Here is a 288,358-nt window from a genome sequence, read left to right as displayed (position 1 = left end):
TTCTGATGGCCTTGAAATTCCTCGCTGCCCCAAACCTTCATTCTCCCGCCTCAGTTTGCCCTGAAAAGTCATTTTCTTTATATTTCTAACACCCCCTTGTGTCTTATCTGTCCCTCAAAATGCCTAGATGAAGAAGAAGATGTGTTTTCCCTGGCTTTTTTTCTTTGCATTTAAAATATTTTATTAGGTTTAATTTGCCTAGAAATGTATACCTAGCTATATACTCTTTTCTTCTTTTTTCTTTTTCTTTCTTTCTTTCTGTCTTTCTTTCTTTTTTTTTTTTTTTTTTTTTTTTTTTTTTTTTTTTTGGTTTTTCGAGACAGGGTTTCTCTGTGTAGCTTTGAGCCTTTCCTGGAACTCACTTTGTAGACCAGGCTGGCCTTGAACTCATAGAGATCCGCCTGTGTCTGCCTCCCCAGTGCTGAAATTAAAGGCGTGTGCCACCACCATCCACCCGGCCTATATACTCATTTAATGATGAACTAGATCAGCATTTCTTAACCTGTGGATCGTGACCCCATTGGGGTCACTTAAGACCATCGGAAACATAGATATTTACACTATGATTTGTAACAGTAGCAAAATTACAGTTATGGAGTAGCAATGAAAATAATTTTATGGTTGGGGTCAGCACAACACATGGAACTGTATTAAAGGGCCACAGCATTAGGAAGGTTGAGAACCACTTCTCTAGATCAAGATAGAGAGCATTTCTTTGCCCTGAACATATTCCTTCTGGTTCTTCCCTGTGTTACCATTATTTTATCCTTATCACTAGAAAGTAGTTTTTCTACTTTTTGTATTTTATATGAATGAAAAAAAATTGTTTTATACCTGGATCACTCACTCAGTATGATTCATTTAGCTTGCACTGATACAGCAGTTTATTCTTTCATGTTGTGGAGTAGTATTTCATTACATGGATACAGTGCAGGCTATTGATTGTTATTATTAATTCTTACTTGATGGATGAATGAAGAAAAGAAGTGAAAAGGAGGACATGACTGCTCCTAAGTATGGGGGAGGAGGTTTATTGTAGACGAGAGGGAGAAAACGGCCAGAGGCGGAGACGGAGACATCTAGGAGAGTCCAGAGGGAACATGCCCAAACTGAGCTGGACTGTGTGAGAAAAGAGGTGGAGACGGAGACATCTAGGAGAGTCCAGAGTGAGCATGCCCAAACTGAGCCGGACTATGTGAGAAAAGAGGTGGAGGGAGCTGGGAGAGCCAGGAGACCAAGAAGCCAGGAGGGAGACCAAAAGGGGCCAAAAAGAACCAAGAGGGTAAATAGGACCACACAGCCAAAATGCTGGATTATATAGGGAAGAGCCTCTGGGGGAAGGGCAGCCTGGCTGGAGAGTTCCGTGTGGGAAGTGGGATATGCCAGCCAGAAGGACCCTGTAATGGGTAGGGACTGAGGGATGCTGGGAGAACCTCGTGGCCAGAGTCCCCTTAGGTATGTTAATAGGCACCTGAGCTGCTTGTCCTGGGTTTGAGACCTAACAGTGGATACTTCAGCCAAGTCCAGTTTCTGACTAAAACTGCTCTGAACTGTCTTTTACAAGCTTTTGGGGGAATGCTTTTCATTCATGTGAAGTGAGACTTTCTTTCCTATGGAATACAGGTATATTTAGATATTTTAGAAAATGACAAGTTTGTGTTCTAGAAATTTTAATCATTTTCCATACCCACTAGTGATAAAAGAGGGCTGAGAGTACCCACACACACACTGGCTGTGTCAAGAGGGCTGAGAGTGTACACACACACACACTCACACACACACACACACATACATACACACACATACACACACACTCACACACACATACATACACACTCACACACACACACATACATACATACACACACACTCACACACACTCACACACACATACATACACACACACTCACACACATACACACACACATACACACACACATACATACACACACATACACACACACACTCACACACACATACAACACACAACAACACACACACACACACACACACACACACTGGCTTTGTCAAAAAGGCTGAGAGTGCCCTCCCCCCACACACTACTGGCTGTGTCAAGAGGGCTGAGAGTGTCCCTGCCTACACACACACACACACACACACACACACACACACACACACTGGCTGTGTCAAGACTGAGAGTGTCACACACACACACACACACACACACACACACACACACACTGGCTGTGTCCAGAGGCTGAGAGTGCCCTCCACCACACACACACACACACACACACTGGCTGTGTCTGTCTCTAATGCTTCTTGTGGTGATTCAAAAGGAATATATTCATTTCATGAATACAGAGACTGAAAAGTGCCCAAGTTTCAACAGAGGTAACCCCCAAAATGGGATAAAATATTTGAAAACCATGGATCTGATGAGAGATTAACATCTGGTAACATAGCTAGATAAGTCCTAAAACTCAACAATAGAACCCACCTGCCGTGTGGAAGGGATCTCTCCATGTGAAGCGGTAGCTCCATCTTTGGCCCCATTCACAGTAGATAAGACTCGGAGTCAAGCCAAGAGCCCATCTGTGAATGAAAAGATAAAGGAAATGTGGTATTTAATGAATGAACTACAGTGTCCCTCGGGACCCACAGGGATTTCATTCCAGGGCTCCACCCCAAATCTTGTGCACCATTGATGGGACTGCAAAATGGCAGAGTCACTATGTAAAACAATATCATGGCTCCTCAGAGTTAAAAATAGAACTGCGGTATGTGTTGGTCAACTCTGAAACAATGTGACAAAATACTTGAGATAAAGAACTTAAAAAAAAAAAAAAGACATTTAGTTAGGCTCCTGTGAACAGGACTTTCAGCCGATGGTTACTTTGCCCGGACTCTTAGGTCTGTGGCAGCACAGCACAGCATGATGATGGGAACACATGTTAGAGAAGGTCTGTTCACCTCGTAAGAGGAAACACAGTCTCAGGATCCCCTCAAGGCCACACTCCCAACAACTTAACATCCTTCTAGTAACTGCTCCTCACGAAGGAGTCTACCTCCTACTCACGTAACAGGCAGGTGAACATGTCTGTAGATAGGGGTCTTTGGGGGAAATTAGTATCCAAACCATAACACCATATAATCTAGCAGTTTACTTCTGGGTAGATACACAAATGAGCGGAAGTCAAGCATGGTGGATCATGTCCATCATCCCAATACTTAGAAGGCTAAGCTGGAGGATTGATTGCCTTGGCGACATACTGAGTTCCAGCCAGAGTTAACTCGGAAGTAAGACCTCACAAATAAGCAAAATTAAAAGCAAGATATTCAAGAGATATTTGTTCATTCATAATAGCTGAAATTACCTAGCAACAGATTCAAGTATCTACCAACAGATGAATAGATAAACACAATACAGTGTATCCATACACTGAGATACTATTTGGTCTTCAAAAGGAAAAACCTTCTGCAATACACAGCGTGGATGAGTCGGGGGTTGGGGGGGATAAATGTAAATGAAATAAACGATTCACAGACACAACTGTGTGGTGTCACTTACTCAAGGCAATTTAGAAAATGAAGTTGATAGTTTGCAGTGGTGGACAGAGGGAGGAAAGGAATCCTAAGGGATCGTGTTTCTGTTTTACAGGATGAAGGATGTGTGGAGATAGATGGTTGCACGTTTTACATATGTTTAATACCACCAAACTGCACGCTTTAAACAATTAAAGATGGTTAATTTTGTGCTTATATCTATTTATTCAATTTGGGGGAAATTACCCAAATCAAAATTCCCAGGCCTTCTTAGGAAACTGATTCATGTGCAGAGAACCAGCATCCTTTTCTGGGCCTCAGTTTCCTCACCTTTAGAAGAATGGGGCAGGAGTGTGTGACTGCTGGGGTCATTTCTAACTCAGTGAACTTGGAGGGAAACAGTTCAGGAGATGGGTTCTTACCTATGCATCTGATGTGGGGGTCTCCAGTATTCACCTAATAAAAATCAACACCAATTGTGTAACCCTAGACAGTTTCACCTGTCCTTCCATATACACATGCATGACTCCACATATACACGCAACGACTTCATGTATCTATAGAAAAATCGAGGAGCCACACATGAGAGATGACATACGATATTTGTCTTTCTGAGACTGGCTCAAGTCACTTAATGTGATTGTCTTTGGTTGTATTCGGTGGCAATGTCCCCACCAGTCATGTATAAGGGCTCCTCTTGGTCCATACCCTTATCATCATTTGTTAATGCTTTCTTGATGACTGTCTAAATATTAGGTTTTTAAAAAAGCAGATGTTTTCGGAAGTATCAAGTTTCTTTCTGCACCCACACAAGCCGGGGACAGAGTGGAAAAGCTTCTGCTCCCTAGAGTCTAGTCAAAGCCCTGCTTGGGCGGAACAGGAAGACAATTTCGTGCAGAGGTTCTACGTGGAATAAGAGAAAGGCTTGGGTAAACTGTAAGCCTTCAGTGCCTCCACCTCCCTTTGATTTATGAGCAAGCCCTCCCCACAAAGTCCCCACCAAGCATACAGTTTGTTCTGCTTCCTAACTTCTTCAAGATGAACAATAAAGATAAGAAGGAGATTGTTATCATTTGCCTTCAAGTCTGGGGGATATTTATGTCCTTCGATGCTCCCAGACCTTTTAATTTTGAAGTTCAAAACATGTCTTATCTCTTGAATAAATAGTAAGATAAATTTTCTTTTAAAATGGGAAATGAACATTAGCCATTTATTTTGAGAGATTGATTTATAGGTTTTTTTCTTTGCTTTCATGTGTGTATAAATATTAAAAGGAAAGGTCAAGCCATGAGTAGACTTTTTTTGGTTTGTCTGAGACAGGGTCTCATGTATCCCAGGCTGGTTTGGAACTCATTATATAGTGAATGATGACCTTGGACTCCTGGTCTTCCCTCCTCATCCCCCCACCCCCCAGTGCTGGGCCTACAGGCTAGTATCATTCATTCACCTGCTTTATGTGGTGCTGAGGGTGGAACCTGCATAGGGAAGGAGAGGGCCAGGCTGGAAGGAGGAGTTCCCGGGACATGACTTCCCAGCAGCAACAGCTGTGGTCCTTCATCAGAGGCTTCAGAAGGGTGGTCTTTGTGAGGAGGGTCCTATGTATCTGTCAGCCATCATAGCTCTCTTAGACTTACGTTGTACTAGAAGGTGTGTGCTTATGCAGAGCTCGAAAGTCAAACCCAAGGAAAGTCCTACATGAAGACGTGGCAGGAAGGATTAATTATGGGGTGCAGAAATGCTGGCATTGTGAGCCCAGTGACAGGGAGGCTCTTTGCTCACTTTCAACACCTGCCATGTGGAAAAGGTTTGATCTATGTTTACTGAACACACCAGGGGCAGGTGATGAGGATCAGTGTGTTTACAAATTAGCTTCCCCAGAATCACTCGTGGCACTACACACACACAACCCCCCACACCCCAACACTCCAAGGCAGCATCTTGCTGGGTAGTCCTGAAGGCCTCAGACTTTCAATTCTCCTACATTAGTCTCCAAAGCACTAAGATTAAAGACATGGCACCACCATACCTAGTTCCAGAGATGCCCAGAAACACCCAGAACATGGGTTAGAGCAATTTTATGTAAAAATTGGCAACTGTGATTTGGGTAACACAATTGATGCTTTTGTCCTGCCCCACCCTGATGCCAAGAGAGATGGAGGCCAGAACTGGCTTTGGCAATTTATTTGCCAATGAATTACAAAGGATGGTTTTATCCTGTCTGAGTTGTTCCAGTGAAAAACCCTTGGTGTGGTTGATAGACGATGTAGATGGCAATGATGTAGGTTCTCCAGATGTTTGCAGGGTCTCATTGTTACCTGCCTTTTCCAACACAGAGCAGAACTGAAGACTTACAGCAGTGAGATGCTTTTACCTGCATCCCCAGACCCTGGATCTATTCTGAAGATTCCATCTCCTCGCTTATCAGAGTCTGAAGTGAGCCATCTGCCAATCCATCCAGGAATCCAATTCAGTTTCTTGATGTATTTCAAAAGTAAGTCACAGCCATACTAAGAACTAACGCAGTGTTCCTTCTAAATACTCCAGCATTCCCACTCTCTGCCAAGCCAGTATTTCTAGGCTTTTTGAGGTAAACTCCGCACACAATGAGATGCATAAATCATCCATATTCACAAGTTGATACCTGACAAATGCACAAATGCCTGTGGGCGTGTGTTATGAAGATACAGCACATCACTCTGAAAAGTGTCTCATCTCCGTCCTCTGGCGATCCCTACCCTATGTCCATAGCAACTGCCCTTCTGATTTTTCACTGTAATTTTTCTTCATTTAACCCAGGATTTCTGTCCATGTAAATAAAGAGTATGCTAAGGAGTAAGCACAGCTCATTTCACTTATGGAATCTTTCTGAGGGTCACCCAAAGCAAACAAAAATGGTTTGGGGTTTTTAAGAGCCGTGTGTAGCCGGGCGTTGGTGGCGCACGCCTTTAATCCCAGCACTCGGGAGGCAGAGCCAGGCGGATCTCTGTGAGTTCGAGGCCAGCTGGGTACAAGTGAGCTCCAGAAAGGCGCAAAGTACAAGAGAAACCTGTCTCGAAAAAAAAAAAAAAAAAAAAAAAAAAAGCGTGTGTGTGTGTGTGTGTGTGTGTGTGTGTGTGTGTGTGTGTGTGCAGGTGCCCTTAGACATGAGAAGAGGGCATTGGGTTCCACTGCAGCTTCCACTACAGGTGGTGGACTGCCCAACATGGTGGGAAATACACTTGAGTTCTTTGCAAGAGCAATAGGTGCTTTGAACTGCTGAGCCATCTGTTCACTCCACTTCCCACTGTGAACTGTGGACCAGGAGCTGCGCCATCTCCTTACCCCAGTGTTACCTTATGTACAGGTCTTGCTACTTTCTACCCCACTGAACAAGTATATCATGGATTAGTAGCTCATTCTCCCACTGAGAGATACTTGAAGGCTTTCAGATTTTGTTCTTATGGATAAAACATTCTTGTACAAGTTATTTTGTGGGCGTATGTTTTCATTTCTGTTGGAGTAATACTTTAAGGGGTCATACAAAGGATAGTAGTTTGTTTTATAAAAATCAGCCATGTATTTTTTCCAAATTATTCAAAGCATTGTATACTCACACCATTATTGTATGAAGGAAGAGGGTGTTTTTGCTGTTTCCACAGGGCCTCTCCGCATGTGTGCATTTTTTTTTTTTCTAACTGGAGATGTAGGTGAATTTAGAGGCATGGGCATGTGATACAGGGGACCCTCTACCCTCTACCACCACTGCCACAACCTAGAGATTCTGAAAGGCTCTTAACTGTGTAAGGAATGAGTGAGATGCTGTGAGACCACAGGGTACTCAAGGCATAGCAAACCTTAGTCATCACCCATAGGGACAAAGGGATGTGCTTTGTCGGGTGGGGACAAACAAATCCTTCTGCCTTTACCTTTGAAGCTATACATAGCCAAACCAATTGTCATCTCTGAAGTAACACAAGCCCTGGTCAGAGTTAATAGCTATAAATGGAGAGATAATGCTATAAAGAAGAAAGTTAGCATCAAATTTGGGGCCAAGGTGTAGAATCAAATATATTTTTTTAATGTCCACTTATCTCTTAGAATGATGTCTCTCATTCTCAGAAAGCAACCTTTTCCCCCTCTGAGTGTGTGTGTGTGTGTGTGTGTGTGTGTGTGTGTGTGTGTGAATGGATGCATGTATGTGAATCTCATACATGTAAATGTCAGACACCTTACAGAAGTCACTTTTCTCTTTCCACCACGTGGACTGTGGGGAATGAACTCAGGCCATCAAATTTGGCAGCAAGTGTCTTTACCTGAGAGGATCTCATCAACCTCACTATGTTGTTCAGGCTGGTCTCAAACTCCTGGGCTTAAGGGATTCTTCCGCTTTAGTCTTCTGACTAGCTAGAACTCCAGGCAAGTGCCACCACGCCAAGCTTTGAAGCAGCTTTAGATAAGGATTTATTGTCATCTTTTACTGGGTTAGGCTTAAAGCTAATCCATCTTATGGCGCTATTACAAAGTCTTGCGTCCTCTGTGTTCTCTTTATGACAATTTGGTTTATAAAACACACGCTTGTTGCCTGTGTCCTCCCTTTATGTACATACCACATGGGCAAACATTTGGCCAGGAAACAGATGGTCTTAGAATTGGTCCAGTGTTCATGCGTGTAGCAACCCAAGAGTCTCTTATCTGAAATAGCCCTAGGAATGCAGGAGATGGTAGGCAAAGGTCGGCCAGCCGGCTGCGTTAGGGTTTGTGCTTCCATAAGCACACTAGTTGAAAGGGAACCAGAGTTACAGGATGTCCAAGCCAGAGCATTTGGAGGTAACCCAGTACCTTCTCCCAGAGAGATGGCAGAGCTGGACCCAGGGCGGGTGTGACTATAGTATCCCCAGTTTCTGACCGGTTGTTGCAGTTAGAATTTTAGTTGTGAGGGAGAAATACACTTCGGCCAGCTCAAACTCAAGTGGCTTAAGAAGAGGAAGAGTTGCTTTCTGTTCCCACAGACTCAATCCCCCAGCCTCATCCCAAGCGCTGCAACAGAAAGCCAGCTGCAGCCACCCCCACACCCGGCTCTCCTGTGGATCCCACAGACCACCCCCTCCTAACCTCCCTCCTCCCGCTCATCACAGAATCCCAGCCTCCAAAACCAGCAGGGACTCCCTATGGACACACAAGCTGAGCAGGCCGGTAAAAAACAGGCAACACACAACCTTCACACACATGCTCTGAAAATCCAGAGAGGAAACAGAAACCAAGGAACAATACACCCATCCAACAAAGACAAACACAGAAATCAGTACCTAGACCTAGAATCACCCCAAACTCAGATGCCCAGGCACCAACTGACATTGGAGCCCCATTGCCAGGAACAACATCCACACAACTCATTGGACATGGAGAAGTCGAGCTAGTGCCTACACGGAGCCTTTACCCTTATGTTCCAATCTCTTTGGTTCGGGAAGGTATGCTGCACATTACCAAAATAGAAACATGAACATCAACCCAGCCATAAACCCTTTGACCTGCAATCTGTCCTGCCTGCAAAATATGCTAGGGCAATGGTGGCACAGAATGTGTGGGAGTGGCCAACCAATGTCTGCTTTGATTTAAGGCCCTCTCCACCAATAACCAGAGACTAGATATGCCAGAGACTGAAGGGGAAAAACTCTTAATGATATTCGGTTATACTCATAGATCAGTGCCTTACCCAGTCATCATCAGAGAGGCTTCCTCCCACAGCAGATGGGAACAGATGAAGAGACCCACAGCCAAACATTATGCAAAGAGAGAATCAAAATGGGAGGTCTCCATCAAATCCCACCCCTCAGAGCTCAGGGAATCCCATGGAAGAGGAGGAAGAAAGAGCCAGAGGGGATGGAGGACACCAGGTGAACAAGGCCCTCTGAATCAACTAAGCAAGGCACATAGAAGCTCACAGAGAGAGAAACAGCAAGTGCAGGGCCTGCATGGGTCTGCACCAGGTCCTGTATGTATAAATCATAGCTATTTGCTTAGCATTTTCATGGACTGTGAGAATGAGCGGGTCTCTGACTCCTGTGCCTGCTCTTGGGACTCTTTTCCTCCTGTTGGGCTGCTGTGTAAAACTTCAATACGATGGTTTTTGCTTCGTGTTATTTTATTTTGTCATATTTGGTTGTTACCTCTTGGAAGCCTGTTCTTTTCTAATGAGAGGCAGAAAGGGAATGGATCTGGACGGGAGGTGGGGAGGAACTGGGAGGAGTGGAGGGAGGGGACACTATACTCAGGATATATTGTATTCTCAAAGACTCTATTTTCAATTAAAAGAAAAGCTTCCTTTATATCAACTTACAATGTTTGTCTTACAAATAAATATTGTTTGGGAGTTAGTGAGAAACAAACAACAACCTACAAATACCAAACCCTCAAGAGTCCATATAATCTGAAGGAAAACCTACTATCAGACGATAATTCAAGAAAAAGTCACAGTTGCCAAGGCCTTGTGGCCATCCTAGAAAAACTAAATAAGGCCAGCGACGCCAGGATCACCATCCGCCAGAGTTTTGGTAGGCTTCCTTGTTCAGACATGCAGCTGACCCAGCTTCTCCCGTGGCTGAGAAAGACTGCCTCAGGGTTTCATGTTCAGACTCCCCTCTACCAAAACAGAGACTGAGTGTTTAGAATCTGTTTAAAAGAACTGCTCTGTACAGTTTCCATCAAAGGAGAATCGTTGTTGTCCAACCACAACAGATTATTTTTTACTGTGTTCAGTACAAGCTTCAGCGCTGTCTACTCAATACTTACATGCCAATCAAACCAGAAAATGTGAAAAGAAAAATCTCACAGAATATCAGAAGTCTGAAAAAGAACCGCCTCATCTATTAAAACAAGGTTTTATTTTATCTATGTAAAATAAAAATATGCTGTCTTAGCTTGTTCAGTGATTCTGTAACAAAATCATGAAATATGAGAGAGTAATAGAGATCGCCTTGCCTTACAACCTGTACAGACAACAAAAGTACTGATTTCTCTTGGCCCAATCCTTTTTTTCCTTTGCTTAACTTATTTTTTTAACTAATATATAAACTAATTTTTAAATGTACATACTAGTGGGGTATTTTATAATATAGTGGTTTGATATATTCGTGCATCATTAAGTGTCTGAGCCAATCAAGTTAAACATCTTTTTAAATAAAGATTTTATTCATTTTAAAAAGAAGAAGAAGAAGCATCACCCTGTGGAAAGACAGCATGGCTGGGACTCATGGGCTCTAGCTGGGGAAATGAGCAGCCATGTGTGGCTAATGCAGCCCGCCGTTCTGGGCTCATGCCTGTGCCTCCATTCAGACATTTCCTGTCTTGATTCTTCCCTTAGCTCAGCATTCTCCGGGCATTCAACACGCACTTGAGCCTGACTGCTCTGCTCTCAATGCTACTTGACATGTCTAATCCATGTAATCCCTTCTGCCCCAGGATCCATCTTGTGACCTCCCCCAGCAGCTGAAACTTTCCATCTCTTCAGCAGCCCCTCTCCCACAGTCCCGGTTCTCATCAAGTCTCCTTATCGCCATTTCTGATTTTGTTTCTTTGGATCCAACTTAGGAAGGTCCAGAGACATTCCCTTCCCTATAACACTAAGAAATACATAGCTTCTGAGTTGTGGAGCTCAGTCCCAGTAGATATATCCACAAAACATACCACACCTAAGGCTTAGGGAATTGCCCAAGAGGGCTGGGGGAACATCAGGAAGAGTGGTTAGAAAGACTAAGTGCTGGAAGATGTGCTACACAAGGTCATCTTCTGGACAGGACATGGCCATTGACATGCATGCAATGGCCTATCAATATTTCCTATCAATATTTCCTCACTGATGGAGGAGGAACTCTTGAGGTTCCACACTCCCTGGGGCACTACTGGCAATTAACAGTTGCTGGCAAAGAAGGTGTAATTTTCTTCAATCTGAGAACCACTGAAAAGTTGTTACTTATCCAGTAATTAAATCCCTACTCAGGCTTATGCTCAAAACCCCAACCAGACTCAGTGGGTCACAAACAAAAGTGACAGGGAAGGAGAGCCACTGCTTAGGAAGAAGGGTTTCCGTGGGAGTGGGTGCAGAGATGAGAGAGAGTAATGGGGTGAGAGCGCTAACATTTAGTATATGTATGTACAATTGTCAAATGATAAATAGAAGGAAGGAAGGGAAGAAGGAAGAAATGGAAGGAGGGAGACAGGAAGGGAGGAAAGAGAGAAGGAAGAAATGGAGGGGAGGAGGGAGAGAGCAAAGGAAGGAAGAAGGGATGAAGGGAAGGAAGAGAGGGGAAAGCATACTCCAAGGGAACATTAGGAAATGAAAGGTCTCTGCTGCTGGAGATGCTGTGAATGTGTTGCTCTGATTGATTGATAATTAAAATGCTGATTGGCCAGTTGCCAGGCAGGAAGTATAGTGTAGGTGGGATAAGGAGAGAGGAGAATGCTGGGAACAAGAAGGCTGAGTCAGGAGACACTGCCAGCTGCCACCATGAGGAGCAGGATGTAAAGTATTGGTAAGCCACCGCCACGTGGCAAGGTATAGGTTTATAGAAATGGGTTAATTTAAGACATAAGAACTAGATAGCAAGAAGCCTGAGCCACACAGCCATACAGTTTATAAATAATATAAGCATCTGTGTGTTTATTTGGGTCCGAGCAGCTGCGGGATTGGCGAGTGAGAGAGATTTGTCCTGACCGTGGGCCAGGCGGGGACAGGAGATCACCCCAGCAACACTCTGCTGCTCCTGCCTGGTGTGGCTGGAAGCAATGGAGGAGACTTGCATTCCCCATGGCAGTGAGAAAGAGGGGGTGCTGGAGGAGAGGGCAAACAATTACCCTTCAGAGTAGACAGAGGTGGGGTACTGACCTGAGAAGGGACCCTGATGGTGGGGATGAAATAGGAGAGAAGTGTAGTCATTACAAAGACCCTGGCTTTCTGACATTTCCTTCAGCTCTCTGAGCGGCTCTCTTAGTGGAGACTGGGTTTCTGAGGAAGATCGAGCCCTACAAAACTATCATGTGTGCACCATTAATTTTCTTCCAGGCCTTTCCCAGAGGGATTTGGAGCCATGTACTGGGTGACCAAATATTTAAGAAACCCTCAGCCAGCCCTTCTGGGACTTGTGAGATTCTGGCTCTGGGTAATGCTGACATACGGGTATCTGAGTAGCCATGGACACGCACCGCTGGCATCTCCCACCATAGGAAGTCAGACAAGCCAAAAACTGCTCTGCTCTGGGTCCAGTATTCCCTGATATTTCCTCTAAGGGGCTGGTGCTCAGCTGCACACTGTTTGCTTAGTCTATGCAGGGCCCTGAATTCCACCCCAGAACTGTTAGGAAAACAGAACAGAATCAAACAAAACCCGAAACTGCTCATCTGTCATTTTCCCAGGTTCTGTTCTGGCCCACGAGGAAAGCCTCATTAATTCCTCCCCACGGGACACCACACTGAGTATGTAGGGGCTGTTTTCCTGCCCTGGCTCTCTTTCTCCACAGTTTGTTTTCTTTTGGAATGCAAATATATTTATGCAAAAGAAGAGAATGAAGCCTCCTGGTTCCAGGCATCTGTCTTTCCCTGAACCCTGTGGCATGTGATACAGAGACCACAAATTCAGTGTAAATCACCTCATTTTTCTGTTGCTGCAGGCCAAAGCACCACACACTGCAGAGGTTTAAAGCAAAACCCATTCACCCTCCTACAATTCCCAGAGACCAGAATGTCAGGCATGAGTTAGCCTTCTGACCAAGGCATTACAAGCTGAATCAGGCATCAGCAAGCTGTGTTTCCTCCTGATGACTCTGGGAAAGAATTCACTCCCAGTCTGTTTAGGTGGTAGAGTGAATTCAGTCCTTTGTGATTGTGGGACTGAGATTGTTCTTGTCTGTCTGTCTTTCTGTCTCTCTACTGGAGGCTCTTCTCAGCTCTTCCTGGTCTCTGACTCTTTGCTACATGCATACCTCCTCCTCTATCCCACAAAGGTGAATCCTTCCAGCATGGAAATCCTCTGTCTCATGTCTTTCTTCAGGAAACACTCTGTCCCTCTTAAGAGGTACCTTTACCAGGTCCATTGACTTGGGATCCTAATCCCTCCATGAAATCTTAAGTTTTCTACAAAACTTAGAATAATCCCAGCATGAGATCTCATTACTGAGTTTGTCCCCACTAAAAAACATTATCATTATAAAAGGTTAAGGATCATTAGAGGTCATCTTAGGGTTCTATGTTCTATGTATCACAATGTCACGAAAACATATAGAGGCTGGAGAGATGTTTCTTTAGTTAGGAGTACTTGCTGTTCTTCTAGAGGACCAAGGTTCGAATCCCAGCACCCACATCTGGTGGCTCACAGCAGTCTATAACTCCAGTTCCAGAGGATCTGATTCGTCTATCCTACATGGGCACCTGCACTCACATGCAGATACACATATCTACATATAATTAAAACTAATAAAAATCAATCTTTTTGCCAAAATCCTACTTCAAGTTTTTTTTTAAAAAGGATGACAGACCTCTGCTCTTTTAGAATAAATAATATCAAATTAATCCTCCTTCCATAAGCAATTATATCATTATTTTCAGGCATTGGAGGAAAACTCTACAAGGCTTCAGTTTGCTACGGCATAGAAAGCTATGACCCCCAGCTGCCCCAGTTCTTCTTGGGGACAGTTTCTTGTCAACTTCACAACGACCTGTAGTTCAGGTTGAATATAACCGTTACATTTAACCAAGGAAGTAGGAATCTGTGCTCAAGATCACTGAAGCAATTGAATTATGCAGGGAAGATCTCCAGCACCAAAGAGCCAGCTCTGTAGATGGGTGGCTCCAGAAGTCCTTATAAGAGTCTTGTATACCTAATCAATGACTGGTCTGCACCTGCACAAGAAAAAGGCTAGCAAACTGAACAGAGAGTAGATACCAAAGGATTGAGTATGGGCAACAGATGCTTAAGATAGAGAAACATTGGAAAATAGATGATGGAGTTATCCAGGGTGGTAAACCTTGGAGATAATACATGAGCACCCACAGACCCAGCCAAGATACCAGAAGGCTGTCTTAGGGACCAGGGCCAGGTTTTATAAAAGAATGTCTCTAGACCAGCCCTGCTAAATTTTAAAAGCAACATTGGCAAATTCCACAGGGGAGCTGGATCGTGATTGAGTCCTAGCCAATCAGAGGGTCCTGAGAAATCCTGGGGACTTCTCCATTGATTGCCCTATTGAAGCATACATAACTCCAAAGTGATTGGAAAGTAATCCAGTTGTTCACTAGACCAAAATCCGTTTATAGCTTGATGACAATGAATTAACCTTGTAGTGGGTAGCCATTCCAGCTTTGACCTGGAAATTCCAACCCCCATTGAGGCTTCGGTAATGGTCACGCCTACAAGGCGGGCTGAGAGAGGATGCTGAAGACCCGAGTTCCAGATGCAGGGGCTCTCTTGGTTCCTGGACCCTGGACGCTGGAGGTAAACTGAACAGAGTTCTCCAGAAAACACCGCCGGACTGCGATACACCTTTCCCAGACCCTGCAACCTACCTATCCCTTCACTTGTAAGTTACGCCATTAATAAACCTCCCTTTTAACTATGTGGAGTGGCCTTAATAATTTCACCAATATACAATCTAACTACAAAAAAACTAAGATGTTTTACTAGGACCTGTACAGTCTTCAAATACATATAGAATATACATCAAGACAGACTACATTTGGTGACCATAAAATAAGTCCCAATAAAATGTTTAATTACTAATTATGTTTGTTGACCATAAACCTGTATTAGAATTGATAATGGTAAGACATCTATGAAAACCAAATATTTGAAATTTAAATAATATCCTGTTAAATAACATGAGTCAAAATAGAAAAGATAAAAGCAAACCAACAAAAAACCTGGAAAGTGTTTGAAACATCAGGACAATCACAATACTGCACAGTGAATTTGGCAGGCTGTACAGCTGAGCAGGCAATCGGAGGGGAAAACACAAGTTCATGACTGGACTAGAGTAGGGAATCTTAAAAATAACCATCTTGATTTCTTTTTTTAATATTTTAACATAATTTTTTATTGATTCTTTGGGACCATCACATCATGCACCCCAATTCTGATCACCGCTCAGTACCCCCACATCTGCTCCTCATCCTTGCAATGTCCCCCCAAAAGAAAAATTTTTAGAAGCTAAAAACGAAACAAACAAACAAACAAAAAATCCTCACTCCTCTGTCTTTCCTGCCTCTCCGCCCCTCTCGGATATACTGTGACTACCCTGAGTCATGGAGATCCTGCTGGTGTCATTCCACAGGACCAGTCCCTTTACAGACTCTAGCAGGTCATAGATGGGGTAGATGTTAGAGTGAGCCAACCCAAGGCCCTGGATGTGGGCCTGGGTGGCAGCTGAGCTGATCCGGGCCACTGGGGCCACCTGCTCAGGCCAGGGGTAGGGCCAGCTCACCTACACTCATGCCATCAAGGCCAGCTCTCCCACACCTGTGGTGAGGGGTGGGGCCGTCTCTCCCAAGTGTGTGTGGGCAGAGGACTGTAGCACGAATCTTAACAGGTCTTATTAATAAAAACAAACCTGAGCCAGGTATTGGGGTGAACACTGAATGATCAGAGAAACAGAACAAGCCACAGCCACTTCATCTTGCCAGTTCCTCAGCTGATCCTGTTTCCTCAGACTGGAAGCCTCTGAGTCCTCATCCAAATGGATCTCAGCTGAACTGCTGCTCAAAACCTAAAAGCTTAACTAGGCTCTAGTTCCTGATTTTCACACCTTATATACCTTTCTGCTTCCTGCCATCACTTTCTGGGATTAAAGATGTATGTTACCACACCTGGCTGTTTCCAGTGTGGCTTTGAACCCCAGAGATCCAGATGGATCTCTGCCTCCAGAATGCTAGTATTAAAGGTGTGTGTGCCACCATTTTCTGACCTCGATGTCTACCTAGTGGCTGTTCTGTTCTCTAACCCCAGATAAGTTTATTAAGGTGAACAATATATTGGAGGACACAGTATCACCACAGAGGACCTTCTTCATGAGGGTCTAGGGCCAGTGAAGGTCAGGGCTGGCTCATCATGGCCCTCTGATTTCATCACGAATGGTTCCTATGGCCCCCTGTGGTAACAGGGCAACAGGCATCAACACAGACCTCAAATGCAGCAGGACCATGGACCCAGACATGGCCGCTGGCAGCAGCTCTGGCCTAGATGACACCATGGCACCAGGTAGCAGTTCAGGCCACTCAGATCCGTATGGCCCCAGCTGCAGCACGGCCCTTGGATACCATCATGGTCTCAGATGGTTGACCAGACCCCAGGCATCTACATGGGCCTCAGTGGCAAGAGGAGCCATGGACATCAACTCAGACCCTGGCTGCTGTAGGGCTGTGGACCCAGACATGGCCCTCAGCTGCAGCTCTGGTCTGGTCATCACTATGGCACCGGGGAGCAGCACAGGTCACTCAGATTGGTATGGGTCCTGCAGCGGCAGAGCCCTCGGACACCTACATGGCCACAGGCGGCAGACCAGACACTGGGCATCCTTGTGGCCTTTGGTGTCATGGGTCATGGTTGTCAATACAGACCCTGGCTGTGATAGGACCATGGATCCAGACATGGCCCTTGGCAGCAGCCCAGGGCTCAATGTTACCGTGACCCCGGGTGGTAAGCAGGCTGCCAACATCAGCCTACTCCCTGCCACATTCACTTCTTCCCTTCCGCCTCTTTCCACAGCGTGTGAGCCACTCTGCTTCTCTTTCTTTCCCATGATTCCACCACATACTTGTCCATCATCATGGCACCCAAGGCACTGGGTAGGCCTGTGAGTATCTTCTTGCCAGTCCGGGGCCTTAAGGACCCAGGCTGGCCTATGAGTGGCTAGCACCCATGCAAGCTGAGTGGCATCAGGTGGGTTGTGGTTCCCATCTTAATTTCTAACCTAGACGAGCAGCTTGAATCCAAAGGAACTAGAACAAAAGGAATCCCGAGGAGCAGAAGTCAATACAATAATGGAAAATCCAAGCAAAAATCTGTTTTTAAAAAATTAATAACATTGATAGATATATAGAAAGGCTAATAGAGAAGCGATAGAAAATATAAACATTCTAATTATGATTCGTTATATTGATTGAGACAGGGGTGTGAGTGTGGGGGCACAAATGCCCTCATGCACACGTGGTGGTCAGAGGACCCCTTCACAGAGTTGGTTCTCCCCTTTTACTCTTATGTGGGTACCTGTAGCCGGAGTTTTCTTGGTCTCATCCGACACACACAGCCGCTTGGTTCCAAATAAACACACAGAGGCTTATTTTATTTTCAGCTATATGGCCTAATGGCTCAGGCTTCTTGCTAGCCAGCTCTTACATCTTAAATTAACCCATTTCTATAAATCTATGTTTTGCCGCCTATTCCGTGGCTTTGCCAGTCTGTGGGCATCTTGCTTCCCCTTTGACATCTGCTGGCGTCTGTTCCGCTTCTGCCTTTCCTCTTCCTGTCTATCTGCTTGGATTTCCTGCCTGCCTCTAAGCTGCCATGCCATAGGCCAATACAGCTTTATTTATTAACCAACCAGAGCAACACATGTTCACAGCGCACAGAAAGACATCCCACAGCACTTACTTACTGAGCTATCTTCTTAATCAACATTAAAAATAACATCTGCAGATACTGAAGACATTGAAAACAATACAGTGAAAGTCTAACCAAAGACTTCACACCCATAAATGGGATGTTAGGTGAGATGACCAAATCTCTTGGTGAGCTGGGCCCCAGCAGCCCAGTTTCTAAAGCTGGTCACGGTGGAGCATGTCTGTAACTCTAGCACTGTGCAGGGGATGGCAGAGGAATCCTCGCAGCTCTCTGAACAGCTAGTCTTGCTGAATCCGTGAGCTCCAGGTTAGTGACTCAAAAAACCAAGATGGCAAAAGACAGAGGAAGACATGAAAATTTGCAATGCACACTTGTGCACACACACACATATACCACATGTGTGAACACACACACATGCACCTATGGCTAAGCTCATGATTAGTAATGAAACACAAAACATTCATACACATAAAACATTAATTTTTTTTAAAAATGCGTGCATTAGAAAATCTCAAGGAATACTTTTAATATGTAATTTTGAGAGAGTCACAGTATTCAAAGTCAATGAACAAACCCAAAGTCTCAACACAGAAAGCCATGACATGCAGAAAAAATCACAGTTCTAATGCCATCAAATGCCAATTTTTTCTTAAATCTCTGCTGTAAGAAAACGTCCTCTTAACTACAGACCCATCTCTCCAGCCCTGCAATTATATTTTTATAAAACAAACTAGTAAACAAACATCTCTTTAGAGACTAGGGAGGCGGCTCAGTGGGTAAAGCACCTGCTGTGCAAATGTGAGGACCAGTGTTCGGACCCCTGGCACCCAGCTAAGACCAGACACACTAATCCATGTCTGTAATTCCAGAGCTCCTATGGAGAGATGGGTGACTGAGACAAGAGAATCCTTGGAAGCTCACAGGCTAGCTAGCCTTATGGATGCAGCAGCAAAACAACAAAAATCCATCTCAAACAGGGTAAGGAGAGGACTGATACATGTGTCATGGCACTTGGGTGAATGCACATGCACTCGTGTGCATGAATGTGCATGCACGCACACACACACACACACACACACACACTTGCACATTCTATCTGTTCATGCATTATCTCTATTCTACCAATACCATAAAATTGTTCCTAATCAGTCTCGCATGACGCACCTTCCAAGTACATCATTTGATGCTCTTTGACAAACGCCTACACTAACATAATTATTACTTGGTCAAGAGCCAGACATTTACAACATCCAGAAATTTCCCTCAGTCTTGGCAGGCGCTTCTTCACCTCACTTAGCTGGCTTCTGTAATTGTAGATTAACTTAACTTGTTCTAAATGTCACCTAAATTGGACCATTGGTCACACATTTTTGCTGTCTGGCTTCTTTTGAGCCACATGCATTAGAGTACTAGGAGATGCTGCTATATTATTAGTGATGCCAGATGTTTATTCTTCTTATTGCTGAGTGCTATGGACAGATCTACCCTGGGCATTGCAGCTCTGAGTTCTTGTGTGTGTTCCATTTGAGATCTGTTTTCCTGCCTCTTCAGTATCCCCAACGGGTCATACAACTTCGTATGCAACTTCCAGCCTGTTTTCTGAAGCAATTGCAGTACTTAGCCCTCTCCAACAACTGATGGAGATGTACCTGGTCTGAACTCTCTCAACACTTGGTGCTGTCAGCCATTTAAGTTTGGCCATTAATAGATGTGAACTGAGATTTCACTGTGCTGTTCACCTTCATCTTCCTGATAACTGATGATTTTGAGTATCTGTAATGCTGATACACCTTCTTTTGCATAGTATTGAAATATTTGCTGCATCTTGGAGTTACCATACCTATATAGTAACCTTCATGTTAAAAGATTCTGAATGGTCATAAGTCCTTTGTCATATATCTAGATTGTAAGTACTGTTGGTGGCTTCATTTTTGAGATAGAATATTGCAAACAGCGGAAACTGTTTATTCTGCTGCTGCTTAACTTGTCCTTTTTTAGTTTTCCCTTAATAGTTTGTTTTGTATGTGAAACATAGGAAATCACCACCCAACTTAGGGTCATAAAGATTTTCTTCATAGCTTCTTTTCTAGAATTTAGAGCTTAGCTTTTTATATGTGTTTGTGTGTGCACATGTGCATGTCAGAGTCAAGGTTGGGTGTCTTCCTCACTCGTACTCATCTTTTGTGACAGGGTCTGTCATAGAATCTGGACTGATTTGGCTGGCCAGCAAGCACCAGGGATCCATCTGTCCAAACCTCCACCAACCTCAGGTCCCCAAGGCAGACTGAACCATCTCCCCACCTGCAGTGTTTATATTTAATACAGAATAGAGTTGTAGCTGGAGAGTTTTCTCTCCAGGTCCCACCAAGCTCCAGCAGTCTGACAGCCCACAGCATCTTCACATGCTGCTTGTCATGGTGGTGGCTGGCAGTGACTCCCTCTGCCTTCCTGTTCTCTCAGCTCTCCTCTCTGTTAGTCCCACCTATACTTCCTGCCTGGCCACTGGCCAATCAGTGTTTTATTTATTGACCAATCAGAGCAACACATTTGACATACAGACCGTCCCACAGCATTTCCCCTTTTCTTTTTTTTTTAAAGGAAGGTTTTAACTTTTACACATCTCCAAAGCCAGTTTGGTATATTTGGGAATTTGGGCGTAGCTTCTCTTACTACTTCCTGCTGGAGGGGGAAGCTGTATCTTATGGGGATACAAAGAAAATTTTAGGATTATGGAGTAGTCCGTGAGGGTGTATCGTCTGAGACAGTTGCCTGGAAACGGCTCTGGATGTTGGATCATCTGGGCCTTGGAGTCATCAGAGACCTTTCAGGGGGTCTTGCTGGTCAAATCTGAAGTATATTAATCTGGAACAAATCCATAGCCTCTGGCTTTATGTGGAAACAAAAGCAGAGCCTCCTTTCTAAAGCAACATATCCTTATATCCAAATTTTGAAGTCAAGGTACCTTTAAAATATACATTTTGGCATAACTCAACAGCTTTTGCAATCAAATGTTTTTCTTCAGTTATGAATATCAAAGAGAACATACTCCAGATTCTCTGTGTGGTAGCCATCTTTATGTGGCTTATTTTTTATATTACCTTGAGCCTATTGCTTTAAACTGCAGCATTCTAAGCCTGAAACAGCACTGTGGCTGCTGGCTCCACCCACTTCAGCTTCCCAACATGGCAGTGGTACATTTTCTGCCAGCTCTGGGAGCCATCAACTCTCACAAATGGTGGGTCTATGCTTCTATCAAAGCAGCATGTAGCCCAGAAACCTCTTTTTTTGTTTTGTTTTGTTTTGTGCTAGCAAAGGCTAAATCCACGACGCAGCTCAATGTGCCACTTGCAGAGGCCCCATTCCCACCACACTGCAGGTTGAGCATGCACACCAGGAACCCACCATAGTAGCTCAAACACACAGGCTGCCACTAACTTGAGAGAAACAACTAGGAACTGTTTTTAGCTCCGTTTTAGAATCTTTTTTCTCAGGTTTCAGGTGGAAACTCTTGCTAACATGTTGGGCACCATAGAGTGGGCCATTTAAAAGTTAGCTTAACTGTAGACAAAAGGTTTCTCTGGTCCCACCAGGCCCCTGCAGTCCCGTGGCCCACTTTTAAAATAATCACTCAGAAGCTTATATTAATTATAACTGCTTGGCCATTAGCTCAGGCTTATTACTGACTAGCTCTTACACTTGAATTAACCCATAATTCTTATTTATGTTTAATCACGTGTCTTGGTACCTTTTCTCAGTTCTGCCTTGTCATCTTGCTTCCTCTATGTCTGGTTGGTGACTCCTGAATCTGCCCTTCCTCTTCCCAGAATTCTCCTCATCTGCTTTCCCCACCTATACTTCCTGCCTGGCTACTGGCTAATCAGTGTCTTATTTGTCAACCAATCAGACAAACACATATTCACAGCATACAGAATGACATCCCACAGCACTCAACTACTCTGTCCTTCTGGAGACTTAAGAAGTAATGCCATCGATCCAACAAAAGGCTGCTGTGAAAAGAAACAATCAAGGGCAAGACGTGGTCATTAAAATAAAGTTCAGAGATGTCTGTAAAGTTCAGTTCTTGAGCGCATCAGTAACATGCACAAGACCGTGGGTTTAGTCCTCAGCACTGTAAAAGTAATAAGGGAGAGTTAAATAAGAGCAACCAGTCAGCTATATGGAACGGTCAAGCACTAACAGAACATTGGCCGAATACCTACTACGTTCTGTTCCCAATGCTTGACAGCTGTTGGCTCGTTTTCATTTCACAATCATCTTTGAAAAATGTATTGCTATCACCTGCGTTTGCAGATGACAAAACTGAGTCATGGAAATGCTGAAGAACTTCCCTAGGTCCCCAGATCGCCAGCCACGGTGAGACCTGGCTGGCAGAACAGGCCTGTCTGAACCACAGCCTGGGAGAGCAAGTGGACCTTTGTCTAAGCACAGTGGAAAAGACAACAGCTTCCACTCTGAGAAGATTAAGATGAAAGGGAAAGCTAGCAGAATGTGGTTCCTGCTGGGAGTTCTAGAAGAAAAGACAATGGAAGAACAGAAAATTTAAAAATTAACATAAACATTAGAAAGATGTTCTGGTTTGTCTACAGATATAAAGAATTTATCAAAAACTTCACACACACACACACACACTTGTTGTGGAATATTAGTTAAAGATATGTTACATTCTTTTATGGTGCATTTGTTTAACTCTGTGAAGTTGTGTTTCTTTGTCTGTCTAAAACACCTCATTGGTCTAATAAAGAGATGAACAGCCAATAGTGAGGCAGGAGAAAGAATGGGCAGGGTTGGTATGCAGAGAGAATAAAGAGGAGGAGAGAAGAAGAGGGAGGAGGAGAGGAGGACACCAGGGGCCAGCCACCCAGCTACACAGCATGCCACAGAGTAGTGGGGAATATTATTTAAAGGTGTGTTACTTTTGTTTATGTTGCATTTGTTTAACTCTGTGAAACTGTGTTACTGTGCCTGTCTAAAACACCTGATGGTCTAATAAAGAACTGAATGGCCAATAGCAAGGCAGGAGAGAGAGAGAGAGGCAGGGCCTGTGGTCAGAAAGAAGATATAGAAGGAGAAATCTGGAAGGAGGGAGAAGAAAAGAGATAGAGGAGTGGAAGGAAGTAGTAGCCAGAGAAGGAGGAGGATTCCAGGGGCCAGCCACCCGGCCACCCAGCCACCCAGCTACCCAGCTACACAGCAAGCCACGGAGTTAGAGTAAGATTTACAGAAGAGAACAAGAAAAGCCCAGAGGTAAAAGGTAGATGAGATCATTTAAGTTAAGAAAAGCTGGCTAGAAACTAAGCCAAGCTAAGGCTGGGCACTCATAATTAAGAATAAGCCTCCTTGGGGCTGGAGAGAAGGCTCAGAGATTAAGAGCACTGACTGTTCTTCCAGAGGTCCTGAGTTCAATTCCCAGCACCCACATGGTGGCTCACAACCACCTGTAATGAGAACTGGTGCTCTCTTCTGGCCTGCAGGGATGCATGCAGGCAGAACACTGGGTATATAATAAGTAAATAAATCTTAAAAAAAAAAAAAAGAAAGAAAGAATAAGCCTCTATGTATGATTTATTTGGGACCTGGGTGGCAGGACTCCCGAAGATTGAAAAACAAACAACAATGGAGTGAGAAGTAAAGAAAGGTAAAAGCTCAGAGGCAAAAGATAGACAGGATAATTTAAGAAAAGCTGGCTAGAAATAAGCCAAGGCTGGGCATTCATAAATAAGAATAAGCCTTTGTGAATTTATTTGGGAGCTGGGTGGTAGGCTCCCTAAAGAGAAAAGAGTAAAAAAAAAAAAAAAAAAAAAAATAGCCAGCTACACACCCCTAGGCATATCTTGACAAAAATGTATAATTTTATACTATGGGGAGGGAGGGGAAGAGGACAGGAGGAAGAGGGGGATTCTACCAGTGTAAATTGAAACAGGAATGAACAAGGGAAGCGAGATGAGGGCTGAGACGCAGAGAGCAGGCGCCTGCTTCTCCGAAGAGCTAACTGTGGCTCATCGCAGATTGACCGCGGTGGTGGTTCAGAGTCGGGAAGTAAAAGAAGCACAGGGGCAGAGTGTGTGGTTGGTCGTCACTTACAAAAGTCGCATGCAATGCCAAAAAAAAGTTGGACGACATTGGGGGAAATGTAAACAAAGAACAGACTGTGAAAGAGAGCTGCTCTGTCCCCAGGCAATTTCCGCAGCCCCCAGAGCATTCCAGAATCATGTCGGAGGGGAGGCGGAGAGAGCCAAACTGAAGATCTTCGCTTTAGCTAGTTCCAATAGCTGAGAAATTATCCACTGAATTGTCACCATTTATTAATGTCACCGTCTTTAAGATCTGAGATGACATACGTAGACCACACACATACCTCAGGAATATATGGGGGAACCCAGGGCTTTTCCTCTTCTCTCATAGGCAACACAGAATACTTTACCTTCAGTTTCTGAAATCGAATATGGGGCTTTGCCCCACATTAGCCCATCGGTTCTCCAGGGGACCCAGTTGCCGCCCTCTATTTTGACTCAGTTCTGACACTACCTGGAGACAGCATCGAGCTCAGAATTTGAAAACTTGGTGGGTGAAGCCACCCCCACTTCATACACCGAGGCAAACGCAGGCTGTGAGCTCAGCTTCTGGCCTATGGTCCCCCCCCACCCCCACCCGGGAGTCCCACTGCCCTCTCCTCCACTTTGATTAAGTTGCTGGAGCAGAACTCAGGAGAACACTCTATCTTTATTAGTTTATTGGCCTATTAATTAATAAAGGATATGACAAAGGAACCAGATACAGAGCCAGATGAAAGTCAGCAGAGGAAAAGGCATTGGGGAGGGCTGTGGGCTATGAATTCTACACCTTCTTCTCTAGGTACACCACCCTCCAGATGCTCCATGTGTTCAACTACCCAAAAGTTCACACAAGCTCTGCCCTTTGGGTTTTTTTTTTTTTTTTTTTTTTATGGTAGCTTCACTATGTAGTCATGACTGATTAAATAACTGACTATTAGTGATCAACTAACCCTTACATCACAATCATGTCTTTTATCAGGTATCTGTGTTGTAGGTGGGGCATAAGTCTTCTACTCATGCTTTGCTCTCTTTGGAGAACAGATCCTACTCTGAGGTTATTTTTTAGGACCTGGTTACCAATCACCTTAGCGCACACAAAAGATCCCCATCATTATAGAGATTTGAAGGATTTTAGAGCTGTTTTCTAAGAAAAAGAGCTGGGGCTAGAGAGATGGCTCAGAGGTTAAGAGCACTGGCTGTTCTTCCTGAGGACCAGGGTTCCAGCACCCACACAGCAGCTCACAATGATCTCTAACTCCAGTCCCAGGGGTTCTGATGCTCACTTATGGCCTCCAGACATGCACTACCCATGATAAACAGACACACATGCAGGCAAAACACTCATGCATGTAATCGAAAACAAAAAAACAAAAAGGAGTGTGTTGTCTGCAGAGGACCTGAGTTCAATTCCAAGCACCCACACCAAGTGTCTCCCAACCACTGGAACTTCAGATTTGATGTCTCTAGATCTCAGAGACACCGACACTCACATGAACTTATCTATGCGGAAACATACACACACACACAAAATTAAAAATAATAAAATGAATCTTTAAAACAAGAGAAGGGGATAAAGACCAAACTAACATCAGCCTAGCCTAACACTGCCTGGCACTGTCTGAGAGCACAGATATACTGACTGCAACACATACACACACACACACACACACACACACACACACACATACACACACACGGGGGGGGGGGGGAGAACACACATGAGGACCTTGAGGACCTGTGTTGGAACAATCTTATACTCAGCATCCCACTTTTTCTCATCACAGATTCAGACCTCCCTCGGGAACAGAAGAGGCAGAGGAAGGCAGTACAGTTGGTGGCAGTGCTCCCAGGAAAACACCGGCAAAGAAGGGCCACTGTGCTTGCTCAGAGTGATGTGGTTTGAACTAAGGCCCATATGTCGAAGGTTTGGTTCCCAGCTTGTGGTACTAGCTGTTAGGGAGTTGGGACACTTATAAGGGGTGGAGTCTAGCAGATGCTTTTCTGGCCCCTAGAGGGGTTACGGGGGCCTGTGTCTCCCAGGTTCTGGCCATGAGTAGACTATTTCCATCATGTGCTCTCGCCATAATGTTCTGCCTCACCACAAGCCCAGAGCAGTGTGACCAGTGGATCCTGAGCTGAGACCTCTGAGCTCATGAGCCAAAATAGAACCTTCCCCTTTAAAGTTGATTTTCTCTGTTTGGGGTCTTCGTTTTTTATTTGCTTTTGTTTTTTTTTTTTTTTTTTTGTTTTTTTTAGAGCAACGGGAAGCTGACAGACAGGCAGAAATGCCCCAACTGAACTACAGTGGATGTTTCTTTTTAAAAGAGCGATATAACTTGAGGGTCAGCTGCAAAAGATGATTATACACTCTGCAGGCCACTGAGTAGTTTATTCAAACAGAGAGCTTCTGGGAAAGGAGTGATAAATACAGCATTTACAGGACCTTTAGAAGGTAATGCATCTGGGACCCCAAATTCTAGATAAAAACCTTAATCCTGGTTTTCAAAGAAGCACTACCAAAGTAGAACCTGACAGCACAGAGGGCAGACACCTCAGTGTGTTCCTCCACGCTTTCTGCTCCAAGCTCCTGGCCCTCTTGCTTCTCTCAATGATATACTGCAACCTGGAAGCACAAGGCAAATACGCCCTTTCCTCCCCTGGTTACTTTTGGTCAGAGTGTTGTATCATAGCAACAGAAAGTAGGTATAGCCATCTGATTCTAATAGAATTTAGCCATGGATTCATCCGGTCTTGGGAGTACAGAGGACCAGAGACCTTGGTTGCTGTCTTAATCAGGGTTAGTCTTGCCATAATGAAACACCATGAACAAAGCAAGTTGGGGAAGAAAGAGCTTGTTTGACTTACTCTTCCACATCACTATTCATCCTTGAAGGGAGTCAGGGCAGGAACTCAAACAGGGCAGGAATCTGGAGGCAGAAGCTGATGCAGAGGCCATGGAGTAAGTACTCCTTACTGGCCTGCTACTCATGCCTTGCTCATCCTGTTTTCTTATAGAACCCAGGACCACCAGCCCAGGGATGGCCCCACCCACAATGGGCTGGGCTCTCCCCCATCAATCACTAATTAAGAAAATGCCCTACAGGCTTGCCTACAGCCCAGTCTTCTGGAGGCATTTTCTCACTTGAGGATCCCTCCTCTCTGATGACCCTAGCTTGTATCAAGTTGACATAAAACTAACCAGGACAGGTGTAAAACTCTATTATAGCTTTACTCTCACATTGTAAATATGCTTAATCTGTTCACATTTTCTTGATTTATCTTTTGTAGGTTATATGTATCTAAGAATCTATCCATTTCTTCTCACGCTGACCCTTAACTCTTTGCAGATCCATGCCCATCTTCCTACCCCTCCCAGTTCTGTGTCTTCTTTAAAAATTTTTAAGATTTATTTTTTAAAAATTATAGGGGCCTGGAGAGATGGCTCAGCTGTTAAGAGGACTGGCTGCTCTTCAAGAGGACCTGGGTTCAATTCCCAGCACCCACATGGCAGCTTACAACTGTCTGTAACTCCAGTTCCAAAGGATTAGACACCTTCACACCAATGCACATAAAGTTAAATAAATTATTTAAAAGTGTGTGTGTGTGTGTGTGTGTGTGTGTGTGTGTGTGTGTGTGTGTACATATGTGTGCGGGTACCTGAGGAGACTAAAGAAGGCATCAGGTCCCCCAGAGCTGGAGTTATAGCCAGTTCCAAGCTGCACAAAATGGTGCTGGAAACAAAACTCTGGTCCTCTGCAAAAGCAGAACATGCTCTTGACAACAGAATCATCTCTCCAGCCCCGCTGAGTCCAATTTGTGCAGATCATATATTCCTGGAGATGCGGCCATCCACTAGAGTGTAGTTGATGTACCAGGGGCCACAGCCTCAAAGAAACCTGGCTCTCCTTCCTCCGGAAGTCATCAACTCTCAGTTACTCATCAGAGGTGGGAGCCCATGAGTCCCTTCATCCTCCATGCCAGGGTGGTGACTGGCTTGATCTTGTGTAAGTCTTGCACAGATAACCACGGCTGCTGCAGCATGACCGTGAGTGCAGCTGTCCTGCCCCGTTTAGAAGACACTGCTTCACTCTGGTTCCCCCTGACTTCTGGCTCTTATCTCTCTGTCCCTTCTTCTGGGATGGTCCCTGAGCTTTGGGGAAGGTGGTGATGCAGACGTCCCATTTGTAGCTGAGCACTGACACTCTCTGTGTACTTTGATCAATTGAGAGTTCCTGCGTCAGTCACCATCCACTGCACAATGAAACTTCTCTGATGAGGTCTGAGAGCTGCGCTAATCTAGAGGTAGAGGGATCTGAATTTAGAGAGCAGTTTGATACTGTATCAGTTTAGCAGAGTAACAGTAGCAATTTCACCCCTGTGGCCCGTGAGCTCCACAGCCATGGATTCTTGGCCATATTTACCGTATCAGACATGAATTTCCTCCCCTGGAGTGAGCCTCAAATCCGACAAGGAAGTGGTGGGCTACACCTACAACATTCATGGCACTATTGCACCCATGGGTGTATCTTGCCTTGCCAGTCATTATGGTAATTCACAGAGGTAATGGCTGAGTGAGACTGTTGATTACATTTTTTTTCTCCCAGCAGCCACCAAAGTGCCTTCCAGTGCCATGAAAGCTAAACTCGTAGGGAGGAATCTCCCCAGTCAATAACAACTTGATTTCTCCATGTCCTGTGAAAAGGAAATGGGGACTAACAGGGATGAAGGTTTTTAAGTGTGGAGAGAGATGAGGGTAGGGCAAAAGAGAGCTGGAGGAATACCAATACCAAGAAAAATCCATATAAAAACCTATTATAATATACATGTATGTATAAGTACACACACACATATATAATTAGTGATTTGAATGAGCATGTCCCCCATAGGCCCATATGTTTAAATGCTTACTTCCCAGTTGGCGGAACTTTGGTAAGGATTAAGAGGTGTGGCTTAATTGGAGGAAGTGTATCACTGGGAGCAGGCTTTGAGGTTTCAACAGACCATGTCATTCCTAGTTCTCTCTCTCTCTCTCTCTCTCTCTCTCTCTCTCTCTCTCTCTCTCTCTCTCTCTCCTTTTCTCTCTCTCTCTCCCTCCCTCCCCCCTCCCTCCGTCCCTCCCTCCCACCTGTGGATCAGATATAAGCTCTTAGCTACTGCTCCAGTGCCATGCCTGTGTGCTGTCCTGCTTCCTGCCATGATGGTCATGAACTCTAACACCCTGCAACCATAAGTCTCAAATTAAGTGTTTCCTTTCATAAGTTACCTTGGTCATGGGTCTCTTCACAGCAATATAAAAGTAACACACACACACACACACACACACACACACACACCTATTCTAAGATTATATATATATGAGTTGAATTGGTGTTACCCTACACAGGGGATAATATTTTTCCCAGAATCTTTAAATTGCTGAAATAAAAGCCCAGTGCCAGGTATGGAACACTGCTACCTTGAGTAATTGGTCAGAGGTATTTGGAGACTCCTAAAATAGTGCAAACCATTTGTACTGCCTTTGTATGACCCCAGAATTTGATAAGACTATTGCTGAGAACACCACACATTTTGGTCATAGGATTTGAATCTCCTTTTTTTCTTTTTCCCTAAGCTTTAAAAATTTGTATTTATTTAAAGTTATGTATGTATATTTTCCCTGCATGTATGTATGGGCACCATGTGTGTCCCTGGTGCCTGCAGGAGTCAGAAGAGGGCATTGGTTCCCCTGGGACTGGAGTTACAGATGGTTGGGAGCTGCCATATGAGTGCTGGGAACCAAACCCAGGTTCTCTGCAAGAGCAGCAAACACACTTAACTGCTGAGCCGTCTCTCTAGCTCCAGATCTCATTGGTTTTGTTTTGTTTTTGTTTTGAATCTAAGCAGCTATACTGCATCTTTTTGTTGTTTATTTTTCAAGACATTGTTTCTTGGCTGTCCTGGAACTAGCTCTGTAGCCCAGGCTGGCCTCGAACTCCCAGAGATCCACCTGCCTCTGCCTCCCGAGTGCTGGGATCAAAGATGAGCGCTATGCCTTTTAACTGAAGAGTTAAGGGCATTTCTATCCAGGATTGTTGCTGAGATGCATTACTTTTTCTCACTGGTTTGAGTATTGTTTGCCCTTTGCCTTATTCATTGCGCTAAACTGGGTGTGTTTGCTTCTTTCTTAAATCTCATTCCCTCATCTCGTTCTTTCGTGAGGTTTATTCTTTCCTGAGTTTTCATTTTTGTGACCTTCTACATCGCCAGTGTATAGGATGCCTTTGACTGTTTCACACAGTGCAGGCTGGGTAGCCATTCATTGCTCTCCTCCTTCCTACCTCAGAAGCATTTGATTCCCCCATTCATGTTCAAAGATAACCTTGCCATGCAGAATCATCTTAGTCACCAGACACGGACTCTCAGAACTTCCGATCTACCAGTCTAGTCTTTGTCAGCTTTAAGTGTCTCTGCTGAGAGAGCGGATGTTATCCTGATGGGTTTGCCTTTGTGAGCTGGGTGATTTCAGTGCTGTTTCTTTTCTTTGCGATGTTAACTTCTTAACTATAATGTGACATGGCAGGCCTTATTTCTGGACATGTTTCTTTAAAGGTTCTAAATGACTTTCATTCTTGGACATCATGCTTCTCCCCTAGATTTGGGGAAATTTCGCCTATAATTTCATGAAACCTTTAGTTTGTAGTCAGCTCCTTCCACCCCATGCATTCTTAGGATTTTGTCTCGGTCCTGTTTCAGAGACATTAAAGGTTGTGATCCTGTTGGTTTACTTTCCTTTACTAACGTACGGCGTTTCCGCAGCATCCTTTTCAATCTCTGATAGTCTTTCTGCACCTTGTCTGTTCTTCTAGTGAGGATTCCCACTGTGCTTTTTATCTATTGAGCTTTTCATTTCCAGCATTTCTGGGTTGTGTTTGTTTATTGTTTCAGAAGCTCAGCTTCCCTGCTGTATTTCCCATCTCTGCTGCCAAGTTTCTTGTCCAGGTCCTGAACGGACTTCTTCACTTCATCCATCTGCTTGTTTGGATTCTCTTTGAAGTCAACACTCATTTTTAAAGCAAGATTTTTAAATTCTTGGTCTGGAATTTCAGTATTTTTGGACCTGCTTGCTAATGAGTTGTGATCTTCTGTAGGACCCACTCGGCCTTGTTTTTCATGTTTCTTGCGTTTCTCAGTTGCAATTTGGGCATCTGTCGGGATATCTTATTAATGAGTAGATTTCTTTTAAGGGTTCAATCTAGTACCACTCAGAGAGGAGAAAATAAATGGATGAAATGGTAATAGCACCAAACCAAGCTAAAATAGAAGTACATTTAAAACCAATACAAGCACCAAGGCCAAGTACCACACAACCAATGACCACAGAAAGGAAAATGGTGTACCATAAGATAGACAGTTAAAACTAACTTTAGTGAAGCATAATAAATGGATGAAATCAAGGAAAGGGTCCTGAAGGGGGAGAAGGAAAGAAGAACCAAGGATAAAGTAGAGGAAGGAAAGAGAAGGAAGGCAAAAGATGTGAGGAGAAAAGAGAGAAAAGAGCAAAAGATTTAAAAAAAAAAACAAATCACAAAGAGAAAAATATACAAACAAAAGCTAGAAGAGAAATAAAAAAATAAGGAGCTTTAAAAATGAATAAAGCAAGCCAGTGGTAGTAGCGCACGTGCCTTTAATCCCAACACTCAAGAGGCAGAGGCAGGCGGATCTCTGAGTTTAAGGCCAGCCTGGTCTACAGAATGAGTTCCAGGACAGCCAGGGATACCCAGTGAAGCCCTGTTTCGAAAAACAAACAAACAAATAAAATTAAAAATAAAATGAAGCAAAACCAATATGAAAATACAGTTCAAGAAGGGGAAGAAGGGTTTAAAGGATGGTAAAGCTTTGGAGCGGCAGTTTTCTGGGTCCCTAACGCTGGAATCTGTGGCCGGTCATCAGTCAAAGCTGGTCTCCCTGCCTCTCTAAACATTCAGGCTGGTGCCGGCCCCAGGCCAGCCGAGCAGCAGCTGTCCATCAGGGCTGGCTGGGCTCAGTGAAAAGCTCCCTTCTTTGCATGCCAGGAGCCACTGCTGGCTGTTTTCAGCCCTGTAAGCTAACCAGGTTCTAGGTCCCTCCAGACACAGCCCAAGTGTGCGGTCCACTGGGCCTGAGCTCCGAGCTCTCAGCTCCCCTGGCAGCAAACCACACATGTCAGGGAGGTAGCTGCAGAGGTGAACCGTCCGGGGCCTATCCTGTTCTGCCATTATCCTTAGGAGATGGAGTTTGTCCTTCACAACCCGAGCCTCCTGCTAACTACACTCTGCATGTCCATGTCCATGCCTCCCCACCATGGCTGCCTGACACCTCCCACACTAATAACTGTGGCAGGATGTCCCCGGGCTCCCTGACGTGTGGCTGTTTCTTGTTGTCAGATCCCCAGAGAAACCCAACCTCAGGCAATAGACCCCACCTCAAGGTGCCCGGCAATAGCACTGTGCCAGGTGTGGGGTGTGCCCGCAGCGCAGGAAGAGTGACTCTCACCCTGAGTCCCCGCACTTGATTTAAGGCCTGTCGGAACTGTGAGCTTGTCCTGACTGTGAGCTTGTCCTTTGTGGTTAGGCCTGTTTTAACCAAGGCCATCTGGTTTAGCACGTGGCCACGGCTTCTCTCCCTGCACTGCAAGCCATGTTTCCCACTTCTCCCGGCCCAGCCTCTCTGCTCGGCTCCTCCGCTCCCTGTCAACTGCTGTGTGACTCCTGCTATTCCTACCGATTTTCTCTTGGAAACAGAACCATAGAATCGTAAAGACCCCCTCCCCCCTCGTGTGTGTGTGTGTGTGTGTGTGTGTGTGTGTGTCTGTCTGTCTGTCTGTCTGTGTCTGTGTGTCCATGTGTGCATGCATGCACGTGTTGTACTGGGGATCAAACCCATGACCTCACCCATGCTAAGCCAACATTCTTCCGCTGAACTACGCCCCACTCCCTTAGAAATACACTGTGGCCTTTGTTGTCCTCTTTCAGTCACACAGAGGCAACGTCTAATCTCAGAAGCCCCGCTTATCTGATGTTTGTACTGTTATCCTCTTCTTCCTTCGATTGTTATTAGAGAATATAGGGGCTTTTTATGCTTCCCTTATGGCCTGTATTTTTCTTTTAGTATATTTTTGGAAAATAACTTTTTGGCCAGCAGATAAATAAAATATGGCTTTCTTTGTTCTTTCCGTCTCCCTCCCCTTCTTGCTCACCCCCATCCCCCCTTCTTTCATGACATCTAGATTCTGTTACCTTCTCTTACTCCCCACCCCCCTCCCTTTAGACCTCATTCTCCCCCTCCATAGTTGCCTTTCTAGTTTTGCTATTTTTCATGTCCTTTGTACATGTGTGTACATGTGTGTACCTCCAGAGACACCTTAGTTATGCACCAGAGTGTGACTAATATTCAAGCCGAAGGGTGTCTAGATTCTGCACATAAGGGCAAACAGGCAATACACACTGCCTGTGACCATGGCAGGGGAGCCGCGGGCGACACTTGAGCTTCGGGAGTTTGGCTCACCAGCATGCAAGGCACCGATGGGTGAATCTCCGGTAGGCAAGGCCCCAAGGGCTTCGGCTCCAGAATGTCTCTTGCTACTGCTGTGCCTTTACATTGTTTGCCGTTGCCATTTTTCTCTGGCGTGGTGTGAACGGGGGGTGAGGGTGGGGATCCTCACTGCCTTTAATGCAGTGTGATTATCTCATGGAAATATCCCATTCTACTGGACATTTTTACCTTGGATTATTTTGAAGACGATTTCCTCTCAAGCTGTACAGGCAATGATTTTATACAACAGTGTTAGTTTAAATAGAATTTTGATGATGAAGGGTTTTTAACAAATATAGTAAGGGATTATGACAGAGGTTAGTTTTGTGGGAAAACTAACAGAGGTGAAGGTAGGATATAGTGTTGCCCCCTTCCCTGATAGAGCAGAGGTTGCAGGGGGTAGAAAATAGGAACAAGGAAGCGTCAGGCAGCTAGGACTTACGAGCTTCTCTTGAGGAGGATAGACTATGGCTTGGGTTAATGATCAGGAAAACAATCAAGTCCCAGGTGTTAGGCTAGCTCAAGTTCTTCTTGGTATTGGGAAATGTATTCACAGGTTTTAGTGTGTCTCGTAGTTAAAGTTTTAAATAATGACTTCATGTACATGCAGCTAAAAAAAAAAAGAATTGGACAGTTAAGATAATTAGACAGGGCTCGAAAATATCAAAAGTGAAACTAGGAACCTGTTTTTCTGGCAATTATAAAAACTACTGTCTATGTAAATAGTTATGGCGAAAGGCTCCTGATCTATGAGAAGTCTAAAAGATAAATGTTTAACTGTGTGTGGGTTCTTGGGGATCATTTGTTTTTCACGTGTAATACGTAAAATGTTTAACCATGTAAAGGAAATGAGAAACATGTTTTTTACTTGTATGCATTGTAATCATTCACTTAAAAATACAGTGTAACCACACTGTGATTTTTATATTGCTTGAAAGATTTTGCAGGGGTATATAAGCTGTGAGGGGGAAGGAAAGACATATTAAAAAGGGGGAAACATTGGGGTAGAAGAAAAAGAACAGAATAAAACAAGCAACAGAAAGAATAATAAAAGAAGAAGTAAGCTTTGGCCCTCGAGAAAGTCCATGTGTCTGTCTGTCTGTCTGTCTGTCTGGTAGTTGGCCTGCTCTGCATCTCCTGTGCAGTTTCTCTGACCTGCTGAAGGTTTGCCATTCATCAGCACCCTCGGGGAGATCTGGACATGTTGGAGATTGTGTGTGTGTGTGTGTGTGTGTGTGTGTGTGTGTGTGTGTGTGTGTGTGTTTCCCTTTTTGGCAGGCCCTAGAGAATTAAGTTTCATTCCCTCAGATAGAAAAGTCAATTGAGTGATTAGTCTGCCGACTCCGAGGCCCCCCTTCAATTCCTGAGCTGCCGAGGGCTGGTCCTTCCAGCAGCAATATATATTTTTAAGTCTGGCTTATCTTTATTTTTCCAATCCTACCCTTTTTACTGTGAATGTTGTTTTTTCATTTTTCTTTGCAGGTGAATACAGTTTCACGGTGTGTCTGTCACCCTTCCTTTATTCAGTCTTTGCTTGATGATCCCCTAGGCTGGTTCCATATCTTGGCTACGGTGACCCATGCAGCAATAAGCGCAATGTGTAGGTATCTCTGCAGAACACTGGCTTAGGGTCCTTCGGGAGTATTCTCAGGAGTATATAGTGGGGTTCACATGGTGGTTAGCTCTTCAGGTTTTTAAGAACCTCCACATGGACATGCATGGTGGCTGCAACAGCTTAAATTTCTGGCAGTGAGTAAGGCTCTTTCCCCTCATAATTAGACAGGGCTCTAAAATATCAAAAGTGAAACTAGGAACCTGTTTTTCTGCATTATACTTGTGGCCTTTGTTGACACCGAGGGTCTGGATGACAGTCATTCTGACCAGGATGAGATGGAATATTGAAGCAGTTTTAGTGTGGTATTTCCTGGAAGCTAACAACACTGACCACTTTTTTTTTTTTTTTTGAAATAATTGTTGGCTGTTTGTATTTTTTCCCATGGAAGGAGTCTTTTCAATTCATTAGTCCACTTCCTAACTGGATGATCTGGGTTTGGGAATTTAATTGGAGGGGGGTTAGATGTTAATTTCCTGTCAAGACAGATCTGCCTCAGGCTGCAGACACTACCCACTCAACATGGCTGCAAACCAAGCACAAGCCGGTACAGCACAGAGCAGAAACGTTAAATCATAAAAACGCAATTTTTTGAGGATATTTATTTCTTCATCAGACAAGATGCTTCATCAATAAGATTATTAGTGGATCAATTGATTAGTGGATACATTTGATCTTATCACTAAAACAAAAAAAATGTACTGTTCCATCTGTCATTTCCCTGTCAGAATTCAATGGGCAGGGGACTGCCATAGTTCTAAGTCAACCTGGATTGTATAGCAATTACCAGGTCAGCCAGGACGACATAAAACAACGTATTAATGAACTCTAATGACCTGTGCGTGTACGTACTTAAATCAGGTATGTTTTCTGGGCTCTGCCTCACTTCCCACAGCCTCAGGCGAGGCTCTCACACAGCTGTTGTCTTCTGGTCGCCACTTTCTCCCATTCGTGTTGGTGGTTCAGAAATGTTCAGACTAACTGCCAGCTGCCTCCCCAAGTTTCTTGTTCCGATTCTGTTGAAGCGGTGGTAAGATCTCTGGGTCCAGGGCTAATGTTAAGGCCAAAGGGCTTTTCAGGGCCTGGAAGAAGGTGATTAGAAGCCTGATTCAGGAATCTGCTCTCGGTGCCCAACACTTAATCATTCCGGAAGTGCCTCCTTCTCCTTGATAATGGGAGCAGCAGAGTCGAAGCTCTGAGGAAAATGAAGATACTTCAAATGCTCTTTTCACAAAGACTGCTTACTCCCAGAAAGGTGTTGAGAGGACCATGAGATTTTACACAGGGCTAATTAGTCAAGTTCCCAAAGACAGCACAGGCAGACGTTTATTCTAGTGTTCAATTTTCAGTAGAAAGACCATGAGGCATGCGAAGAAACAGGAAGAAATGCCCATTCGAAGGACCCAAATCAAGCTGCAAAAAAAATCAACCCTAAAGAAACACAGATTTCCCGTTTACTTGCAAATGTAAGCTAAAAGACCGCGCAAAAAAAAATTAAATGCAATTAGAAAAACGGCATGCTAACAAAATGAGAACACGAATTCTTTGGTTTAAATACAGTGGCCCCCAAAGTCTGTGTGTTGAAAGCTTGATCCCTAGGTTGGCGCTACAGTGAGGGGTGGAACCTCTGAGAGCGGGACCTGGTGCAAGGTGCTTAGTCCTTGGGAAGCTGTGCCCTTGAAGGGACATGCTGCTGAGCTTGCAGGCTCATGAGGTGAGTGGTTTGCTCCTGAGTCCCTTTTCTGACGAGGCATAAAGGCGTCTTCTCGGAACAGCACGGACGCCTAAAAAAAGGACTGCGGGAAGGAGTTTATTGGGAGTTACTCAGAAAGCAGTGAGCCACAGCGGGGTCTGGGAGGGCTGCTGCATTCACCCAGTCACCACCAACCCGGCCTACCTACCAAAAGCCTATTTGGTAAGGCTAGCTGCGGCAGAATTAATGAGAACTTGGGCTTACAGCGCCACCTATTGGTAACACGCCAGCAGCGACTAGGCTCGCCAAACTGGGTAAGTTGGTTCAGGCGCCCACCCATCCTTGCTCTTAACTGTGGTCAGCTGGTCTTGTCAAACACTGTCAGGACGCGGAGAACGGCATGAACTGGAAGATCTTTGCCAGATGGATTATTCTGCTAGGATTCGGAGGCGAGGGGGTCTCTCTCGCTACCTTTGCTCTGAGACCAGACCCTAATGGTGCTGTTATGAAGCCTCATTAGGAGATCCAAAGGGGCGTTGCTTCTTCATCCCGGACTGGAACGTACAGAAACATCAAAGCTGTCCATTTCTCTAAGTTGTGTCAGGCATTTCATTGTAAGAAAAAGCTGACTAACATACAAACACAGGCAAAGATTATGAATAAAGGAATGAGATGTAATTACTGAGCTGAAAATGTTTCCATTACCAGCACAAAAACTAACTAGATGGTTGTATTGATTTAGTTTACGTTACTATAGCAAATACTTACACTTTTAGAGGCTGAAAGTCTAAACAGTGTGAGGAAGCCCCTGACTGCACCACATTACAGCAGATGGCATCACCAAGGATGTACAGAGAAAAAGAAAGCATCAGACCCCGAAACAGGAAGCCATCGTACAAAGGAGACCCTGACATGACCTCCCCTAAGCTCCATCTCTTTAAAGGTCTCCGTGCCTCTTCCACACCACACTGCAGAATCCCAGCACATTTGCCCTTCAAAGGACAAACCATGCCATAGTACTCGTCCTCTGACCCCTCAGGTCCATCTCTCAACGCAAATGCATTTGTTTCATCCTCTTGAGCCCAAAGTTTTGCAGAACCGCTCAAAGGTCTCCACCCAAAGTTTCATCTGAGACATGATGCAAACTCAGCTGTAAAATAAAGACCAGAACACCTGCCTCCACGATGGAGGAATGGGACAGAGAGAGGGTGGATACTCATGTTTCAAAGGGGAGAAATAGGAAGGGAGAGGGGGTGGGGGGGGATGACCAAGAGCAAGATGGAAACCCAACAGGAAGGAACTGAAAATCAAAGCTGGAAGGCCCATGTTCTGTGTACATGGGATGGAGGGAACCCTACGTCTTAGGTGACGCCACCTTGAGGCCTCAATGGTCACACTGTTGCTCTTTTCGGCTGCATTCTAACATCGGTGGCTTTCCCAAGTACATGCTGCTGGCCATTCTCCCTTTCTAGGCCATCCAGTGAAGGTCCATTCTTTTTTTTTTTTTTTCCTTAAGATTTATTTATTTATTTATTATGTATACAGTGTCCTGTTTGCATGTTCGCTTGCAGGCCAGAAGAGGGCACCAGATCTCATTACAGATGGTTATGAGCCACCATATGGGTGCTGGGAATTGAACTCAGGACCTCTGGAAGAACAGCCAGTGTTCTTAACCTCTGAGCCATCTCTCCAGCCCGAAGGTCCATTCTTACAGCTTCCTTCAGCACTGAGAGATCTCTGCAGGGATTCTGACCCTGAAGCACACTTCTTTCTGTCTTGGGGTTGAAGCCCCAGTGGAAGCCACCATGAAGTCATAACTCGTGGATTCCGCATGCCTGCCTGGATTCCATCACTCTCTGCCCACATGTTAGCTGCCGGCATGAGCAGCCCTGCTTGAACAATGGTGAGAATGAGCACAGAGCCCTTTCCTGCTGAAGATGGAGAGATGAGTTCCAAGGCAGCTCAGAGTAGAGAGTTCTAGGGCCTTATTGAAACAATGCCAGCCTACCAGAACTCTGGACCTGTCATGGGAGTGGTAGCCTCAAAGATTCTAAGATACCCTCAGATTGCCGTCCTGCCGTCCTAGTACAAAGCAATGGGTTCCCTTTGTCCACGCCAATCTCCTCAGCAAGCAAGCACCCTGCTACCTTGCTTGGTTTTCTAGCACATGCTCTGTTTCTGTTTTCCTTGGCTAGGCTGAGATTTTTCCAAAGCTTTCCTCTGTGCTTCCCTTTGCTCTTAAACTCATGCTAAATTCAGCCAAAACCATCCACACAGCCCATTGCATAACGGTGTTTTGCAATTTCTGCCAGAAGAAACTTTAGTTAGTCCATCACTTTAGTTCAGCCTTCTAACTAAAGGAGGTACAAGGAGACACAGATTCTTTGCCATGGTATAACAAGGGAGCCATTTTTCTCCAGTAGAAACCAGTTTCTTATTCTTCGCAACTGAGTCCTCACTGGAACTACCTGCAGTGCTCTGTACTTGTGAGAGTATATGTCTTTGCTAGTTTGTTCCACTACAGTCCGCCAACATTTCCCAGTGACCAATTCCAAAACCAATCACAGAGGGAACCAGGGAACAGCTGGAACCAGAGAATACCGAGTACACAGGTCTCTGACTCCAAGAGCTGAGGCATTCCCAAGAAGAGTGAGGATGAGGGCCAATGGCTCCCATTCTCTCTTCTGCTACATCCCACCACATGGAGCCTGTTAGAGCCAAAGTCATCTGGGGAGAATGTCACCTCTCAGCTTAGCCCCCCTGTGCTACGATCCAGTCCATATGAAATCTTTTCATCTCTTATTTTCTACATTTTCCCTTCTACGCTTACATATGTGTCTCATGATGGTGCTATTTTTGTTTGTATACTGCCCAGTTGGGTTTTCTATTTCTCTCCCCAGTGCCCCATGAGGCATTCTTCACCCTTCTCTTAGCCACACCTCCCTCATCGATCCTCCCTCCCACGTCTTTCCCTCTTTCTCTTACCCTTATCCCCTCCTCCTGTTACTTCTTAATCACAACCTCCCATCACTTTGACACTCTCTAAGATCTGCAGACCCCAACAGTATCCCACCTTTCTGCCTATAGCCACCCTACCTGCCTTGATTTTTAAATGTTTTTTTTCTTTTCTTAAGACTTACCTAGTACTTAATCCTTATCCTTTACCCACTCAACTCCCCCACCCCATTGCTAATCTTACTAACTAAAATCCAAGTTTATTCCATACCATCCTTGGTTGTTTTTCACTCTCCTGCACACTCCTTAAAAACTATTAACCCTGCAGCAACGGCATCTAGCAATAGGGAATGGAATCCTAGCGAACTCAGTGGTAGTATGTTCAAAGACACAGACAGCTGAGTGAAGCAAGGAAGGCAATGGATGATACGAAAGTGGAATCCAACACAGAGAAATACTAGAGAAAAAACAATCTGCCAGCCCTGCCTACCCTTTCTCCTGCCTCACTATTGGCCATTCAGCTCTTTAGTAGACCATCAGGTGTTTTAAACAGGCACAGTAACACAGCTTCACAGAGTTCAACAAATGTAACATAAACAAAAGTAACATGCCTTAAAATAATATTCCCCAAAAGATATCTTATTGGCTGATTCAAATGTAGACACTTTAGAAAAAAATCTTTGAAGAAATGAAGTTTTGTCCTGCTGAAGATTATGAATTGCTCCTGAAAAAAATACAAAGAGGATATTCTATTAATTATTTAGAGTATAAAATAGGTCTACAAAGACATTCAACCCCAAAAAGTACAAATTAGGAAAGATCAATTGCAGACTCTTAATGACTTTCAAAGATTGCAGGAAGACATTATTCATCTATGGCACACTATTGAAGTAACAGCCCAAGAACTGAGTAATCTATATTTCAAATCTTAAAAGGTGACAAGGACTTAAATAGTCCCAGAGAATTATCAGCAGAAGCTGAGTGAGAATTGGCTTTGGTGGAAAAGAAATTACAGGATGCATATGTGGATCATTTAGCTCCAGAGCTTGCTTGCATTCTGGTTATATTACCCTCTATACATTCCCCTACAGGGATTTTAATGCAGAAGAAAGATATTATCATAGAATGGATATTTCTGCCACACAGTACAGTAAAAAAATTAAAGACATATGTGGAAAAGGTTTCTGAGTTGATTCTAAAAGGAAAATTAAGACTTTGTCAATTGACAGGGATGGACCCCAACCAAAATTGTAGTACCTTTTACTAATGCTGAAATTTCCTCTTTGTGGGCAGAAAATGAACATTGACAAAGATTTTGCAGTAATTTTTGGGGAGAAGTTAACAACAGGTATCCCCCAAACAAGAGACTTTTGTTTCCACAAGAGAAGAAAGGCTATGGATACCATCAAAATTAATAAAGATTCCATTCAAACAGGAGAGACCTCTTGATTAGGAGAAGTGATTGTTCATCAACTGATGTGGTGATTCATATTGAAAGGAAAAGCTTACCAATTAGGGTCATGGCAGGGTTCTGTTTTTGTCTTTACAGGAGAATAAAAATATCCATCTTAAGGATGACATGGACTTTTGGACAGACAGACATCTAAAGAGAGGAGAACTGTCCGGAAAAAGTTTACCAAGGAAAGAAAAAAAACTGGCTTGATGGTATAATTACTTCTACAGAGTAAAATCTCCTTACTTCTCAAAATATTTATTGTCTTGACTCAGTTAAAAACTAAAGCTGGCTCTGGAGTTGGAGTGTGGCTCTCTCCTCTAAACCCAATCATGTTGTTAAAAGAAAATCCAGAGTCTCTGTCTCATATCAGAAAAGCCACCTGGTATGGACAGAAGAAAACCAAAATCTAGGAACTATTGTCACAAATCTCTTTCCCCTCAAATTTAATTTGACTCTTTTTTTTTTTTTTTTTTTTGGTTTTTCGAGACAGGGTTTCTCTGCGTAGCTTTGCGCCTTTCCTGGAGCTCATTGGTAGCCAGCTGGCTCGAACTCACAGAGATCCGCCTGGCTCTGCTCCCGAGTGCTGGGATTAAAGGCGTGCGCCACCACCGCCCGGCTTAATTTGACTCTTTAAAGTTTTTCTTTAGGTATATTACTATCTTAAAAATTAAGCTTTCCATTTTGATATTAATGATGTTTAAGTTCCAGACAGTGAACAATAAATTTTCCTAACAGTGATCTCTGAAGTCTCCAAAAGGATGATGGGGCCCCACAACAATGATTCTTCGTGGATCACTATAATGCCATTAAGCTGACAAACGCCATCCAAAGATCAGTTGTGTACTACAGACTGCTCAAGACAATTCGAAGGTGGCTGACTGAGATGGTCCACCCTCTTGCACCACTCCAGCCAGAATTTCAGATAAGCTTTACCCATTACTCAGAGACTGGCTACCAATGTTGCAGCTAGTTCTACTAAGACTTAAGCATTGTTTCAGTCCTTACAGGGTCCCATAGAGACACCGTTTTCCCCCAAACAGCAGGAAGTAATTCTAAGAACATGATGCCCACTTTCCCTATAGATGGGGTGAGTAGTTTTTGGGTTTTCCTCAGGTTTATGGATAATTGTCATCTACAGGGGGTTGGTAATAAGTTATTATAGGGTTGGAGGCAGAACAATAGAGATTAAACTCAGTGATCTCATTGAAAAAAAGGGGGATAGGCATGATTAAAAGGTAGACTATAAGTTTTAAATAATTTACATTGGTATGATTCTTGTATATTGATAAAAGTTCAAAGTTATTTTTGTTACACTGTATATATGTTTCTAAGATACTTTTGTATACAGATATAATTCAAAATTATTTTTGTTATAGTGTACATATGTTCCTTCTTCTGTTCAAGATATTTTTGTATATTGAGAAAAATGTAAAATTAAGTTTGTCATACTGTATATATGTTTCTACTTCTGTTTAGGATATTTTTGTATATTGATGCAAATTAAGGTTATTTTGTCATATTGCATTATACATTTCTATCTCTGGTTAAGATATTTTTGTATATTGTCACAATTTCTAGGTTATTGTCCTTATACTGTACATCTGTTTCTATTTTTACATAAAGTATTACCTCTATAGCTTGTTTATTTTTATACTGTGAAGCTTTAGTTCTTAAGCTGCACAGGTTAATAAGAATTACACTCTAATAGTCACCCATGTTTGTCAAAATTATAGTCACATTAGTTAGGTTTTCAAGGTCATACAGAGATATATTTCAGATAGATAGGCTATCTTCAAACACTTCAAAGACCTACAAAATATGCCATTTAAAATGTTTTAATAACATAGAATCCTTTTGAAGTGAGATACATCTGCTCCTGGCAGCACTGATCTACTCCTGAGATGACGGGCATTGAAGAAACTCCTTATGGAGTTTGCTTTCAATGTGGCAAGGCTAGCCATTTGGGCAAGAAACTGCTCTTGCCTGGATTTCTTGACAGTATGTTGTATAACTGCACATGCAGAGCCCCATAGGAAAGTGACCGCTGACCTTTGCCAAAACAAGGAGGGATGGTCCTTCAGGTTCCTGCTTCACAGAAGAAACTGCCAGACATTCTGCAGGACATAGAGGAAGGCAAATGATAAACTTTGCCCATATAGGCAGGACAGTCCTCCAAATTGCTTGCTTCACTAAGAAGTCTGCCAGATATCCTAGGCCTATAGGCTGAAGACAGATGCCCAATGTTACAGAAGAACTTTGGGACTGTCCAGGCAACCAGATGTCTCTGTCATTTCTAGAGTTTTGGAAGTTGCTTTCAATGCACTTTCTGTTTACTCAGGTAATATTATTTTCTTTCTCACATCTTTGATGGGGTTTAAGATTAGGTAGTTATAATTATGGATTTCCTTAGTTATGGTAAAAGGTAAATTAGATCTGAAACCTTAGACTCACAAAGATAGGATAGATGATAGAGTAAGAGTATTTTCTTTAATTTTCCCAAATACAAACAGACTAGATATTGTAATTGATTCTTACTTGATAACTGTTTTTGTTATATATTATTTTACTATGTTAAAGTTAAAACCTTCCTTTTTGATTAGACAGAAAGGGAGAAATGCTATGGGATACTATATGCTGTGAATAGGTGTTGTTCTCATTGGTTGATAATAATGCTGTTTGGCCAATGGCAAGGCAGAAGGTTAGACAGTACAATCAAACCGAAGACAGAGATGAAGAAGGGCATAGTCAAGTAGACGCCAGCCAGCCACTGAGGAAGCAAAATGTGTAGAAAATGAGGTAAGAAACCACGAACCACGTGGAAAAGCACAGACAAGAAAGATGGGTTAATTTAGACATAAGCGCTTGCTAGGAACAAGCCTGAGCCATCAGCCATGCATTTATAATTAATATAAGCCGTTGAGTGATTATTTGGAAGTGGCTGCAGAATGGGGTGGGACAGAGAAAAAAGCCTTGGTTTACAGATGCCACAGACAAAACCAGAACAGTCGTAGTGGGTGACTTTAATACCACACTCTCACCAATTGACAGGTCATTCCCAATAAAAGTAATGTAGAAATAGCTGAATTAAGTAATATCACAGATTAAATGAACTTAACAGACATCTACAGAACATTCTGTATAAACACTATAAGAACATACATTCTTCTCAGCCCAAGGGACTTTCTCCAAAATAGACATTTAAAGCCACAAGGCCAGTTGGTAGATAAAGAAATTAATATTAGTGTAGGAATTGATGAGATAGAAATAAAAATTACAAATAATCAGTAAAACTAAGAGTTATTTTTTTATGAAAAGAAACCTTAATCGAACTACCTTGATCAACCCTTAATTGAACTACCTGAAAGGAAGAATAACAAGAAAAAAAAAAAAAAAAAAAAAAAAAAAAAAAAAAAAAAAAAAAAAAAAAAAAAAAAAAAAAAAAAAAAAAAAAAAAAAAAAAAAAAAAAAAAAAAAAAAAAACTAAAAGGAAGAATAACCAAGTTAATAAAATTGGAGATGAAAAGGACCTTACAACAGATAACAATGAAATCCAAGCTATCATCAGGTCTTGTTTTAAAAATATTCCACTAAATTGAAAAGTATAAGAGAAATGGATTAATCTCTAGGTGTATATGACCTACCAAAATAAGCCAAGAGGAGACAAATAGCTTAAACAGAGATAACAAGCAGTAAGATTAAAACAGTAATTTAAAAACCTCCTGTCTAAACATGTCCAGGCCTAGATGGAGTTAGCGTTGAATTTTTACCAGACCCTCAAAGAAGAACTTGCATCAATGCTTCTCAAACTGTTCCACAAGATAGGAAAGGAACACTGCCGTTCTCTTTCTATGAAACTGGTATCATCAGTATACAGCCACCTGGGGTTTGACAAAGATGACCAAAAGCTGCATGGAGAAAAGAAAACATCTTGAACAAATAGTACTGAGAAAACTGGAAGTCAACATGCAGAAAAACAAAAATAAATCCTTGTCTTTAGTTCTGTACAAAAATCAACTCCAAATGGGTCAAGGACCCCAACATAGACATGAGACTCTGAAGCATCTAGAGGGAAAAGTAAAGAGTACACTTTGGCATAGGTAAGGACTTTCTTTTTTCTTTTTTTTTCTTTTTTTTTTTTTTTGCAGGGTATGGGTTTCGAGACTGGGTTTCCCTGTGTAGCTTTGGAGCCTTTCCTGGATCTCACTCTGTAGACCAGGCTGGTCTCGAACTCACAAAGATCCACCTGCCTCTGCCTCCCAAGTGCTGGGATTAAAGGCATGCACCACCACCACCCAGCTAGGACTTTCTAAATAGGATTCTGATCACCAAGGAAATAAGGTCAATAATCAACAGATGGGATCTCATGAAACTTAAACATCAACAAGATAAAACATCTTATACAGCAAAAGAAAGTCAAATTAAGAAACACACCCGACAAAATGGGAGAAAATCTTTGCCAGCTATAAATCTGACAGAGGATTAGTATCTCAAATACACAAAGAATTCATGAAAAACATCACAAAAACAAACAACTCAGCTTTTAAAAATGGGCCATGGAACTGAGCACAGAGGTCTTAAAAGAATAAAAACAAATGACTAATAATCAGTTTTTAAAACTAAGGCTGGGTGTAGTGCTGTACACCTTTAATCCCAGGACATACATGGGAAAGAGAGGAAAGAGGATCTCTGTGAATGTGAGGCCAGCCTGAAAATAAAGAGTTCCAGGCCAGTCAGGACATAATTAAGATCCTGTCTCAAAAAAAAAAAAAAAGGGGCTGGAGAGATGACTTGCTGCTCTTCCAAAGGCCGGGTTCAATTCCCAGCCCAATATGATGGTTCACAACTCTCTGTAAGAACAGTTCCAGGAGATCTGACACCTTCACACAAATGTGTGTGTGTCTGTGTGTGTGTGTCTGTGTGTGTGTGTGTGCAGGCAAAACACCAATGAATATAAAATAAAAATAAATAATTTTTAGCTAGGCGATGGTGGTGCATGCCTTTAATCCTAGCATTCAGGAGGCAGAGGCTGGTGAGTTTGAGGCCAGCCTGGTCTACAGAGTGAGTTCCAAGACAGCCTCCAAAAGCTACACAGAGAAACCCTGTCTCAAAAAAACCAAAAAAAAAAAATGTTTTAAAGAAAGGGATATAAAGTTTGGAAGGATGTCTTAAGAAGATGGAAATTTGATGGAGGAAATGGCAGCTAGATATGACCATATTACATCGTATACGTGAATGAACTTACTTACCAAAGATATAAGTGTTCAACATAATCGACCATTAGGGAAACACAAATTAAAATGTGACATTCCATCTAACCTCAGTTATGGTTATTGTCAAGCAAACGAGACAACAGATTCTGGAAGGATGTGGGAAAAGAGGAACTTATCCATTGTTGGTGGTGAAGTAAATTGGTGCAAAAACTAAGGAAGTCAATGTGGAAGTTTTTCAAAGAACTAGAAAGAGAACTACTGTGTGACCCAGCTATACCACTGCTGGGCGTACATCCAAAGGACTCTGTTTCCTATGACAGGGCTATCTGATTACTCCTGTTCATTGCTGCTCTACTCACAATCTGTAGGAAATGGAATCAGCCTAGGTGCCCATCAGTTGTTGAATGAATATTAAAGAAATGGTATCTGTACACAGTGGAATTTTATTCAGCTCCAAAGAAAAATGAAATTTGCAAGAAAATGGATATAACTGCAAAATATTACACTAAGTAAAGTTACCCAGGCCCAGAAAGACAAATGCTTCATGTTCTTTCTCACTTGTGGATCCTAGTATCGAATATCTAGATTTAGAGTAGTGGTTCTCAATCTGTGGGTCACAATCCTTTGGGGGTCGCATATCAGATAGTCAGTATATCAGATATTTACATTAAAATTCATAATAGTAGCAAAATTACAGTTATGAAGTAGCAATGAAGTAATTGTGTGGTTGGGGTCAGCAAAGCATGAGGAACTGTATCAAAGGGTCTCAGCATTAGGGAGGCTGAGAACCATTGATTTAGAGTATCAGTAGCACCTATGAAGCTAGAAAGGGCCATGAGCGGGGGAAGAGAAGAAACCTTAAGGTGTGAAAGATTAGCAGTGTACATGATATAAAGGTATAGGGACAGGAATGTGCAATTAAACAGAATTGATTGGTACTGGGCCTGACCCGAGGTTACCTGTCCACACTCAGTCCAGTTTTTATATCCTGGAACAAAACTTAGTGTTGGTTTTTGAAGGAGCCCAGGGCCACACAGAAGCATTAGAGCATCTGTTCTCTCCTTACATGGCCCCAGGATTCAATCATCAGCTCACACCAGGTTAGGACATTAACTGACCCAGTGTTAGTTCCAAACATAAAGGTGTTCAGTCTGAGTCTTGACAGGATCCTCTGTTTTGAACATTTTAAACACTGTATTTGGGTAACTTCCAGTTGCCACCCCTTGTGATTTGTGACTTTTATAAGGGTATAGGAGGAAAAATATTACTTACTATATTGCCAAATGCTTTTAAAAAATATTGCACACTCTATAGGCAATAAGGTGGATTCAGGTTTAGAAAGTCATAATGCTGGTACCTTTTGCTGGTACATCATCCTGCGCCATAACTGCACATAGATCAAAAAAATACTGCACGGAATGCCTTGACACAATTAGAACTGTGCTCAGCACAGCCTAAGCACCATGGCCTTTGAAGACTTCATCGTCGTTTATCCATCTTCAACATTGTATTTTAAGTAACAGTAGTAAATGAGAAGAAAAACAAACAATTCATAAAGAAGATAAACAATTATAAGCACTTATGTACCAAACAGACAGAATGAGAAGGAGAATTAGATTAGCTTTACAGCAATAATGATAAGTTCCAATGCTGTGCTTTCAACAATGGACATAATACCCAGATAGGATATCAAAATATAACACAGGACTTCAGCATCACTACGGACTTATTGGCCTCAACAAACGCACACAATATCCCATTCAACAAGATTAGAAAACTAAGTGAAGATGAATATTATTTAGCACAAACCGTACATTCTGCCACAAAACAAGTCTTAACGGATTTTAAATGATTGAAATCACATGACATCTGTTTTAGGGATCTTAGCCCTTCTGACAGGTGTAAAATGAAATCTGAGTAGTTTTGATTTGCACTTCCATGGTGGCTAGGGATGTTGACCAATGTCCTCTTCTGGGTATCAAAGCATGTAGTATACATATATACATACCTTAAAGCAAGCACTCATATACATAAAATAAAATTTAAAAATCTAAAAACACCTAGAGCAGAATCATTTTAACAGTATATACAGCAACACACATGAAATTCTTTAGACCATGGCTTGGCACACAGTGAGCTCTCCGTAATGTTGTCCATCATTATCAGTACTCAGCTGTGACTCAGTGTCCTTATATTTCAGGACATTGCGTGGCCGGCAGGCTTAATAAATGTTTAGAATTATGATCATCACAAAACTAAAGTTGTTTACATTTTTTTCCTCTGAGTGAAAACAAACCCAAAGTAGTCTAGACAGGCCAGATGATGAGCTGTGTCTGCCCTGTTTTTGGCTTTGATTATAACTCCGTGACTAAGGCACAGCAAACTGGGATATGGTACAGAAGGCTGTCATGCTGTCTCAGTGGGAACATCAGGATGATCTGGTCTTGAACAGGATACAACAACTTGGGATGGCCCAAGTATGGAGAGGGACGAGCTTCTCCTTGGAGGCAGAAGTGGCAATGACGCCTTGTGGGAAATCCTTCAGCTTCCCTCCCCACACCATGCCAGTACTGTGCACAGGGAGAGATTTAGAGGCAGAGCATTGAAGGATGTTGGGAATAAAAGGCATTCTTCATGTTCTTCAGTTGTTCTTAGGGGTGCAATAAACCTGGAGCCACTCAAATAGACCTCCCAGTGAATGCAGACAGACACATCGCCCTGGTGTGCTTTCTACCGCTGTGATAAACACCATGACCAAAAGCAACTTGGGAAGAAAAGGGTTTATTTCGGCTTACACTTTACAGTCCATCATGAAGGAAAGTCAGGACAGGAACTCAAACAAGGCAGGAACCTGGAGGCAGGAGCTGAAACAGAGGCCGTGGAGCGTGCTGCTTACTGGCTTCCTCCTCATGACTTGCTCAGTCTGCTTTTTTATGCCACCCAGGACCACCTGCCCAGGGGTGGCACCACCCACGGTGGGCTGGGTCCTCCCACAACAACTATGAATCAAGAAAATGCTCCACAGACTTGCCTACAGGCCAATCTGATGGAGGCAGTTTCTCAATTGAGGCTCAAGTTAACCAACAAACAAAAAACTACCAAAAAAACAGAGCAAACATTAAATTTTGTTAATAGCCATGCTCCCAACACTGCTAAGGACTGTCATCTTCTATAGGCTGTACAGAAATGCAGGTGTCATGACAGTTCAGGATAGCGGTCCCACTGGAGATCACCTCAAACAGCAAGTCAGAAACCACACAGCAACAGACAGAGCTGTATCCACCAGAAGAAATATGACAGAAAGTCTCGCTGAAGGGATCAACCCTTGTAACACATGGGCTGTTTTTTTGTTTTGTTTTGTTTTGTTTTGTTTTTTTCATTTATAAAATGTGATATCACCAAGTATCCTGCAGCTGGTGCCCAGGTGCATGCAGCCCAGGTGCATGCAGCGGGTGCCCAGGTGCATGTGCACAGGTGTAGATGCTAGCCCTGAAGAAGCTGAAACACACAGGGGAGAAGTCAGCATACTTCACCAGGATGCTAAGACAGGACTGTACTCTGAACACGAGTCGTTCCCTGACTGCATTCAGATAGGCCATTAATAGTCTTTTCAGGTAATCCAACGCTTGATCCCAAACTGAATTGAAAATGAATGAATCCTAGGGGGAAAAAATGCACTGATTTGTTTCCAAACAAGAATATCATTTATTTTTGCTGATTTTAAAGGCATGGTAAATTTGTGTGAAATCATTCTAGTCATGTGAATAAATGATAAGCTTGTTAAGTAGCCAAATGTGTTAGGTGACAGGGCTGCCTGATTACATTTCTGACATGTCATCATCTGTTTCAGATTGAATCTGCTCTGGTTCTTTTTGCTGGTTGTTATGAAACAAATTTTTAATCAGCTGCTTAAAAACCACAAAGATCACTGAGATGACGAATAAAAAAACACGTATCAACATAATATACTTAACTCGAAATGATGGGAACATTTCCTCTGCCATGGGTCCAGGGGGTCCACTGTCAATACTCCCGCCAAATCCTACATCTTCACAGAACGGGGGTCCCCAGCCATACATGCAGTGGCAGTTCCTTCTGTTGTTGCAGACACCTCGGCTATTGCACTTGTTAGGAAAACAGTCAAACTTCAGGTTGACAACATCAACGCAAGTTCTGTTAATACACACCTGGTCATGACCACAGGAGGTGCCATCATTAACATCACCTACATCAGGTATCCCATGGGGTATCATGGCTCCATGATAGCCTGTGCCCCAGCATAGGAGATTATCTGTCTTCAGATAGGTGGATAGTATAGTATAGTGATCTGGCAAATTGGAGATGGCTTTAACATTCATACACTGTAGCCTGCCACAGATTGCGTTGTCCCTATTACACCTTTGATATCGAGTAGCATTTAAGATGCCACAGTTACCATACTGATCGCCTATCATATTAACTGCATCATAACATTGGTGAGGAGCCTCCTTGGCAGTGGTTCCAAAAATGCCCTGGCATTGCATGTACCTGGATCTGCATCCCTTATTGAAACAAAGTCCTTCGTGTCTGCAGGGAGTTCCATCCTGCTTGTAAACATCCTCTGGACAGACGGCCGAGAACCCGTCGCAGTACTCAGCAAGGTCACATTCGTTCTCTTCCCGCCTGCACACATGGCCTGCTGGAAGAAAGTCACACTTATGACAACAGAGCCCCGTGGAGCAGTTGACACCTTCTTTCCATTTACAGTCTGGCCTGCAGCACAGGTCTTCCTTGCAGTCTTCTGTGGAACCACAGTCACATTCCTCCTGGTCTTCAACAATTTTGTTTCCACATCTCTCAACCACATAGCCTCGTCCTGGGATGTCAGATAGACAATGCGACATTTTATAACCTACATGTTTAAAATACTGATGATAACTACAGTTACTAAACCCTGTACGTCCTGTACCCATGACGCAGCTCTGCCTACCTCTGCATTGACAGTACTCCTCGTCATGTCTCATTCCCACACAGTGGCCCACTTCATGAGCAGTCCACGTAGCAGGTCCTAGGATATTTACATCAAGTAAGCTGCTTGCTGATCCAGCATGGTACTCTTCACATGCTCTTCCCCAGGACCATGCAACAGCATCTGAATAACGTATTCCAAGATACAGATGTGCCCAGTCTGAGGGAAGCCGGAAATGCAGCGCCACTCTTTTGTACAGTACGAACTGACCTAACACTTCAGCCAAAGTGGGAAAGTGAGTAAAAATTTTGTCGTTATTCGACCAAACTTCAAGTGCTTTTAGCTGGATCTTCAACCCGACATCCTGAAAGTAGGTATCCGCAATTGCAGCTAGAAGAATAGCATCATCAACGACTCTAGAAAAATTCTTTTGTAAAAACACAAATCTCTCCCAATTAAAGACCATGACCAGTTCCAAGAACTTTTGGTGATGGTAGGATTGATGAAAGCTTTCTATTCTAGCCATTTCCTCTTGCGGGGCGGTTTCCTCCTTGGTTTCTTCATCAACCACACCACAGCTCTGATTGCTAAATTCTTCCTTATTTAGGAGATACACAACGTGTTCAAAACTGGAAGAGGCCCTGAGGGGCTCGATTTGGTAATAACTGGAGTCTATGTTCAAGATGCCTCGCAGACCCCCCATGCATGTATTCAGAGTAGCTCCCGATTCCTGAGAACCTTCCACGGAGCCCACATAATTGCATTCGTTTGGTACATGTGGGTAATCCTCTACCAAACTGCCCTCTTGAGTGAAGGAGAAAACAGGCAAATGTCTGGGCAACAGTAACTTCTTGGGCCACAGGTGAATGACATGCTTCTTGCCTTGTATCAGTAAGAGGTACGACAAAGAACTGTCCGCACCCTGCTCCCCTTTCCTAAACCTTAGCTCTTTGGGAACGGTGATTTCATACGAGTCAAACCCCCAGTTGGGGTCAAATAGTATGTCATAGCCCACAACCTCAAGAAAGAGCATCGCCAGAAGCAGCCAGCGGTGTTGGGGGAGGGAGGCCCACACTGACCTCATGATCTGTTCTGTTTCCCTGCTTGGTTTTCCTGGACTCTGGAGCTGGGGGAGTAACGCCAGCCCTGGCAAGCGCCTCAGACTTCCCTAAGACAGGCTCCACTAGAAGCGCAGAAGCGCCCAGCGCATAGCTCCCCTGGCAGGTCACCCATGGGAAGCCAGCCCTCTCAGGGCCTGGTTGGTCTGATTTCCCCAGGCGCACCCTCACCCAACGCTCCAGATCGGTTTCCAGTCCTCCCACCCCGCCCCCAGCGGTGAATTCAGCTCGAGCTTAAGAATGGAGGGGAAGGTGCGCGCGCGCGCTGCGCGCACTGTGGAGAAAAGAGTGTGTCCCAAGCCTGTCCTGGGCATGTGGGATGGAGAGGGGTGGGTGTAGAGTCAGAAATGGAGACTAGGGAAGTAAAAGCGGAAGACAACTTTCTATGTAGTCTGTCCACAGGAGATCAGAAGAAATCGATGTTTTATCGCGCACCGCTCGCCTCACTGGTGAGTGCTCCCCATTTTCTGCTGGGTCTCTCTGAGAAGCTGAAGGCGGCACACTGCAGTCCCAGAAGAGCAGCCCAGATTCGTTATCCCCCACCTTCTGCACCAGCTGCTGGCTTTTCAGAGAGGCTCTGCACCCAAACCAGAAAGTTTCTGAGCACATATCTCCTCTTTTCCTGAATGTCAAGAATTCATATGATGGTGTCACCCGTATACAATAAGCACTTGCTGGGATGGGGGGGGGGTGTTCAGGAATATTCTGAGAAAGGTAAATGGTGGGTAATGACTGTAGTATGAATCATAGGTGAGAGGTAATGGAAGGACAGTTTAGGGAAAAAAATGTCCCCAGCTCAGAGGACAGAGGGGCTTACCATCCACGGACACCGCCAGAGTCATGATGTGAGGACTGGAGACAAGCATTTTCAGTTTTAATCTTCATTCAGTCAGGCTGCTTCTGACAAGGGAAAAACTATGCCGATCCAGTGTGAAGTGGGGGAGCGCAGTTAGGAAGCTCTTGATAGTCCAGACATGTTGTCTGTGGGCAGCAGTCATGGCCCCGGGCTGAGCCAGCACTTACAAGGAGATGCCCGCACCGGGCACATCCCCTGACTAAAAGCAGTGAGAGTTGCAGAAGTGTGGAGGCTTGCCAGCCCCTCCTCCCTCCCTCCATGCTGGAATGCTAACCGGCTTGGTCTTGGCTGGGGCAACCACAGCAGCTGGGCGCTCTGAAGTCTGTGGCTGGGTCATGACTACAGAATGCTGGGTCACTTTGGGTCTCCTCCACCTCTGGTTCTTACAGTCCCCACCCTCTCTTCCTGGGATGGCCCTTGAGCCTTGTAGGGTGTAGGGGCATGACAGATGCCTCTCCGTGGCTGAGCACTCCACATACTCTTAGCCTCTGCACTTTGACCAGTAGTGAGGGCTTTTTTTTTTTTTTTTTTTTTTTTTTTTTTTGTGCTAGTCAGTGGAAGATGAGATTTCTAAATGTGGTCAAGTACATGGGCATCTTTGGGTAACATAACATGGGCATCTTTGGGTAACATAACCTGGGCATCTTTGGGTAACATAACCTGGGCATCTTTGGGTAACATAACCTGGGTCCGAGTCATCAACATAGCACTCCATAGAACTGTGTGGGAAAAGTAGACAGAGAGACCAACTCAGAGACCTCAGGAAACCTAGGATGTGTGGTCAGGCTAACAGAAGAGGTTTGTGGTGGTCGGAGGAGTGGGTTTGGGTATGAGGAAGGGCAAGCTAAGGGGAGCTGGGGAGAGCTTCAGGAATAATGAAATAAGCCCAAGGAAAGTCATGGTAACAGTGCACACTGGTTCAAGAAATGGCTCATGAGGTAAGTCAGATACCGGGATGTAGGTACACAAACTGGTGACTAGATGGGGGAGCTGGCAAAGCTGGCCCACATCAAGAAGCTGGACGCGGCAGAGGTGGGAAGGAAGCCAGTGGGGACCCCAGGACAGAAGGGGGCGTTGATAGAGGAGACGGTCCTGAGCGTTCTCATTTGCTGTTAGGAAGCCATGGAGAGGGCCAGCCAGCCTTCAAGGGTGGGGGTGCCCAGCAACTCCCCCTCAGGACCTCCCAACAGGAAGCTGGGGGCTGCTGAGGGAGGTCCAGGTGGCGCACATTTCTGTGAGGTGAGAAGACTGAGAGAGGCCCAGGCCAGGACTCTGTAAGCTCAGCCACTGAGATGGAGGAGTGAGGAGGTGGCGAAGAGAACCCAGGAAGAGGAAGGAACCTGTGTCTTCTCTATTTTGAAAGTCCTGCTGAACATTGTAAGGCATGTAAATAACCCCAACAGATACAGAGGCAGCTGACATAAGCCTACATTATCTCTCAACCACTGGTCTCCACACTCCCTCCCCACATGGGGCTGTTAGGTGTCAGCTGCCCTCTGTCTTGAAAAATAAAGAAAGTACACATTTTAAGACATGATGTCTCTCTTTCTCTTTCAGAGACAGGGTCTTGCTATTACCTATGCTCAAACTGTAGTGAGGCCTCGGATCTATGAGGCCCCTGGGGATTACGGACATGTTACCACAGCTGACAAGATATTGGAAGGCTTGAGAAATGGGGCCTAGTTGGAGGAAGTTGAACCACTCAGAGTGCGCCTGTCAAGGGGACACTGAGACCCTGGCTTCTTCCTCTTTTTGCTTCCTGGCCATGAGGTGACAGCTTCCCTGTGGCACACACTCCTTGCTCTGATGTCCTGTCTTAACACTGGCCTAAAAAATTCAGGCCAAGAGTTCAGAATCCAAAACTGCCAAAGCCAGAAGTCAAAATAAACACTATTCTTTATGAGTTGATTATCTCGGGCATTTCCCCCACAACAGTGACCATAAAGGGGACAGAAAGAACTCTGGGGAGGCAATGTTATCCATGCTCATGGTCTCAGTGGTGTGACGGCTTTACAGACACACATGTATCTCAAACAGCTGTCTATGTATGTATTATAGACATGGGTCCATATATATAGACATATATTAAGTAGATGCAGCAATTTATATGTGGATCATATCTCAATAAAGTGACTGCCATTGATTTTTAAATTTGTAATATCTACTATCATATAAACGGTCTATAAATACAGTATCGAGGAAATAATGACAAAAATGTACCAGTTCAGTTCAGATGCCCTCCCCAACCCCACCGCCCTGGGCCGGTTCTGCTCTGTAACACGCTTCAGCTCCGAGTAACTCTTCCTCCCCCTTCATCTCGAGTATGCCATTGCCCTTCACCCCCTCTGAAGCCCCTTTTATAAAGTGACTCAAATCTAGAAGACAGCGCATGTTGTTCATATTATTGCAACATCGGCTTTTCCCAATGAGTAACACACGTCACCAATAATTTCCTGGAGGGACCTTCGATGCCCGCAGCAGGTGTGGGGCATTTGACGGCACGCACTAGTCACTGGCTCGACCATTTCCCTCCTGTGCAGCACCACAGGCGTGCTCTTCCAAAACGTTACATTCATCTTCTTTTAAAGTCTCTCTGTGATATGCTAGCAAATGTGAACAAATGCGTAGGTCTTACAACAATTCGTATGTCTATGTTTATATATGAATACACACACATCTTCTTTCCTCTTGAAACCATTGTGTTAGATTGCTAGAACTTAAACTAGTGAAAATGAGTTAAAGAAAATGAAGGCGTTCCTATCGATTAATGTTATTGGCTCACCCTTAAACATCGCGTTCCTTTTGAACTAAGAGCTACACTGCGCAGTTGGACTTTACGTACTAAAATTAAGAACATCTAACCAGCAGCATGTGCCCGTGGTAGCTGTCATAGGAGAGAGCACAGGTACTTGAGACTCCACGTTGTATAATATGTAAGATTTTCACTAGCAAAAGAATGTAGCTCAGTATTTCATTTGCATTCTTAGACTGCCAGGGAGGCTGAGTATATTTAGTAACTGAAAGCAAATCTGCTTTGAATTGTCAAAAGCAGCAACCCTTCAGGGGGTTGGGAATCACTCAGTGGCTGAGCCTGCGAGGCTGCAAGGCCCTGAGTTTGAATCCCCAGTACCCATGTAGAAAGCCGGGCATAACTGTGTATTCCTGTAACCCCAAAATTGAGGGGTGGGGACAGGCAGGTTCCAAGAGTTTGCAGGCCAGCCAGCCTATCAGAAATGGTAAGTTTCCCCTTCAGTAAGAGACCCTGCCTCGAGGCAACAAGGTGGCAGAGCAAGAGAAAGACCCCTGCTGTCCTGCCCTACCTGTGTGTGTACTCACACACATAGACACAAACAACACATTTACACACAACACACACAAGAACACACAACACATTCACACACACACACACATAGACCACACACACAACACATTCACACACACACACATAGACCACACACACAACACATTTACACACTCACACACATAGACCACAAACACAACACATTTACACACTACACACACATAGACCACACACACACAACACATTTACACACACACACACCACACACACACAACACACACACACACACACACACACACACATTAAAAAAAAAGTAACACCGAGAACCCAGTCCTCAGGAATCCACTTGAAATACTGCAGGAAGTCTGCTTATAGAACTACCAGAACCAAAAAGGGAAATGCCTTACTCCTGAAATTCTCTTCAGATCAGTCTACTGATAAAGCTTAGTAGAGTGCCAGCAAAAAACACTAATAAATCTTTTAAAATATTTATTTTTATGTGTGTGTTTGTATATGTGTGTTTATAAATGTGCATGCATGTGAGCATGCCTGTGCACCTGTGCCTGTGTGTGCAAGGGCTAAAAGTTGGCATTGGGTATTCTCTCCCTCCCTCCCTCCTTCCCTCCCTCCCTCCCTCCCTCTCTCTTTACTTCTTTGAAGCAGGGTCTCTCCCTGACCCCAGGCTCGTGTTTTCTCTGGCAGACCTCAGTAAGGCTATGCAAGCCTGATGCTTCTGTCTCTATTCAGCCTGTGGCATCACTGTGCATGTGTGCTTGTGTGTCAAGGGCAGCAAGTCTGCATTGGTCATCTCTCCTCCCTCCCCTCATCTCTCTCTTACTCTGAAGCATTTGACAGGGTGCTCTGCAGACCAGGCTAGCAAGCCCTGAGCTCTGTCTCTACCCTTTCAGCCTGAAGTTACAGGCATCTATCTGCTGGCATGTAGGTGCTTCGATCCAGATCCGAGCCTCATGATTGGGCAGCAACTGCTCTTAACCATTGAGCCATCTCTCCAACCCCCCCCCCACACTTTTGAAACAGGGTCTTGCTACGACCCAGAGTAGTCTCAGACTCATGATTCCTGATCCTCAAAGTTCTCTATCAGATTTACAGACAGCTCAAAATTTTTGCTCCTCCACAAGCCAGTTTTTGTGCCCCACAGAGTCCTGCATCCCACAGCTATAATGTATCTTCACATTTGCTTGCAGTGGGGACAAGTTTCAATAGTTGGGTGGGGCTTGATGATGATCTCTTATGTATCTAATCCAACTGTCTCCAGGTAACATCTATTCTTTTTGTTTTATGGACACAGGTACCACTTCGAGAGCATGTTGAGTACAAGATACGAAGGAGAGCTGGTACCTGTGTATAACCTCACTTTCAGATTTACACTGTCATCACTGAGCATGGCATTTGTAGAGATGGTAGAGGATATCTTATTAATCTTGTGAAGTTCCCTGGTATACTGTTGTACCTTGTAATTTTTTTCATGAAGATAGAGTTTTATTAGCACATTCTTGATTTTACTGCAGAGATTGAGTGTTATGTGGTGGCATCTATTGATACACACTTAGAATATTTATTTTTATGTGTATGGGTGCTTTTGCCTACATGTATGTCTGTGCACAATGTGTGTGCAGTGTCCCCAGAGGCTGGAAGCAGGCAATGGATTTCCTGGAACTGAAGTTTCAGACAGTTGTGAGCCACCCACCATGTGGATGCTCGGATTTGAATCCACATCCTCTGGAAGAGCAATCTTAACCACTGAACCATCTCTTCAGCCCTATTGAGATACGTCTTAGCGGTTGTTCCCTTGGGGGAAAATTCCTGGTCATGATGGAATTCTAGAATGCCCATTTGTGCTGGTTGGTTTTTGTTCCCTGACACTAGCTACAGTCATCTGAGAAGAAACTTCCGATTGTCCTCTTGGCAAGTTTAGGGGTCATTTTCTTGGTTACTAATTGATGCAAGAGGACCCAGATCACTGTGGGTGGTGCCACCCTGGGCAGGTGGTCCTGGAATATTTAAGAAAGCAAACTGAGCAAGCCACCAAGATTAAGCCAGTTAGCAGCATTGGTCCATGTCCCCTGCCTCAGTTCCTGCTTCCAGGTGCCTGTCCTGACTGCCCTTCCCAAACTGAAGCAGAAATAAACCCTTTCCTCCAGTTGCTTTTGGTTGGTGTTTTACCACAGTGAAAGAAAGCAAAACAGAACACCACTGTACTTTCAGTTTGATAACAGCTGATTTAGATTTTTGTATCTATAAGACGAACCTCCAATTTTCTTCATGTTTTCCTCCATGGCACACAGGTGGAGGTCAGAGGACAACTTGTGGGAGTTGGTTCTCTTCCTCCACCATGTGGGTCCCTGACAACTCCAGTTATCAGTTGTGGTGGCAAGTGCTTTTACCCACTAAGTAAAGTGCCTTTACCCATAAGTAAAGTGCCTTTACCCACTAAGTAAAGTACCTTTACCCACTAAGTAAAGTACCTTTACCCACTAAGCCAACTCTTTTCTTTGTAGGATGTGAAGAATTACCATTACCCATCCTGCTACTGGACTGTCTCCATGCTGGAGACAATCAATCATTGACAAATCAATGCCAAGGCTATGGTAAGGAAACCCTTGACCCATTGGGGCTTCGGTTGGGCATTATTCAGTGCAGGGGAAGATGAATAGGACTCTCACTTACACAACTTCAGTAAAACATAGCTCTCTGAACAGATGAAGATAAGTTTCTTCTGTATCCCAGAATCTAGTCAATATTTATATGTATAATTCAGCTATCATTTGGCTTAAAAGGACTTATTGGGAAATGTTATCATTTTCACTATTTTCTACAGAGAAAAATATTTCCCAGTTTCAAATAACTCTGGACTTTGGAGTTATAACCTGTTTTTATGTTAAAATAAAAAAAGCATTTAAGTGGAAATTGCTGAAGAACCACTTAACTCAATGTAGTATTTACATATCTATATCTGTATAAAATAATGATTATTAATGTTTGTTTAAAAAGGTGAAGTGCAAATGTGAATTTAACAAGAAGTTGTAGATTTTCAACACTGTATACAAACTCCTTTGTTACAAAGAAATAGTTATGCTTCTGGGAAAAAAAAAAGGAAACCCAGTAGCAGGCCAGGTAAGGCAGTTTCGTCAGGATTATCAACATACAATTCCTTTTACTCTGTTTCCTGCGCGGACACACCAGTGACAGGCCAGTAGTGGAAGTCTATCAGAAATGTGATTGTTGGACAATGACCGAGGAAGGGCTCACACCTTCAGACCCACACTCTCCTCACCTCTCAGGCTTTGGCCAGACTCTGGGCTTGCACTTGGATCCATCTCTCAGGGTGGGGTGGGAAGCGGAGTGAGAACTGGACATTAATTCGTTGGTTTCCTCTGAGAGGTATGTAAGGCTCCTTGTGTGCCTGACAGGACATCTGTGCTACGCATCTTTCCTTCTAGGTTCCAGTAACTCCTCTTGGCTTACAGTCCTCTGCACTCAAGAGGGCTGGTAGACTGGCCAATGCTACCAGGGGTCTCTGGGCTCGACACTGTACTTCTAACACTCACGCGCACACACCTCCTCCCTTGTTGAGCCAGGGTCTTGTGTAAGCCTGGCTGGCCTTGGAACTGGCTATCCAGTCAAGGATGATCTTAAAACTTGGAATCCTCCTGCCTTCATTTCCCCAGTGCTGGTAACAGTCATCTGTCACTCTGCCTAGTTACCGCCTTCTTGTAAATAAACTTTAGATTACTCTAATTTGAATGTGCAGACACTTTAAAGTTGTTACCTATTCTATGCCAAAAGAAACATTGTATTCTGTTTCTCTCTATCCCTCCTCCTCTCCATGGCAGAGGCATGCGCTGGAGGCAGAAACCCGCTCACAGATCTCTGACATCCCACATCCTGGACAGCGTGCTGGTATCACAGAGGCTATTCTGGTTCATTCTTTGTTCTGATGTGAGCCAGGCCCCGGCTCTTGGGCTGCCTGACTGAGGGAGACAATTCCCCTTCCATGGTCATGGGCCAGTCAGTATCCAGTCTTAGCAAGAGCCCTGCACCACGAAGGGCAAGGCTGCAAGGTTTACAGGTGCAGGGGTGGGATGAGATCAGTGACCTCTGGCCCAGATCTGTAGAAGGAAGGGTCCTCCGAGCAAGACTCAGCAGCACCAAAGTCTGCAAGAGGCAACCCCAGCTGAGATAAACACCCTGGGGGAGTCACACTGAGGCGCTTGTTAATTGTCTCGGCACACCAGTACAAACCCCACAGGGAGGCCAATGTGTGTCACGTACAATTACAATGCTTGGGGAGTAACTGTGAAGACCGGACACCTACTCAACCTGAGCACCTCCCAAGATTGATAACCAAGTCATTTCAGAGAAAGAACTTATTATCATTTATAAATACGCACACATGATCTAGAAGTGTGTGTAAAACAATAGACTATGGAAATAAGCTAGAGGGTAGGGCTGCTAGGCTGACATCCCAACTACACCACCATGTACTCGTGTGCATACGCCTCACTGATTGCCTCTAAAAAAAAGTACTTGTTAACACACTTATGCTCAGACATTATGTGATAGTCCTATATATTATATCCTATGCAAGTCATACAAGCCATCAGTGTTTGGATAAATGTGTCAGTAGGTTTTTTTTTTCTATCCCAATTCCCAATTCTTGCTTCAGCAAACATTCTCCACTTCACCGGGAGACATTTGGTCCGGAGCAGCTGTCTGTCGGTCACTAGCTATGGTCAGGGTGCGGAGGAGTGACTCCCTATTATGATGTTTCTGAATGGATGGAAACTTTCCCCTCAGAAGCATTTATTTGTGATCAAACTAGATGAAAAAATAAAAGAACTCTAGTACCAGGCTTTTTGAGATTCGGGAAGGAGAAAATGAAGTTTTTCTCACTGACTGTGACATCACGAGGCGATCACTGTAGCACAAGGGGCACCAGAGTCAGAAAAGGGCGGAGTATGATTTCACTGAGCCTTGACAAGGAATCTTTTTTATTTTGTGATAAAAATGTTTTCATATAAATTTCATCTTAAGCTACTTTTAGAATGAAAAAATTTAAAGTAAAAACAGTGTGCACTTTCCTTCAGTTTAGTCAGGAACATGCAGTCATCTTCTGGTTACTGAGTTTCTCATACAAACAGATATAATGACACTTTTCAGGGAAATGTACACAAGCAAGTTGCCATAGTACCAAAACAGTTATGGGTGGGGGCCTCAGGACATAGACGCGTGTCCCTCCAAACAGTCCTCATACATTCAAGGCGCTGGTTACAGTCTAGGTTCTGAAACCACACGCTAACAGTCGTCACACCTTTGGTTCTTCTCTAGGCGAGGCTCACGAGCAACCATGGTCAACCAAGGGATGCCGGGCTTGTGCTGAAGCCGTTCGCTGCAATCTTTACTCAGTCTCTCTTTCCTTCAATCCCCCCACCACCACGTAAGTCAGAAAACGATGCTTAGAACAAAAGGAACATTAAAAAAAATCCTCAAAGGCATGTGGAGGTCAAAGAAAGGAAGAATTCATAGAAATAAAAATAAATCCAAAACAGGGATCTATGCATGGACTAAAGGATGTGTCCCCTAAGAACTGAGCCTCTGATTCAGATCCCATGAGAAAGGGATTACCTACCCCCTCCCTTTCCTACACACTACATAGGCCGAGAGTTCTAACACCTAAGGGATGGACCAGAGGCTTCACTGGCAGTGCGGGCCTCATCTCTGCAGCCTGTTGTCTGTAATGGCAGCTTTCACATCCCTCCTCCTAAACCCAAAGGATCCACTTGGAGAGATCCTTGGAGGAGAAATGGCAAGTTTGTTCTCCATTGTGTCTGGGGAAGGACCAGTGTATCACAGACCCAGTGGCTGGATTAGAGGCTGTGGCTGTTCCCAGGCAGTGGTACTAGAGCTGGGGGGGCAGAGAGGTCCACATACACAGGCTCTCCTGATTTGGGACTGACTGATGGGTCCACGGGAGACAGTCACCATTTAGGGCAATAAAATGTCTATACACCATGAAAAGGGCTGGTAGGATGATGTCACCACGTGAGAACAAAAACCAAATGACCAGACTTAATCTGCCATAGACCAGGACGGAGCAAATTGTTTCTGTTGACTAAATGAACTTGGGTGGGACTAAATAGTCCCCCTTGTTTATAGACCACCATGGTAACAGACACAGAGTTAATACAGGGGGTCACAAACTGACGAATAAGTGGGGGGACAATTATTTCAACTATCGCAGGAATAAAGACTATTATTATTATTATTATTAAAACAACAAAAAAATCCTAAAGCAAACAAACAACCCCCCCAGGTGATCCACCTACTAATATACACAAATGCTCCAGCAGAAGTCATCTTCCTTGTGTCACGGGCATCACGGCACCAGGAAGAAGTGACGGGGTGGCCACAGGGCCAATTCTGAACTGACTGAGGGGGAAGATGGAGAAAACGACCATCCTGCTTTGACAACTGACAAAAATCCTTCTGCTCTCGAGAGTCCGGGAAACCACTGGGGACCCCCCCCCCCAGGAAGCATGTTTGGATGAGGTACAATCTTAATATGAAGGACACAGGGACAATGCGGAGCGGGTCTCAGCTATCGTCAGCTGAAGGTGACTCTGGGGAAGGAAGAGAACGCAGCAAAGATGAGCAAAGGCCGCTCCGTCAGGTGTGCTCAGGAGACCGTCCGTTCTCCACTTCTGCAACAGGAACACAGATGCCACGTCTTTATTGAGGACCCGCTGTGTGCACCAGTCACTCAGCTCACGCGGTGTGGAGGGAATCCGGTACACCAGCCTCGGACCTGAAAGAAAGCTGGTCATAGGAAGACGATGGTCACTGGGTCCCCTGAGCCTCAGGCAAGTTCCGTCTCAATGGCAAGGCATCTGTGAGGAGCGAGGGCAGCAGCCAGGAGTACCTTCATCTGCTGGATCAACAAGTCCTAAGACCTGGGGGTAAATGTGCTTCACAGTGGCAGTCAACCGAGGGCCTGGAGGTGGGCAACTGCTTCTCGGGCGAGCTAGCTTATCTCTTGGTCATGCCAACCTTCTCCCACTTCCCCCGGTTTACAACAAGATGGGAATGTCATAGTACCTAGGCCTCCAGAGTACACTTTTATACTGACAGGCCAGCAGACGGAAGAACAACTTAGATCCTCCCCCCTGGTGAGTGTATATGGGCCCCACACCCACCCGCGGGGGAGAGAATTAAGGTGCAGGTTCAGAAGGGGGTCTCCTCTCTCCCCCGAGGATTTCGCTTTCTCCTTCCTTTCAGGAATGAAACATGAAGATTGCAGAGTGTGCGTCTCCCATAGAAGCATACTTCAAAGGCCAAGGCTGAGAACCATGACCAGAGTAAACCCTGTGAGGCTCCTCTGGGGTGCTGGGCACGTGGGAACAAGAGGCGGAAGTTGCTCTCCAGGGCAGGAATGATGAAAAGCACAGAAGTCTTGCCTATTACATGCTGATAGATCACCACGGACAGGTGCAGGGAGGAGAGCACCGGGTGAAGTCAAGGCCATTTCCGGGGTGGAAAAGATAAGACAGGCCAACCTGGGCAGAATCCCAGGCACAATTCCCAGTCTGTCTCTCGGGCAGAATCTTCTCCTGGATACAGAAGACCCCAGGGCTCAAAATGATGTTCAAGCTGCAAGAATGTCTGGGCTATAAAAGGCATCCATTGTATTCTCCAAAAAGAAGAGAGCGAGCCGCAAGGTCTGCATTCATCTTGCATCGCCATGAACTCGCCTGCTGGTCAAAGGTTAATAGGAGCTGAGTCCTCCCTCTAAAACTGCAGGTGTTCAGTGAAGATGAAAATAATGATTCTCTGGCTTGTCTGGGAAGTCGGGAGGGTCTTCTCTCCTGCCTCCAAAAGCTGTTACAGAGGTTTCTTCATTTCTCGCCGGATAACCTGCCTTTGTTCCTCAGCAGCATGTGTGATAGGCACGTCCATCTCTACGCCTGAGGCAGACCCTTCACGCATAAACCTGCATGTTGCTGTGTGGTGGCTCAGACATGTGTGTTCCCGGTCCCCGCTGGCCTCCTCCTCCACCTCCGGGTGTAGGGCTGGTGGTCACGTCTGACCAATCAGAAGCCGAGTGGGGTGAAGAACTCGACCACTGGTCAGGAGACTCTGGGGATGGTGTCAGGTAGGGATGCTCACCCTGGAGGTGACCTCCGTGACTGGGGGTTCGCTCAGCAGCATTTGAGGAGGCGTAGCTGTGCTGGGAAGGGGGTGTGGGGTACTTCCCCACAGAGGCTGGGAATGGATGATAGGTTGGGACAATGGTCTGAGCTACCTGGCCCTCCTGCTGGGGCATCATGGTAGGTGGGAAAGCCACACTGGGCAAGCGGGCCATCTCTGGGATCTGATACATGGCGGGCAAGGGGCCTGCGACAGCTGGCGGGCAGTTGGACTGCGTCTGGGGAGCTCCGGCTGCCTGGGCAATGCTACCTTTTGGGATGAGCTGGAAAGTCACAATGGGAGGCAAGGGCTCCCGCTGGGTGGGGATGTGCTTCCCCTCTGGCGGTCTGCTCTGGGGAGCTAGGCCAGGGTGGGCTCCCTCAGCCGGAGCCAGGACCATGCCAAACATTTCGTTGTACTGGGTCTCATTCACCTCCACGCGGTTCATCCAGTCTGCTGGGACAGTAACCGGATGTAACCTGCCCAAGCTCCCTGCACTGCCGCTGCTGCCCGGGGGGACGATGTGGTGGTGGGACAGCAGCTGGCTGACGGAGGGGAGCACCGTGCTGGCCCCAGGAGCCAAAGGCTGCATTTCATGAAGGTTGGAGAAGGACAGGGCATGCTGGGCATGCACGGGGGCGGCTGGGGCAGCAGCGGCCAGCAGAGGCGTGGGCGAGGCCTGTAAGATTCCAGGGGATGTAATCATGGGAGAGGATGTGGCGTCAGAAACATATGTGTGGGGAGACTCGAGAGAATCAACAGGGGATAAAGTCACCGAGCTCTCCGACAGCTGGACCTTCTCGCTCAGAGACTTCTTCCTCCTGTTCCCCTTGCCGTCCTTGGCCTCCTTGGCAAGGTTAGGCAGGCTTGTGGGCATGGCGCTCTTGGTGTTGGGCCGTCTAGCCTTCTTACCCATTGGGGTGTGCTTCAGACTGAGGAAAGACCTGTTGGGCCCGCAAAGGACAGGTGACAGAGCGGATGTCAGTACAGTCCCTGGAGGGCTTGGAGTCACGTTATACTCATCCAGGAGGCGGACAATGTCATGGTGCATGCGATCCCGAGCCACATCCCGGGGAAGGCGGTCCATGTGGTCTGTGATGTCCCGATTGGCAAAATGGTCTAACAGGATCTTGGCTGCTTCATAACTTCCCTCCCGGGCGGCAAGGAACAGTGGTGTCTCCTCCTGAAGAAACACCCAAGAACACATTTTAATATCCAGAGAACTTAAGAGTGTTTCTACCTTTATTCTTTATCTCTTTATATGTGTTTTCTAAGTGCTTCCCCTAGGAAATTTTAATGCTGTGGCCATCCAGTACATCTTCCTAGGTATTGATTGTATATTTGTGATTTCCACAGAGATCTCATTTCTCCCAAAGGACACTGCGCTCTCAGGAGCACCCTCTTCTTACACAGGAATCTGTGAAATAAAGCAGGCCTCCGAGCCAGAGATTCATTTAAGAGGGACAAGCTTATCGACATGAAGTGCTGAGAGGAAATCGGGTTACAGATAAGAAAGAGAGGAGGAGAAACCAAAGCATGCAAGGAATTCAGAACACGGCGGCGGTGGGGGATGGGAAAGAAAGAACTGGAAGAAAGGGAAAGAAGCAAATGAAAGAGGAATAAAGGAGGGATCCTGGCAGGCAGCTCACACAGGAGTGCGCCATGGCACCCAAGGACAGACAAACACAGACCTGCCCGCGGAGAAAGGGGAGAAAGCGAGACATGGTGGTGAGCGTGAGCAAGAGTGGCCCAGAGCAGACAGACAGACGGTGGAAGGAGAAAGGAAGGAGGGCCACACCAAGTTATTTTCAGGACAGCATGACGACTGAGCACTCAACAGGCAGGGGTTCCGTCCCAACAAGCCCCTTATTCTCCGTCAGGGTCTCTGGACCTGGCTACGCCAAAAAGCTTCCCCAAGTGGTCTCCTAAAGAGGACACTGCTAAGAGCATCGTCGGGCTCTGAGCTTACCTTATTGTCCTGCATGTCTCGGTTGGCCCCATTCTTCAACAGCAAAAGAGTCGCCTCCACATTATTGACAGCCGCTGCCCAGTGGAGGGCGGATTTTCCTGCAGGGGGAACAGTTTATAAGGACACAGAAGGGCAGAATGGCACCACGCAAAGCACTGTGGTTTTTGTTTTTGTTTTTGTTTTTTTTTTAAAGAAAAGCTTGAACTCCCTGGGGAGCAGCAGGAAGTCAGTGGCTGCGGGAGCTCACAGGACAGCACAGTTGTATTTTCCTTTCCTTGTGTTCTCAGAGTATTCCAGAACAGTCTGGGAGCCCCTAGACAAAAGGATCCCTGGTGTGTAAAATGCACGTCTTCCACATGCACAACCTTCACGTACTGAGGACAGCAAACATTTTATGTTACGCCAAGTGCATATTTAGCCTATCTCACCACCACCCCCCTAGTGAATCTACTCCCATATTAAAAGTGGTTATGGCAAGGAACCCATGCAGGTAAACTTTTCATGAACAATGAGGTTCAAAAACTCTCACACAAAACAAAACAACCCCAAACTTCTCCTCTCAATCTAGGGACTCCAACTGCCTCGGCTCTCTGAGCCCAACATACTGAGGAAAGATTCTATGAACGCTGGAGAAGAGAATGAGAGACTCTCCAATGGATTCAGATCTGAGGAAGTTCTCTCAGTGGCATGTGACAATTCTCTTGCTTAGGGACATGCTTTGCAGACAAGAAGCCAAAGCCCTGTTCCTACCATGATCGTCCACTGCATTCACATCTGCTTGGCAATTGATCAGTTCTGCGACCATTCCTTCCACAGCCAGGCGGGCGGCCAGGATCAGGGGCGTGGTCCCATCGTTCATGCGGGCATCTAGGTCAGTTACTCGGTTTCGGATCAGAATCTAGAAGAGAGGCAGAGACAAGGGTCCCTTAGATGAAGAAAAAGAACGAAACAAACACATTCCAATGGCAGCTACCCTGGGTGTCCCTAGAGGGCAGGAAAAATTGTACTATCTTCTTGTCCTAGGCACTATAATGGCTAATCACTACATGGTTGCTGAATAAATGGATGAACCACTGACAGATGATCAGGACATACTGGCCCATGAGGATGATATTCTGCTTTCTAAGGAAAGGGAAATGTGTGTGTTGTGGCGGAGAGGGGGGGGTATCACAACTTCAATCATGTGTACAGCCTGAGGTCATCTAGAACATCTCCAATTTTTCCGTCAGGTTAAAATAATGGAGTATCAAGGAATACACTGTCCGCTGACGTCAGTGATCAGCTGTACGCCCACAGACAGGCAGAGCCATGCAGAGAGTAAACACTAAAGGATCTGGACCAGTTGCTGCCCCTCATCTGACCTGTGCATCTGTGAGGCATCTTGGTACATCAAAATCTTGCTGAAGAAGATTCAGAACCCTGCTGCTGACTGAATCACTCTCTGGCTATTCAAAGTGGGTCAACTGGCTTTCCTCTCTCTTCTGTCAAGCAGAACTAATTCCTCAACGACTTCTGGGTGAATTCAGCGAGGCAGGGTTTTAGTAAAGCTGAAACTTTCCAGGCCCGTGAAAGTGATCTTACTTCGTGTGTGCGCAGGCATGTCTGTGCTATGGCACCCATGTGGAGGTCGGGGGACAACCTGCAGGAATCAGGGCGGTTCTCTTCTTTTACTCTGTGGACCCTGGGGACTAAACTCAGGCTTTCAGGGCTGGTGGCAAAAGCTTTGTGGCAGTGTGAATGAGATGTCCCCAGTAAGTCTTGGGGAGGGGGCATTTGATGATTTGGACCCCAGTTGGATTAGGAGGTGTAGCCTCGCTGGAGGAGGTATGTCATGGGGGCAGGCTCTGAAAAAGACTTATGCCATTCCCAATTGCTCTCCACCTCCTGTTTGCAGTTCAAGGTGTGAGCTCTCTGCTGTTCCCGGCACCATGGTGGACTCTAATCCTCTGGAAGCATAAGCCCCATTGAAGTCTTTCTATTATGAGTTGCCTTGGACATGGCGCTCTATCACAGCATAGGGAAGGAACCAGGACAGGCCTTTACCCCTGGGGCCGCCTCATCCTTCACATTCAAACCAACTCTTAAGCTCTTCACCTGGAAGACGCCTTGGGCATCTGCTGCAACTGCCGCGTGAAGGGGGCAGCGGCCCATGTTGTCCTGGGCGTTGGCATCTGCACCAGCATCCAGGAGTCGCTTGGCGGCATCGGCCCTCGAGTAACGGGCCGCAAGGTGCAGGGCCATCTCACCGGTCCGGTCTGTCTGTGCCTGCAGGCTGGCACCCTGGTAGACCAAGTCCGTGATGATGTTGGCAGAAGAATCCTCTGCGTCTTCATCCTCATCGCTCAGATCTGAGCTGCCTCCCCGGAGAGACGCCAGCATCAAAGGGGTACACCCATCTGCAGGAAGGGAAAGTTCCAAACATGTCCAGGGCAAAGGAAATGAACCCATGACCGGAATCGTTCTGCTGAACACCATCACGCTGTGGGACGTGAACTCCCTGTGCTTGCAGTAGCTATGGCGGGTTGTACATGGCAATGCCGGTCATGTGAAGAGGGTGGGAAGACAGCTGCCTTCAGATCGGGGGGGGGGGGGGGCTCTTCCTTACCCTCAACAAGCTTTTCTGCTCGAGTTCAAGTGGGATGACGATGTCTTAAACTAGACAACATTTTAAACAGATGGTATAAACCTCCATGGCTAAGACAGGAACTAAATTAGTTCTCCGCGCTCTACTGTGGGATACTGTGGTGGTTTGAATAGGAATGGCCCCATAGACTCATATGAATGCTTAGTTACTGGGGGTGGCACTATTTCAGAAGGACTAGGGGGCGTGCTCTTGTTGGAGGAGGTGTGTCTCTGATCTGTGTTTGTCTCTTGTCTCCCACCTTCCTGTCAGGATGTAGCTCTTTACTACTTCGCTTTGGTCACGGGGTCTCTTCACAGCAACAGACCAGTGACTAAGATGGATACTATTTTTCTATCCCCCTAAAATCTAACTCATTTAATTAGTCTGCTTGTTCTCAGTATGTTGTACATGAAGTATTGCAAAATCTTTCCCTTTCTTTGAAATCTACATTTTTAATTAAAAAAAAATTAAGCATCTATTTATTTAACATGTATAAGTATCTTGCCTACATGTATTTCTGCACCATGGTGTTGGATCCTCTGGAACTGGAGTTCCAGATGGTTGTGAACTGCCTTATGGGTGCTGAGAACTGAATCCAGGTCCTCTGTAAGGCAAACAGTACTCTAAACGACTGAGCCCGGGTTCCCAGCCCATAAATAAAAAATACTTAAATATTTATTTATCTTGTTGTATGTGTATGGTGTGCAACCATGTACATGTGCCATAGCACATAACTTACTGTGTGAGAATGGTGTGTGTGTGTGTGTGCGCGCGCACGCGCACCCGCCATAACATGCATGTGGAGGCCAGAGAACAACCCTGTCAGACTTCTACATGGATTCTGAGTCCCACGGATTCATCCTCCCCAGGTTCAGAATTTCTCCATGGCTGTATTTCTCTCACACACATTTCCTCAAGCTCATTTAGTGCGTGTGCAGTCAGCAGGAGCACCTGGCAGGTGGAGAAATGCTGAACAACCATGCAGAACTAAAGAGGGTAAGGCCCGGTCCTGACCTGGGCCTCGGACATTCACATCCAGCACAGCCACCTCCTGCTCGGCCTGAGGAGGAGTGAGTGCCAGTGATGGAGTCCGGCGGATGTCTGCGGCTTCCAGGTGCTGCTGTGTCCACGGGCGTCGATCAATGGGGTCATCTTCTGGGAGCAAAGCCTCATCTTCAGTCTGGATAAGGAAGATAGTTGTCCCTCATTAACCTGAGCCCCCAGAAGCTGCTGATGGGGGCTGAGGAGTGGCAGTCTCCCCCCATCTCTTTTAACCTTCACTCTGTTTCCCCTCTTCCTGTTCTAACTGTCCCTGTCACTAACCACCATGGCTTCCCACCACTCTCAGCTGTGGCCCAGTTACGTCTATGCATCTGGACAACTCTCCCCTGCTCCACCCCACCAGGGATGGCTCCAGGCTCTAGCCCTAACAAGCTGCTTTTAGATGCTCAAAGCATCATATTCTCATTTCAGGGTCTGTCTGCTGCTTCTCTCTGTCTACGATGGTCTCCTCCAACTTTCTGTCTGACCGACTTGTACTTGCTCTTCAAATGGAATTAGATCTTCATTCTTGTTGGCTCTAAAAAGCTGTTCCTCTTTACTTACTCAGCTGACCATGTGGCATGTGTTATATGGCACCGTAACATCAGCAGACTGTAAGTTATGTTGCTTTAAAACAATTTAAATTTGGCCGGGCGGTGGTGGCGCACGCCTTTAATCCCAGCACTCGGGAGGCAGAGGCAGGCAGATCTCTGTGAGTTCGAGGCCAGTCTGGGCTACCAAGTGAGTTCCAGGAAAGGTGCAAAGCTACACAGAGAAACCCTGTCTCGAAACCTGCCCCCCCCCCCAAGATTTAAATTTAGTGTGTAAAACAATGGGTTTTTACAAACGTACCTTTATAGCTTGCTGATACATTCACCCCACCCAACCTTTCACGCCTCCGAACAATCCCCCTTGTGTATATTTCCCGGCCTACCTATCTCTGTATTAGTTAAACATGGATTGCTCATGTGAGAGAAAGCATGCGATATTTTGCTTTTCTTTCAACTGGAAGGTTTTTGGGAGGGAGAATAAACCTTGCTCAAGGTTGCCTGCCTGCACTAACAGTACTCAACCAAGAGCAAGCACTGAGGGAGACCGAGGAGAAACAACCATGTGAGTGTAAAACATCTGTGCTTTCCTGAATTCTCTGTAATAGGAAATAGGCAAGAGGCATTCTAGCAGCTGCTGTATTGATTCCTCACAACAACTCAGAAAGGAAAGAGCTATTATTATTATTATTATTATTGCTATTTTATAAACAAGGAATATTAAATACAAAGAGGTTTTAAGTAACCACCATAAAGTAGCAGGCTTTTGGATCTGAATCCGGTTCTGACTGGCTAGGACAATGGTTTTTGTTGTTGTTACTTCTTTCATTGTTTTGAGATTATAATTTACATTATTAATAATTTACATAATTTACATTACATTACATTATTTCTCCCTTCTCCTTCCTCTCTCCATTCCTCCCATATACCCCTCCTCGCTGTCTTTCAAACCCAGGCCTCTTTTTCATTAACTCTTGTTGAATGCATATATATCCCTAATGTAACCTCCTCAGTTTGTATGTTACTTGTACATGTTTTCAGGGTGACTAGAGCATTGTTTTCATTTGTTTATTTTCTTTAGTTTTGGAGGAAGCTCAGGCTGGCCTCAAACTTGAGATTCTCCTGCCTCAGCCTCTAGAATGCTGGGACCACAACACTTGGTTTAAGGCAATGTTCTTAACCATCATGCTCAGTTACCTGCCCGGAAGTTAATGGCCTTGGCTTTCCTTACTGTATAATCCCTTATCGTCTTACAGAAGTGCCAGAGATGTACCCATAAAGGGAACCGTGGTACTCACATGCCAGTCCTGACTCAAAAAACGTGAGCATGACATCCAGGCCAGAAAGCAGGCTTGCTTTACTATTTTACAAGGTCTCCTTTTAGAATATACACGGGCAACCAACCCTGTCAATACTCCAAAGGTCCCTGCTGTTCCTGAGGGTCTAGGAAAGCCACTGTCTGGGAAGAAGATAAACTTGGAATGTGGTTCCATGATGGCTAGCAGGAGGGCTTTGCTAGGACAGCTTACCTTGGCTTTCTTTGGCTGGGGTCCTTCATCATCAACCCAGTGTTCACTTGTCCCAGAGCCAATCAGGTTAGCCTCTGACACTTGCACTGAGAGATTTCTGATGATTATTCAGAGGGAAAAAAAAAGAGTAGAAGTTACAGCTGAACAAATATAGTAGCTTTCAACGTTTTGCCAGCATACTCCCAGACTATCCCCTGACATGGCCCAACAGGATAGGATGCACAGTACTTTCTAAAAATCACATTACTATTTTTTTTAAAATTATGTGTGTGTGTATATATATACACACATATATACACATACATCTCTCTCTCTCTCTCTCTCTCTCTCTCTCTCTCTCTCTATATATATATATATATATATATATATATATATATATATAGATATCTGTGTGTGTATCTGAGCATGTGAGTTGGGTGTTTGCAGAAGCCAAAGGGGTCAGCTCCCCCTGAAGCTGGAGTTACAGGGGTTGCAAGCTACCCAACGTGGGTGCTGGGAACCGGACCCAGGTCAGTTCGTGTTCTTGACTCCTAAGGTATCTCTCCATCTCCTGCAGTCACATTACACACTCCGAGGACAACTTGAAGTCAGTTCTGTCCTCCCACCACGTGGGTAGTGGGGAACCCAACGCAGGCCATCAGGCTTGGCGCGGGGGGGGGGGGGGGGCGGCACTTCAGCCTACTGAGCCATCCTAGCAGCCATGATGAGCAAGTCAGTGTGACATTTCTGAGCATTCACCCTTTCTTGGCTCACCAACAACCAAAGTGTTCTCCAGCTCAGACTCTGAGCACCACGGGAACATGTATGCCCAGTAAAGATGCAGCTGTGCTAGAGACTTGGACAAGGCGTGAGGAGTCGTGGTCAGGGTGAGTAAAGGCAGAGTTGAGAGTTTGAAGTTGTGACTCGGTAAGATATGCCTATTTGCTCATCTGGGCTTATCCCTGTGAAGAGTGGCTTATTGGAAAACCCTCTTACTTCAGGCCCACAGCATCCTGCCCCACGGGTTCACGGCGCTTGTGATTGCTGGAGTCTCGGCGAAGGGTGAAACCCTCAGGCAGCCAGAGGAAGCCGTGTTTGCGCTTTCGTTTGGCCATGATCACCCCCAGCAGGATGATGAAGAGGATAATGACAACAGCAACCGCAAGGAGGTAGAGAAGCTGGGCGCCCCTCGGAGTCTCGAGCTCACCTGAAATTTCCGAGACAGGGACAGTGCTGTAGAGACGCCAACCTCTTAGTGTCAGCAAGGGTGAGCCCCAAGGAGGTCCTTTCCCAGTCTGTCCCCTTCAAAAGCAATGCTACTCACTGACGACAGACACCAGGGGGTAGGACAAGGCCCCCTGGATGGCATGGGAAGCCAGGAGAGCCGCCGCGGCGTCTGTGTTCTTGAAGCACTGGTCTGAGTCTTGGACGCACTGTCGGTTGTCAATTTCCAGAAACACCTTAGAGCTTTGGGGTGACAAGGAAGAGAGGGGGAGGGGAAGGACAGGAAGGAACGAAGGGTCAGGTCGGGCAGGCTCCGTTAGAAAGGCTCCTTGGCTCCCCCCCCACACACACACTTCCCTCCTTCCGCGTCCACCTTTCCACCCCTGGGAGAACTAACTCGGAAACGAGGACCCTTCAGATGCTGGACGTGGGTTCCCACCTAGGCGGGCTCACATCCCAGCCTGGCTGACAGAAGCCTGCTGACGGGGTGACACAGGACAAGCAGCTGGGGAACAGCTGGCCTGCAGAGCTCCCCTCTCATGGGTTCTGGTGATCTCACCCTCCCCCGGCCCCACCTGCGCAGTGGCACTTAGCCTTCACTAAAAACACGCCTCTGTATGTCTGGGCCCACACTCTCCTAAGAGTCTGCACTCATTGCAAGCAGAAGGGCTAAACATCACTGAATGTCACCAACAGTGGGACATGAACGGCAGAACAACTGAGGATCACCGCTCGTGTCGAGCACACAAACGGAGGGTCTTGAAGATGAGGCAATAATGAATTCGAATGGCGAACCATGAATAAAGGCCCTGAGCAACTCTAGAAAAAGATTTCGAATCCCAGCTCTTACGAAGTCCTTTCCAACACCTGCCTTCTGCTTGCTCTAGCTTATCCTTTAGAACCCCTCAGTCAAGGCAGATCTTTATCCCTCCACCTAAGTGGCTAGGGTGTTTGTCTTAAATGGAGGAGCATTCGATTTAGACCGTTTTGGTGGGCTGAGTATTTGTGCTATGAATCAAAGTGCTCAGCTGTATGAACCACTTGGAAAGAGCGCCATCCTTTGGGTATTTCAAAGTTCAGAAACTCAAACCTACCCTACCATCTCCTGCTCCTGCTCATCGGGAAGAGACCTGCGTGACATCCTCGGCTTCTTCAAGGCAGCTGGCTTGTCCCCATAGTAGGGGTACACCATGAGAGCACCCTGAGAGTCTCGTTTAATGCGTAAGTTGGTGTGGAGCAGGGTGCCCAGCGCCCTCAGGAAGCTGCGAGAATCCTGCAGCAGCTGTTCCGGGGGCAGCAGCACCACGATGACCAGGGTGCCCTCGGCCAGGTTCTCGGGCTGGTCCGCCGCGCAGTCCAGCCCGTCCCAGCCACACTCCTCCGTGTTGCATCCCTGGTCGCAGCGGTTGTCTTTGAAGTGGTCTGCGCAGTATTTGTCATACCTAGTCAGGGGAGAGAGACCAGGGCGAGGGGCTCAGAACACAGCAGGGTTTTCCACTGGGGCTGACTGCAGACGTCCCCACCCACCTTTCCCAGCTCCTTTTCAGGACCCCAATACCCAGAGAAACTTTCCATAAATCATATATCCCAACACCGTGGGCTACACAGCTGTATCGCTCATCCTCACCCTGTGCCTCCCGGATGAGGACTAATACTCCACTCATCCCGTGTGTGTTTAGTCGGTCCTACTCAGCCAATAATACCAGGAGCAGAATTTTCGCTGAGAATGGATATCTGAAGCCAAACTCAACTTGGCTCAGGCTTCCCTCTACTTCATGAACTCAGTAAGGCAGGGAAGGGTTCTAGAAGTTAAAGGTGTCCCAGCTTGCTCCAGACCCTGAACAATCTCAGGCTATACAGAGGAGTGTGTGCCAACACGGTCTGTTGGTTCTCATGCAGGAGTGAGAGAATTACAGACGGGAAGAGGCAGGGAGACGCTCATACAGGACATGAGATCTAGCTCATCTAGCCTCCTTCAGTTGTCAAGAGAAATCTGGGTGTGGTGGTGCAGGCTGTAATCTCAGCACCCGGAAGGCAGAACTAGGAGGATCAGGAGTTTAAGACTCAGAAATTTAAAGCCAGCCTGTGCTGCACGGGACCCTGCCTCAAGCACACACACATGCATGTGTGCGCACATACACACAACTGCCCCCGGAATATCAGGCAAAGGGACGAGAACTCCCAAGGTAAAAGAGGCATAACTGGTCCTCCACTCTCCTCTCTTCGCCCACCCTAGCCCCTTGCTGTTTGTACCACTTGGTAGAACGTGCCATCTGCTCAACAGAGTAGACGTCTCCAACAGCTATGTATGTTCTGACAAGTTCTCGAACCTTCCAGGGAAGATCTCTAACAATCCCTATGCCTCACAAAGCTGTGGGGGAATCACTTGGGGTTAAGTGCAATGATTAATAGACAGGTTACCACATAGACCGTATCAGCCACACCGACGAGCAGGAGACCTAAGAGGCCTTAGCTTATGTCCCCTAGTCAGATGGGGAAACTAGTCCTAAGGAGAGGAGTGAGCAAAGAAGGGAGCGTGGTACAGACCTGTCCATCCATCCTGCAGCAGGCTAGGCCGGAGGCTGCCTGAGAGGGTATTTCCCCCAGGAGGTCGCAAGAGCAGCAGGTGAGAAGGCAGAGAGAGGCAGAGAGAGGGGATGGTTAGGCAGTGAGCAGTCCCGGCCCTCTGTCAGCAAGGAGAAACAGGGCAGCGTGCGATGGGGCGGGGCTGGCACCCTCCGAAAAGCAGAGGTGGCGGCTGGGGGCCGCAGCCCGCGAGGACAGGAGACTGAGTGGGTTAGTGACAGCCCCCTCCGCGCATGCGTGCACGCGCGGAGGCCGAAGGCCCGGGGCTCTTACTTGCAGGTCTTGCTGGTCCTCTGGCACTCGAAGTTGTCGAAGAGGCACTCGGCGGTGTTGCACAGCTCGTCACACTGGTTGTTGATGTACTCCCAGCAGCGCAGCGAGGAGGTGCAGTTGGCCCAGGGGTCCTCCATGGTGAGGGAGCAGTCGCCCCCGTCCCACTGGCAGGCGTGGCTGTTGCAGGCCTCGTCACAGATGCCGTCCCGCGCCTTGTCGGCACAGTACTGACTCAGACAGGTGGCGGGCGGGGTGCTGGTGGGGACCGTGTAGAGCTCGCAGTGCCTGCCCCAGAACGGCGGGGGGCAGCGGCAAGCGTAGTAAGGAGGCTGGTGCTGAGGATGGCAGGAGCCCCCGTGCTGGCAGGGGTTACTGGCGCAACCCGGCTCACAGTCCTTGGGGTTGGGGCAGAAGCAGCGGGGTCCCGAGGCAGTGTGCACACAGCGCTCCCCTCTCCGACACTTCACCTGCCCACAGCTGCTCTGGCATCTTGCCCCGGAGAAGCCCTGGGAGAAGTGGTAAAGGAAGGGGGATGGCGGATGGGTTTAAGAGCTCACCCCACTCTCCCCTACACTCCTGGGGAGGTAAAGACTGGGCATGTGATTAAGATGTTCTAGAAACAGGGGGGTGGGGCGCCACTAATCAGCACTTGGGAGGAGAGGCAGGTGACCTCTGGGTCGAGGCGCCTGGACTACAAGTGATTCCAGGAAAAGCGCAAAGCTACACAGAGAAACCCTGTCTCGAAAAAAAAAAAAAAAAAAAAAAAAAAAGATGTTCTAGAAACAACCTCTTCAAATCAGCCAGCGGGTGAGGGCTGATAAGGTCGTTAGGAGACAGGTGTCGTCACACAACCCTCTCTGTGCAGGGCAGCTTCCAGCCTTTGGCAGCAGCAAAGGTGTCTGCCCAGAGGGAGGTTGACATTATGCTTCCTTCTGGTCTGAGAAGGCGCTTACTCTCCAGGGGTCGCTGCTGAAGAACAGGAGCAGCGCAGCGCTCTCCGCCAGCACGCCCAGGGCGGCTGCAGCAAGCACAAGGCTGGGCAGCCAGGGCACTGGCACTGGGCCCACTTCAAGGGGTCATCACACCATGGCGGTCTCCCCTCAACGCTCTGAAGGCCGACGGGCACGCCGGGAACAACTGAATACAGGGAAGACCCAGACCTGGCACTAACACCCTAGCACCTTCTGGAGGGCTCGGAAATGTGGGCTTCGCCCCAGCTCCAGAGAGCATATGGAAGAGGGGGCGACCCTTACATCAGCGGCAGGGCCACTTACTTGGGGGCAATGACAAATGAAGCCGTCGGGCATGTTGGCAGCCACCGCACAAGTCCCTCCATTCAGGCAAGGCTTCTGGGGACACACATCCAGGAAGGTTTCACAGTGACGGCCTTAGGACAGAAAACAAGCGGCAGTTTTAAAAGGTACGAATATTAGCTTGGGACACTAAAGGGATCCCTCCTGGGATGGGGAGCAGCCTCACACGCAGCAAAGAGGAGGGGCAGGCCAGTTCTAAGCCGATGGGACTTCGAGAGGACTCAGTGGACCTCATAGCAAAGGGCCCATCACTGCTCAGACCCGTCCCTTGACGGTCTTGCCAAGACAGTCAAGCACACAAGGACTATCCACCCCAGAGAGACCCCAAAGGGACAGACAGGAAAGTGACACAAATTCCAATAAAAACAAAAACTGAAACCCCCTCAGACGAAGGGCAGGTACACTTCAGCCTCAGCGCACACTCAACATTTAAGGTGAGGGGTGTTGCTAAGGGCGTTTCTGTCCACGCCCGCTTCGCAGAAGCAGCGACATCCAGCCAAGGCACACACCTAACAGGAAGGGTGGCTTACAGGGAAGTCTCTCTTCTTGGCTACTTTGCCTTTCTGTGGCCCGACTGAACTGCTTGAAAATACACCTGAATTTGCTGGGAGCTCATCCCCTCTAGACCCGGCTCTGAGCCCCAGGGCACCTGCGGGCTGCGAGCTCCCCGACAGACTGAACGGGGGTGGCTGGAATCGTGGAGGGGATGTGGGGTGCAGCTGGGGTCTCTTGGCAAACAGCAGGGAAAGAACCCCATCTGCTCTGTGGTCTTTTGGAAGTTAAAAAAAAAAAAAAAAAGCTTAAATAGTAGTACTTGTGTCTTTCTGAATGAGGAAACGGACACTAAGGGAGAATAGCCAGTGCATGGACAGAGATCAGGAGCTCCCTGCTGATCATTAGTGGGGACATCCCACACAGTGCAGCTCAATGTGTCATTTTCATCTATCCCCGTGACATGAGCACACAGATATGACTATGGGATACCCACTCAGGTGTCCCCACGCCCCCTCTCCCCCATCCCACTGCCTTTTTCTTCTTTTTGAAGTCCTGGTCAGTGTTTGAGATACCAGCATGCTCAGCGGCGATGAAGAAACAGGAGCCCACACTGCCCCAAGAGCAATGATAGCCAGAACGAGCAGTTTCGGGTTTGGTATTATTCTGTATCGCAGAATCCCTCCCACTCTTTGTAAAATTCCAAACTTTTTAAAAGGTAGCATATACTTCAGATTGAGAAGGCCAGAAGAGAGGAAGAAAAGATGAAGGGAAGGCCTGCAGGCTGGACACAGGCTGAGTTTGGAGCAGCAGCCACATTGCAAGTTATCAATTAGTTATTAGACTTCCAGCACGTGAAGACACGCCCAGCATAAGAAATCCAAGCAGGTTCCAGAAGGATAAGGCAGATTTCAAAGCTGATGACCCTGCCACACCTACACACTGGCAACTACTTTCACCTCCAAAAGTCACTACACTGCCCTTCTCCAGAAGTGACTAATGGCCTGAGAGAGTGAGCTCCTTTCTGGGGCAGCACTTGACCTTCATTATGCCTTCTATGAAGAACAGGCTAGGCTTGTAGCTAAGTCTTAGCTATGTAAGAGGACCTGACTACCGTGGCTTCCCACTGATTCTCATCAGTTGCCCTTTGAACCAGCTCCTCCGAGTGTCCTAACAGACCCCAAGCTCCTCTGGGTCCCAGAGTCAGGAAGACGACAGACATAAACACTGCAAAGTAACTCCTCCTCACGTGTGCAGGGTGGCACACCAGTGTCGGATGAAAGGCTCTAAAAACAAATGTGTCACACTTTCATGTATGAGTCTGAGCATATACAGTGATGTCTGTGGCACTGCAGTGTGAGTGTGCTCAATGCCACTGTAGTCACCGCAGTGTGAGTGTGCTCAATGCTACTGCAGTCACCACAGTGTGAGTGTGCTCAATGCTACTGCAGTGTGAGTGTGCTCAATGCTACCGCAGTGTGAGTGTGCTCAATGCTACTGCAGTCACCACAGTGAGTGTGCTCAATGCTACTGTCCGCAGTGTGAGTGTGCTGCACTGGCAGTGTGAGTGTGCTCAATGCTACCACAGTCACTGCAGTGTGAGTGTGCTCAATGCTACTGCAGTGTGAGTGTGCTCAATGCTACCACAGTCACTGAAGTGTGAGTGTGCTCAATGCTACCACAGTCACCACAGTGTGAGTGTGCTCAATGCTACTGCAGTGTGAGTGTGCTCAATGCTACTGCAGTCACCACAGTGAGTGTGTTCAATGCTCCTTCACAGTAGGCTTTATATGGTGAAGACGGCATATTTTGTCTTGTTAATTTTATCTCAATTAAAAATGTTAATTTACCCAACCAAGCCAACCCATTATTTTTCATATTCTTGCCATAGCATGATATAGTCCATGGACACCAAAGAGTCTCAGGAAAAGCAAAGGTAAAGATGAGCCCGGTCACAACGCCCATAGCGACAGACTTAATACAGACTGGGGTCTGGGGCCTTGACCTAAGTTGGTTTTGGCTTTCTGAAGGAGGCACCAGGGAATGGCCTGCTCACCCAAGCCTCCGAACATCAGACTTTGGGGGCTGAGAGGTTCTCACCAGTGAAGGCGCTTCGGCAGACACACAGGTAGTCGTTGGTGAGCTGAATGCAGTCCAGGCTGCCCTCCGAGCTGCAGGGATTGGACAGGCATTCGTTGATGTCCCCCTCACACCGCTCCCCAGCAAAGCCAGGCAAACAGCGACAAGTGTAGCCCCCGATCCGGTCCACACACTGGCCACCATTAAGGCAGTGGGGGCCTCCGGCGCAGTCATCAATGTTCTCTTCACAAAGCAGGCCTATGGGAGAGAAGAGGGACACAGAATTATGAAAACCTCTTGAACCCACCTTTAGCAGGGATAACTGCCCTTGTAGGGCTTTAAAAATTAACTAGATTATATTCCTCAATCCACAGTGGGACCTCCTAAGTTGGGCAAGGTAAAAAACACTCGTAGTCCGTGCCAGCTGCCCCTTCCTGTGAGCACCGTGAGACGTGCACACTGAGGCTCCACGAGTTCTCTCTCCACGTGACCCAGAGCAGGAGAATGACTGTCCCATCTCAAGGGCACGGCACTAAAGCTCAGGAGGCACCCTGTGAGGTTTTTTAATAATCATCAACTCCAATTAACACATGAGAACAGTTCAAAACAGAATGCCCCCTAGTTAACACATAGACGATATTGGAATTAGATTTTCGAGCAATAGTACTTGATGTTTTATAAACGTTGACTTTTTTTCTAAGTGCACTAGTGGTTTTATTAAAAAAGAATGGAAATACCTTGCTAAGAATGTGAAGATTACTTTAGCTAAACGTGTACTGAAGATATAAATAAGCCATCTAGTTAAGATATCTGTAAACATTTCTAGAAAGAACAAAATCAATGACTACTTCACAAAATAATTTGAAAAGGTTTAAAAAGGAAGTACTTCTATATCCTGGCCACTTACTTGCATTTTAGTATACTTTAAAGGAAGCAAGATACTCCTCACTGTCATAAACAATTTCAAAAGGCAAAATGGCCATGAGCCATCTTAACAAGATGTGCTTACACTGCAAGTTGTCTGAAGGACATACAGAGGGGACACAAATAAATGGAAAACATACATTATCTGATTATGTGACTCTTTATGATAGAGATGTATTTACTCTATTAATTTATAGATGTAATGTGACCTCAAAAAATATAAGCAATATTTTTAAATGACAAACTGATTCTTACAATTATGTGTGTGACAGACAGACAGACAGACAGACAGACACACACACACACACACACACACACACACACACACACACACAGCCAGGAAAGCATGAAGAAGATTCCTTCACAATTGAAACAAAGTTTCTCATGAATTGATGAATAGGACAACAACACCCAAATGCAAACAGGAACTTAGAATTTGATAAAAAGTTCCATCTCAGCCGGGAATTGATGGCATATGCCTTTAATCCCAACACTTCAGAGGCAGAGGCAGGTGGATCTCTGTGAGTTTGAGGCCAGCCTGGTTTCTAGAGCAAGTTCCAGGATAACCAGAGAGAGCTACAGAGAAATTTTGTCTTGAAAAACAAACAAACAAAGTCCTATCTCAAATCAATGTAGATAACATCCTATGGGAAAGGTACTTCAGTATTCTAGTACAGAATGAAAAGACAGCCAGGCAGTGGTGGCACATGCCTTTAATCCCAGTACTTGGGAGGTAGAGCCAGGAGCATCTCGGTGAGTTCGAGGCCAGCCTGGGCTACAGAGTGAGTTCCAGAAAAGATGCAAAGCTCCACAGAGAAACCCTGTCTTGGAAAAAAAAAAATGAAAAGACAGAAAAATGCCTTTATTAATCTTGGAGCCTCGAGGATAATACCAGCTACCACTCAAATGCAAGCAGCCATAAAAAAGATGGATAAATTCAATGTAATCAGAAATAATCTACACGAAAAAAAAAAAATCACCACAAAAACATCTGAAAGATTAAGACCTAAGTATATTGGGAAATATATATCTGTATCATATACCAAAGACAGACAATTTCTGCAAAATTTTAAAAAATATGTAATTCAACAGGGAAAGAGAGTAGGAGCCAATCCTAGAGAGAAACAACAACTTCTGAATAGGAGACACTGCTCCATTGCATGGAGAGGACGGTGGCATGCCGAGAGGCCGCAAGCAGCACTGCCACGTAAATGACAGCTCCGTAATGACCAGGGCAGCAACTCTACTCCTGACAATGTGTCCTGTAAAGTGCATTTACATGTATGCAAAACCCCAGCGTCTGTCACTAGAAGACCAGTTAAACACGATATGAAATGTCATAACTGGGAATTCTGATTCTGTGAAAAACTACTAAAGAAGCTCCCTATTTTGATATGAAAATATGCCAATGAAGGAAAGAGGTCAGGAGAAAAACAGTGTCTCTAATACATCTTCAGAGTTAAAAGTAGAGGAAATAAAAACTATCTTTGTATTTGGCTCCTATACACTTAAAGCAGTTTTGAAGGATAACCTTTTAGAGAAGGATAAACCTCTAGAGACACAAGAAACTAAAAGTGTGTGATTGCTTGTGTGTGGAAGAGGGAGAACAGAGTGTTGGGGGAGACGAATAGGGTGGGAGTGTGTCTTTTACTGCATGCTTTTCTGTGCATGTGTGGATGTATTTATCCATGCCCACGTGCCTACATTACCTTATCCATCACGGATTAAACTGGAAACCAGAAAGTGGAAGCAAACAAAGCCAGTATGTGTTCCTGGTCTCACTGGATATTTGATATTTGGTACCATGAGTGAAATAAGTATACAGCCCCCCTCCCACGTGGACAGAACTATCAATAATAAACAGATTCTCAAGTAAGAGTGACCTCATTCTTAGCCTGGTGCAAACAGTTAGGGATGACGTAAGTGTTCCAGTTAGCCCATGCAATGAGGAAATTGAGGTGTGCACAGGCCAACATCCGACCCTCCGAGTACAGCGCTAAGAAAAAGCACTGTGGTAACTGTCACTATGGTGTGATAGAACTCCAGGGTCTCCTGCAACACTCACAGATGGCCAGATAGGTAAAGTCAGAGCAAATATACACTGTTCCAGGTACCTACGCAAGTACACAAGGTATAGTCCAGCCAACAGTCAAGTAGGACACACTGAAAGAGACCCACACTCTTTAACAGACCATTAAAAGGCGATCTTGGAAACACTGCAAAGGGAAGGTATCTTGAGAGACCATCAATAAGATTAACAGTCAAGTTCTCAGTGAAGACCACAGCAGTAAAAATCAGTGAGATGACACATTGAGGAGCTGGGGTGGAAACAGTCACAATACACTAAATTATTATTCTAAGCTGCCATTGAGAGGCATTTGGGAGCTAGGTGTGGTGGCACACACTTTTAATCCCAACACTCAGGAGGCAGAGGCCAGTGGACCTTTGAGTTTGAGGCCAGCCTGATCTACAGAGTGAGTTCCAGGACAGCCAGGGCCACATAGAAAGACTGTCTCACAAAAAACTGAAGAAGAGGAAGAGGAGGAAGGAAGAAAGAGAGAGAGAGAGAGAGAGAGAGAGAGAGAGAGACAGAGAGACAGAGAGAGAGAGAGACACGAAAGAAAGGAAGAAAGGAAGAAGGAAAGAAAGAAAGAAAAAAAGAAAGGAAAGGAAGGAAGGAAAGAAAGAAAGAAAGAAGGAAGGAAAGAAAGAAAGAAAGAAAGAAAGAGAGAGAGAGAGAGAGAGAGAGAGAAAGAAAGAAAGAAAGAAAGAAAGAAAGAAAGAAAGAAAGAAAGAAAGAAAGAAAGAAAGAAAGAAAGAAAGAAAGAAAAAGAAGGGAGGAAGAAGGAAGGATTTTAAAAAGATAAAAATCTTGTTGTCTTAGGAAATGTTCTAGCCTGTGACTGGATGTGTCTAGCTCACAAAATCTGCGGTAGAGTACAGAACCCACATCCTTCCTAGGTTCCCAGCCTCCATGGACTATGGAAGAACACTAGTGAGTGGTGCTGACACACACACACACCTCTAAGGACAGCGATGTGTGTGTCACTTCCAGACTGCGGGAAAAACCTCCGCCCAGCCCTGTCCATCACTCCTACCTTTCCTGTGGCAGCCGTGGGGGCTACAGACCAAAAACACAGAGAAAAGGCGGCAACTCAACACCTACCAGAGTGTGAGTGCCAAACACCAAACAAAAAAATCCCCCAACAAAACCACCATTGTGTTATCCGAGATATGATATCTATAATTAGCTACCACCAGAATTGTAGCGTGTCTGAACCAATGCTATTATTTAAAGGCGTTAACTACCCAGGCATGGTAGTGCATGCCTGTAGTGAATGAGGCTGCGGCTACCTGGGATTCTGGGGACAGAAGGGGGGGGGGAGGAAGGGAGAGAGAAGAGGGAGGAGAGAGGAGAGTGAGAGGAACAAAAGCGGGGATGAAGGGAAAGGGGGAGGAGAGGGAGAGATGGGGAGGAGGAGAGGGGCTGGAGAGGGAGATTGGGGGGGAGGAAGAGGGACAGGACAGAGGGAGAGGGACTGGAGGGGAGAAGAGGAGATGGAAGTACAGAGGGAAAAGGAGAGAAGGGCGGGGGAAGAGTGGGAGAGAAAGAGACAGAGAGGAAGAGAAGGGGAAAATGGCCGAAGGAACATGGATGCGAACCCCCAAAGAAGACAGAATCAGTTTGGTTCATACCTTACACATCTAGCTTTACTACTATTGGATAACCAAAAATACGACAAAATGCCCTGTCTCATGGATGGATGGATGGATGGATGGATGGATGGATGGATGGATGGATGGATGGACGGGTGAGTGAGTGAATAGGAAGGGATGAACCAGTAGTGAACTGGAACCGACTCTAACTATTTCTAGACTAGGGAACAAGCCTCCTTTTCATGTAGCAAACTTGTACCAGCTACAGGCGGACTCCTGATTCCCTTCAGCCTCACTCTGCACTACCTACCCCTTAGGGGATATTCTGTGTTAACTTAGCCAAATTGGATCTCTAGGAAGAAAAGTTATCCGAATCCAACGACACACAAGTCTATGATAACACAGAGCCTCTCTGTGGAGGTCTGTTGTGTTTGAGGCTGCCTGAACTTCGGGCTGCTGTCGGGGGCCTTTCCCACTTTTTCACACGCCTCTTCAAACAAGCGATCCCCTTTCCAGGAGGAAGTGGCAGAACCCAGAGCAGATGGATGGGTCTAGCGTCCACGGTCTAGGGGTGCACATCAAGGCCTTACTACGAGTGTAGGAACACAGCCCTCTGCCATCTGCCTCCTCGGCACAGCAGCCAAACACTTTCATCTCATTGATTCCCTGGCCTTAGGAGACAAGACTTGGCTAGTTTAAAAAAACAAAACAAAAAGCAGGCCTATGTGGATTTGATTTTAAGAGGCTATGAGTTGTTTTCTCTTGAAGCACCAAGAAACCCTGTTAGCCAGGCTAATTTTGTTGCAATGTTATGTCGATTCTGCATTGTGTCTCCTGGAAGACGAGCTAAGCAACAACCACGCAGAACGGAAACACCAGAGCTGGCAGGAGTGGGAGCATGAGAGAGGAGGAGGAAGAGCTAAGTGGCTACCATGAGGCTGGTTTGCTGATGTTTCACTGTCTCCGTCTTTAAACTGCGTCAGTACTAAGACCAGGTTTAAAAGGCGGGAAGCGGCCTCAGTGGGAAGGGCAAGGCTGACGGCGTACCCCGAGTGCCTGGTGGGCACGAGCACTTGAAATGGTTCACCAGGTCGATGCAGGTGCCTCCGTTCTGGCACGGCTGGTTCTGGCACTCATCCACTTCATACTCGCAGTTGACACCCTGATATCCCGGAACACACTGCCAGGAGAAGAGGACATGAAGAAGGGGGTCAGTGCTGGAAACAGACCGCAGGACCAGCTGAGGGTCAGCGCTGCTAGGACTTAGCTCCCCACCCCAGAGCACTTGTGTAGCACTCTGCGATCAGCACACTCTCTGACACTTCCTTGCGCAGGGTCACAGTGACCGATCACTCTTCCAGCCAAGGCGGGGAAAAGCCATTTTAAAGGAAGGCAAGGGCTGTGTGTACTGAGGGTTATTTCCATGACACTCTCTGGAGCAAGCTTCTGTGTAAGGGTTTCCTCGTCCACACACCGTGCATCCCTCCACACGGGATGAGCAGCCGCAGACTCAGGCAGTATGTGTGGGGAAGGACACGGGACCCACTGCGTGTGTGTGTGTGTGTGTGTGTGTGTGTGTGTGTGTGTGTGTGTGTGTGTGTGTGTGTGTGATGGGGTAGCGGCGGGCCAGGAAAAGATGAGGCTGTGCATGATGGTGGGGATGGAAGAAACTCAGAACTGATGAGGAAAAAGACAACTATGGCAAGTTTCATTTAGGCATGCTATACCGACTCTGCATGCAGAGGAAGTCCCTCACAGCACAAGACTAGCCCAAGTCAGGGGAAAAGAAGCAGATTTTCAAAGTGGGGGGCACCACAGAGGGAGCATAAGACTCTAGGTGGTGACACTCAGTGGCCCAGCAACACCAGTCTTCGGGTGAGGGAGCTCCCCAGGGCAGGGCTGGCTCCTTGAATTCCGGGGTTGATCTTATCTATGATACACAGTGTGTTATTTTAAAGGCTAGGCCAAGCAGGCAGCATTAAATGGCTAGAATCCTGCTCGTGTGGCTTATGTTTAAAAAAACAAAACAAAACAGATGTGTCAAAGTTTGAGTTCAGCCCTGGCAGGCCTGCTGTGAGATACACGCTGAGGTAGCAGCAGACGGAACTTTGTGTTGTTGCTTGGTGTTCTAAGGGGTATCAGGTTCCCGTTCCGGTGTTTAACATCTGACTCTTATCAGCCCGGACACTGGAAAAAGACGCCTACTTAAACATCACACACGGTAACACTGAGCGTGGTTTGTGGCGCTTTGGCACCAGAGGCAAGGCCATGCCTTTTTGTTTCAGAGAATTACGAACTGGCCGATGAACTGTACTGCTCTTCAGGAAGTACCAGGGACAACTGTACTGGGCGAGCCGGCGGGATGCCAACCAACACAGAGGGCAGGCCTGTTAAGGAGGGATGATGATGGTTCCAGGCCTCCCTGAAAACATCTTACCAGAGCTACGTGAAAGCAAGGCTGGGAATAAAAGCAGCGGCTGGTGAACACTACAGTAACGACGGGTAAACGCGCATCATCTGTAGGACACGCACGGCTGAACTCAGCCGGGTTTTTACCGAGGGCCCGGTCTCCTGAGGGCCTCTCCCCTCGCCTCATCTTCTCACCTCACATCTGTATCCTCCTATGAAGTCACTGCAGGTGGCGCCGTGCTGGCAGGGGTTGGACGCACACTCGTCAAGCTGCTCCTCACAGTAGCTCCCGTGTAGCCCAGTGGGCACTGGCAGTGGTGGGTGTTGCCGGCATTGATGCAGACGCCCGCGTGCTGGCACAAGTGTTCAACGGGCACTCCTGGGTAGCGAAAGGGGCATCCGAGAGTGTGACACACACCAGGTTCGAACCCTCAAGCGGGTGAGCCCCAGCTAGTGACTACTAGCTTAGATTTTCTTCACTACTGACTAGTTCTTCCCAACCCTCAAGCAATTGATTTGAATAATAATAATAATAATAATAATAATAATATAATAATAATAACAACTCGTTCTCAAAGTGGAATCTGTCTTAATCTCATGTCAGTCACCCTTCTCTTTGGGATCGATCTCTAAACGTTCCTCCAGCCTTTCTCCAGAGCCCTGCCCTTTCAGTACTATCTGTCCTAAGATGCTTCTGGCCAGCATGGACGTCAGGATCTGAGGCTTAGGCGTAGAGCTCACCTTTCTGCAAGGCTGCCGCCTTACAGGACACGTTGAGCACATCACAGTATGCACCATCCCATCCAGGCGGACACAGGCAGCGGGGCCTTGCCTTTTCCTGAACACAAGTTCCCTTGTTTTTACATGGAGACCGGCTGCAGAGGTTCACCAGGGTCTAAAGCAGAGGCAACGGGGCACAGGCATCAAAACCCGGACACCGGAAGTGAAGTCCCTCAGTCTCAGTGTGTTGAGAGATGTCAAAGAAAAGGACTGGTCTTAGAGACAGAGGAAGCCCTCACCCAGGCCTTGAACCTGGCCCACTGTGCTGGATGCACCTTGCCGTTTCTACGGTCTCATTTGTCTGCAAAAGCCCTGTGCCCAGAAACCTGACCACTCTATAGGCTCGGGAGGCTGTCATCCTCAGAGCGTCCGACAGCATTATGTGAGCATATATGGCCACCCTGCGAGGCTGGGAAGAGCTCGAGCTGCTGTCTGGGCCCATGCTTCTTAGGTTAACCCTGCAGGAAATCCACATGCATCTTGACCAACCCTCCCTATGGGGAAGATGGGTAAAGGGATCTACCTCACAAGCCTAAACTGTCCAAAACCTTATTTTGAAAACCAGGTTTGTGAAAAAACATGAGGCGGAGATGGGGTTGCATTCCTGACACGGACTGCTGGCTGGAAGGGGTGGTCAGTGGAGGCTGGGGGGGGGGGGGGGGGGGGGACACGGGGCTAAGACCAGCTCTCGCCACCTGCATCTGCCAGAGATTGCTCTCTTGGGCACAGCACCAAGCTGCCTGATGTGGAGGTGGCTGCTTCCCTGTCCAATGTAACCAAACGCACGCTATGTATTTAGTCACGTGTTCCTGAGCTCTTTGAGTTCTGTTACTCTTAGTGTTGAAGAGGTAAAACTTCATAAATGCTGAAGAGATAACGCAGAATCAATTACCATTTGGTATGTGACCTGGGAAAGGTTATATACACTGTCCTTAGGGGGTCAGGGAGGGGGCTGTTTCTCCTCCATGAATTGAAAGTTAGTTTCCTGTGAGGACTCCTTCCATCCAAAGATTATATGAAAATTTACATTTATATATTTGAATTTTAAAGATTTATTAGTTTGGTTATGGCTATGTTATAACACTGCAAAGCATTACCCTGTTAGTTGTACCCGATATTTACTGGGTTTTTTGTTTTTGTTCTTGTTTTTTTTTTTTTTAATTCTTCCGTCCTGTAAGTATTTGAATGTGAACCGACCCTTGGAGGCACATGTATTGAGGGTGTGGTTCCCAATGGTGATAGTATTTCTGAACGATTCTGAAAACTAGAGGAAGTTCAATTCTGGAAAAGTGGGTCACAGGGTACATGTTGGGGGGGGGGACTACATCTTGTTCTTGGCTTCCCCTACCCCATCTGCCTCCCTCCTTCCCATCCTCCTCTCCTTGTCTCTCTCTGCTTCATGGCCACCATGAGGTGAAAAGAGTCCTACACCAGCAGCCAACATGGCCGGAAATCTCTAAACCACGAGCCCAAAGCAAGCTCCTTTAGAGTTGTTTTTCTCAGGAATCTGTAACAACGAGAAGCTACCACAGCGTTCTCCCTGTTCTTCTTCTGTAAAAGGTAGGTGGGTGCTCGCTGTCGGCCACATTTTTCTTTGGCTTTTGGTAAGCCTCTTCAAACAACCATAAGCTTGTTAACCCATATCATATTGCTGGTGTCACCAGTCTGGAATCGTCTAGCTATCAAGGTGGCCCAGGTTCATTTCAGGAACCACCTGAGATCCACAGTCCTCTCTTTTTGAATGGTTCTTCCTGCCTAGAGACTGGATAGAGTCCCCAGGCACTGTGGGACTGAGCCGGGCGAGCGGGAGGGAAGCTGCTTACCTGACAGTTTTTGCCCGTGTAGCCCAAGGGGCAGGTGCAGCGGTAGGTACCCAGGCCGTCAACACACGTTCCCTCATTCAGGCACGGGTTAGAGTTGCACTCGTTGATATCATGGAGGCAGAAGGGACCAGTGAAACCCACAGGGCACAAGCAAGAGAAGGAGTTGATGCCATCAACACACGTGCCCCCATTGAAACAGGAGCTGAGGAGCCAACGGGAGAGGACATTAGCCATGTCACCGGCAGCTCTGAGCTGCTCCTGGGAAGGATGGCTGCTGAAATCTGGAGTGTTGGGGGGCAGACACCTCCGAGACTCCGATACCTATGCCCTAACTAGACCAAGGGTCAGAGGTTACAGTGAGTACTAACTTCCTTTCCACCAGCCCTCTTAGGAGCATTGCAGTGACAAGCTGTCTAGAATCCTAAAGAGGGTGATGGTTTCCAGGTTCCACTCAGTTCTCCTGCAGTTTTCTACATAGCATATTTTATCATTACATCAATCGGTTTTACATGAAAACTGCTAAATAGCTCTTCACCTTAGACTTCTTTTTGAAAGAGAAGAAAAGCATTGCTAAAATAATAAATAAAATAAAATAAGATAAAAATCAAATAAACCTTCCCAAAACTACTTAAACAGTGGAAACGGATCTCCAAAGAAAGAGAACTCTTTAGGTCAACGGTCAACTGGAACAAAGAGACCATGGGAGAACAGAACAGAACTGATAGCTCTTCTGCTCCACGGCAAGAAATAAGTGATGGTCTATCCCACGCAGCTTTTCAACCTCTGACCTTTGACTTTCTGATCATATGTCTTTCAAAAACTGAGCAAGGAGAGAGGACTGTGGAGCGGGTGGGTCCTGGCCCTACAATCCTGGCATCGTGCCGTGAAGGTTCCTCCCCGTCCTCCCCTTCCCTGGAAACCGCTGGGGGCCCAGGTCCGTCCCGCTCACCTCTCAGTACACTCGTTGATGTTGTTTTCGCAGTGGACTCCATGGAATCCTGCAGGGCACTTGCACGTGTAACTGTTGACGTAGTCAGAGCAGGTGCCCCCATTCTTACAGGGTTCACTCAGACACTCGTTCATGTCCGTCTGGCACTTGTCCCCAATGAAGCCGGGAAGGCAGAGGCAGGAGAATGTGTTCACTCCGTCCAGACAGGAGCCTCCATTCTGGCAAGGGTCTGAGCCATGACAAAAGAGGAACTCAGAACAGCAGCATGGTTTCCCTGTAAACTTGTGAAGGCAAATGACCGGGCCACACCATACCCTTAAGGAGCACAATTTCAACTTTCATATTTGGCCTCTTTGCATTTATTTTGACATGACTCCCTACTTATGAAAAATGAATTCAGTTAACTCTTGCCTAAGATTTTAATCTATTCAATAATCAAGATCAATTTAATCTACATTAACACATTAATTTATAAAATTAATAGTCATAAAACTTGCACTGGTCCTCTACATATACGTAAATGAATTATGTGGCTTAACACATACATTATTGGGAATATTAACTAGTATTTTCAAACTGTGTTTATGGAGGCTGGGGGAGCAGAATTATGCATTCAGTCTGTTCTAAGAACACTGTATGAATCAATCACCTTCCTATGCCTGTCTCTCTTTCTTCTTTTTTCTTTTTAACTTTTAAGTAGCCCCAGGACACAGAGTCGTTCTTAAATTATTTTTAAAATCACATACTTAACCTTACAACGCTTCCATTCACAGTCAGGCCAATAGATTTTGAGTTATAATCATGCCGGGGCCCTGTGCTACCCAATGACACAGAGACTGGAGCAAGACAGCCACGCTACAGCTGCCAGCACACAGGGCATCAAGTCACAACTGCGGGAGCCGTCACGAGTGTGAAAGGAGAACTTAAGCAATGAACTGAAAGGCCAGGTTGGCCCCGCTTTACCGGAGGGACACTTAACACACCCCATCGTACGTTCGAGAAGAAAGGAAAGCATGAGGCTTGGTGGCTCCCTGTGTCCCAGCACTTGAAAGAGGTGAGGCAGGAAAACGGGTGAGGTCGAGGCCAGCATGGGCTGCACAGTGAGTTCCGGGTCAGCCTGAGCTACAAGTGAGACAAGAAGTTCGACCCAAACAGACATTCTTTCCCAAGGGAGAAGGAGTCAATGATCAGTCCCAGATAAAAGAAGCAAAGTTATCACACATCTGACAGCTATGAAGAGTAAAATAAGGCTTATTATGAATGGATCTCTGCCAGAAAACTTAAAAACAGGTAAGTCAGATGATGTGCTAGTCAGTTTTGTTTGTTGTTATTGGGGTTTTGCTTGTTTGGTTTGGCTTTGGTTTTGTCAACTCCACACAAACCAGAGTCATCTGTGAAGAAGGCACCTCAATTAAGAAAATGCCTCCATCAGATTGGCCTGTAGCAAATCTGTGGTTGTGTTTTCTTTATTAATGATTAATGTGGGAGGCCTCAGCCCACTGTGGTTCCTGAGTTCTACAAGAAAGCAGGCTGAGCAAGCCATGGGGAACAAGCCAGTAAGCGGTGTTCTTCCATGGCCTCTGCTTCCGCTCCTGTATCCAGGTTCCGGCCCTGACTTCCCTCAGTGACAGACTGACTGTAGGCGTAAGACGAAACAAACCCTTCCCTCCCCAAGGTGCTTTTGGTCATAGAGTTTTAGAGTGCTAGAAACCTAGGTAAGACAGATGGAATCTTTGAAAGACATTTTACCAAAGCTCAATCTAAACCAAACTAAAATAATTAAAAAGTTAAAAGTCTCAAAAAGACTTTTGAAAGGTTAAAAACTTGTCAAGAAAAAACAAAAAAGATTCCATGCCTCACTGTTTGGAAGAGGTACACACCAGACATTACATACAACACAATGTCTTCAGGAAAGAGCAGAAAGTATGTTACTCTGAAGACCAATGCTTGAAGAGGTACACACCAGTTAGTTACATACAACACAATATCTTCAGGAAAGAGCAGAAAGTATGTTACTCTGAAGACCCATGCCTCACTGTTTGGAAGAGGTACACACCAGTTATACACAACACAATGTCTTCAGGAAAGAGCAGGAAGTATGCTACTCTGAAGACCCATGCCTCACTGTTTGGAAGAGGTACACACCAGTTATACACAACACAATGTCTTCAGGAAAGAGCAGAAAGTATGTTACTCTGAAGACAGAGGAGGCAAACCTTAGGGGCTTTGGATATGTGAACCATAAACTACAAAAATGATCAAACACTGTGTCATCAATAGTAAAACCTTTCCCTTCAAAACAAAAAGAAAAACAATGTGTTCGAAGGAAATAGCTAGCTGCAAAGCAAAAGCCTGACAGTGAGTTAAACCTAGACTACAACGAACTAAGTAATAAAATAAGCAAGCCAACAAACCTGACCTTTCAGTTCATTTTCCCAATGGGTAAAAGACTTAAATGGAAATCCCTCCAAAGATTGTCTCAGACAAAGAACATGGGCAAAGGTGGTCAGCTCCATCACCAGGAGGGCCATGCCAATGAGATGCCCGTGCACACGGTGCCAAAGTGGCCAGCACCATCACCAGGAGGCCGTGCCAATGAGATGCCAGTGCACACACAGTGCCAAGGTGGTCAGCACCATCATTAGGAGGGCCGTGCCAATGAGATGCCGGTGCACACAGTGCCAAGGTGGTCAGCACCATCACCAGGAGGCTGTGCCAATGAGATGCCCGTGCACACATGGTGCAGGAGCTAAAGCAGAAACCACCGACTGCATCAAGTGTTCCCAGACATGGAGTCTAACCAGCACTTCCTACAGAATGAAAATGGGGCAAGTCCCTTGGAAAATACTGCTGTGATGTATCGCTAGGACATGCAGGTACCGCATGGCTCACTCTACGAATAGGGGTTTATTTCAGAGAATGAAACCACACATCTTCACTCCATCATAATACATTTATCTACAATACCTAAAAACTGAAAAAAATCAAACAAGTAAACAATAAAATAGCACAGATTAAAAATTACCCAAAAGTCTAAAACACAAAGTTCTCCAAAATCTGAAACCCTTTGAGGGTCAACCTCATGCCAAAAGTACACAGAAAATACAGGACAGTCAACCTGCAGGTGCACTGAAAGAATTCATATATAGCTTACATCAACACCTACAGGCTATGCATGTAAGATATATATGGAAACATGAATGAACTCCATGCGTCCACTGGGGTCACATGCCCAAGATGTGAACATTTCAGAACCAAAAAGGCCTGGGATCTGTGAACTTCTGACGCCCAGCACTGAAGGCTGACAGCAGCAGAGGAGACAATGCAGCAGAGGAAACCAGGGGTGAAAACGCGAACCGGCTGAAGTACATTCTGACGGACAAGAGCCTCGTCCCTCGCCTGCCTGACGAGAGCTGCATCTGTACAGAGGTTAACGGCACTCCGTTATCTGGAGAGACAGAAGCCGGTCTGTGGCTGACTGGGACCAGGAAGAGGAACGGAAGGTAAAGCAGCAGAGGGGCTTTCGTTGGAACAAATTATGTTCACCGTGGTTGATGGTTTGGGTTATCATTTTGCCCAAAGTGGATGAACTGTACAATTAAAATACTTGTAGGTTTTTTTCTTATGTTTACTGCCCTTCAAAAGTCTGTGTTCTCCCAAAGCCACACAGCGCTCTCCCTACTGTGTCAGGAATTAAAATGTAGAGAAATGCTTCCAACAGATTCTATGACTTTAATTCCTAAAGACAGTAGCTTCAAAATGAAGACTCTACTAATGTCTGGTACACTGACGTCAGTGTGAGGGGCACGGTCTACACTGCACGCCTCCCTCCCTCCCTCCCTCCCTCCGTGTTTTCTCTCCCTGGGGGCAGGGGTTGGGGGTGGGCGTACGGTGCTCAGGGACAGGTGTACTCACTGGCAAGGCAGTCATTGATGTCCTCCTCACAGTCCACACCACTGAAGCCTGGAGGGCACTCACACATGTAGCTGCCCTGAGTGTTATGGCAGAGGCCATGGTTCATACACGGCTTGGAGACACACTCGTCAATGTCAACTGTACATCGCTGACCTAGAAACATGGGACAATGAACAGCCACTCTTTGGAACATGATTCCCACAAGAGTCGAGGCAGGGGGTGAGCTTAGGCAGGAATGAGTTTCAGGGCAGCATGAGCTGAGGGTGGGCTGGATACAACTGTTCAACAGGCACCTGACTTACGCAGGGGGTCCCTGAAAGGCGTCTATGTCCCTGAGAAATTCCAGCCAGCTGCTGTTCCTAACTTCAAACTCTTGGGTTGGGGTGTCTCAGCTAGCGGAGGACTGTGAAGGTGAAAACTGGGAAGGTGTTGTGAGCTTTTCCAACTAGCAACTCCTGTGCAAAGATTACAGGCCTCACAAGCTTAGGGTCTCCCACGTCACCCCACATGTCATCCAAGGATAGGGTCGCCTTATTCAAATTCATTATTCAGAATGTAGTATTCGGCATCGTTACCTTGCCAGCCAGGCGCACACAAGCAGGTGAAGCTCTCGAAATTGGGTGCCGCTTTACAAACAGCACCATTCTCACAGGGGTTTGGAGAACAGGGAGCCAACACTGTCTGACAGTTCTTGCCTGGAAAGCAAATGACAGCCTGTGGTAAAGAGTCAACCAAGGAAAAGAGGGTGTCCTGAGACTGTAAACCCAGATGTGCTCAGGATCCCAGTCTACAGCAGAGAAGAACTGGTCCTTTCAATCTTGGCCCAATGCAGCTAACCTGGTGACCTCAGGCAGATCATTTTTCTCTCTCTGAATCTTCTTCATAAATAATAAGAAAATTAGGGCAGCATGACTCACAGGATTTCTGTGGATTAAGTGCAGTGAAATAAGAAATGCACTGTCTTCAATCCCTACTAGAACAGAGTGACCCCTCGGCCTTTGCTGGGCCACTACCTCTGCTCTTACCACTGGGGCTGGCTGTATAGATTTGGACCCCGGCACCAATCCAATAAGATTGGTTCTTCATCTCCCCAGAGGGCTCAGCTCAGGCTCAGAGGTGCTCTGACAGGAAGCAGCTGGTTGCCAGGCGACCTCTACTATCAGTGGGATGCTGACATCTGCCCACCAATGAATGCTTCCTGCCTTGGTGTACTGAGTGCAAACTTAGAGGGAAATTAAAAGAAATAAAAATGATTTCATTAAAAGGGGATCAAGCTATGTCTTTAAATCATATTAGTTTTTAGAAGATAGATTGTAGACCCGATCTCTCCACCCTCATGGCGGGTAGCGAGTGCCTTTACCCACCGAGGCATCTCGCAGGTCCACTCACTTGTTTCTGAAGTCGTTACCACAAAATCCACTTTAACAGCCATCCCAAAATGTTGTGTGCAGAAAGAAAGACGGATGACCAAGAATTTTCTCCACAGTATCACGTCAAATGTCAAAAAGATGGGCACCACTGAACCAACTAGGTGCCAGGCTCAAGACATATATAACTTAAAAGAACCAAACACTATAACGCTGAGGATGAAGTAGAGCCCTTGCCTAGCAGGCATAAGGCCCGGGGATCAATCCCCAAGCACTACCACCAAAAAAAAAAAAAAAAAAAAAAACCCACAAACACCAAAAAGCATAAATAAAACAAGCTGTTTCGCTGCCACCATGCTTCCGCAAAGCTCAAGATGTGGCCCGTGAGACCACAGGCCACCAGACACTGGGTCCTCAAAGCAGCATCTCTGACCTGAGTGACTGAGACTCAGGTGCTTGCGCTGCCTGGCACTGGGCCTGCATCCCCCTCTGGGCCTGCATCCCCCTCCAGCCCTGCTGGTCTGCAGCACCCCGCTGTGTGAGGCAATGCACAGCCCTGCTGGTCGGCACCACCCCCCTGTGTGAGGCAATGCACAGGCCTGCTGGTCTGCAGTACCCCGCTGTGTGAGGCAATGCACAGGCCTGCTGGTCTGCAGCACCCCCCTGTGTGAGGCGATGCACAGGCCTGCTGGTCGGCACCACCCCCTGTGTGAGGCGATGCACAGGCCTGCTGGTCGGCACCACCCCCCTGTGTGAGGCAGTGCACAGCCCTGCTGGTCTGCAGTACCCACCTGTGTAAGGCAATGCACAGTGGCAAGTGTAGCCACTGATGTCATCAAAGCAGGTTCCTTGGTTCAGACAGGGGTTTGAGGCACATTCATTAATATTCACCTGGCAGTTGTAGCCTGTAGGGGGAGAAGGGGGAAATGCGTACACCTTAAAACTGTCAGCCTCTTATTACCTCAAGTACCGACCAGTTCTCTTAGTGGTTGGTGGCAATCAGATGTTGCAGAAATGACAATGGTAAAAGAAAAGCCAGTCAGTGGAAGGTCAGAACTGTGGAGGGAAGGCCTGGAGGCCTAATGCCTCTCCAAACACAGTGAATTCTCCACAACGGACCAAGAACTCATTATGGCTGAAAAGCTTGCTGCTATGTCTACACATGGGCCCTTTCTGGTCAGACTATGGGAAAACTCATAAGGAAAGCCTCTGAAAGGTGTCCACTCTTCCACCTGTGTGCAGTCTCTACTATCAGAAAGCTATGGCTCGGAGCCTTAGAAAAAGTTTTCTCCTAATTCAAGGCAGAACATTTATTCCCACTAAAAGATAGGGAGAAGAAAACAGTGTAACAATAAGAGAGAATGAGGCAGCACCAGATATCACCCACCTTTGCACCTTCAGCATGGCCCACACAGACCCTTAACAATAGAAATGCCAGAGCACCATGAGAAACGGGGGGTGGGGGATGGGGGGCAGGGAGACAGAGGCCTGGGCGAAATGGTGTCTACAGCTCTCTGAACAGGTTTTGATTTTATATTCTCATTCCCCACTGGGTCACTGATAAGTAAGTTCCAATGAGATTTTTTTAAAAAATGAAAGTGCTTTTGAACCTACAAGTTTCTTGGCAAATGTGATACAATATACCAGAACATTAATGTCTAAAGTAGAAGCTCATAAATTTGTTTGGTACTGCCTGAGAATCCTTTTTCGGAAATTGTTGGTATTTGTGCTGGGTAGTTTTATGTCAGCCTGACCCAAGCTGAAGTCATCTGAGAGATAGGAACCTCGATTGAGAAATGCCTTCATAAGACTGGGTTGTAGGCAAGCATTTTCTTAATTAGTGATTGATGGGGCAGGGCCCGGCCCATGGTGGGTGGGGCCATCCCTGGGCTGCTGGTTCTGCATATTATAAGAAAGCAGGCTGAGCAAGCCAGGGGAAGCAAGCCAGTCAGCAGCACCCCTCCATGGCCTCTGAATTATCTCCTGCCTCCAGGTTCCAGCCCTGCTTGAGTTCCTGTCCTGACTTCCTTCAGTGATGAAGAGTGATGTGAAGTGTAAGCAAACAAACCCTTTCCTTCCCAGCTTGCTCTTTGGTCATGGTGTTTCATCACAGCCACAGAAACTCTGAGACAACATTGGAACGTTTGGGATTTTTCAGGTGTTGGATAGAGAGAAGATTCTTACAAATAGATGATGAGCTACTTAGGGGATGTGATTATATTTCCAATATACCTTTTACACACATTTAAAACAATGTGTTAGAGTAATATTGTACATGAAATAAAGTTTCCTGAACTTTTACTTCTTGTTGGTGTTCAAAAAGTTCCTGATTTTGAAACACTCCAATTCAGAGTTAGGGATAATCAGCCTGTAATCAAATCGAGTAGTTCTAAAACAGACTGAATGTCAAACAGCCCAACACAAAGACTAGCAGTAAAATAATTTTGAGATTATTTTTCTGCTATAATTCCTCTGCTCTGTATTTTTCCAGAAGACCACAGGATACTGGCTATCCAGAATAGCTCATGTGTAGGAATTTGCTGGGAAGGTCCTGAGCCCACCAGAGAACCCAGCGACAGTAAGTACCATGTTTTCACTCCACTTCCAAGAAGCTATCTGACTTATGACAGAATCAAGCCTTGGCCAAGGAGCTTCAATCGGACACTCCAACTTAGGCTGTCGGGCAGCATGTACCTTTCCCCACAGAGCCATCTTGCTGGCCCCTCAGTGGAGCCTTAACTGTTCATCTGAAGTATTATTGTCCCTCCGGTCTACCTCTCTGGTGGGCTGAAGGCAGAATGACATCTGTTCATGCTTTTACTCCCCGAGTATCTCAGGAATCCTAATTGCTCGGTGTGTTCACTGTATTCGTAAACAGGAGTAACAAGAAGAACCGGCCACAAAGACAGGAACGGAGCGGCGGGCAGCACAGTGAAGCCCGAAGCGGGTCTGGAGGGCCAAGCCTGGCTCACCTTTGAAGCCCTTCCGGCACGTGCACCTGTAGCCGTTCACCAGGTTGCTGCACGTTCCTCCGTTCTGGCAGGGGTTGGAAAGACACTCGTTTTTGTCCACTTCGCAGTTGATGCCGACCCAGCCTGCATCGCAGACACACTTGTAGCTGCAAGAGGACAAGCGTGCTTACTGTACGGGGACAGAGGTACAACTGAGTCACGAGAGACACATAAGAGATGGGTGAGACTAGGTAGTTCCGTCAATTCTCTTTGTTGTGTCTGATATTCTGGGCACAGGGTCTTACTCTGTTGCCCAGGCTGGTCTGGAACTCACTATGTAACCAAGGCTCGCCTCAAACTCATGGTAATCCCCCTGCTTCAGCCTCCCGACTGCAAAGATTACAGGAGTTACCTCATTTTCATTTTCCTATGGTCTGTACTCACATCACCGTTCATATGGAGAGAGTCATGAATCTATCTAGCGTGCTCAGTAGAGAGACCTACCTGGTGCTTCCCTGGCTCACTAGGACACTGGTGAATTGCAAATCTAAGCAATGGTTTGTCAAATATACCAGGCCAATCTGCAGCAAACACTAACACGAACGAAGCGCAGAATGTGCCATCTAGACATCGGAAAGAGGCCAGTAGCAGAGCCCACTCAGGCTTGCTGAGGGCTGACTGGAGTCTTACTGGCCAGTCAGGCTTCGTTCTGATCAAAAACCCTGCCTCGGAATGTACAGCATTGAGCAAGAAGAGGCAAAAAACTCAAGAGACCTAAAATACATACAATATCTGATTTGAACATCATTAGCACTTAAATGTGGTATCAGATCAGTTGGAGGAGGGGAAGGGGGGGTCTGCTGGGAAGAAGGGAGCTGGGGGGGGGGGAACCGGGGAAGGGTGTTTTGAAGGTTGTCATATTCTGGATCAGAAATCCGACTTAAGCCATTAAAAAAACAAGCTTATCTCTAAGACATTCTCCTTTCTTTTAGCCGTTGAAGGTTTGGGAAGTGGCAATACCCATGCTGTTTTATGACAAGCATGTCTTACGACAGAGTTTATGGCATCTCCTGACATCTAAGTCACTCCTGTCCTAAACCCATCAACAGGCCACACAGCTCCGACGGCAGGAAAGCTGCAAACACATTATGCCAACTATGTCTAAAGCCAGCTGAGCCACTTCTACCTCAGAGTGCACAGGTGCTACGGCAGAACGAGGAGAGGCTGTGCGGAGGTGTGTGTGTGTGTGGGGGGGGGGTGTCAATCTAGAACATTCCTCAAATCCCAATCCTGTAATCTAAAACACCATTGCCAGATTCATGAACCACCTGGACCTTCCTGTAGGGTCCTCATTGATTACCATGTAAAGGAGACAGTCCTCCTTATTTCCCAAGAAAGTTGTCAGTCTGAGAAGACAGGCCGGCTTCCGTGGGCAAAAGCAGTGATGTGGAAGACTTCAAAAGACCACCAGAACCTTCACCTAAGTATCAGGTCAAGTTCCCTGTGTTGCGCTAGCGTTTCCTTCAGCGGGGTTTAGAAGCCAACGGGCTCAACCACGGCACAGGAGCTACTCACCCACTGAGGCCTCCAGTGCAGTTTCCATGGATACAGGGACTGCTCAAGCACTCGTTCACCTGTAAATAGCAGCTGGGATGATGGGGTCCCTCGGGGCATATGCAGCGGAAACCATTCACGTCATTGATGCACGTTGCCCCCTTGCGACAGGGATTGGAGGCACACTCATCAATGTCAATGTTGCATCTCTGCCCTGTGGGGGAGGGGCGGCGTTACTCAAATTTAAACCCTCAAGGAACAGGGTTAGAATGAGGAGACACACAGGCGGACACTCTTCACCAAGGCAGGCTGGAAGTGCCATAGGGCACTAGCGTTAAAATTCAAGGAATAACACTGAAAAGCATTTCATGCCATGCAAGGAAGGCACGAGGAGCACTTGCAATTAATAAGGAGGCAAAGTTGTTAACACCACCAGAACCGCACTGCGACACCCTCAGGTAGACTGTTTCTACCTTGGGAACTCAGAACTTCACAAGCACTAAGGAGAACAAACGTCACCAAAGACCGCTAACCCTCCTGGCACTGCCGTGTGTGTATGCTGACTCGGCCTGACACGCATTCCGTCGTTTTTACTCAGTCAACTTCTTACATTTCTATCTACGGCAAATCACAATTAACTGGAATATGAACGGACTGCTCAGTTTAATGTTAAACTGATGAAAAAGAATAGCTATTTTGGTTTTATTCTTAAACTAAGGTTAACCCATTTTCTTCCTCTGTAAAGGAGTCCGTAAGCAAGCATTTACTACCCCCCGATGCTTGAGAAAACATGTCAGTGACTCCCAGTCTATACCAATGGTTTTCTGCAATGTACAAAAATCTCGTTAAAGCAGGATTTCTAAGGCTGGAGAAATGGCTCCGTGGTTAAGAATGCTTACTGCTTGTCCTGAGGACCAGAGTTCTAGCACCCATGCTAGAGGGCTCCCAAGTGCTTGTTACTCAGCTTTAGGGGATCCAATGTCCTCTTCTGGCTTCCATAAGAACCCACAAAAAAAAAACATAAAAAGAGGGAGGGATTTCTAGGCTCCACTGCCACAGACTGCGATGGCTTGGACCTAACAACCACATTTCCCATGGTTTGTGTGGTTCAAACCCTAGGGCCTCTAAAAACCCTGGTGCTGCGGTCCAGGAAACGCAAGCGGGCACACTGAACTTGGAGAACTACCTGCTAGAGCCTCCCCACCCCGGCTTTAGGCAGCACAAAACTGCGGACCAAGCACCCAGTGTCCTGTTACAGTCCCAACGGTTGAGGGTTAGCATTTCAAAATGTTAGGAAAGTAAACTGTCCCCTCTAATGCCATGAGTGAAATCTAGCAAGCCTTATGAAGGAATGAAGTATCAACTTCAAAGTACAGTGTTCGGAATCAGGTTGGAAAGGTTTTTTAAAATTAATTTTAAAAAAGAGTAACACGATATTTATTTAGTTCAGGAAGTTCCAAATGAAAGAGACACATTCTTTAAAGTAAGGCATTCGCAGGCTTCCGGCCTCCCATGCACTCTGAACCATTACTGGTGGTTCCTGTGGTAAAGCCCCACAGTCTGGGAGAGTCGCCATTTCCTCCACATGTCTTGCCTCAGTCTTCCAAGTGTTCAGATGAGCCACCTCACTTTTTAAATCTGTGTGTGTGTGTGTGTGTGTGTGTGTGTGTGTGTGTGTGTGTGTGTGTGTGTTGGGAATAAAACTTGGGATTTGCAAGCACTATACCACTAAGCTATATCCCTAGACCCTCATGTGCCTTTAAACAATTTCCAGAATAAAGCTTTAAGTCATCTTGATGTGAGTTAGCACAAGTACCTGCTTATGCATTCTATTACTGTACGTTTCTGTTTACACTAAGTGAACCAGTCTTTAGTGAATAACAGCATGCTGCATTACAGACTCCGGGGTCTAGGCTGGAGAGCAGGAGTGCTCTACTCACTGGCCAATGTGTACTGAGAATTTCTTCTGTCCTAATGACTGCTGAAGGATGAGAAGGAGGGTCCCTGCCTGCTGGGGGGCGGGTGCTTTCTCTGTAGCTCACTGGTTCACCAAACTGAGGGCGGAACAGCTCCTTTAATGGATGATTAGGAGAACTTAGGAAGACAGTAGATTGGGGGGGGGGGCGAGGTTGGAGCTTTGTGTTTGTTTTCTGGAGGATAGTTTTGGGGTTTGTTTTTCTTTTCTTTTTAAACTTGGAATTGAACCCCAAGCCTCACGCACACTAGGCAAGGACTCCACTCTGAACCCCGAGCCTCATGCACACTAGGCAAGGACTCCACCCTGAACTGTATCTTGAGCCCTGTTTTTTGTTTTGTTTTTGTTTGTCTGTTTCTTACTTTTCATTTTGAAACAAGGTCTTACTAAGTTGCCCAGCTGCCTTGAATTTAGTCTGTGGTCCAGGCAGGCATTGGACTTGTGACAACCAAAACAGCTGGGATTATGGGCATCTGCCGCCAGGCCTACAATCCAAACACCATGAGTGGCTTTGGAAAATGAAAAGGAGTTTATAGGATCACATGATGCCTGACCTTCTCCCAGCTAACCAGAGCATCAAGAGCTCCTGGGGGAACAAAGAAGAGGCGAGAATCAGTCCTGGATTCCTTAAAAAGAGAAGAGGCGAAGGCCTCCCTGGATCTTTTAAAGCTTGTATGAAAGCGGTAGGGGAAATTATTAAAATAAAATAGAAGGAAAAAACCCAAATAACCTCAGAGTTATTGCTCATGAATCTTGAACATTTCCAGCAGCAGATTTACAAAACAATCTCTTGGACCAGAAAAGAGTTCCCAAGAAGAGGGCACCACCCAGTAACCAAAACATTCCACCTCTTAGTTATGTAGTTTCATGCTACACCTTATGTTTATTTTAGAATATTTTTAGCCTATGTGCTCCCTCTTTGACCCTGTTGATTTGCTGAATGTTAAAAACAGAGAGAATATGATTCACTGACATTTAAAAAACTAAGTCCGGTGAGAAACCTTACATAAATCCCAAAGGAAACCACAATGAGAGCCTCCTTGGCCGTGCAGTGGGAATGAGCCTGGGCTCTGGGGTCAGATGCCTGGGGCAAAACCCTGGCTGCAGGGCACTGGGAACACCACTCCACCTCTCCACTCTGGCCTCTCAATACCAGACCAAGACAGTCAACTTGGTCCCTAGCTCAGAATAATTCGTTCATATAAACTGAGCCTTCTCTTCCTGCTACAATTTCAACCACACTGCATTCCAACTGGCCTGTGCATTTTACTCAGCTCCCACTGGATCTGGGAGAACAGCTTTCAGGATGCCCAGGCTCACCAGGCTACCTCAGTGGGTGGGAGGCATGGGACCTTCACCACTCTGGCTTCTCAAGTGACCAGGAAGAACTGAGGTCTGCTGGAGCCACAAAACGTTCCTCTCAAGTGTTGTGGTCATACCACTGGCATAGAGAAATTAGGTACCCAGCTAGTGAACGGCAGGCATTCTCTTTACCTGGCCCTGGATGTCCTTAGACTCTGCTAAAAGCTCTGAAGTGGGCTGCTCACCTGGGGAGCAGATGCCCCTATGGCAATAACTGAAGGATAATATCATATATGCCTCCTTGTGTGTGGTACTGTCCAGAAAGAGGAGAATACAGAGTGCATCCTCATGATGGGACTTTTACCATACTTAGGTGTCGGTGAGGGCCCAGGCTTCCTCTGGAGCCTCAACAGCAATTTTACCAGAAAAGTAAATGACAAGGTTAACAATAACAAGGAAAAAGAAGAGAGAAATGTGTGGACTGCATTTCACCAATGGGCACAAGGGCAAATTCTCTACAGGTTCACACTTAAGGAAGAGTTATAATGCAATATTAATTTACTTTCTTTTCATGGGCAAAAAGATCTTGCTTATTCTAGCCAAATTCGGGTGGTCTCCTCAAATTCTGCCCTCCCCAAACAGGCTCCCAGAAGAGGCAGGACCCCAGGGTAAGCAGTCAGTGTTCTCATGCACGTTTACCTCGGATGCAGCTTTACAGAAGCACTGGCCACTGCCTGGAGGGAGACAAAGGTGGCTTTGGAGGCATTAACTCAAGCACAGTGATGGAAAGTTACAGTCTGCTAGGAATTCTCAAGTAGCAAGAAACATGTGGCCTGAAAACGCTAAAGGAAATTCAGTGTTTGCATTTAGGAAAGGTCTGGAAACAGAAAACTGGTTCAGAAGTACAGAAGCAGATCACAAACTTTTCAGAGATGCTGAGAAACAGGAGACAGGTGGAAAGGTGATTTTTCACTTAGGGGCCCCTTTCCCAACCCGATGGGGCTAAAAGGGGCCCCCCTCCAAACGCAAGGAGTATTACCTGTGAATCCTGGGGAGCAGACACAAGTGTAACGATTGATCCCGTCTACACAGGCTCCGTGCATACAAGGGTTGCTGGCACAATCATCAAAATTAATTTCACAATTAAGACCTGTAAAAGAGCCCCAGAGAAATGATTCTGTATTACCACAGGAATGCCAGCACTTCCGTCCGTGGTGCTATGCGGTCAGAAGTCCGAAGGGGATCCAGACAGTCCTAACAGAACGAAGCAATGCTTTGCCAAGTACAGTCCACAGAATCCAGGACTGAGAAGCCAAGAGGTCTAGACTACTCATACTGAGCCATGATTTGTCCCTTCTAGTCTGTTGTCATGGTAACTGTACAAAGGCAACATAGGTAAAATTGAAAGCATCTTAGCCAGGATCCTCCGGGCAGCAGGGCCCAACTGTAGACTCCTATCTACACATCCACAGCCAAACAAACACGTGCCTGGTTCACCTAAGAACAGCTTCGGGGAAGAGGTGAAAATTTGTCACCTTATAACTTGTTAACTCTCAGCCCTCAGACTGAGAAAGCATCAGAGCCAGGAGGGGCAGCCACAGCTTCAACTGTGAGCTGAAACAGCAGCATTCTTCCCAGAATCCCATCTTCAATTAAACAAACAAACAAACAAACCCCAACACATAAATCAAGGCTAATTATTCTGGAATACTTAGCAAATATTAAGTGAAGGAAATAAACCCATCATATTTAGTAAAATAGCTGATAGTATTTTGCACCTAAAATAAAATTTGAGTTTTGAATTCAAATTTTAAACTTGTATCTATCACCTTAAGCTTGGTGTTTACTGTGGGTACTGAGACAAAACCCCAGATGTATCTTGTGATGCTTGGCTCCTGGTCTGCTCCGCAGATGAGTGACAGTTTGGCTACATTTACATGAGCTTGGTAGATATGAGTAACTAAACAGCAGGGATACATCGATCTTTATAGTTGCCATGGTTATGTAATGGTAAGATAAAGCAATACTCCTATTACATTAGTTAACATGCATCTGAGAAAGCTCTGTGGGTACCATAGACTACCTTGTGGTATAGAAAGTCTAAAAATAAAAACTCATAGTAAGAATATAGGCAGGTGAAACTTCTAGACCTGATGTCACCATGCTGACTCCCCCACAAACTGTATTATCTGTAGGTGGATCAAATATTTATCAATAATGACCACCTCTGTGCTAGTTCCAGAATGCCATACAGTCTTTCTGTGTTGATGAGGCTAACCTCACTAACCATGAATGAGACACTAGCTAGCGTCTATGCTCCTGTACACAGAGAGATCCTTCTAGCCTTTAGCCCTCAACCTATGAAGACAGTCCCACGAAGCCCCGGCATGCCAATGCAGCTCTAGCCCTGGGCTCATGGCTCACTTGAGCACGAGCATCCCCACTCACACACCTGCCCTTTGAGACCGCAGCTCTGCAGCTGCCCTGCTCGGGCGGCCCTCTCCCGAGGTCTGTGATTCTATCGTTTCTTGCAGCCTGTAAGAGGCTCCTATGCCGCTGCTGAACTGTCTGCTTGGCTGTTCTTCCCTAACGATTCTTTATGCTAGAACAAGCCATCTTGGGTCACTTGAAACCCAAAGGAACTCATCACTTCAGCGGTTTATCATAAAAGCACAGAGGAGAAAGGGCCCAATGGTGACTCTGAGCCTCTCTCCCTTGAAGCATCCAGACAGTGAAAACCACAGGGACGGATGCTGTGATGAGCCCTCCCAGACATCAAGCTACCAACAGTGACTGCCTGACACCTGGATCAGACATTTCTCCTCGACAAGTCTACCGACAGTGTCTCCTAAATGGACTCTGCAGCCAGGTCCCCGGCACATGCCAGCTCCTCTCCACTAACTACAGACCAGCAACTCTGTATGCTGCCTGCAGCTCTTTGCTCTGTTTCTGCAAATAGCTGCAGCATGGGATCTGGACTTCCTCTGCATGCTGCCTGCTGCAGACCGTGAATAGCAACTTCTAGCCTCTGGCCCCCAGAGGAAAGTCTACCTGATACACTCTGGCACAAGGGTAGAAGCCCAGAGGAAGAAGTCCTTGCCAACCCACCACTCGCCAGGTTTCCAGTGATGTCTGTCACAATGAGGAAGACGGCGGCCTAAAACAGCCCCTCCATTCTACGGGCATCCATTCAGCTGCTTGTAAATCTCTCACATTTCTTTCGTACTGCAGTTTCTCATGTCTGGGGACCAGCCCGGAAGCAAATTGCTTTTGGAAGGTTTCACAAAGCTCTATTCAGGCCTTTGAGGGAGTTATCTAAATGTGGGGAGGGGGCCCACATTCTCAGCTGTGAAGGCATGGGATGTTTTTCGTATGCTTGAGCAATTCAAAAAGGACTTTGTTTTCAAACTTGGCATGTGTGAGGCCCTGGATGTAGACCAGGTCCTTTGACAAGTTTGAAGAAATGGATTTGAAGGGACACAATAAAATCAGGGCAGTTACCCACTCCTCTACCCCTGCCCCCTCCATAGGGCAACTTCCTTAAGTCCAGGATGACTCCCCAACAAATCACCCTGTGTACTGGCAGGTTCCCTGCTCAAAAAGGCTCACACTGGTTAATCTTCCACTAATACATTTTCCTTTGATCTTGGACACAGTATTTCTCTGTCTACTAGCTACAGTTGTATTCATCATTCCTCTAAAAGGTAAAATGGAACCCAGGGAAACCTGCAAAATGCTGCTGCCTGACCAAATGACTCCAGAACTCCTGATTAAGAGAGAGCTGGCCCTCATCTAGCCAGCAGAACCCTTCCAGGTTCAGGTAGCCACCCAGGAGCCCTGGAAAAAGAGCTGGCACCTTGGCAACTACCAAGGTGTGAGGCAAAGTGTTCCCTTCCCTTAACTTGGCCTGAAATGCCCAAGGCCCCACCAGACACAGGGCTAGAAGAAAGCAGTCATATAAGACTGACGATGCCAGAGAAAAGACCCCAGAGTGCGGGAGGGAGGGAGGGAGAGAGGGAGAGAGGGACTGTCCTACCTGATGTACCCGGTTGGCAATTGCACTGGTAGCCATTCACCAGGTCGATGCAGCGTCCTTCATTCAAGCAAGGGCTGCTGTAACACTCATCAATTTGGTCACTGCAGATGGCCCCCATGTACCCAGGGTTGCAGATGCAGGTATAGGAATCAATCCCGTCCTGACACTGGCCGTGGTGGCAAGGATCTGGGTCACAGTTGTTGATGTTCTCACCACACAGCACACCAGTGAAACCTGCAGAAGGAAGTTTACTGAGGGGTCTTCAAAACCAGGAAACACGCTGTGTTGACCCCCAAAGGCAGTTGTGTCCATTTACCCTGTACATCTCACATCTAGAACGATTCCCACAGCTGGCCTTGGGCAGTGGGAACTGCCTGTTTGATTTAGAATTCAAGCTTGGGGACCCGCGCTCAAAGATTCTCGGGAGTTTGTAGAACTGAAATGCCCTGTGCCTGAGCCCGGGGTCCACAGCCGTCTTCCCAGCCTCACGGGCCCTGGGCTTTGGGGAAAGTGTTCCACACATCCTCCTCACATGTTTGTGTCTAAGCCTGAGCCCGGGGTCCACAGCCGTCTTCCCAGCCTCACGGGCCCTGGGCTTTGGGGAAAGTGCTCCACACACCCTCCTTGTATGTCTGTGTCTGAACATCGTTCCTCCCACACACAGGTGCTGACTATGGTTTCATGAATTCTATCTTCCAGTTCTGACTCTGGAGCACAGAGATGGAGTCTCCCAGCCCTCCTCCCAAGGGTACTATGCTACTAGTTTCTAAATAAATACTCGTTAAATAAAACGAATTACCCACTTCGTGACCATTTCAAAGACAATGAAATAGGTTCCCACAATTGAGCTATAAACAGATCCATGTCCTGCCTCTTCCTAAAAGGCTCAGGACATCTCACTTCCCTTTTATTTTTTAATTTATTATTTTTAATCGGGTGCTGTGGGTGTGTACACGCCACAACACTTACATGGAGGTAAGAAGACTTTTGGAGGTCAGTTTCCTCCGTGCTCCATGGGGTCTGGGAGTCAAGTTCAAGGCTTGTGGGGAAGTGTCTTCACCCACCCCGCCATCTCACCAGCCCTCCTGTCCCTTTCGAACATGAGGTCTGCAGCTTAACCTCACTTCCCTGAAGTCACACTCCACAGAAGCCGGCTGGTGGAGACAAAGCCTGGCAATGGTTTCTAAGAAGAAAACGCAGCTCAGCGGGGCGTCCTCACCCATGGCAGAAGCATCAGCGCTCTGGACACCTGGGGGCTAAGTCTGCTTTCCTGATAGGAGAGAATCCTGTGCACAAGGTTTCTACGCTAACCTGTTTTCTAACCTCTGTTGTGACTCTCTCTCCTCATGACTTTGTTTTTGTTTGAGTGTTTGCCTGCCTGCATGTATGTATGTATGCATGTGCACCATGTCTGTGTCTGATGCCCACAGAGGCCAGAAGAGGGCATCAGATTCCTTGCAACTGGAGTTACAGATGGTTGCGAGCCACTCTGTAAGTGCTACGAACCAGACCCAGGTTCTCTGCAGGAGCAAATGTTCTCAACCACTGAGCCATCTCTCCAGCCCCTAGTCAGGATTTCTGCCTCAAATAATCAAAAGAGTAAGAAGTTTGCTTTTCTAAAAATTTCTAGACCTTCTCTACATTGATGTACACTTTTGTACAGCAAGTGTGATGTGGCCATGTGGCTTAATGAAACCCACTCCCAAGTGAGAAATATGGCCCAAGCCCGGAAATGTACATCTACTTGACCAAATCTTCTTGGGATATAGAATCAAATCATGAGTCGGTTGTTGTCAGTCACAGCCTACTCTCAAGGAAACCTGCATCCTGGACGCAGAAAACCTCTGTACTGCATAAAGGCCTTGCTCAGGAGACAAGAGCCAGGCCCTGCAGAGAGCCTTGGTGAGGGGCAGCTTTCTTCTAGAATTCTCCTCTTCCTAGAGAGTCAGTGAAGATAGCTAGAAGCTTCGCTGCTGCCCAAATCCTCCCTCTAAACACACAGACACCAGCTGGACATGTGGGCAGAGCCACTGTGACGTCAAAAAGGAGGCAGGTGCTGCAGGGGGTACTGTAAGGGCAGCAGGAAGTCTGCAGCAAAAGCTCTCTCTAGCACGAGCTACCCTAACTGTTAGGGTGGAACTCCTTTATGCTCTAACAATGAGCAGCAAGTGGAAAGACAGTCACTCCCCTGGCAGAGGGAGCTCCCAGGAGACGGAGAGTGGGCTGATGCTTACCTGTGGCACACTGGCATTCATAGCCATTTGGATGGTCAATGCACTTGGCCCCATTCAGGCACGGAGTACTAGAGCAATCATCAATGTCAATCTGGCACACTGGTCCCGTGAAACCTTGAAGAGGCACAGAAGAGACACAAATCAAGGACTCACCCACCTTCCTTTAATGAAAGAGTGGGTTCAACCACTGGCAGAGCGTCTACCAATGTGTCACCAAGCAGACGGCTCTCCCTGGCAGGTGACTGAACACCTGGGCAAAGTTTGGAGGTCAGAGGCCCTGGGGTTTCCACAGTCGCTTCTACAGAGCACAGAGATCATCTCCAGAAGCAAGAGGAACTGAGACACTATGGAAAGATAGAGTCTCAAGCTAGTAACAATGTCCCCAGACTAAAAGGATCTTAGCTCTGAAGAGGAAGTGGAAAACGCCTGGCCACAGCAGTCAGCTGGCATGCCTTCAGCATCAGCATCAGCAGAGGACCTTGGAAAAAATCTGATGTATGTTGCCTGCCTAGACTTTAACAGGATAAAATGTCTTGGGACTTAGGAATATGACTCACAAGGAAAAAATAAAATCTTGGGCTTCTGTGAGGTGTGAGCGCTCTGAAAATATAGACACAGACAGGGAGGTCAGGGGCCATTCAAGAACAGACTTGGACTTCAGGCCACGAAAGACTTGGAAGATGTACTGGCTAAAACAGTTTCCCACCTCGGCACACACAGTCTCTCCCCAAGCACTCTCTTTAATGACTTCCTCATGCACAGCCCACACACATTCCCTCTCTCCCCTTCCTGTGGTCAGCTGGCTTGGTGCTCTGGAAGAACACAGGGGCAGGTGGCGGGCACTTACCAGGGGGACACAGACACTGGAAGCGATTGACTTTGTCCACACACTGCCCATTGTTTACACACGGGTTGCTCTGGCATTCATTCACCTCCAGTTCACAATGTACACCTTTGAAACCTGCACAAATGGACCACACATGTGGTTCAGACAGAAAGGAAGGGGCATTCCAGCCAAGAAAGCACAAATGTGCAGCGATGGCTACAACCCCCAGGAACACAAGCACTTCTTCAAAGACAAAGGGACTTTGCTATGATTTAAAAAAAAAAAAAAAAAAGTCCCTGCAGTCAGCAAAGTATCTTTGCCAACGTGAAGGAGCAAGGATATTTCCCTACAGATGTGAAATATCCTTCACAGGCTCATGTATTTGAACACCTGGTGGCCAGCTGCTGCTGTTTAAGGAGGCTATGAAAGCTTTGTGACATGAGGCCTAGCTGGTAGTCTAGCAAAGGGAATTGAAGACAACAGTTTAGCTTTGCTTCTGGTCCTCTTATCTATCTCTGCTTCCCAATCCACCAAAATGTGAGAAGGCCTCCCCACACGCCCTCCCCGCATCTTCTTCTTCCACGAAGGACTGACTTGCCTGTGAGCCGTTAATGGATTCTGTCAGGTACTTCGCCCCAGTGACAAGAAAAGTGACTGATGCACGGGTTACCCCCAGGACACCAGTGAGACAGCATGCAAACAAAGACTCCCTACGTTCTGTGACCGATTTCTAGTTCCTGGAAACTGCCCCCCACTCTCTTCCTAAAGACCAGCTGAACTGGTGCTCTTGGGCTCTTGCAGGTCAGGATTAGGAGGGCCTCCTTCCCAAGGCTAGAGTGCCGCCCGCCATCCCTTATTAGACAGGACAGCTCATCTCTGCTATCACTTCATCCTGTCTGCGTCCTCTAAGGAGTCAAGAATGCACCCTGCAGGAGAGCCCCAGGACCCAACTAAGCCAGGGTCCCCATTCCGGGCAACTGACAAGTGCCTGCACAAGTGTGGCTAAAGTCTAATTCTGTGAATGAAATGCAACGGTGCATGCAATTTATCAGAGGATCAGGAAACTTGCTGTTTAGAGGACTCCAGTGGGAAAGTGCTTCTGAGGTTTTCCAGTGGGTGACGCTGGAGTTGGACATGGTGGTCTGGCTTGAGTTGGTCTGCTCTGCTCTAACTACCCCAGTCGTTTCTTACTCTGCACTTAAAGAGCTTGCACGGCAGTCCTGACTCTGCTCAGTCAGCAAAGGGAATCACGAGCTGGCACAGGGCATGGAATCACCGAGTTCTCTGTCAGCACAGCTGCCCTATTTACCTGGCATGCACAGGCAGGTGAACCCTCCAATCTTATCCAGGCAGGTGGCATCATTCCGGCAGGGGTCTGAATGACACTCGTTGATGTCCATCTCACAGCGAGGCCCTGCGTAGCCTTTCAGACACTCGCAGTGGAAGGCGCCATCTGTATTCACACACTTCCCTGCATGCTCACAAGGATTACTGTTGGCTGTAATACGTAAGAACCAGTTACCAGGACGAAGCTCTTGCCAGAGTCTCCACAAATGTGAACGTTAGAGAACAGTTTGAAAGTTACAACACTTTAAACAAGATCATTCTATTTGCAGGTTTATTCATTAATTTATAAAAAAGAAATTACTAGAGTGATCTCTTATCTTGTGATGGTCTTTTTTTTTTTAACCTCTTACAAAGTAGGACTTTATGTTAATTTTATTTATATATTATTAGTTATGCACATGTATGTGTGTGTGAGGCCCGAAGATGAGGTCATATCCCCCAAAGCTAGAGTTGTAGGCAATTGTGAGCTGCCTGATGTGGGTGCTGGGAATTGAACTTGGATCCCCAGCAAGCACAGTACATGATTAACAGCAGAGCCATCACTCCAGCCCAGGAGCCTCTGCTAAGAATCAAGTCTAGATCTGCCCTATTATTTAATTCCCAGAAGGGAACTTATGGTCATTGCAGGAAAGGTTGGTTGTAAACTGTGTGTGTGGAACAGGAAAAAAAAAATCAAGGTTTAGGTGTGATACCTAAAGTACAATACACTCCCACTGAAACACTTGCTGAGCTGACACGACCTCCAAGCCCAGAAAAGATGGCAGGCACTCACCCATGGCACACTCCAAACCCAGAAAAGATGCCAGGCACTCACCCATGGCACACTCATCTACGTCCTCTGTGCAGTCGGCCCCCTTGTAGCCCTGTGGGCAGGTGCAAATGTACTGCCCATTCAGGGGGTTGGTATCGCACAGCGCCCCCTTGTGGCAAGGGTTGCTAATGCAGGCATCATCCAGATGACACAGGAGACCTGTCTCAGGACAGAGCATAGAGAAGACACACAAACACACACACAAATCTCTTTAGAGAAAAGCTTTTTTCTTCATCAAAAGCAGAACCAAATTTTTAACATCACAATCTGGAGGCAATGTCCCCTTCATTTGCTCCTACATTAGGGACATGTCATGGCCCTCAGCTGCTGCACACAACCTGGGCTCAGACTGGAGCTCTCTGCTAGAGTGCTCCTCCAAGGGCAGGGCATGGATAGGCCAAAGCACCAGAGGAGGAACACAGGAAGATGAAAATATCCTGTAGAGAGTACCAGAATTAGCAAGCAAAAATAGCAGATGTCCAGTTAAATTTGAACTTCTGATAAACATAAAAAGTGTTCTTGTAAGTATGTGTCACATTTGAATTTCTAATAAACATAAAAAAATGTTCATGTAAGCATGTGTCAAACATTCCATGCTTCCCGTGTTTTATCTGGCATCCTCCATCTCCAGTGTCACGTTACCTAATGAGCATGGGCTCACTGGCATCTTACTAGCCTCAGAACTGAACCTCATCTGTCTATTCTCTGGCACCCAGCCAATCACATCAGCATTCCTGGATCAGGTGCAGAGGGGGAGGGGCACGATCTGTCAAGAGCCCACACCTGTGGAAGTGGAGGAGGGAGGAGGCCATACTATTAGGCTTCCTGCTCTGCAAGGTTCTGGTGGGAACCGGATTTTCCAGTCTGCAATTGGCCAAGCCTTCTTCTACAGAGCTGGAGGTGTGGCTCTGGGAAAGGTCGGGCTGCAGGTTTTCTTGGCTGCTGGGTGATTTTCTTCTCCTGAGTCTGCCTCCACAGTGCTCTGCTACTCCTAAAACTGTCAGCTGTCTAGAAAACGAGGCAACTCTGCAGTCTGAAGAGTTTTTTCCTTAACAGACTCTTCAGACACACCGAGATGGAAATGAGCTCATCTCAGTAAATGGGTATTTCTTCTTAAAATGACTCTGAGCTTCCGCGGATTAGTCATCTAATCTGGATTTCTGAGGTGCTTTTCAGGCTACGGTCTTGAGGCATTCTGCTGGAGCCGACTGCCTCAGGAACACCACTAGCCTCTGACTAGCAGACTGCATTACAGAACAGCGCCCTTAGACGGCAACACACAGGACACGCAGGTGCCACATGGACGCCACGCTTCCTCCACCCACCCCTTCTCCAGCTCTGTCGTTCCGCTGGCCTTACCTGCCTTCCCCTCTGGACACAAGCAGGAAAAGGAGGCCACGCGGTCGATGCAGGTGGACCCCGGCGTGCAGGAGGCGAAGGCGCAATCGTCGATGTTCTCGCTGCAGTCGTCTCCACTCCAGCCGTTCACGCACACGCAGCCGTAGCCTCCGTTGCGGTTGGTGCAGGTGCCGCCGTTCTGGCAGGCGTTGGGTTGCAGCAGGCACTCGTCCACATCTTCCGTGCAGAACTGCCCTTTAGGGGGAGGACACTGGGTTAGGATCCTTGTGTCATAAATGACCCGTGCCATACCAGCCCCTGTGTGACCGGCCTGAAGCTGATGCATCCTCTCACAAATTTTAAAGTGACCTTGAGTTATCCAAATGACACTTCTTAGAAAAGAAATGTCTAGAAGCTCCGACAAAGTGAAAATTTGGCCAGCTGGCCAAATAAAGGACAAACTGTAGGTCTCTTGATTTAGCTAAATCCTTGGGCCAAGAAATAAAGACGCTGGGCTGGAGAGATGCTTAGCAATTAAGAGCGCTGGCTGTTCTTCCAGAGAACCAGGGTTTGATTCCCTGCACCCACAGAGAAACTTGACAACTGTTTTTAACCCCAGTTCCAGGGGATCTGATGCCTTCTTCTGGCCTCTGAGGGCTAGCATGTGGTACACAGACATGCATGCAAGCAAAAACACCTATACACATAAAAATAAACAGACAAACAAATACTTTAAGAAAGCAATTCAACAGTGAAAAAAGCAAGGAGCGTAAGAGTGTAAACGATGAAGAAGGGGCACGATGAGCACCTGAGAAGGAGTTCCCAAACCAAAGCATAAGGACTCTTGTTTCCTGCCAAGACGCTGTCCATGTCAACCCCCTGGCTGTGACACTGCGCAGCAATCTCACATGATGCTTCTACCATAAGACAGCTGGTCAAGGGTCCTGGCTGTCTCCCATTCATTCTCACAACCATGTGTGAAGCCACAGTTATCTCAAAGCAGAGACAAATATATCTCAGTATCATGATAAAACAAATATATCTCAATATCAAGATATCTCACAATGGTAATTTTTTAAAAGTTAGGATGAGCAAAGATTTAAAACAGACCGCCCCAGTGAAGCATAGATGTGAAAGGAAAAACCAAGAATAGCGAGAACGGAGCCAAGTGTCTCAGCCTGAGGGGAACAGTCCACCCAGGGCGAGAGGAGATGAACGAGGCCCACCATGCTCGGTCTGACAGCGTGCACTAAGGAAGGTGGTGGGCATGCGCTCTTACAGATGTGCTAGGAGCCCAGCTGCCTCGAGCATGGAATGCTGGGAGGGTTCCTGAGCACAGAAAAAGACAAGGTCTTATATTCCTTACAGCAAGGAGTTCATGATCCACCAAAGCAGTTTAGTGCCAGGCAACCTGGATTACAAAACAAATTAATAAATGGGTCTTATTGGAACTCTTTTAAAACCAGTTTTGCAGGCCGGGCGATGGTAGCACAGGCCTTTAATTTGAGAGGCAGAAACAGGTGGATCTCTGTGAGTTCGAGGCCAGCCTGGTCTACAGAGGGAGATCCAGGACAGTCAGGGCTACACAGGGAAACCTTGTTTTGGAAAACCAAAAAGAAGAAAGGAAGAGAAAAAGGGAAGGGGTAGAGGAAGGAGAGGGTGGAGGAGGGAGGAGACAAGCAGTAGAGATGGAAGGTGTGCAGAATGAAGGAGAAGGAGGAGGAGAGTGTAGAGGAGAGAATCAAAGAGGAACAGAACGAAGGAGGAAGAGAGAGAGATCAGTGTGGCGAACGTCCACCCCAGGACAGATGATATCATCCATTACAAAGCATTGGTTCCCTTATGCTGTGAGCAAAAACGCTACTTCAAAGAATGACAGCTGTGTTATTAGGATTCAGGCGGGGCCGAGAAATAAACACACGACCCAGAAGTAGGTAAAGAGTTGCTGTAAACTGGGTAATTGCTGAGTCTAGCCTCTTACACTTACACTAACTCAGACAGCTGCGCTGCCCCTGAACCACACTGACTTGTGGAATGCAAGCATGGTCCATGTCATCGTTCTTTAGTGAGGCCCTGAGATAAATCTGGGTGTGAGACACTGTATGTTTAAAAATATTTCACATATATTTCTTACGTACTGTTGTTGTAAGAGACTGGGTAAAAAAAAAAAAAAAAAAAAGACAAAAAGAAAAAGTAGGTAAAATAATATTTCCTTGGAAAAGAAACCTGACACTCCTGGGAAACTATACTAATAGCCAGTTTGTCTACAATGAAGCAGACAGTGTGAGCTGTCTGTCACAAGACCCATGTCGTTTCCAACGGAGCAACAGGCTCAGAGAGGTCGCTCTCGGCAGCGAGTCCAGGGGAGCTCAGGCTGCCATTGGTCCGCCATGCTCTAAACTCCACAGACCGATCTTAGGAATCACTTCTGCATGCTGCGTCTTCCCAAGTGCCCAGGCACGGGAGGTGGGAGAGAAGGATGAGGGGGAGGGTGGAGGAGGGGAAGATCAAGACTATGAGTCACTCTGCTGGATCAGGAGGAAACTTAGAGTTGCGAAGCGCTGCCTGAAATGGAAATGTGCTCGAGGGGTGGGCAGCTCCCTGCTTCTCCCAGGAGCCTCTATCTATTCCCCTGATACACTCATTGGACATGCCATCTGACATCTAAGGGCACACCTGCCGAGAAATGATCTTCTGCAAAGGAGATGGTTTTTTTTTTTTTTCTCGAAGGTTCTAGAACAAGAGCCTCCCACTCATTTCTGACAGTTTTTCCCCTCCTTCATACAGTTCCGTCACCAGGCTCCATGATAAAGATGCAGGAAGCAGGAGCTGAGGTAGTTACCGCAACCCTTTGCTCTGAAATTTCCAAAGGAAATGTCTCTTAGGACGCTGTGCTTTATGTCTATACCTGCTTTGAGCTGGAGAAAACCCAGGCGGAAGCCTACCATGAAAGAAAGAGGGGCTCAGATGGGCAAGAGCCTTCCCAAGTCCCGTGAGCTCTGTCACGAAAACCTCTATCAGGCTAAGTCCAGACCTGACACCCTCAGCCCTGTCCCTTTTATTTTTGGCAGTACTGGGGATTGAACCCAGGGCTTCCCACATGCTAAACAATGCTCTACCAGTCAGCTACATCCCCAGGCCCTGATGCCCCTTACTGTGGCAGCTCTTCAAATCTAGTGAGAAGGCCCAGCTGCCCAAGATGAAGAACCTCACAGTGACTGCAGTGAGACAGAGGTCAGGAGAGATCAGGATGGGAACATTTTCGGCACTCACAGGAGCGCTGGGGTACGATCTCTGGTCATTTGGCCCTTCCCACTTCCCATAGCAGGAAAGTGCTTGCCTGTGTGGGAGGGAGGCTACGTACTTCACAAGATGGCAAATGAAGGCAATGTCCTCTCCTGCTGGGGTTTAGAAGGGCTGGAGATGGTTTGAGGCTTTAAATCTGAATGTGAATTCTGGACCTGGTGTCCAGGCAAAGGACAGCTGGGGGAAGCCACCAGGGGATACAGTGACAAGTGACTGGAGCAGGAAGAGGAAGAGCATAAGTTATGAGCTACCTAGCACATAAAAGTGTGCGGTGGAAAAAGGGACCTGTGTTGTCGCGGTGCCCCACCAAGCCACTAAACCATCAGTATGGACCAGTCCTGGCCACATCGTCATCTGGGTCAACACAAACCACGCTGTGAACTCCCTGAACACAGTGGGCAGAGTTCAGGGAGGCAAGTCTTCAGAGGACAATAATCACCTCTTGGTCATCTTCACTTGGAGATGCTGCAGGTCGCTACCATTTAACCTTGGGACCAAAGCAGCAGGCTAGCCAGGCCCTCTCCACCTCCCTCAGGTAAAAGGGAAAGAGAATGGCTTGTCTTCGCAAGTCATCTTCTTGAAAGGGGTCAGGACTAGTCCAGTCTGAGTTGTCACACTCACCAGATGGCAGCTGGTGGATACTTTAGACTCTAACACCAGCTCAAACTACTGAAAACGTTCTGAATTGCTGCTTTGGCATTGTAGATAGACTCCACAAGTCGGGCCCCGTCCTTCAGACACTTTCTCTAACCCACAGCAGCTTCTAACAGCACTTCAAATGCTGAGTATTTTCCTGTGCCAGGACTCTGCACATCCTATGCTCACTAAACCATCCGAGTTCCAGGATTAACTACTCACCATCCCTCAGACCTCCAAATGCCCATCTCCCACAGTGACCCACCACTGCAGCTGCCCTGGCGCCTGGTAAAGCTTAACTTTATCCTACCGACACTCTCTCTCTCTCTCTCTCTCTCTCTCCTCTCTCTCTCTCTCCCTCCTCCCCCCCCCCAATTAGATTACAGGCTTTGAGAGGACAAGGGCTGGCTCTACCATCACTTCAGAATGCATTCCACATACACTTGGGGGTCGGGGACAATGGACATTACACAGCAACACATCCAATTATGCTCCTTCTCTAGGTGAGGCGGGTAGGACCAGAAGAGGCATACTAGCCTGTCCAACTGTGAGAGCTGGTTATAGAAGAACTAGAAACATAAATTCTAAGTGGAAATAGTGCTAAAAAAGGTTGGACTGTCCTACAGAAGTCAATTTCCAAAATGGGAAAGGAATCCGAGTTGACTAGAGGGACAGGAAGAACCGAGAAACTCAGAAGAAGAAGAGCGCTAAAGACACCACCACCTGCCATTAGTAAATACGATCCTATACTGGTTTTGCAGGAGTGAGGCCATCTTAATGCTCTAGGCAAATGAGCCAGGGCCCATTAAACACAGGCACCACTCAGCAGCTGTATCAGCCCAGGGTTCAAGGAGCTCATTATACTTCTCAAGGCACCACACACACCAATCTGACATGGAGTTACAAGTGACTGGGGTGAGGAGGAAAGAGGACAGCCAACCAAGCAGAGAACTGCCTGCCTAGCCCTGCACTCTGTGAAGATGTTTCCCCACTCACCTGTTCTGGGGTTTCTCTCTTCAGGCCACAGAAAACATTTCCCAAGCTCTATCCTACATACTCATCCTACACAGACTCTAGTTCATTTCTCGTTAAATAGTGAAGAGAAGCCAGGCTGCCGTACAAACTGTGACTGATGACTAACACTGGCCCAGGCAGTCTGTGTGAGCCCTTGTCCGCAGGACAATGAGTGTGTGCATCCCAGTGAAAGCAAAGCACTGTCCCCTGGGAGGGTGGGCATGGTTACGGTAAGAAGGAAGGAGGGGTGTGCAGAGATAAATACAAAAATCTTGAGGAATGCCTACACTAATTCTACACCATTGTCTTCTTGAAGACTCCTCATTTCTTGTATCATGACCAACGCTATTTTCTAACGTGCTTCCAGAATGATCTTTATAACTGGATTGTGCCCCCTCCTTCTTAAAAAGCCTTTATGACTTCTCTGGCAAGATAAAATTCTAGCACTTGCCATGTTTCCTGCTCTCACCTCAAAATACCACCAGTCCACCGCTTCTGCCTTTGTCCGTGTCTCAAAGTGGTGGCGTTCCTTCTCTCTAACACTAGGACATGTGGTCCCTGTGCCTGGAGACATCCTTACCCCCTGCCCTCCCCACATAAACTCTTCCTCATAGTTTATATCTGAAATGCCAGCTTCCCCCAGAGACCCTGTCTGCCTAGACAAAATCGCTTTCTCCACTCATCCTGCAAGGCATTCACTACAGGTCAGATTGTACACATAATCGGATTATTTGTGTGTGTTTCTCACTACTGCTTACTTCAGGGCTATAAACTTCATACAGAATTGATGGCAGCAGCTTCCTCCCTCATCTCTAAACCCCCACAGCTTAGCACAATGAGCTAGGAATATCCAGGAACGCTCAATGTTTAATTATTAAATAAGTGCTTGCCTCTTTCTGTCTTCTCTTATTAAATTGTCATAATCTCAATAGAATAGGAACCTCACTTTTACAACAGCGACAGAGCGTGTCTCTATTCAGTTCGTTTCCCAGAGTCTCTTCATTCCCTTATCTACACCCACCAGTCAGCTCAGCAACTCCCCATCCCAGGCCCCACCCTACCTGCTGAACTGCATCTCACTGTCACACCACGTTCGCCTTGCTTCTGTCCTAACCCTTCTTCACTCTATGTGGCGGTGACAATTTCCTTCCTTCTGAACTGAAGCCCGCCCTAGCCCTGAAGACATCCTCCAAGACAGTGCCCTCCAGCAGGGCTCCTGCAGCCTCCTGTGAACACTGCCATGTGCCTCAGAGTCTAGGGAGGGGAGGGCCAATCTCTCCACTTCAACTCTACTACTGACCTCCAACAGGAAAAATGTAGACATTATAGTATTTCTAGGTGCCAGACATCTCTGTAAGTTCTTCTCATTTATTGTCAAACATCATCTTTACAAGTGATGAGCTCAATTTTATACAAGTTTTCAAACCTAGTCCATAGCGGGAAAGGCAACAGAGAATCTAGGGGAAAATGGTACAAGGAGCAACAAGAAAATCTAATGTCCCCTCTCACTCATTGCCACAAGACATACACAGGGACACAGGGACACGGACACGGACACACACACACACACACACACACACACACACACACACACACGCATGAATGCTCCTATACTTGTGTGAGGCCTGGACTATTTGTACTGGGATTATCCATGAATAAAGCAGTCCTGGTTTCTACCCTGTAGCCTTTAAGCAAATAGTGGTTATGCCCAAACAAACAATGATAATACAAGGTGTCGAGTATTTTAATGAGTACCTGTTGCCTCAGGAGAACAGAGAGTTAGTGAACAAAACTGGCAAGTGAAAGCCAGGGCCACACCACATACACAGGCAGAGCAGATTGTGTATGAGTATCTGGGTGGGTGGAAGGAAGGGGTGGAGAGCATTTCGGGCAGAAGGACATGATGTGTGCAGGTCTGAATGCAGAGGGAACACGGCTCATTTGAGGCCATGAAAGGAATGGGTGCAGCAGAATGACAAGCCGTGCGTGGGTAGCGGAGAGTGGCAGCGAGAGCTGGCTCCATGCAGCGCTCTGCAACCCCAACCCAAAACAAGGAGGCTCCACCAAAGCGTTTAAGGAAAGAGACGGCGCATCCGATCTGTGTCTCAGAAAGCCAGCGCTGCTCCAGGAAGAATGGTCTGAACTCCACCTCACCCCTTCAGGTCAACAGCAATTTAAAGCACAGAGGAGTCGCAGGCCACCGTGGCCACTATAGCAACGAGAGAGTCTGCAGCGCATCTGGGCAAACCCCGGATGCAGCGGCACCAAAGCACAGCCGGGCTCGGCCTCCGTGGAGAGCTGGGCCGGAGCTGGCATTCAGGAAGCTGACCCCTGGCACAGAGGCTTCTCCAGAGAGGACGGTGGTGCCAAGCTTCAACTCCCCTGCTGCAGGCCCACACTCTGGCCTTCTCCCCACTTCTTTGGCTCCTTACTGCTAAGCCAATTGACACAGAGAAGCCCTCACCTCACAGGGAGGTTCAGGGTGAGGGGATCCAAACGGCACAGTCTTTATTTACAGGCGAGCAGTGACTCGGTGCAGAATGAGTAATATGGAAAAATCCAACATGGGGGCTATTAAAAGGTCCTGCAATATAAAGTATGGATGTATGCCACATACGATTAGATAAAGAGCACACTGTAAAAATATTCACTGCCAAGAACTAGTACACTGAGAAAGAATTGGTTCTCTGCTCTCAAGACACTGACAAATTTAGGTTCTGAAAAGAAATGAGAAAACAATGAGAATGCCAGACTCTGGAAGGGGCTGAGAGCAGCAGAGGGAGACAGGATGAAGATAATTGTGTGTCGCATGAAAACAGGAATGCAGCGCAAATAAAACTCAGGATCACAAGCTGCGAAGGACGGAGCATAAGACAAGGAACTATAAATCAGGGTTCCAAGGGGAAAGTTTGAGATGTTCCCATAAAATGCAAAACCACCAGAGAGCGGATTGAAATATCAAGGGAGAAGAGGGGAGTTCTGTGGGAGGCAAGGACGAAGACGGAGGGCTTACAGACAGCAAGGCCAGCAGCGCTGATCATCAAGGAAGAGGAAACACGTGTCTGACGCTGCACTCCCCACAGGACTCAGCACCAGAAGCGAAGGAGAAACGCCGAGAGACTTGACATAAATCGGTGAGCCACGAACCTGATACTAGAAAAATGCCATTGTATCTGCAGACAACCGAACTGAAGGTCTCCGGCTCCCCATGGCTCCCAGGGTGCATTGCTGCATCTCCTGCAAAAGTGCAGCTACTTGACGGACTGGAAACGTCCCCTAAAGGAAGACATCGCGGGTGGGGTGGCTGTGATAGGACAAGTTGGGCCGAAGCTGCCCACAGTCACTGCCCAAGATGTTGTTTAAGAAGATGCGGTAAGATTTCAAGATTCTTAACAATACTGTAAAGCGGATTCTTAAAATCCAGATTGCATATGTAAAATCCACTGAGGAAAGGTATAGAAGAAAGGTAGATCAGAGCCAGGAGACCCTCTCTCAGCCCTGGAAGAGCTGCTCTTATCAAGAAGAATAGCAAATGCTGGCTAGAATGTGGAGAAGAGGGGGAAATGGGAATCCCTGCCCCCTGCTGATGGGAATGTCTCTTAGTATGGAAACTACTCACAGTTTGGAAATAGAACTATGGTGGGGGGGGGTGGCTGGAGAGGTGGCTCAGCAGTTAAGAGCAGGAGCTGCTCTTCCAGAGGACTTGGGTTCAGTTCCAACAGCCACATGATGACTTACAACCATCTGTAACTCCAGTTTCAGGGTATCCAATGTCTTCTTCTGGCCTCCAATGGGCACTGCAGACATATGGTACATATGCATACACGCAAGGAAAACACCCACATGCATAAAAAATATAGCTACCATGTGATTCTGCAATCCCACAAAGGAAAATGAAACCAGTATATAACATGGAGACATCTTCATTTCTATGTTTTCTGAAGTACTGTTCACAACAAGAGAGAGAGAGAGACAACAGAAGTCTCTATTAACTAACTGACAATGGGCACGGATGTGCTATGTACACATCATGGACTACAATTCAGTCATATAAGGAATACATGTGATCAGGGCTAGAGAGATGTTAATTGTTAAGCTCACATATTGCTCTTCCAGAGGACCTGAGTTCAATTCCCAGCACCCACATTAGGCAGCTCACAAGCACCTGTAGCTCCAGCGACAGGGCACCCTACACCCTTGGCCTCTGTAGGCACCTATACTCATGTGCACGTACACACACACACAAGCTATGACATGCAAATAAAGATAATTTTTTTAAATTTAACAAAAATGTGATCCTGTCATTCTTGAGTCTCCTGATTGTCACTCATTCAGTAGCTACCACTTATTAAAAATGGTCCTAGGAATGCTATCTACATACAGTAAGACCGGCAACCTACCAGGTAAGCTGAGCCTCTAAGCCAGGAAGGGCAAGCAGAGTACTACAGATGCCCCCCCAGATGCTGCGGCAGAGGCAGGCAGAGTCGAGCAAGGCAGGCTGGGACCCCGTGGTGCCACTGGCAAAGCTCTCTTCAATCTCTCCTCCCTCACCCCTTCCTTAGCTTCCTTCTCTGCACCAACTTCCTCCCCACTTTCCTAAAAGTGAAGACTTGTCACAGTTCAGGCCCCAATCTTGCGTTTCTCACCGGACATAGTTTGCCTCATAACCCTAATAGATTCCCATGGGAAAGCAGGAGAAGAGAAAGACTTGTGACCTGAGGCTCCAGGTCCTACCTCTCTTCCTCTATCCTGGAGTCCTGCCAATGTTTGCCGAAAACTTTTTGAAGTCAACATCATCTCTACGCTGGTCCCCCTCCCTGCCGTCAGCCCCACACTATCCTGTCAGAGTCAAAGCACAGGTCCGCTTTTCTCAACCCTCACTGCCTCTTTCTGGATCTCTCATTCATCTTCTGCCTCTTCTTGGGATTATAGGTAGAATTTCTTCCTTCTTCTCGACAGATTATACAAGACAGGAATTACCTTTACTTTGTGCCCCGTATAGACTCTTACAGAGTGTCCTGAACCTGTGAGTTGTTCAGCAGATATCTGCTACTGAGCTTTCTCACTGTCATTCCCTAGGAGCCATGGGGCAGGAAGAGCCTTCCTGGGCTAGTCCATGCCTTCATAGCTGTTTCCACCCACATGGCTTCCTAGCAGATTTAAAAGAGCCTCTAGGATGGGGATGCTTCAGGTGATCACCCTGATGATCTGTCCAACTGACAGGAAACTGAGGCTGGGTTGGGATGGCAGCATTCCAGATGACAGGCTAAAGATCAAGTTCTAACAATTGATGGACAGCGAGAAATGGAAATATGAGGTGTGTTTCCCCATCTGTTCATAGAGAATACCTCAGCCCAAGACATGATTAGTTCCCACTCCATCCCTATAATCTTAAACACACACACATACACACACATGCACACACAATGCACGCACACATGCACACACACACACACTCTCGTAAGGATGGGGAGGCGTGTCTTCTAGGACAACTGGTCACCTATCGGAGACCAAAGCAGAGCCACCTCATTCACCATCCAAACACCAGCATGCCGACTCCACTCCCAAACCCAGGAGCTGTGGCCCACCTCTGGCACAAGCACTCGTAAATTCGGGCCAGATGTCCTTTCCGAAGCCAGAGCAAGAGGAATCATAGCCCAGTCTCGAGGCTCCCAGCATTTAGGAGAGCTAACAGAAGATGTGGTCAGCTTCATCTTACTCAAATCTAACTTTCGTTGTCCGCCTCTACTTCCCGTCCCACAGCACGATTCCAAGCTGAAATTACATTTCTGGATTAATAACGAGAGCAGGAAAATCAATCACATCTGCCCTGGGAATGAACCCAAAACCCAAGCAGCCACACAGAGGAATTTGTGAGCTGAGCTTAGAGTCAACTTTAATTCTGAAGGAAATGAACCTTTAAGAAGAAAATTCAAATAACAATCTATGTAGACAAAACATTAATCTACACTGCCCTAATAAATTTGGGGGCCTTTTAAAGCTCTTCCCTCCCGTGGATATTTGCCAGAGCAGAGCTGCTCTCATAAGATGGCATGAGGCCAAAGGCTGTATAATGAAGGCATCTGCACTCAGCGGCACTTTCCCGCCTAAGGGAGAGCTGCATACTCACTCTCTCTACAAGCTTCCTACAAACAAGACGACCCACCTCCAGCACACCTGAGCAGAGCTGGCTAGTCCTGGAGGACTGTAGACTGAAAAATCTAGCTCGTGCCAGGGGAGAAAAAGCTCTGGACTGAGCTACAACAGTCCCACCCACACCCCGAGGAGGAACTACCACAGAAGAAGGCCAGAACAAGTCAACACGCTCACTGTGCGTGGCTGCCCAGCGGGCTGATGCTCCGCACTATAGCAGCGCAGGTCTCCACACACCTCTGCAGCTCCAGCAGAGCCCCCCAAAGATGACAGAGGTATAGGTGTGATTCGAAAACTCCCAAGAACCACTTAAAAAAGAAAAAAAAAAAAAAATGTGAAACTAACTCTTAGCATGTTTTCTTAAATTCAACATATCTAAAACATTGCCATTTTAATACTTAGTCAATCCCTAAACATTCCCAAATGGGACATTTTAACTTTTCCATACTAACATCCTCAAGCCCATGTGTTCTGTAGCAATTACGACACACCTGACTTCAGACTCGTCACATTTCAGATGCTCTCTGGCACGTGACTAGCGGTCACCATAACTGCTCCAGAGTGTCTATTATGACAGGCGTTGAAGAAATACAAAGGCTACGAAACCTATGACTGGAATTGATTCTCAAGACCCCCAAAGAGTAAATAACGTACATGGATTTTGCGGATCACAAATAATGCCCAAGAAAAAAACAAACTGACTTCTTTACTGCAAATCAACCATGAAAAGAGCTAGAGATATTTCTGTTCATCTTGAAGTCCAGAGCTGTGAAAGACAGTGTTTCATGCATGTGCACTCACAGAACAAAACTATACTGATCACGCTCGCCTCATTAAGAGTGGAGCAAACTCCCAATTCTCCGTGATATTTAAAAATCCATGCCTAGTTGCTTCTTCCATATAATCCCACCAACTCTCTTGAGGCAGTTAGAAGCCTCATTTTCCCTCCCGCTAGTCTGGTACAAGCTTCCCTTGACTGTCAGATGCCAGCCGAGCAGCCCATGCTTCCACTCCACGGCTGGGAGCCTCAGAGGAGATCCAGAACACAGATGCAGCGGGCTCTTAGGTACAGGGAAGCGGCACGCTGCATGTAAGCCATTCACACACCGCGAAGTCTAACCTCAGAGTCACCGGTGAGGTTCCCAAGAACGGGGTAGCGGTAGGGGGGAGAAACAGCAAGTCACGAAACCCTAGGATAATGAAATTAGAAACTGAACTTTTGACCATTAAAGGGAATTTAATGGTCTTTATCCTGAAAAGGTAAAAAAATAAAAGGCACCTCACAGAGCCAACTTGATACAGAAAAAAAAAGCCACAGATTTGAAACTCAATAAGCCTAGATCAAAACACTAACTCAATCACTATCAATTTGCTAAGGATGAATGATTTAATTCTTTTAAGTATCATCATCTAGAACGAAGAATATTTAATAAGTTATACCTCTAATAGAAAAAGATATAAAACACTGTGATTAGCACAGTAAGATATGAACATATCTAACTCATTTCTGTCATTTATGTAGGAACCCAGAGCTCTAACGCATCAAAAACAGGACTCCTGGGGCACAAATCTACCTCTGGGCTCTCAGCATCGGCAGATTCAGAGGGTAAAGAGTGCAGCTACCCAAGTCTGTTAGGGCGCTAACCGCGGTCATCATGGCTCAGCCACCTGTAATTCCGTTTCTCCACCGCAGCAAGCACCTAACGGTGTCAGTATAGATGTGGAACACATCACAGTGAAATGCAGCCAGAGGCGAGCATGGGCTCAGCCTGGAGACACGGAAGGAAGGGAAGGCTTCCCGGGAGGTGAGCACCTGAGTGAGGCAGGGAGAGGAGCAGAGAGGAAGGGTGGGGGTGGGGAGGTGGGTGGCTGAGGACAGGATGTGAACACACTTGTGCAAACAGGACTGTGAGCAGAACTGCTAGGATGAGAGGAGCTGATGGACCCATGTGGAGAAGACCGGAAACCAGACAGACATGAGGCATGGCAACCTCACACAGCCAAGGAAAAGCTAAGGATGGACAAAGCCTTGTCACTGGAAATCGAAGAATCAATGTGAGGGAAGGAGGGGCAAACCAGAGGCTGGGGGTCACGACGTGACAGTGACCAGAAGAAATAAAAACTGCCTGAGGAAACTTCTCCATCACCTCTGCTGCCCCTTCCACAGGGGCGAGGTAACCCAGAAAATGGCACTCCCAACACAAGACTTCCATTGCAAGAGGGCACTGACTGGACGCGCTGGGGTGTCACACTGGTTCACTGAGAACATCTCCCGAACATCACGCTTCTAGAATCCGGGTGAGAGCAGGCAGCCTGGCGTGGTATCGGGGGAAGACTCAGTTATGAAGTTAAATACCGTTTAACGAGCACCGGCATCAGGAGCCCAATGCAGCATGAATCACGTTCCCACAGGACAGGGGAGATTAGAATAGGCCAGGTCCTAACACGTATTCACCCCAGCCTTGTGCCATGGCATCTTCAGAAAGACAAAGATTCCAATCTGAGCAGGAACGATTTCTCGAGTTAATAACTTTCTGATCATTTTTAAACGGCTTCTGAAAACTCTACCCGGGAACGGTGAAAGCTAGAAGAGAGAATCTGACAGAAAGAATGAAGTCCCAGGACCAGCACGTCATGAAGTCCAACTCTAGACCTGTGGGAAAGCACTGAAAAGCACGAGGATTAGAAGCAGAATTACGGGCTCTTCCAGAAAACAATCACACCACCAAGTTTTAAATCCTCTTTAGAGTTTTCTTATCCATGGTCTATAGCACTGGGGTACTCTAAATGATTACATACTTGAGATAGGGGAAAGCAAGTCAGAGACCCAAAGAGCTGCCTGCTGCAGGACACAGCCCTGTAGCTCCTCTGGTCACATTAACCCATTCCTCCCCCTTCCGCACTGAGTCACTCTCTCAAAAGGGCTCAGTTCAGACCAGTGAGATAGTGTAGAGCGGAAAGGCGCCTGATGCACAGACCTGCCAACCAGAGTTCAATCCCCAGGTCCACATGGTGGAGAGAGAGAAAGAAGAAACAACCTGGAGATGCCCTCCGACCTCCAGATACACCATGGCATATGCATCTCCACATATACACACATACATGCACAAGTTCATGTACACAAACATATTTTAAAAATGTGATTTTTTTTTGCAGGGTGGGCAGGAGGAGGGGCAGATCAGAGTTTCATTGTGTAGCTCTGGATGCCCTGGGATATGCTAAGTAGACCAGGCTGGCCTCAGACTCATGCCTCTGCCTCCTAGGTGCTGGGATTAAGGTGTGCATCACTATGTCTGACATAATTAATATTTTACAGGTTCTTCACTTCTTAGTGAGTTCCTAATTGTCTCTACATTTAGTCATAGATAAACAGGTCAACATGAACAGAATGTCAAATGTCTGCATAAGATCACTCGCCTCTCAAAAATGAGTTAAAACCCTAAGACAACACAAGAAACTTCAAAAAGGCTGCAGATTTAAGCAAAGCTCAACTACTGATGTCAGTGGTAGAAAAAAATTGCTTGAAATCTCTCTGTAGAAAGGAATACAAAGATAGTAGAAATGATATCACCAAGAGTCCCTGCCCATTGCCCCTGGCAATGAGAAGAGACAGATGTCTGTCCAGGACAAACCATAAGCTTTGGGTTCTAAAGGTATGCACAGTTTATGGTGCATTCAAGTGTGGTTTTTTTTTTTTTTTCCTTTTTTTCCTGTCAAATACCTATTGAGCGTGTTCTGTGTCCAGACCACACTCTGCCTGATGCTAAGCTCTGCTCTCCACAGGTACAGCACTTGTCCCGGCTCTGAGCTCAGAGCTGTGGCCCAGTGATGGCTGTGTAAACACACTTTAGAGGGGACACAGAGGTGTCCACAGAGGTGGTCAGAGGTGAGCGCCACACCCAAAGGCCGGCAATGGGGCCATGCGCCATTCACACTCTGGTCGCGAAGCACTCTGTGGTAACAGGTCCATGACACTCACTTTGCTAAGAGTTTAGTCTGCCACATGCCATATTCTACCCGGGTGGAGTCACCCCCCCGCACCTACCTGTCCACTGCGGGAGGCAGCGGCAGTTGTAAGTGTTGACTCCGTCCACACAAACCCCTCCGTTCTGACACTTGTGGTTGGGGCAGTCGTCGATATTTCGCTCACAGGTGCTCCCTTCAAAACCTGGAGACAGAGGAAGAAAAGCACATGGGAATTCTGCTTTCACTCACCGGACACTGTCAAAGGACAGGCCTGCTTCGTGACTTGAGTACATCCCCCTAGCAGCAGTGCCACAAAGACATACTGCACAGGGAACACCCCGGTCCTGAATTCCTTGACCTTAAACATAGCTAGATGATGAAATGATCCATGAAACTCAGTATGCCTCATGCCTTCACAGTTAACCTCACATGTATTTCGGTGAAATAAAATCGGAGGAGATAAATGTGTATTTGGGACAACCATTAACTGGTTCCAAAATCCGGGGTATTAGATTTTTCCCCAGCTCCTGTCTGGATTCCTAGGAAGAACAGATCAATCAATCAATAATTCATTAAGTTTTGGGGGCCGTACATATAGCTTGATGGTAGAGCGCTTGTCTAGAATACAGAGGCCCTAGGTTCAAACCCCAGGATCATAAGCACGGACGGAGAGTGGAGGGGAGGGAAGGAGGCAGCCTGAGACGAGAGGGAAGGCGGAAGGGAGAGAGAAGAGGGAGAGAGAGAAACTGGACATTTACGTGACGGTAGGAAAAGGTGTGCTGGGGCTGAAAGCATGCAAGTGAAGAGAGGAAGGCTGAGGGGGGGCGCGAGGAGGAAGAGCAGCCAAAGGAAATATGAAAAGGAACCTGTCATCTCACATGCTCATTTTCAAAAAGGAATGAAAATATTACTATAAAGACTTCAATTTTACCTGACTCAAAAATAAAATCTCTTATAATTAATAAATAATTTATTAATAATAAATAAATAAATAGGAGAAAACAGAGTTGAAACAACCAGAATTTAAGTCTCTAATTTTTGTTTTTCTTGGACGACAGCTCAGAGAATTCCAAAACTGGGTGGGTGGGGTGACACAGGAGAGACACTGAACTCGAGGTACGCAGAGCAGAGCTGAGTCACAGTGTCTCTGCCTGAAGCTGGTCAATGCACAGCATTACAAACTCTGATTCAGCTTTGGTAAATTGGTAAAGGAGGCAGAAGCCACTTGCCCAGCCTGCCTTTCTGGATCAGTAAGTGCCACATCATGAAGAAGGTCCTCCATGGACAGTACAAGCTTTGGAAGAGATGGCGCCGTGACCAACGAAAATTGCCAGCATTTCAAACTTTGCATGTCTTCTCCACATGAATGCTACGTTGCTTCTGTCTTCCAGACGGCTCCCTGTTCTGAAAAACAAGTCTAGGATTCTAAACCTCACCCCAACTGCCTGTGGGGTGATCTCTGTAATTGTTACCCAGCTTCTGTCCTTCCTTGTGTGACCAAGTCTCTGGACTAAGGAAGAGAAGCCTTGTCAGCTCCGAGAAGAAAGAGTGTCCAGTGAGCATCTACTTGAAGCACAGTGTGACTGGACGTTTCGGTTCCTCAAAGTATCTCTCAAAGCTTTCCTCATTCAGAACACTCCCTGTGTTTTACACTAGACACTGGGGGAACTGCAGCGTGAGAGGCAGGATCCCTGTTTGACTTCGGTCACACCTCGCTCTGTTCTTTCCTTACCACAAGCCACAATGGACTCTACACGGTTTTGCTGTGCTGAACCATGGCTGGTTACCTGACTACATGGCAGTCATGTAAATAAGTTCAAACTGCGTAGACAGAAACACTACCCAGAAATCACCTTATAGAAGAAAGACAGACTTAAAAGCAAGTGTGGGAAAGACCGTGGAAACATACACTTAGATTTTTAAAAATTATCAAATTACTCCTGTTTCTGCGCATCACATGCAAGTCTTCCAAACGGACTAGTGCACATGCACAGGTCAAATGGTTAGGTGCACGCCTAACTATGATGAAGCGGGGCTCCGGACTACAGCTCTGCCTTGCAGCAGCTGCTGAATGGGAGCCGAGGTCTGTGTTCCTGACTTAGGGCTCTTCATAAAGCCACTCTTTAGAAACGTTCAAGTTAGGATTTTAATGGTAAGCAAGCTGCTTACCACTACCAGAATTCATGTGGCCTAGTGATGCTCATGGTCCTAGTTGGATTTTTTTTTTCTTTTTTTTTTTTGTCAATTTGACACAAGCTAGAGATATTTAGGAACAGAACTGTTAATTGAGAACATGTTTCCATAAGATTGGTATGTAAGCAAGTCTGTGGGGCATTTTCTTGATTAATGATTTGATGTGGGAGGGCCCAGCCCACTGGAGGGAGTGCCACACTTCTGTGGGTGGTCCTGGGCTGTCTGAGGAAGCAGGCAGAGCAAGCCAGTGAGCAGTTTTCCTCCATGGCCTCTGCTCCAGTTCCTGTCTTCAGGTTCCTGCCCTGATTTCCTTTGATGATGAACTACAATGTACAAGTATAAGCCAATAAACCCCTTCCTCCCCAACCTGCTTTGGTGATGTTTCATCACAGCAACAGAAACCTTAGTAAGTGTATCATCATCTCCCTGACTCAATCTCTCATGACTAAGACTAAATACTGTTGAATAAGGTGGCAGGCAAGTGGCAATGCCCTTGGAGCTCTGCTGAAAGGAACAGAAACTGGGACCTTGACATTGTACTAGCCAGGGTTACAACTAACTGAATTTACCAATCCTGTGCAAATTAAGAAACAGCAAGATGTCAACAAAACCAAAAGAGGCAGGAAGGACAATGTTTTCATTGCTGATTATTTTAAGGAACTTCTTCCTCATCAATAAGAAAGCAGAGGAGAAGGAAATGAGGGGAAGATCTTGAGGTCAGTTTGTTAAAGCCTAGGCTCCAAGGTCAGACCACCCACACCCAGCTCTCGGCCTGGCTGCACAGTCACCGAGGAGACCCAGCACAGCACCTGCACCTTCACCCATGCTGGAGGGACTCACAGGACCTAGTGCCAAACGTATATGAGTGGGGTGTAAAGAGCCCTCAATCAACCGATTAAATGCCCACGAGGGTAATGATGAACTTGGACCCGCACACACATAAAAATTAATTGAAAATACATAAGAGACCTAGATGAAGGTGCTAAAATTATTTTTAAAAAAATACTGGGGAAAATAGGAATGGATCTTTCCAAGTTGAGCTATGCTTAGATATGGCCAAAAGCCCAGGCAGCAAAAGGAAAATAGATTTCCTCAGATCATCTGAGCAACAAGAGAAAGGGCAGCCCAGAGAACAGGAGAAAATATCTGCAGGTCATACATACAGCAAGACTTGTGTCTGGGATACATTGTTGAGAAGTTATACAGCTTAATAAAAAACATTCATAACCTGATCACCAAATGGCAAAGGCTCTCAGTGGGCATTCTCCAAATACACACATAAACAGTAAGTACAAGGACTACTTCTTGTCACCGCAAGCTATCGGGGAAGTACAAATCAAAACAAGGAGATGCAGCCGGGCGGTGGTGGCGCACGCCTTTAATCCCAGCACTTGGGAGGCAGAGGCAGGCGGATCTCTGTGAGTTCGAGGCCAGCCTGGGCTACCAAGTGAGTTCCAGGAAAAGGCGCAAAGCTACACAGAGAAACCCTGTCTCGAAAAACCAAAAAAAAAAAAAAAAAAAAAAACAAGGAGATGCCTAACTTCACATCCACTGGGCTGTTGTCACCAAAATGGCAGACGGTGCCGACAGGGATGTGGACACTGGAATCCTCATTCGCTGCTGTCAGGAGGGTAGAGCAGTGTAAAGGCTTTGCAATGCAGTGAGTCCGGCCATTCCTAAAAGGTTAGCATTCCCATATGACTCAGCAACTCCACTCCCGGGTAGAAACACACAGAAAGTGAAAACACAAACCTACACCAAATGTGCTCAAGAGCATTCACAACAAACAAGAGTCAAAACACCACGTGCCTGAAAAATACATCATGGCAAGACTGAGCAATGGAGTACTAGCCAGCACGGAAGAAAGGGAGGGTCAGTGCATTCTACCATGTGGTGGAACCGCAGAGCCACGCTGAGCGAATGAGGCCAGTTACAACTGCCCGCGTAGTGCACGTTTCCATCTACATGAAAAGTCCACCACAGCTGAAGAGAGTCACAAAGTCCACCAGCAGTCGCCAAGCCTGGAGGGAGTCAGGAAGGGTGGGTGGGAGATAATAGCTGGTACGTGGTTCTTCTGGAGCATGACAACACGACAAAATTAATTGTGGAGATGGTGACACGCATCTCTAAGTCTGCTAAGTAAGAGGCCTGAACTGCACATTGATAAGAGGAAATCGGATGGTGTGTAGATTATAGCTCGATAAGCCTGTTAGTCTAAAGGAAGGCTCTTAAACATATGAGCTCATACTATTTTGCACCAAGGAGATTCGAGCATCCACTAGAGATCATCTCCTTTAAGCCTCTTATTAGAGACGCAGAAGCGGAGGCCCACAGGACTACAGTCGGGAGGGGCACCTAGAGCTACCCAGTTTTAGTCGAAGTTTTATGAGAGTCCAGAGCTCCTCTCCAACAACCTGAAAAACCAACCTCAGTTCCAAAGTGCCGATCTGGGCAGAACTCAAGCCACGTTCATTCCTTCCCCCAGCTACGACACGGTTCATGTTTTTAAACGGAGATGCAGAGACACATAATCACATCAAAGTAACTACAGATCCAGGACTCTTTCTGGAAAGGGCTAGCAGATTCTGGGAAGAAACTGTCTATCCCGAAGCGGGGGCGGGGCAGTAAGTTACGACCATCCTTTCTTTAAAATGTTTCAAGTTTGTAGGGGAAGGAGTGACAGACTGATCGGATTGAAGAGTGGGTGGAGGGGTGTCATAGCCACAGAAGAGCTCACATGGCCGGCCACACTAAAAAGAGTCCACTGCTGAAAGCCAACTCACATCCTTAAAAGGCCAAAAGGATAAAATTAAACTTGGAAGGGCCGTTTTAAGACTGCGCCTTTACCATACTGTGGCCACTCGGCTGAGTAACACTTGCAGTGAGGAACGGGCGGGCGGGAAGCCTTTGAAGTCCTCCCACACAGAGAGCAGCATCTCTCAGGAGAGCTGGTGTCTTCCCATCTTCAGGCCCTTTGTATGAGGGGAGAGAAAGCGAGTGAGATGGCACTCAGGCCAGACTGGGAGTCTTCAGGACTGGCGGAAAGCTGGGGGTGTGGAGCTCGACAAAAGCAAAAGAGACGCCATCTTTTTCCTGGAAAGAAAGCTGCCGGGTACGATCAGAACAACACGAAGACAGCAGCTTGTGTTCCTGAAGGTGAAAATGCTAGAGAGTGGCTTAAGCCCTACAACAACAGAGCAGAGAAGCCACACAGTGTGTTTAACCTTGACTTGACGTCAGGGGTATGACATAACCAGCCTGCACAGCATACGGGGCCTTGTACCCTTACAAGGGGCTTTCATTGACAGCAGTGGACAGACCAGATGGAGTCCTGAAGAGTCACAGCATAGGGAGACGTAGGAAAGGAGGGAAAAGGGACAGTCCTTGGAGGGCTATTCGTCCCAACTCTGAACTCAGGACCGCCGCGTGCACACAGTGGCCCACGATGTTCTGACTGCTTGTGCCTTTGTAAAAATAGCTACACACACAAAACTGCCTAACTCATTTTCCACACTGGCTGGCTTGGACCCAAGCACTGGGAGCCGCCGTGTGTTTCATGCTGTGTTTTGCTATCGTGTCGGAGAGACTGCAGCTGGGTGCTCTACTTGGGGCTTCTGCTGAGAAGGTTGGGTGACCGAAGCTCGTGAAATGTCTGGGTTATTGACAGCTGCTGATTCTGAGCCCATTCTCAAAGCTTCCTGTTGCTATTCTTCTTTTTCCTCCCCCTGCAGAGGAACACCTCTCTTGACCCTGCACAAGCTGAATCACTTTTGTGGCATGAATTCCTCCTCACGGGTCCTGCAACACTTCAGTCATCACAGTAACGACAGTGCTCTTTGCAGGGGGGGAAAAAAAAAAAAAAAAAAAAAAAAAAAAAAAAAAAAAAAAAAAAAAAAAAAAACCCAACACCTTAGCCATACAAACATAATCACTAACTTATGTGCTATCTCCAACTGTCAGAGCTGAAATCACTCCAAAATTATTTCTATCCAGTATTCGTGTCCATGGACAAAAGGAGCCAAACCTGAGACACAGGATTCCAGACAGGAAATGAGATCAGCTACACTCACCATACTGACAGGATATTACACTCAGAGACGGTCAGTCAAGAAGTGTTTGTGGGCCTGTCTGTGGGCCCTGTTTTCAGGTGTTTGGGACAGTGATCAGTGAACAAAAGCAAGGATCCTAGCCTTCACGGGGCGGAGGAACAGCAGTCGAGCTTGGAAACGACAGACAATAAACAATAGACATAATGGAGTAAATGATATAGTACAAATTATACAGTATGAATCTAAGTGTCACAGAAAAAGAAAACAAAAATGTAGGCCAGGGCCAGTAATTAAGGGGTTGGAGGGGATGGCTACAATTTTAAATCGAGTGGTCAGGGTACGATTATTAGTGCAAAGATCTGAAGTGTGGCAGGAGATGGTCATTCGGGGGATTCGGGAGAGCTTGGCGAAGAGCTTTGTCAACAGCTGACTTGGTCTCCCCATTGTGACCACTGAAATAGCAATCTATTAAACTGAAGTTGCTAATCGCATGGAGGCGGTGACAACTGTGTTTGGTGGTGGTGGCTTCTCGATCTCTTGCACAGAGTAGGGGCCAGCATGGGAGGGTGAGAAGGGAACTCCATTAAGAGAGAACTCAAGAGAACACTTTGCAGACCTCACCTGGGGTGGAAGAGCATGAAGTCTCCGACACTCTGGAAATGCCTGCTTACTCACAGTGCTGATCAGCACCCACTCCCTCTATACACATGTCCAAGCTGGTCATCTATCTCAGATCATGCAATCCCCAAAGGCAAGCACTAGTCTACTGAACTACGCTCTCCTCTCTGTGCACCACACACCTGGGCTAATGCGCAGCAAACAGTAATTGGCTATGATGGGAGTGTCTTCTTTTCCTCACAAAGTAAAACTTTTCACTTTAGTCCAAACTGCTCAGAGCATTTAACGAGATACCACACACTCTAAAGCACCCTGGGAAGCAGATGAGCATTGCAGTGTGATGGCCACCAGGGACACGGGGCTCTGGCGTTGGAAATGACCTGCCTGGGTTCGAGGCCCTGCTGCTACGGTATCAGCTGTGCAACCCTTAGTAAATGACTTACCACGCCAGACTTCACCCAAGAAAACCAAAAAATACCTATCTGCAAAGTGTTAGAGGTGTGTGCATGCGCGCGCGTGCGCGTGCGCGCACACACACACACACACACACACACACACACACACACACACACGCAGAAGCACACATACCCACCCATGATAAGCACAGCACGAACCACAGGCAAGCCTCCTCACACCACCACCCCAGCCCTGGCAGCCCACTGCTGTGGAATCCCTGGTTATTTCCTTTCTCAAGGAGGAGCAGCTATTCTCATTTGACGAGCTTTTCCTGGACACTCTCAGAATTCCCTGAGGTTCTTAGGGAGCCGAGCGGATAACAGTGCAGAACAATGGGGTGAATAATCACTCTCTCCCAGCTAAAGACTTCCTTTATTGACTTCTCTAACTTCCTGTCAATATCTTGCTGCCAAATCAGTCTCCTGTTCTAGGCCACTATTAAAAGCAATTTCTCGAAACTGAAAATGGTGTACAGCTATAAATCACACTAACTTCAATTATGAGCCACTTGGGCCATTACAACATTAGACTATTAGATGTTTGCATTATTAAAATATTTACCAAGGAAGTTGCTTCCATTTCTATTTCTGTTTTTAGCTCTTAAAAAGTAAACAAATGCAAGAGCAAAGAAAGCTATCTTAGTTATTCCTTCTACGAGATAGTGAAGGTGATAGCAAGTCTTAATAAACATTTATTTAGTATCTCGAATGATAGTGTTATCTATTCTTTATTGAAAGAGAAACTAAAGCGGTACAATTAAATGTACTTCCTTGTGTCCTGGTTAAGTGGTTAGTTTGATTTAGGGCTCTGACAGCGTCTCATGCTGCCATATGAAGGGCATGGAATGGTTTCTGGAACACAGCAGTTAGTCAATGAAGTTTTACCAAATAAAAACCAAATCAAAATGGGTCTAGAGCAGTGGTTCTTAACTGTGGGTCGTAACCCTTTTGGGGCCACAGATCAGATATCCTGCACATCAGATATTTACGATTCATAACAGTAGCAAAATTACAGTTATGAAGTAGCCACGAACCAATTTTATGGTTGGGGTCACCACAACATGAGGAACTGTATTAAAGGGTCACAGCATTAGGAAGGTCGAGAACCACTGCTCTAGAGAGATGGTTCAATAGTTAAGAGCACTTGCTGGTCTTGGAGAGGACCCAGGTTCAGTTCTCAGCACCCACATGGTGGCTCATAGCTACCTGTAACTCCAGTTCCAGGGGATACAATGCCCTCTTCTGACCTCCTTCAGTACCAGGCACACATGTGGTACACAGACATACATGTAGTCAAAACGCTCTTAAACATAACGTAAAATAAATAAACCAAAAAGTATGTTTTAAATAAATAAGTTACCATGGTTTTATACCAAGGACTGACCTATGACCTTTAACCTCCTCAAGATGAAACACACAAGCCCATTATATGTGAGCCATATTCTCAACACCAGAATCTGAGATTCCCACTCGAAGGGTGGTTGAACAGCATCTCTTTGAGGCGATCCTGCTTATTTAGCACATTACACACACACACACCCCACACACAGTTTTCCTTCTTTTGTTTTTGTACTAAGGGTATTTGTATAAAAACAGGATCTTTGTTGCTTAGTAATTCATCTGCTCCAGCTGCCTGTGCTCTGTTCCCAATCAAAATTCTTGGTTTTCAGCCTCCTCATCACTTTTATACTGAGCGAAGTGAACTGGCCAGGCTTGTTCCTTTCTCCCTCTCAGGAACACCAGGCTCTGGGCCCCCAGACGCGACTCCTCTGGGCTTCAAGCTCGGGTCGTGTGTGTGCTTAGGCGCCTTGACTAGCCAGGGGTATGGCAAAGTCCTGTGTCTTGATTAGTCTCTCCTGCGTCGCCAATCAGAGCTCATCCGAAAATACCACTGGTTAACAAAAGAGCTTCTTTCAAGTGTCCAGCTTGAAGGTGGGAAGGGTCACCCCCCCACACACATCAAGGGGAGAAAGGTCATGCCTCCATGTCAAGGTCTGAAAGGACACCCCCCATGTCAAGGTGGGGACACAGGAGAGGTAAATACTCAGTTGGGAACAGAAGCATAAAGAAGAGCTGATCCTCTAGTCTTGGTGTTTCTTTGGCTTACTAAACACTCTCACTCTCTCTCTCTCTCTCTCTCTCTCTTCTCTCACTCTCACACACACGCTTTCATATGTACACACCCTCTCACACTCAGAGACATACAGACACACACACCATTCACACATTCTCACACATTCACACACACACACACACACACACTTCCCCGTGCGTGGGTGTCACAGTGTTCCCTACTCCAGATCTGCCTGGCCCTTTCCCAGAGCTGTTTCTCCAGTTTCTTCTCACTGTTTCTCCAAAAGGAACAATAAACAATTTCCTAAGCACTCATCATCATAAACTCTGACATGTTAAATTACCCCCTGCTCTATTTATAGACCACAGTGAGCCCATAAAACCCCTCCCTCACCAGCAACCCACCCCACACAACGCTCTCACTTCCCCTTTTCCCTAAAGGCGGATCTAAGCCATTCCACCTCCACCTCCATCCTGAGACCTCCCCCCCCCCCCGTCCGCACCCCCATTCCCAAAAGCCTGGGGAGCTCCTTACCTGGAAGACAGTTGCATTCAAAAGTGAAGTCACCCGTCTGACGGCAGGTGCCTCCGTTGACACACGGAGAGGGTGCACAGGGCACATAGGGGCTGTCACAGTGTTGGCCTGTGAAGCCCTGAGGGCACTGGCATTGGTAGGAACCAGGGAGGTTGAGGCAGGTGCCACCATGTTGGCAGCGCGCTGGAACGTCAGCACACTCGTTGACGTCGGTTTCACACTTCTGCCCCGTGATGCCGGCAGGACATTTGCAGGAGAACTGGTTGGCCATGGAGGTACAGGTGCTCCCGTTTGCGCAGGGATGGGACAGACAGGCGTCTGTCCACTGGCACAGCTTCCCTAAAGGAAGGAAGGAAGGAAAACGGAGCCTGGTAACTGCTCGCGCTCCGCGGCTCCCTCTCCCACCCAACCTGACTTAAGCAGGGGCTTCCATGGAGACCCCTAGACTGTAGACCTCACAGACCACATTGGTGTCACCTCGAGATCTTCAGACACACAGTGTTTTCCAGAAGCTCCCTGAGGCCCTAAGGTGAGCCTCAAGACTCCGTGGACAGGGCGCCGAGGGGACTGAGTGCTGGCTACGTGAAGCCAACCCTGCAGGACCCCACCGGTCCTGAGGCACGGGGTCTGGGTGCCCCTGCTCTCCTACCTCCCGGTCGTGGCTGAAGCTGCCCCTCGCCTGGGAATGGCCGCTGCCTCCTCACTCACCTGGTAGACTCTTCCTCCTATTGACAAGGCTGCTCAGCAGCTGCCCACCGTCCTTAATGCCCGCCCCCAAGGGGACCGTCTCCCTCAACCATGCCAGCCACCGCAGCCCAAGGCTGGGGCCCCCAGCAGGCCCTCGACCTGGTCTGCTGAATGAAGGAAACAGAGTTTTCACACTATCTGGTTACTAAAATTGAGCTCCTCGGTGACAGAAACAAGGCAACATTACATACGTTTTTCTTTCAACACAACAGATCCAGTCTCACTTTCCGAGCACATTTTTTTTTTTTTTTTTTATTTTGGCTTGTAGATTTAGACCTGTTGCTTTAGTGTCTCTAGCAGGGGTCAAAATGACACACAATTCTTTTTTCACCAAGTTGAGGGGAGGAAGGAGAGTTTGGAGATTAGAAAAGCCAGTCCCTTAGTGTCGAGGGGGAGATTTTTAGGAAGCAAAATACCAAACACTTCTAGGCATCTGACTCCTTTTCTTTCTCTTCCTCTGCCCCTTAAAAATTCTCAAAAGGTAGAGGATGTATTGACTGCACATCTTACAAATTAAGAAGTGAAATATAAAATGATTCTCAATGCCTCAATATGGACAAATCTTAGAATGTTATTCTTGAATTATTTTATTTCTATACTTTATATAAAGTACCTCACATATTTTATGTTCTCTTAATCACATTTTGTATCTTTTATTTGCTTAAAACAGCCAACATTTATCTATTAATGGATATTTTAATGTCCCTGAGTCTTTCCCCGTACTCCTACCTGCATCATAATGCTAAAATGTACACTGGAGTTGGGGGCCCTGATGGGGTGGTTTTATGAGAAATGTCCCTCATAGGCTCAAGTACTTGAGTACCTGGTCCTCAGCTGGCAGCGCTCTTTGGGGGGGTTACCGTATCTTTAGGAGATGGAGCCCCTGCCGGAGGAAGTACACAGAGGAGGGGAGGCTGTGACAGTGTGCAGTCTCACCCCACTTCCACTCTGCTCTTTTCTATCTGTGGCTGGGAAGTGATCAGCCAGCCTCCGGGCCTGGCTGCCCGCTGCCATGCCTTCCTGGCGACTATGGATCGCCCCCCTCCTCTGGAACCACAGGCCGAAACAAACTCTCTCTTCCACGAGCTGCTTTGGGGCGGTGTCTTATCACACCCGAGGAGCGCGGCACTGAGATGGACCGCGCACAGGACAGGCTGCTGCGGAGGAGGAGAATGGGAACGCACGGGCTCAGGACGGCTCCATTACCTGTGAAGCCGACTTGGCAGGTGCACTCGTAGGTGTCGTGGCTGAGCATGTGGCAGGTTCCTCCATTCAGACAGGGGCGAGAGACGAAGCAGGGGTGAGAGGTGGAGTACTGGCAGTCCTCTCCTGTGAACCCCGGAGGACACCGGCAGCTGGCTTTCCCCAGAATGGCCTGGGTCACACAAGTGCCGCCATTTTGACAGCGGTTTTTCTCACAGGGGTCTCGATGTTGACAGTATTCTCCCAAGAAGCCTTCTGGACATCTGCATTAAAAATGAATGAATGAATGAATGAATGAATGAATGAATGATCTGTGAGTAAGACCAGAAAATGATGCTATACAAGCAAGAAAACATCCAAGTGTGAATAAAGACACTTGGAAGTACAGCCTGCAAAGCCCCCTGACTTCAGGAGAAGAGGTGCTCAGAGAATTTATTCTAATCTCAGGCCCTTCTCCATCCTGGCAGGTAACAGAATACATACGAGGTGCATGACCCCTCCTCGGAGGTGGGTCCACACAGGCGCAGGCTGCACTGGTCTCTCTACAGAGCACTGTGCCCACCTGTCTCCTGTGTCATTAACTTTCTCATCCTGATGAGGCAGCTGACCAGATTAAGACAGCCTCATGACAACAAGTAGACGCAACCCTCTAGACTTTCCAGTTTGACATATGCACGCCATTATGTGCCCCTTCTCAACAGAGTAATGAGGAACGGGAAGTCATTCTCTCTCGGGTCCACACATGGCTCTCTGGGTTACATTCCAGCAGAGATGAGAAGAAAAGAAAAAAAAAAAAAAAAAAAAAAAAAAAAAAAAGCAAGAGGGCCAGGGGTTCAAGGTCATCCTAGGCTACATACTGAAATCACGGCCAGCTGGGACTATATGAGATCCTGCCTCAAAATAACTGTTTCCCATATTTTCCATGTTAGAACATGAGAAGTCATTTTATATACCACCAGTTAAGACACAAAACCACCCCAAATTGTGCACATCACTTATAACAATGTTCTCTAAACAGCATTGGCAAGGACAGGGACTCCCTTTCACTATGGAAAAGCTGTGTAACTGGGACCACTAACAACCATGTGAAGCGAACACAAAGACTTGGCGTCTAACAAGTTTGCTGTTTGGCTACAGCCCCAGATACCTGACTCGTCCGATCTGTTCATTTTACTTTTTGGAGGACAAGGAAGTGATCTAGAAGCATGTTCCACTATTACCTAAAAGACAACACCTTTAAACAAACTGAACCTTCACCCTCACATCCAGCGCCTGTCATGTCTGGTGACCTGAAGCACTGAAGCCATGCTGAATTCCTTCCTATTTTTGTCAACCATAGCCACTGGTTGGCCAGGTGAGGTCTCGGGGTTCAAGGTTTTTGAGAAAATGAGGAGGGCAAAATGTAAGGGAACTAAGACAACATGCTCAGAAGAACTGCGCAGCAGCTATAATGACTCGTGGAGAAAACGGCTGGTAAACAGGGAGAGTGTGGTGATGTAATCAGCCACAGCTTCCTACCCCTTCCCAGAATTGTGCATGGGAAGTGTGGGGGCAGGGCGGGGCGCAGACAGGATTCTTGAGAGTCTTCATCAGTAGTCCATCACTCTCTAGACAGGAAGGGAGCAGAGTTCACAGTGACGGAAACCAGTGAGCGGCTGAGGACAGTTGAGTATATCTCAACAGGGCAGAGGGCTCGTCAAGAGTCCAGGTACCGGGGCTGGAGAGACGGCTCAGTGGTTAAGGGTATACTGCTCTTGCAAAGGCCCCAAGTTTGGTTCCCAGGACCCATTTCAGGCAGCTCACAACTGCCTGTAACTACAGTTCTAGGAGGATCTGACGCCTCTGGCTTCCCTGCATTCACGTACATATACCCACACACAGATACACACAGATATATAATGAAAGATAAATCAGTTCATTTCAAAAAAGAGTCCAGGTGCTGTAACCTTGGGCTGATTGCTTCTCTGACATCTTAAATAGTTAAGAAGGCTACTCACACTGTGGGATTGTGTGAGAACCAGGCAAACTCAAGTATGTGGGAAAAAAAATATTGGGAGTATTAAAATGCTCAGCAAATGAAAACCATTTTTCTCTCCATGCTGGCTCAGGAAAATATGATGCATTATCCAAATCACAGCTTGATTTGACAATAGAATGTGGAGCTTTGCTGGGTTTCTTTTTTCTTAAATAGAGGCACAGGGAACACCAATGTGGCTCAGCTAAAATTAACCCTGAGAGGGGTTATTAAAAGCATTTGCAGCTTATTCAAGAAATGTGTTGTGGAAGATGCTAAGAAACTGCCTCCCACCTCCCACTCACAGCAACAGGCCTCTGGGCATTAGGCCTGGTTGATCCTCCCGGGTGGGAACCAGGCACCCTGTTAATAATGGCGTGCCCCTACACCCGGGTGGGCTCTGCCCAGCTCTGCTCCCCAACTGTGACGCCACCCCAGTGCTACCGTGTGGCCTCAGCTAAGAAAGTGCAAACCCATTTAAATGTCAGCATCATAAACATACAATGAAAACAAGGTTCCCAAGAAAACAAAGATGGACCAACAGGCAAGTTTGGGGACCTCAAAGATGCACTTCTGAATTCTCCATTTCTAGAGTTTAATCCAAATGGTTGTTCCCTACCCAGGATGGAAAGTAAATTTCAACGAAGTAGATCATGTTTCAGAAGACAGAAACAGTGGAGAAGAGCAAGGAATGGGTTAGGGGTCTGAGATGGCCCATTTCTGTATGGTCTCTAAACCATGAATGGCTTTTACGTTTCCAGATGCTTGGAAAACTTAAAAAATAATGTTTTGTGGCACTTGGAAGATACATAAATTCAAATTTCCGCATCCATAAATAGGCACATTGGAGCACAGCCATGCTTGCTCACTTGCAGATGGCCATGGCTGCCACAACAGAACGGAATAGCTGCAGGAAGACCACATGGCCCACAAAAGTATTCAGTCCCTGGAACTTTGCAGAAGTTTGCCAACTCTCTAGTGGAGAAGACATGGAGCCTATTAATAGCATCCAATATGCTTATTAATCATGACATTAATGATGATGAAGAATATTCTACTAGTTTCCACAAAAAATATTAAACTCATTCATTAACTGTGAGGGCAAACACTTAGCAAATGCTGACTATGCGCCAAGCATTTTTCTAGTAGTCATGGATACACACAGGTTCAGCATTCGAGGACTCAACCAGCCAGCGGTCAAAAATGTCCGGGTAGGGGCAGGATGGTGTCTACACTGGCCATGTTCAGCGGCTTTGCCATTCTCTAGATAGACATCACGACAGATCTTTACAGTGCACTAACATTATACTAAGCATTAAAGGTAATGTGCAGGTGGCTTAGTGTGGGAGAATACGCACAGGTTGCAAAAAATACCACATGACTTTATATAAAGGCTCCGTGGGGTTCCCAGAATCAATCCCCAACTGATATCCAGGGACAACTGAGTAAGGAAAACCTCTGAGCTCGGGAATGTAAATTTCAGCAGGCAACAAAAACAAAGAAAGTTAAAAAAAAAATACATTAAGCAGAAGAAAACACAAAACAGGACGGAACGGAGGGGTTGAAGAGATGGCTCGGCAGTCAAGAGCACAGGCTGCTCTTCAGAGGACCTGGGTTCTGTCCAAGTACCCACATGGTGGTTCATAATCACTGTACTCCAGGTTCAAGGACACAACACCCTCTTCTGACCTCCATGGGCACCAGGCATGCACATGATGCGTGCACGCGCGCACACACACACATGCAGACACACACACATGCATGCACGCGCTCATACACACGTGCGCGCGCGCGCGCGCACACACACACACACACACACACACACGCAAACATTCATATATATAAAATAAAAGCAAATAAATCCTTTTAAAAAGTTTTTAAAGGAGGAATGGAGTTGGGGGAGGAGGAGGCATGGGCTGGGGAAAGAGAGCCATTTTTACTGAGGGGAGGTTTGCAAGAAGAGGGACACAGAGCACAAAAACCCTAAGGTGGGAAGCAGCCCCAGCTTATTCAAGGATTTTACCTTTCACCCTAAGGAAGCCCCATTCCCACTGGAGGCTCTGCTGGCCACTTTCCTGCACTGAGCATGTGACCTGGCTCTCACAAAGCCTGGCGAAGCTAGTCTACCTCTCCCGCCTCCATTATGGCCACTTTCATTCAATTCTGGCTGCACTGCTCTTCTCTGCCACCTGCATTTGGTGTCTGTCATTGTTACAATGACCTAAACATAACAGACTCCAAAAGACACCACTCTATGCTACCAGATCAGGTTTCTAAGCCATTTACCTACCTCAATATGTTTTGCTTAAAAAGAAACACCAGGGATCATTTTCCCATAAAACTTTTAACACTTCCAGTTTCTTTTGTTTTGTTTTGTTTTTCTTTTTCTTTTTTCTGGAGCTGAGGACCGAACCCAGGGCCTTGTGCTTGCTAGGCAAGCGCTCTACCACTGAGCTAAACCCCAACTCCACACTTCCAGTTTCTTAAGGATCCTATTCATAATCTGAAGTCACCTTTACTTAATACCTTTAAGTTATACATAATTAATTACCATGTTCTGACAAGTCTTGTTAACTGAATTCCTGCAATGCTTATCATTCATGTTCACAGTTTCCTTCTTGATAGTAGTTCTGATCATCTTTAAAGCCTCAGGCCAGACATCTTGTTGCTGGCTGTTTCCCCAGCTCTGTGCATCCTTGAATAACAGGAGCTTAAAGCACCGTAAGGTAATGTCTACCGAATGGCATAAGCAGTTCTAAAATCTCCCTAAGACCCAACGGTCAGTCTCTGGTCCAACACCACATGTAGCTACAGCAGGAGACGTCGGCCGTCAGAAAGGATTCCTTTAGCGCCGCTCCCACTGCTAAGCCTACGCTCCAGCACCAGCCCGCCGCCGCACTGAGCGCTGCTTCAGCATGCGGGCCCCATGCATTCCCAGGCAGAGCAGGAGCCCTCTCGGCTGTAAGACCGGTTCAATACAAGTGCCTGCCTTCACAGGGTCTTTACATCATCACAGCACCAAGAACACCATGCAACAAATGGTAACTGCTATCTATATATTTGTTAAGTAAAATTACTGGCTTGCTGCCTCAATCATCTTTCCATTATGAGATTATATATCTTTCTTTAAAATGCTTACACACACACACACAACACACATACCCATCCTCACAAATACTTTACCACACAATACATATCATACACACACAAATACACACACGCGCACGCGTGCGCGCATGCACACATATACACACATCCCACACACTCACACATATATACCACACACATACCACATACACACACATACACAATACCACACTCACACACATGTACCGTAACTGAAAGCATATGTTCATACCAGCATCATTCATATAAAAATATGTTCATCTGTTCATACCAGCACGATTCAGAAAGCTGAAGGTAGAAACATCCCAAATACCCATCATCTGATGGGCAGAGAAATAAAATGTATTATACTCATGCAATAAAATATTATTTGTCCATGTAAAGGAATGGAGTCCTGACGCATGCTACAACATAGGTGAGCCTTGGAAATATTTTTTTTTAACTTTCTTTTTATTTATCCTTTGTGTCTTTTACATCATGCATCTCCATCCCATTCATTTCCCGTCCCTTCGTATCCTCCTTCTGCCCATGAGCCTTGGAAATGCTATGCTAAGTAAAAGAGCCAGACCCAAACAGCCACAGGTGTGATTCTGTTCTTCTGAGATGCACACAACAGGCAAATCCACAGACACAATGCAGATGATTGCTGCCTGGTCCACACAGCTACGTCTGCTACCTGCTCCTTAAAAGTCCGCTGTTAATGACATGGAAGACTCTACTCATCACACCTCACACACATGGTAGTATAGGGTGAATGGCGGAGGGGAGGGGAGGGCAGGGAGAAAAGCAGTAGGAAAGATTCCATCCGAAAGATAAATGGACACCTTTACAGCGCCCTGCTGAAACAGCCAGCCAGACCCTGCCTCTCACAGGCATAGCAGCCTGGACTCTTAGCACGGAACAGGGACAGGAATGGCGATGCCCATCCATCTGCAATGGCTGCAGCTCAGGTGGTCTCTCCAGTCATACAGGGCAGGAACATGTCCCTTTAACATTTCCTACGTCAACAGCCACCCGTCCAGAGAAAAGTCAAAGCAAGGAGCAGCTTTGTCAGCTCCAAAATGACTGGAGCCTGAGGAGGAGATACACCTCTCTTCCAACCAAACACCAGGGTTTGCTCACCCCGTTTCCCCACCAAATGTTCCAGCAGCGGGGTGAGCCCGAATTGTAGCCAGGCTTTTCTGCAGCTCTTTGTGCTTTTGTTTTGAGGAGCTTTATTTTATTTTGGGGGAGGAGGATTTGGTCATTAAAAGCTACAACAAAGCGAAACGCGCACCACACACAAGAAAGAGGGGCGTGCTTCACACCACAGCAATTTCAAAATCATGAGTTTTCAAAAACTGCCCAGAATGTGGACTGGGGGGGGGGGGGAATGTCTCCTGTGAGCTGCATCACAGTGCAGCTGGTCCTCATTAAAGCTCCTCTTGACTCCCTCTGGGCTGCTTTCCAGCAGAAAATTCTTTAAACAGAACTCGGCTTTCAACCCACTTTCTTCTAGCTCTGGGCCTCTCAGGCTTCCACTCTGCAGTGGCGGGGCCTGCCTCCGCTCAGCTCAGGAGGGGGAACTGTCGTTAAGGTAGTTGGGGGGCGAGGGGAGGGGCTAACAGAACCCACAAACCAAATTAAGCATCGGCCAGTAACAAAGGTCTATGGTCTGAAGGGCCCCCAATCAGTCTGTTCTTTCCTGTGACCATGGTGCCAGCCAGGTTTCCTGCCACCACCCCCCGCCCCCCGCCCCTACCCTGTTCCCGTTCCCCCTGTTCAAATAGATAAAAAGTAATTGCTAACAGCCGAAGCTGGCAGTAGCCAGTGAAAGTTCTATTTAACTTTCAATTCCCAAAGCCAGGCTGAAAACATGTAGGTGCCCCCAGAGCACACAGACTCCAGTCTATGTCTCAGCTACATCAAGAGCCCAGGCCACTGGGTAGCCTCAATGTGTCCCTCATTTCAAGAACTTGGGCCCATGTCTCACTAGATCATCAACCTCTCATTCTGTGACTCTGTGCAAAGGTAACTAACTGGGTTGTGCTCCGTGCTGACTTTTTTTTTTTTAAAGCTTACACTTAACTTCCTGGTTAAAAAGAAAGAAAGAAAAGGAGAAAATGGAAGTCACCTATCATGTTCATTTCTTCCCGCCATCCCCACTCCCACTCATCCCTTGCTGCTACTCCCAAAAAAGAAAGGGAAATGAAGAAAAAGGAAAGGAAACAATATACCTTACTCAGTAGGAAGGGGGAGTACTGGTGAGAGACTGGAGCCCCAAACAGACTGTTTGTGGTAAAACATGCTTTCTAGGGCCTTCCTAGTTTGATGGAAAGAAAACAAAGACGAGCATATAATCAACCCTACACACACACACACACACACACACACACACACACAGAGAGAGAGAGAGAGAGAGAGAGAGAGAGAGAGAGAGAGAGAGAGAGAGAGAGAGAGAGAGAATATCACATCTAATACACAAAGCCGACCAAGCACTGTGGGGCAGGCATTTTCCACTATGTAAATCTGCTTCCTGGACAGCACATTTCTGCCTTTCTTGTACAAGTATTTCAGAAAATGTTAATCTTGATTCCCACATTAGCTGAATGCTTCCAAATTAAAAAGTTTCCCACAGGAAAAAAAAACGGCAAGGGGAGCTGGGAGGCTGGGGACTGACTTCTGGAGTCCCACCTCGCTTGGTTCACACGTGTTCAGGTTTTTCCACCCCCTCATCTGAGTAAAGCAGTAAACACGCGGATTCTAATAAATCCACACTGAAGAGGCTGAAGTGGAAGGGCCTCGGAGCTGTTCATGCACAGCACTGCGACGCTTCGTCAGAGTGAATCGGGAGCCCGGGCAATGGGAAGCCATGCTTTATTTAGGTAGGAGCTCTGTGAGTGCCCTTCTCGTCCCGCTGACAGTCTACGCTCATTCAGCGGAGCTCTGAGGCTGAGCTGGGCGGTCACCTCAACAGCCTTCTGCAACATGGGATGGGGACACTGAGACAGGGCTGAGGTTTGTGTCGCTGCCGTAACTAACGAAAGGAGGCTTTTCCTTCGTCTTCCTGCGCAAACCAGTCCTTTGCCGTACACCCTGGACCCTGAGAAAAGAGCCGTGTGTGATTAAACTCCGGCAGGCACACTCTAGTCATGAGTTTACAGAAAGCACCCTTCACCATAACAGACAATGAGAGAAGAGGGCTGCTCTGAGTTCTGGGCTGCAGAAGCATGCGAGGGTCTGTGATCCTGACACAGCATTCTACACCACTAAGTCGTATCTCATTCACACTTGAATGTATCCAAGTTGCCGTTATGATTAACATAACAGTCTATTTGGGTGATTTTTGTATTAGGGCTGATGGGGCCAGACTTGCTGGGCTATGCAAGCCTCCAAGGCTGTACACGGTTCCCAACCTCTTGGAACATTCCAGAACTCCTGGTGCATTGTCTTCAAACAACTGCCTCAAGATAGCCTCTCTTCACACACTGTACTTCCTTCTTGCAGCTCAAAGAGCGTGCTACAGTCCACCGCTCCTCCCAGACCTGTGCATACACCATCCACAGAGCACCATTATCTCCACACTCATGGCAGCCATGCCCTAAAATTGCTTCAAGTCCCTGCTTAAATGTTATTTCCTGCGAGGCAGGGTGGCCTGTGCTGCCTTTAATTGCATTTGGGAGGCTTAGGCAATAAGACCCTGTCCCTACTCCCCAAAAGAAGAAAAAGAGGAAGAGGAGAAGGGAGGAGGAGATGCTACAGGAAGGGGAAGAAAGGGGAGAGGGGAGGGTGGGGAGGGACATCCCCAACTTGATCTTCCCATAAATCTGACATATGGCATTAAACTTTACTATAATTATTTACCTTCCCTAATAGACAAGAAGTATTCTCTGCTATTACCCCATGTGCCAAGCACAGGGACCAGCATATGGAAGTCATTCAGCTGTTCAGTGTTCACATTCTTAACAGATGCCAAAGGGCAAAATGCAAGGGTCCACAGAACCTTTACAGCTTAAAGACTCTAGACTTCAATTACACTCAAAGTTTGGGAGCCACAAGGTTGAGCTAGTTACCGAAAGGATTTTTAAACTAATTAAAATTCTTGATACACAGAGTACCTTAACCCTCATACACCCAAGACTAGTCAAAGCCATCCAACCCCATATGGAGTAGATTTCTTTAAATCATACTTTCCTCAAAAAATACGAAGTTGCCCAGCACTCGTAGGGAGATGTGTCTATCTGCTGCACACGAACCCCACGTTCACATACAGCCGATACCAGCAGTACCTGTGTGAGAGGCTCACACTGCATCACTGTGCCCAAAGCAAGCACCAACCAGTAAGCTGGTCCTGGCTTACCTCTAAGCATCTCAAGACCCTATTAAGAGCAAATATGATTACTAAAATCATCCCTGTCACAACAGCCATCCACACAAAGGGTAATTTTTGTGGTGTTTACATCCACTGACATTGGTTACTTTGATGGTAATGGGAACAATTATTTGCCAAAGAAAAGTGTATGGTTTTCATTTCTTTGAATTATGTCCCTCACTATTTTATTAGTGTCTCTGCTTTGACCCTGGCCATAACCCAGCACAGACCATCGAGCTAGAAAACGGGCACCAACCAAAAGCTGGCACCAGAGGGGTCAAGTGTGATTCACTGCTGTAACCTCAGCTCATCTGCTCCAAGAATTTCACCTGCACATTAGAACAACAGCCAAACATCAGAAACAGCGGCACTTCCGGCATCTGCCACTTTTCTTGGGGAAATGGGAAGCTTAAGAATGGCTCTTATGCCCTAAGGGGGATTGGCACACACCTGTCCTCAGGGGAAATCTACCGTCTGATCGTTGGTGGCATTTTAAATGGCCATTTAAAGTGACACAGAAGTGTCAGCCTGACTTTTGACCTAAAACATGTGCTATCTAGCACTTTAAGGAAGTCGGCTGACGTTTGCTCTGAGGGCAAGACGGCATTGACATCATAAAGGCAAAAAGGCTTACAGTTTAGGTTAACTCTTGGTTTCTACAAATAAGGCCATTTCTGCTAGAGATAAACTCAGTTGGTAGAGTTGATTCCTGTGTGTGAGGCCCTGGATTTAACTCCCAAGACCATAGCAAAAGGAGGAGAAGGTGAAGAATAGAACAGGGCTGTAGAAACCAGGCTAGTTTAGAAGCAGTTATTATGAAGTAGGTTTAATTTCTGAAAGATAGCCCAATGGCCTGAGGAGTACCGCTGTCGGGTGCCACATCCTCTGCATAATAAAACCAAAGATGAAGGCCGGAGTGTAGCTCAGGGGTAGAGCACTTGACAAGGGCAAGACTCCAGATTGGATGCCAACACCAAAAAAAGGAAATACCTAAGAAAATAAAAATAATGAACACCTACAAAATAATTATGGTGCCTAACCCTAATGTGGCATCTATCTTCCACTACTTCTCTTAAAAATAGGACCGTGGCCGAATGGGGATGTGTATTCTTGTGAGTAAAAAAGACCTGAGATTTTAAGTGGTCTGTGGTCTTTCATACTACAGAAACCAAACACCCACCAAATCTGCTGAAAGCACCACTCAAGTTTACCCAAAGCAAAGGCAAAAGCATGTGAGAAAACATTTCCAGGGATGGTGGGAGCAGGCCCAGCAGACCCCAAAAGCCGGAGCACCCAGGCTGAATCTGTGCTTCACCACAGAGCGCGAACGTAATTCCCCAAGTGTAAACAAGGCCCATCTACGGCAGAAATCCCAACACGCTACAACTCGTGTCCCACACCGTCTCTGGAAAGGTGCTTCTGTGACTAGGCCGAGCCAGAGCAGGCCACTACAGATCTACCGATATTCTCTCCAGTGCTCAACTGAAAACCCTGGCCAGCAGCATCAAGATGGTCCTAGGAGAGACAGTGAGGGCAGGTGTGTGCACAAATTCGTGCACGTATACACACACAATCCAGGTCTTCCATACATACGGATATATGTGTGTCAATGTACATAACTGTGTGTCTAACAATTAGGAGTTTGTCCTTTCTATCTGAATGAATAGATTTTTAAATGTCCTGCCTTGGGCTTCTAGACGGCCACAGATCTCTCTGGCAAAGCTGCTGCGCACGGCCCTTTCCTCTAGAGCCGCCCGGCTCTGCAGGTAGACATGTAATCCTGAACAAATCACTTCACACCTTGGATCCTCAGCCTTCCTTTGCTTTAAAATAAGGTACCTGGTTCTGGTCAACAGTGACAAGCACTAGCTGCTCTTGCAGAGGACAGAATTCAGTTCCCAGAACCCACATGGCAGCTCACAACGTCTGTAACTCTGGCTCCAGAGGACATGATGCCCTCTTCCGGCCTCCCAGCAGCCCCAAGCATGCATGTGGAGCACATAACCACATGGGGGAAAATACCCTGACACATAACAAAAAATTAAGAGATCTTTTTAGAGAATACGATTCTTGACCAAACCATCTACAATAGTCTTTTTAAAGTTCCATGGTTCCCTAAGTTATGTTCACAGCCCTTGGAGCTACAGGACACTCACTTCACAAAGAACTACACATGATCTCCACACTGTTTGGATACACCAAACTTTAAAAAATTAAAATGTGCTAGAGTTGACGTTCTTACTCTTCTAAACTGCTCCACAAAAACCCTAATTTTTGTTTGTTTTTAAGTTCTGCTTTTCATGATAATGCAATGTCTGCCCACATCAGTTCTTTTTTTTTTTTTTTTTTTTTTTTTTTTTTTTTTTTTTGGTTTTTCGAGACAGGGTTTCTCTGTGTAGCTTTGCGCCTTTCCTGGAACTCACTTGGTAGCCCAGGCTGGCCTCGAACTCACAGAGATCCGCCTGGCTCTGCCTCCCGAGTGCTGGGATTAAAGGCGTGCGCCACCACCGCCCGGCTGCGGCTGCACATCAGTTCTTAAAGGGTTGCTACCATGAAGAAAAAGAACAGGTTGGTGAAGCAGTTTGCCTAGTGGGGTCAGGAGAAACAGCTCAAGCCTGTCTATATTCTAGTCAGGCCTGTAGTATGGAGTGATTCCCTCAGCTGTATTCTGCCTCAGGTCGCCACCTATCAAATACAGTGAGCGGGAAAGTCGGTGCACCCCAAGGTCACTTGAACCTTCTCCTGAGCGTGATGACCTCAGTACTGACATCAACTCCTTCAGCATTTTACCCCCGGATGTAAGGATGCGGCCGGCTGTGTCAGCATGGCGGGGAGTGGTGTGTCGGTCTTGGCTACTGCCCTGCTATGACAAGGCCACTACAGTACTCCAAACCCTACTCCCTGGGCAAGAATTAGGGCCATGTCCCTCTTTTTCACACCCTTCACAGTACCTAACTGTCCCCCAATGGGCCCTGCATGCTTACGTAATGAACCTGTTGCTCAGGTCTCACTCTGAGCTAAGTCCTCACAGGACACAGAAGGAGGCCAGGACCAAGCAAAAGAGAACTAACAATGTATTCAAACTCTATGGGCACCAGGAAGAACTCCAGAGCCCAAAGGACCTCTGTCCCTTTCTAGGCCTTAAGCGTCTTCCCTGAAACCCCAGGCTAGTGCAGTAGACTGCTTTCTTCAGTACAGATGATGGTAGACATTTCAGGTACAGCCTTACAGGTAAGTTACACAGGGCATTTAAGTGACTGAGGTGTGTATGAGAGACAGTGGTATGGGAAGAGAATACTGTGTTTAACCTCATGGGGAATCAACCATTAGGTAAATTTGTGTAGGACCTTGCTCCAGAACTTATTTTCAGGCATCCGCATGACTCAGTATCAAGGCCTCTCCTGGCCCACTCCCCCAGTTCATGACACTGTCATTAACTCCTAGAAAATTTAGAAGGGGCCAGGTGTGGTGGCGCATGCCTTCAATCCCAGGGAGGCAGAAGTAGGTGGATCTCTGAGTTCCAAGACAGCCAAGGCTATGTAGAGAGAGAGACCCTGCCTCAAAAACAAAACAACAACTTAGATGGAATATGTAAATCTCATCACCGAGCTGTGCGGTGGAGACATCTATGAACTCTGACCACCAGTGCCAGCCTTGGCCTGGAAGGAAATGAGTCACTTTCTCATTAGTAATCAAGTGTTGTCCGTTTTTAAAGAGTGACCGAGACATTCATAGGCATGAGTTTCAGCAATATGAGACTGAGAGTCAGACACCACAAATATGATATACAAATAGGACCATGGCAGAAAAATTAAAGTCAAGGAGGCTCCTTGGGTAGCGCTCAGAATGACTAAGGTTTCAAAAGGGCAGGCCGCCCAGTGAAGAAATTCCTCAAGGAGATGAGTCTGACTTGCACAAGAACCAGGGTTTCAAAACCTTAAAGGGCCAGGAGGTCACATGACTAACGCATTGCCAAGGTCTAGGCAAGGAAATCATAACCACTGTCAAATGTTTTCCACACGGAGGAGCAGGCACCCTGGTTTATTCTGGATAATTGAGGGTTTGGATGTGTACTATATAATTAGAGGAAACAGGCAGTAAAGAACATGAGCTAATTTGGGGTAACCAAAGATTTGGCTAACAGATACCCGCTTACTCGGATCCCTAAAATGAACCGAACCTGGCCAGTGGGGTGCTGGACAGAAGAGGTATGACTGTGAGATACGTGGATTCTCAGCTAAAAGGATGACCACCATCCTGTGGAAAACGCCCACCGTCCTTGTCTCTGGTTTTGTGTCGCTCCCTCTATCCAAACCCATTCTTTTTCTTGGCTTGTGAGATTCTTGGACTCAGAGTTTCTTGCATAATGTGGCCACAAGCCTACCTGGCTATTCTGTCTGGCAACGCGATGAGTCAACACAAAGCCAGAAAGTCCAAGGGAAGAAAAGTAATGGCTGCCAGCTGCCTTCTCTTCCCGTGCCTGGGCCCTTTCCCCAGCTTCTCACGCTAGGCATTCATTCCATCTCCACACATTCGAGATAACATGTGCTAAAGGAGTGTTTGTCCAAACCACTGAGCTGTCGCTAGAAACCGGACTGATCCGCACATGCTTTGGGTAAAACGTTACATGAACGAGAATTCAGACAGAAAAACAGCAGCCCAGATGAGGCAAAGTTGGGCTGTCTGGTCTATCCACAAGACCCAGCACAGCAGGCCTAAGAGATCTCCACGGGATCTACCCCAGGGCATGTCTGCTGGCAGTCCTCTGAACCCTTGCTACCCCACAGGGGAGACAGAGATGCTGAGAAGCATGGACAGAGAGGCAGAGGAACCACCTCTGTGGGACAGGAGATGGAACTTAAGGGATTCGTGTACCACTTAGATTCCAAGCCAGACTATGCTCTCACGAACTCTCTCTCCACACAGGAGGGGAGATGGGCTGGAAAGTTGTGATGCTGTATTCACTGAGCAATGCCGCCCATCACCACTGCCCCCCCTGGCCTTCTCTCCCCTCCCCTAAAGTCCTTTTCATAAAAACCGTGTGGTCTGTTTCTGAGAGGAGCATATTAAACAGAAGTACTGCATCAGAAGGGGAAGCCTGATGTTCCCATCCGAGGACCTTGGACCTAGATGACTGCATCTTCAGGAAGGTCACTAACAGTGAATAAATAAGATCTAGAAAATATAGGGAAACTGAAGAGAAATTTCAATTTACTTTGCATTGAGATGGATGTGAAACAGAACTCAAATATACAAATATGCAAAAAAATACATTCTCCTCATACATGTGCGTATGCACACACACTCATACATGGAGATGCATGCGTGTAACAAGGGGGCAATGAGACACCCAGCTTGATTTCTGGGGATTCCAACTCCTGAGCACTGAGGAAAAGGCTCCACCGTGCCTGCACATTTCTGCTAATTTATCAAAGTAAGCTTGGAAACCTCTACATAATTATATTTTCATTGAATTTTGATTAAGGGCAGATATAGGCAAAACTAAAATGAAGAATTTAATTAAGCTTCTCTAGAAAGAGAAATATTTCTCATTCTGCTTCCAGGGAAAGGCAAGTGGGGAGGGAAAGAATTCCTACACGAAACGATGGTGCTGACAAGCTACGAGTGAACAATGAGCAACTTCACATAGGATTAGGGTTAACCTGGAGACTGTGTTCAGAGAAGCTGAGCTCAACTCCAATCTCTTAATGCCAGCTTTGTCAGCCAAAATTAATTGATTTAATTTACTGGCAGCTATCCAAGACAGGCAGAGGGATTCAGGCGAGCCTACGAATGGCCTTCTACTTCGTCAAACAACACGACATTTACGGTGCCAGCCTAAAGCATGAAGAGGAGTTGGAAAGAGCATGGGGACTCTGTTACCATGCACTGATAAGAAACTGGTGGTCACGACTCCCCTATGGAAGACTCTTCAGACACACACACAGAGGGAAGGAATCTGAAAGGGCTGTGTGACTGAGACTCAATCCGGAATGGCACTAGGAGACCAGGTAAAGCCTCGATGGGCACACGCACATGGGGAAGTCACTACGCCGACACCAAGTGATTCTGCGCTGGCGGCAATGGCTCAGAAGCCTAGTGTCACAGCTGCATAAAATTAGGACATGGGGAGGCTTCAGGTTCTAATTTTCTCTGCTGAAAAGCACATTCACAAACACTCTTTTCCCATCCCCCATTTCACTGCCTTCTTACATTCCATCTACATAATGGCAGAAAGGCTTTAGCCAAGGCTGACCCATGTAACCTCGGGTAGCTATAAGCCAGTAGTACATGGTTGAGATGCCCAAGGCCGACCTAATACCACTGTTTCAACTTTCAAAAGCTAAGGAGCCAGCAAGAAGGCACAGCAGGCAAAGTTACTTGCTGCCAAGCCTGGCCATCTGAGTTCAAGCCCTAGAATCCACATGATGGGAGAGAACTGACTTCTCCAAGCTGTCCTCTGCCTGACATGGCACACATGTGCCCACACATAAAAATAAGTAAATAAATGAGTTTTAATTCATTTCTAGTAGTCACATACCTTCAAATGTTTTTCATTTCCTTTCTGGGAGGTCTTGTTTGATCTTTCACTTTAATATGCAACTTGCTCCATTTTATTGATAGGTAAACTGAGTCACAAAATGGCAGCACATTTTCCAAGAGCTCATCTTGAGTCAGTATTTAAGAAAAAAGTTTTAAGATCTTGGGCAAATTATTTAAACTGAGTGTCCACATACTGACTGATAAAGCAAATACATTATGTATTTCACATAAACCGTTTAACTGAGGTCAGAACCTGGTCTAGAACAAGAGTCGGCTATCACTGTAGTCACTGCATTGCCAAAGATCTGATTGCTAGCAGGAAGTAGGCTCAAACTTGAGTCTATCTGGCACAGAAATCTATGTTCACAGCATGTTACCAGGGAGGACTCTTCCAAGACTTAATCCACTCACAAGTGCCAGGCTGAACCACACTGGAGCCTGAGGCAAACGTAATAATCAGCATTGCTAATCTCTTGACTTAGAATTTTGAGATTTTTCACCATTTTGCATTCATTTTGATACTCTGAAACAGGACATCAAGGCATCATGGATCTTGACGACTGAGTTTCCAGACAGTGCTCTAAATTCCACATCTGAGGCTGTACCTCACTCCTCTCAGCCCAGCCCCAGCTCTGCTGGTCACTGCTGGGCTCTGAACAGCCCACAGTGCAATTAGTTATTCCCTTGACTTTACAACAGCCTTGTCGGGCTCACTCGCAACTGCTTTAAGTCATCCAGCCCAGTGACTGGTAACAGCTGGAGGACTTTCCAAAGAAGTATGAAGTAATGGAACAGTATCAATTAATTGCAGCTACTACTGCAGACTTGAGTGGTTATGTTGTGCTACCTATGGTATGCACAAGCAGATTGCAGTAAGTCCCTCTTTCTTAAAGATTTGTTTATTTTTACTTTATGTGTATGGGTGTGTTGCCTCTATGCATGTCTGTGCACCAGCTGCATGCCTGGTGGCCTCAGAGGCCAGAAAAGGCTTCAGATCCCCTAGAACTGGGGTCACAGATGGTTGTGAGCCACCATGTGGGTGCTGGGAACCAAACCTGGGTCCTCTGCAAGGGCAGCAAGTGTTCTTAACCACTGAGCCATCTCTGCAGCTCCAACAATAAGTAACTCTTGAGTTAATCATTCCTAAGTACCACACTGAGAAAAAGAAAAAAACAAAACAAAAAACCTGCCCTGTGAAAGGATTTTCATAAGCCAAGGACACCACTCTTCATTTAAGGTTTTAAAGATTGAAAGAGGCTGTAGAAGAAATGAAAAGCGTACAGAGGTATGGCTGGCTCTGCTACCACCTTCCAGAGAACGTATACATACACGATGCTCTGCTAACTAGGGCAACCAGCGTGAAGGAACCAGGCTGGCAGGGCCCACTTGGCAGGAAAGCAAGCCAACGGCTGGCCAGTGGACAGTCCTGTTCCCTGGCTCTGATCTCCAGCTCCCCTTCACAGCAGCGAAGGCACTAAGGAGGGTGATGAAAGGGACCAATGCTGACTCAGCTAGCACTTCAGAACCCACCCTTCGGAGACCACGGCCACTGAACAGGCGGCAAGCTCTGGGGATACAGCCTCCATCATGAACCAAGTTCTGAGGGAGTCCAGTGCCTCTGATCTCCACTATGATACCTAAATTTGTTAAGAGGACAATGAAGGCAACCGGCCCAGCTTTCTTGGATGGATTTCAGATGCCTGGACCACCAACATTACTCTAATCCTGGCAAAGAATATACTTAGTTGCTAATGTTTATTACAGCGAGCAGACAAGGTTTGGATAAAATGTGACACAAGCTTGTATTTTATAACATTTTGTATCCATCACAATGAACTTTAAAATGTAATTTTTAGATACAGACTAGAGGTTCCCAGGAGAAAGCACCCATGCACAGAATGTCTGCAACTGTGTGGCTTTACATGTGAGGTTTCCTCCTTTCTACAACACTGTGCTAGGCACCTTCCTCCAAGACAGGGGATGATGAAGGGCCCTTTACAACTCCAATTTGCATTCTTAGGAATAACAGCAGTAATCACATCAGAGGAACTATCCTGTCCATTACAATTAGAGATGACCTAGGAAAGGCTCTAGAAAAAAACAACAAGGGAAGTAGACCTTGCGAGGGGAAGGAAGCAAGCTTCTTGCCAGTTCAGGTAGCACTACAAAAAAAAGCAAGCAGGCAGTGAATTTCTTTCCAGTGGGGGGGGGGGGGGGCATCAGAGCCATGGAGGTAAAACCCTGGCAAAGATGGACTCCTCCAAAGGCAAACCCTGGCAAAGATGGACTCCTCCAAAGGCAAACCCTGGAAAAGATGGGCACCTGCAAAGGCAAAATTCTGGAAGAGATGGACTCCTGCAAAGGCAAACCCTGGAAAAGACGGACTCCTGGGAGGTGGAGGTCAAAGTCTGAACAAAGCTGTGCAAATCCTTCCATGGTTTCTGACTGTACAGAAGGAAGATGAGAATACAAGACACAAGAGAGCTGGATGGCTGCAAAAACTGGGCGAGCCGTTCCTCCTCAGAATTCAAGCCTCGCCAGAGCAGAGTGGCTGGAGAAACACAGCCCAGGCTTGGTCTCAAAGGGTCGCATCTTGGAAACATGGGCATATCCCAGCACTAAGGGCGAAACAGAAACAGATCCACCTAACAAAGCCTGAGACCAAGCCTGAATAGGATCAACGTACCCACTACCACAAAACCTACGGGATCAACAACATCCCAAATGCATCATCCATGGTGTCCAGCGAGTCCTTTAAAAGCAAAGTGTGAGGGGAAGCAAAACTGAACCCACAGTCAAGCCACGGAACAGCGGACAGAAGCATAACCACTGGCAACCCAGACAGCAAAATCTACAGATGAGGACTTTAATTCCGATAAATATGTCCTCACGGTAAACAGTTGTGGACTGGGTAACTCGTAACCTCACCTACACCCGGCATCCTAGGAAACATGAGCTGTCCATGATTTTTAATCAAAATAGGATTTGAGGTGGTTTCTACTTGAAAGCCTGGGACAAACAACTGGAAAGTGATTAATTACATCCAAACTTAATTATATATTTACACCTCCCAGTAGGACAGGGAGAGAATAAAATGTCTTAGCGTTCGTAGCGAGAGGACTTTATTAAGAGCTGACAGCAACTACTTAGCAGCAGTAATTGAGTTTTATGCAAGATTGCACAGGTTCCTCTTGCCTGGCCTCACAATCTGACAGGGTCCCTGGGCTCCTAACAGTGAGCAGGGGGCGCGGGGAACAGTTGAGCTGTGCACAAAACCCATCTTTGAAAGTACTTATCCTCATCTGTCAGTGTGATCTTATCACGGGCTTCTGTAATTTCTATAAACAATCATTAGGGTTTAGATGAAGCAGCAGCATAATGCCACCTTAACAGGTTCTGGGATACCTTCCACTTTAAAACATTCTTCTCCCAATTCCCACCCTACCCCCCACAAAAGGAACTTGGCTGCGACTTTGTTTTCTTAATCCACTAAGCAACCTCAGGAATTAAAGACAATCACATGCCCTGCATGCCTGGTGTAATTTTCATAACCCTTTAAGTGTTCGAATACTCACTATTTGGGGGAAATAGTTAGGGGACACACCGGAATGCCGTGTTTTCCGGGCGGAAAGGGGCTGGAGGGACGCTGAGAAGTGTGAGTACACACCAGTTTTACTTATGATGATGCTTCAGAGTCCAGAGAGCAAAGTGTGTGGCCTCTGTGCTACTGTTCTCACTCTCGTGTGTTCACTCACATCACCCAGCCCCTCCTCACGACACTAATGGACACCTTTAGTGAGCCAAGCACTCTTTACAATCCAGTCGGATTGTTCCTGCTGGTCCCCCCAAAAGATGGCTCTGCCAAGTTTCTCCCTTACTCCTCCTCACCGGAGCGTATTCCCTTCGCTGCAGGACTGAATGATTATCTGAGAGATAGCCCCAGAACAATACCCACAAGTCCATTCTACAAGTTTTCAGGGACAGAAATGAGACTGTTTTTTCAGACAGGGTCTCGCTATGTATCCCTGGCTGGCCTGAAACTCACTCTGTACACCAAGCTGCTCCTGAACCCACAAAGACCAGCCTGCCTCTGCCTCCGACGTGTCCGGCACACCTAGCTCCAGGCTGCTCCACTTCTGCTGTGCACATCACCATGCAGGGTTTCTTTCTGCAGCTGGGGACAACCAAGCCTCTTCGGTGATGCTTCACGGCTGAGGCTAGCCATCCTCGAAACGGCCTCTCCCTACAAGCGAGCCTTTTATTTAGTGTCCTCTCCAGTACTCAGAGTCTGTTCTCCCTGATGCCTCCTCTCTCACAGGAGACCACATACAGGCCAGCATTTATAACCTATGTGAAATTCCCCTGCGTAAGTCACCAAGTCCAATTACATCCAACTAGCTGGCCTCTCTACCAGGCCAGTGTTACACAAAACAAACAAAATTCCCAGAGGGGAAATCAATCTTGTTAAGATAAACAGATAAGGGACATGGAAAGTGACGGTATGTACTGAACTCTGTATGTATGGACCTCTTTTAACTCAAGGAGCGTGTGTGGCTGTGTCCTTCCAATCGAAACACTTCCTCCCAAAGGCAGGATGGAGCTGGTAAGAAGCGGTTAATGAAACTTACAGGGCAGAAGGAAAAGCATACAGGCTATGAGATCGCAAAGCCCCGCTCCAGGGTCACAAAAACAGCAATCAGCTGCAGGGGAGAGCAGGTTCGCCTCGGTAGAGCTGCCCGCGAGTTGTGTGAACTGTGTGGAAAGGGCCAGGAAGGCAGCTTTCAGGAGTTGGTCGTCACCACCACCACCACCACCACCACCCCACCACCCCACCCCCACCCCCCCCCCGTGTGGGCTTTTCCCTGGGGTGGCCTTTCAGTCACCTGTGCTCCGATAAGGACACCAATGAACTCACTGATGCACTGAGCTGGACTCAGGAGGCATCAGCTCTTGGTTCTACTTGCAGCGCCCTACCTGAGGTAAACAGATGTCTGTTTACACCCCCCTAGAACATCGGTTCTCAACCTAGGGGTTGAATGACCCTTTCATAGAATCATTCATTTCCACCCAAGACCATCAGAAAGCACACATATTTACATTATGGTTCATAACAGCGGCAAAATGGCAGTTACGAAGTAGCAATGAAAAGTAATGTTACGGCTGGGGTCACCATAGCATGAGGAACTGTATTGAAGGGTCGCGACGTTAGGAAGGCTGGGAACCACTGCCCTGGAAGAAGGCAGACGACAGAACTCACTGCTTTACAGTTGCTGCATACCAGGCACCATACTAGGTATTAGCTATGCAAAAGTGCCCAGAGCCAGGGCTTCACGATCTACTGAGAAAGGGCTCAACATGTGACCACACTGCTCCTCCGGTTAACACCATCGGAGAGCCGGACATTAGAACAGCACAAGCCACCACACAGTGGACTGCCATCTGCAAAGAGACAGACAAGGTGTGGTGGCCAATCCGAGGTGTTGAACTCCGTCCCTTATTATCTTCCATGTGGAGGAGAATGCACCACAGGAGTTTTGTTTTTCCGGCTGAAAACCAAGTTAGTAGCCATAATCAGTTACATAAAACCTTTCATTTCCAATGTTATCTTAATCCCAATCCAAACAAACTATTGTTAAATTTTACTGTCGTCACGGCTTAAAATATTTTCACTTTGTGGAAGAAAAATTGATTCTGACTCAGGGAAAAAAAAAGCCTTATGACATTAAAGAATTTAGATCCCAGGGTCAGATTCAACTCTATCTGGGGTGGAAAATGTCACAATGAAACAAGAAAAAGTAACAGCAATTTCCTATCACCAGATCTTATTCTCTCTGGTATAAAGAGAATGGATATACCTTACTACCAAAACTTCTGAGGAAAAAAATTAAGAAAATATATAATCAGCAAGAAATTGTAGCTTGGTTTGGTGGTACACACCTTTAATCTAAGGACTGTGGGAAGCAGAGGCAGACATATCTTAGTGAGTTCAAGGCCAGCATGGTCTACATAGGGAGTTCTAGGCCAGCCAAGGCTACAGAGTGGGACCTTGTCTCAAAAATAAGAAAACAAATACATAAAAGAAACTATTTAGGAAATTATCTCGTGGCTTTCTCAAACAAAAATGTCAGGCTAGAACAGATAATTGGAAAAACAGAAAAGAAATGCTCTTGAATCAAGGCTACCAAGTTTCCAGGTCCAATGGGCTCCCCATCCTCCACGTACCCTGCCCGCAGACCTGCCCCTCCTCCACCCCACAAGCTCCCATACATCCCTCTCCACAGCCTCACCTTCAGAACTGGACCTTTAAACAAGGAAATCAAAGTTTCAAATGACTATTTTACATTCACTTATAGTGAGCAGAATTAAATATCTACTTGGTGTGACTCAAAAAGATGATTATATCTAGTATTTGAGGGAGAAAAGATTCTAACGCTGTGTCGAAGTGAAAAATAAAAGAGAGAGCACTCGGTAGATATTAACTAGCCACTCCCTGAAACACTTTCATAACGATGAAGGTAAAGGAAAGCTAGTAAGATGTCCTCACCAACCATTTACCTAACACCCATGTCCTTCCATCCTCACCACCCACAGAAACTACCCCAGAAGAGTGAGGACCAGGAACACTTCACAGAAGCATCATAAAAACATATAAAAACAGCCCGAGCGCACCTCGCGCAGGGCCTGCTGTCGGAGAGAGGGCGGACACACAGAGGGAGAACTCACCTGCAGTACCCTGTGCCATTGTGGTAGGTAACACAAGTCCCTTCATTCACACAGGGCTCTTGACCGCCTCGACACTGCAAAGCTGAAATAAAAGACAGACTGGAATCAGAATCAGGCACCAATCATGACCCTCAGGCCCCAAAGTGGGGTCCCCGCATCACCTCTGCTCTGCATCTCCCTTTAGGCTTTTAACCGACTTGCCCTTGTTTGCTACCCCCAGTCACAGAAGCACAGACGCTCATCCCACAGCCTCCTACTTCTCTGTGTTCAGTATGTCTGGCAGTCACATGCCCCAGTGACAGGAAGGTCATTAAAGCCGTACCAACCATAAGAGACCATGATCCTTTCGGGATTTAGACACTTCACAAGTGTGTAAGAATCCATCGCTGACTACTCAAGGTTTAGTGGACAGTGGCTGACCATGCTAAGGAGCTGCTTGGCTTCAGGTGACATTTGCATAGAACAGGGCACTTCAGTAAGGAGTCAGAAGCATCAACAGCCACCATCAAAATCCGGAAGAAAAAAAAAAAAGAGGAACTAATCTATGGAGCACGGAAAACATCACCATCTCTCATTTTAAAGGCAAGGAGAGAGGGACTGAAGTCAACAAAGTAGAAAGTAACTTTACATTCACAGAGAAACTCAAGCTCTCACATTCTTGTTTCCCCTAAGCCCCCTGAGAGTCTGCAAAGACTTGACCACCCAGGGCTCCCCAAAGACTCAGTGGAGGAAAGGCACACCCCACAAACCTTCACTGAGTCTACCTGGCTCCACACTTATAGCACCTGGAGGTTTAGCGTCTAGGGTTGGAATTTTCATCACCAAAATATACATCAAGACTCCTAAGGACAACTAGGAAGGCAAGACAGAACCCACTCTAACAATCAAGAGGTTCATAAGCTCTCGGGAGTATTTATCAAACACTGTGCACAGATGAACTAATGCAGCCTTGACAACAAGCCTGAGAGGTCTGTTTCAGCACACCTATTCCACAGCTGAGGAAACAGAGTGGGCAAGCGGCCTGTCCATCATCACACCAGCAAGGCAGAGAGAGCCAGACACAAAACCACCTTAGGGTGACCAGACCCAGAGGCTGTGCTCTGAACTACAGACCGGCTACTTCCCACAATCATGGCTGGGCGGGTGTTGTTATGACCGTGTGCTGCAGAGTGAGGGCCAGAGAGGGTAAGTGACTTCCTCATGAGGTATCAGATGTTATCAGACGTTATCTGGTGCAGCACTGAGCCTGAGATCCAGGCCTCTCGCTAAGTCCAGCCCCTCTCCGAAACAGCTGTTGGCATCGAGGAGGCGATCACTGGGCTGCACACTGAACAGGCGGACTCAGGAAGAGGGATCTTCTCAGCCCGTCGCTTCCCTGTAAGACTCGAGAGCTCCCTCTTCCCACACTGATAAGCTCGATGTGACTACTATAATTAAAACAGTTAATGTCAGGTTATTTCCTCCACGCTGCAGTTCTCAAACTGATTTTTTCATTCTCTTTAGACACTTTTATTATTTTCAGTGAGGACTTTCAGGCTTCTCTCTCTTTGCTTTTTCCTCTTTCCTTTTAAAGAAAAAGGAAAATGTCTCTGGATAGGAGGACTACCCTGAAGGCATAGATCAAGTTTCAGCTGTGTACCCTGCAAGAATCCTAACCAGTAAAAGCCACCATGAACCCCAAATCCTTCCCCCTGCTGACTATACAGCTGCAGAGTCCCGAATCCCCCTGTGTCTGACTGTACAGCTGCAGAGTCCCGAATCCTCCCGTGTCTGACTGTACAGCTGCAGAGTCCCGAATCCCCCTGTGTCTGACTGTACAGCTGCAGAGTCCCGAATCCTCCTGTCTGACTGTACAGCTGCAGAGTCCCGAATCCTCCCGTGTCTGACTGTACAGCTGCAGAGTCCCGAATCCCCCCGTGTCTGACTGTACAGCTGCAGAGTCCCGAATCCCTGTGTCTGACTGTACAGCTGCAGAGTCCCGAATCCCCGTGTCTGACTGTACAGCTGCAGAGTCCCGAATCTTCCTGCTGACTGTACAGCTGCAGAGTCCCGAATCCCCCTGTGTCTGACTGTACAGCTGCAGAGTCCCGAATCCTCCCGTGTCTGACTGTACAGCTGCAGAGTCCCGAATCCCCCGTGTCTGACTGTACAGCTGCAGAGTCCCGAATCCCCGTGTCTGACTGTACAGCTGCAGAGTCCCGAATCCCCGTGTCTGACTGTACAGCTGCAGAGTCCCGAATCCTCCTGCTGACTGTACAGCTGCAGAGTCCCGAATCCTCCTGCTGACTGTACAGCTGCAGAGTCCCGAATCCTCCCGTGTCTGACTGTACAGCTGCAGAGTCCCGAATCCCCCTGTGTCTGACTGTACAGCTGCAGAGTCCCGAATCCTCCCGTGTCTGACTGTACAGCTGCAGAGTCCCGAATCCTCCGTGTCTGACTGTACAGCTGCAGAGTCCCGAATCCCCCTGTGTCTGACTGTACAGCTGCAGAGTCCGAATCCCCTGTGTCTGACTGTACAGCTGCAGAGTCCCGAATCCTCCTGTGTGACTGTACAGCTGCAGAGTCCCGAATCCCTGCTGACTGTACAGCTGCAGAGTCCCGAATCCCCTGTCTGACTGTACAGCTGCAGAGTCCCGAATCCCCTGCTGACTGTACAGCTGCAGAGTCCCGAATCCCTGTGTCTGACTGTACAGCTGCAGAGTCCCGAATCCCCGTGTCTGACTGTACAGCTGCAGAGTCCCGAATCCTCCTGTGTCTGACTGTACAGCTGCAGAGTCCCGAATCCTCCTGTGTCTGACTGTACAGCTGCAGAGTCCCGAATCCCCCTGTCTGACTGTACAGCTGCAGAGTCCCGAATCCCCGTGTCTGACTGTACAGCTGCAGAGTCCCGAATCCTCTGTGTCTGACTGTACAGCTGCAAGCAAGGTACAGCCTCCTAGGGCTCAATTCCCTACCCGTGACCCAATCCTGGGCAGACTAAATGCCCCAAGTGTCTCCTGTAAGCGGCACTACGTGAAAGGGGCTGGGGAGGCGGCTCAGGTGGTGACAGCGCTTGCTGGGCAGCCATGAGGACCCATGCAAAAAGCCAGGCATGGCTGTGCACGCCTGGGATCTCACCTTGGAGAGGGGCATACACAGGCAGAGCCCAAGAGCTTACTGTATGGCCAGGCTAAGCCCCCAAAGAAAGTTTCTAGTCTCAAGACAGTGAAAGAAAAAGAAATAGAGGATGACACCAGCAGTCCTCTGGCCCTGACATGTGCACACAGGGTCACTCACCATCCCACTCATATGCATGTACCACACACAAACCCATAAACATTACACCATGCACACACACGGTAATAATATATAAGAAATACACCAAGTTTTAAGATGTACATGGGAAATATGCAGTATACGTGGAGAAATTAATCCAGGAAAGCATTAAGGACCCAGCCACCCATGACTCAGCCACGGTCATGGAAAAAAAAAAAATCACAGCCCGTTCCTATTAAGTGTCCTGGCAAATCATTACAGTGACGGGTTCATAGAATACAAACAACCCCAAGTCAATATGTGGCAATCAATCTAGCAAATAACTTCACAGCCTTGCCTTCGAGAACCAATCCAACTCACTGGACCAAAAGAAGGTGGGCTCCCCAGGCTAATAATTAATGCCCCTTGGCTGGTTTGTGGGCTTCTGCTACCTTGAACCTTTAACATTTACTAAGCCATGAGTTTCAAGCTTTAGTGTGTATCAGAAGCCCCTATTTCAGCAGCACTGGGCTGACTCTTCAGCCTTAATGAGTTCCCAGGTCTGAGGAACCCCACACTTGAGAACAGAACAAATGCACTGAGCCCCAAGTGCCCAACATAAGAAGGCTCCTGACTTACTTAAGTCAACCACCAAAGAACTCAGATAATCTGGGTGGGAGCAGTTTGATAAACAAAAGGAAAACTAAAATTTGAGATTCATGACTTTATTCTAGGGCTATTTCTAAGTGAATACTGTAATTATGTGTCATATAAAAAATTAAAACTTCAGTAAACAAGATCGATACAGGAGAGATGGGAAAAGACCACATCTCAAGAGCCAACAGTCTTACTTTCCAGGCAAAAGTTTCAGTTTAGCAACTTAATGCAATCTGAAGGCAGCTCACATTTGTCAGAGAGTGAAGGGTTCAATCAAATGAAGAGCTGATGGAGCCCTGGACTCCAGCCCAGCTTTTCCTCATCAACTGCACATGGCAGCAGAGTATGGTCAGTCTTTCACATTGTTGAACTTCTGTACATGCACCACACACACACACACACACACACACACAAGCACTGGGTGGTGGTGGTGCACGCCTTTAAATCCCAGCACTGGAGAGGCACAGGCAGGCAGATCTCTGTGAGTCAGAGGCCAGCCTGGTCTACAGGGTGAGTTCCAGGACAGCCAGAACTGTTACACAGAAAAACTCTGGCCTCGAACTCACAGAGATCCACCTACCTCTGCCTCCTGAGTGCTGGGATCAAAGAGGTGCCCACCACGCCCCGGCTGAGGCAGGCTTTCTAATACTCAGAGCACAGCGCATCTACTAGGTATGCAGATACAGGCCCCAATGTCAGGGCTACTGTGGTCAACGACTAAGAGTTCCTGTCTCACAAACACGGCTTCTTTTAGGGGAAAACAGATAACAAAAGCCACTTTAGACAGTGTACATTCTAGAAGAAACAAAACCCAGAAATGAGGCACAGTCACAAAGTCTTCAGATAGACTAAGAAAGGCCCACCCGAGCAGGCAGGGCACCCGGGCAGAGGGAACTAACATACATTTTGACCTTGAGATGGGAATTAAAGAATGGCCACAGGAGAAAGGCCACAGAGGCCAGGATGAGCTAGATTGCCAAGGTCTGGTCAGGGTCACAGCTGCTACTTCAAGTGGGTTCAGGCACAGGAACTTCAAAGGAAAATGACACAATTTAATGCAGTGTGATATCAATAAATGGGGTAAATTCCTCCCAGGTGCCATCACTAGCCCTCTAATAAAACCAACAAGCCACGCAGAGCTGACTGCTCTCCTTTGAAAAAGACAATAAAGAGAAATGATTCACTAAATGTACAGCTAGCAGGACACATGAGCGAAAGGGCCACACCACCTATGGGCACAGCCCTTAACCAGCACCCTGTGGAGATCAGCCATGAACCACACAGTCTCTGGCCACACTGTACTCAGCCTACAGGGAAGGGAGGGATGAACAGACAGAAAGTGGCATAGCCAAATGCTTTAGGAAAAATACAAATACAGTAAACGTAGCTTTTTTTTAAATTAGATGCCTACAGTCTACCCTCTGATACCCAATATCAGAATCTCCCTACAAAGAACTAAGAAACAGCACAGACCCGCGTTGCCATTCAGTCCAGATGGGGCTCCAAGTTTATTAGCCTCCACTGCATACAAACACTGCAAACAACAAGATAAGTGATGCTGATTTTTACCAGGTCCAATGCACCAGGGGTTCATCTTTTTAAAGACAGACTAAAGGTGGTATCCAGACTTGGTGGATTCCTCACCACAATTTTCTAGGCTTCCCAGCGCTTTTCGGGCCATGCCAGCTATGTATCCCGGGCCTAAAAGCCTCCCTTTGTTTGAAGAATCTCTAACATGAGTAATTAAGTCTGGTACCCCAGACGGTGTAATCTGAGCGGCCTTCAATGTGTTTCACTTGTTGCTCTGACAAGTGATGTTTTAAACTGGCATTACTTGTTGCTCTGTAGCCTCTTCAAATAAGCCTCTGTCTGTTGTCTGCCTCACATGATTCTTCTCAGAGCCCGCTCCCTTCGCCTGCAGCGTGCGCACCCACTGCTCCCTCAGATAACATTCTAACGCCCCGAATGGCTGCAGATCCTAAAATATGTGAAGCACAGTGACACAGGGCGCTTCTCTTCTCCCTTCAACGTTTATGCAAATTTCAAGTAGCAGAATTTGAGAGCCCGAGTCTGGGCTGCTGGCTGGAACTTGGCTGTGTCCCTGTTGCTTCTGGCACAAGGCCTCTGAAAGGAGTGCCGTCAAGTGAACTCAGCGACGTTTTCTAAAATGACTGCTTGCATTATTACCCAAAATAGGAGAATGGAGGGCAGACAGGGAGACACCAGGGATTTGCAATGATTTTCACAGCACCCTTCCATTTCAAACAACAAAGCTTCCACTACATTTTTTTTTAATCCCATTTTTTATTTTTTTGGCGGGGGTGGGGGGTGGGGGGAATCAGCCATGAAAAGAAAAGAAAAAAAAAAAAAAGCCAAACAAACAGAAGCTTCCAGTCCCAAGTGTCACATTTAAACAGAAGCAAAGTGGTTTGTATTTGTCTTCCTCCTGGAATCAGTCTTGATTAAAAGGAAAAGAGGAACGCAGCGAGGGAGACATTGATTTTTACTTTCCCAATAATGTGTCAAGGATCTCTGCATTCTTCACTGAGATTACCCAATAGAAAATGTTTCCTACCTAAAATATGCTGACTCCAGAGCTACACAGGACAGCTAGAGGGTTCACAGTCCTGGCTGCTTTCCCTGAACTGAAACCTGCTGTGGTTTAGAACAAAGAAGCAACAGTGTTTCAATCTAGCCCAGGCTGGCCCGGAACTGACTATGTAATCTGGGCTAGCCTTGAACTCCTGGACAATCCTCTTGCCTGTCTGTCTGTCTGTCTGTCTGTCTCTCTCTCTCTCTCTCTCTCTGGTGTTGGAATTACAGAGGCTGAGTCACCATGCACAGCATCTAGAATTTTCATTTAATTAAAAAAAAAAAAACCCTCTTCCCTATAAACTAACAAGCCTACATTAATCCTTGAGTCTGAACACTGAAATTTCGCCTTCACTCATAATAACGACTCCTTTGGTGGGGGAGGGGAAGGGGGTGGGGGAGGGGAATGAAGTTCATCAATACGCTGTGTCACACTGGACTTTACCATGCAATGTGTTTTTTGCTTCCCCTTTGCTTTTCTCTCATCGGGTCTATAGGGAGAAGAAAAATTAAACTTCAACTGTGAGCCAAATCGAATGAGTTCAACTGGCTAATTTCCAGCTCTCTGTCTTGAAGACTACACTATATAGGATTCATGGTTTGAAAACCCACACGAGAACCAGAACATGGCCATTATATTAACAGCATCTCTGCATCGTCCTCCCTCGGGCCGTCACTAACTACAGCTTCCTCCTCCAGTTTGCTAATTCCTACTTGCAATCTGAAGCAGGAAGCATAGCCTTCCTTACCAAGGCAGCACATCCTCCTGTCTGCCTTGATGTTGCTTCTTCCACCGCAGCTTGGGCAGATGTATCATCCTCTCACCCTCACGTCTTTAAAAGTTAGTGAAAGGCAGTGGCCTTGACTAGCAAAGAAGATTCGTCTCCATGTGCCTGGACCATGGAAGGTGTGTGGTATTCACTATGACATTATATCTAAGATAAAAACCTATTAAGAGACCCAATAATCAGCTTATGTGTTTAAAATGTTCAAAGGCTTCCGTTTTCCTGAGCATGGGAATAGCCAGATGAGACTCTGATACAGATTTTACTTTTGTCGGAATAAGAAGTAAAATAAAAGGAAGGAGATGGCATAAATGCCCTGGCCTTTAACAAGATAAAAGGTGAGAAAGTATCATCATACATTTCTAATCTCAGCAAAACTCAAACAACTTTCAAAGTTCCTGTCTTCAAATGCGCATGAGTAGGGGCTAGAGAGACGTCACGGTGTCTGAGAGTACACCTGCTCGCCCTAGCACCCACATCAAAAGGCTCACTGCTACCTGTAAAAGGCATAGGGGACCCGATGACGCCCTCTTCTGGCTTTGGTGAGCACATGCACTCATGTGCGCGTGCACACCCACATGCATATATGCATAACTAAAATAAGTCTTTAAAAAAGTAAAATTTGCACAGGTGACAATTTTCCCTCTGACCAGTCCCTGTGCACTGTTAGCCATGTGTACCAAGGAGACACTGCCTGAAGAAGTCGGGCAGAAGCAAAATAATCTACAACTAGCTGGCATTAATCAAGGATTAATGTAGGCTTGTTAGTTTATAGGGAAGAGTTTTTTTTTTTAATAAGATGAAAATTGTAGACACTGGGCACAGTGACTCAGCCTCTATAATTCCAACACCTGAGAGAGAGAGAAAGAGAGACAGACAGACAGACAGACAGACAGGCAAGAGGATTGTCTAGGAGTTCAAGGCTAGCCTGGATTACAAACAAACACCTCAACAGTAAAAACTGCAGGAAATCCAAGTGAAGACGCCTGTTCTCCTCATACAGTGGTGAGTGCTTTGGCTCCCAACACAGCCATTGATCAGTAAGCCCCAGCACGGGCCCCAGAAGCCCTGATATATTTCCTCAGCCTACACACCCACCTGGGGAGAAAGGCCACTAACCAAAACAGACACAGGGTTCACAAGCCCACAGGCTCAAGGCTGCACTAAAGCCTCACCAAGAGGAAGACGCGCCATGCCCAGAGGCTAAACACGAAGAGCTCAAGAGGCCGGTCTGAGCCGGAACTGAGACCTTCCATCTGATCTGTTCCACTATCTCTATCTGTCCTCTGATCAAGACAAATTTTGCCTGCCACCAATTTCCTGCACATTTAGTAGCCGCCTCCCCCTCCCCCATTATAAAGGTTAAAACAAAACAAAACAAAAACCTATTTTGTTAAGTACAACTTAATATTTTTAAAAACCCATAATTTTAAACAGAAGTTTTTAAGTATCCTTACTAGGAAAAAAAATTATAAATACATATAATTTTCTTGCTACCCTCCCCCAAAAAGCAGCAAAGTGTCTTTTTAGCTTAAATTGCTCACAGTGCTTTTAAATGGAGAAGACAATGTCTAGTGTTTGTTCATCCAGAGGTAGAAAAGAAAAAGTTACAAAGAGGCTAAGACACAAAGTTATAATAAAAAGGAAAAAAACCTGTGATTGTTAAATGCTATTGAAAAACATCGTGGCAACTTCCCAAAACCAAGCAGGGAAAATCCAGAGATGAGTCTCAGATTTCCTCACCAGCGTCCATCCTCGTGGTCTTTTTCAAAAATACCCGTGTGTGTGTGTGTGTGTGTGTGTGTGTGTGTGTGTGTGTGTGTGTGTTGGGAATGGAGGCTGTTCACAGAACCAGGGCTGGGCAGGAGTCACCAGCATGCCATAACTGATGTGCAGATGGTGAGAAGACGATCAGGGGGTGGCATAGAGTCCAACCCTGTGTTCTGAAGTGTACAAGTCTGCAGAGGGCTGCTTCTAGGGGATTATCTGGGTCACAGACGCTCTATACCACAGCCCCAAACCAACCCCACTCCCCCGTGCATGGTATTCAACCCCAGCATTCCTGCACATGTCACTGAGAATTGTCTAAATCCAGGAGCCTCAAAAGGTCCTAAATCCCTGGCCTATATCTGATACTCCGAATCAGCACAGAAACACGCTGTGAGAGAAGTCAATCTGGAGACTGGAGATGGTGGATCTACATCACACCCAGAGTCCAAATCCTGGGACCGGAGGGAGCCAGCAGGATGTACATCCCCACTGTACTACACGTGAGGACACACAACACACAGTCCCACACTTCTGTTTCTCCCTTCATTTAATTTATTTCTTCGCACAGAAATTTAAGTTCACTTGTATTAGCGTGAAAACATCAGAAAAGGGGTAGCCGCTGCAGAAGCTGAGCTGACGACAGCCGTGGATCCCCACGGCCAGGGAACACCTCTGCCAAACCCCAGTCCCCCTACTAAGTCAACCGAAGCCCCTGGGGTTACGGTGCCCTTGATAAAGTTCTCCTTGGGTCTAGAGTGGCCAAGAGATGGCTCCATGCCACCTTCAGTCCGGTGGTCGCAGAAAGGCCACCAGTGACAATGTAAACTCCAAAATATTAAAGTTTGAGGGTAATTTCTGTACAAGGTGCTGCCCCTCCATCCGCCATTCATCATGCCCAAGTCACAAGCTCCCTGAAGGATCTAGAAGAATGAATGGCCTACTCCCCACCTCATCTTCCGTTCTGTCCTTCCTCCTGTCTGCCTAAGAGAGTTCCAGAAGCAATTGTGGGTGCTGGAACTAAGGCAATGCTACCCCCTTCTGCTCCACCTAGGTCAACCCAGCTGTGAGGACAGGCCCTCGGTCAATGCTTGGGAAATGATTGCCAAGCTGAACTGCCCAAGGGATGGAGAGAGCAGTAATTTTCTATCCCCCACCAAGAGAATGATAAACAAGACCTTAATTTCCCACGAAGCACACAGAAAACCTGCAAAACAACCGTTTATTATAGCCTCTTAAGGACACAGAGACCTGGTAGAGGAGGTACCTCAATCCCTTTTGTTTATCACTCTTAAAATTCTCTCCTCAATAACAATCCATGCCCCTTTGGGGACATGGGAGTGAGACGCCTGCTGAACAAGAGGGATTTACAGAGGGAGTTCACCGGTTACACCACTCCATGCCCAGTGGGACCGGTCTTCCCACCATCACCTCATCACATTACCCGGGTTAAATCCTTCCGGAAAACCGGTATTGGCGTAAGCCTGGGTTCAAGCAAAGGGACAAAGGAGTCAGTGACAGGGTTGACGGTGTAGTCCAGCGAGTAAACACCCACCCCCTCCCCCAACCCACGATTACCTCACTGAAGACATTAAAACCAGGACATTGTAATCACTTTGGCTATAGGCCCAAATATGTCTCCGTGGAAAGGCTCAAATACTCTAAGTTTTACAGTTTAAATTTAAAAAAACAAAACCTCAAGCAAACCAAGTATCCAGCTCCTGCCTGCCCCTGCAACACAAGCTGGCTTTCAAGCTGTTACATTTATAATTTAGGCAAGATTATGATTTTGAGCACAGTGAGCTTCTGCACAGCTCACATGTCTGCGCAGAAAACAACCCCAAACCTGCTACTGGTGACCTCACGGAGGAACTCTGAGGACATGAATTTCAGAAATGAGCTAGCCACATCCCAAGCCATATAGCTAGTGAGTCAAAGGCGCCCACTCCAACCACAGACGAAGCTGGTGTTGACTGAGCACCAAAGACCACAGACAGCAGTCTACAGGATGTATTGAAGACTGAGAGCCCAGTCCCTAGTGGACAGAGACTCTCACCTGATTTCTGCCTCCACCCCTCCACCCAGGTCTATAAATATTTGGTGACCAAGAAGTAAACCAGAGAGCTGGTTAGCACTTTCCTGACAACTGTACACAGACCAACTGTCCAAAGACAATTCGAGAATAAACTACGCTCACAGGTCAGCCACGTATTTTCAGACAAATGCTCTCCAGTAATCCCACGCCCCTATGAGGCATGCAATTGGACATTAGCACCATTTTGCAAAAGAGGAAACTGCATTTCAAAAAGTAAAAAACTTGCCTATAGCCATACAGATGAAGGATCCAAGCCAGAGCTAGAATGCACAGGTTTTTCTGTGTGTTTGTTTGTTTGTTTTGTTTTTGTTTTATTTTGAGACAGGATTTCTCTCTGTAATGTAGCCCTGGCTGTCCTGGAACTCACTCTGTAGACCAGGCTGGCCTTGAACTCACAGAGATCCTCCTGCCTCTGCCTTCCAAGTGCTGGGATTAAAGGTGTGTGCCAAAATCGCCATCGCCGCCGCCGCCGCCGCCGCCGCCCCCCCCCCCCACCACCACCACCACCACCCAGCAAATGCAGTTTCGGTTTTTGTTGTTGTTGTTGTTGTTTATCTACTGATCCTACATTAGGTACAAAAAAAAAAAATCCTGCAAACTTGCATAATTCACATCTGTGACTAAAACAGTCTCATCAAATAGACAGCCAAGTACATATTAGCCATGCATTTGAAAAACATTTATGCCAAAGACCAAAGACCACACGCTTGTGGAAGCCAGAGCTGAGTTCCTAGTACAAGAGAGGCTGCCAGTGTTGTATTCCAGACCCACCCTTGACAGCCAAGCCCTAAGGGGTGCACGCATTCATTACTATCACCCATCCCCTCCACAGGAGAATCCCACTTTGGAAAGCAGATAGATCAACCCTGGGAAACAAAACGAAACAAGTTACCTTGTGGGGCTAAAAGGGGCAGAGGAGAGGCTGATTCTTCCTTTAAAACAAAAAAAACCCTGCAACTAAACACCTTCTCTTCTCAATAACAAAATGGCATTAAGGGAGGAAGAGAACATTCAGGAGTTAAGAGCTAGACCCAGAACCCAGGAACTCATCCTGACAGGATTTTACTCTTACAAATGATGAACACAGTATCAGTAAGTAGTCACCATCACTGGATCAAATAATCAGTAATTCAGTTAGCTATAAATACCTCCAAAATAAAACACACATCTGCAAACTGAGCTCATAAAAACTGAACCACTGAACAGGAAAAGCGTGGCCTGCTACTCAGAGAAGGCCGGTACTGACTAATGTGGTAAACCAAAAATGCCATAGGAGACTGAGGATTTTCTCATCTGGACAACTTCTGTCCAATTAAGAGAATCAACAAAGACAGAAAGAGACAAGTCTACCTTCCCAAAACAAGAATTAAACTACCCTGACACACGCCCTTAATGTTGCTGGATCCCAGGAAATCTTAGTTCATTTTCTCCACAAGGCCCAGACCCCCAGACTCCTGTTTTCCAAAGACAAAATATAAATTTCATTACTACAGTTTGGCACATTGTCCCAAAAGTGGCACCTTGCTTCATGTCTGCACTACTTAAACACTGTACAAAATAAGAACTGGGGAGACGTCTCAGTGATTACGAGCACTGGCTGCTCTTCCAGAGGACCCGAGTTTGATTCCCAGCACCCACATGGTGGCTCACAACCATCTGTAACTCCAGTATAACATCTTTCTTGAGCCTCCTTAAGCACAGCATGCATGTGACACACAGGCATGCATGCAAGCAAAACACCCATATGCATAAAAAAAAAGTAATTTTAAAAACCATAATGTTGAGGGGCTGGAGAGATGTCTCAGAGGTTCAGAGCACTGGTTTGTCTTCCTATGGACACAGGTTCAATTCCCAGCACCCACATGGCAGCTCATAGCCATCTCTAACTCCAGTCCTAGGAGACCTTAGGGCTCTGTGGGCACGGCATTGCATATACATGGGGCATAGATATGCATGCAGGCAAAACAGCAATACACATAAAGTTTGTTTAGTGGAAAAAAAAAGATGTTTAAAAATAGATCACTTTCCTGCTGTCTTAATGGCATTTTTTAAAGATTTTTCACTCTGTGTATATGTGTTTGAGTGTAGGTTTGGGGCATGAGTCATGGTGCCCACAGAGGCCAGGAAAGGGCATCAGATCCCCTGGAGCTGGAGTTACAGGTAGTTGTGAGAGTCAGAGGTGAGACCTGAAACTGTGGTCTCTACAGGAGGAGTACATGCTCGTGGCCACTGAGTCACCTCTCCTGCCCATCTCTGTGACATTTTTAGGGCTATCAGACACCATGTAGCAACCCAGGACTTTGGATTGTTAGATAAGTTAAAAGGTAGTTTTAGATTATAGTACCTTTGTTTTTAAAAAAACAAAAACAAAAAAAACCACTATGTAATTACTCTACCAAATTCAAGAAATCCAATGACAAAAATCTGAAGGAAATAAAAACAGACAGTTTTGAAAAGTATCAGAGCACAAGAAGGAAGGGGCGGGGCTACCATCAGAAGAAAAGCAAACGGGCAACTTCTTACTGTGCATCCAAGCCCCGTGGGGAACAGCAGCTGTCTTTGCTCAGCTGGAGGAAAACCGCAGGACTGGGAATACCTCACTCAATGTACTGTCCTGGGCTAGAACAACGACGCTGCTGACTCACCCTCGGCAGGACACTCGCTGTAACTCGTTTTTCCAGTGACCGTAATGAGCTAACCGGCTCCAGCACTGAAATGACTGGCAGGTCCACAGCTGAAGAACTGTCTGGAAATGTCTACACATACAGCACCCATGAGTCCATCTGCTACGCTGCAGCTACCCAGTTCTGTTCCGCTTTTTACAACTCAAATGGCAGCCAGTATTCCTCCCGTTTTTACCACAGAAATGGAAATTCTTCCCATAAGCAAACTCATCTTTCGCTGCATCTGCTCAGGGTCCCACGGCCTCAACTAATCCCCACGGTGCTGAGGTTCCAGACTCTGAAATGCAATTTGATGTCTCTTTTTCGAATGTTTGGCTCTATGTCCTGCTCAACTCTGGCCCTGCAAAACCCTTACCCAATGCTAGTCTCCTTCAGTGGTCCCCACACATGACGTATCACCCATGGTATTACTCTGCCACTTCTTAGCTTACTCTCAAGTAGGCTGATTTTTTTTTTTTTAAGTAAACATTTACCAAGCCCTAACTCTGGATTCTGAACCAGACCAGTCACCATAATGATGAGAAGGGAAGACTTAATCGCATCAAATGCCAGCCAGAATGTTCGAGGGAGGGTTGGTTAGTTCTCCTTTTTCAAAATAAAAAAACGGATTCTCTCAATGACAGATTCAACTTAATTCACATACACATTCCATCGTCATCTTTTCCAGCCCAGAATCACAGCCTTCTAATCTCAACACTAATTCACAAAAGCTTGCAGAGGGGCATTAGAAGTGCTGGGAGTAAAAGATCATCTATTTAATGAAAGAGCCAATAGCTTTGGCATTAAACTCTTCAATTTACATTCTGGATCAGTGGTCTGCAAAATGAGGTCTGTGTGTCCTAGAGGTGGGGGAGGTGCGAGACCCTCCACCAGGGCGCTGGAGGGAACTTTAGAACAGTCTAAAGACACATGATTAAGCTTTACTAAGAGTGTATATACACAGGCGTGGGGGCAGGCTACTGGCTGTACATTTGTATAATTTATAAAAATTTACGAAAGAAAAGCCTATGCTCCAAAGAGCGTTTTTCTTGGGGCACACTATTTTAAGTCTGAAGGTGCTTGCTTTACCCCCACACTCCACACAATGGGATGTGCATGCCTTCAGAGTGCACAGTAGGACAGGAAAATGTAGACTGGACACACTGGGCTCACCTTAATGGCATCTCATTCTCACAGACATGGGGCTTAGAGGTCCCTGGAGGACTGGCATTCACTCTTCCCTGTAATCAGATGCTCTGTTAAAATGACTGTGGTCAGAAATGTGAAGGTTAAGAAAGGTGATGACTTGGGTCCCGTGCTTGGCTCTGCCGCCAACAACCAAGAGCTTCATTCTTACTCTTCTCTTAGTTTTCTACCTCCAGTATCATGTTCCTGTTTCTTCTCCTCCTTCCTCACTTCATACCAAAGCACATGTTACTGTAACCTATACACTAGCTATATATACCTCAGCACCCGTTACAGCTGCCAGCTACCCTCCCCGGTGAGGCCATGACTGCATCCCTCAGCATCCAAAGACTGCAAGAAACTAATGAGCACTCGCCAGAAAGGTTTCTAAGTACCCTCAAGTAACTGTCAAGGTCCTCGTTACTTCTGGACAGACCGTGAGTGCGTCTGTCTCCAATGGGGTAGACTCTGTAAGGATAACCAATACAGCCATCACCCAATCTAGACAATGGACCACAGTCCTGCTCCTGATCCAGATCACCAACAACTAACTTAGGGAGGAGAGTAACAGGAACCCAAACTACCTAGCTAATGAAGTGGTATACAACGCAGCAAAATAAAAATAATACTGCGCGCATGCCCGGAAGCCAGGCTATGAGGAAAATGCTCTGAACTCAGCAGAAGGAACTGAAGACGACAGACAGAAATGCGGACTTGCTGGTCGGCCACCCTTCTCACTCAAAACAGCTATGGCCACTCTGCCAAAATAATTAGCAATTACATGAGTCAACACAGAAACATTCTGTACAACCTGCGCTGTTCATTAATGCTATCATGTTCGTTCCACCGCACATGCCAGAATCCCCTGGAGAAATGTTCTGTCTTTATCTGCAACAATGGGGCTCCATGGCCGAATTTTCACCTTCTCAGAGCAGGCTGAGGTTCAACTTCCCTTTTCAGGCTCTGTCAACATCTCTAAAGCTTCCACAACACATTTCCCATCACGTGGAAGATAAGACTCCATTCCCAGGCATTCCCAGCACTGTTAGGGGAGCGGCTGGGTGAAGGGAGCGGGTGGCTGGGTGTTGTGTTGTGTGGCCACTGTTTTCATGCTCTTGAGGAGCTAGTTTCTCCAAGGTCTAAATTTCACAATCTGTTAAAACAAATCCTCACAGCCTGGGAGTCCACAGCTGATGAAGCCATAGCTTGCAAACATTTTAGAGTTACCTTGGGTAGGAAACACATTTTACTTGGGAACTCAACATCCACATATATGTGCACATGCCCCCAAACACCACCTACTCTTATCGTGATGCTTTCTACTTATTTCACCGTTCCCTACAGTGTGCTGTTGGATACCTACCAAACTGGCTCCACACAACCCACAGGTCAAAACCACTGGGCTGACCCTGAGAGGAAAGAGTGTGACCCTGCAGTCTAGAGCAGCAGGGCCAGTACCTAGCCATATAATCTTGGGCAAGTTACTCGCTTTTCTTTTTCTTTTAAAAAAAAATATATATATTTTACGTGTATAATACATGTTTTACCTGCATGCATGCCTATGTACCACAAGCGTGCAATGACCACGGAGGCCAGAAGGGGGTGTCGGATTCCTTCAAACTGGAGTTACAGTCAGTTGTGAACTGCCATTTGGGTGCTGGGAATTGAACTTGGGTCCTCTGGAAGAACAGCCAGTGCTCTTAACTGCTGAGCCATCTCTCCATCCCCACGCTACCAACCTTTTTGAAGTTCATCATCTTTTAAATTCTGATGAAAACACTGAGGTTTCTCTAAGGAGTAAATGCATCCGCCCAGACTGTGTCTAGTGGAGAGCACGCACTCAATAACTCTGTGCTGACGACCTTGTTACTAACCGCATGGAGAAAAGAGCAGGCTTACCTGTCCACATTACTAGCCAGCAGGAACAAGTCAATGCTGGCCTATGTTCACTGCAGCCCCACACCTGAAGAAAGTTTTTAACATTTTCTTCAAAAATCCCCAGCAAGTAAGTCTAACAGTGCCCAGCACCTGACAGGCACCTGACTATTTCTTGAATGAATGCATGCAGGAATGAATGAAATGGATGGCTATGAAGAGGCATGAGCCACCTACTCCATTATTCAACATAGGAAGAAACTCCCCGATCAAATACCAAATACACTTGTTAAGTCGGTTTTTATCCAGCACATGCCCTGGGCTCACCCTGTCCTTACCTGGATTTCTGGAAACTACACTCAGGGTGCTTCTTCACCCTCTCCAGCACTTCTCAAACACCGACAAGCCCCCACCCACTGCCTGTGTGACACGCTTAGTCCCAGCTACAATGGTACCGCTCTGCTCCAGTCACCTGTGCTGTACAAAGACACGGACGGGTCCAAAAACAAGGCACCCGGACCTTAAAACCCCAAAGTGACAGCTGGCAACATGTGAATAAATCAGAGACACATACTACATCGACCCTCCCCTCACAGAAAGCTATGGAGAAGCTCAATAATTTCTATGAAACTCCAAATTTCCCACCTTAGTCAGAAGCCCCTCAGCCCACCAGACTCCAATCAGAACCGTGATTCACAGGCAGTAGGATGGCTTTATGAAAAGGCACAGAGTGCACCCTCTTTCCACAGAGGGGAGGAATTCTAACACACTTTCCTAAAGTAGATGGGACATCTTTTAAGACAAGAAGATTCCACACTTCTGCTCATAAAGTAACAATCCAGTTCTACAAGGAGGGACAGACAGAGGACCAAGTTTTGCTGTCCCTAATTCACCCTGGTACCTGCAGAGCAAGTTGGCCCGAGATCGCACAGGTGCCTGCCTCGGTATCCACAGATGCATGGCCTGGTCTCCATAAAAGGCATGGATGCTCCTGAAGTGCTGACAAACCAGTGCAGGTTATGTTCTCAACATGCAAATTATCCCTGTGGACTCCTTCCTTCCCGCCTACTCACGGTGACCCAAATGCATTGCATTAGAAAGTGCCCACAGGTGACTTAATGGCAGCTGTGATAGAACCATAAACCAGAAAGAGTGCTGAGTATCTTCACACAAACAAGCAAGGAGCTCGAAGACAACAAAGAAATTCATTTTTAGAAAATGCCCTACAATACACTGGCCCTTCCTGTTGGGTTATGAAGGCCCATCATTTAAAAATAAAAATAAATCAATAAAAACAAGAAACAAAATGAATTCTTTCAAAACCTCGCAAAAGAGAATGTTTAAAGAGAAATTTGGGGAGAAGGGGGTGGGAAAGGCGTTTTTGTTGGGGCTGACTTAGCCTCTGATAGAGCGACTGTCTTCATGTGGCCTGAAGAAGCAGCTGATCCATAGTCACTGTTGATAATGGCCAGCAGATTCGGATGAGATTATTGCACATCGCCAGTTCTCAGACTCTGGGCTTGTGTAATTGGGTGTGTCAACCTATGTCACTCGACAGATGGTTATTAAGCTAGCTACAACTTCCCTAAATCTATCTTTCAGGAGGCCTGAGCAGGGCTCTGGATAACTATTCTCTGCCAACTGAGAAGAGATGCAGAGATAAACATCTTTTCTGAAAAAAACAGTTCCAAAGTCTATTGTTCCTCCCTACACACACACACACACACACACACACACACACACACACACACACACACCTATCTTCCTATTAGGCATGTCTAATTTCTAATTAAATATCCCAATTCTCAAATTTAAAACTTCTCGCCTGTGTAGAATGTAACAAGGCTACTAATTTACCACCCCTCCCCCACTTTGAGTCCTATTACCTAGCCTACGTCGGTCGGCCTTGAACTCACAATCCTCCTGCCTCGGCTTCCTGAGTACCAGAATTGTGCACAACCACATCCAGAGTTCCCCAGTTTCCTATAAAAGGTTGTGCGAATGTTGGAGAGCCTTCTTGCCTCCCTCCAGAGCAACCCCCGCTGTCAGGGTTCTAGAGATTACAGCGCAGGAGACTGAGCAGTCTGCCGCCTTCCTAGAGAGCAGAACGCAGCACCACCCTGGTGCAGCCGGGTGACAGCAGCCTTCCCAGAGCCGCCGCCGCCGCCGCCACCACCACCGCCGCGACCGCGCACAATGTCCAGCTGGACACTGCAGGAGTCACACTGATGTCCTTTGGTGTTCTGTGGGTGTCAGACTTTAACTAGCCCCTCATACATTGGACAGCTGGAGCATTTTAGGAGAGTTTCCTTGAATAAAAAGCACGCACACATGCTATGGATGTAGACCAGGGCTTTCATATCACCCGGAAACACAGCATGAGTGTAGAGGTCTTCCTCTCTCCAGAATATCTAGCAGCTAACATTATAGCCACCGTGCATTTTCTTCCCTGAACTGTATCACTTAGCACGCCCACAGAGCTTACACGCACACTTCCTTGTGGGTGTACGAGAAAACTACCATTAAGAAAGCATGTGCTATTTCCTCGTCTCGATGAAAAGAAATCTGAAGTGCACTTGCATAAGTGACAGTGCAACATGGCCACACCCAGACACACATGCAATATGTGTTCTATTTAAAATAATGTTATAATGACTAAGGAAAGAAACGCCACCAGCTAGGGCTTCAAATCACATTAAGAAGTGGCTCCCACTCTGCATTCCTGACAAACCTTAAGTAACTTTTGGGGGGGAAGGTACAGTGAGTGTGAATGTGTGTGTGAGTGTGTGTGTGTGTGTGTGTGTGTGTGTGTACACCCATGACGCACGTACAATAGCACACATGTGGAGGTCAGAAAGCAACTTTCGGAAATTGATTCTTTCCTTCTGCCACGTGGGTTCCAGAGATCAAATAAGCTTGGGCTGCCAGGCTTGGGAGCAAGCACCTTCCTCTACTGAGCCAGCTCAGTGGCCTTCGGTTTGGGTTTTTGAGACAGGGGCTCCCTGTAGCCCAGGCTGACTTGGAACTCACTATGTGGTCCAGGCTAGCCTTAAACTAGCCAAGATCATCCCGCCTTAGCCTACTGAGTGCTGGGAGTGCCGATGGGAGCAACCACGTCCCGTTTAACCTTGGGGAACTTTAAGGAACAGTCGAGCTGGCCCATGTGGAAAGAAACAAAGCTTGACATACAGAGAATGGATGATAAACAAGAAGAGTGTGAGAAAAAAAAAAAAAACAAAACCAAGTGAAGGTGAGTGAGCGGGCATACGGAGCCCAATGTGGAGGCTTCAGCTGCGTCAGTGACACTGTCTGCCAGCTCTACTGTGGATCCCCGTCCCAGTTAGGTGGGGTAGCGACAAGTGGTTAGAAGAACACCCGGACAGGACCGCTTTGAGGAAGGCTAACAGAGCTGAATCACTGAATTCTAACCAACAGGGAGAATCAAACAGAGGAAAAGCCATCCATATCGTGGGGAACAGAACCCAGATTGAGGGGTGCAAGGGAGGAAGCATGTGCTATAAGGAAATATATAAGCATGAGCAATCTAGGCCTGGCTCTGCCAGATACTAACCACGTGGTTTCGAAGAATTCCCTGAAGCTGCTTGAGATTCGCTATTCTCATCTATAAAACTGGTATTATTCGCCTTCTTTCCCTGGCAAGTTGATCTGAGGCTCAAATAAGATAGGGGTTGAGTATAAACTGGGAAATATTATTTAATATAATTGTTTCCTAAGACCAAAATTCCCAGCCTAAAGTTCTATGCAAACAAGTCCTAATTCATCTCAGGACAGAAATGACAAATGGCAGCATGGTTTAAATTAGGAAAGCCCCTTCCCCAGCCCACAGGGCAGGGAAAGTGTACAGCGTGGCGTGCGTGACACAGCATCAACACTTCTGAAAGCAGCTGCCTCACTGTTCCCGTGCACACTCAGGAGTCGGAGGCAGGAGCAGGGGCTCGCCAAACCCCACTGGCCCTCCCCAGGTCCCGCTGGCCCTCCCCGGCCCCCGCTGGCCCTCCCCAGGCCCCCGCTGGCCCTCCCCGGCCCCCGCTGGCCCTCCCCGGCCCCCGCTGGCCCTCCCCAGGCCCCCGCTGGCCCTCCCCGGCACACACTGGCCCTCCCCGGCACACGCTGGCCCTCCCCAGGCCCCCGCTGGCCCTCCCCGGCCCCGCTGGCCCTCCCCGGCCCCGCTGGCCCTCCCCGGCCCCGCTGGCCCTCCCCGGGCTCCCGCTGGCCCTCCCCGGCACACACTGGCCCTCCCCGGCCCCCGCTGGCCCTCCCCAGGCCCCCGCTGGCCCTCCCCAGGCCCCGCTGGCCCTCCCCAGGCCCCGCTGGCCCTCCCCGGCACACACTGGCCCTCCCGGGCTCCCGCTGGCCCTCCCCGGCACACACTGGCCCTCCCGGCCCCCGCTGGCCCTCCCCGGCACACACTGGCCCCTTCCCCGGCACACACTGGCCCTCCCCGGGCCCCGCTGGCCCTCCCCGGCCCCGCTGGCCCTCCCCGGCACACACTGGCCCTCCCCGGCCCCCGCTGGCCCTCCCCGGCACACACTGGCCCTCCCCGGCCCCCGCTGGCCCTCCCCAGGCCCCGCTGGCCCTCCCCGGCACACACCTCAGTGGAGGCGACTTCACACCTGTTCATAAAGCCCTCCAAAGCCGAACCAGTGGCTTTCTAGCACCTCACACCTGATTTCCGTGGGCTTGGGGGTTAAAGACAGAAGCAGTCCCACCAAGCAGCTTCACACTGAGCTCTTCAGCTTCGCTTTGAAATCCCGAACAGCATTTCTCTATGAATCAACTGCTTCCAAGGAGATAGCTGCAAGAGGCTGCAACCTGAGGAGAAAATAACTAGAAATGGGCGTGAAGCCATGCTCAACCGACCCACAAGGAGAGCACTGACCAGGAGTGCTTCCTGCCTGCATTGCAGGTCGTCCATGCCTCGCCTGGGTAGTGGAGCAGAGCTTCAGGGGGTCGCTGAAACAAGCAGGCCCAGGGGAGAAGATAATGACCACCAGAGTATTGACTTTTAAAGTTCAGGGACCCCCACCTTTAGGTTCTTACTTTGTGCCCACAGCCAGGCAGGCATAATTAAAGGTTGTTTGTAGTCTTTATAAGCACTCTGCAGGTTAGTTATTACTATTATTCCCATTACACAGATGAGAGGACTGGGGCCTGAAGAATTTAAGGGCTTGTCTGATGTTCTCAGCTGATAAGAACCAAAGGCAAGTCTGTCTAGCTCCAAATTCACCAGCGAAGCTGCAGAGACAACCTGAATGCTCTGGAAAGGGTATCTAAAGTCATTCTGATGGGTGCTGGGAAATAACCAGTGTTGACTGCCACCTGCTCTCATTATGGCATTCTCCCCCTTACCGTTCAACTGGTGGTAAACACAGGAAAATCCTTGCCAGAAGGTATATTTGAAAGGACCCCCATGTCTGCATGCTCAGGACAGCCTGCCCTGCAGAGCAAAAAGGATGCTCTGGGTTCCCTTCTGCTGTCAAAGGTCCTTCTCCTAAACACTAGTGCAGAGGACCCCCAGTCCCCAGTATGGGCAGAAGGGTAAAGTTCTTGGAAAAGGCAAATCATTCTCGTTTTTGTCCTGGAGTAACAGATACGGATGCCATACACAACTCCAAAGTTCCTGGTCAGGCAGGTTAGGACTGTGTCGTTTAGTACCTGGTCAGGCAGGTTAGAACTGGGTAGTTTTAGTATCTGGCCAGGTGGGTTAGAACTGGGTAGTTTAATACCTGGTCAGGATGGTTAGAACTGGGTAGTTTAATACCTGGTCAGGATCGTTAGAACTGGGTAGTTTAGTACCTGGTCAGGTGAGTAAGAACTGGGTAGTTTAGTTTCTGGTCAGGTGGGTTAGAACTGGGTAGTTTAGTTTCTGGTCAGGTGGGTTAGAACTGGGTAGTTTAGTTTCTGGTCAGGTGGGTTAGAACTGGGTAGTTTTAATAGCAGGCTGTGTCCACTGAGAGACTGAAGCATTCCGATCATTTTACACTGGGACTCGCGTCTCTTTTTGAAGGACACAGTAAGAATGCAACCGTGCAGTCCAGAGGAAGCTATCTGGAACCAGACAGCCGCCAGGAAACATTGCTGAGCACAAACAGGACTCTACGCTACCATTTTCAATCTCCCTAAACTTTTCCTTAATACAAAAAAAAAGCTATACATATTCATTCCTAATCTCAATCTCCTGAAGAATTTCTTTGGGAGGGGTCAAGAAATAACACGGGAAAGACCACTAGACAACTTTTTTTTTGTAGTAGTATCTATATAAATATATCCTTCCTAGTTAGAAAAAGATTTTAGAAGGAAACTAGAATTCTTCCAAATGGAAGTGGGCAATTTTAATAATTTCCATAATATTATGCAGATATTCATTCCGAATTAAGATATTGCTAAGAAGAAAAAAGCGTCAATTTGGTATACAAATTATTAAACTCAAAGCTATGTCATCAGTGGGAGCACAGGATCCCACCAGCTGCCCTGCAGTTGGGAGTCAGCTTTGGAGTCAGGCTAGCGGGGCTCAGTTGCTGCTCTGATCCACAGGCTAGGAGGGTCACATGCACGGCCATTCCCTGGCCTTTCTGTGACCAGGAATCATAATGCTTACTCTAAGGACCCAAAGAAATGAGTGTTGTCTTCCCAAGCATCTGTCACCTCATAAACCCTCAGAACATGGAAGCTACTGCAAGTCACACAAGCTCTGTGAGGACAGAGGTTTCTGTCTGTTTGGTTTTCTTTATTAACACGGGGACGTGTATTGGATCAGTTTTCACATAGGCACTGCAGTTTCTCCAGAGTGGCGTTCGTATGTACCTAGGCTACGTCCAATGCTCCTCCCCTATGTTCATATGTATCTACACTGCATCCAATGCTCCTCCCATGTTCATATGTATCTACACTACATCCAATGCTCCTCCCCTTAGTACAGTCCTTCTCAATAAGTAGCTTCAACTGCTGTTTTAGAAAGATCCAAATTATAGGAAACGTATTTTAAGTGTTTTAAGGACATCTGAGTTAACACGAACACACGTAACATTGTCTGTCAACTGTGTGCCTACCAATAATTATAAATACCTCAGACTATAAAAGAAAACCTTTCACGGCACTCCCACAATGGAAAAACAAAAGTCTTAAAAATAATTATAGAGAGAGCAGAAGGGAGTGGTAGCTAGAAGGTGGCTTACAAAATCTGCCAAGCAGAATTTGGAATTTTGTCTTAAAACAAAACAAAACAAAAAACCTGACAACCATTTGTCCAAGGCTGCCAAGACTTGAGATACGCAAGCTGTCATGGGAACCACATGCTAAAGTACATCTGAAGCAGTAGCTCCCCGGTCCTGGCTGATCCAACTCCGAAATCACCAGTGACACCAGACCCATAAGTCCAAAGGGACAGGCAGGGGTCCTCAGGACATGTGTTCTCTATTTCAGAGGCAGCTTCAAAATGGCTACACCTCTGCCCTCCCCACACCCATGATACTCCTTCACTGCTGCGGGCTCTGAAATTAACCTTCAGACCTCAAAGCCCAGAGAGTCAACACAATGACACACCTCCGAGGAGCAGTGAGCTCAGACAAAAGACAAAACAACAAAATCCTGACCAAGAATCAGGAGCATGAATTCCGGACCTGACCCTAGCCTGTCTCCCATCCCTTTCACAGTCACTCTGCTTCTCGAGGCTTCAGCTTCTCCATCTTTAAACTGGGTTCGGAGCAGGTGGGTAGCTCCGAGCCTGAGATTTCTAAGCCTCCAGTAGCCTCTGAGGTTGCAATGAGAGATGTGAGGATATTTGTATTGTTTTGTAATGGCTACCAAAGATAGTGAATTGAGTATCCTGGCCTTAGTGATATTCCTCGCAGGAACATTTCTCCTATCAAAGGAAGTCTAGAGTAAGCATGAACCATGGAGCTGGAGAGATGGCCCAGTGCTTACGAGCATTTACTGCTCTTTCAGAAGGAGCAGGTTCAGCTCCCAGCATGCATTTCAGGTAGCTCATAACCACGTTTAACTCCAAGGGGACCTGATATCCTCTTCTGACCTCTGAGGATACCCCACATGCAGATACACACACACACACACACACACACACACACACACACACACACACACAGAGCATAAAAATTAAACTTAAAAAAAAATAAAAAAGAGTTTTGAACCTAAAGCTATTCTCAGATCTATGCCTTGGAAAAAAAAAAAATCACAGTACATAGAACCATGATGCCTGGCTTAAAAGTAATGGCAAAATAATTTACCACTGACCACGCAGTACACCAAACTTCTCCAAGTTGGAATTATACCCCATGAAGGGAACAGACTTGAACGTGATGCTTTCGACAGTTCCCAAGTCAGAAGGACAAGGGAACAGCCCCCTGCCTGCAAAGCTGAAGACGGTCCTGGTGTGTCTGTCACCCAGGACTGCAGTCGCTCATTCACACTTGATTGCATCAGATGGATGGAGCATTCCATTCCACAGCAGTGAACGGGCAGACCAACTGTGACCCGAAGGAACAGCCCTGCCCAGTCCTTACCACACTCACTGTGTTCCAGATGCTGCCCGGTGAACCTAACGCAGACTTAGTAAACATCGCCAACAAACCCCCGCGCCACACACTGCCACTGTCCTCACTGCAGACAAAAGGTGAAGGCTGCAACTGTCGGAACCCATCCGATTCTTACTGAACGGAAGACACAATGGGTTTCCGGCCGGCTCTTCCAAAAAGGTATTCTGTGACTTAATGTTTAGTTGTTTGTATCATAAAATGTCTGTGCAATGTCTTTGGACATGGAAGAATACTGGGATCCGACCCATTTCTGAATCTAAACTAAGCCAATTACTAATTGCAGTACCCTGAGCCTCAGTTTCCCCATCCGTCCCTCTATCTTCCATGGAAGCTATGAAGTGTGCATAAAGGGCAGTGGCTACGGAGGCCCTGATGGGCTTTGGGTGCAGCCTGATGCCTCCCTGACTGACTCTCAATAACATTCTGAGCTCCAAACTCCTTACCCTACAATGCAAGGAAACACTGTCTACCCCAAGGACAGTCATTTGAGTGCAAGGAGGAAATGCAGACAGCCCCTCCAGGGTGACACGAACAGAGTCAGAGTTCTACGGCCCTTTTTTGAGAAAGAAAACTACCATTAAAAAAACAATCAAGTTGTGAGTTTCACTGCCTGCCCGGCCCTCCATCAGCTAGGAACAAACAACAGGACGCCAGGGCAAGCCACCTGACCCCTAGGAGGCTCAGCTCCAGCAAAGGTTTGTGGGGATTAGAGGGGCAACCGCTGGGAGACATTCTTTGAACTACCCGGGGCTGTACTGATGTTGGAGGTTGTTTTACTTTATACAAATAATGTTTGTGTTAATTGTATTTGCTGGCCATTCCCTCACTAGCTCATGTTTTAAATGGAAAAACTGAGGCAGAGCAATGGTAAGCCACAGCAGGAAGGCTGATGGTTCCAGACACAGGGTGGAAGAGACAAGGGCTAGGCCAAAATAAATTCAGGCCAGGACAAAGCTGCACACTAGCACATCTTAAAGGAGAAGAGCGGGGACGCATGTTCACCGGCCTATTCAAGCCACAGCCTCCTCACCTGCTGGCTGAGCCTTCGGGGAGGAATCAGGCGTGATAATTCTCTGCTTCCTCCCAAAGAGAGAACTGAACTTCAGGGTGATTAAGAATTGCACTATCAAATCTCTTTGCCCATCCATAAATCAATTATATGGAAGGGCACAAAAACAAAGACCAGTTGTGACAAATTACAGTCCCAGCCTGGCTGGCCTTCTCCTAAACATCTCATTAAGAGAGAGAGAGAGAGAGAGAGAGAGAGAGAGAGAGAGAGAGAGAGAGAGAGAGAGAGAGAGAAGAGAGAAAGAAAAAAGTTGCAGCCCTTCAGTTCCCCCGTTCAGTTGGTCAGAAATGTCCTCTTTCCCCAGGTCTCCTCTCGCTAAATATGGTAATTAAATTCCAGTGGTACTTAAGCATTCATACAGCCTGGAATGACTCCGAAGCAAACACTTGAGACCGGCCAGGCTTCAGCACAGGGCTGTGCAACTGGAGCACTCCGTGTCAAAAGCAGTGGGGTGTCCTAAGAACACACAAGCTTGCAAAAAGCAATCTACTCCTCTTTATTGCAACATTCTTCAGCGACAACACTGATGGCTTCCCCGCTGCGCACACAGCTCAGGCACCAGGGCAGTAGGAGGCTGGAGGGAGGGATGGAAGAAACAGGTGGCGTCCGCAGGGAGCCAAAACAACAGGTTGCTTCAGTCAATTCCGGCCCACAACTAATCAATTTGCTGAGGGTAGAAGGGAGGGAACCTTAGTCATCCTGTTGTCTGGCTGAACTAACTGCCCTGACCACTGTCCAGGCTTACCAGTTAGGTCAAAGTGTCAGGATTAGCAGTGAGTGGCAGACATGATGCTGGTTCAGAGCACTATATGCTTCAATTTTTTTTTTTTTTTTTTTTTTTTTTTTTGGTTTTTCGAGGCAGGGTTTCTCTGTGTAGCTTTGCGCCTTTCCTGGAACTCACTTTGGAGACCAGGCTGGCCTCGAACTCACAGAGATCCGCCTGCCTCTGACTCCCGAGTGCTGGGATTAAAGGCGTGCGCCACCACCGCTGCCGCCACCACCACCCAGCTTGCTTCAAATTTTTGGACAGCAGGAGAGACAGCACAGGAGTAGAGTAACATACCATTTTCCTCCAAGATCTTTTTTTCACAACATATTACAGGAAATGTATGTTTCCTTGGTGCATATAATTAGCAACATGTTATTATATGATAAAGTCAGATCCGCATTTTAAAACACCAACCAGGCAATGATGACCCATGTTTACAATCCACCTCTAAGGAGACGGTGGCAGGAGGATCCCGAGTTCAAAGCCAGCCTCCACTACCTAGTGAGTTTGAGGTCAGCCTGGCTGCACAAAACTGTTTCAAAAATCAGAACTAAACACCACCACCAAAATGAACTTTAAAGTAGTTATAGAAGCCAGGTGTGGTGGAACAGGCCTTTAATCCCAGCACTGGGGGAGTGGGGGTTGGGTGGGGTGAGGTGGACACAGAGGCAGGCGGATCCTGTGAGGCCAAAGCAAGTTCCAGGACAGCTAAGGCTGTTACACAAAGAAACCCTGTCTCGAAAAAACAAAAACAAAACAAAACAAAAGTGGCTATAAAATACTACTTCATGTACATATTTTTAGAATTGGCCAAGACCACAAACACACCTTTAATCCCAGCAGAGCCAAAGAGGATCTCTGAATTCCAGTCCAGCCTGGACTACACAGTAAGAAGGTTGATCAAGACCTTTAGAATTACAAAGATGGAAAAAAAAAAAACTTCTCAAAGGAAAATAACTTACACCAGATTTGATCCTGTGTACTTTTTTTGTTTGCTTTGCTTCTTAGCTGGGTCTTACCTTGCATTGGGAGGAGCAGAAAGAGAGGTTTGGGTTTGCGGGTCTACTTTGGTGCTGGCCACTGAAGCCAGGGCCCCACGCATGCTAAGCATGGGCCCCACTCCACTGCATCCCAGCCCTTATGTGGGGTAAATTGGTAGGCATACTGTCAACATTTTTAAAGCAGATGAAGGACGAACACCCTTAATACTTAAAGAACTTTTTCAGATCAGACATATTGAAACATTCATGGGTAAAAGACACAGTTGGGTAAACCAACAAACAGAAAGGGTAAAAAAAGGCATTATAAATGTTCACCAAGATGCTTTTTAAAATTATACTACTCCAACAAGAGATGAGGCAGGATTCACATTTACCAGGTAATAAAGAGTTATTTAATGAAACCGAGTATTGGCAATGGCTGGGAACACTGGCAGCTTCATATTCTGCTGAGGTAAGTATAACTGGGTCAAACTCTATGAAAATCAACATAGCAGTGTGTCTTAAAAACTTCGGGATTCCAGTAGAAGACAAATGGCTGCTTTCTACGATTTGTTTTTTATGTGCATGGGTGTTGTACCTCCATGTACGTCTATACAGCATGTGTATGCTGGGCCCCCAGAGGTCAGAAGAAGGTATTGGACCCCTTGGAACTAGAGCTACAGTGGTTGTGAACCACCTGATGTTAGGCGCTGGGGATTGAACCCAGGTCCTCTGGAAGAGCAGCCAGCACTCTTAACCCCAAGCCATCTCTCCAGTCCCTACAACAATGTTCATCACAGCATTCTTGATAATTATGATACCTAGAAACTAAGGATGGATTTCCACAAAAATGAAGGATAGTAGACCCTTAAGACAGTACAGCATGTAGCCTTTGAAGCCATATTCTTAAAGGAGACATAGAAACATGGGGGAAATGTTCACATTAATTTTATTGGTACAGGAGATGATAAAACTATATGTATGTGAAAATCCCAATTAAAGTTTTATAATAGACATTGAATATGAGAAAAGCACCTGTAAGCCATCAAAATGTTAACCACAAGTTTAGCTGAGAATGATGGGATTCCTGGAGATGTTCATGTCCCCATTGTTTAAAGACCTCCTCCCTTACTTTTTAGATGCCACTCTCTTAGATATAAGATTCCCAAAGAGCCTCCTCCTGCATGCAAATGACTCTTATCTGTACATGGGATGAGAGAGGAGAGGTTGGACCCAACCAAATTTGCAGCCAAAAGAGGGATGTCAAAGCACATGAACCTAATCTTTAGAGTATTATTTAATCACCAGAATCAAATTTATGAAAACACTTTAAACAGGAAACTGCTTGTATAGTGAATGCATATATCTCTGAAAATGTATAGTATAGTAACTTTTAAATGCATAGTAGCTTTTGAAATCTAAGGGTAACAAAATACATGTATGCATGCCAAAAAAAGGCTGCGATGATGGCATTTTTCTGATTGCTCAAACATACCTAAAGAGTTCTCGATGTAACTACTTTTAAAATCACATATACACACAAAATCTTGTAAAGGTGCCAGGGAAAATCAACACAGTATAAATATGAGTTAATTATGTGTAAACATAAGGAATAATTCTGTTGCTATGTAAACCTACCTGAGTGGAACTGTTACAATGTTTGTTTTAGTTACAACCATTTTCCTTACTAGTTAGGAAGTGTGTCCCAAGGAAGGACTTGAAGTGGTTACTCGCTTTATTTGGGGAGGACAGGGAGTGAGTCGGGGTCTTCCTATGTGGCCCATGCTACCCTGTCCTCGTGGCGGCTCTTCTGCCTCGGCCTCCAGAGTGTTGGGATTTGGGAAGCAACAGCATACTCAACTGCTGCTTGCTTTAAATAGAAACATAATGACCAAAACTTGGGTTGGGCATACAATATGGTCTTTTTCCTTCAAATCTTCATAAAGATTTGGAAGTGTTTTAAATGTTGCAAGAAAGTAAATCTCTTTCATATGTCCCACTTAAAGAAGAGCCAGCGAATGAACAGCCATTGCTCATTGCAAAGAAAAATATATAAAAATTAATAAGCAAGACAGCATGTCCTGAAACCTCAATGAGACTTGGCATTTTCCAACCAAATGTATCTGAGAGCAGAGAACAACCCAAGGCTCCCCGCAGCACTGTCCCCTTGGGGAGTTAACCCATCAACACCTCCCAAGTACAGAACATTCAATAAGGGGACACCAAGTCTGCCAACTGTCAAGAATTCTCCTGCCAGGGAGACACTGGAAATGCTTGTGACCGAAATGCTATCCCGAATCTTCTCACAGAGAGAAAGGGGAGGAGGAGGAGGAGGAGAGGAAGAGGAGGAGGAGGAGGAGGAGGAGGAGGACACAAAATGAAAGGAAGCAAAACCACACAATCTAAAGATACACCTGCCTCTGAAAAAGGCCTTATGCTTGAGAAGACAACTACAGCTGTGTGTTCAACACCTTATCTGGCAAGCAAAACTGTATTTAAAGGGGGTGCTATTTGTTAAACGAAGACATATTATTAAGGAGACAATATCTCCTTAATATCTGACTCCAATCAAGATCTGCTCGGCGTGTTTTCCTTACCTCACAAAACACACATACTTTCTTCATGTGAACGAACACGGCGTGAGTGGGAGAGTTACTCTTACCCCAGAAACAGGTTCTGCAACACCACACACCCAACCTGTCTTTGTGTGGCAACCAGTCCATCCTGGCATGATGTGCGTCTGATATATTCAAAGAACCCAGAGTTACTACTCAGTTGCCAACAACCTGTGGAAGGAACTGACTTTGAGACCAGAAACCTCTCTAGACAGGTCTCCAGGGAACTAACTGTACTTCAATCCACTGGAAGATGGGCCCCCCAGCCCTCCGTGCCTGGCTGAAAGACCAAAGGCATCCACTCAGCCAAGGTCACCGCTCCACAGTTCCGGAGGCCAGAGGCCAGTGAGACCACCACCTGCAACGACCAAGACCTCCTTCAGTCTCTCCTGCCACCACATAAAAGTGTGTGGAGCTGGAAGAACAGGGTTTCCGCCAAGACAAGTAAAACAGGGTGAGGGCCATGTCAGCGTGATTAATCAATGCCACCTGCAGCGGCGACTCGGGGTGTGTCCACACCACACACTCCCAGTGATGAGAAGCTCTTTCAGCCACTGCCACCAAGAACTGGATCTTCCTTCCATGGGAGACAGTTTCCACCCTCATGCGTCCCGTAGCAAGCCTGCCATGCCAGGCTGAGGACACAGGGCTTTCCCACCGCAAACCCACTAGCGGCCACCACAACATGTGCCAGTTTTATATCCACACCCCCCACCAGACAAGAGGGTCTTTGTCTTCTCCCCACTTTTTTTCCCCCTATCTTACAACACAGAAAGGCAGCTAGCAGGCAGTGCAAAATAGCAGAGTCGCCTCCCCCTCAACCCCCTGGGGCGGGGGGGAGCTGGGGCTGCTGTTCTCTAGTTAAATATCAGGTCCTGGGGTGTACTCCCCCGGACCCCACTGCTCTGTCACCCCGACTGCAAAAAACCTGCTTTCAGGGAGGGCAGGTAAATGGCTGGATGGCTTTCATACTATCACGTACCCATCTGTCTTATTATCCCCACGATGGTGTCAGACCTGGGGGGGACGACCCTAACTTCCACTCTGGATGCCATTGCCACACACCTGAAGACAAAATCCCCTGCACTGCTTGCTCCAGGGTGCCAAGGGAAACACAAATTAAGCCCGACAACACACCCCAAACTCTAACAGAGCACCCATCTTAGAGCCCACAGTCATCAGAGAACTGTAGACAACCGTCCCCAGTCCCCTAGAACTGCAGGCCGATTACAACGGCTGAACTGATCCCTCAGGTCTTCCAGCCAGGCATTGAGGGCCTGGGTCCCTCTTGCAGTGCTCGGGAGTCCAGCTCCCTGGAGGCCTGCCTAGGGCAGTTTCTGGTCTCAAGTCAGTTCCTTCTACAGGTTGTTGGCAACTGAGCAGTAACTCTGAGTTCTTGGACGACGGCAGCCAAACACAATGATTGAAAATGGACACAATCACTGCCTTGCTCACTCGAGCCCCTCTGTGTTTCCTCACTCTTCCTTTGAAGGCCACGACGGTCAATGCCACACAGGTAATAATCCCTTCAAAAGGGGAAGGAAGGGAAGGGGCGGGTGAGAGCAAGCCGGCCGCCAGTGCCAGGAACAGTGTGCAGCCTGATCTATCGGAGCCAAAGGACAACATTCTACTTCCAAAGCCACTTCCTTCTTTCCATCAAAGGCGGGAGGTAACGTGAAGTGCCATGGGAAAAGAACAATCCTGGCCCTTCTTGCAGAATGTTCTGTTCAAGGGGCTTTGATTCTTCCGTTATTCTCCTTGTTCCCTCCATGTGTCAGAACATCCCAACCTGCCCCAAATCAGTACTGTCAGCAGAATGACCGGTCGGTCGGTGGCTTGTTCCTCTAACCCAACACTTAGGAAACGAAGCCCAAGGAACTGTAAGTTCAAGGCCAGCCTGGAATACACAGTGAGTTCCAGGCCGATCTGGACTACAGAATAAGACTCTCTCTCAAAAAACACAGGATTGCCTGAAATGAGTGTCTTTGTCTTTCTTTACGCTGATGTCCCTCGAGGGACATCAGCTACGCGTTCACAGGTTAACCAAACAGATATCCTCCAAGGAAGCATTAATCACACGGGCTAAAGGCAGTACTGACTGTGAAACCCCTGTGCATTCTGGTATCTGAGTAACACAAAAGGAGGGGAGAGAGACTGCCATCCAACACATACGTTATACATACATCAGCCCTAAGACATACGATACTTCACAGATTGGCTTTTAAAAAACAAGGCAACTTTATTAGCCTTTTAGTGATAACAGAGTATTACCTTCCCTTTCAAGCCATCACTGAGGAACATAGAGGCATGTTTATGAGTATGTTTGTGTGACTGTGGGTCATGTGTGCCTCAGTGCCCCTGGCAAATGGCATCAGGTCCCCCTGGAGCTGGAGTTACAGGCAGTCATGAGCCACCTGACAGGTGCTGGGGACCAAACTTGTGTCCTGTGGAAGAACAGCAAGCACTCTCAACCCCTGCCCCCTCTCTCCACCCTCATCTACCTTACTCATTGAGAAAGGACCTCTCACTAAACCTGGAGTTCACTGTTTCAGCCGAACCGATTGGCCAGCGAACTCCCAGGATCCTCCTGTCTCTGCCCCCCCAACCCCGGCTCTGGAATTACAAATATACATCACCAGGCTGCTTAGTATGTGAGTGCTAGGGATCCAAACTCAGGTCCCTTTGCTTGTACAGCGGGGCCTCTACCCACTGAGCCATCTCCCAGGCCCTAATCCGACAATGACTTGAACATACAAATTCCCAGAGGTAACTCTAGACCCATGGAGTCAGACTACCCAAGACAATCATGGGGTTTTTTGTTTTGTTGTTTTCATAAGAGGAGTCAGGGAGATTGCTGAATAAATTCTTTCCTCCCCCAAAGGTCTATCTTGGAAGTGAGGTATGAACGCATAGGCTAAGGCAGTTCACCTGAACGGCCATCCTCGACAAGATCATACTCATGTTTTTCACAGGTTCCACTCCTTTTATGGACAAGTGAGTGTCAGTGAAGGGTACACAGCCACCCCTTTTAGACCCCCTGACACCCATACAGAGCTCAGGGCTGTGAGGGACAAATTCCAGAGATGATAGCAATGAGTGGAAATCAAAAAAGGGCAGCAACCTGTTGAGTAAGAATTAGAGGAGGTCCAAGAATGACTGCCCTACCTCTTGACAGCAGACAGAAGGGTGCTGCCCCTTTGCCAGGATGCCAGAAGAGATCAGATCAACACAGGATAAACAGAAACACCAGGGAGCTTTCACATCCCCGTCAGCACAGACAACAAAGAGGAAAACTTGACCCACCCTATAAGTAAAAACAGGGCTTAGCACAAAGCCAGGTATGAGGTGATGGTACAGAGAGTAACCCAGCCCTCCCGAGGCTGACAGGACGACCAAGAGTTCAAAGCTAGCCCCGGCTCAGAAGACAGCAAACAGTGTAAGCTGTAGACCCAATGACCTTCCAACGGATACTCAGTCTTCAAGGGAGAAGGTGTGGAGACACCGGACTCGCCAGCTGCTCTCCCACAAAAAGCCCCAGAGAAGCCGAGCAAGACACAAGTGCCCAACCAGACCTTCTGCTCAAGTGGATCTGCACTCTGGGCACACGCTGTCAAAGTCCCATAGGACAGAAAAGGATCGTGTGGGGCAGGACACCTCCCTCGAGCAGCAGGATCTGCGTCAGAGACCAACAACACGTGGTGGTCTCAAACATTCACTCACCGTGTCTTATCCTTTGAGGGGTGGGTGATTTTGTTGTTATTGTTTGGTTTGATTCAGTTTGGCAGTGACATTCCATAAATAGATTATATAGATAGATAGATAGATAGATAGATAGATAGATAGATAGATGTATATATATATATACATGTCACTATATATATACACATATCACTAAAAGTACAATATTATTAAGATGGTACAGAATTGCAATATCAAGTTTAGGAGGAAAAGCCTCAAAACTATCAAAACAAACCTAACTTCAAAGGAAAATATACTATTCCAAAAATGAACCCAAACTGTCCCCCAAATGGATGGCTTCCATAGTAGGGTAAATCTGAACAAAGCCACAGCAACCAGAGTGCTGGTTGGTGGCCGCAATGCAGGGACCAGGAGAGGTTGAGGCAAGAGTGGATGCCACAGGCTCCAAGTGAGATTCCAAACTCAAAATAACCTTTTCAACAGCAGAAATGATCAGAAAAGAACACGCGTGCGCGCACACACACACACACACACACACACACACACACACACACAGTCAAAAAGGAAGACTAAATAGAACATCTGGGAAAGTGAAAATCTTGGTTTTTCCCCAGATGTAAGGTAACCAAAGACTTTTGCAAATACCATTTAAAAGCCATCCAGGAAAACTAGAGTGGTCTACAATAAAAAAGAGACTGAAAGTTACTTGTTCAAATGAGCAAGTCTTTACTAGGTGCCAATGAGATGCCAAGGCACCATGCCAGGTAAAGGATAGGGGTGTGGGCTTCAGAACAGAGACTCAAATGCAAGGGCACAATGCGATCCCTCAAGCACACGCTAACAGTAAGTACTTGGGGATGCATCTCTGTGTGTGTAAGTTCATGTGTGCAGGAGATGCAAGCAGTATGGAGGGTGAACCCTGGAGAAAGAAATTATAGTCACAGCTCTGTAACCGCCTTGTGATCGGTGACAAAGTCCACGAGAAAGTAAATGACCAAAACAGGGGCTCCCCTGCAAGGTCACCGCATCAATTAATAACAGGCCTGGAGGAGCCTTTAGGTCTTCTGGCTCCCAGCTTAGTGGCCTGACTAAAATGGACACATCCAGTGGATGGTGCAGAGGATGGTGCAAGATGGAGGGACTTTTTGGTCTCAAGCCGTTTGGAAAGAAAGAGAAGACAGGAGCGAAAGCATCTAGAAAGTTCAGGAGGAGAGGGGACAGAGCTATGAAGAAAGGAAACAGTTACATATGGACTGTAACTACAACGTAAGAATACATTCTCATCCAAATCATGCCCTAGAGAGTGTGTGTGTGTGTGTGTGTGTGTGCACGCGCGCGCGCGCGCATGTATTTCTAGAAAAATCTACAAGGAATTCAAAAACAGTATGTATATTTGAAGAGGACTCTGTGACAGAGAGGGGCAGAGTGTGACATCATCCAAACACGTAAAGCCCTTTTAAAAAGGCAGTTGTGCCCAAGAAGGAATGAAATACAGTCTACGGCTCTCATGCTAGCAATTTCTGAATTCCTTGAGAGTCAGAAGGGTTAATCGCTGGAATGGCTGGCTAAAACTAGGTTCAATGTGGAAATTATTAAAATCTAGGAGGCACGATCCCATATACATCCTGAAGGCAGATAAAATGGAATTAATCCGTGATTGCTCCACCAGGTCACGATGCCAGAAATCAATTGTATTTTTTTTTTTTTTTTATTACAGATTCTCAGATCTACTGTGTCAGAATCCCAGGGCGCTGAGGGTAAAAACCACTCAGTGGGTCTGCTGCAGCCAGGACAAGGAGCTCTGTCCCGCCACAATGGAAGGGGCAGGGAGGAGGGTCACCAGGAATGGCAGAGAGTGGGAACCAGATGAATGCAAATTTTGTGGGCAAAATAAAATTTCTGTGGGTGTGCTATTTTTAAGATGTATTGTAAGGCTGCTCTCAGGCGTCCAAGCATATCCCACTGCACTCAGAAATTCTTTAAAGGTCCTGAGGTCAGTGACAACCCAGGTGAGCCAAGGCTGCTTCTCTGAACAATAACAAAGCCACAGAGAAGGCAGAAAGAAAGACACCACCAAGACACCGGTAAGTATTTTTTTTAACATCATAAAACAAGAGATCCTGCCACCAATCCACCTCCCCTCCCCTCAAGGGGGAAAAATGGGAAATAGTTATGGGGTAAATTTCATCTCCACCCTAAAGGGGAAAACACTCATGGTAGGGATTCACCTGAGCATACATCTAGATGACAGTAAAACCAGGGAGTCACACCCACAGAAGAGCAAAAGAAAACCAGAAGGGGTGGTCCAGGATAGCTGTTCAGACAATCAGACAGATGGGTTGACAGTTCCTTGCCGTAGGAACCAGTGATGATTAAATTAACAACTGGCCACAAGCCAAACACGGGAGCACCCAAAAGTTAGGGAGGGAGAGTTATAATTGGTACCTTGGCAAAACAGACCATAATAGATCGGGAAGATTCACTGCTAGACTCTGGGAAGATTTAAGATTTGTGCCAACGATGGGCTCTTTAATCTCTTCTATGACAATAATAGTTTAGCATCTAAAGAACATCTAAAATTCAAAATGCCTAAATCCAGTCACTGGAGCCAACTGGACTCACACTCAACCTGAGCCCCAGAAAAGATAATCAGTAACAGCAGTGGCTCACAGGAGCAGAAGTCGGGGACCACATGAGTCCAACACGCTGGGGCTCAAAAGGAAGGCAAGCCCATGTCACAGTGTCACCCATTTCTGTCACCAGTCTTAGCATGCATGTTTGCAAATCACTTTACAGTCCTACTTATTAGTCCCTGCAATAATCTATTTTAAAAAAAAAAAAGTTATGCTTTTAATCCTGTTTCATAAGGGAAGAGACACAGGTCATGAAGACTAAAGTTATCATTTTACTAAGTAAAACCCAAGTCATGGTGGACCAAGGATTGTAATCCTCAGAAAAATCACACTAATTATACACCTCTGGACCCTAATTCTACACTTAAGGCCAACAGCTTCACTCAAAGAAAAGGGCAAGGCAAAAATGCCACCACCAATGAGTTTTTAGTAAAAGTTTCAGAAACTGTTCATCCTCACAAAGCCTCCTGGCTGGCTTCTGGAAACCTAGGGACCCAGCAATGTAAGACATTTGAACTTCCCAAAAAGTATCTGGTTGTTGCTGAACAACCCAGCACTGTTTGCAGGTGATAAATAATCAAGTCCTGCTCAAAACATCTGCGATTGGCATGTCAGCTGCCTGTTACAATGAACAAAGACCGTATTTTTCTGAAACTCACCCTTTCTCTGAAAAGATGTACCAGGGTGTTTTTTCTGAAAGTTAACTCTTCTTGAGCAAAGGGAGGCCCCTTCCAGTTCAACAGACATGTTGTACAAGGTAAACTCCACTGGAAGCGCAGACTTCATTCAGAAAGACTAACACGCTACGCTGAAAGGACTTTCTGAACATCTTTTAAGCGCTACAGGTTTAATATACATTCTTTTAATTAATCCTATTAGCTGGGTAATTTCATCCCCATTTTATTGGTGAGTTAATACAGTAGATTTGAATCCAGGATTACAGAGCTAGGCTCCAAAGCCCAAGTCCTTTCCATACAACATTCCAAAGAAATGTAAAAAATCTAAAGATGTGGGTGGGGTAGGTAAAGTACGATTCGATTTCCTTTCCTGGCTCACACCGTGTTAGTGAGGCTGCACGGAATATCCAACCACACATAACCAGCCTTTCTAAGCAGGCACTCTGGATCAACGTCTCCACTTTTCCTCGCCTACCCCTGCCCCACCCCCAACGGTGCCAAAAGAGCAACAAGCTGCTGCCAGGTTGGAGGAGTTGGGGATTGTCACACCACATTCCTGGGGCTGGACGCACACTGGAACCGCAGCAAGAGCTCCGCGCCTCGGAAAGAATAACAGCAGTTGAGATTTTCAATCATGTGGCTCAGCACGCTGCCACACCAGTTCCCCCACTGCTGCCTCCACCTCTCCAAGACCTGAGCCCCACGCCCAACTCCTCCCTGGGACAGACCGATCGATCCGGGTGTCAAAAGCCGGGCGCGCCGCAAGCCCTTGCCGCCCTCCCGGCCACACTAGCACCTCGGGCCGCTCGCTGCTCGCCCGGGACCCCGCAAACGCGGAACCGGAGACGCTACGCGACGCCAAGATTCGAGGCCCGAACCGGGCAGCTTAGCGGGCGCAGCCCGCGGAGCGCAGAGACAGAGGGATGGTCTCCCGGGTGCCCGGTACTCACCGCGCGCGGGGCCCGCGCCGCACAGCCAGAGCCACAGCAGCGCCCGCAACGCGGCGGGACGCAGAGAGGGCATCTTCGCGGCCGCCGCCCGCGCAGATCCGCATGGGGAGCGGGTCCCGACCAGGAGCCCCGCTCTCGCGTGCGCTACCCTGTCCCCGCGGCTCGCCAAGTCCCCGAGCTCCCGCTGCGTCGCCCCGGCACTCCGCGCAGTCAGGCCGCCGCCCGAAGTTTGGCTGAAAGTTTCTGGCTGCGCGGCGCGGTGCGGCTGGGTGGCTCGCGTGTCCTTCCGCCTGGGCCTCCTCCCACCACGAGGCTCCGCCCCCGCCGCCGCGGCCGCGCGCCCAGGGGTTTCCCGCAGAAAGAAGCGCCGGCCGGCCGCGCGCGGAGGGATCTGCGCGAGCAGCACACAGCAGTCAGCCCTCCCGGCCCGCCCGGTTGAGCTCGGAGCAGGGGGTGGCTGAAGCGCCCAACATCAAACGCTGCTGGTGTTTGCCGGGATCCTGAACTTGTAGGGAGAGGCAGACCTCATGCTCCGTACACCTACACACTCCTTGGCTGGTTAGAAGAATGAGGGAGAGCAGAGGCAGGGCTGTCAAAGGAGGGCGGGGGGCAAAGGCGCCAAAGTCCACTTAAGAGGACATTATTCCCTGAGATGCTCTGTAGGGCTCGTTCGTTCGTTCGTCTGTCCGTCCATCCATCTACCCGTTTTTAGTTCGTGTAATGAACTTCGTGTAGCAAAGTGCTCGGGGCACTTTGCTACACGAAGACAATTTAGGGGGGCTTCCATGGGACAGGTATCATGACAGCCGGAGCTCGAAACGCGAGTCAAAGGTGTAGAAAATGGTAAGAAGAGCCAAGTATACTCTCTGTAACCTATCAATAGCTGAGAGTTGAGAGCAACCTAAATGCCCCACCCTTGGGGACCAGATGAATAATGCATAATTATACGTGAAGTGCATACAATAGTTGAAAACACCATCCTCATATACGTCAACCTTAAAACCAAAATGACGATGAAAACACAAATTGCAGAGGGACGCTCTAAGAATACCATTATATATATGTAAAATTTTCAAAATAATGCTATTCATTTCTTATGGATGTTTGTGTACATAGTTTTAAAAAGAAGAAAAAGCCATTACCCTAAAAGTGGTTATTTCAAAGTGAGAGTAGAGGGTGTGATCTGGCCTGGTTATAAATGTGTTTGTAGAATAGGTGAAATTAACAACTACACTGAATTGCATGAGCCACACAGGAGTGTTTGTATTTCTGTCTTCTTAACTACCTTGGAAAGTATTTACGGCCAAGGACCATGACCTTCATCACCAGTGTCTACCACACACTAGATAGTGAACTAAAATGCAGAATACCTCTCAGCAATTGCAAGTTGGTGTGAACATGAAAACTGCGTTTTAAGTACTATAGGGATAGATGTGGTTGCACAGGCCTTTAATCCCAGCACTCAGGAGGTAGAGGCAGGCAGATCTCTGTGAGTTCCAGGCCAGCCTGGTCTACAAATCAAGTTCCAGGACAGTGAGGGCTGTTATACAGGGAAACCCTGTCTTGAAAAAAAAATAAAAACCAAACAAACAAAAAACCTAGAAATGGCTCAGCAGGGTCTGAGTTCGAATCCCAACACTGACATTAAAAGTCAGGTTTGACTATGTACATGCCGGAAACAGCTCTAGGGGGTGGAGTTAGGAGCTCTGGGGCTTGCTGGCTGGCAACCTAGTTCAGTAAGAAAACCCCTTCTCAAGGGAATAAGGTGGAGAGTGAGAGAGCAGACTACCTGACATCCTCTGGCCTCCACACACAATGTCTATACACCATACACGCATACATCATATATCACACATACCATATACTACACACATATAGTACACCATATACACATATGCCATATGTCACATAAATACATTCATATACACATGCATATTACTTTAGGAGAGATAAGCAAGTATTTACTATTACTGCAGTCACATCAGGATCCTAGAACCCCCTTTTAAAAATGGCATAATTGAGGGCTAGAGAGGGGGCTCAGTGGTTAAGAGCACTTGCTGCTCTTGCAGAGGACCAGGGCTCAATTCCTAGCACCCACATAGTGGTTCACAACTGTCTGTAACTCCAGTTCTTCTCCTGTGTCCACAGGCACCAGCCATGCACATGTTGTACAGAAATACACGTAGGCAAAGCACCCATACGCATAAAATTAAATTTAAACAGCATAGTTAGTAAAAAAAAAAAAAATCACTTTGCAATTTCTGCTCGTGCAGTGTGTTTAAAGAAAAATAGTAACACTAACTTTCATTTGTTGACGCACAGTTTTACCAGTCTGATCATCCACTTTACTCACTAAGAGAGTAAACAGTGAGTTGCTGCATGTAAATTTTAAATTGACCTGCAAAGATCGGATTTGTCACAGCTAGAGTATACACAAAAGAAATAAAAGATACCCATCTTTGAATGGCAGCTCCAGAAATGACTGTAGCTATGACAATTATTAAAATAGATGTGTTCCTCATGGTAACAGCTTTAAAGAAAGTAACTATCAGGGCTGGGGATACAGCTCAGCAGGTAAAGCGATTGCCTCACAAGCATGGGGACCTGGGTTTGACCTCCCTTGCCTTAAAAGGTGGGGGAGGGTTGCAGAAAATGGTTTATTGGTTAAGAGCTCTGCTCTTCCTGACGACCAAAGTTTGGTTCCCAGCACCCATGTCAAGTGACTCACAACCTCATATAGCTCCAGTTCTAGGGGTTCAAAGACTTCTGGCCTCATGGGTACCCAAACATATGTGCACAATCCCCATCGTGTAATATATTAAAACTAAGTCTTAAAACAAAACCAAGCATGGTGGCATGTGCTTCTAATCCCAGCGTGAGGGAGGCAGAGACGGGAAGGTCCCAGGAGCTTGCTAACCAGCCAATAGAGCATAATTGATGAGCTCTGGGCCAATGAGAGGCTCTGTCTCAAAATAAAGTGGATGGCATTCCTGATAATACCATCCAAGATTATCTTCTGATCTCTATACACATGTATATACATATGCTTGCATACCTGCAGATACATGCACACCCATTTGCATGCACACACATACACACACACACACACACACACACACACACACACACATACACATACACACAAAGAAAATATTACATGACTTCTGTTGAATTGTTGGAATGTTAAGCTTATTGCATATGTTCCAGTAAGCAATAAGTTTAACATAATGTGTAAATATTATAAATGGAAGAAGGAATGAAAAGGGACAAGTAAAAAAGATTATAATCCTATCAAGTATGCTATGAGTTCAGCCCAGAAGTAGTCATGGAAAGTTTCGGGAAGAAGCCAATAATAAGTAAACTAAGAATCAGAGGATCAAATGATCAATCAGATGAAGAAATAACCAATCAGGTGAGCAGGTACTTCTCACATTTAGAGGCTTACATCTGTCCCAGGGACAGTCTGTGAAAGCAGGTAAGCAAGGGAGATGGGAGTTTGTACCTGAACTGGGAAGACAAGACTCTAAGCAGGAGCTGTGAGGACTCGGAAAGATGGGCTTGGTCTCCAGGATTAGCACAAGTGAGAGAGCAAGAGTAACATTCAGGAATTGCCATGACCTCGCTACCTTGGGACAGGAAGACTCCATTTCCAGATAAAGGCTAGCAAAAGGAAGAGAACGGAAGTTTGACAGAGGAGATAAGTAGGTAAGAAATCAGCGTAGCTGGAAGGGGATGCTGTGTTCAGGAGTTACAGTGGTTGTCTACCTTTGGGAGAGCTGGGGGTAGCCTGGCTGATCCACAGCACCACCACAGCCTTGCACTCTTGCAGTCGGCCTCTTCTCTGGGGGAAGTCTAAATGTCCCTGTATGCATCTGTTTTCCCGCTGCCTAGCAGAAGCCAGGGTGGCCGGTAGTAGCATCCCAAAGCCTGAGCCATAGCCTGAAAATGTGAAAGGCCTGAACCTGCCTGCAAAGCTCAGTCCCAAATATGCTGAGCAGTGTAGCAAGACTGGGGATCACTCTTCTCCTGAGGACAAAGCTCCTAATCAAAGCAAATCCTCCTCATAGGAGAGATTGGCAGGGACACCTTGGGGGAGTCCTGTAGCCAATCAGAGCAGCTGCAAGTCTTTGGTGATCCATAGCTTCACTGGTGCGAAGAAAAATGGGATCCCACAAACTTTCATCTGAAAACATACTCTGCCTCCAGAGCCCTGTCAAAACTCCTAGTCAGTTGGTACAGAAATATGAACAAGGCCTGCCAATGACTTTGGTTTTACTCAAAACTTCAAATACACAGATAAGCCCCTATTATTTAAAACCCACACATAATAGTTCCTCCCGCAGTAAGAACAGAAATGAGGGCTTGTCTGCTCTCCAGTCTGTCCTCTCAGAACCAACAGGTCCTGACACACTCAAGGGCAGAGACTTCACTTGTCTAGCCTGTCCCAGTCCTTAGGGCGTTTATATGCAGAAATGTTCAATAATATATGATAGCAAGGTTGTCGTGTTTTGACTTCAGTTTTGTTTTATTTGGGTTTGATTGGGGTTTCTCTTCTGAGACAGGCTAGTCATAAACATGCTATGTCACCAAGGATGGAGATTTCTGGTCCTTCTTCCCTTCTCTGCCTTCCAAGTGTTGGGATTACAAGTGTGCCATCTCAGCCAGCTGAACACATTCATTTTCTTTCCTCCAGAAGCCATTGAGCCCGGGTGTGTGTTCGTGTATGAGTGTACATGTATGTGTGTGTTTGTGTTTGTGTATGAGTGTCTGTGTATGTTTGTATGTGTTTGTGTATGAGTGTGTGTGTATGTGTGTATGAGTGTGTGAGTATGTGTGTGTTTATATGAGTGTGTGTATATGTTTGTATGTGTGTATGAGTGTGTGTGTATGTGTGTTTATATATGAGTATGTGTGTATGTGTGTGTTTGTGTATGAGTGTGTGTGTATGTGTGTGTTTGTGTGTGAGTATGCGTGTATGTGTGTATGTCCCCTATGTGTTGAAATGAATGTGTGGGAAGTGAATATATGTGTCCACATGAATTGAGAGCAGGTGTGAGACTGTGTCTTGGAGAATTCCAGACACGATCGGCCAGATATTATAGAGACTGAAGTAGGGAGTCTCAACAGGGCTCAAACCCGAGCTGACCTACACTACATATCTCACCACCTAACGCAGGAATCTAAGGATATGGGATGAGATGTTAGTGGAGGCAGGAACTACAAGTGAGGTTTCTTTTTAAAATGCCTTCTTTTTGGATGGTGCTTTCTACTTTCCCCACGCACTTTCAGGTGTATTATCTCTGTCACTCCTCAAAGCAGCCGTGGGAAATAGACAGACCAGTCATTATTATCTTCATCTCACAGATGGAAGAAAAAAAAAATGAAGATAAAGTGTCTTGCCCGAGGTGAAATAAGCAATGAACGACAGAGCTAAGACACAAATCCCTTGGCTTCACACTTTTCCGTCTCATTGCATAGGGCACAACAGCACAAGCATTCTCAAGGTGCCAGTGAGGGCGCAGGGCCCTGCAGCCACAGGGCACCAGCTTCTGGCCACCTTTGAACTGGCACAGGGCAAGCTGAGCCCCCACAACTGGGAAATCTGACCAAGCACGTGTACTTTCCTCTTTTAAAGCCGTTTTGAGAGCTTGCATTCTGCAGAGCGTGTCCTTGACTCTGCAGCAATACAAATAAAAATGAGTTGCAGCTCCCTCCCGCTCTGTGGAGAACACAGAGTAACACCACAGCTACAACAGAGATAAACTACAGGGCCCTGAGAACATAGACCGCACTGAGATTAATTTCAAGGCCACTTGTATCAAGTCCTTATCCTGAATGATGGGACCAAGGTGGCTGGCATAACTAATTGAGAACAGTTTGAAGACAGGGGCCATCTCTTATTTATCTCTTCAGGTTTGCAGCCCCCCAGAAATGGTTTTTTTTTTCCCCTCAACAAAGTTCTCAGTAAAGACCCTCATTCTCCAGGCCTGTAATCCCAGCATTCAGTAGGTGGAAACAAGGAGAATCAAGGTTCAAAGGAAGTTCAGTTTTGGCATGGACTATGAGGCAAAACCTTGTCTTAAAAACAAACGTGAGAGTTGGAGAGATGGCTCAGCGGTTAAGAGCACCAGCTGCTCTCCCAGAGGACCTGGGTTCAAATCCCAGCACCTACATGGTAGCTCACAACCATCTGTTTCCAGTTCCAGGGGATCCAACACCCTCACACAGACATACATGCAAGCAAAACACACATGACATAAAAAAATAAATTATAAATTATTTTTAAAAAACCAAACATGAAGCAAAACAAAACCAAAGCACTCTACCCTCTGAATGTTCTGTGCAGTTTAGCTAAACAGATGACAAGTTTCAGTAGGCAAGAATTAACCTCAAGATTCCAATTGGCTGTCAAACAGACCAACCAATCAGATCCACTCTGAATATAGACCCAACTGCCCTGCTTTAACGAAGCATATAAGTAATATAAGATACTATAATTTGGGTGTCTTAATGTACTTTTCCCTTTTACAAACATACGTTTCTCATTCAATATTAAAGAAAGGAAATTTGGAGTCATCTTTAAGACAGTGGTTCTCAACCCTCCTAACGATGGGACCCTTTCACGCAACTCCCCATGTTGTGATCCCCCAACCATAAAATTATTTTTGTTGCTACTTCATACCTGTAATTTTGCTACTGTTAGGAATTGTAACGTATATATCTGTGTTTTCTGACAGTCTTAGGCGACCCCTAGGAAACCCCCCCAAAGGGGTCACGACCCACAGGTTGAGAGCCACTGCTTTAAGGGACCCTCTCCCTCACAGGCATGTGCTGCATGACAAACAAATGGGACCTTTGAATTTTTAAGTAGGGATCCTGTGCTCTTCAAAAGGTGAGGAAAGCTAACATGTTAGCATCGGAGCATCACTTGACTTTTAAACTTCTCTTCCATATTTTACACGAGAAATATTATACTTCACTTCCTAAGTAGGTGCACACATCTCATAAATACAAAACACACATGCACATAAATGGCTGACCTGTATGTGCCAAGGCAGCTCTCCGACTCCAGAGCATCATAAACCCACAACTATGCAATTATCAAACCCACGGTATTATTGGCTGAGTCTCATGGCTTCAGTCACTAACATGGTGATGCAACTCCAGACCTTTATGGAATGTTATGGCATTTGTTCACAGAAACGATCCCATTGTCTCTACCCATCGTCTTGCCTTTTGCCTTCATGAGTAGCCAAGAAATTCTTGCAGAGTGAGGTCCAGACTCTCAGATAGTTTCTCCCTCGAATGTAGAACATCGTTGTACAACAGAAGGGCAGGTCCACATCGACAACCTCTGAAACAAAAGGGACGTTTGCATACTATGCAGAATCCCAAGACGATTAATGAAGTATGACTGTGGAGGCACCAGGAGTAATGAAGGGGAATCCCTTTTTATAAAAGTGAGCATTAACCATCTCCTTCTGAGTAAGTAATTCATCAGGAGGTAATTATTGGCTGGCAACAGATATTTATAATAGAAGCGAACACAACCTTAACCATAGGGGTGCCTCTGAAAACACCCTAATTAAAAAGGGAAAGAGTAATTTTATAGGAAAGTACAAATCAGTGGTGTGTATGGCTGCTAATGTATGCAAAGAGACGGGTGGTAATTGCTGGGCCCAGATAGGTATCTGCCGCTGAAGATAATGGGCTTATAAACATGCAAATGGGGTTTTGGATGAAACCATGGGTGCCCCCAGTAGTTTTGGTGAACATGGGGTGAAGTATGCGACTGGATATTGGCAGGTGAGGTGTGTTTGCACTCAAATATCCCGGATATCAGCTTGCTTTTGCTTTTCATCGTTTTGCTGTGTTGGCGATGTTGGAGGTGTGACCCCTCTCATCTTGCTGAGGTCCCTGGCATGACCCTGTTGCCTTCAAGCCTGTGTGTGTCTTTCCCTCTCAGAACAGTTGCTGGACATTGAAGCAGAAATCAAAGAGCAAATGGTGGCAAGCCAGAGACTGTTTCTCGCATTAAGATCTGTGTCTGAGTCTGGGAAGGGGCAACCAGTGTGCAGAAGAGCTCTGAGGGTGAACCACACCTCTGTGCAGGACAGGGGTACCTGAAGTGACTCCATCCTTGTCTGTTCTGATGGCTGTCACTGTCATCATTTGTGAGATTTTCTGAAAACAAATGGTTGGGTGAATAGACATTCTTTTCGTTGTTGTTATTATTCTGGTTTTTTTGTTTTCGAGACAGGGTTTCTCTGTGTATCCCTGGCTGTCCTAGAACTTGCTCCATAGACCAGGCTGGTCTCGAACTCACAACCATCTGCCTGCCTGGTTTTTTGTTTTCGAGACAGGGTTTCTCTGTGTATCCCTGGCTGTCCTGGAACTTGCTTCATAGACCAGGCTGGCCTCGAACTCACAACCATCTGCCTGCCTCTGCCTCCCGAGTGCTGGGATTAAAGGCGTGTGCCGCCGCCGCCGCCGCCGCCCCGCCGCCCCCCCGCCGCCACCCGCGCCACACCGCCGCCGGCCGCCGTCGCCCACCACCACCCTGGTGAGAATAGACATTCTTATCATACGTTATTGATTTGCTTATTTAGTTGTGTGTGTGTGTGTGTGGGTGTGTGTGTGTGTGTGTGTGTGTGTGTGAGTACAACCTTCAAGAGTCCATGTGGGTCCTAGGGATCGAACTCCGGTCTTCACACTTGGCAGCAGCACCTTTATCCATAGAGCCTTCTCTCCAGCTAGAGAACAGGCATGAATAAAAGAACTAGTAAGATAGATATGGATGTACTTAGGCAAACTCCAAGTGCTGGCATTAAGAAACCAACTTTTACTTTTCAGTTTCAAAAAAAGCGCAAACACGAAGAAGATAGTATTGTTCCTTAGTCACCTATCCTCTTTGGGTTTTGAGGAGAAAAGGGAAGTAAGAAAACTTGAAGAAAAGAAACACAGAACAGAAGAACAGGAAGGTGAAAGGGTGTCCTGGGGCAGCGGTGCACCTGCTCAGATGCAGGGAAGTAGCATGAACAGGAGCAAAAGAAGAACCAATATGGAGTTCCCCCTTGCACATCCCCATTCCCCTCCCAAAGGAGACCACAGCAACATCCCAGAAGCAAGAGAAGCAGGCCTCGGGCCACCTCCCTGAGTTCAAAGCATCCACAGTCCAAATTGGTCCCTCTACATTGTGAATATTCATAGATTTTTAGCAATAACAACACTAATGACCTGGGCAGCCAGTGTTGATGCCATGCCTACACCAGTCCAATGCCACACTTAGTACTTTGGTTGTCATGTGCAGCTTCCAAGTGTGCATTGTTCTCACTTTACAGAGAAGTGAACGAAGACCATTAATCTTCTATACGACACAGGCTTAAGCCCCGGCCCATCGGCATGGCCACGGATCTCTGCCTCGGAGAGCCAAAGCAGCCTGTTTTAGTGTGTGTTCCATTGCTATGAGGAGACACCACGAGCGTGGCAACTCAGCCCAACTAAGACACTACTCCCCTCAGAGGACTCATTGGAGCCCTAAGTGTGTTGTCTTCCACTTATCAAGAGCCAGGTCTTCCACCGTCCTTACGAGACCACAGACCTCTGCGCTCCCCTAAAGCATGGCAACCAAATTTCTGTTCATCAGCCTCCACTGCCGAACGAAGCAAGGCTTGGCCATCTTCCCCACTGTGCCTGCCCCGGGGAAGCCCAGACAACTTCGGTGATTGGTTCTATGCTACAACTTTTAATTTTGAAAGAGTCTCTTCTATATTCTCTGCCTAGCAGGAGATAAATCCAATAAAGAATCAATTCTATTTCTTGCCCATAACTTTAATTATAGACATAAAAATGTCAATTTTAAAATATCTTATGATAATATTACCACTGATAGTTTTGGGGTATTTATTCAGATGTTCTTCATAGGCATTCCCCCACCCGTGTGTGTGTGTGTGTGTGTGTGTGTGTGTGTGTGTGTGTGTGTGTGTGTGTATGTGTGTGTGTGTGTATGTGTGTGTGTGTGTGTGTGTGATCAGAATGATGCCAAGTGTGTTTCTCAATCACTCTCCATCTTATTTTTGGAGATACAGTCTCTCACTGGACTCAGAGCTCACTGAGTCAGGTGGACTAGCTGGCCAGAAGTCCCAAGGCTCCCCCTACCAGCCCTGGATGATAGGCGTGCACAACCACTCCACCTGGCTTTTCACAGGAGTGCTGGCAATTCGAACTCAGAGCCTCAGGCTTTACAGCAAGTACTTTATCAACTGAGTCACCTCTGCACCCACTCATATGTGCATTTCTATGGAGTGGTAATCCAGACACTTCCTAGTCTGGATCCTGCTTTCCTTGGGTAGCCCATAGATTCTGTTTTCCCTTGTGGCTACATAGATGCCATGTGCAGCATTGTTACCGTCTACGGAATACTCTGGTGTTAGTTGATACGTGAATGTCAAATACTTCCTCTGTAGTTTGGGATCGGTGTTCAGAAGTCGTCTACCTTACTGAAGGGACAAGCCCTGGGGACGGTGTCTATCCTACCTCTGCTTTCATGGCCGACGTCAGCAGGACGAAGCAGTGGGCCCCTCCTCGTCTCCAGTCAGTGAGGACAGTCACCTGAAAGGATCCCCCGCTGCCCTTTCCCCCAGTGCACTCTGCCCCCTCCACGGTGCAGATGAGCTTTGTCACACTGCTCTTTCCTTCTTTCTGTTCCTCGTTTCCTTCCCAGCAAAAGGCTTCACTTCCTACTTCATCAAAGACGTGTCCCAGCTCCACCATCACCTCCTGTGTCAGGTCGGCTCTCACCCTCACGTCTATGCGAGCCGGCCATCTAAGAATTCCCAGGCCCTCCCCTCAGACTTGAACTCTGCTCAACCCTCTTGAGGGGGCACTTTACCCCTTGCCACCCCTTGCTACAGTTTACCCCTGACAGCTTTACCTTCCTACATGTAGAGAGCGTCTACCATGTAAAAGTAATTTTGAACTAGAGATAGACAAGGCAGTTCCTATTCCCGAGAAGCTTCCAGTTACTTGGGAGGATGGATAGCACATCAAAATCAGCCCAACAAAATGAGGTGTCATAATAGAAATATATGCAGGAAACAAATCCAAAGGAGAGTGCATGGAGTCCTGTGGAGATGACATCATGTGATCTCAGTGTTTACAGGTACACTGAATTAGAGGGCACCCAGCTAACAAGGGAAAAAACTTATTATGTGACAATTTCTCACGAGATTGAAACATTCCATTCTGTGGGGAAGTTCACTATGCAGGAAGGTAAACTTAAAATAGTGTCAGGAAGTCCCTGAAACTGACCAGATTCACTAGGGTTTTGCTGATGTTGCTGGTCAGAACCTTTGGTTTTCTCCACTCTGTTGAAATGGTTTTAATGAAATTACTTCTATGTGTCACCAGACTTCCAACTGCCAAATCTAACAGACAGATTCTCAGTCCTTATCCTTCTTGACCTGTTTGTGACATCACCACGTAACAGCACCAACAACCTCACTGAACCTCATAGTCTCCCTTCTCACACTTGGTCAGTCTCTTGATGACTTTAATCTCACAGGACTTTCCAAAGCACAAGAGCATTTTATGACTCCAAACTTAAAACCCATCCCTCCAACTGGTTCATGCCTCTGTAGACTGACATAGTGATCCCTTGACTGCTGGTCACATTCACTCCTTTCCTGCTGCTGTCCAGCACAAACTGTGTTCTGGGGCCATCAAATTACTGGGCACTCCCAATCAGGCTGTGGACTGGCCTTCTGACCTTTCTGTATGTACTTTCTTTGCCCAGAATGCTTTTTTTTTCCTTCTCCCTGCCCATTGTTTTATCACCTGTGGAGTCCTGTTTCAAAGCCTCGTCTAATCTCTGAAGCCTCCTTAGACTAGTGGTTCCCTTCCTGAGCTCCTCCAAATCTGACTTCTATACCTTTTAACAATAATTGAACAAGTAGCTGCTGAAGAAGTGTTGTGGAATATTTCTTTACACTGTGTGAAGATGCGTTTCTGTGATCAGTTTAATGAAAAGCTAAATGGTCAATAGCTAGGCAGGAGGTATAGCAGGACTTCTGGGCAGAGAGAGCTCTGGGAAGAAGAAAGGCAGAGTTGCCATCCAGACGCTGAATAACCAGGATGGGCATAATGGAGATGAGGTAACAAGTGCGTGGAAGAACATAGATTAAAAAATAACCAGTTAATTTAAGTTATAAGAGCTAGTTAGAAATAAGCCTAAGCTAAGGCTGAACTTTCATAATTAATAAAAAGTCTCCATGTCATTTTTTTGTGAGCTGGTGGTCCCCAAAGAAAAATCTGCCTACATAGCACTCTACCTTCTTACCGTTGTTACTCTCATAGAAGACTTTCTATATCGGTCTATTGAATAAGTGTTAAGACCTAGCACATACGCAATACAGGATGACTTGAGCAGGTACTCCCTGCCCAACCACTGGAACCCAGCAGTAGGCAGACAAAGAGAGGAAGGCTGTAAAGGGAAACTTGGCTATGAGCAAGAGTCAGTCTGCCACCTCATAGCCACGGACTCCCTGACTGAAAGGTGGAACCCCAGCCTTTTGCTTCTCAGGACTCTCTCTTTCTTTGATGACACAGTGGCTTGCCAGCTCTGTGGACTGAACAGTGGGTAATGCAGCTCCCTTTCTTGCTTTGGCAAAATACTTGCAGGGGCAGTTATCCAGGATTAATGATCAACTTTGGTAGCATGGCTTGGTTTCTACACTCCAGCAGGCAGCCATCATACTCTACCACTAAAGGAGTGCCAGGAAATTCTCTGCCCAGAGAAAGGGCAGAACCAGTCTACTGCCTTTCTCCATATTCTCCCTCTCTCTCACCTCCCTCCCTGCCCTCCATGCCTATGCTGACTTCTGTATTGGCCAGATACTACAGAGACCAAAGGAACTTACTTTGTGGTAAGTTACTATGTGGCTGGCCTGTATTTCATTCTCTAGTGATACCATGAGGTTAGGAAGCATGGTTAGCCAAAGAGCTCGCCTCATGTTTTCTGACTTTCCTACAGAGCAGACATGTACGTAACGGCTCCTAAGTGATATTTCAAACACATAATCTCATCACGTTCTTTCAGATTTTCCAAAAGAGAGATACCTTTTCTTTCAACAAATAAAGGCACAAGGACTTAGAGAAGTTAAACAGCTTGTTCAAGGTCCACACGCTGACACAGTAGAGGAGAGGCTTGAACTTACATTGCAATAATTCTACAGCTAGCTTGTCTGCTTTCTATTATTCAAAACATCCTGGAGAAGTGAACAGACTAAAGGTTACAAAAATCAACCAATGAGTTAGCGAGGATTAAAATCCGCATGTGCTGCTTTCCAGGGCATCCCATAAATACCCAATATATTGAAAGAGTATGATTGAGTTGAATGGACATGTTTAATGTTCTAATAATCTATAAGACTTTAAAATGATGTCATAATGTGCAAATGGCCTGGAGTTGGAAGATTGTCTGATGACTCACTAACTGTCCTTGTCTACACTACTTCAGTCATGGCCCCCTTTCAATTGCATCTTTCTGGGTAGAGATAATTCCCTGATCCCTAAAGTCAAACATTCACACGAGATTTGGACCTTTCCTAAGAATGGTGCTTTTAAAATCTTCCCTCTTCCTCCTCTCTCTCTAGAGAGTGTAAGTATGGCCAGAAAGGAAGAATGAAGTTGTGTCTATATGTCTGACTATTTTTAGCAAGATATAAATGTTGTTCATTTCTAAAACAATACCAGATTCACTAAAACAACTATTTTTTTTCCTAGTTGACATGACACGTAAAAGTAGATTTTCTTGAGTATTTCTTTGTTCAGCTTCTAGCCTTGGCATTATGAGTACACAGAGCTCGAGATAACATCCGTCATAGAGTTAAGCACACAAGAGTGGGTGATAAAGTCAACATAAAGCTGAAAGCAAGCAAGATTTACCACGGATAAGTTGCCAAGACTTGGCTGTAGTTTCTAAGTGGACACTGTGGCACATTCATCTTTCCTCTTCAGTTTTCCAACTCAGCATCATCCCAACTTCAGCACTCAGGATGGGAGTGCAGGAGACTAAGAGAGAAGGAAATGACAGGATTCAAGTGCTGAAGATGAACCCCCACCATGGATGAGTTGTCTGAACTGACAGGCAAGGATTCGAAAGTCAAAGAAGTCAAAGATTAGAAGAATGAGTAGACACAGAAGATTGCTGGGCTCCCCTTGAGCTCTCTGTTATGTTGTCCCAGCTTGAGCTAAGGAACTTCTAGCATCTGTCATTCAAAGATAGCCTGTTCCTCTCGGATTATTCCCACTTCTATAATTTTCTTGCCTCTCTTTTCAAAAGTAGGTTAAGGATGTTCAGGTTTCCCTCAAGCGTGGTAATGAGTTAGTCACGATGACGACTGCATCATTTAAATTGCCCAACCCGTTGAAAGGATGTCATGAAAGAGGCTTCCACAAACACAATCTGGGCAGTGTTTTTCTTGTCTTGTGTTGCAAAACGTGGGGGAGGAGTTAGCTACAGGTGGGTAATCAGCATAAAAGCTGCTGAAGCAGGAGAGAAAAGTGGGCAGCTGCCTGGATGGAAAAAATGTAGCTATGGTGGTTTCATGCTACCCAACGCTTGGGAGCCTGAGGCAAGGAGATTGCCAAAGATCAGAAGCCAGCCTGAGTTAAGGCTGCCAAAACCAGAAGAAAAAAGAAAGGAGGAGGAGGAGGAGGAGGAGGAGGAGGAGGAGGAGGAGGAGGAAACACTGGTGTACTTTCTACAGGAAACATAAACACTGAGGCTAAACTAAGGAGCAGCTCACTGTCACTTGCTGAGTTGGGAATCTCTCCCCAAGCTGCTGTCACTCTTCTAATCTACCATGACTGCCCCTTTCCTCCCTAAGTGCTCTCCTATGCTCGTCTATGCTCGCCTTGATGCTTGAGGTGCAGCCTCCTCCCTTACAGTGTCTGTCTTTTCTTTATTGCTCTTCTGAGGAAGCTTCTTAGATTTGTTTATTTTTCTCTCACTCCTGAAATGTTAATACTACCTTATGGTGTTTGATTTTGTACGTCAATGGTACTAGGCTAAGAATCGCCCAGAAAGCTGGTAGCACATTGATTTAGGGTGTGTCTGTTTCTGGAACAGGATAGCAATGGCATTGGTGCTCTCGGAGCACACCCACCAGTGTGGGTGAGCATCATTAGACCCAGTGAAGACTCCAGTAAAACACAGAGGTGGGGGAAGGGCAGATATTCTCTTCTAGAGCCAGGACACATGTCTTCCCCCGTCTGGTGGCAGTGTTCTTGGTTCTTGGACCTCTGCGGCAGACTGGAACAGGTGGCAGCCTGTGTGACTGCATGTATATATGAACTTTATACAATTTTTAATTAATTATTTTATTCCTCAAGAACCATCCTGACTCCTGTTGGGAACATCTCACATATCTGATGTCTGTCAACTGATCTAGGAAACTACATGTACAGATAGTAAAAACAGATGATAGGCAAAATTCTTTAGGGCAAAAATCCAAGAGAGTGGCAGACACAGGAGTTTATCTAGGTAAGACTTTGTGGGGGGTCAGGACACACCTCTGGCTACACAGTTTGGCCAGGCAGATCATAGGTTAAAGATGTGGCTAAAGGCACTGTTAATGGAAGACAGAAGAGCCAAGCTCAAGGCAGGCAGAGGAGACCTGCCTTACCCAAAGAAATGCTATCATCCCAAAAAAGTCCCATGGAAGAGAAACTGCTCTGAGTTCTGAAGCCAGACTTTGGCCCTTAACTTTTGATGCTAAAGAGCCAGGACAGCCAGATTGTGCTCCATATTGAAAGTCTCTGCTTACTAAAGGGAGAGCATGCCGTGTTGGACACTGCTTTCCCTGAGAGCTGTTCCTACCTCCCAGTACTTGGAACCCCTCTGTACCACACACAAAAAAACAAGACTCCCACCCCAACATAGAACTGGTTAGGGTCATCGTCATCAGGTACTCAGGCAGCATGATCCCAGGTAAGCTCTGGTTTTCCTTTTATTTGCATGGCTCATTTAAAAACAGGAGTAGACCCAAGGCTCAGAGGGGACCCTCCAAAGCCATGCTTGCTGCAGTGTCTAGGTTTGCTTAATGGTCAGACGCAGTGGCCTTTCTTGTTGATTACTCAGGTCCAGAGCTCAGTGTGTTTGGAACCATTCACTCTCTGATCAGAAGGTAACTACTAGCTGCAGCCAGCATCACACCGTGTCCTCGAGTCTTGTAAACACCCTGCAAGTGTCCCCTCAGTCTCTCCCTTCCTCCTTACTGGTCCTCAAAGGTGCCCTTTCCATCTTGGGCTTCTTTCTGCTGCCCTCCACGCTCTTCTGCTTATGCACTCAGGGTCATTTAATAAACAGTGTTGAACACTTGCCGTTCGCCTGGCACTGGCATACACAAGCTAAGAACAAATACAATGCAACAAAGTAAAACACAACATAAAGCGTGTCAAGTAGACAGATACGTGCTACCTTTGTGACTCAAATGAGGAAGTGATTTATTCTGCCTTGAGAAGATCACAGAAGATATGTAAGAGGGAAAACGTTCTTATCTGTAGCTCTCATATATTTCGTTTGTGTGTTGAGGCAGGGTCTCATTGTGTAGCCTTGATTGGCCTAGAACTCCCTGTGTAGACCAGGCTGGCCTTGATCTCACAGAGATGCACCTGCCTCTGCCACTTCATGCTTCATTAAAGGCCTGCACTACCACATAAAGTCATAGTACAGCTTTAGTCATTAACTAAATCTTCAAGCCCAAGTAACACGAAAATGAGTCATCACAGTGCCTGGAACTTTGGCTTTTGATAAATAAAGTTAGCTCATACTTAGTGTGTGCCCTGTAGTGAACTAGGCCTGGGTGGGGTTGGGGGGGGGATGAAGATAAATAAGTTGTCCCCCAGGAAGCCAAGGCACAACAGGGAAACAAGATATGCTTTAGAAGCAAACAGGCATGTCAAGGCGACCATGGTGGTATGCACGTGACAGCTTGGTGAGGAGGCTCCAAAGAGCATTCTACAGCGTTGGATGCTTCCCAAACGTGTCCCCACTCTAAATCTGTAAATGTGAGCTTACCTGGCAGTGGGGACATTTCCTGCATATGACAAATTCAAGGGAGACGAGAAACTTAGATGACTCATGTGGGCCTCGTGGGGTCTTCTACTTAAAAAAAAAAAAAAGAGGCAGGAATGTGAGAGGAAGAGATCTAAAGTGGAAGCAGGGTAGAGTTATACAACCATTGAAAAAAGGAGGGGGGGGTGTTGGCCATCTCTCGCTAGAACAAGAAAACGGCAAACAGTGGATTTTTTGTTTTTCAAGACAGGGTTTCTCTGCATAGCTTTGCACCTTTCCTGGTAGCCCAGGCTGGCCTCGAACTCACAGAGATCCACCTGGCTCTGCCTCCCGAGTGCTGGGATTAAAGGCGTGCACCACCATCACCCGGCTCACAGTAGATTTTCTGTGAGTCCTGGAAGGTAAGTAGTCCTGCTGACGTCAGGACTTCAGCCTGGTCAATCTCATTTCATGCTCCTACTCACCAAAGAATAAGATGTGCAATTGCCTTTGAACCACTGAGATGGTGGCAATCCATAATAGCAGCAATAAAAATTTCATGCAGATGGCCAGGCCAGCCAGGTGTGGGAGTGGAGGACATTGTGGGCACAAAGAACGGCAGAAGCCAAGGCACAGAGGCATGGAATAGCATGGCACAACCCTGGGGTGACTTCAGAAGTACCATAGTGTTGCCGAATTCAAGGGTCACCAAGCCAGGAGCAAACTAGTCTGCAAGCAAACCCTTGACCATACAGGAGCTGTGTGCAGGGCTGTGTGCGGGGCTGGGTACGGGGCTGTGTGCGGGGCTGTGGGGGGGGCTGTGTGCCAGGCTGTGTGTGGGGCTGTGTGCGGAGCTGTGTGTGGGGCTGTGTGCGGAGCTGTGTGGGGCTGTGTGCGGGGCTGTGGCGGGGCTGTGGGGGGTGGGGGGGCTGTGTGCGGGGCTGTGTGCGGGGCTGTGTGACGGGGCTGTGTGCGGGCTGTGTGCGGGGCTGTGTGCGGGGCTGTGTGCGGGGCTGTGTGCGGGGCTGTGTGCGGGGCTGTGTGCGGGGCTGTGGCGGGGCTGGTGGGGCGTGTGGGGCTGGTGGGGCTGTGTGCGGGGCTGTGTGCGGAGCTGTGTGCGGGGCTGTGTGCAGGGCTGTGTGCGGAGCTGTGTGCGGAGCTGTGTGTGGGGCTGAGTGCGGGGCTGAGTGCGGGGCTGTGTGCGGGGCTGTGTGCGGGGCTGTGTGCGGGGCTGTGTGCGGGGCTGTGTGCGGAGCTGGGTACGGGGCTGGGTGCGGGGCTGTGTACGGGGCTGTGTGCGGGGCTGTGTGCAGGCCTGGGTATGGGGCTGTGTGCGGGGCTGTGTACGGGGCTGTGTGCGGAGCTGTGTGCGGGGCTGTGTGCGGGGCTGGGTACGGGGCTGGGTGCGGGGCGTGTGCGGGCCTGGTACGGGGCTGTGTGCGGGGCTGTGTGCGGGGCTGTGTGCGGGGCTGTGTACGGAGCTGTGTGCGGGGCTGTGTACGGAGCTGCCAGGGCGGCCACAGCACATACACAGCTAAGGTATTGCTTCGGTTTAGAAGTGAAACTGAGAGCCATTTCATGGTCTCAAACAAAAGAGCAAGACTACTAGCTTTTCAGTTTTGAAAGACAGAGAATGGGGAAGAGCCTGGGGTGGGGTGACTACTTAGGAAGCTATTGCAAAAGTCCTGTGAAAGGGAGACAACGTGAGCAAAGGAAAGGTCAGAATGAGGAGACTCGGGACCCAGAGTGACAGAGTATTGGGGGCAAGGGAAGAAGAAAAGAGTCAAATGTGACCCCAGATTTCTAGTTGGGCCTTTGGATGGCCTTGCTGTCCAATGAATGGAGAAAAGTAGAGAGCCCTCCAAATACATCTCGGACTCATTTGTTTGCTTGTTTGTGACAAAGACCTTGCTGTGTTAGCTTAGACTGGCCTAGGACTTATGCCCACGCTGTGTCAGGCTCCCGAGGGCTGGGATTACTGGTGAACACCACTATTATCAGCAGGATGCTTATTTTCTCTATTTCTCTATTCACCAGATAGAGCAGTCCCACCAGTCTTTGACTAGACATCTTCTAAATCCCCTAGCCATCTAAAAATGCTCATCTTTCCCACCCTCAATGCAGTCTCTACCTCGTAGCTAGGACAACTCACTCAGTACTCACGGGTATTATTTAGTGCTTGCTTACAGTTCTGTGAGATGTCAGTGACTCGGAAGCCATTGCAAAGACTAAAACACTGACAAAAATACACAAGCTGAAATTTAATCCGGACTGTCCAGGGTAACTTGAGGCTGCTCCATCTTGCAGGCACATCTTCTTCTGTAATGCCATCCAGTTTCTTTTCACTGTGTATGTACATCTTTGGGTGTGTCCTCTGCCTCCCTGTCAACTTCCTCATCCCAGATTAGCAGTATGAACTCTCAAGCTACAAGTGTGAACTAAAGCAACATTGCTCACACTCTCTACGAGGGCTTACGCTTACAACATGTGTATCTTTTTAATATTTTCAAACTCAGCCAGCGCCCTCCTGCACAGGACTTGTGCGCAGGTCACACCACACATGACTCATGCGTGAATTTCACAATACTCAAACTAGCCCACACCCAGTTCAGTGACATAAGCCCCTACTGTTTGTCTGATACAGTATCTCGGTTTATGCCCTGAAGTTTCTGAATTTTCCTCTCAATCTAAGCAACTTTGGCCGGTCACATTTTGAGTACCCACACTTACTCTCTCGCCGGGATCGTCTTAAGGAACTGGAGGCTGTACCAGCGGCACCTAGTTATATGCGAGTTTGGGTTTTAAGGTTTTGTTTTGTTTTTGCTAGCCTGCTAGAGTCTATATTGGCCCTGGTAGAGGACGCTGTCCCAGTAAAGAACCCTTGGGCTATGTGCAGGCAGATGGGTGCTTGACAGCTCATCTGTTTTTAAAGAATGAATACTTCCTGTTCTTCCGACTCTTTCATCAGCTACTTCCTTACCCTCATCTCAACTCACACAAAGGAGGATTAAGATTAATGTGAGACTCTCAGTTCTTCTTCTTCTTCTTTTTTTTAAAGATGCTCAATTCTTTATCAAATTCTTTCAAAAGAGTCGGTCCGGCCGTCAGTTGTGCCAGCTCTAATTAGATGAAGCTACTGAGCATAAATCATAGTTTCAATTCGACCTCAGGCTGTGTGCTGGATGGATGAGGAGAGAAAAGGAGCCATTGTCTCTGGATCACTGGCTAACTCCAGGGCTGCCCTGCGCTGGACTTTCTCCAGGCCCCAATGACTACCATCACAGCCTTCTATTACAGCTCTTCTAGGACATTAGTTCAGCCCTCGCCACCAGTATCCAGCTCTCCTCTGTGAACAAACCCTTTCCTGTGGCTTCCACAACTCCACATGGAATTTTCCTCATGCATTCCATATCAGGACAACACTATTTATGTAAACATCCAAGATAAACTCTTGGAGTCACTCTTGACCCCTCGTTTCCCACCACGTCTCATCTTCAGCGGTTGCCACTCACTGCCCCACCCCTCTGTGCTTGTTTCTCCGACTGTGTCTCTCTGTGTCTCCACGGCCTCTACCCAGGCCTGCACCCTTTCTCCCCTGGACCATCCTCAGTTCTCTGGTCCTTCCTACAGCAATGTCTTCCCTGGATTCAGCTACCTGTCTCCCAGACTCCAGAACCCAGGTACCCCAGCGCCCACTCCCTAATAGACTGCGCTAGCGTTCCGAGACAACACTACTGACCTTCAAAACACCTCTTCCCTCTAACTCTCATTCTCCAATCAGGCTTCATTTTGTTTGTTTGTTTGTTTGTTTTGTTTTTTGTTTTTTGTTTTTTGTTTTTGTTTTTGTTTTCACACAGGGCCTGACTAGTATCTGTGACTACTTCCAGTTTAACAAAAGCAACAGTAAAAATCACCAAAGCACATCCTCTTGGGTACCTCAACATTTCCCAAACATGCCATCATTTCTCAGCCCACCCCCCGCAAAGCTTTGTGACACCCCTTTCTTGCAATCACTCTCTACCCTCTACCCTCTACCACTGTTCACTACCTTGATGCTCGTGCATCAAGGGCTCCTGGGAGATGACTTCTGCACTCCAAGCACAGACCACAGCTTCGTCCAGAGTATTCCTACAACCTTCCGACGCCTCCGATGCATGATGCATTCAGCAGAGATTCTGTAAGCCGGATCCTAGGGGTACAGAACAATCAGAGGTCTTACACTCAGCTGGTAGAGAAAGATGGAAGTATAAATATTCAGAACCAGTGTTACAAAAGCTCTACCACGGCTGGCTCCAGAAGCGTGGACAGAATACAGGTATAGAATAAAGCAAGTGAGAGAACATCAATTCTGATTTCAAGAGGGGTCAGGGGGATGCAAGGCAGTCTGTTCCAAAGGGCACAACCTTCCTAGAGGGTGGCAGAGGAGGCCATAACAGGCAGAGGACAGTGTGAGCAAAGGCCCCAGGGGAACGACAGCGTGCTATGCCAGGAGAAAGCAACTCATGGCTAGGTCTTGGGCCTCGGCACAGACAAGTAGTTGGTGGGGAGGTTTGCTATAGGCTTCCTGGGGCCACTGATGGGTTTTAGGCCAGGGCTGATAAACGGTGATGGTGTTTTTAGGGAAATCATTTCACCAGCGCTGCACAGAGACCAGCAGCAGCTTGAAGGGTGGTGTTCACATCCACTTTCTCTTCTGGATTCGGAGTTTTTCGGTGTCAAGTGTTGTGTGACTTTCATTTCTAGCTCTCCAGCGCCTCACACACTCCTTCGCCATCGAGAAGCAGACCTTGCACTGTTGAGGCTGAGCGTGGGGCTGAGGGAGGAGAGAGCACTCCAGGCCGCTCGGCCCCTGCTCCCTGAGACATCAGGGCATTACTCTGAGCTTCTCTTCTTCATCTATAAAATGGTGGCCCATACAAAGTCATCTTTCAGTTCTCTTTTGCTCTGACATTCTGTGATTGTAGAAGGGAGGTTCCCTATTTTTTTTTTTTTAAGTTTGCAGTCAATATTTGGCAATACAAATGACCGTTGAGAGAGGTGTCAAGAAATTAGTGTACCATGAAACACAGGTTGACAAAAAACATTGCATAAACCAATGGTTCTCAACCTGTGGCTCTCGACCCCTTCCAGGGGTCATTCACCCAACACCATCAGAAAACACAGCTATTTACATTACGAGTCATAACAGTAGCAAAATTACAGTTATGAAGTAGCAACAAAAATAATTTTATGGTTGGGGGGTCATCACAACATGAGAAATTGTATTGAAGGGTCGCAGCATTAGGAAGGTTGAGAACCACGGCCATGAACTATCCCCTGAATGGTGGGCAACAACCCTAACTAATCAGACAGCAAAGGATGGGCTCTTTCTGCTGTTGGATAAAGAGCTGTGTCCTCTGAGACGTCTTCCTTCTTAAAGGAAACAAAGAGAACTTTGGTTACTGTTGCTGTGAGGTTGCAGGTTGTAAAGCTGATACATTTTGAGAACACCCGGGTTAGTAAGGGGCTTGAGAGAAAGCCAGCGGTTGTGTCCACCTGAGCTTACTTCTGTCTTTACCAGCTCTTCCAGTACATAAACTTCAGCTCATAGATTTTTCTCCCTTCAATTGATTTAGTAGAATATGCTCTTACATTTCTATATCATCAGTGTATTACTGGCCTGGCTACTACAATATAAAAATCTCACTTCAGAGCTACCACTGTGGCCAATAAGAGGCAAATATTTCTCTTAACTCTGAGGTATTTGGCTTTTATATTAATGAAACACACACACACACACACACACAGCAGGGAATCATCATTTGTGGGTAGGGTGGCCCACTTGGTACAATGCTTGCCCTGGCTTCAAACCTTCACACCATGCAAGCCAGGTATGACTGCACACACCTGTAATCACAGCACTCAGAGCGAAGGCAGGAGGATCGCAAAGTTAAGGCCATCCTCAGTTATGTAGTGAGTTCAAGGACAGCTTAGGTTATGTGAGACTTGTCCCAAAAATAAACAAGGGACTGGAGCTCTGGCTTAGTGTTTAAGAGCCATTGCCACTCTTGTAGGGTACCAGAATTTATTTCCTACTACCTCTACTGGGCAGCACATAGACGCCTGTAACACCGGCACCAAGGAAACTGGCACTCTTTTCTGGTTTTCATAGCCACATGCATGCGTGCACGCGCGCACATACACACAAACACACACACACACACACACACACACACACAGCACAAGCACAAAAGTAAGGAAAAAATTTTCCCCCTTTTTTTGCCGGAGGTGAGCAGTCTCGTTATGTAGCCTTGGCTGTCCTGGAACTCACTCTGTAGCCCAGGCTGGCCTCGAACTCACAAAAATCCAACTGCCTCTGCCTCCGGAGTGTTGGGATTAAAGGCGTGCCTTGCCCCCACCACCACGTGACCTTTTTAACTTTTAAAATGTCATAATTTATTTGCTTTTTCTTAAGAAATACCATTCACTCTCCATTACTGAATTTACATGGCTAATCGTCTAGTTTCTTAATAAGAGTTCTATATTTACTCAAAAAAAAAAAAAAAAAATAAAGAAAGAAAAGTCTCACTTGGACCATAGTTTCATAATAAACTATGCTGCTGGGTTTCTTTTTACTGAAAAACAAAGCTGCTAATTTTGTGCCAGGGTATAATTCTCCAGAATGGCTTGTAAAGCAGCCAGTGATCTGGAGACAATTCAACTGGGATGAACTTCCTTGAAATCAAGAGGGAGGGAGGCCTGTTCATGTCTGTGGAGGAGGTGACCCCCACCCACTCCACTCCACACACCCCCTCTCCTGTCTCCTCTCTCGGGTCTCTTTGATTTAGCGGGGCCTCATCTCTGTGTCAGAGGTGGCTCTCACTTTGGAGAGTGTAGAATATCACCTAGATAAACAAGAGTAGTGTAGGGGTCCTTCTTACGGAGACAGCTCCCTCCACCTTTTCAGCATCCTGGACTGGAGAAAAGGGTGAGTCATGGCTGTTACATGTTCGGTTACCTCTAATCCCATTCAGAGCACCTAGTGCTCACTTACTAAACTGCATGTTCAAGAAATGTGGGACTGGGCCTGAAGGCCACAAGCCTGTAGTCACAGATCTTGGGGAAGAGTTCAAGGTTATCCTTGGGTACACCATGAATTTGAGGCCCGAGTAACATATGACTCTCAAAACAAAATAATAGAAAAGAAAGAAATACTGGGTATAAGGTCACTGATTCTGGGGGTGGGGGCTGGATCAGTGGGGAAAGACCCCTGCTGCCAAGCCTGACCACTTAAGTTCTATTCCAGGAACCCACATGGTGGAAGGAGAGAACCCACTCCCACAAGTTGTCCTCTGACCCCTACACACAGACACAGACAGACAGACAGACAGACAGACAGACACACACACACACAAAAAAAAAAAAAAAAAAAAAAAAAAAAAAAAAAAAAACATAAAAATATATACACACTCACTGCCTACCACTGACACGCTCGAACACAAGATGTAAAATGGAACAAATATATTTTAAAAGATCAATAATTAAGGATCAAGAGTTTCCTAACTAGGACACTATGGTACAATAGTATGTTCTAAAACTCACAACAAAATTCTAACCAGGCACAGCTGTCTGAAACTTAACACAATGTCATTCTAGCTTCTCTGTGATCTCATAAGGAAAACCAAAATAATATTCCCGGGAAAATTCTCCACCTGTAGGCTGACGCGTAGTGCTTCTTTCCTCGTTGCTGAAAGCTAAAGATTACAAGAAAGTGTTCATGAGCTCTGTTGATGGGGTGCTTGCCTAGCAGGCAAGAAAGCCCAGGTGTGATCACCAGCCTCACAGAAATGGAGCACAGTGGCAAAATATAACAATGAAATGAGTTTCTCTTTCCACTTTTAGACCGAGCACAAGTGGGGTCAAATGGCCAAAGAGTCACTAAAGGAAGGGTGGTAAAGCATCACAAATTAATGAGTGTGTGCGCGTGTGTGTGTGTGTGTGTGTGTGTGTGTGTATGTATGTGTGTGAGTGTGTGTGTGCGCGCACGCGCGTGTGAGTGTGCGTGTGTGTGCGTGTGTGTATGTGTGTGTGCGTGTGTGTATGCGGTGTGGTGTGGGCGGCGGGTGTGTGTGTGTGTGAGCGTGCATGTGTGCGTGTGTGTGTGTGTGTGCATACACGTGTGTGTGTGTGTGTGTGTGTGTGAGCTCGCACATGTTTAAGGCAAGGTATCATGTAACCTAGGCTAGTCCCAAACCCACTGTACAGAGAAACTGGCCTTGAATTTCTCATTCTTCCTCCTCCTTCCCTAGTGCTGGGATTAGAGGCGTGTCCACCATGTCCTGTTACTGTCTTAATGTTCTCCTACCCACTTCTTTAGTCTGGTTCCGCCTAGTGATATTGATTGTGAAAGGGCCGCTGTTTCATCAGTCCTTGGGGGAATAAAGGGAACTGTGTATCGAATTTAAAAACAACAGGAAAGGAAAAGGAAAGATACGTTTTTGATATTTTCTGTATCAGTGTGGACTACTCATGGCAGAGGCTGTGTGCTGCCTTTGCACTATGGCAATTCACACTTGCTACATACGAGTTCTGGGCACTGGAGAGATGGCTCTGTTGTGGATGACTATTTTAAGGTGTGTCACATTTGTTTATGCTGTGGAATATTTGTTTAATGATGCAAAGATGTGTTGCATTCCTTTATGCTGCATTTGTTTAACTCTGTGAAGCTGTGTTACTGTGCCTGTCTAAAACACCAGATTGGTCTAATAAAGAGCTGAATGGCCAATAGCAAGGCAGGAGAAAGGATAGGTGGGGCCGGTGGGCAGAGAGAATAAATAGAAGGAGAAAAAGAGAGAAGAGGATCAAGGAATGAGAGAGGAAGGAAGAGGATGCCAGGGGCCAGCCACCCATTCACACAGCCACCCATACACACAGCCAGCCAGCCAGCCACACAGCCACACAGTCACACAGCCATACAGCCACATAGCCACACAGCCAGCCACAGAGCCACACAGTCACACAGCCAGCCACACAGCCACACAACCACACAGCCACACAGCCAGCCACACAGCCACACAGCCACACAGCCAGCCACACAGCCACACAGCCACACAGCCACACACCCAGCCATGGATAAGAGTGGAAGTAATATATATAGAAGTAAGAGAAAAGCAAAAGCCCAGAGGCAAATGGTAGACAGGGTAAATTAAGAAAAGCTGGCTAGAAATAAGCCACGTTAAGGCCGGGCATTCATAAGTAATAATAAGCCTCCACGTGTGGTTTATTTGGGAGCTGAGTGCCCCCCAAAGGGTAAAAGAGTAAAAACAACCAACAACATGACTCAGTAGCTAAGAGCACTCGTGACTCATGAAGAGGACCCAAGTTTTCACACCAGTACCCATGTCAGACACCACACAACCGCTTGCAGCCCCAGCGGCAGGGGATCTGGGATTCTCATCTGGGCTCAGCTGGCATCTATACAAAGATGTCCATGGATATGCACACATGTGCAGACACACACACATATCACTATTTTTAACTAAAATAGAAAAGCCAAGTTCTTGAATGATGAGCTGCCTACCAGCGCGTCTTATGAACAGAGCCCTGCTTCCCTTTTGCTCCGAAGAGGGTACTGTCCAAACAACTGCAGCTGGCGGGAACAAGGAGCAGAGAGAGACGAATCCTTTTTAAAACTAAGCTTGTCAGTTTCAGAAACAAACCTAACAACTTCCAGTGGCAATACATAATCATCCAATAGAGGGGTGCCAAACACGTAAACAGACCTAAGTGCTGTTTTAGTAAACCATTTGCTCTGAGAATGTGAACCAAGATCACCACGCCAGGGGATAGCCTGCAGTGAGTGCCTGCAAACCCGAGCTCTGGAGTCTCGGCGCCTGGACGTGAATCCTGATGGTCATTTGTTACCTCTAAGTCTTTAGACAACCTGTGGTCTCAGTGTCCACCCCTGTGAAATGGAGACGGTGATAACAGCTGCTTCATAGACTTGGTTGAATGTGGAGGGGTTAACGCACATAAAGGAATTACAAAATGTCTGGCGTACAGGAAGCAGTTCCTAAGTGTTGACACTGGCTCACACGGGTACTGTGTTGAGATTCTGTGAATTCTCAATGGGTGTAGGACTGAGACTGAATGGAGGGAACAGATCGGGAAAGTTTTTAAATGGTTCCGAAAAGCTTCCATCTCCTGGAATCCACATAGTTGATGTTAAGGCAGAGGTTGACGTTTTCCTAACTAGAAACAGTCTTTGTCATCATAAAGGCAAACTTAGTTGTGTTTAAAGGTGAATTTTTCTTCTTCTTCCAGGTACCATTCATTCTCCTGTTCTTTCTGCTGGTGTAACATTGTTTGAATCAGAATAACTGGAGTTGCATTGGAAGGTACTGAAGAGACTGCAGGTGATTGACTCTTACCTACTGCAAGCTGTTGCTAAGAAAAACAATTTCCTGGCAGCAAAGGCTCCTTAGAGGATTCATTGCAGCTCCATGTAGTAAGCCAAGGGCCCGGGACTGTCGATGACATCAGCTCTGCTTCCTAGATTCACCTCCAGTCACGGAGAGGAGCCTTTTGCCAGGGAGAGCAGGGGTGATCCCATGGCCTGCAAGTGGCCTTGACCAGTGGGCCATGCGCCCTGACCCAGAAAGGAAATGCACTTTTGATTTAGATGGCTGCTAAGCATTGCACCTTAGAGGGTCAGGGGTGGGATCCTCCCTGCAGACTCTGCTGTCTCCTGACCCCTCCCGGGCAATAGTGCAGAGTCCTCCTACTGCAGAGCGGCTTCCCACTGTGACTATGGGACAATGTGGCAGTGGGCCATCTCTTCCTTCACCCACTTGCCGCTTCTCCTGAGTGGCTTGAAAGGAAGGCACTTCTTAAATCCAGCCATCTGGACACACTGTTACTTTGAGGGCCGCAAATCAGGTTTCTACATCACCCCATGTCATAATTGCATTCCTAGGAAATATTTATAAAAAAGTCACAAACCAGATAAACTTATCAACTATAAATGATGCTAAGTTGAGAATAGAAAATAAACATCATAGCCAGGGAGATGGCTTAGTTGCCAAAGCGGTTACTGTGCAAATATGAGGGCCGCAGTTTGATGCCCAGAACCCCAGGAAGAAACTGAGCTGGGATGCCACTGAAATCCTAGCCCTGGAGAAGAAGAGGCAGGGATTTCTCCGGGCTTACAAGCCAGTCAGTCTAGCTGAATCAGCACGCTTTCCAAGTCAGTGAGACACTCTACCTTAAAGAATACAGTGGTAAGCAATTGAGGAAGACTCCTGGCCTCCAGAGGTGTACACACACGCACGCACGCGCGCGCACGCACACACACACACACACACACACACACACACAAACACACGAAACACAAATATCCCAAGTATTGTTAAGGTTGCCTAAGCCTTTCGGCCCCAACCTAACCCTACTGTCCAAGCAGAAGCCCGCCTTTCACAGACACAGTGCTGGTCAGGCCTGGGCCAATGAAAGCCACATCTCTAATTCCTTCTCTAGGGGAGAAATCAGGAAACAGTTTGTTATTTTCATTGCCAGCGCCTAGCCCAAAGCCTGGCACACTGCCTGGGGTATAAAGAGCATTCAGTAAATATTGATTGAATGGACAGTTACATTGCCACACATCCCTGTAGTCTGTACGACTCAGGGTGGACAAGCCTCCGGAGGCTCTTGGCACGCACCTGTCCTGTTTCCTTCCCTACCTCTCACTGCATCTGCATGACCCCCGCCCCCAGCTGGTCCTCTGATCTGGGTCATCATCTGTCCACTCTCCCAGTGACCCTGAGAAGGCTGCAGCACTGCCTGCCCCGGCAGCTGATGGACAGTGAAGGACACAGGGGAGCCAGATTTCCTTGCAGGACCCAACAATTCCTTTCCCCTCAGCATAGGCCTGATTCCAGGATCCTTATATTGCCCAGAAACATGCTCATCAACAGCCTCGAGTTGACACTCCCCTTCCCCGGGCTTTGCATGCCTCCTTTACTTGTTCTTCAAACTCCATGCTCAGAATCCTCTCCGTATTACGATTCACCATTGGCCCTTTTTTGCCACAAGACCTTTTATTATCATGTTTTGCAGTTAAGATCAAATCATGAATCCAATATTGGCATAAATGTATTATGCATGTGGTAGTTTAAATGTAATTGACTCCCATAATCTCACAGAGAGTGGCACTATTAGAAGATATGCCTTTGTGGGAGTGGTTGGAGGAAGTGTGTCACTGAGGGAGCAAGTTTTGAGGTTTCCTATGCCCAGGATATTGTCCAGTGCCTCAGTTGACTTCCTGTTGCCTGCAAGATGTGGGACTCTCAGCTGCTACTTCAGCACCACGTCTGTCCGCATGCAGTCATGTTCCCTGCCATGATGATAAGGGACTGAACCTCTGAACTGTAAGTGAGCCCCCTCAGTTGTAATGAGTCTTTCTCTGTCCCATCAACTAGCTCCCAAATAATGACACACAAACTTCTTATTAATTATGAAAGCTCAGCTTTAGCCTAGTCTGGTTTCTAGCTAGCTCTTATAACTTAACCCATTTCTATTAATCTATGTGCTGCCACATGGCTGGTGGCTTTTACTTTTCCTCCCGCATGTCCTGCTTCCTCTGCATCAGGCTGGCAGCTCCCCCTTTCTTCTTCCCAGAGCTCTCTCTGTTCAGAAAGTCCCACCTATAGCTCTTTTTTAGCTATTGGCCATTTAGCTTTTACTAAACCAATCACAGTGACACATCTTTACACAGTGTAATCAAATATCTCAAAACACTCAATTAAATGTTTCCTTTATAAGAGTTGCCATGGTCTCTTCACAGCATTAAAAACCCTAACTAAAACAGAAGTTGGTACCAAGGACTGGGATATTGCTGTCAAAAGGCTGACTATGTTTTTGTTTGGAGGAATTTGGACTTTGGTACTTTGGATTTGGAAAGAAGTGGAATGATTTAAGCGCTGTTTAATGGGCCATACTAGTAGGAGCATGGAAGACAGCGGTGCTGAGGGTGATTTGAACTATGGGGGGTGGCTAACCCAAGAGGTTGCAGAGAAGAATTCCAGTATGTTGCCTAGAGATTGTTCTTGTGATATTTTAGTGAAGAAAGTGGCTGCTTTTTGCCCTTCTTCTAAGAGTCTGCTTGAGGCTAAAAAGAAGAGTTTTGGGTTAATTCCATTGGCAGAAGAAATCTCAAAACAGTCTAGTATAGACTCTGTTATGTGGTTTAGTGTTAACCCTGATGAAGATTTATAATGAAAAGGAGCAAGTTGAGCAAGGAAAATATTTGAGAACAAGAGCACCAGAAAGTAGAATGGAGCTAAGTTCTGTGTTCAAGGAGATAAACAGATTAAGAAATGGAATAAAGGGAGTTGTAGCAGGAATCTTAAAAGTTCTTATTAATAAAATCAAACCTGAGGCCAGTTATTGGGGTGAACACTGGAAGATCAGAGAGCCAGAACAAGCCACAGCTACCTCACCTCACTGGATCCTCAGCTGGTCTTGCTTCCTCAGACTGGAGGCCTCTGAGTCCTCATCCAGAATGGGTCTCAGCTGAACTGCTGCTCAAAAGCCTGAATGCTTAACCAGGCCAAATGCTTAACCAGCCAAATGCTTCTAGTTTCTGGTCCTTATATACCTTTCTGCTTTCTACCACCACTCCCTGGGATTAAAGGCTTGCTTTCTGGGATTAAAGGCGTGATGGGTCACCATGCCTGGCTGTATCCTTGAACACATGGATTTCTGCCTCTGGAATGCTGGGATTAAAGGCATGTGCTACCACTGCCTATCCTCTATGTTTAATATTGTGGCTGCTCTGTCTCTGACCTCAGATAAGTTTATTAACATGCACAATATTTTGGGGAACACAATACCACAGGGAGTGGTGACCTCAGGGCAAGATCTCACCCACTAAGTTTCCAACTTGTGAAAAGGAATTAAAGAAAAGCTTAGAGCTGGGTGTTGGGGGGGGCACACTTTAATACCAGCACTAGGAAGACAGAGGCTGGTGGTCTCTGAGTTGAGGCCAGTCTGATCTACAGAGCAAGTTTCAAGACAGCCAGTTTAGGCAGTGAAGGACAGAAAGCCAGTGAAGATGTAATTGAATGAGGGGCCATGTTCCAGCCCCAGTAAGCAGCAGGACCTGTCAGCTTCAGCCACGTAGTTCTGGCTTTAGAGTTAAGGATAGAAAAAAGGGGTTATGGAATTTGCCTCTGAGCCTAAAGAAAGTCACTAAAGCCAGGCATGTGTCAGGATGTCCCTAAATGGAGGCCAAATCGAGGCCACTGCGTGAAGCTGTGAAGTTAAAGCCTGGACTGCCGTGGAGAACCCAAGATGTTAGCAATGTCAGAGTCATGGGATACTTGCTGAGGAGAGCTGCTAAAGGAGTGGAACCAGACCAAGAGAAAGACGTGTGCTGTGGACAACAAAGCTGAACAGAGTTGGAGAGCTGAACAGCGTTTTGACATCAGACACGGAGATGCGGAGTTTGTAGTTTGCCCAGGTGGTTTTTGGTCTTGCTCTGGTCCAGTATTTTCTTGCTGTTCTCTCCTCCCTGCACTTGGAATGGCAATGTATATCCTGTGTTATTATATATTGGAAATATGTGATCTGCTTTTTTTTTTATTTTACAAGGGATTACAGTTAAGAGATTGCATGAATCTCAGAAGAGACTTTGAACTTTGGACTTTTAAGCATTGTTGTGGCTGTGATAGACAATTGGGTGTTGCAGAATATTTAAGTGTGTGAAAATGTGTTACATAATCATGTAAAGGTACGTTGCTGTTTTACCTTGCCTACCTAAGGCACCTGATTGGCCAAATAAAAAGCTGAATGGCCAATTGCAAGGGAGGAGGCATAGGCAGGACTTGCAGGCAGGGAGAGTAAGGAGGAGGAGGAATTTAGGCTTGAGAAGGGAGGAAGAAAGAAAAGGAGACAACAGGGAGACATCGGGGGCCAGACAGACAGACACGGAGGAAGCAAGAAAGTAGGACATACAGAATTAAAGAAAGATAAAAAAAAAGCCCTGACACCAAATGATGAATAGAAGCAGGTAAAATTAGATTAAAAGAGCTAGTGGGACAAGCCTAAGCTAAGGCTGAGCATTCGTAATTAATAATAAAAGTCTCCGTGTCTTTATTTGGGAGCTGGTTGGTGGCCCAAAGAAAATTTCAACTACAATGGGACTTTTGAAGTTGGACTAAATGCATTTTGTGTTATGATATTCTTACAAGCTTATGGGGGCCAGGGAGTAGAACGTGGTGATTTGAATGTAATTGGCCCCCATAATCTCACAGAGAGGGGCACCATTAGAAGGTATGCCTTTGTTGGAGTGGGTATGGCCTAGTTGGAGGAAGTGTGTCACTGTGGGGGTGGGTTTTGAGGTTTCCTATGCTCAGGATACTGTCCAGTGTCTCAACGACTTCCTGTTGCCAATAAGATGTAAGATTCTCAACTACTCCACCACCATGTCTGCCTGCATGCCGCATGCTCTTCAGCGTGATGATGATGGACTGAACCTCTGAAACTATAAGCATACCCCCTCAGTTAAATGTGTCCTTTATAAGAGTTGCCATGGTCTCCTCACAGCAATAGAAACTCAAACTAAGACAACAGATTTGCTAAAAGCTGCAAGGATTTGCCTATTTTGCCTTGGTTTTCAACAAGCCAGCCTTCTGTTTACTTAGTTTCCTGTGTTTGAGAACTCTCTTTGTTTCTCATTTGATTATATGGACTTCTTCTCTTAAAAAGTTCAATATTTTTAGTTCTAGCTCTCACAATTTTCATCAGTGTTCATGGTTATTTATTTTTCTTTTGTGTGTGTTTGCATGATGTGTGCATATGTCTACATGTGTATAAGTGCATATGTGTGTGAGTGTGGGTGCATATTGACAGCGTGTATGTGCAGAGTTCTTAGGACAGCACCCAGCATTGGTCCTTGCCTTCCAACTTATTTTGGGAGAGGCAGGGTTTCTTTGTTTGCTGTTGTAGGAGCGCTAGGATTACAGGTATATGCTCAGTGCTACAGTGCTGTAACACTGTACAGTACAGGTATATGCTCAGTGCCCAGTTTATGCAGGCCCTGGGTATTTGAACTCAGTTCCTCGTGCTTACAAGGCAAGTACTTTACCTGATTAGCCATTTCCCCAGCCCCATCTTCTTTTCTTTTTATATTTGTCTTGTTATATTTCTCTACCATCATAGTCCTCTCTCTCTCTGTCTCTCTCTGTCTGTCTCTCTCTGTCTGTCTCTGTCTCTGTCTCTGTCTCTCTCTCCAAGTCCTGATCATTTATTTGTTACTCGTCCTCCTAGACAGGGTTTCCCTGTGTAGCCCTGGCTATCTTGGAACTCACTCTGTAGACCAGGCTGGCCTCAAACTCAGTGTCTGTGTCCTGAGTGCTGGGATTAAAGGTGTGTGCCACCACCGCCTGGCTTTATTTGTTACTCCTAAAAGCCTCCCCCCTAACCCCCCACCCCCTGCACCCCCCACCCCCACCACCCACTCAGAAGTGGAAGTTCTCAGAAAGGACAGGCTACATCTCTCCACAATCTGCTCCTGGCATTTTTCTTTGGCTTCCTTATTCTCTTGGCTAAGTGTTTAGCACATTCTGCAGCCTCCTCCTTTTTCTTGGTGTGTTGTTTCTTCAGGGTAGTATGTATGCCTGCAATTGTGTTGCGGGACACACAGAGCAACAGGACGCTGAATCTTACGTGCTTTGGTCCTGGGCTTCTGACCTCTGTTTAGGGGCTTTCTGACAGCATATTGGTGGACCTCATCTTCTCTAGAGAGACTGAAAAGCCTTCAGATTCTGCTAGCTCTCTTGGTCCCCAACTGCGGAGGCACACAGTAGTCTCTGTCAGTTCAGGACTATCCTTCTCTCCTTTTTGTACTATAGCCAAGTTGAGGGCACTCGGGCTGACATTCACAATGCATCCATAAACACAGTCTTACACTTCCTTTCTCCAGTTCTCCTTGGTCTATGACAAGAATGCCCCTGATTCGACAGCAGGTGCGTATTCAGCCCTGAGTCAAGACACTTGCTTCATGGGAAAACCTTGTTTGTTATTCCCACCACTCCATGTTATTGGACCACGTGACCTTTCCACTCTTCACCCAGGGCATCAGCGGCTACTTCTGTGGCCATTCGATTCTCAGGTAAAATAAAATGTTTGTGTTCATCACCCACTCCAGTGAGTTTCTGACAGCCAGTGGATGGGAAGGAGAGATTCTGCTTCATCTCGACATGGCAGACTGCCTGGGAGGCACCATAAACAGAGCTCTTCTTTTGTTTTCTGAAACGAGATCTCACTATGTTGCCCAGGCTGGCCTCAAGTTCATGATCTTCCGGTCTCAGCATCCCAAACGCCGAGGTTACAGTGTGTGCACCATTGTGCTTTGCTATCTCCCCCCTGTTTTAAGCCACGATAGTTAAGGCTTCCCCTGGCTCCTGCCTCCACTGTAGAAATACACTCTACAGTTTCTTACACCAGTTTTACTAGTGGTCTCTTTAATATCTATAGGGCCAGGGACAACTTGCTTTTACTCTAATCCCTCAGTTTCCTTGTGTAAAAAATAAGCATATCAGAGTCCTTCCGTTTTAGGGTTACTACAACACAAAGAAAAATCCTAGGTTTCCCTAGTCTGTAATTAAAATTTTTGATAGTTTTTATCTTTCCCCAAATGTTTCTAGAAAACACACAGAGTGGATTAACTTAATGTATATTGAACAATTCTGTACCAGCTACTGATCCAGGGCACACAGAGATAAACAGGCCAGGATAGTTCTCCTATAGTGTTTATATTGTAAGATAAGAAAAAGAACAACAGCAGCGCCCTGGCTAGTTTTAATGTCAACTTGACACAGGCTAGAGTCTTCAGAGAGGAGGGAGCCTCAACTGAGAAAATGCCTCTGTACGAATGGGCTGTAGGCAAGCCTGTAGGACATTTTCTTAATTAGTGATGGATAGGGGAGGGCCCAGCCCACTGTGGGTGGGGCCATCCCTGGGCTGGCAGTCCTGGAGTCTATAAGAAAGCAGGCTGAGCAAGCCATGGGAAGCAAGCCAGTAAGCAGCACCCCTCCATGGCCTCTGCATCAGCTCCCGCCTCCAGGATCCTGCCCTGTTTGAGTTCCCGTCCTGACTTCCTTCAGTGATGACCGTGATGTGGAAGCATAGGCTGAATAAACCCTTTCCTCCCCAGGTTTCTTTGGTCATGATGTTTCATCATTGCAATAGTGACCCTGACTAAGACAAATGGCCTGGGGAGATGGCTTTAGCAGTAAAAATGCCTGCCGCCAAGCCCGACAATCTGAGTTCCATCCCTGGGCCCCATATGGTAGAAGGAGAGAAGGGATTCCTGAAGGTTTTCCTCTGACCACCTCAAAAGTGTACCTTGGCATGCACATGCACACATGTACAAAAAAAAATACAACAAAAAAAATGTAAAAGAAAAAGAATAAAAACCACGATATCAGAAGGGCTGAAGAACACAAGATGGCTGCGAGTGCTATGGAAAGTTAAGGTGGGAGGTACGAGGGTGACAGGGAGGTCCCCTTGAGAATACCTGCGTGTTGTGTGGCCAGCCCTGTGTTCTAAACCCATTGCTATCACCTTCACGGTTGGTGGGCCTGGCTGGACCCACGATGACAGCTCTGCTATGAGTTAGAAACCCAGATCGGTGCATGAGTGGGGAGCCCTGTGTGGCTACCCCTGTCAACGACGCCTGTGAAAAACAGGAAGTAAGACAGTCCATGCGTTCAGCATGGATGCTCACGGTGAAGTGTTACTACAAAACTAAATGAAACAATTGCTAGGACCTTGCTGCAAGTTGTAAGAAAGCTCTTCCTGCCATCGTAGCTGGCCCATGGTATTGGTTCTATAGGTACCAAGGGCCATGGCAGCCTGTGGGATGCCTGCCAGCATCCTCTTTTAAAGCAGGTAGTGGAAAGCTCTCTTCCTCATGTTGTGTTCAGGTACTCTTTGGGTGGCTGGCCCTAGAGTATTACAGACTTGCAGAAAATGGTTCATATTATATAGAGGTATGTTTTTCTTTCTCTCTGAGAAGATACATACTAGGCCAGGGCTTACTCATGACATGGACTGGCTAAATGGTCTAAGGCTAAAGACTAACCTTGCCATTGAGATTCTATTCTCCAGACTGTGTCTTCTGCTGGGTCCCCTCTATCTGCCAGTCATCTGTCTGTCTTGGACATCTCACACGTTTCTGTTCGTCTATTCCTGACTAAAACCCTAGTGAAGCAAAGATCTAGAATTTTCCCCCAGCAAAATTCCAGTCCCTTGTAAACCAATGAGTACCCATGGGTGGCCAAGGAAAAGGGACGTTGACCTTCTCTGCATGACGAATATATTAGTCAAGATTCTGCTCAGCTAGAACTTACTATTGCATGAGAAGTAGAAATTTTACAAAGTTCTTAGCATAGATCTTCTATTTGATAGGTGCTCAAAGATTAGAAACTATCATGATCATTTAGCTAGTACCTTAATGAGACATTATAAATTTGCTGTAAATAAATAAATAAACAAACATTGGGCTGCAGAGTTTGCTCAGTGGTTAAGAGCACTGCCTACTCTTTCCAAGGACCCAAGGTCCATTACCAGCACCACATCGGTGGGCTCACAGCCATCTGTAACTCCTCTTCTGAGGAATCTAATGTCTTCTTCTGGCCTTGGCATGCACCCACACATAAGTGGCATATTCTCACACAGACATGTGCACATACATACAATTTAAGAAAATAAAAATAAATCGTTAGAGACTGGAGAGATGGATCAGCATGTAAGATAACAAACTTGCAGGGTACCTGAGTTTGGTTCCCAGCACCCATATCAGGTGGTACACATCTGTCTGTAACTCCAGCTTCAGGGAATCTGATGCCCTCTTCTGGTCTCCACAGAAACCTTCACTCATGTGCATAAACCCCCACACAGACGCACATAAGTACACATAAGTAAAAATAAAATAAATCTTTAAAAAATGAATTTGTCATTCATATTTTTCTTTGAAACAGTGTATAAAATCATGTATTAAATAATCAGAAGCAAAATTACTTAACAAAACAACAAAATTCTTGACTATAGCTGTTTTAGAAGTCTTTCACTTACTATAGCCACTACCTCAAGTGGGTTCTGTCTGGTCACAGCCCCAACCATTCCTCTAAAATTGCTTGTCCTGAAGTCACTACTTCTTAATGCCACTCCCTAAGAAGAACATTGGAGGGCCTGGGAAGGGAAGGTGTTCTGAGGTGGATGACAACCTGGAGCAGAGTGGATGGAAGTAGATGGGAAGGGGCAGGGGGTGAGGTCATTGGCTTCCAAGGTGAAAGAATGACCCAGAACTAAGTTTGAATCCAAGCACTCCCTTTTCCCCAAGAGTCAGGCAGTCCAGTTAGCAGCCAACTCACCTACACAGAAGAGAGACTCCACACAGGTACAGGTTGAAGAATCAGAGCAGTCCCAGGAGGAACACTGAAAGGAACTGATGATGGAGAATCCAAACTCACAAAGCTCAGAGTGCATCCGGCTGTGCTTTCTCTGGGAATGTCTGGTGAGAGGTTCAAACCCACAGTTATCTCTGTCAAAGATGAGAGATGGGCTGCTAGGGGCACTCCTATATTGGATATGTCAACAAAGTACCCGCCACACCCAACTTCCTCTTTGAGGGGAAACCGCCCCACCCACAGCCCCCTGCTCTGAGCAGCTGAGCTAGGTTGATCTTTACCCGGGGATGGCTCTTGACTGGACCAGGAACTGGACTGTAACCTGAGGGCTGCCTCTCCAAAAACCAACCTCAGATGCAAAAGACGAGCTTCATCTTTGATTCTGTCCTTCCGGGACATGGATTAGGAGACAAGATATACAGCAGCACTCGTCTGTGGAAGGGGAGCTGAAAGGATGCCATGCAGCTGAGTAGGGCCTTAGAGGGTGGAAGCAAATCAAATCTGTGAGAAAGGAGAACAATATGGTAAGAACAGGTTTATGAAGAAGCAGAAATTATGAGGTAGAAAAAAGTCAACAGAGTCTGTTAGTTGGAAAAAGTAGGAAGGAAGAAGACCTGTGAAAAGGAACTGAACAGTGGTTTACCTCTATCCTAAAGATCTTGTCATCTGGTTCCATAAGAGCCACGTTCCTGTCACCTGCCTTAATAAACCCTGTCCCTTCATGAGGCCACCTCTAAACGTGCAGTCTTCCCATGTGTTGAGCAGCAACCGTGAACTAGACATGGTTCCAGGTAGTTGGGATCCATCAGTGAAGACATGGATAAGAAATGCTTGCAGAAGAACACCTTGCTGCTTGAGGTATGGTCTCTGTTTCAAAGGACCAAATTAAAAGCACTCCTAGCTGGGTGCCATGGCTTGTACCTACAACCTCTGCACTCAAGAGGCCAAAGAAGGAGGGTTGCTGTGAATTTGAGACCAACCAAGGCTACAAAGAGTGTTTGAGGACAGCTACAGAGTAAGACACTGCCAAGAAAGAAAGAAGGGAGGGAGGGAGGGAGGGAGGGAGAGAGAGAGAGAGAGAGAGAGAGAGAGAGAGAGAGAGAGAGAGAAAGAAAGAAAGAAAGAAAGAAAGAAAGAAAGAAAGAAAGAAAGAAAGAAAGAAAGAAAGAAAGAAAGAAAGGGAGATCATCATGGAGAAAAACTCTCTGCCCTCAGCTTTCCCATGATCCATTACGATGTCATTATGATTCTACCTCCTCTTTGGAGCCCAGTTCATATTCCTCTGCTCCCATGGCTGGCGGCTGGAGAATTAGAAACAAACAGTGCGTGGTAGCACAGTGGCCAAATGCCCACTTTAAAACTTGCCTTTATCATTTCCTCCTTTGGCCTTTGGCATAGTCCCTCAGCTGCAAGCAGAAGATAACACAGCTCCCTCATCACAGCATTTGCGTGTGTGTGTGTGTGTGTGTGTGTGTGTGTGTGTGTGTGTGTGTGTGTTGTGTGTGTGTGTGTGTGAGAGAGAGAGAGAGAGAGAGACAGACAGACAGACAGACAGACAGACAGAGAGAGCAGAGAGAATTATGTGGCATCATATACCCAAATATTCTCTCTGAAGGCCAGTGCCAGCCAGAATCTGAAACACAAAACTTCCTTCTGCTTGGTTGCATACCTTCCCAGGCACTGTCTGCCTACAGGAATGCAAACGGGGAGAAGGAGCGAGAACATGGTTAGGGAGAAAACCCACGGTCACAGAGAAAAGCTGTTCTGGAAGGAAGGAAGAAGCACAGTGTGCCCTCTGCATCCTGTTCTTACCTGTCTAGGTGTGGTGGGCAGGTGGGATACACCTCTCAGGCCCAACTCAGTCCGAGGAGGAATCAGAGATAGAAATGCCACAGGTGGGCTCTGGTGGCGTTAGGGTCGGAAAACATGACTGCTCTGCAGGAAGCCTGGCTTACCGTGCTTTGGGTGCTGAATGTTCTGTGGTAGTGCCTCAGAGCACAGCCCTTGTGTGCTGGTGCACAAGTAGGTGGCTAGCTGAGACTCTGGCCTTCCTGACGTCAGTGAGCACTGCCCTCCCCTTTACACTGCTCCCTGTTGCCTCCAGAGAAGCAGTGGCTCTGGGCTAGCACCATGTGGAAATGCAGAGATCTATCATCTGAAAGAACAGTGGAGAAATACTCAAGTGACTCTTCCAGGGCGACTCTGCTGCTTCCAGAGTAGAGTATTGACTGGGTAATTCACGTTGCTGGTTACGTAGCTGACAGCTGACATCTATCTTGCAGAACAGAGGCTGACTTTCATTTCATCTGCTAGAGCCCCCTGGGGCTGTGTCTGCTTTCTGTCACTGTAACAAAGTATCTGAGGTAAATCAACTTCAAGGAGGAAAAGGGTTATTTTGTCTCATGACGTCAGTCCTTGGTCACCTGAATATGGCTGCTGTGAGGCCTGTGGTGAGAGATTTCCTCTTGATAGAAGCTCCTGGAAGAAGGAAACTGCTCAGCTGTGGTGTCCAAGACACCAAGAGGAGAGAAAAGAGGAGCCAGAGTCCTAATGACTCCTTCAGGTACAACCCTCCAATAACTACCTTCTTTCCTTCCATTCAGCCTCATCACTCAAAGGCTGCACCACGGCCAGAGCTGATGACTAACCCTTTAACTTACAGCCTTTGGAGGATGTTTCACACCCAAACTGCAAGAAGGGTTTGATGACATCCTGGCAGAAAAGCCTTCTTGATTTTCTTTTATATTTTTATTATTTATTTACTTACTTATTTATGTATGTATTTTGAGATAGGCTCTCACCATGATGGCCAGGAACTCAGAGATCCCCCTGCCTCTGTGTCCCAAGTGCTGAGATGAAAGGTGTGTGCTATCATGTCCTACTCTTCTCTTTGTTCATTTATGAATAACAGAGGGCTCTATAGGGCTCCTTCTGGGTCAGGACGGCCCTCTCCACATGTGGGCAGCACCAGTCTGTCTCGACAGGTGCAGACTAACAATCTGAGTTTGGTCGTTATGGAGTTGGCGCACTGGTGAACAGGACAGGGTGGAACTCCCTGGATGCAGCTCTCAACTTCTATCCCTTGCAAGTTTTAAAATCTGTGTTACCTGACTGAGAAGCTAACACGCAGCTCTGTTTCGAGACTCCTTGCCTGTAAAACCGCAGTAATAACACGGTATGCCTCTTACACTAGCATAAGTTTGAATTAGTTTCAACAGCCACATTCTGAGAGCAGCGTCCAATTTGCAGCTCTTGTACTGGAGCAGAGGTGAGGGGAGACTTGAGTTGCATAAACAGAGTGCCAGCCTCAGCACATCATGGCCAGTTTCCTTCTCTGTTTTAGGAGGTCATTATTAGGACAGCTACACACACACACACACACACACACACACACACACACACACACACACACTGTTAAGCATCTCTTAGACCATCCATTCTGACATTCTGACCAGGGATACTTGGGTACAATGAACTTTAAAAACACATGTTTAGACACTGTTTAAGAGGTCCTGATGCCTTGGGTACCTCAGACAGTTAGTACTACAGTAGTGTCCTAGTGAGGGTTTCTATTGCTGTGAAAAGACACACACAGCAACTCTTCTAAAGGAAACATTTGATTGGATGGCTCACTCACAGTTCAGAGATTCAGTCCATTATCATCATGGTGGGACATGGTGGCAGCAGGCACACGAGGTGCTGGGGAAGGAGATGAGAGTCCTACATCTTGCAAGCAACAAGAAGTGGTCTGAGACACTGGGTGGTCTCCTGAGCATCTATGAGACCTCAAAGCCCACCTCCACAATGACACACTTTCTCCACCAAGACCACACCTGCTCCAACAAGGCCACACCTCTTAATAGTGCCACTCCCTTTGGGGGCCATTTTCTTTCAAACCACCACGAGTAGTGTGTAAGCAGAGTTAGGCTGGGTGGATGTGAAGGTGTTCAATAGAATATCAGGACATGGCTTAAGAAGAGCAAAGGCCATTCCCTAGAGAGTCATGTGGGATAATGGTCACGTGGTACTGCGCCGGAGGCCAGGCATCATCATGGTTCCTGCAAACTGATGCCTTGAAGCCATTTGTTCATTATTTGTTTTCCACATGAAGTTGATTGAAAGCAAACAAAATTATGGGCACACAGGTCAGATTTAGTAGATAGAGTAAATTAGCAGATGCTCGGTTGCCATGGAGAAACGCAGTTCTGGAAAGAGGGAAGCAGTGCAGGTGTTCTTTACCAAGGCGTCTAGAGGTGGAAGGCAAATGAAAGGTATTTTCCTTCGCATAATTCTCCAGTGCTTTCTTGGGGAAAGTGGGAGACCCATAAATCACAAGGACCATTGATTCCTACCAAGTCTAGAGTTATGTGTGCTGTGGAGACAAAGGGTTTCTAAATAAAATTCAGGAAAACCATCTCTGACTTTCACATAAATAATTAACGATGTCTTATTAAGCATGCCTCAAGTACGGTGTAGCATATGCTTTGTTAGTGGCATACACACTAACAAAGCGTTGGTTATCTGGATTTAAATTTAACTGGTGTCTTGTATTTTTATTTTCTCTAAGTTTCCTCACTGTGGGTGTGGCTACAAGAGACTGATGGATGGGTGTAAGACCCAACTGAACTCGCAGAGATGCTAGAAAGATCTGGTGCCCTCACTTCATAGGCATCCCATAATACTATTTCATTCAGTTCAAGTCAAAGTAGATCTGTCTCTCTCTCTCTCTCTCTCTCTCTCTCTCTCTCTCTCTCTCTCTCTCTCTCTCTCTGTGTGTGTGTGTGTGTGTGTGTGTGCATCCGTGGGTGAGGGTGTGCATGTGTGTGCATATACACATGGAAATCAGAGGATTACCTTGGATGTCACTCTTCCTCATTTTTAAAAATGCAGCTTGCTGATTAGGCTAAAGGTTCGCCAGAGTGCTCCAAAGAGCTACCAGTCTTAGCCTCCAAGCCTTGAGATGACAAGTGTGTGCCATTACACCCAGCCTTTTATGTGGGTGCTGGGGCTTGAACTTGGGTCCTCCTGCTTATGCAGCAAGCCCTTGACCAACTGAGCCATCATCTCCCCAGCCCAGGAGACCTTCCCTAATGTAAAGTTGGCTACTTTACATACTTCAACAGCTCTTGCCAGTTGGCTTTGAGAAAGGTCGAGTGCGGCACACAATATCGACTTCCAGGCTAAGGGTGGACCACGGCCCAGCATCCCACTCTTCCAGCTGAAAGGAGACGTCTTGGTGACAAAGGTGTCCTCTCACCCCATGTATAAATGTTGTGCACCAAGTGCCACCACCAGACAGAGAGCTTGCCCCAATAGCAAGGCACTGCTCGGTTTGGCAAGGTGTGACCAGCATCTTGGGGATGTGAAGCCAGCGATCCCTTTGTCAGTAATTTGCCTCCTCTACAGAACAGTTACAGCATCCACCACTTGACACCATAGTTCCCCTTTTCAGGGTTTCAGAGAATCAACTGGAGATAGAGCTGTGTGGACGAAGGACAGGGTCAACCTTACGGAATTCCTCAAGGCAGAAGCAGGTATTAACCTACGTATCAGGGTGGGGTGTGTGCGTGTCTGTGTTTTCTAAGCTGAACGAAGACTCTAGAACTGCAAATGGGTAGACGAAGGTCAAGAGCTCAGAAGCAGGTCATCAGGACTGAATAGCAAATACCCACTCAAATATGTCAAAATCAAGGCAGAGTTCAAAGGGTATGGGCAAGCAACAAGTTGACACTTCCAAAGAGGTCCATGTATTTATAGAATTTGGGTCAGGAATGTGGAGAGCTACAGATCTTTCCTTGAGTTTAGAGACACGGGCAAGGACTGGACATAACACCCGCGGATGCTTCTCAGCTCTGCCTTTGGAGCACGCCCCCCCACTCTCCCAGACACGTGACTTGTCAGGTCGATATTGCTGTGTCTTCTTACCCCTTCAGCTTTATTCAGTCTCTTCTCTTGTTCACACTCTTTGGGATCAGGCCCTTGACCCACTGTTCTCCACTTCTTTCTGCCAATGGGCCTGGATGTTTTCATTCGTTAGCCTAGTTCTGACTACGAGATTGTTAAAATGTGGGTTGTAGAAACAAAAAACTTGGATCCTGTGGTGGTTTGTGTCTCCCATAGGTGCAGGTATTTGAGCACTTAGCCTCTCCATTGGTGGAGTGTTTGGGGAGATGGTGCAGCCTGGCTGGAGGAAGTATGTCATTGGACACCAGCTTCCTGGTCTCACTTCCAGTTTACCCTCTGAGTCCTGATGCGAGCTCTCAGCTTCCTGCTCTGGGCCCTTGCTGCCATGGCTCCCTGCCATGATGGAGTCTCCCTCTGGAAACATAAGCACAAGCAAGCTCTCCCATAAGTTGCTCCAGTTGGCTGTATTTTATGACAGCAACAGAAAGGAACTACTACAGATCGTTTATGCAACTTCTTAATTGTGGGACTCAGGCCAACTTCTGTTGTGTATTTTAAAATTTCTTAAGGCCTCATTTCCTCAGCTACCAAATAAGGCTAACTAGTACCAACGAATGTACAAGCCCACTGTGAGAATTAAATGAGAAAACAGAAATCGTTGGCACAGTGCCTAACACATAGTAAATAATCAATAACAGAAACAAAGTGCCTGTTGTTACTATTTAAATGCTTTTGGGCCTCAGGTCTTTGTCCCAGCTCAGTACTCTCTCTGGAGACTTACTTCTGTATACAGCTGCCTCCTGTCTCCTTCTCCATGGATGTCTCAAAGGCAGGTACACACAGGTTCAGAGTCCAAAGGCAGGCCCTCAAGACTGAGAAGCACAGCTTGCTCAAACAGGTCAAAATCAAGGCAGAGTTCAAAGGGTACGAGCCAGCAATAGGTTGCTTAAAAAACAGACATATCCTTTCTCCTTCTAAGCCTCCATTTCTCTTCTATTAATAAGCTAGTTGTTGACGTTATCATTCATCAGCCACCCAGGGGAACCTGAGACATGATCCTTAACTCCTGTCTTTGCCTTAATATTACCACGCACCCTGCTCCTGAACCAAACACCAGTAGAGTCTGAAAATTTCACCTCTTCATCTTTTCTGAAAATTTCACCTCTTTGTCTTTTCTGAAAATTTCACCTCTTTGTCTTTTCTGAAAATTTCACCTCTTTATCTTTTCCATTCTTTATTCTTGCCCCACATCCCGATGGAAAGCCTTCTGAAAATATAATTCAAGGCCAAATTCTCGGCTCTGAAGCAGGTCATGAAATTTATTGGCAAAGGCACACTCTTATGGCCGTTCCTATTAGTGTTTGGGAGAATAGTATTAGACTAGGCCCCTTGGCTTGTGGGGCCTATAAAAGAAATCGATAGTTGCCATGGCCACTGATCTGCATTGGCCAATAGAACATAAGCATGTGGGATGCATCCTAGTTATGAGCAGCTAGAATGCCATCACATCATTGCTTGCTCACTTGCTGTAATAGTGCCATGGCCCCAACAGGACAGCAATCCAATTCATAATGTCCAAAACATGAACAGAAGACAAATATGCTTGTTGGTAGGATGTGAAGACCATTATCACATTACATCCTAGGTGAAAGGGATAGGGCCCTTGCAGGATTATCAATGGGGTCTTCAGACTAACGAATGATGTTGTATGAAATCGGTGAGCCACAGTGTTCTCCAACCAAGGAGGAAAGCCTAACGTGCTGCTGATCATCATCAACGGAGCGTCACACATGCAGGAGGCACCAAGATTGTTCTACTGGCCAAAGCTCTACCCTATAGAGCAAAATTCTGCTGTTCTGGAAATACAAGTTTCTGAAAGGAGCCGTGAGGATGAAGCTTCTAACATTGGTTTGGTGTGTGCCTAAGGAGAAAGCAAAACCAAGCAAGAGCTGCCGGGACTGAGAGGGGCTGGGGATCGCAGAGCTGCCTGCTGACAGGAAATGGCATCGCCATGAATTTATTTATCACCTACTTCACCATACTGGAAGAAATGTCAGCAGTTTGGGAGTTGGTAACGTAACTTGACAGAAAAAATAGCTTCAATTTTCTAATTCTACCACAAGTCTCAACTCCATCTAACCACATTTCTTCTGGTTGGCAACAGCACCGGCCACAATAACGACATAGCTTGAACAGTGTTAATTTATCAGAAGAGTTTAAGCAGAGTGTTCCTTTCCATTCTGTGACAGATTTGGATACCACAGGGCATTTCAAGATTAAAGTGCTCTTGATCCAATTTTAAACACTCACTATTAAAGCAGTTTCTATCTACCATCGTGCTAACATTTTGTGAGGGGCTTATCCTGGGCCCTGAAGCATCGTGAGTAGCATCTATGTGACGATCTGAGAGGTCGGTGGTACTCTTACAGCTGTGGCAACCAAAAATCTCTCCAGACTTGGGTCAACTTGGTCACCCAAGTTTCCAGGGTGACTTCTAAAAGAATGATTGTCACGGTAGGAAATTAGCGGCCATGGCGGACTAAGTTGGAGGTCATTTTCAGGAGGTCCTTTGATTTACTAATTCGTTTGTGCAGTTAGCTGTTACTCTGCTTGAGAATTAAAACAAGCCTGTTCCGATTCTCCCTCACAGCTGTGGGTCGAATGCTTACTGTGGAGTGTAAACATAATGTTCATAGTCCATGCAGCTTGGAAACTGAGGGCTAGACTCTGGAAGCGAACAGCATGTGTGGACTCTCGGCCGACACTTGTTTGCTGTGTAACTTGAGATGAATGTCTTTGCTTTTCTGCCATTGTTTCCTGGACAGTGGTAACATATATGAAATACCACGGAGTTGTGAGAGGTCAAGGAGTCGATGTACACAGGTGCTTCCAACTGATCCCAGAGTAGAAAAACAATAGATATTTGTTGGTATCCCTACCCCGCGCACTACCCCACAGGTTAGGTAACACTGGCTCTGTTTCATGCGAATAATTAGAGAAATCAAGTCCCAAATCATATAGCTGCTAAGACCTTTGGAAGTCAAATCCCATGCCTGACATGTTTCCCACAACATGTCAGGTGTGGGTGGAAGACAGGTCAACCCTAGGAGAACGCCTCTCCTTCAGAGATAAAAACGGGCACCTGTATCCACTCTGATTGTGTGCTTGCTTGAGGTAGCGGAAAGCCCCAGTGAACACGAGGCAAAAACACAACCTTTACCCCTGACTAGCTGTGCAAATCTGGGCAGTCTCTGGAACATCTTGAAGCTGTTTACTCATCTGCAAAATGGGCACACACACACACACACACACACACACACACACACACACACGCCACCTGCTGATCTTCACAGAGCGTGGTCACAGTCATGTGAGAAAATGTATGTAGGGAGAGCTGGAGAGGTGCAAAGCTTTCAGCAAAGGCCAATTGAGGAAGGCGGTGGCCCCCTCTCTCCGCAGCTGTTAGAAGGCATGGCGAGACCCCTCAATTCCTGGGCCATGTCTTGCTTCTCCTACAGAAGTGAGTGCGCATGGGTGCCCACATGGCCATCCAATATCCATGGTCAGCTAAGGCTAGGGTTACAAGGGAGGCTCTGGACCATAAGGGTGGGGGCGCTGCCGGGGCTTGGGGTGGACCATCCGGGAGGTGACCCTAACTTAAAGACAGCAGCTGCTGCTTATCTGTAGTTAGTCAGCAGCCCAGACAGATGAGGTGTCCATGGTGACCTTCCTGCCTCAGTGAGTGTGGGAACTCGGGGCTTCCCAGGGTGAGGGAGTGGGAACATAAACAACGTGGCTCCAGCAAGGGCATCTTGTCCTCCCGCAGCACTGCCCTGTCCAGGAGGAAGCACAGAGCAGATGGTCCGGGCATGCTGTGTAGCGCTGCAGAGGGGAGAAAGCCTGGTTCTGGGGGCAGGGCTTCAGAGTCCAAAGATGATTCTCACTTCTTCAAAGGTGGGTGCTCCCCGACAAAAGCCCCACAGCTGGCATGGCTTGCTTTCGAAGGGGCGGAGGCAGAAGCAGATCATCCTGGTGGAATCTTCCCCTCCCTCCTCAGGCTCTTTAAGGCTGTGTTCCCTTCTCTGTCATATTGGCCAGTCCCTCTCCATCTCTTCCTAGATCAGGACGGCAGACACAGTGAACAAGGGAGGCCCGGGAGAAATGGTTAAAGGCTCGGCCACCAAAGGTTCATCATAGCTCAGGGCCGTCAGGATGCACACAGTGGTCAGTACATGTTGGCTGACTGCACAGGGCTTCTCCCGTGTGTTGGGGCATCTTTTCATTCCTTCAGCTGCTGCCTCTGCATCTCCTCGATGCCTGATCTGTCCAACAGCACCTCTTAGAATGTTCTCAAGCAAAATGGTAGTGCATTTTTTCCTAGACGTTTAAATGATTTCCTACCCTTACCTTGAATGTTTTCCTTTCCATGTTTACCATCGGCCAGAGCCTGCTCTGCATTTGAGAAATGCACTCACTGCATGCCTTAAAGGTGCAGGAGATGGACCAGTCAACAAGCATGGTAGAGTGGATGACTCCTGAGCGCTCGTGCTGTAGCTGGGAAGACAGATTAGAACTTGGACGAATATTCTCTGAAGGAGACATGTGGTCCGGCAGCCACAAGTGCTGGTCAGTGGGCAGGGGGTGGGGTGGGTGGGGTGTCAGGACCTGCTGTGCTTGGAAAAGAGGTGGTGGGTTTGAGCCTGCCAGGTGGAGAGCTGAGGGACTGGAAAACAGAGGAGAAGGGAAACGCACCCTGAGAAGGTGCTGGGAAGACAGAGCATTTGAGGAAGCAAACCTGAATAGCAGAGCAGCTTGTGGTACAGACCCGGGCCTCGCCCACTCCCTTGAGCTCTGCTGTGACCAGATACTTCTGCCTACTCACCCACCATAAAACCTGTCACACAGATTCTTCCTTTGAGGCTCTTCCTTTTGCCTTCTGTGATTTCAGTCTCAAAAGACAATTTCCTAAAATGGGTCCGAAGTATGAAGACTGTGATGCTCAGCTAGACTCTGCTGCCTGGTGCAACCGTCCGCAAGGGACTCGGCTTTCGGATCTGTGGTTCTCTTGCAGTAACGTGATTAATAGTCACGCTAACAGTAATGCATGATGGATGCTTACTCAAAAGCTCATTGGTGCTTTCTGCTGTTTATTACAGCTGATTCTCATGCACCTCGTGAGGAAGGTCGTTGTCCCTCTTACCCTCTCCAAAGGTTTCTTGGAAAGTCTAAGTGTGACACTCATCACAGATGTGTTTTGTAACCATTAAGGGAGAGGAAAAACCTAAATAATACTACCACAATTTTCAGCGAGTATATTTAACTAATAAACCTATTGTTGAGTGTCCCAATGCTTGTGGGGTATACAGGATTAAAGGAGTCTCAGAAAGCATTGGCTCATCTCCTGAAATGAATGAATGAGCAAAAATAGAAAGTAAGGATGAAACATCTTGTCAACCAACTGAGTGAGTGACCCACCATGCCAAAACATGAAAGGGAGGACTCCACAGGTGTGATCCAAGGCTGCAAAGATGACAGTCTGAAGACCACCGATGCCTGAAGTCAAGGCTGAGCATCAGCTGACAAGAAACACAGAGGCCTAACTCATCGTCCACTCGGGGAAAGGGTCTGCTTATGCTTGCAACAGCAGTCAAAGTTGGAGCTGAACCCACAGGACGCTAAAGCAGTGGTTCTCAATCTGGGGGTCCAAGAACCCCTTCACAGGGGTCACCTGAGACTAGCAGAAAACACAGATATTTACATTACGGTTCATAACAGTAGCAAAATTACAGTTATGAAGTAGCACTGAAAATAATTGTATGGTTGGGGGTCACCACAAACACGGGGAACCGTATTAAAGGGTCCAGCATGAGGAGGGGTGAGGACTGCTAAAGCCTCTTGTTATTCTCCCTAGCAAATGTCTCTCCCGTTCCTGTCATTTTATCACATTTTTTTTTTTAACACAGCATCCTAATTCTGGGATGTTATTTGTTATTTGTACATGATACAATAACAATCCACACTTAAATTGTCAATTTCTATAATTTACATATCGGTGTACCACACTAACGCGAATATGCATGCACGTATGAGATGATGTGTGTGGATGTGGATGTGAGTGTGGGAGTGGCTTACACTTCACATCCCTGTTGGCAAGAAGAACCACATGTGGGAGGGCTGGCAGTGCAAACAAAGGAGATGAAAGACAACCTCGGTCTGATGCTCCTAGATCAGAGGGAGGCAATGAATGAGAAAGTCAGTGAGCTGAACGGGAGTCAGGCACAGGTAGGTGCTGCTTTAAGTGACTCCAGCAAACATCTGCCTAACGTCTTCCAAAGAACCGCGAGCTTCCAGCACCCACCTTTCCCTCACAATATTAGGTAGTATAGCCTAGAGGTTAAGCGACAATCTGGATTCAGAACAGTACTTTTTTTTTTCAGCCGCTGGTTGAAGCTGTTGTGAGTCACACTGTCTCTCAAGCTCTACATCTCCATCGGTAAACAAGAGGGCTACTGACTATCTCCTGCAGTTCTCTTTGAGATAAAAGAAAGCCTCGGATGTGCCTTGCACTCAGTGCTCGGTGCTAAGTTGCTATTCGATGCTATTTCGTAGGTGGCAAAACAGATATTCAGAGAAGGTAACTCTAGCTTCTAGGGCCCCAGCTAGTTCCTGGCGGGGCTCAAGAGCAGTCAGGCATCAAAGCAGGCCCAGACTCTCATTCCCACAGAGAGCCAAGCCTACCCTGCAGTAATAATATTCACGCCTCAAGTGACTTCTCTTGTAGATCCTTTTAATTTGCATTTCTCTGCCAAATTTGCACATTTGTAAGTCTGGAACTCAAATGAAAAGATTTATGTAAAAGCTTCTGGAAAATTAGATCTGGGATGACCTGAGGCGACCCTAGCAGGGGGAGGGGGGCATGCTTCATCACACCCACTTCAGTTGTGGACAGGAGGATTATTTACTTTGTGGGCTGATGTGATACGATCCTAATCCCATGTTGGCACCACTCTGCCACCTCCCTACCCCCGTGGGTGTGTGCTCAGGCTGTGTCAACTTGGGAAAGTTGTGCAAACCCTTGTGCAAACCCAGGAGGCATCTGTGCTTCTGATGACTCTGTCTCAGCCGCTGTCTCCTTGTTTTCTCATTTCATCCCCTCCAGCATTAGGAAACCAGCGATAAATGCGTTTTCAACCGTCTTTTCTGCAGCTCTCATTCTGGAGACAGTAGAGAGACAGATAAAAGAAGAGAGGGGAAGCAGGGCTTTAATCCGAGAAAGACAGTGGTTAACCTTGGGTCCCCAGGCTTCCAGGCTCACTCCTTATCTCTAAATGAAGAGGAATGGTAGATTTGTGGAGTACCTATTCTGTTAAGCGTCCTCAATCCTATCATTTTGTTTAATACCAAAGAACCCTGCTAGATAGCAATGCTTATCTGTAGTATGCAAATGAGAAGATAAGATGACCATGCCAGCTATGTTTGTCCAGACCACACGACGTTAAAGAGGAACTTGAGCTGGAATTTGAATTAAGGACCATCTAATTTCAAATTTTAAGTGTGAACTAATAACCCATTCATTCTGCCATTCCTTAGGGTCCGTGTGTAGGCAGAAGCCCCTAGAAGATCCTCCACAGCTGTTATTCACTGATTATATCAACTATAGACTCTGATAATATAAGGAAGGTTATTCTTGCCATTGACTGAAATAAAATACTCACCTTCATCTGCAATGCTTCTCCAATAAAAAAGAAAAAAATTCTGAGACATTCTTCTTGTATCCTTTCCCAGAAGCTTGACATTCAATCAAATTTCAGTTATTTAACAGTATTCTTTGACAGACCAAGGGTTGATCACATGGATAGTGTGGTGGTTTGAATAAAAATGGCCTCCATAGGCTTGTAGATTTGAATGCCTAGTCATCAGGAGGTGGCATTATTTGAGAAGGATTACATGGATCAGGAGGTGTGGCCTTCTTGGAGAAGTGTATCATTAGAGGTGGGCTTTGAGGTTTCAGAAGCCCATGCCAGGCCGGGCATCTGTTTCTATCTATCTATCTATCTATCTATCTATCTATCTATCTATCTATCTATCTATCTATCTATCTATCTATATGGATGAGGACACAGCTGTCAGCTACTGCATCAGCCCTATGCTCCCTTCCATGATGAGGATAATTGACTAATCCTCTAAAACTGTAAGCTAGCCCCAATTAAATGCTTTCTTATGAATTGCCTTGGTCATGGTATCTCTTCAGAGCAATGGATCAGTGACTAAGATAGATATATTTTAGAGATTCTAACCCGCATAGGATCAAAGCATAGAAGGAGAAACACAGGCCCTAGGGTTACAAGCTGCTCACTTGACGATGGGGCTTTGCCTTTCTTCCCCTGAGTCTCACCCGCCTCTGAAATAGCAATCAAATGGGACAGCGGTGGAAGTCAAGAGTGCTCTTGTGTGGTTGGAGAGATGGTTCATTGATCGTGAGTGCGTATTGATCTTGGAGAAGTCCTAAGTTCAGTTCCTAGTACTCTAGTTCAGAGAGCTCACCACTGCCTGTAACTCTAGCTACAGAGGGATCTGATGCCCTCTTCTGGACTCCAGGGGCACGTGTAGTCACATGTGCACACACATACACACATAATTAAAAATAAATATATTTTTAAAGAATGCTCTTTGAAAGATGCGGTTGCTGGCAATGGAGTAACAAAAGAGAAAGGTTATGACATTCGCTTTGCAAATACCAACGCTTACTTACCAAACCAGGTTCTCCTGATATGGTCAGTGAGAGTGGAAACCAGGCCTGGGCTGGAGGGGTCTCAGCAAGACTGGAGCTGAGACAAATTTATTGCAGGCAACCAGAGTTCTTATTCCTTTACCAGAAACAGAATATAATGGCGTGCCCGGATACAGTGATGTTTGACGCTATATAGGGTCACAAGATTAATGTCTAAGCACATTGTCCTGTCAAACCTCTGTATGCTTTGCTGACTTCGAGGGAACACAGAGAAACACGGGCAATCTGAATTGACTGAAGGAGTACCTCGGCTTCCAGGAACTGAAAGGTGCAGAGTGCCCCAGGAGCTGTAGACCCTAACCTGCAAAATCTATGACACTCCCCTCTCAGAGCTGCTCGACCAGGCCAACTCCGATTCCCTGTGCCTTTCTGCTGTTTCCACAAGTGCCAAAAGTAGAGTCAACTTCCTGTCGGCTCTTTAGGAAAAGTGACTCCCAACATTCCACTCAGGTCTGTCCCCATCCTTCCCCAACAGGCCTGAATCTTAAATATCACACTTTTCATGGCTTCACTTATTATTTTTTTTTTCCTCTCCCATGTTCTTATGAAGAGTCACTCCCTGTGTGTGAGACCTAAGACGAATTCCAGCACTTTCGCTCCTGGACCTGGTGCCATAACCTTGTGCCACCTTTCAGGGTCAGGGATGCATCTCTGAATCAGAACTGCCCTTCCTGAGTCCTCATGTGTCTCTGTGAGGCCTCAGCTGTGATCCACTCCTGTCAGAGAGGAGAAAATGAGACTTTTTACGCACTAGTGGCGACAAGGACATCCTGATGCCTAAGAAGCCATGAGTGAAGAAGTGGAGGGCTCAAGGATGCTGCCGAGACTGTTGGCTGTGGGATCCGCTTGACTCCAAGGAGGGGTGGACAGGAATGAATGAATGAAGTGGCTTTGATGTCGAGTGAATGAGGCTGGTTTAAAGTCTAGAGGGACCAGTGTCCTGCACCAGATGAGTAAGAGAAAACATTCAGGGTTTTTTCCTTTCTTTATTCTTCTCTCATACAGTATGTCCTGAGTGCAGCCTCCTCCCCTCTTCCCCTCCTCCCCGCCTTCCCTCCTCCCAGTCCCAGCCCCCCCTCCCCGCTCTCCCAGATCCCCTGCTCCTCCAATTCCCTTCAGAAAAGAGCAAGCCTCCCAGTGACATCAGCCAAACACGGCATAACAAGATGCAATAAGACTGTTCCACCCTGAACGCGCCCGGTCTTGTCTAATCTTAGAAATATTCTGTTTTTGTTGTTTTGTTTTTTCGAGACAGGGTTTCTCTGTGTAGCTTTGCGCCTTTCCTGGAACTCTGCTCTGTAGCCCAGGCTGGCCTCGAACTCACAGAGATCTGCCTGCCTCTGCCTCCCGAGTGCTGGGATTAAAGACGTGCGCCACCACCGCCTGGCTTGAAATATTCTTAAATAAAGCAAGAATGTGGGAAAAATTTGCAGGAGAAAGTAGAAATTCGATTTATAAATATAGAGACTATCAACCCTATCCAGATGGTGAAGGCCTGTAATCCCAGATACTTAAGAGGCTGAGGCAGGAGGATGGCAATTTCAAGGCTGGTTTAGGCTACAGAAAGAATTCAGGGACAACTAAAACAAATTAGTGAGACTTGTCCCAAAATAAAACGTCAAAAAGGGGCTCAGATGTAGGTCAGTGGTATAGCAGTTAATGAGCGTGTGGGAGGCCCAAGGTTCAATTCCCCAGGACTGCCAAAAAATTGTCATTATGCATAGTTTTATTATTATTGGATGATGATGACTAACACACACTCAGCACTCACCTCAGCTCTTCATAGTTATTACTTTATTCAGTCTTCACAAGTCCATGAGGTATGTCTTAGCATTAGCCTCATTTAATAGACGAGGAACCTGACATTCAAAACGATCTTTTTTGCAAGATCACACAGCATCTAAGTGGAAAAGCCTGGGAGCCTGGAGTAAGCCATTTTCTACTAACATTTACTTCCCCAAGCATATGCCAGGCAGGGGCTTTAGCCTGACCCTGGGATTGCTGAGAGCGTTGGGCAAAGAAAAAAGTCCCGTTACACCCTTCGATTGTCAATATTAAGATTATTTACTTTTGAACTGATGTGGCATAGTTCTTAAGCCTGTATTTTCGTACACAGTTTTCTCATAAAATATGTACCTGCACCCCGTCTGTGTTGTGGTCTGGATGTGCTCGAATATAATAAGCCACCACCCTCCAGATCACCCGCTCTTATTTTCTTCATACTTCTTGTTATTAACATGTTTGCCATGAGTTTTTCCTGAGAGGAAATGAGCAGCCCATGTGTTTCACAGATGGTGAAAGTCACGGAGAGGTCAATGACTTGAGCAAGGTCATAGACCAAGTTAACCACATTTGGCTCAAATCGGGATCAATAACGGCTGTGTGTCCAGTCTCATCCTTAGCTGGCCTGTCTATCCCAGCCCTGGGCCACATTCCAAACTGGGTCATCTGGTGCATGCTGGCTGACGGAAAACTCCCCCTGTGGTTTTGCTCACATCTGGCGTTCTCTCACTTCTCTTTCTGACACGTGCTTTCATTCTGCTGCCGCCGCTGCAGCCGAAAGATGTCCGTGGCTCCGAGGATCACAGCTAACTCAGTCAGAGGTGAACAGTATGCCTCCCAGCAGGACTTCTAAAAATCAACAGCATCAGAGTTGCAGCATGCCATGATTGAAGCTGGAAACCCCCAAACTTAGTACCTCTACACAGGCTTCCGCAGGCCTCTGCCCTTTACAGTGCCTAGGTCCCAGCCTCAACTCATACGTGCCCGACAGGGCTGAGGTCTTCCTCCTGTTGTTCTTCTTTTTGGGGATTCTCAGACTAGATGGCAAAGGTGAAGAGCAGTTTTGTGCCACTTAAGAGTTTGTGGCTCGTATCTCACCATCAGCTCACACACAGACTGAGTGATGGACGAATGTAGATCCATAAAACCTTATCAACAACGGACTTTGCCATTTCATTTCTTTTAGCGAATTTTACTATTCATTTTGTCCCTTACCTCACTGTGACAGGTCTCTTCCTTAATTACAAAAGGTGTTTTTTTTTTTTTTTTTCTCATTACATTAATTTTTAAAGGGAAATAGCCAGGCATAGCAGCACATGCTTTTAATCTCACACCTGTAATCTCGTGAGGCTCAGGCGGGAGGATTATGAGTTTGAAGCCCACCTGTGAGACACTCTCTCAAAAATCAAAACAAACAAGCCAGGCAGTGGTGGTGCATGCCTTTAATCCCAGCGCTCAAGAGGCAGAGCCAGGTAGGATCTCTGTGAGTTTGATGGAGTTTGTCATCCAGCCTGGCAAGTACCAGGACAGACAGGGATACACAGAGAAACCCTGTCTAAAAAACCAAAAACCAAAAACAACAACAACAAAAAAAAACAAAACCAAAAAAAACCCTCTCAAATGTATTTAAGTAGAAAAGTTAAGAACATGAACAAGAATAAGGGGAAAAGGCATAATTCTTCCACCTTATCACCTCACCAGACTATTATTATTTTTGTTTCCTCCAATCTCATTTTCCTTGTAGGTTTCTACGTTATTGTTCATTTATTTATTTTTACACAACGAGAATCCTAATTTATATGTAATCTTTGTGTCCTGCTCTTTTGGTTACTGAATTTTATAAATGCTTCTTGTTGCTGTGCTTTGGCTGCAGCTTCAGTATCTCCCACGCCTTCAAAGGCTGGAATTAAACCCTATTGTGATGTATTAAGGAGGAAGAAACTTAACCCAGCTATGGTGTTTAGAAGTGGGGCTCTAGAGAAGGATTAAAACTAGGTAGACGGAGCCCCCATTGCTGGCCCTTGCTGGCTTTGTCGAAGGAGGGAGAAGGAGCTGCAGAGGTGGCTTAGTCCTTAGCCTGCAAACTGCCCCTGAAGAGGACCCAAGTTAGGTCCCCAGCACCCACATGCAGTAGCTCACAACTGCCTGATGCCTCTGGCCTCTGTGGGTACCTGCGCTCAAGTACACATGTCCTCCTACATACATACGCATGTAATTAAAAGAATTTTAAATGTTTTTTTTTAATAAAAGAAGAGGGAGCGGCCAGATGCATACTCTATACTCACATCCATCACACACATGATGTGATGCAACTCTATATCACATCACACATGATGGTGACCTGTACTAACCCGGGGCTCTGCCAGCAAGGGCATCACCAGGTGGACCCTCATGCCATACTAAGCTCGTTTTTTCATAACTCACCTAGTCTTTGGTAGTGGGTGAGCTGCGACAGAAGGCAGACAGACCAGAGCACCCAAGCTCCCACGATATCTCGAGGAAGGAAGGAAGGAGACACCGAGAGGGAGAAGGACATCAGGGATTCCACACAGCAGTGGGCTGTGAATGAGTCACATGGGGACCCAACGCTTCCTTGAGTTGCTGCAGCTTTATCAGAAAACAAGGGGACACCCAGAGGGGTCACACAATCCACAGGTAACCAGAAGGTCCCTGACAATGAATTTGCCCTGTTGAGAGGAGTTAGAGGCAAGACTGCCTAAACAGACCTCAGAAAAGAATGGCTCATCATAGAAACAAGACCCCCCTTGGGAAAGAGCATCTTCCCATGAGCATAGGCTGTAGAAAATGGCGGTAAGTTAGGTCGCTGACTGCAATTCCCGGAGCTTTTCCACAGTGAAAGGAAGCGGGACACTGTACCTGCTGGAAGGGACTGTTTGCATTTCTGGCTATGTTTCCCACTTTATCTGGGCCCCTCTTTCCCCCTCGCCGTCTCGCCCCAATCCCGTTTCTCAAATGGGTTACACTGTCCTTATTCAGCTAACCTTCCTCTGGTCAAACGCGTAACCAGCGTCTCCTGCTTTCCGTGGTTGGCTTTCCAAAGCCAAGATGCCATGCCAGCCCTCCTCCTGGGCTGTGTCTGCACAGCTGGCCTCTGCACGCCCAGGCCGGCTGGCACTGTGCATCACCCACCTGCCCTGTGCTGCAGGAGCGCTGGGAAAGCTAAGGGATGATGATGGAGGGCGCCGGTTCCTGCATCGGGCAGTGCTGCTTTGGAGCTGCTCTGCCTCCCCAGCAGACTCTAGGCACCAGGCACTTTCATCCCGCAGTTCTTCACTGGCAGGTGAGGAAACTGAGGACTCTTGTTTATAAAAATAAAACGCGCATAGCATGGGATAAACCCAACATGCCAAGCCAAGACGAAGGTGGAACCGCTTGGTACCACTTACCCAAAAGACTAACTGCTAAGCCATGGATGGCCGCTCCTGCCTGTACTTGGGAGGCTGGGTGAGGACGACCAACGCAAGTTAGAGGCCAGCTAGGGTTACACAATGCGTTCCAGGTTAGCTTCCGCTGCAGTGTGGGACTTGATCTCAAAACTACATAGATAAATCATAATTTGAAAATCATCAATAATCTTTTGTTTATTTTTGTTTGTGGTGGTTTGGGGAGGTTTTCTGCTGGAGTCAGAACACATGGCCTTGCACAAGCTGGACAAGCACTGTGCCGAGATGTTAGCTCCATGTTAGTTTCCTTTCTCTCTTCCTCTCTACCCTTTCTCTTCCTCCATCTCTCTCCCTCTCCTTCCCTCTCTCCCTCTTTCCTCTTTCCCTGCCCTTCACCCTTTCTGTTTCTCTCCCTCCCTCTCTTCCTGTCTTTCTCCCTGTCTCTCACCTTCTATCTCTCTCCCTTCCTCTCTCTTCTTCTCTTTCTCTCCCTATCTCTCCCCCCCTCTCCGTCTCCCTCTCCTTTTCTCTTCCCCATCTCCCCCTCCCCTATAACGTGAGGTTCCTTTACTTGGTACATTGGGATCATAGCCTTTTTATTAGCTCCCTAGTGCTTCCTCAATAAGGCACCACAGCTGAGTGAGTGAGTGAGTGAGTGAGTGAGTGAGTGAGTGAGTGAGAGAACAAAACTTCCATCTCAAGGTTGAGGCTAGCACTCTAAGATCAAGGGATTGCAGAACTCTTTGGGATCTTTGGTGTTCCTGGTTTCCTCCCTGTGATCTTGTTCTCTGCCTCCTTCATCACAGTGTTCTCTCTGTGCATATGTATGCGTCTCCACAGGGCAGGCTTACTCTAGGACAATAGTAATAGTGGACTGGGTGCCTGTAACACGAATCGTTAAATGGTCTTGTAATAAAAAAAAAAAAAAAAACGGAGCCAGATATTGGGGTAAATGCTGAAAAATCAGAGAGAGAAAGGAACAAGCCACTGCCACGTCTCACCTCACCAACTCCACGAATCCTCTGACTGAAATCCTCTGAGTTCTCACCCGAAAGCTGCAGCCGAAAAAGCCTCTAGCTGAAAGGGGCATTTCTGCCAAAAATCCTTTAGTTCCTGCCTCCTCACGCCTTATATACCTTTCTCTGCCCAGCCATCACTTTCTGGGATTAAAGGCGTGTGTGCTTCCAGTACTGGGATTAAAGGTGTGTGCCACCACTTCATGACTCTGTTTTCTCTCCTAGATTGAGTCAATCTCATGTAGTAGTCCAGGGTGACTTTGAACTCACAGAGATCCACACGGATCTCTGCCTCCTGAGTGCTAGGATTAAACGTGTGTGCCACCACTGCCTGGCCTCTATGCTTAATATAGTGGCATGTTCTGTTCTCTGATCTTCAGGTAAATTTTATTAGGGTACACACTATATCCCCACAGGTGCCCACTCTCCTTCACTATGATCTCTTTTTAACTGTACTAATCATAGCTGCTATGATCCTATTTCCCAACACACTAGCATTATGAGGCATAAGGAGTAAGGACATATGGATTGGATGGTGTGGAGAGAGCACTGCAACTCTATACTCTATTGCATGGTTCTGCTCTTTGCTTACAAGCCTATGGGGAACATTTTCTAAGATGTGTGTGTGTTGTGTTGGGGAAACAACTTAACTATGCCTATGAGGAGAAGAAGAGAAGGCCTGAGTAAGGAGCAGAGCAATGTGGCCTGCCACAGAGTCGGGGAAATGTGGGAGTAGTGAGGAAAACACAGAGCTCAGGGAAGCTGTCAGAGCTGAGAGAAAGAGTGTTCACACACACACACACACACACACACACACACACACACACACACACATGAGCACGCTTCTCCTCCTTCACACGAAAGGGCTCCTTAGGAACCTGCTAGAGGGGAAGTTGTGGCCTAGCCCAGTCTTTGCCAGGACTCCAGTGACTCAGCCGCATGCCATTGTCATTCTTGGAATGGATGCTGGAAGGAGCTACCCGAGGAACCGTGGGTACTATAAAGGAAATGTGTGACCCAAGAAACCATGGGAACTATACAGGAAATGTGTGGCCACTCACACTTTGGAAAGCGAGTGTATTAAATTAACCAACTGAGAAGCTCTCTATACAATAGTAAGAGTCATGTGCTGGGCACGGTAGCGCACACCTTTAGTCTCAGCATTCAGGGAGGCAGGGGCAGGTGGGCTCCTGTGAATTTGGGGCCAGCCTAGTCTACATAGTGAGTTTCAGGGCAGCCAAGGCTATATAGGGAGGTCCTGTCTAGAAAAGAAAAAAAAGAAAGAAAGGGAAAGGAAAAGAGGCAAATACATTTTCAAATTCTAGCTCTGAGACTTGTTTTTTAAAATAAAGATTTCATTTTTTCAGAGTAGTTTTTTTTTTTTTTAAAGAAATAAAACAAACATTTAATGAATGTATTTGGCCTGGAGACTTTACTTTTAGAAAAAAAACAGTTCTAGTATGGATAAAATCAACAGATTCACATTCAGGTTGATTAGTATTCTTCTGGATATGGCATGGTAGAACTTTATCATTGTTGAAGTAGAACTGACTTGGGTTTTAACATTTTAGATAAAACTTGCTTTGCATAAGATTATAAAAGTTCTTGGAACATTTTCCTCGATTATCACCACCCACCAAAACCCAACAGACTGATTCTTTCACACAATGCATCCCAACTACAGCCTCCACGCCTCCCCGCCCCCACCTCCCCTCCCCTCAGATCCACTGCTTCTCTGTTTCCCTTCAGAAAAGAGCAGGCCTCCCAGGGATATCAACCAAACTGGGCATAACAAGATGCAATTAAGCACAAATCCTCATATCGAGGATGGATGAGACAACCCAGTAGTAGGAAAAGGGTCCCAAGAGCAGGCAAAGAGTCACAGACACCCCATATCCCGCTGTTAGGAGCCCAAAAACACCTCAAGCTAAACAACCACAGCATGCATGCAGAGGACCTAGCACAGAGCCAGGCGGGGTTCATGATTGTTGCTTCGGTCTCTGTGAGCCCCTCTGAGCCCTGCTTAGCGACTCTGTGGGTCCTGCTCTCCTGTGTCCTCAACCCCTCTGGCTCCAACAATCCTTCCTCCCCTTCTTTTGACGGGTTTCCTGAGCTCCACCTAATGCTTGAGTGTGGGTCTCTGTATCTGCTCCCATCAGTTGCTGGAGGAAGCCTGACTTTCAGAGGAGTTTTAAGTTCACAGAAAAATTTACCAGAAAGCATAGAGATTCCCCATATGACCCCTGCCTCCTTCCCTATCAGCATTCTCCAGTAGAGAGGTAGAGGGGTTGGTCTGTAACTAAACCCCCACTGGCATCCCATATCATCCCAAATCCAGAATATGCCTTGAGATTAGCTCTCCATGGTGTACAGCATGTGGGTCTGGACAGATGTTTAATGACATGTAACCAACCTTAGAGTCCTAGAGGGATTTTATTCCCCTAAAAATCACTCATGTTCTTCCTATTCCTGCCCCTTCAACCTGGTTCCCTGGGACCCACTGTTTTAATTCCTTTCACAATCCAGTGACCAAAATAATCGGTAAAAACAAGTGCAGGGAGGGAAGGTTTTCTTCGTCTTATGGTTCCAGAAGATTATCATCTATCACAGTGAGAAGGGCACAGCAGTGCAACCACCTCTGTCTGGGGCATCAGGGATGAGAGGCAGAGGCCCCTTATAGCAGGAGGACCACGATGCGAAGAGCAGGGATGGAGCTAAAGGTGTGTGCGTGTGTGCGTGCGTGCGTGCGTGGGTGGGTGCGTGCGTGCGTGCGTACGTAAGGACATTGGATGTGTTCCTTGATCACTCTCCGCCTTACTTTTGGATACAGAGGCCTCTCTCTGAACCTGAAGAGCATTAGTTCAGGTGGGCTGACTGGCAGATGAGCGTCAGGGATTGCCTGTGTCCATTCAGTGGCCGGACATGCTTTTATCTAGCGCGTGCTGAGGATCCCGACTCTTCTTTCTATGTGGGCGCTGGGGATCCAGACTCTGGTTCTCATACTTGCCCGGCAGGCACTTTACAGACCGAGCCACCTCTCCAGCCCCAGGTAGAAATTTTAAAGGGCTGTCCCTGGTGACCTACTTCCAGCAGCCAGGGCCCTTCTCCTAAAGGTTCCATAGCTGACATAATAGAGCCCAAGCTGGGTCCAAGCCCAAAGCATGAGGCTGAGAGGGGCATTCCAGAGTCAAACCCTAGCCATCACTGATCCTTTCACAAGCTCCACAGCATTGGTGTTTGCAAAGGGCCAGAGAGTTGGAATCATTTAGCACATAGCTTTTCTGGCTGGCTCCTACCAGTCAGTGATATGTAGTTAAGATTCTGCAGTAGCGTTTCAAGGCTTGGTAGACCTTCAAACTCGTTTTTCTGTGAGCTCTTGGGCATATTTCTTAGTCTCTGTGAAATTCCGCTTCCTTATGCAGAAGTTGCCTGTGTGTCATCTCTATCAAGTGAAATTCATGGAATTTCACTACATGAAAAAGGTGCTTTGCGTTTTGACTATTCAAGAAATGTCTTTTGCGAGCAGTTCGTGCGGTGGCGGCCGAGGCGGTGTAGCTCGGTGACGGGTTCGGCCTCGCACGCGCCTCCCACCCAGCGCCGCCCCGATGCCCAAGAGGAAGGTTGTTAGCGCGTCTGTCCATCGTGTCTGTCCATCGTGTCTGTCAGTGTCCCCGCCTCCCTTCTTGTACAATCCAGAGGAATATTTTTATCAACTATTTTGTAAATGCGAGTTTTTTAGTAGCTCTAGAAACATTTTTAAAAGGTGGGAGGAATAGCCGGGCAGTGGTGGCGCACGCCTTTAATCCCAGCACTCGGGAGGCAGAACCAGGCGGATTTCTATGAGTTCAAGGCCAGCCTGGGCTACCAAGTGAGTCCCAGGAAAGGCGCAAAGCTACACAGAGAAACCCTGTCTCGAAAGACCAAAAAAAAAAAAAAAAAAAAAAAAAAAAAAAAAAAGGTGGGAGGAAGTCACGCCTCATCCCATTTTTTAAGTGTAAATGATTTTTTAAGAGGTTAAATCACTTGCTGGTTGTTTATTTTTTGGTACAACCAGAAAATAGCAGGATATTGAATCAGGAGAGGCTGCGACTGTCTCGGGGGTCACCATAACATTCCGTAGAGGGGGCTAGTTTTATATCCTACAACACAAAGCATACTTGGAGTCTTGGTCGTGCATTTGTGTCTGGAATATTTTCAGTTTTTTCTGGTCTCGTGTTTCTAGTAGAACTGTATCCTAAAAAACCACTCCTCAGTCCTTGCCCTGTCAGAACTGTCTCTGGTCGTGGCAGTCCATTTTCCTAACAGTTGTGATAATGTGCTGTGAAAGATTGAAATTTTGAATATGTACCGTATGTGGCATGAAATTGTGAGTCAATGGAAATAAGGATTGTGAGCATTTGATTGTTATGTGAGGTCTTAGGGAAAACTTGCCAAGTTTAGAACATCACAGGAATAAGTTCAAAGAGAAACAATACATGGCTCTTTTGGGTACGTGAACACAATGTATGACTCTTAGAGTTTGGGTCCATGTTTTAAGAATTGAAATGTCGGGGCTGGAGAGATGGCTTAGTGGTTAAGAGCACTGACTGCTCTTCCAGAGGTCCTGAGTTCAATTCCCAGCACCCACATGGCAGCTCACAGCTGTCTGTAACTCCAGTTCCTGAGACCCAACACCCATGGCAAAACACCAATGTACATGAAATAAAAATAAATAAATTTTAAAAAGAGAGAGATGTTAAAAAAAAAAAAAGAATTGAAATGTCTGTGTGCTCAACCAATAAAGTCTCAGTTGTGAAAGAGTATTCAAAAAAAAAAGAAAAGAAAAGAAATATCTTTTGCCCACTGTCTCAAGGGCTGTGAGATGCTGCCTATATGACATTAAATACAACTCACGGGGTCCTGTCCTCGTGGAGTGCATATTTTGAAGAGAAAGGGAGGTATTTCCCCAACAAAAATCAACCCAGATAATGAAATCTTATCACCTTAGCCTGCATAAATAAAGGAAAGAAGTTTCTAGCATAGAAAAGGTGAAAACAGAATAGTTGGGACAGGAAGAGAACTAAGGGACTTAGTGAGAGCCCCTCTGGAGGAAGTGACCTGAGGCTGAGACCTGAAAGTTGAGTTGGTGGGGAGGGGACAGGCAGATGGAGGGCTTTAGTTGCGGTGGCGTGGGGGTGGTGCAGGGGAAGTGACCCAGGTAAAGGGAACAGGTCCCAGGGCCCCTGGAGAGCTTAGCACATCACAGGAACTGAAACGCAGTGTCACTAGAGAGTATGAGCGAGGGGAGCGTGGCATGATGCTGAAGACACAGGCAGATGGCGGCGTCAGGGACTCAGGGGTCACCTGTTCTTTAAGAGTGAGGGGGGCTGGGCAGTGGGAGCTCACTGGGGAGGCAAAGGCAGACAGACCTCTATGAGTTCGAGGCCAGCCTGGTCTACAGAGTGAGTTCTACGACATCCAGGCCTACACAGAGAAACCCCGTCTCAAAAAATATCTTATAAAAAAAAAAAAAAAAAAAGAGTGGGAAGGCAGGAAAGGTCAATGAAATCAGAATAAGACAGGAAGGAAAAGCAAAGCAGGACTCACAAAGAAGATGGGTGCCAGGCATCCAGGCTTGGGGGAGGAGAGGGAGGGATGGGGGAGGCTGAGGGAAGTGGACCAGGTTGGAGACTTAGCAGATTTCAGTCAGTTAGCAAGATGTCTCTCCCCACCCCTTTCCCTTTCTCTCCCAGGCTGGTCGAGAGCTCACGACCTTCCCACTCAGCCCCTCCCTCCCCCCAGTGCTGGTGCTCCAGGCATATGCCACCTGGTCAGGTAGTCCCTCGACACCTCTGAGACAGCGGTAGGCTCAGGCACCAGCCAGGGCGGAAGGCAGACCCAGGACTCTCAGAAGCGGTGTTGGGCGAGGGGAAGAAAGAGAAGGAAGCTGGGCCCACTGCGTTGTGAAAAAGAAAAAAAAGAGGGGCCGTTACTGAAATGGCCCCTTGAACTTTATCTTAAATCGGAAATTGTGAGCATTGTTCCAAGGTAAAATGAATCCAGGGAAGGAAGAGAAAGGATGACTACCCTGCCTTCCAGAGGCTTCATTCCCAGGGCTACTTTGCCTACAAGCAGAAGGTGGTCGGTAGAACCTGGGCCAGCAGGCAATGGTACTCACTACCAAGCCCGATAGCCTGCGCTCCATCATGGAAATGACCTTGGTCCAGGGAGAGGTGTGTCTCCTCTAAGCGGTCCTCTCACCTCGGCATGGTCCCCCAGCACACATTCGAATAACTGAATAAATGTAAAAAACGGAAGTGTACAGTCTATTGTCTCCAAAGGACCAAGGAGCTGAATGATGCAATTTCAGTCACACACACGCTGTTAGTTTCAAGACTGTGTAAGATATTTCCATGAGATTTAAAAATAACAGCTATAAATCAAATCTGCAAGCCCTGAGTCTGGGTCAGTTTTGTGTGAACAGGTCTTTTAAAGATCTTAAAGTCCAAATTTCCCAGTTGCTCATATGTTTCCTTCTGCCCTAACAGGAGACAGAAAGACACCAGCTTGAGAGGCTGTAGGAACAATGGAACGAGAGAGTTTCATTTACCCACCCACTTTCCTTATTAGCTGGGGACAGAGCACAGTTTCCATCCCACCGCCTCCCTTTTTCATGAAGAAGACAGATAGATTGGTAATGTATATCAAAGTTTAGCATGTGTGGAGTTTTAAAAGCCAAATAGTTGCTCTATATATTACTTACCCGTTCCCCAAATGCTCCTCCCCGCCCATTTCTCAACCCCCAGAGGAGCGCTCTTTCAAGGCTTTATCTATCTAACTTGCTTGTTGTAATTAGCATACCTCTAAATAGCTACTTCTTGATCCTCCCTGGTGACTTTCTCTGCAGAAGCTGGGGATTTAACTTCCACTCCTGCCCATCATCCATGACACATGTGTCTTGGCCTTACACACCTACATCATTTTAGCCTACTACTTGGTATTTACATCACCACCGACAAAAACAATCACCGTTCCCACCTATATTCTAAATACATTCTGATCACATAGCCTCTCTTCAAAAATGTTTTGCTCTCTCTGGCAACCTTTTTTCTCAGTTCTCATAGGCCTCGTGTGTATGTGTGTATGTCACTGACAATCCGTATTTTTCCCCTAGCTGTTTCAACAATTTGGTATTCTATCAATGGGAAAGAGTTGCTCTTGATCTAGAGCCTTCCAGTGTGCTCCCTTCCAGACTCGTGGATCGCCAGGCCTGCTGGCCAGCTATCAGGCTGGGGTATCTCTTTGCCACATCCTGGGGATTTCCTCCACTCTGGGTTGAGCACCCCGATTCCTTTGCACCTCTTCCTCTTTCTTGATTTACTCCATTGTTTTGGTGGGTCACATCCTTTGGTAAGTTCCTCAGAGAGAAAGCTGAGGAGATAGACACTACCATGAGGGCATGCACGCTCTGCCCTTGTTCACTTGGCAGTTACCATACCCGAGTCTTCTAAACTCCCATCATGTGGCTTTTTGCCTTGTCCTTTTTTCCTAGCCACTGAAAGTTCATTCAGGAAGTGTTGCAAAATTAATGCCCTCTTCCCCAGAGAGCCCTTATCTACCGACCAAACACAGATAAAGTAAATACCCTCCTCAGCCCTGAAGGTGATAACTTTGAAGCACAGTGTGTGTGTGTGTGTGTGTGTGTGTGTGTGTGTGTGTGTGTGTGTGTGTGTGTGTGTGTGTGTGTGTGTGTGTGTGTGTGTGTGTGTGTGTGTGTGTGCGCTTCGCAGGGCATGGACGAACGCTGCTGCTGCTGGTGGCAGTGCACTTAACCCTGTGTGCATTTGTGGAGACCCGAGTCAGGTGTCCTCCCCTTCTGCTCCCCACCTCATCTTTTGGAGACAAGAGCTCTCACTGAATCTGGAGCTTCTTCTTAGAGCTAGGCCGACTGGCCAGCAAGCCCCCAGGACCTCCCTCCCCGCTCCAGTACTGGGGTTGGAGACATTACAACCACAGGCAGCTTTTTACATGGGCTCTGGTGACCTAATGAAGATCCTCCTTCTTACACAACAGGCACTTTACCTACTGATCCGTCCTCCAAAACCCGAGGCATATTTTCTACACAGTCCTCACCAGAGTCTCCACTGAAGCCCAGACCCTGGTGATAGTTCCAGCCCTTGTCAGACACACTGGTTTCCTTGTCTTGCTTCAGCCCTGACAGCTATGTTCTGAGGTCATCTCCAAAATGAACCACTTTCGCCCTGCCATCCATCTCTAATCTTCCCGCCTTGCCTCCTTTCTAGGTGTCATGTTTTGTTTCTGCGGCCATGTTTTCAATTCTAAAATCCTTTTTTACTGCTCTCTAAAAGTTCATTAGAAGAAACGTAACAACAAGCTTTCTGTTCTTACGTTGTGCGTATGCACATGTCTTTCTAATTCTTAGACTCTAAGGGCACCAAGTACTTGGTTTTCTTTGATAAAGATGCCACTGTCTCCAAATTATCTTTAGGCTATGATTAGATATGATAAGAAAGCTTGGCTGACTGCAGGATGGCCATCAGTGGTTTGTTTTGTTTTGTTTTGTTTTTTTCAGTGCTACAACATAGCTGTAGGGAAGAAGAGAGAAGGCAAGGTCTCCAGTCAGGGTCTGTGGTGGTTTGAATGGGACTGTCCCCCATAGATTCATATATTTGAATACTTGGTCCCCGGTTGGTGGAACTGCTTGGTAAGTATTAGGAGGTGTGGCCTTGCAGAAGGAGGTGTGTCACTGAGAGCATACTTTTAGGCTTCAAAGGATTCACTCACACCATCCCATTGTCTCTCTGTGTCTCATAGTTGTGTTTCAAGTGACTGCTGTAGCACAGTGGGTGTCTGCCTGCCGCCATGCTCCCAGCAGTGATGATCATGGACTCACCCCCTGAAATCGTAAGTCCCAAATTAAATGCTTTATTTTATAAGTTGCAATAGGGAAGTAACTAAGATGGGTCTCTGAGTAATTTTTGTGTTGTCTCCTTCCCGTGTTTTCAGGGTGTTGTCTTCATACAGCTGTGCTTGGTTTCCTTAGTTCTTGCTCTTTCACCAGAAGAAAAACTTCTAATCCTTGGAATCTTCATGCAAGGTTCAGTCCATAACCAGGTAACAGCTAGGGGATGGCAGTTCTGGGGTCTCGCTGCTTCCTGGGGTAGCTTTCAGTTCATATTGCTCTAGCTCTACCCTCATCCATATTCTTCAATACTTAGTACATTAGCTGCCTAGCATTTGGCGGTTATGAAAGGTAACATGTGCTACTGTAGTGTCCTCAAACACAGGTCTAGAACTCAACCTGCTCGGGTCTCTTGATCCAGTTACCATTCACGCATCTATGTCCAGCTTTTAAAATGATCTTGCACTGAAGTTATAATTAACACTTCAAAGGCAGAGGCAGGGGAATCACAAGTTTAAGGCCAGTCTAGGTGTGATGGTTTGAATGAAAATAGCCCCCACAAGCTCATGTGTTTGAATGCTTGGTCCCAGTTGATGGAATTGTTTGGGAAGGATTAGGAGGTGTGGCCTTGTTGGAGGAGGTGTGTCACTGGGGGTGGGCTTTGAGGTTTCAAAAGCCCACATCAGGCCCAGTCTCTCTCTTTCCTGCTGCCAGTGGACCAGGATATAAAGCTGTCAGCTACTGCTCCAGTGTCATGCCTGTTACTTCCCACCATGGTGATCACTGACTAACCCTCTGAAATTGTAGCAAGACCCTACAATGCTTGCTTTTTTAAGAGTTACCTTGGTCATGGCGTCTCTTTCCAGTAATAGAACAGTAACTAAGACCCTGGGCTGCTGAGTGACAGAGGCCATATATGAAAACAACAATGCAAAGAAATCAATCCAAGTGTAACAGAGCCAACACACACATGTTGTGTTTTGTTTGTCTTTGTGGGCTTTTCCTTTAAAGCACATGTACCTACCTCGTGATTTGCTTCAAGGTGCAAAGAGAGATCCTGGAAACACACTGAAGATACCAGTTGCTGTGCTTAGGTATGGGCAGGGAGGAAATGGCCAATGTGGAATATGGAGGAAGAAATTTTATTTTGTTTGTGCCTTTTCCCCCCCGTTTCTTTCTTTTTCTTGGCTTTAGCACCACGAGAGTGTCCTGCTTAACCAAAATACTGCTTTGGTTGAGTTCTGGGAAGAAATGGTACACAGTGTACTTGTTGAATCTGCTGTCCTTAACTAGAAGTAGCGAGTGTTGATTTTTCTGTCACTGCGACTTCAGAATTAAGAAGTGAGAGGTTTCTCAACTAGAAACCCTCTTAAGCTAATAGAGAGCAATGAGCCAAAGTACATTAAGAGATTTTTGGCAAGGCGAATAACAAAAATGAAATAAAAGCAAACAAAGTTAGATGACAGAAAATAAGTTAGGAAAAATATTGGCATGAAATAAAATGGACTGAAATATGGTCTTCTTAGAAAACATGTTAAAATCCAATAGAAAATTCATGATAAAAGTCATAAATGTAGGTTAAAATGCAAATGGCATTTGAATACAGAAAAATATTCAGCTTCAAACATAATCTAAATAATAAAACCCTCAAAATTACAAAAATATGGTGATACAGGTGATGAGGTGAAGATTTGATGATGAAAGAAGTCTAAAACATCTTGATTTTTTTGTTTGTTTTTGAGACAAGATCTCACTGTGTAGCCCTGGCTGAGCTGGAACTGGCTAAGCAGACCAGGCTGGCTTCGAACTCACATGATCTGCCTGCCTCTGCCTCCCGAGTGCTGCAATTAAAGGTGTGCACTATCAGGCCAGCATCTGAAACATTTTTAGTGCCTCAAAGACCACAGTGCAGTTTGGTACTGTCAAAGCTAAGAAGTTATATTCTTTGAACAAACAACTTCTCTATCAGAAATTTATCCTCTGAATTTGCTTGTACTGGACACTATGGCATGCTTCCAAGGAAGTCTTGGAAGCATGAGCTTGTAGTCACAAAAGGGTAAGCAACTCAACCATTCATAGTGGCAGATTGGCTGCATAAATTATACTATATTATTGAAAGTCATGATTCTCATTGAAAAGAACAAAGCAGCTTTATACTCATGTAACTATTTCTAATGTGTATTGTTAAGTTTGAAAGAAAGAAATGATATAATCAAAGTGCTTATATACATATCTGAAAATGTCACAGGGAACCCATTAGGCTGCACAATTAATATATACTAATTTTAAAAGACAACTTACAGAAAAATATCTATGGAATGACACTATGTGCATGAATGGTGACCTTTGTATTATTTTTCTTAAGAATATGGGTGTGTTTGTGTATACACAGAATATCTCTGGAGCAATGCAAGGATGGTTTAATATACTCTATATAATCAATAAATGTAATATATAACATAAATATATGCAAGGACAGACATCACATCATCACCTTAATATTGGAAAAGGCTTTTGACTAAATCCAACATCCTTTTATGCTAAAAGCCCTGAAGGTACTAGGAGCAGAAGAATGTTTCTCAACAAAATATGACAACCTTCTTGCTATATATGGCAAATCTATAGACAATATCATTGTGAAAATCCCAGCATTTTACTAAAATCAGAAATAAAACAAGGAGGTATGCTTTCTCTAACCTTTAAAAATAAAGATTTATTTTTTTTTAAGTTTTGAAACTTGTCTAGGTCTGTGTTTATATCTGTATGTGGATCTGCACATGAACACAGTTGCCCTAGGAAGCCGGAAGAAGGTGTTGGATTTCCCTGGAGTCATAAGTGCGGTGAGCTACCATGTGGTGCTAGGAACAAAAAATGTTATTTGAAAAAACCAGTAAGTGCTTCTAGTGAGCCATCTCTCCAGTACCCTGATTTTGCAAATCTTACTCAATGTAGTGCTTTAAAATGTGGCTATAGCAATAAGACAAGACAAGGAAATGGAAGGGAAACAAATAAGAAAGGAAGAAGTCAAAGTGTCCCTTTCAGCAGATGATGATTCTATATGTAAGAGATACTCTAAAGTCTCTACCCAAACAAGCAAACAAACAAACAAACACATTCTTCTAAGTGGCAGGATACAAAATTAACATAAAAAAGTCAGTAGCTCCACCTGGTCTGGTGGTGCACATTTTTAAAAATTTTTCTTTATTTTCATTTCATGTGCACTGGTGTTTTGCCTGCATGTGTGTCTGTGTGAGGGTGTCAGATACTCTGGAACTGAAGTTACAGACAGTTGTGAGCTGTCATGTGGGTGCTGGGGATTGAACCTGGGTCCTCTGGAAGAGCAACCAGTGATCTTAACCCCTGAGCCATCTCATCAGCCCCTAAGTGGTGTACATTTTTATACCTGAACTTGGAAAGCAGGAACTCTTTGTAAGTTCCAGGTCAGCCAAGGGCTTCTTAGTGAGAGAAAGAGAGGAAGAAAGAAAGAAAGGAAGGAAGAAAGAAAAAAAGAAAGGAAGGAAGGAAGGAAGGAGGAAAGAAAGAAGGAAGGAAAAGAAAGAGAAAGAAGGCTTCTTATATACCAATGACAAACTCTTGGAGAACGCTCAGGGAAACAACCCCACTCACAATTGTCTAAAACAAACAAACAAAACAAAACAGTAACTTGGAATAATCTTAATGAAGGAAATGAAAGATCTCAACAATTAAATGATCAGTGGGATAGAGTGGAAGAGATAGAACTTGATTTTGACAAAGATGCCCTCAAAAAATAGCCTCCTCAATGTGGTTCTGGGAGAACTGGGTATCTACATGGAGAAGAGTCAAACCAGAGCTCTATAATCCTACACAACAATCAAGTCCAAATGGATATAGTTAAGACCTGAAACTCTGAAAATGTTAGAGTAAAAAGGTGGAAAAAAAATACTTCGAATATGGACTAGGTAGGGGCGTTCTGACTAGGACTCCAGTGGCTCGGGATATAATCCCAACAATTGTTAAGTGGAACCTTCTGAATGAAAACTTCCACAGAGCCAAGGAGAGAGTTAATCAAGTGAAGGGACAACCTGCAGAATAGGAGGGAATCTTTTGCTAGCTGTATGTCTGACAGAGGGTTGATTTATAAAAAACACAAAGAAACAAGAAATAAAACAGCTCAGTCAACAAATGGGCTAATGAAAGGGACAGATAGCTCTCAAAGGATGAAATACAAATGACCAATAAACATTTGAAAAAGGCTCCTCTCCACTAGCCATCAGAGAAATGCAAATTAAAACCACGTTGAGAGTCAGAATGGCAGTTATTAAGAAAACACAATAACAACAAATGCTGTAAGGATATGGACAGAGGGGACACCTTGTATACTGCTGGTGGGAATGTGAACTGGTCCAGTCACTATGCAAATTGGCATGGAAGTTTGTCAAGAAACTAAAATTATATCTAGATTATGCTCTAGCTGTACCACTCATAGGTATTCACCCAGAGGACTCCAAAGACTTGGCGCATTCTGTAGAAATACCTGCACAGTGCTGTTCACAACAGCCGAGTTGCAGAGTCAGCCTTCCAACAACAGAGGAATAAATAAATGGATAAAGAGGATTTGTGGTGGTATTGTGTTCCCCAAAATATTGTGTACCTTAATAAATTTATCTGGGGTCAGAGAACAGACAGCCACTAGATACAAAGGCTAGAAAATGGTGGCACTCACACCTTTAATCCTAGCATTCCAGAGATAGAAATCCCTCTGGATCTCTGTGAGTTCAAGGCCACATTGGAAATAGTCAAGCATGGTGACACACACCTTTAATCCCCAGAAAGCCAGCCTTTAATCCCAGGGAGTGGTGGTAGAAAGCAAAAAGATATATAAGGCGTGAGGACCAGAAACTAGAGGATTGTGGCTGGTTAAGCATTGTGGCTGGTTAAGCATTTTGGCTGGTTAAGATTTTGGCTGGTTAAGCATTCAGGCTTTTGAGCAGTAATTCAGCTGAGACCTATTCCGGATGAAGACTCAGAGGCCTCCAGTCTGAGGAGACAAAACCAGCTGAGGACCAGGCGAGGTGAGATAGCTGTGGATTGTTCTGTCTCTCTGATCTACCAGCATGGACCCCAATAACTTGCCTTGGGTTTGATTTTATTAATAAGAACTTTTAAGATTCCTCTACAAAGATTGATATAAATATACACAGATTTTTTTTTTTTTTAGCCATAAAGGTCAGAGTTGTGTCTCTTGCAGGAAAATGAATGCAACTGGAGATAATCACATTAAGTGAACTAAATCAATCTCAGGAAAATAAGTATGTGTTATAAGTGGTTCCTAGATTTTATGTAGATTCATAACATTGTGTATGTACATATGACATGAAAGCAGAAATAAAAAGGTGGGGGAAAGGGGAGAAGGGGGGCCAATGAGGAATACGCTTAAATTGCATTGAATATTTACATGAAAATACCCTTAGGTAATCAATACTGTATTCAGTGAATATATACAATAAAAGAAGTATAGTATGTATTGAGGCCATAAGAACTAGTCATGTTGTATGCCTTTTAAATAAGGGATCTAGGAAGATCAGAGGGATGGAAAAACACATTTTCCCATATATATAAAGTAGATGTCTTTTTTTTTTCTTCTAAAAAAATTAATGAGTGTGAGTCAGTTAGAGGTTTTTTTGCTGCAAGAAACCAAAACAACTCCAGGTAACGAAGCAGAGAGAGGATGTATTAGAGGATAAGAGTGGCGTGGAAGGATGGCAGACACAAAGTTAAAGGCAGCATAGGTACCAGAGCCTCTGAAGATACCAAGGCCCCCACAGCAGGGGGGCCTTGGGCAGTGCTGGCTGCTGGTCTCTGGTGCCAGAGCCACCGCCACTTAAGCCCTGGAAGCAGTATACACATTGCAGCTTCCACAACTCTCTGGATCAAATTTAGCATCCTTTGCTATTGAGGTTACAAGTTCCTGAGCCAAAATCCAATGCAGAACCTTATGCCCGTTCATAGCTGCAAGGGAGGCTAGGAAATGAAGATCTGAATTTTCAGCTTCTAAAGCGGAAGTTGTATATGTACCTCATCAGGGCCCATAAAGGGGAGAATGTCACAGATACAGAAAGTTTAAGTAAATAGTGGAAGGAGAGAGGAGGGGAGGGGAAGGGAGGAGAGAGAGAGAGAGAGAGAGAGAGAGAGAGAGAGAGAGAGAGAGAGAGAGAGAGAGAGAGATAGAGATGCCAAATTTCACTTTCTTTGGGGCCAGTATGAAACGACTGCCTTGCTTCCCCTGTGACATGTCTATTTTTGTGAGTCTCTGGCATGGAGTGTTACTCAGAATTGGACTTTAGAGTAGAAAGGTCTCTATAGATCATTTAGTTCAAAAGCCTTGTGGAGAAAACCAAACTCATTAAGTGCTGGGGAAATCCCAGCTACCTGAGGTTATTCAGTGAAACTTTCAAATGATATGAGTAGGGTACCCCCATCGAGCCCTGGTCTGTACAGAGACTCTGGGCCCTGGCAACCCTTAGCAGAGGCTCCAGTCCAGGGCCCAGAGGTTTATTTCCAGTAGAGCTGCCTCCTGGAGATGCTGATGCCACTTCTTACAGAGATTATTAAGTATTTGTACAAGGCTTTGATGTTTAGTCTAAAAACAGTTTCACTTTTAGTTACTAGAATAGTTTGTGTAATGCAAACAAACACCATGATAGAATTTAAAGAGGCTGGAGAGATGACTCTGCTGTTAAAAGCACGTGTTGCTCTTCCGGAGGACCCAGGCAGCACCCACTCGGCAGCTCTTGACTATGTGTGACTCAAGTCCCAAGAAATCTGACATCCTCTTCCAGCCTCTTCAGGCACCTGGCACACAAGTGGTGCATAGACATAAAATGCAGGCAAAACACCCGTAAACATAAATAAGTACATTTAAAAGTTTTCTTAAAAAATATAGTGGGTTCTTTCATACCTTTTCTATGTATATATATGTGTGTGTATATACAGCTTGTAGCTTTATGTATATGTGTATACTATTTTATTACTTGTTTACCCTCAGCATATATCCTGGACTTAACTGACATTTGAAGTGGCTGCATGCCTTCCACAGCTATTGGCAGATCCAGAAGGACCACGTGGCCAACCAGTGCCTGAGGAGGGAAAAGTCATGAGCCATGGGAGGTTTGGTGGCACCTGATACCTTAAGCCCATCTGACTTCACTATAAACTCATCAGAGAAGTCCCTTCACTAATGCCCAGGGCTACTTCAGAACATGTAGAATTCTCCAAAACCACCCAGTGCCCCCTTTCTATGCAGCAGGGGAATTGTCTTCCTGGGGTAAACGGTGGGGATAGCTAGGGACTTGCCCAAGACAAGCTCGCCCAACCAGGACAGTAGTAGAGTTGAGTTTTGTTTCTCCCAAGACCTGACTCACTGCATGGCTTTCTGCAGCTCTGGAGGTGGGGGAGGGGTAGTGCCATGTGAAGAGACTTCTCAGCAGCCCTGATTCCTCAGGCTGCAGAGCTTTGTGCCTGGCATCATATCCATGAGTCCTCCAGCATTTCCCTTTGCCTAGTGTATGCGCTCCCACATACATTAACTATGGGTAGGGGACACACATCTCACACACTTCCCTCTTCCTCTCCATGGCAACGTGTACTTGGTACTTCTCAAACATTATTATCTGGTCAGGTCTTGGCACAATATTGAACAAGGCCAAGTGTTATGCCGGATGGATGGCACAAGGAAGGGAAAAACAGAGTCAGTTGGGTTCTCCTAAGTGTCAAATTCCTTTAACCAGGGAAGGATCATTTAGTCCTAGCAAAAGATGCAGGGGTTGGTGGGGGGAGGGGGTGATGCAACTGGAACAAGACACATAGGCGTTTTCTTTCCAAGAGTTAGCTCCAAAATACTCTGTTAGCAAACAAAACCAAAAGCCTGAGTGTGCCCTCTCAGCCACTGTATACTCACGATCGATATTACATGTGCTGCTTTACTGTTCTAGTGTTGGTAAAGCTGAAACTCTTTACTTTAGACTTGAAAATAAATAGAAGCAAGCCTTCAGCATTCTCTCCTAGTTCCTCAGTTCATCACTTGGGGTGCCCTACTTTGGAGTTCACTCAGTTCATCACTTGGGGTGCCCTACTTTGGAGTTCACTCAGTTCATCACTTGGGGTGCCCTACTTTGGAGCTCACTCTTCCTAGGGGAATCAGATAAATCCTCTAAAAGTGCAGTCCCAGAGAGAGTGAAGAAGGCTCGAACATCAAGGTAAGCAACACATTCTTAGCATCAAGAAAGTAGGAAATAGTCCCAGAGAAGGAAGACTGAGCACTTCTGAGCATCACAGACCTACCCCTGGGACCAGTCAGCACCCTTGGGTCTGTGGTGGAGATTAGTGGCAGCCTTAATTTCCTTGACTGGTTTCTGATTAGCCTTTGCTGGCTGCTTGGTTTACAAAAACAAAACAAAGCAAAGAAAGAAACAAATGAAAGAAAGGAAAGAAGAAAAGAAGGAAGGAAGGAAGAAGGAAGGAAGGAAGGAAGGAAGGAAGGAAGAAGGAAAGAAAGAACAGAAAGAAAAAAGAAAAAACAAAAAATGCTGCACACGAAAAGCGACCTCAACCCTGAAGCATCCACTTCCTGTCCTCCACACCCTTATCTGATGGCCCAGAGCCACCCTGTGTCTACAGGCAGTGATGAGGCAGTAGATGCCCTTGCCATGGACTTGGGAGGCTTTAGAGTTCTAACTCTTCCTCGTCCTTACATGACCATCATCTTTAAACTTTCTGAGCCTAATTTTCTCATCTGTAGAAGGATAATAATTATCCCCAGACCATTAACAATTTCTAATGTTCTGTGCTCAGTGTATCCTATGGATCCTCTCACAAAATTACCAAGATAATATTTTTTTAATAAAAAGTATCAAATTTACATCAATATTTAGCTTCAAGTTTACTAAGACTATGTGACAAGTACTGTAACTTAAAATTCATTACCAGAAGTGCAGAAAACATTAATAAGCCATTAAATACTACAACGACTAAAGCTACTGGACCATGCGTTTAGAAAAGCCCTGTTCAAGGGGTGGTGGTGGCACACGCCTTTAATTTCAGCATTCGGGAGGCAGCGGCAGGTGGATCTCTGAGTTTTAGGCCAGCCTGATCTACAGAGGGAGTTCCAGGACAGCCAGAGCTACACAGAGAAACCCTGTCTCAAAAAAAAAAAAAAAAAAAAAAAAAAGAGTATAGAAAAGCCATGTTTAACAATGTCAAGTCTGTTTCACCATTAAAAGCTCCTCAGCTCTATGCGTCTAAGTGCAATTTCATCCAGCTCCTAAACTCACTACTATACCCATAAGACATTTTCTAAATTTAAATTATCATTTATGAAGTATATGACTTCATACATTTGATTTTTTTTTTAATTTTCACTTTGAATCTGTATGACTAAAAAGTAACAGGACATCGCTACCATATTAGTCAGAAACAGAACAAAAATAAAATCAGTATCTGTGGCATCAGGAAATTATCTGGTGACATTTCACTGTTTCACTGCTCCAGTGAGTCTAGGAAGAAAGCCTAACCCACAGTATCAACAGCACATGGCATTTCCACTGCCAGCTTCAGCTCATGTCACTCTTCTTAGTAACTCATTTAAGAAGATGGTGGTGTGTGGTGGTATTGTGTTCACCAAAATATTGTGTACCTTAATAAACTTATCTGGGGTCAGAGAACAGAACAGCCACTAGTTAGGCAGTGATAGTACACGCCTTTAATCCTAGCATTCCAGAGGCAGAAATCCATCTGGGGTCTCTGTGAGTTCAAGGCCACATTGGAAACAGCCAGGCATGGTGACACGCCTTTAATCCCAGGAAGCAAGCCTTTAATCCTAGGGAGTGATGGTAGAAAGCAGAAAGGTACACAAGGCGTGAGGACCAGAAACTAGAAGCATTTGGCTGGTAAAGCATGTGGCTGGTTAAGCATTCGGCTGGTTAAGCTTTCAGGCTTTGAAGCAGCACAGTTCAGCTGAGATTCATTCTGGATGAGGACTCAGAGGCCTCCAGTCTGAGGAAACAAGACCAGCTGAGGAACTGGTGAGGTGAGATAGCTGTGGCTTGTTCTGTCTCTCTGACCTTCCAGTATTCACCCCAATAACTGGCCTTGGGTTTGATTTCATTAATAAGAACTTTGAAGATTCCTGCTACAGTGGTGCTTGACGCACACAACTATTCTCTCCAGGAGGTGGTGTGTGGCAGGGTCAAAATGACGAGAAGTCTGTATGAAGCCAGTTGTACCGGTTGTCACAAGACTGAAGCGGGAACAATGCAAATGGGGCTTACTCATGAATATAATGTTCTGTAGAGAAATCAGCAATGCTTCCAGAAACAAGCAATGATTTTAAAATCATGATCAATATGTATCTCTTTTAAGCGGAAATAAACTTTTCACCTCAGAAGATAATTCCTTTGCAATCCTAACACCCTCTGTCCAGAACTGTACTTCTGTACTTCTCTGTACAGTAGTTTGAATAGGATTCATACTCTAAAGACATTTTTTCCCACATAGTATTTTCCATGTGAGTACATAAGCTCCCTGTGGTGGTTTGAATAGGAATGACCCCCACAGACACATGTGTTAGAATGCTTGGCCCCATAGGGAGTGGTGTGATTAGGAGGTGTGGCCTTGTTGGAGGAAATGTGTCACTGTGGAGTTGAGCTTTGAGGTCTTATAAGGTCAAGTCTGGCCAGGGTGACAGTTTTTCCTTCTACTGCCTGAGGATCCAGATGTAGAAGTCTCAGCTCCTTCTCCAGCGCCATGTCTGCCTGCACACTGCCATGTCCCACCATGATGATAATGGACTAAACCTCTGAAATTGTAAGCTAGCTCCGATTAAATGTTTTCCTTTATAAAAGTTGCTGTGGTGTGGGAGCCCGTTCTCGGATTCCTCGTGGCTTTACCCAGCAGGTCCGAATAGAGGATGATCAGGACCACGGGCCTGAGTACAGGTGTCTGAGATGGTCTGCACTTGGCTGTGCTGGGGGAGAAGGTCTTTTGCTCCACCCTTTGGTGTCTCTATAAAAACCCTGGGGCAGAGACAGTCGGGGCCCATTGGAATAGGTTCTAGGCCCTCTCGAGGCTATCCTTTATTTTCTATCTGTTTATCTCTGCAAGATTCTCCGCAATAAATCTTTCTATCTAATATTTCCTGCTGCTCGAACTCAAGAAAACTCTGGGGAGCTGTGGGGTTGGTGGGTAAACACCCCACACTGTGGTCATGGTGTCTCTCCACAGAAATAGAAACCCTAAGACAGAAGTTGGACCAGGGTGTTGTTGTGATAGGCCTGACCTTTTTTTTTTTTTTTTTTTTTTTTTTTTTTTTTAGAGGAATTGGACTTTAGTTCTTTGGATTAGAAAAGCAATGCAATGCTTTAAGCACTGCTTAATGGGCCATACTGGTAGGAGCATGGAAGACAATGGTGCTGAGGGTGATTTGAATTTTGGGGCTTGGATCAAGAGATTTCAGAGGAAAAGAATTTTAGTATGTTACCTAGAGATCATTCTTGTGATATTTTGGTGAAGAGTGTGGCTGCTTTTTTCCCTTATCTGAAGAGTCAGCCTGTATAGCAGATAATCCATAGGTACTTATAAAAGAACTATTTATTTAGAATTATATTGGAGAGAACAGCTCACTAAACCAGTAGCAAATCGCTGCAGGTCTGAAGTTATGCCCGTCCATGCTGCTACTGCCACCTGAATCAATCAGCACCATCTAAGCCCATGAGGGAGAGGGGGGCCACATACATGCCCCTCAGCTTAAACTAGCCCTCGAGGCCATGCCCTAGGGGCTGATACTTCAAGGTCATAGGTGGAACAGGTACCCACTACATCTCCCCTTTTTGTCTAAATAAGAAAGTTCTAACTTAATACAAAACTATATACAATTGCAATGATTTTCAAATACTGTCCAGGAGGGGGAAAGGTAATAACATAGACAAAATAGAAATACAACCAGCAAGAACAACATCAAACAAGAAACACACATCAAATGTCCAGAAATGGCCAGACCATAGGTAAATGGCAAGTTACAGAGATTATTCCAATAGCTGTGCTATTACTGAAGAATTTAACTTTAGTACCTAAAATGTTCTTAGCTAAGATACAAGAGGATTATAATTGTAACTATCTAGTCTTCAACCCCATCAAAGACCTGAGAAGGAAAATAATATTACCTGAGAAAACAGAAGTGCAAGGAAGCAATTTCTGAAAATTGCGAGAATAGACAGAGACAGCTGGCAGCCTGGACAATCACCTAAAGGTTCTCAGCACCGTTGGGGCATCCATTTTGGCTACAGGCCTAGAATATCTAACAGAACATTTTCAGAAGCAGGAATTTTGAAAGACCATCTTGCCCTGTCTTGGCAAGGTTCAGCAGTCAGTTTTCCTTGTGTCCTGCTCATCTCGAAAGAATAGGGAGGTTACTGTCAACAGCTGAGGCAAGGGCAGTTCTTTGCCCAGAAGGCCTTTTTTTTTTTTTTTTTTTTTTTTTTTGCCAAGAGGAAGATAAACTTCCATACAAAGTATCTTTGAAGCCCAGCATTCTCTTGGGAGTAGATCAGTGCTGTCAGGAGCAATCCTGTCTCAAGTCAACAGAATTCTAAGTTTTTAAAACATTTAAATGCCATATTCTCTTAGCCTATGAAGTGTTTGAAGATTACCTATCCATCTGACATATATTTCTGTAAATCTGAAAAACCTAACTAACATAATTATAGATATGACAAGCATGGGTGACTATTAATCTGTAAGTCTTATCTACTTAATGATCTAAGGACTAAGGTTTCACATTTATCAAGGTAAATAATCTGTAAACAGATGTACAATATAAGGACAATGACCTAAAAATTGTGACAATATATAAGATATCTTAATCAGAGGTAGGAATGTATAGTGCAATGTGACAACAATATCCTTAATATGTATCAATATGCAAAATATCCTAAACAGAGGTAGAACATATACACAGTATGACAAATATAATTTTACATTTGTATCAATATACAAAATATCAAATAGGAGTAAGAACATACATACATTATGACAGTTATAGTTTTGAATTTGTATCAATATACAAATTATCTTAAATAGGGATAGAAAAATAGTTTACATTTGTATCAATATACAAGAATCCATACCAGTGCAAATTATCTAAGTTTGTAGTTTGCTAAATTAGGTTACAAGTAGATACAATAATCTACCTCAATATCCTATCTATTCCCCTTTTTTCTTTTCCAAAAGAGAATCCTGAATCTAAACTTTATTGTTCCATCCCCAACCTTATCCATGAGGGACAGAGGGGGCCAAGTGTATATGCCTCTCAGCTTAAGCTAGCCCCCCAAGGCCATGCCCTAGGGGCTGCTACTTCAAGGTCATAGATGGAACAGGTACCCACTACATGCCTGAGGCTAAAGTGAAGAGATTTGGATTAATTCCATTGACAGAGGAAATCTCAAAACAGCCTAGTATAGACTCTGTCATGTGGTTATTAATGTTTAATGAAGATTTAAAATGAAAATGAGCAAGTTGAGAAAGTAAAAATACAAAATGTACAATTTGAGGAGAAAAGGAGCACCAGGAAGTGGAATGGAGCTAAGTCTTGGTTCAAGGAGATAAACAGATTAAGAAATGGAATGATGACCTCATGGCAAGATCCCACCCAGCTAAGTTTCTAACTTGTGAAAAGGACTTAAAGAAAAGTTTAGAGCCAGGTGTGGTGGTGCATGCCTTTAGCGACACTGGGAAGACAGAGGCCAGTGGATCTCTGAGGCTGAGGCCAGCCTGGTCTACAGATCAACTTTCAGGACAGCCAAGCTTAGGCAGTGAAGGAAACCATGGAAAACAGAAAGCTGGTGAAGATATAATTGAATGAGGGGGCCATGCTCCAGCCCCAGCAAACAACAGAACTTGGCAGCTTCAGTCACATGGTTCTGGCTCTAGAATCAAAGATAGACAACAGGGCCTATGGAATCTCCCTCTATGACTAAGGAAAGCTGCTGAGGTCAGGCATGTAGCAGGAGTGTCCTGGCATGGAGGCCCAGAAAGGTCATTGTGTGAAGCTGTTAAGGTGAAGCCTGGATTGCCTTGGATATCCCAAAATGTCAGAGTCATGGGATACCTGCTGAGAAAAGTTGCTAACAAGAAGTTAGCCCAAGAGAAAGAAGTGTGTTGCAGTCAACAAGGCTGAAAGGAGATGGAGATCTGAAGAGTGTTGGACATCAGACATGGAGATGCAGAGTTTGGAGTTTGTCCAGCTCATTTTCAGTCTTGCTTTGGTCCAGTATTTCCTCACTATCCTGCAATATTTTCTTGACTTTTTTTCCCTTCTTTTGCTCCTTTCCGCTGGCTTCAAACATCTTGGCCAACTTCCAGGACAATCCAGCACTAGCTAGGAACCATTGATTGAGGGCCAAGGTCACTGTTTTGAGGAAGTCACGTGGGTCCTTTCAGCCCATGCCACAACATCCTCTGCCCAAACCTTCAAGGCAAGCATCTTGGGCTGCAGCAGTGATCTCTATTTTTTTGCCTGGGATTATCAGGGAGCCAATCATAGTCCAGAGGACCATTGGCGGATACCTTTTTCTGCCACACACTTTGGAGAGGCTTAGCTTCTGGTTTGTGACAAAGTTATGGTTCACGAATCTCGCAGGCACCTCAGTTTTGGATCCACACCTTCTCATCTCACTTTCATGACTCTTCTGACATCCCCAAAGCCAAGGGGCTAGTCTCCAGCCCTGTGCGGCACCAGAGGAGCAACTGGTGGCTCTTTGCGGCCAGCCTCTCTCTGACTTTTCCTCCCTGCCCCTGGGCCACGTCCATTGTCCACCACCACCGCCGGCAGGCACAGGGCCCTGTCCTGTCTAGTGGAGCCAGGCAGGGTCTGAGGGCAGGAGCTGGGAAAGCTGGGGTGGTCTGTCACATGTCACAGCTTCCAAAGGACACCAGTACATGGAGTCTTCTTCCAACCTACCATGATATTATAATGGAGATATTGTCCTGGCTAGTTTTTATGACAACTTGATACAAGCTAGAGTCATCAGAGAGGAGGGAGAAAACGCCTCCAAAAGATCTGGCTGTAAGCAAGTCTGAAGGGCATTTTCTTAATTAGTGATTGATGGGGGAGGGCCCAGGCCATTGTGAGTGGTGTCCTCCCTGGGCTGGTGGTCCTGGGTTCCATAAGAAAGCAGGCTAACAGAGAATCTCAACGTTAACTGCTTCACTTCGTTCTAGTTCTCTGGAACAGTGCACGGTGGCCTGAGTACTGAGTGGATCGGGAAGAAACGGACCAGTCTGGCCCCAAACTCCCTCTGAACCCCACTGAGCAGCCTGTCCTCACCTCACGTGGTCCTGATGAGTGAGTGAGCCTCGGTCAGTCTTCCGGCCTGCCGCGCTCAAACCCCAATCTCAACAGCTCCGCACTTCGGGGAGAGGGCAGGGCCGGCATGTACGCAAGCTGCAGCTCCCGGGTCAGCTAAACTTACTCAGACAAGGCCTCCTGGGGCCTCCGAGGCCGTGGGCGGGGCCCTCCGGCGGAGCTCCGGTGGGCTGGGCTGGGAACTGTAAAGAAACACGGCCGAGGTTTGGGTTGTGGCTGCTCCCTTTGTTTACTTCGGGCAATGCTGTCATTTCGGAACTGACCCTTCCCAGATGAGATCCTCCTCGGTTTTCAGCTGAGTAAAGTCAGGGGCCTTGCCACCAACTGTGGTCAGTTGCCCTGGGCAGCGGGCACCGCCTTCGCCTCCCGCTTCACTGAAGCACAGCCAGGGCTGCTAACCTGCTGAGCGCGGCTGCAGAGGAGACCGGGGAGGGAGCTTTCCACAGCAGGGAAGAAGGGAGCCCTGCCCACTCCCAGCCGCGCCCCACTGCGCGGCGGCGCCCAGCCACGGTTGCGCGGGTTGTAGCTACAGTTGAGAACTGCCAGCATCTACTTCTTGGTTGTTGCTTTAAAATGATAATAATAATAATAATAATAATAATAATAACAACAATAACAACAACAACAACAACAATGCTTTCCTTCATGGTTATAGATTCACATAGCTGATCCTAACCCAAAGGTGTGTAATACGTGCTTTTCTTTCATGATTTAAGTTGAACACTGTCTTTGCAGCCATGTAGAAATGAGAAAAAAGGAAAAGTTCATTTACTCATTTTTTTTTTTTAAGTTCTCTAGTTTCTTTTGGCTCTCAAATACCAAAGAATAGAGTCTTTTATGTCTAAGATTAGAAACATCTGGTCTGCGTGTCTGAGGAAGGCTAGACTGATGTAGGGCACAGCCAGGTGGAATGGCTGGCCCTTCTGAATTGCGGACTCTTGAGTCTTAAAAGTCACTAAATACAGCCGGGCGTTGGTGGCGCACGCCTTTAATCCCAGCACTCGGGAGGCAGAGCCAGGCGGATCTCTGTGAGTTCGAGGCCAGCCTGGGCTACCAAGTGAGCTCCAGGAAAGGCGCAAAGCTACACAGAGAAACCCTGTCTCGAAAAGCCAAAAAAAAAAAAAAAAAAAAAAAAAAAAAAAAAGTCACTAAATACAACCTCTTGCTTTTAAGAACACGGAAACAGGCCGGTGAGGTGAGGACTTTACTGTCACAGAGTTGGTGTCAAGGTGAGCCGGCACCCAGGTTTCCTTTCTCCTAGTCTACACTGTATGACTTCCACGCCTAGGGAGGACTCGGGTATGAAATGGTAAAGTGGAGACGTGTGACCCCCACAGCTGAGGGATCCACTTACTTCCAGTTTTGCAGTTTCACCCGATGGCTGGCCTTCCGAGGAGAAGCCTGATGCGCACACAGTGCCTACCTACAACAGTGTTGTGAGGGAGACATTGTTGTTCTTACTTCGCAGATGATGGAGTTGAGAGGTTGGGTACAGTCGTCCCAAGTGTGCCCAGCGGGGAAGTGGTAGCATCAGGACTGGAACCCACATTTCTTCCACTCTAGAGCTCCTGCGCACACATCACACTTAACAGTTTATACTTTTCAACTTTCGAAATGGTGGCCTCATTTCCTAATGTTTACGTTTGTAGTTGCGGCCATTTGATAAATACTTCTTAGCAAGCTCATTGCCGAGCACAGTTGAGATACTGCCGTGACCAACAAACCCCTTTTCTGGGGGAGCAGACAGTAGCCCCTAAGACAAGTCCCACGAAGTGAGAGATGCCACCGAAGGATGAAACAGAAGAAGGAGCAGGGAATCCTGGGATCTGGGGCCAGGGAAAGACAGCGATTTCACAAAAGGAACCTTTCTATGGGGCTTGAGATTGAAGCTCTGAAGGTGCCTGAGAGAACAGGCCGACGGACATCTGAGAGGAGAGGCTGACGGAGAGGCTGACGTGAGGAAAGGGTGCATTTAAAGTCGAGGAAGAAGCAGAGCCGAGTGTACAGGACAGTGGACACAGGAGGGAGGCAGAAGTGACGGAGGCCAGGCCTGTTCTGAGGGAGTAACATCAGCTCTTCTCCCAAATGAGACGGGAGTCGGGGAGCAGAAGACAGGTACACTCACACTTCCTAGAGGGTCACTAAGTGTGCTGAGTGAGAGTGGGACCAAGAGAAAGCAGGAACACTAGTTGGGAGCCTGAAAGGTTTCCGTACCCT

The 288,358-nt window shown here is 46.4% G+C and overlaps 2 protein-coding genes and 1 long non-coding RNA gene across 4 annotated transcripts; all 3 read right to left on the bottom strand.

Annotated features, from left to right (window-relative positions):
* Window positions 1–49,672: 49,672 nt before the first annotated feature.
* On the bottom strand, window positions 49,673–53,899 carry Adam30 (ADAM metallopeptidase domain 30). Its single transcript, XM_028860927.2, has 2 exons — window positions 51,607–53,899; window positions 49,673–51,492 (listed from the first exon to the last, which is right to left on the bottom strand). Exons 1-2 carry the CDS (start codon window positions 52,667–52,669, stop codon window positions 50,456–50,458), a joined length of 2,100 nt encoding a protein of 699 aa, XP_028716760.1. The 5' UTR covers window positions 52,670–53,899; the 3' UTR covers window positions 49,673–50,455.
* Window positions 53,900–61,840: 7,941 nt separating this feature from the next.
* Window positions 61,841–203,888, bottom strand: Notch2 (notch receptor 2). The gene is given in 35 exon segments (XM_028860929.2): window positions 61,841–66,248; window positions 67,035–67,132; window positions 67,785–67,932; window positions 69,129–69,430; window positions 70,672–70,837; window positions 72,776–72,872; window positions 73,751–73,961; window positions 74,079–74,221; window positions 75,073–75,420; window positions 76,838–77,343; window positions 78,112–78,224; window positions 80,743–80,979; window positions 86,350–86,482; window positions 87,907–87,998; window positions 88,001–88,090; window positions 88,453–88,606; window positions 90,315–90,516; window positions 91,264–91,492; window positions 95,179–95,331; window positions 95,754–95,873; window positions 97,337–97,450; window positions 99,518–99,663; window positions 101,072–101,264; window positions 105,367–105,477; window positions 108,364–108,597; window positions 110,598–110,711; window positions 111,445–111,558; window positions 112,733–112,921; window positions 113,585–113,740; window positions 114,941–115,174; window positions 130,074–130,196; window positions 139,918–140,256; window positions 141,871–142,130; window positions 164,625–164,706; window positions 203,443–203,888. Coding segments are annotated over 35 exon segments (7,416 nt in total). The 5' UTR covers window positions 203,516–203,888; the 3' UTR covers window positions 61,841–64,856.
* A 6,367-nt stretch (window positions 203,889–210,255) lies between these two features.
* LOC119088203 lies at window positions 210,256–241,120 on the bottom strand. 2 transcript variants are annotated; one of them, XR_005091811.1, is made up of 5 exons: window positions 240,910–241,120; window positions 224,547–224,687; window positions 220,523–220,606; window positions 217,387–217,512; window positions 210,256–210,796 (listed from the first exon to the last, which is right to left on the bottom strand). It is a non-coding gene; the product is annotated as an uncharacterized LOC119088203 (long non-coding RNA). The 2 variants fall into 2 exon arrangements; XR_005091812.1 differs by lacking the exon at window positions 220,523–220,606.
* Between the last annotated feature and the right edge of the window lie 47,238 nt (window positions 241,121–288,358).

Source organism: Peromyscus leucopus, chromosome 6 (genome assembly GCF_004664715.2).
Source record: "Peromyscus leucopus breed LL Stock chromosome 6, UCI_PerLeu_2.1, whole genome shotgun sequence".
In the NCBI taxonomy this organism is placed as follows: domain Eukaryota; kingdom Metazoa; phylum Chordata; class Mammalia; order Rodentia; family Cricetidae; genus Peromyscus; species Peromyscus leucopus.
This window is presented reverse-complemented; position numbering and strand designations above follow the sequence as displayed.

Coding starts and splice junctions, on each gene's coding strand:
- Adam30 (XM_028860927.2), bottom strand. CDS start 52,669: ATGAGGTCAGTGTGGGCCTCCCTCCCCCAACACCGCTGGCTGCTTCTG. Junction 51,493..51,606: donor GGAGTACTGTCAATGCAGAG/GTAGGCAGAGCT, acceptor CTGACATCCCAG/GACGAGGCTATGTGGTTGAG.